This window comes from Anabrus simplex, chromosome 13 (assembly GCF_040414725.1).
Source record: "Anabrus simplex isolate iqAnaSimp1 chromosome 13, ASM4041472v1, whole genome shotgun sequence".
In the NCBI taxonomy this organism is placed as follows: domain Eukaryota; kingdom Metazoa; phylum Arthropoda; class Insecta; order Orthoptera; family Tettigoniidae; genus Anabrus; species Anabrus simplex.
The window spans coordinates 89,941,908-90,230,265 of record NC_090277.1 but is presented as its reverse complement, the minus strand read 5'-3'; the positions used below and the strand labels follow the sequence as shown (position 1 = coordinate 90,230,265).

At 40.6% G+C, this 288,358-nt stretch overlaps 4 protein-coding genes and 1 long non-coding RNA gene across 11 annotated transcripts; 2 read left to right on the top strand and 3 right to left on the bottom strand.

The window, feature by feature from the left end:
* Positions 1-75,998: 75,998 nt before the first annotated feature.
* LOC136884630 (uncharacterized) lies at positions 75,999-101,931 on the top strand. Of its 4 annotated transcripts, none has more exons than XM_067156857.2 (7): positions 75,999-76,100; positions 78,571-78,726; positions 78,832-78,967; positions 81,262-81,379; positions 90,567-90,754; positions 95,340-95,527; positions 101,284-101,931. In XM_067156857.2, the coding sequence occupies exons 3-7, from the start codon at positions 78,839-78,841 to the stop codon at positions 101,576-101,578; spliced, it is 918 nt and encodes a 305-aa protein (XP_067012958.2). In that variant the 5' UTR covers positions 75,999-76,100; positions 78,571-78,726; positions 78,832-78,838; the 3' UTR covers positions 101,579-101,931. The 4 variants fall into 4 exon arrangements, with proteins under 4 accessions (XP_067012958.2, XP_067012959.2, XP_068086097.1 ...); XM_068229996.1 differs by lacking the exon at positions 75,999-76,100 and adding an exon at positions 76,412-76,543; XM_067156858.2 differs by lacking the exon at positions 78,571-78,726 and having other exon boundaries at positions 76,000-76,100.
* Positions 101,932-110,600: 8,669 nt separating this feature from the next.
* On the bottom strand, positions 110,601-120,399 carry LOC136884917 (probable nuclear transport factor 2). Its single transcript, XM_067157230.2, has 2 exons — positions 119,499-120,399; positions 110,601-110,879 (listed from the first exon to the last, which is right to left on the bottom strand). Exon 1 carries the CDS (start codon positions 120,028-120,030, stop codon positions 119,632-119,634), a length of 399 nt encoding a protein of 132 aa, XP_067013331.1. The 5' UTR covers positions 120,031-120,399; the 3' UTR covers positions 110,601-110,879; positions 119,499-119,631.
* A 10,317-nt stretch (positions 120,400-130,716) lies between these two features.
* On the bottom strand, positions 130,717-149,137 carry LOC136884916 (52 kDa repressor of the inhibitor of the protein kinase). Of its 3 annotated transcripts, none has more exons than XM_067157229.2 (4): positions 148,948-149,137; positions 148,718-148,867; positions 135,689-136,081; positions 130,717-131,142 (listed from the first exon to the last, which is right to left on the bottom strand). In XM_067157229.2, exons 1-4 carry the CDS (start codon positions 149,049-149,051, stop codon positions 131,136-131,138), a joined length of 654 nt encoding a protein of 217 aa, XP_067013330.2. In that variant the 5' UTR covers positions 149,052-149,137; the 3' UTR covers positions 130,717-131,135. The 3 variants fall into 3 exon arrangements, with proteins under 3 accessions (XP_067013330.2, XP_067013328.2, XP_067013329.2); XM_067157227.2 differs by having other exon boundaries at positions 135,699-136,081; XM_067157228.2 differs by having other exon boundaries at positions 135,699-136,081; positions 149,031-149,119.
* Positions 149,138-157,368: 8,231 nt separating this feature from the next.
* LOC137502859 (uncharacterized) lies at positions 157,369-161,977 on the top strand. The gene is made up of 2 exons (XR_011018892.1): positions 157,369-157,683; positions 159,856-161,977. It is a non-coding gene; the product is annotated as an uncharacterized lncRNA (long non-coding RNA).
* A 6,358-nt stretch (positions 161,978-168,335) lies between these two features.
* Kat60 (Katanin 60) lies at positions 168,336-215,607 on the bottom strand. Of its 2 annotated transcripts, none has more exons than XM_067157349.2 (12): positions 215,486-215,607; positions 214,421-214,602; positions 205,672-205,768; positions 201,904-202,051; positions 197,923-198,106; positions 196,639-196,732; positions 185,949-186,070; positions 180,055-180,234; positions 176,576-176,718; positions 176,381-176,493; positions 175,410-175,536; positions 168,336-171,531 (listed from the first exon to the last, which is right to left on the bottom strand). In XM_067157349.2, exons 1-12 carry the CDS (start codon positions 215,508-215,510, stop codon positions 171,333-171,335), a joined length of 1,614 nt encoding a protein of 537 aa, XP_067013450.1. In that variant the 5' UTR covers positions 215,511-215,607; the 3' UTR covers positions 168,336-171,332. The 2 variants fall into 2 exon arrangements, with proteins under 2 accessions (XP_067013450.1, XP_067013451.1); XM_067157350.2 differs by lacking the exon at positions 215,486-215,607 and adding an exon at positions 215,317-215,464.
* Positions 215,608-288,358: the final 72,751 nt, after the last annotated feature.

Sequence of the window (288,358 nt, the reverse complement as noted above, 5' to 3'; positions counted from 1 at the left end):
CAACCGTTCCCGGCACTCTTTTACAGACGCTGGTTTAATTTAACGTTAACGTGTCAGAGAGGGTGAACAATCCTTAAAGAGGGAAACAAGAATGACAGAGTTTTTGTTAGACCTAGCTGACCATGGCACAGTATTGTATTGTACCGGGTGGTTCACCAGCCCCTTGCGATGTAGCTTTATGCATCCCGTCGCGTTTACTACAGTTTACTACAGTTCTCCCTTGACCGTGGTAATATAACGAGATGTGTGGTTACGGGCTTAAAACCAGCAGGATCGTGAACGCCACAATAAATTCATTTTGAGTACCCCGAATGAACCCGTAAAGCGAGCACAAATACGAAGAATATGTTCCTTACCACAGCAGATGCACACACACAGACCACCAACAGGTATTGTATAGCCTGGAAACTGCGCGTAACATGGCAAGCCTCGCAATAGTTCACTTGGCGGAGGCGCGGTGCTCAAAGGTTCGAATCCCATACAAATAATGTTTTTACTTTCTTATTTTCCCACCGGGCGAACTGGCCGTGCGCGTAGAGGCGCGCGGCTGTGAGCTTGCATCCGGGAGATAGTAGATTCGAATCCCACTATCGGCAGCCCTGAAAATGGTTTTCCGTGGTTTCCCATTTTCACACCAGGCAAATGCTGGGGCTGTACCTTAATTAAGGCCACGGCCGCTTCATTCCAACTCCTAGGCCTTTCCTATCCCATCGTCGCCATAAGACCTATCTGTGTCGGCGCGACGTAAAGCCCCTAGCAAAAAAAAAAATCTTATTTTCCCGCCAATTTCCTGGAATGTGGTAAGGTTGCATATTTGATAGCTTCCTCATACTGATTTATTTATTTATTTATTTATTTATTTATTTATTTATTTATTTATTTATTTATTTATTTATTTATTTAATCCGTTTACCCTCCAGGTTTGGTTTTTCCCTCGGACTCAGCGAGGGATCTTACCTCTACCGCCTCAACGGCAGTGTTATGGCGCGTGAAACTTTGGGTCGTGGTGATACAATCGGGCAGGAGGACCAAAACCCCGCCCATGCGGCCTCACCTGCTATGTTGAACAGCGACTTTCTGGGGGTATAGGAAGATCGGAAGGGATAGACAAGAAAGAGGGAAGGATGCGGCCGTGGCCTTAAGTTAGGTACCATCCCGGCATTTGCCTGGAGTAGAAGTGGGAAACCACGGACAAGCACTTCGAGGATGGCAGAGCCTGGGATCGAACGGGTACAGTCCATTGCAGGGCAAAATAAACAAATCAGATCCGTCTGTGTGATGTAGTGATTAGTGTGTGATTAGCTGCCACTGCCGGAGGCCCGGGTTCGATTGCCGGCAATTGAAAAGTGGTACGAGGACTGGAACGGGGTCCACTCAGCCTCGGGAGGTCAACTGAGTGGAGGGCTTTCGTTTCCCGCCTTAGCCATCCTCGAAGTGGTTTCCGTGGTTTCCCACTTCTTCTCGAGACAACAACCTGGAGGGCACCAACTTAAGGCCATCGTAGGCTATCGCAGTCCGAAAATGGTAAACACCAACAGATGTCTGCTCCATTCAACTGCTTACTGTTCTCATGTTTGTGTCCTCTACTACTCTGATTGCATTGCGACATCCCCTCAAGTTACTTTGTGATAGTTCAAGAAGTAGGACGTAGTGGAAGATGATATTTCTCAATGCTGAAAAACCAGCATATTAATGGTATATCGAGAATGCAGTCTAAAATCGCTTGTTTCTTTATTCGATTTCTTTTTATTCAAATCCTAGCCAAATTAACTTATTTACATAATTATTTCTATAATGTGTTCCTTTATTTATTTATTTATTTATTTATTTATTTATTTATTTATTTATTTATTTATTTATTTATTTATTTATTTATTTATTGATCTGTTTACCCTCCAGGGTCGGATTTTCCCTCGGACTCAGCGAGAGATCCCACCTCTACCGCCTCAAGGACAGTGTCCTGGAGAGTGAGACATTTGATCGAAGGGGATTCAACTGGGGAGGAGGACCAGTGCTTCGCCCAGGTGGCCTCATCTGCTATGCTGAACAGGGGCCTTGTGAGGGATGGGAAGATTGTAGGGGATGGGCAAGGAAGAGGAAAGGAAGCGGCCGTGGCCTTAAGGTAGGTACCATCCCGGTATTTGCCTGGAGGAGAAGTGGGAAACCACGGAAAACCACTTCGAGGATGGCAAATTTCGTGGCAGGAACAGGTCCTCCGGGGATGGCTAATCACACTAACCACTACACCACAGAGGCGGACTTGCCAAATTAACTTATTTCCATTATTATTTCTGTAAAGTGTTCCTTAGTTCAATACAACGAGGAGCTTTTTGATTTTAAAAAAAGTGTCCACACCGAATGTAGTTAAAAGGGCTTAAATGAAACAATGCAGTGACTCACATTAGCGCTCGTAGTGGTAGAAAAAGGCAAACCGCTAATTTAATCGACCGGATAACGAGGATTAAGGAAACGATTGTAATATTTAGGAATAAATAAATAATATATTCTCATATTTTATTATATTTTATTTACCTAAAATTCGTATCACATATCCCTAAGGTGTTTTCAACATTGAGTTACTTGCCTAAAGGGCTAGGATTGTGGATTTTGTTTTTATTTTCGTCCGTAAAATATTAAAGTAGTTTGGAATCCTTTAATTATTTTTTTAAATATACATTAAATTTTCGGTCGTAGGCTCCTAAATTATTACCTGAAGTAGTTTTGAATAATTTTATTTAATACTGTAAGATATAAATTATTTTTTCGGACGTAGGATATTACTTGAAGTATATTTATTGTTACGAACAAAACACCGTTTTTTTATCGCTGTAATTTACTGTCTGCATCTAACGAGAAGCCGCGGCGGCTTGTAGTTACGGCACCAGTAACGCTATTAGCTACAAACATCAGTCGTGACAGACAAATGCGAGCTCTCTGAATCAATGTATATTCCTTAACAAAGTGTTCATTACCCAGTGCATACAGTAAATGTGTAACTAAAGCACTAACACCTTGAAACTTCACACAACAGCACCTCAATTCGCAAGAGTCAACGCGGAAAGAACAGGTGTTTATTGTCAGGCCTTGTGACTTGACATAGGCGCATGCGCGGTGACATGCTTACCCTACCCCTTGCACCTCTCACCCTTCATTCACGCGAGCAGAGCAGAGTTGCCAACTTAGGGGTTTTACCCCTAAATTGAGGGGGATTTAATCGTTCCAGAGGAAAAGTTGGGGGGGGGGAGGTTACAAGAATCAGGGGGAATTTCAGGGGTGAATTACTTTTGAGGAATTTTGAGGGGCTATGGATGTGACATAATAATTATTTATTTATATATTTCATTGCTATAGCGTGCTAGTGTGTCGATTTTACCATGAGGTTTAATTTTTCGCTGTTAGCCAGCCTGTCTCAGACACTGCAGTTAATCATGCAACGTCATGATTTTCTCTTCTAGCAGCTCTTAAAGTACGAACCCTTCACGTGCCTTGAGATTCCCTCCTCTCGTCTCTTTTACGAACGTAGCAGCCGGCTTATTCTTTTTTGTATTGACTACTAGCAGACAGGTGTATTTATATACAATCTACTGATTTTTTTGATACAATAAGAATTAAAAACTACCAATACATCAAAACATTAGAGACATGCATATCTCTCGCCTTTCTCTCTCTCCCCCTCCTTCTCCCTGGTAGCCGCAGAAGCATTTATTCCTTTCGGTAGATGTTGAGGGGAATCACAGACTTCGGGTCTCGCACATAGTTCATTGGTCCGTCGGTAGAGCAAATCTCACCAGTTGTCAACGTCATGTATGAGGGAAATCCCCGCAATATGTGAAAGTAGCAGTCTGATAACTCGAAGTCCCCCTGGACGGTAGAATAACACCCACGGTATCCCCTGCCTGTCGTAAGAGGCGACTAAAAGGAGCCCCAGGGGCTCTGAACTTTGGAGTGTGGGTTGGCGACCACGGGTCCCTTAGCTGAGTCCTGGCATTCCTTCCACTTACTTGTGCCAGGCTCCTCACTTTCATCTATCCTATCCGACCTCCCTTGGTCAACTCTTGTTCTTTTCCGACACCGACGCTATTAGGTTTGCAAGGGCTAGGGAGTCTTTCATTTCACGCCCTTCGTGGCCCTTGTCTTCCTTTGGCCGATATCTTCATTTTTCGAAGTGTCGGACCCCTTCCATTTGTCTCTCTGATTAGTGTTATATAGAGGATGGTTGCCCAGTTGTACTTCCTCTTAAAACAATAATCACCACCACTGATAACTCGAAGCAGTTTTCACTGTGAGTCTACAGTCCACGCAGTTGTAAGGCGACTTGAGTGGTCTTTTAACAAAATAAGGCCGTATCTGAGATGTGTGAATAATTCTGTGGAGTGGTTTATTCTTTCTGTGAATAACGGCAGTGCTATTATTATTATTATTATTATTATTATTATTATTATTATTATTATTATTATTATTATTATATATTGCGAATGAGCCCATTAGGACTACGCAAAGTACTTAGAGACAGGCATTTGCCTTTCTTTGTGCCCACACTTCCTTCATTCGTTTGCTGTGTGCTTCTTTTCTCTCTTGAGACCATGTTGTTCCGGTCTTCTTCTTTGGTTTTTCCTCTTGGTCAACTTGCCACGTATGAACTTTGGTTCTGAAGATAACCCGGCTTTGGATGTCTTCAGGTGTAATTCCTGCCAGTTTGAGATCTGTTTTAATTTCTATCTGGGTTCATCCTTTTTATATGTCCAAAGAATCTTAATCTGCGTTTTCTGATGTCGCTGTGAATGTTAGAAAATTGTTTGGTTTCCTGTTTCCCTCTAAGGCGGGGTTATTGTCTCATTTTCGGGGTTTTTAGAAGTGATCTGGAGGGAATTATGACTTAAGTGTTGGCAACACTGCGTCAGACGACCATAGTAATTCTGGATGACCCAACAAGCGTACACATACCAGGTAACACTCCAGCCCTGCACTTTCTACTTACTAATGTCCCGCACGCACTACTGATGAATGGGTTGCCTAATCGCTGATTTTCAAAGGAGCGCTACAACGTGTTATATTTCGGAAGTGAAACAAATAGTCATTTTACTACACATGTTCTGTAACAGGGTACATTATATTGTAGAATGCGTTTAAGTCGCCCGTTGTGCTAGCAGCAGTGCCAGACCTGTAGCTCAGATCCTTTCAAACAGAACAAAGATGGCCTAGGCCACCATAGCTCAATTGGTAGAGCAACCGATGCGAAATCGGGAGGTTGTGGGTTCGGATCCCACTGGTGTCCGGCTGGCCATTTTTGTTCTGTACTTAACATCTCTTCAACACGTACTACATGTACGTAACACGACCTAATACGTTGAAAGTCTGTTTCGATTCGAACCATAGTATCTGTCATGTTACGATACTAATCAAACGTAGCGTAGACTCATGGGTGTTCTACACATTATGGTACTACATCGTACAGGTAACGCAGACCTATGGTGTTTATCACATAATGGCGCCACTCATAGGCGACGCAAACCAATGGTGTTCCTCACATAGGTGTACTAATCACGGGCACCGGTATTCCCGTGGTGTTCCTCACATACGTGTACTAATCATGGGCGCCGGTATTCCCGTGGTGTTCCTCACATAGTGGGTACTAATAATAATTATTATTATTATTTCGTGTGGCAATTTATAGCCGAGTGCAGCCCTTGTACGGCAGACCCTCCGATGGGTGTGGGCGGTATCTGCCATGTGTAAGTAACTGCAGGTTATTGTGGTAGAGGATAGTGATATGCGTGGTGTGTGAGTTTCAGGGGCGTTGGAGACAGCACAAACACCCAGCCCCCGAGCCATTGGAGTTAACCAATGAACGTTAAAATCCCCGACCCGGCCGGGAATCGGAACCGGGACCCTCTGAACCGAAGGCCAGTACGCTGACTATTCAGCCAACGAGTCGGACATAGTGGGTACTAATCATAGGCAACACAGACCCACGGTGTCGCTCATATAGTGGTACTGATCACAGGTACTGTAAACCCACAGTGAAGTCACTCTCTGCTGCTACTAATCACAAGTTGTTTCATGGTTCTAATACAATCATCCTTGATCGCCCCTTTTAGTCGCCTCTTACGACAAGCAAGGGATAATGTTGGTGTATTCTTCGTCTGCGTCCCCCAATGCAGATAGTGTAGTACATATTGTATCGTTTCAAGGTTTAGTGCTGAGATAAGAAACACCCTAAATATTTAGGTGTCCCTCTGGAATATCTTGAAAATACAGTTGCCAAAATTAGAAGCCGGAATAATATCCTGCAAAGGCTTTGTGCTGCTGTAATAAATCTGAGGCGCCTTGTTTTCTCTGCGGCTGAACAGCCCCGATGTGCAGATAACCGATACCCAGCTCAATAACACCATAAAACTAATCAGTAGACTTCATTAGACCTATCACCACTTATTGGATCAGTGTTGTCAGCAACATCATGCCACCTGACCTACGCAGGAAAGTTGCCCTTTTCCGAGAGTATAAGAAGATCCTATTCATTGTGACATCCCTGGCGTGCATTCTTTTTTGTTAGTTGCTTTACGTCGCACCGACACAGGTAGGTCTTATGGCGACGCTGGGATAGGAAAGGCCTAGGAGTGGGAAGCAAGCGGCCGTTGCCTTAATTAAGGCACAGCCCCAGCATTTGCCTGGCGTCAAAATGGGAAACCACGGAAAACCATCTTCAGAGCTGCCGACAGTGGGATTCGAACCCACTATCTCCCGGATGCAAGCTCACAGCTGCGCGTCCCTAACCGCACGGCCAACTCACCCGGTTCTTTTTTTTTTTTTTTTTTGCTAGTTGCTTTACGTCGCACCGACAAGATAGGTCTTATGGCGACGATGGGACAGGGAAGGGGTAGGAATGGGAAGGAAGCGGCCGTGGCCTTAATTAAGGTACAGCCCCAGCATTTGCCTGGTGTGAAAATGGGAAACCACGGAAAACCATTTTCAGGGCTGCCGACAGTGGGGTTCGAACCTACTATCTCCCGAATACTGGTTACTGGCCGCACTTAAGCGACTGCAGCTATCGAGCTCGGTAGGTTTTTATTTTTAAAACATAGCATATATTCTAAAAATATATTAAAATCAACCCTATTTGGTCGTTCGCTGTACTAATCCTTCGTGATGGACCAATTCAAACTCGAAGCAAACATTTCCTCCCTTGAAGCAAAAATATACTCCGTAACTCGGAATTTTGTGCAACATTAACTGTGCAATACAGCATTTGTGGTTTGTGAGGAACAGTTAGCAAGTAAAGAAAGGGTCGGAGCGATGTTGGGAGCTAATATGACAGGAACCGATAAAATAAAACTTCTAGTGATCGAAAAATGGGCGAAGCCTCGCTGTTTCTTGGGTGTGAATTAATTACTGCTCACGTACGAAAGTAACCCCCTGAAGTCGCGGATGAGAAGCTCCATACACGAATCTCGGCTGCGTGGTATTGACGAGAAGTTTCAGCGTGAAGGGAGGAAAGGTTAACCGAAACAAACAGAAGAGTTAACGGATTTTTTTCCAAAGGTGTTAACGGAGGTGTGTTTCTTATTTTACTACTGTACGTACTGTATCCTGTCTTCTAAAAAGTTACTATAATAAGGGTCAAAGTGATGCCGTAAAATAGAGTTTATTTGTATATTTTTAAATACTGTTAAAATAATGTATTCAGTATAAGCCCGTAGATACATATGATTCAATTTGTGCTATACATGCTCAAAATTTCGATAACTCGAAATAAAATTCAGATCCCGAGGTGATTCGAGATATCGACGTTCCAATGTAGTTAAATGAGGAAAAATGAATTTGATTTTTTTTTTTTTTCAGTTTCAAGAGCGTCTACGTCTTTCATTCTTTGGAGCACCTTCTTATACAATCTCTAGTCATCCCCCGATATAAATTTCTTTCCCAGCAGTATCCCAAAGTACAATACTGTCGACTCGCGAGTTAGGGATTATCAGGTGAACATGTTGCCAGCACTGTTCACGGCCACGTCCTTCAAAGGACCTACCGCATTATAATACATGTAAAGTGACTTCCTTCTTCACTTAACAATTCCCAAGGTGGCAGAGATAGCATAAACCATGACCTATGACCTGTCCATGTTATCACTATCCAGGCTATCTGAGTCGTTCTACTGCAACAGAAAGAAAAAAGGAAAAAGTCTCTGCTTAGGCCACAAGTGTCAGTTAAAAATAGCTGTACCGTATGCAGCAAAACCAACGAGACTGAAAGGTTATTTAATTGCATTGGTACAGTTGTGTTCAAAATGTGTACAACCACGTGTCTTACACTGTTCATAACTAGGGCCCCGATTTCAATGACCTAATGCCTGTCGAAAATGACCAATAATATGACCTAAAAATCCACAAGAAATGACTTAAGATAAGCGAAAAAATGAGCGAAAATATGAATGAAAATATATTTTACGTAAAATACTAAATACTTGCTTTTCCACATTACCTTTAACTCCTAATGAAGTGAATAAAATTAATAAGTGAGATCAAATAATAATAATAATAATAATAATAATAATAATAATAATAATAATAATAATAATAATAATAATAATAATAATAATAATTGTACCGGTTGGTACACCTATACGCCGCACATTTGAATTTTCCGCCTTAAAGTACTCCTCTACAGCTGAAACTCTGAACTTTAAAACTGAATTAATTCAACCGTTTACCAGAAGAGGTCACTGAGTTAATTTCGAATTGTTTTTGTTTACTAATTATCAAGAAGTGTGGACATTCTCTCACAGATGTCTCTACCAAAAACTATGATCATGCACCCTGGTGTGAAGTGAAGGAACTTTTCTTGAAGATTTTTGTATTTATAAGTTTGTTCTTTACTAAATGTTGTTCTTTCATTTGTGGGTTGGCACTTTTAATCTTTGTTTCCGGCAGTTTTGAAATTAGCCAATCGTAAATTTCTGTCAGTAATTTTCAGCCAATGGCGTCTTTCTTCCCCAATGTTGATGTGTAACTGTAAGCTACCCAATAAACGACTATGGGTGTGTCTTAATCATTCATGAAAGGTCTCGAATCTTCCCCGAGAGTATAAAAACTGCTGATTTTCCTGGCTCTCGGCCACTCGTACAACATCTAGCTTAGTGTATGGAAGTATAGCAGAAGGCGGGAAGCGCCTCTTTCATCCGCCAGCAGCTCTCCTACAAGGTAATGGCCTTTTAACATCTTTATTTCTTGCTAGCTCAGCAGTTTAGCCCTCGGGGAAGGTCCGAAACGTTTTCAATGTAACCTACCTTTGGAAAAATGGAACTTAGTGCCGGCTTATGTAAAAGTTTCTTATTATTTAACTGTAAATAGGGGATAGAGAGTGCTTTACCCTCTCGAGCTCCCCTTCATTTTGAGTTGAGGTGACTACGTTTTCATAACCGATTTGCTAATCTTAATGCATTAACAATTTTTTTTTCTTATACGAGTCACCTCCCTCGTTTGGGAATAGCCCCTGTATCATCGACCTAGTGCCCCTTAGGTTTTATAAAGTTTCATGTAGGAGTGCAAGCAACGCTTCCAATCATCTTGGTATTTTGGGCCATTTAATTAACCTATTATTTTCTTTTAAGGCCCTGTAGACTGGGTACGAGATACCCCTGTTTAATTCTTGTGAGTTGTGCCTCGGTGTTTTTGTAAACTCTGGTATTGCCTTTAATAGGCTTGAAAAATTGAGAGCGGGTCAGCTCTTTCTTGTGTTTGAAAAGTGCCTCTGGGAGGCTTGAGGTTAAAAGTTGGGAGCAAGTGCTCCTTGACTGAAGGTGTTTTCTGCCCTTTGAATACATGAGTGTACCTTGGTAATGTTGGGCTAGTTGCTCAAGGGTTGTGTAACTGAGGCTCGAAGCCAGAACTTGTAAAGACCCCGAAACTTGTCCTTTCGTTTGTAAAGTTATCAGTGTACCTGTGTTTTTTATTGCTATTTCACCTAGTGAAAATTAGTTAAATCTTGTTGTCTATTGAAAATATAACCTTTATTGAAATTTTAATTCATCTTTCGGACTTGTAATCAGACCCATTCCAGCCCGCACCTTTTTTCACATCTGCATTCCACGGATAACTCCGTAATAATAATAATAATAATAATAATAATAATAATAATAATAATAATAATAATAATAGACAACCAAACTCTCTCCCTCCAACAGAAGAATAAGAAACAAACATCGTCCAATCACTGAAAAAAAAAAAAGCACCGGGAGAAGACGCAATAATTGCCGAACTGTGGAAGCAGACTGGAGACAAAGCAATCAGCAAGTTGACAAATATCCTAGGGAAAATTTGGGAAACTGAGACGCCACCAGATGACTGAACATCTCCTCTGATCCATCCCTTACACAAGAAGGGTGACTTGACTGACATCAACGACTCACTGATACCACTTACCTACAAGGCAAGGCCTTATTCAACAGAACCGAACCTCAATTGGATCCACAACTGGGGGAATACCAGGGTGGTTTGAGAAAGGGACCTTCGTGTGCTGAACAGATCCTCGACTTGAAGTCGGCATTAATGCAAGTTAAGCTGGCGGGAAAAAAGTATATGCTGTAGTCGCTTTTGTTGACTTTAAGCATACGACTTATTAGACAAAACTACCCTAATGAGAATTCTGCAGGAAATGGGCCTGGACCGGAAGACCCACAGCCTTGTCCAAAAGACTGAGTAAAACGCGATCACGAGTGAAGTTAAGATGAACACTTTCGGAGAGTTTTGAAATAAAGACAGGAGTTAGACAGGGAGACGGACTTCCCCCTCTGTCTTCAACTGTTCATTGGTCAACTTCATCAAAGAGTGGCGGAAAGAACTGGAAGAACAAAAGATACCATGCGGTCTTTACACAGGACACAAACGGAAGGGACTTAGTAGACTGGCGTTCGCAGATGACTTGGCCCTTTCTGGTGAACTCAGTAGAAGTAGCAGTGGAACAGCTCAGTGCTGGTAAGGTGGGATTACAGGTGTGTCTATAAAGGACAAAATAATGGCTAGAACCCAATATGACAGAACATCCCTAATTCACAAACTAGAGTTAACATATCGACCAAGAACATTTATAACACGCAATGTCTCTCTCTTAATACCAAATTGAGGCACTTTTTTAATTTCGTGTGGCTATTTCTAGCCGAGTGCAGCCCTTGTAAGGCAGACCCTCCGATGAGGGTGGGCGGCATCTGCCATTTGTAGGTAACTGCGTGTTATTGTGGTGGAGGATAGTGTGATGTGTGGTGTGTGAGTTGCAGGGATGTTGGGGACAGCACAAACACCCAGCCCCCGGGCCACTGGAATTAACCAATTAAGGTTAAAATCCCCGACCCGGCCGAGAATCGAACCCGGGACCCTCTGAACCGAAGGCCAGTACGCTGACCATTCAGCCAACGAGTCGGACAATTGAGGCACTACCAGACAGTTATCCGCCCGGAAACCCTATACGCCACAGAATGCTTGATACTGAACAGGAAAGGATTGTTGGACAAACTGGTGGTCCCGGAGTGTATTAATGCCAGTACACGGCGACTTACTGTACGTGTCAATGTCTCACGAATATAATGTATGCAGTGTAATTAGAAGTTGGAGGGGCAAAAAGAAATATGCGCAAACAACAAAAAGTACCCGGGTTTCTGGGATATAGGGGCCGGGAGGGGGGGGGGGGAGGATTTGATACATAAAAACTGTAGAAGAAAAAGTTACGGAATGGTATGTATTTCGATGTTCTCTGAGCGAATTACGACAGAGAGGTAAAGGTTGAGAGTTTACCAGCTTAAGTGCGGTAATGATAATTTTTTGAGATTTTAATGAAATACTATATAATACAATTTTCACCAAAGGAACAATATTACACGTGCATTACAATTAAATAGAAGTGATTATACAATTAAAAATAATTCAGTATTTAACTACACACTAACAATCTAACAGACACTAAAGAGACTGCCAGACTGACGAATGCGCGCGGAAAGTGGATGAATCATGCCTTAGGGTCCATGACCTTGGCAAAATAAATAAATATACCCCTGCTACTCTTCCTCACAGCACATACAAAGTCTCCACTATTTGCTGTGGCGCTGTACAAATCGGTTAGCCACGACGAACGACATTATATGCGTATTTCCGCAAATAATTTTGTTAATAATTAAAGAAGATAAATGAAAGAATTAGCCGATAATACAACAGGGCTTGTACAAATAGCTTTTTTCAATAATTCGTATCCACAAAGTGGTGGGGTGGGAGGCGACTGCGACGGATACGATTCAGAATGGGGCATACGTCCATATTTTAAAAAAATTGCTTCAAATTATTGTTCCTGTCAATATCCCTTGATATTGTCCATTCCTCCTGGGACATCCTGTATATGTGGTAGAGGCTAAAGGCTCTATAACAGAGCCCTAGTACAGGCCGCACCTCAAGGTATGACGCGCAGTGCGCTCGATACTCGATCCCTTGTGTAATATCTCAAACATGTGATAAGATAACAAAATCCATGTATCGCACATTGATTCTTCTGATCTGAGAGACTTATCACAAATACCAGACATTGAACACCTTAGATTATATGAACACCAGATGTCTCCTCTTCAGATACGTAGATTCGCAATAAATACTCAATAATTACGTAGACCAGCAGTTATATCACTCTCTTGACATACGTAGATCAACAATAGGGCATTTCCCCTTACGTGCGTAACCTACATAAACTAGAAGCTTATCTCTTCAGTTATTATAGAGATTAAGAATAATTATATATCTTTAGGTAGACCTACGAAGTTTCACAATAGGTGACTTCGCAAAAACGATATTACGCGTAATGCTTACAAATAATTGCTTTACTGCAGTGGATCTCAAACTATAATGTGATTGTACCCTTCACTCACGGCTAAAAGTTTAATGTATCCCCACAAAAGAATCCCTAAATAATAGTTTTAAAAATATTATTACCTGGCTAATTATTAAGGCATTTTTGATTGATCATAAACCATTCTTTTAAATACACAAGGAATGAAATGGCATATGGCTTTTAGTGCCGGGAGTGTCCGAGGACAAGTTCGGCTCGCCAGATGCAGGTCTTTTGATTTGACGCTCGTAGGTTACCTGGGCTTCATGATGAGGATGAAATGATGATGAAGAACGACACATACACCCAGCCCCCGTGTCAGCGAAATTAACCACTTCCCTGCCGGGAATCGAACCAGGGACCCCTGTGACCAAAGACCAGCACGTTAACCATTAAGCCAGGGAGCCGGACGTTAAATACACATCGTAAACAAGACGAGATTGTGAAATTAAATATTTTTTTTGTAAGTTGTTTTACGTCGCACCGACACAAATAAGTCTTACGGCGACGATGGGACAGGAAAGGACAAGGAGTGGGAAGGGAGCAGCCGTGGCCTTAATTAAGGTAAATCCCCAGCATTTGCCCCATATGAAAATGGGAAACCACGGAAAACCATCTACAGGGCTGCCGACGGTGGAGTTCGAACCCACTATCTCCCGAATACCGGACACTGGCCGCACTTAAGCGAGTGCAGCTATCGAGCTCGGTAAATACATGCTTATAACACATCACAAAACATTTAAGAGTCTGTGCTTGTATCAAGTGTAATACAATAATAAGTAACACATCAGTCCGACTCATTGACTCAATGGTCAGCGCTTGAGGTATTCGGTTCAGATGGTCCAGGGTTCGATTCCCGGTCAGGTCGGGTACTTCAATCGCGTCCGATTAATTCTTGTGGCTCGTGGACTGAGTGTTTGTGTTTGTCCGAACACTTTCTTCTTCATATTCAGGCAACACACTACACTACCAACCACCACAGATACACGCATTAGTGATTACATCCCTCCATATAGGGTTGGCGTCAGGAAGGGCATCCGGCTGTAAAACAGGGCCAAATCCACTTGTGCGACACAGTTCGCACCCGTGACCCCAGAAGTGTGGGAAAAGCGGTAGAAGAAGAAAAATAAAGTAATAGAGGATACCCTGTTTGAATATAAGTTTCATAAACGCTAGATTTTAGCCTCAATATCAAATCTATATAAATAAATTCGTAACGACCGTGTGTCTGTACACTGACTATCTTGGCGAAATTTTCATTCAGTTATCCGTTTCAGGTGTAATAATGACGATCTGCATATTTTTTTATCTTTCGTGTCTGTTTGTTTGTTGAAAACTACTGAATATATTTCTACTAAACTTCACAGTTAGAATCCATCTGTCCTTGGGTAGGTTTTAAAGCCATTGTTTTTTCTAAATCCCTGAATTGCCTGGGGATTTGTACGAAACCGTGATTTTGCACTCCCACAACAAATATATACAACCAAACTTAATGGATATGTCCCTGCCTTACTGGAAGTCAATTTCTAAACCTTTTTCTCATGTGCATCATTTCGATACGAGGATTAATAAGGGAGATGATATTAACGGACCGTTTTTCAGTAAAAGTCCCACCGGACTTAACTCGAGAGCGGGTGCATGTAAGGCTTATTTCTTATAACTTGAAACTACTGGAGATATTTCAACCAAACAAGTAATGCAAGTTCTGGTAACATTATTAAAATAAAGAAAACAGATTTTCGACATTTTTAACTGTTCATGAGTTATTTGTAATGAGTAGCTTAGCTGATAACCCTGTATTTACGTATTAACGTAAGGTAACAGTCGTTGAAATGGTTCTTACTGGATGTTTGTGTGTGACTGACATTCATTTTACTGTTAGAACAGCACCGATCACAACTTCTGGATAACATTAAGAGCAGTGGGAGATGTATTTGTTCCCTATTTCACGTAAGAAGCTTAAAAGTGATTATCGCTAAGAACCTTTACGAAAGCGGATTCTTCAAAGATTTCGGCAGGAAACCTTAAAAATCTGTTCCGGAAGTAGTGGTGTCATTAGGTAGTAAAGTTTCAGAAAGCTCATGCTCAATAATATCTGTGTCACCGAGCTCGATAGCTGCAGTCGCTTAAGTGCGGCCAGTATCCAGTATTCGGGAGATCGTGGGTTCGAGCCCCACTGTCGGCAGCCCTGAAGATGGTTTTCCGTGGTTTCCCATCTTCACACCAGGAAAATGATGGAGTTGTACCTTAATTAAGCCCACGGCCGCCTCCTTCCCACTCCTAGCCCCTTCCTGCCTAATCGTCGCCATAAGACGTATCTGTGTCGGCGCGACGTAAAGCAAAAAAAAAAAAAAATCTGTGTCAGTAGACTTACTGGCTGTGGATCAGTGATAGAGTGTCTGCCTCCGGATAAGAAGATTGTTTGTTTCAATTTACTTTACGTCGTACCGACAGAGAGATGGGTGGCCTTAGTTAAGACACATCCCCAGCATTTGCCTGGTGTGAAAATATGAAATCATCTTCAGCGCTGTCGACAGTGGAGACGGAACCCATTGACTATCTGCCGAATACAAGCTGGTAGCTACATGACCCAGACCATGTAGCCACTCGCTCGGTACACACAACACACCACACTGTCTAAAACTACATAAATACACAATACCGCCGTCCTGCCACCTGTCCTCTGCATTATTTCTAGGATATTCCAGGTTTCAATGACATCCCATATTCCATTTTAGCAAAAAAAAAAAAAGTGGGAAGGATCCACAGGGCATATCTCATTCTATTAATTAAGTTTCTTTTTTAAAACCATGGGTCACTCTATTTATTGCGTAAGCAAATGACTTAGTTGAGTGTCGTCTATTCAAAAGGTGCTATTTCCACTTCAAAACAATTGTTAGTATTGTGTCCACATGCATTGCCGTAATCGAATACTATCGAATGACATGTGCTAGTGCAAGACCATCTACTGTACAATAATATCAGACCTTAATACAAAAACAAAATGGCCGACGCATCGATTCAAAGTGAACACGCCTGTGATACATAAACATAACCTTTTGATTATCGTACCGGTATTGAAATGCTAAGCTGTCAATAATAACGAGCAGAATACTTTACTTTGGGTAATAGACCAATACTATCTAGAAATACCTATAACCGGGCGAGTTGGCCGTGCGCGTAGAGGCGCGCGGCTGTGAGCTTGCATCCGGGAGATAGTAGGTTCGAATCCCACTATCGGCAGCCCTGAAAATGGTTTTCCGTGGTTTCCCATTTTCACACCAGGCAAATGCTGGGGCTGTACCTTAATTAAGGCCACGGCCGCTTCCTTCCAACTCCTAGGCCTTTCCTATCCCATCGTCGCCATAAGACCTATCTGTGTCAGTGCGACGTAAAGCCCCTAGCAAAAAAAAACAACCTATATTTCGATAAGCAATATGTGGATAATTCAAAATATAAATATTTCCTATGAACTAATATGGTAAAGGACATAGGTAATATAGGATTACATTCTAAAATAACAGTCCTGGGGGAATATTTGATGCGTTTCAATTCAGTCAATTAATTAACCAATCCACCAAACTGTTATATCTGTTTCACTTCAGATAATCAATAGGAGAATCAATTTGAAGTTCTCTGGTAGCATATGGATGTTCGTATAAAGCACTTTAACACCCAATAATCGTTGGCAACGTAAATACGTACTGTAAGTGACAGCATATCAGTTGATACCTTGCCCTCTAATTTAACAAAGAGAATATAATCTTCATTCACAGATAAAATAAATAGCTTTATCACTGTTTATAACCTCACTTTTAAAATCCTCAAAAGGTATAGTAATTGAGAAATGTGCTTGGCCTTATCCGGTAAAAAACACCTCATCAAGTACACAGAATACATCCTCTCTATTGAGAAATTTATCCTGGAATGTTTTAATGTACCCTAGTAAATTACTTGTAGTTTCGAAATCGTCACGATGCATTAAGTAGGACTACACTTGATTTGTATGTAAGTGCATCTGCTGTAATATGAATTACATCCAGGCACACAATACGATCGACACGTCCTAATATATCAAAATAGTTTTAAAAGCAAATTTCAATTTTTAAAAAAAACATCACTACACTAACGTTTTCTCATAAAACCAAACCAACAGAAAGAACTAAACAGATGCTTCGCACATGCTCATGTTTACACTTGAACAAACCGGTCGAGGCGCCATTTTAGTTGCATTAAGGTCTGATATATTGTAGTTGGTCTTAGCATGTTCAATCCAGACCAGAAAGATGTAATTCCTTAAATGGAGTACCATACCCGATCATGGGTACGCTCCATGCCTTTTTCTATACGTTCTCTGGCCGTTTTCTACAACCTTCTTTGGCTGGAAATACCGCTTTTTGAAGAGACAATTTGCTTTACTTCGTACCGACACAGATAGGTCTTATGGCGATCATGGGGTAGGAAATACTCTAGGAGTAGGAAGGAAGTGATCGTGGCCTTAGTTAAGATACATCCCCAGCATTTGCCTCATGTGAAAATCGTATGCCACGGAAAAGCATCTTCAGGGCTGCCGAACCTACTATCTCCCGAATAGGAGCTCACAGCTGCGTGCACCTAACCGCACGGCCAACTTGCTTGGAACACTAATGTTTAAGACATATAGGAAAGAATGAACTGCCTTCATAATACATACAGATTTGAAATATATTGACTTCACTACGATATCTCAAAGAAACGAAACTTCTAGTTGGCAAATACTGTTATTATTAATTTAATTAGCTGATGTGTCCGTGCTTCGCTACGGGATTCTCAGAAAGACTGACTTTGTGGTTTTCATTACAAAAACGTCAGTAGGAATGTAGCTATTAAAATCAATGATATCATATAAAATACTCTATTAAATGAAAAACCGCACATTTTCTCACTTTTAACGAATAGTATTACGGTGCCCATCTAACAGTCCAAAATTCCAGAGCTGGAATGACCAGGCCGCAGACTGCCGTGAACACTCCTTTGCCATTATTCCGTTAAATATGCACTCTGCTCATTCCAATGAGTGCCTCAGAGTATGGAATGAATAACTCGAATGCTATGATGAATCGAATAGGAGCTCACAGCTGCGTGAACCTAACCGCACGGCCAACTTGCTTGGAACACTAATGTTTAAGACATATATAGGAAAGAAGGAACTGCCTTCATAATACAGATTTGAAATATATTAACTTCACTACAATATCTCAAAGAAACGAAACTTCTGGTTGGCAAATACTGTTATTATTAATTTAACTAGCTGATGTGTCCGTGCTTCGCTACGGGATTCTCAGAAAGACTGACTTTGTGGTTTTCATTACAAAAACGACAATAGGAATGTAGCTATTAAAAGCAATGATATCCTATAAAATACTCTATCAAATGAAAAACCGCACATTTTCTCACTTTTAACGAATAGTATTACGGTGCCCATCTAACAGTCCAAAATTCCAGAGCTGGAATGACCAGGCCGCAGACTGCCGTGAACACTCCTTTGCCATTATTCCGTTAAATATGCACTCTGCTCATTCCAATGAGTGCCTCAGAGTATGGAATGAATAACTCGAATGCTATGATGATCCAGTGTGTTACGTACCAGTAGTATCAGAAAATTTATGAACCAGAGGGATGGCATTCTAACGAATAAAATTATCTAACTCCGCAGCTACTTTCCGCCAATATTCAGGTAGGCTGTTACACTCGGTTCGACAGCGCGAGTTGGCCGTGTGGTTAGGGGGGCGCAGCTGTCAGCTTGCATCCGGAAGATAGTGAATTCGAACGCCACTATCGGCAGCCCTGAAAATGATACTCCGTGGTTTCCCATTTTCACACCTTAATTAAGGCCAAGGCCCCTTCCTTCACACGTCTAGCCCTTTCCTATCCCATCGTCGCCAAAGGACATATCTGTGTCGGTACGACGTAAAGCAAGTTTTGAAAAAATACTCGGTACGCAGCAGTAATCCTATCGGAGATGAGTGGCAACAAAAGACGCAAAGCACATCACAACAAACAATGGTCAATGTAATGTTATTGTTGATCAATTTTATGAGCTTTCTATATTGTAGGCCTTCACATTTAGTTTCTTTCGACTTTGTGATATTAGGGCGTCTTATAAAATTATTTACAGCGTAGACTGTAGTTCCTTATTATCCGACTTTACATACCGACTTTCAATAAATTCTGTTTACCATTTTCTCATGACTTGGCGCTGATATGGACTTAGTAATAAAAATCCAAATTCATTAATATCTCTGTGATCATAGCCGGTACGGTAACAACATATACGACATAAATCATCGGAAATTTAATACAAGGCCTATTTAATTTTACTTATGAAGTATTTATCGATACGACCACTGATAACATAAATACCTGAGAATTAAATTTTAGGCCTTCCCCTAAACTACAATTTTTTTCCGCGTGAATACAGTTATTTATGGCCTAGATTATGGCGACTTATTCTCCGAGTAAACTGAAACTCTCATGGGCGTCTATGGCTGAGATTTAATGAATTTTGTCGGGTAAACACCAAATGTGTCACCAGAGATCTTTTACATGCCGACATCGTACGACATGGAGTGTCGAATGGACTTTTTTCCGCCCTTCAAAAATCCGACTACCTCTGCCGAGTTTGAACCCGCTATCTTGGGATTCGGAGGCCGACACTCTACCACTGATCCACAGAGGGAGCTTTACGTTGCACCGACAGATAGGTCTTATGGCGACGATGGGATAGGAAAGGCCTAGGAGCTGGAAGGAAGCGGCCGTGGCCTTAATTAAGGAACAGTCCCAGCATTTGCCTGGTATGAGCATGGGAAACCACGGAAAATCATATTCAGGGCTGCCGATAGTGGGACTTGAACCCACTATCTCCCGGATGCAAGCTCACAGCGGCGCACCCCTAACCGCATGGCCAACTCGTCCGGTAGAATTAAATTTTAGGCTCTCCCCTAAACTACAATTTCACTCAGCGTGAATAAAATATTATTTATGACCTAGATTGTAGCGACTTATTCCTCGACTTTGGATACCGATTTTCGCTAAATTCTCTTCTCCCGTGTTCTTGTGATGCGTGTACATAAATACAGACGGACAGGTACAGAAATATCATTCTTTTTAAATTCTGAGCAATGTACAGACAAAACTCTTACTTTATATGTAGATTTAGTTATTGATAAACATTGTTAAATAAGATCAAAAACACATTTAGAGAGATAAACACGTTTAATAAATCTAGCCACAGCCTGAGTTACAGATTTCAGTTAGTTTACTACTGCACTAAACTTAATTTGAGGTCTTGTTGATGATGACGATGAAACAATGAAGTGAACTAAAACTATGAATTTGACAATAACAGTCAACAGAGTGGGATTTTCATTTAGGATAGAAAAAAATTAGCGGTAGGCTGTCATTATTGTAACGGCCGCGGGGTTTTGAGGGTTTCTTAGACTTATTAGAAATGAAAAGACAAATATTTGTTGAGTAATACATTTTATTCAATAGAATCTGGTACACTTGGAATGTGGGTAATGTGAAAATTGAATAATAATAATAATAATAATAATAATAATAATAATAATAATAATAATAATAATAATAATAATAATAATTAGGGGACCATGCGAGAAATCTCGCATGTTCATAAAGTATGTGGTGGAGTAGCCCCTGCTGAACTAAGGAATACACAAATCAGTACTGTATTAGACAGTCTTACTTACCACTTAATGTAATCTTTGATTTTTTAACATTTTTGGTATCCACTTGAACGGAAGCAAATGCAAGTGCATTATTATACTGACGAATGTTCCGGAAGTAATTTTTGGTTTTACTACAATTATTTTCTTAACTGATAATCACAGCATATTATAATGACATGAAACAGGCGTCCCAGCGGCCAAAATGTGAAGTGGACAGCAATAATGGCGCGTTTTCCTACAGCAACAGCATTTGCAAATCGCACATTTCGTAAAATTTCTTTAAATTCATTTTTAAAGAAATTATCGATATTTATGAAATGAGAGTGCAATTCGTCACTGCTAATGTGTATTATCTTTCTTTTGAATGCTTATTTGTCAGGATCGGTTACCTGAGAGCGCCGAAAAAGGGATCTATACTACTGAAAGAATATATATGATGATAATAATAATAATGTGAAGAAGTGGAGAACAAAGCAGAAGAAGATTTTCTATACTTTTGCGAGTTCATCTCACGGAGGTATTTTGAGCACACTCGTTTAAAACTTCCGTGGTTTGATATCCCTTTTACTTCACACAACACAAACAAACAGACACAAATTGAATTGAAACTACGTTCGACCTTCTTTATACCTTATCTGAGATACAAAACGAAATATGAGACAAAATATTTGAAGCGCATTGACAAAAATTATAATTTTATGTATACAGACGTCATAACAGAAATGTCGCACACTCGTTTTCTAGTCCCACGGTGTAATTCAGTTCCCAAAGATCAATATTTACTGAGTATTGCTCACGACCTCGCTTGAATGTGAACGTTTCGCTCCGCTGTTCTGGGAGCCACATGTTTGCTGGCCCACCTCTGGGACTCTTCCACTCAGGCTGTATTGAATTTTAATGGCCTCTCTTCTCTTCTCCTGGGACCCACCTGATGTACCGACACAGGGACTGCTCAACGATCAGTTTTCAAATTAAAGGGAAAGAAGTCAGATAATTTATATCCTTCTTATCATTTTTCTCCGAAGTTTGGGGTGTGACAACCGAAGTGCTGTCACTAAGGTGCCGTAGTTGGAATCCCGGCCAGTGAACGTAGGATTAATTGAAAGAAAATGTCACGTCTTTGACGTCCCTTGGTTATGATCACGCTGACAACCAGGAATGAGTTAGCTGGAAAATTAATAATGTCCAATAACGGACCAACTATATTGGTATTATAAATTTACTCATTCGGGATAAATATTTCAGATTCCCTGTGGGGATCAACATCTATATCACCGGATGGCCAGGTAGGCATCAATTTTTGGAAATGAGACAAAGTCTCTCATAACGTATCGCACTGCCAGTGGCTCCAAGTAGCCTACGCAGTCGCCTCCACGGTATACACTAGCCATGCGTCTTGGTAGGTGTGCTATTTACCAACTCATGAGCCCAACCTAGCACACTGGGACAAAACGCTGGCAACCAAGAATGAGTTAGCTGGAAATGTATAATGTCCACTAACGGACCAACTATATGGGTATGGCATCCGCTTATCACACAGAACACCAGTAAGAGACCGCCATTTCATCCAATCGACACTGATGCGGTGCTTGATATCTGCGTCGATATTACTATCAGTTGTGATGACTGATCCAAGATATTTGAACTTGTCGGTCAACATCAATGGTTCTCCAGCAAGGAAGACAGTGTTATGTGGAACTGCTTGCGCGGGTTGCACAAAGTTGAAGAACATATAGCCTACTCTGTCTTCTTGTGAGTTATTCTTAATCCATTTGCCTCTTAATATTCGCCATCGTTCCATGACTGCACGTAAGGACGTATAACCACAGAATTCCTTGCCATTTTGATGGAGAATGCGTCTATAGTTTGGAAACCTTACTTTAAATCGGAATCATTTTTAGACAACAGGTGCGACGACAGAATTCGGTATCTCAATATAAAGTGGAAGACCTAGCAAAAACGTCCTTGTAGTTGTGATCTAAAGGAACCTTGATGGACATCTTAGACCAGTGGTATTCAAAGTGTGGTAAGCGTATAACAGGCAAAACAAACGGGCAATATCATACAAGCCCAAAACCCGACATTATAACTCACTAATAAAACCGGAAGGATTGTTCGGTTCAGAGTACCTTATTTTAATTTTTTTTAATGGGAGCTGCAAGAACTTGAGGCGAAGGAAAGGAAGATTCTGAGGAAAATTCTGGAACTGCAGAAGACTACTGATGGGACTTGGAAGAAAAGGAGAAACAAGAAGCTGTACAAAAGCTATTCAGAAGAATGTGCTAGAAATTTTACCTAAACTGAGATCAATTACTCTAAGAAGCACCCTCAAATGTTAAATTATTACATAAATAAAATATAAATATAAGGTTAGTAACATTATAGGTTAAAATAGGGGACCCGTGCGAGAAATCTCGCATGTTCATAAAGTATGTGGTAGAGTAGCCCCTGCTGAACTAAGGAATACACAAATCAGTACGGTATTAGACAGTCTTACTTACCACTTAATGTAATCTTTGATTTTTTAACATTTATGGTATCCACTTGAACGGAAGCAAATGCAAGTGTATTATTATACTGACGAATGTTCCGGAAGTAATTTTTAGTTTTACTATAATTCTTTCCTTAACTGACAATTACAGCATGTTATAATGACATAAAACAGGCGTCCCAGCGAGCAAAATGTGAAGTGAACAGCAATAATGGCGCGTATTTTCCTACAGCAACAGCACTTGCAAATCACACACTTCGTACAATTTTTAAACTCATTTTTTAAAGAAATTATCGATATTTATGAAATGAGAGTGTAATTCGCCAGATTGGAACCATAAGCCCCATTGGACTTTCACCGGGATGGTACTCATCTGATAACGCTGAAATCTGCTACAGACGTAGACAACGGTGCTATCTAGCGGCTGGTAAGCACCCAACCTCATATAGTCAAGCTAAAGACAATTACAGTAAAATTGCATACATTTATTGACTTGCCCTCGTACTTGGCACTCTGTAACAATAATTTGTTATTTCTGGTATGATCGTACTTTACTCTTACTTCAGTGGTATGAAGAAGCTAGAAGAAGAGACATGAAAGTAGCGAGAATGATCGCTAGTACGAACAGGAATGAGGAGATAAAGGCTAAGTTAGGAACGGACTCGACAGATGAAGCTGTACGCATAAACCGTCTTTGGTGGTGGGATCGTGTGAGGCGAATGGAGGAGGATAAGTTACCGAAGAAATGGAATGGCGTATGCCTTTTAATGCCGGGAGTGTCCGAGGATGTTACTGAAGAGAATAATGGACTCAGTCATGGAAAGTATGAGAATTAGAGAGAGACAATAATGGTGATGGTTAGAATAGGTTTCCAATGATTTAAAGATAAGGGGTATGGAACTAAACGAGGTCACAGAACTAGTTACAAACAGAGGCTTGCAGACTGAACGATAAAAGACGTCTACAATGAAGATGCACATTATTATTATTATTATTATTATTATTATTATTATTATTATTATTATTATTATTATTATTATTATATCAATCTACAGGGTCTTTCACTCAAAGTGGGGCCGGCCGGTTGGCAGCGGGTAGATGGGCGAGCACATGGCAGCTCGCTGAGCTTGGGGCCGGGAGAGCGCCCGTATGAATCGCATGTAAATAACAAGCACACATAATAACGCATAATCAACGTAAAATAATTTCTCACCATGTTACAGAAGATGTTGAAAATTTCCTCCACCTGCATCTACACATTTCTGGCTTCATCTAAGGAAATTTTCATTCATACGCACTAGTTCATCTACCGAGATAGTCCAGATTTCTGTCGTGATCTTTTGTTTGAGTTCAGAGTGTGAAAATGCGAGTGTTGGCGGCAGTAACTGCAGACAAGGTAATAGGGCCTATAGTTTTTGAAACCACAATCACTGGGCAGGGATATAGGAATGACATTCTCGTATCAACAATTGACGGACAATGAATGACAATCTGAATATTTCCAGCAAGACTCGGCAACCGGGCATACGGCTAACGAGTCATTAAGCGCGGCCAGTATCCAGTATTCGGGAGATCGTGGGTTCGAGCCCCACTGTCGGCAGCCCTGAAGATGGTTTTCCGTGGTTTCCCATTTGCACACAATGCAAATGCTGGGGCTGTACCTTAATTAAGGCCACGGCCGCTTCCTTCCCACTCCTAGCCCTTTCCTAACCCATCGTCGCCATAAGACCCATCTGTGTCGGTGCGACGTAAATCCAATAGCAAAAAAAAAGTTTAATTGAGGAAGTTTTTGAAAACAGAGTAATTAGTAAACCACTGTGACCCGCAAGATCACCAGATCTTACGGTTTGCAATTGTTATTTATAGGAAAAATTGAAAAATATGGTTTATGCAACTAACCCCCACACCGCAGCCGGCCCCTACCCGTATATGCGAATAAGTCCATTAGGACTACGCGAAGTACTTAAAAGCGTGCCTTTGCCTTCCTTTGTTCACATACAGTGGCACCTCGATATCGCGAATCACCTCGGGAGCTAAATTTTATTTCGAGTTATCAAAATTTCGAGATACGGAGGTCGAGTCATAAGTCACGGCAACTATTTTTTTTTTTTTTCTCGCGAACAGAAGACAATACGGAAAATCTAAGATAAGCATTTGGAAACGTACGGTATGTACTTGCGTATGATACCACTAGATGGTGTATGTAAACAGCAGTGTGGGTCTAAGCATGCCTCCAAGTTCAGTGTGTGAGTGAGAACGTCACAAAACGGGAGTCAATAAGCAAGAGCAACGATCGTATATTAACATAGCAGTTCTCCGCGGCAGAAATGCACGCCAATGCCATGCAGAGCTGCGGGAAGCATTAGGTGTGTGACTATGATCTAATCGCCAAAGTAAAGAAGCCATTACGCAAGGGCACCCATACACGGGGGCAAGGTGGGGCCGCCCCCCACCCCACCCCCAGCTCTCAGGGAAAGACAAAAATCTAATGTAGTCAGGTGTTTTCCTTTCAAGAAAATGATTTGAAAGTCAGTATTACGTAGAAGTGGTAGTACCGTCTCCCACCGTGGGTTATTGTACTGCAGAATACAAGTCGCCATCTATCTTCCAAAATATTAAAAATACTACGTATCCCCAGGTCTGGCCTCCGCCCCCTCCCCCCCCCCCCCCTTCTACAAACTGTCATATGGGCGCCCATGCCATTACGTGAGCAACGGTTTGCTAACAAAGAGGACATAGTAACAGCATTTCGGAGAGAGGTGTCACACGTTAGCGATACACATGCAGCGAATGGTATTCAGCGCCTGCCCCACCATTGGCAACGCACAGTGGAAACCTTGGGTGATTATTTCGGAAGTCTGTAACCAGTGGAGACCTGTCCTTTGTACGTAGTCTTGTGTATGTGCTGTCTATACCGTAATAAAACAATGTTTACCAATGTCCTGTGTTCTGTCACTTTCCTACGAGAATCTCCTGAAGTCAGAATTCTTCTTCAGGCACTGTGCATAAGTACTTGCCCTATATTTCCAAATGCATATCTTAGATTTTCCGTGTTGTCTCCTGTTCGCGAGTAAAAAAATAGTTGCCATGACTTATGACTTGACCTTCGTATAAAGAACACCGTTTTTGAACATGTATAGCACATATTGTATCATATGTATCTACGGGCTTATACTGAATACATTATTTTTAACAGTATCTAAAGCAGGGCCTCTCAAACGCCCAAAATCTCACGCGTGCAAATCGAGGCGCAAGAGCTCCGTGCACTGTGCATCGGTCAGGCTCGGCTTGTCTCGGACCAACGCTTCGTCTCTGGGCTCTCGGCTAAGCTCGGCTCTACTCGGCGCAACTCAGCTCGGATTTCGAGCGCTACGGGGCAAGTGTGGAAGAGGGAGACAGGGGGAGCGAGCAAGACAGGCGTGAGGAAAGAGAGAGTAAGCGCTATTGCTCCAAATGGAGGAGGGGGAGTCTGCACTCTGGTCAACCAAGCGAAGTCGTCTTTTGCACCGTGCACAGTGCATGCACCAAGCGCATGCACCCTGAGGGGCCCTGATATAAAGGTATACAAAGTCTATTTTACGGCATCACTTTGACCCTTATTAGGCCTATAGTAATTATTTAGAAGACAGGATACAGTAGTGAATCCAGAAACATACCTCGGTTAACACCTTTGGGAAAAAAAAAACCCGTTAGTCTCTTCTGTTTGTTACTGTTAACTTTTCCTCCCCTCACGTTGAAACATCTCGTCAATAGCACGCAACCTAGATTCGTAAATGGAGCTTTTCATCGGCGACTTCGGTGATTGCTTTCGTACGTGACCGGTAATTAATTCACACCCGACAAACAGCGAGGCTTTGCCGATTTTCCGATCATTAGAAGTTTTAGTTTTAACTCCTAGTATCACTTTTTTTTTTTTTTTTTTTTTTTTTTTTTACTGTTCCTCACAGACCACAAATGGCGTATCTCACAGTTAATGATGCACAAAATTCGAGTTACAGAGTAGTTTGTGCTTCAAGGGAGGAAATGTTTGCTTCGAAAAATCGAGAAATTCGTGAAACCGAATTTCGAGTAATAGAGAAATAAATACACGTAAAGAATAAAACATGGGAAAATTAAGTTGCTTCGATATACTGAAAATTCGATTAATGGAGGTTCGATATATCGAGGTTCGACTGTATTTCTTTCATTCTTTTACTGCGGGCTTCCTTTTTGATTTCAGACCAGGTTGTTACAGTCTTTTTCTTTGGTCTTTCCTCGTGGACAACTTGTCATTTGTGAATTATTATTATTATTATTATTATTATTATTATTATTATTATTATTATTATTATTATTATTATTATTAATGTTCTTGTCCATTTCACCCACTTTGGGGTACGATAGATCTATCAATGGTTAGTGAGTCGTGTTTTCCTGTCCTCCCAGTTACTTTTTAATTCTTTCAGATCTTCCCTTCCTCTCTTCTTCAGAAATTCTGTATAGTCGTTTGGGCTTCACCCTGTCCTGAAATTGCTTTATTTTATCTTTGGTTATTTTTTTGCAGATCCATCTACAAGCATCTCTTCTGTAATTTGGAATTCTCGTAGGTCCCTCTCAGTTTCCTTAAACCAGTTCGGATTGGTTTTCTTATTACGCAAATAGTCGAAGATTCCTTTAGTTATCCTTTTCGGATCCATTCTTAGGATGTGGCCATAGAAGTCAATTTTCCTTTTCCTTATTGTGTCGGAAATCCCTATTATTATTATTATTATTATTATTATTATTATTATTATTATTATTATTATTATTATTATTGTCCGGCTCCACGACTAAATGGTTAGCGTGCTGGCTTTGGCCACAGAGGTCCAGGGTTCGATTCCCGGCAGGGTCGGGAATTTTAACCATCCATGGTTAATTTCGCTGGCACGGGGGCTGGGTGTATGTGTCGTCTTCATCATTATTTCATCCTCATCACGACGCGCAGGTCGCCTACGGGAGTCAAATCAAAAGACCTGCATCTGGTGAGTCGAACATGTCCTCAGGCACTCCCGGCACTAAAAGCCATACGCCATATTATTATTATTATTATTATTATTATTATTATTATTATTATTATTTGCAGTCAAACCGAGTGTTTTAGAGTGAAGACTCTTCAGCGTACTTCTTCTGGCAGTGTTGTATGACGGTTCGTATAACTGGGAGGTCTTCTCAAGAGGCGATATTCACTTGTATTTCCCTTGACAAAGAGGTTAAATTCATCCGCAGTCTTGTGCAGATTGTCTGTATTGCGGACAGCTATATCGATCAGATAATATCATCTTTATTATATCACCGCCCGTTGCCATGTCGTGATGGCTGCAGTATTTACTGCATCAGTCTCTTGGCAGACGTCAGGGCAAAATATAGCTTTTACCGATGTCTTATAAGCAGGGGCGGCCCCAGACCAAATTCGTACCCATGCGGAACATATTTTATTCCCCCCACCTCGTTTTATTCCCAACAACAAGCCGCCCACACACTGACCCGTTTCGTATTATTCTGATGACAATAACCTTCATTTATCTGTGCCAATAACTCTCAATCGGTGGCGATGGTAAGGACACCCTGCAGACCCCGCGGGGCGGCGGCATGACTTGTGAGGGGCCCATGACTGTTTCTTAATTCAGTAGCTGAAGAGTGATTTTACATATTGATGAAGCTACAGCACACAATACAGTACTATTTGTATAGCAGAGTGTTATTCCACACTTAGGCTGCCGTAGTGCAGAGTTTCTTTCGTCAATAGGAGTACGGTAGTTCTGAAAGAATGTGGGTTTCCCAATCTGTTCCGAAAATAACCATCCCTTGCTGCCACTCACAACAATCAACAAAGCTTTTGAAGTAATTAGCCAGTTCTGAGAACCCAGTAGTCGGCGAAGATGCGATATCAAAGACATCCTCCTTATCTAAACTTTAAATACTGAAGTTTCGAGCCTGTTTATAACTCTCGGTAATGTAGCTAAGCAGGCCTACGATTGACGGTTGAATTGTAAATAGTAGTAAATTATTTGATCCTAGGAACGAGATTATTTCTTAACATTGTGACGTTGGCGAGTTGGCCGTGCGCGTAGAGGCGTGCGGCTGTGAGCTTGCATCCGGGAGATAGTAGGTTCGAATCCCACTATCGGCAGCCCTGAAGATGTTTTTCCGTGGTTTCCCATTTTCACACCAGGCAAATGCTGGGGATGTACCTTAATTAAGGCCACGGACGATTCCTTCCAACTCCTAGGCCTTTCCTATCCCATCTTCGCCATAAGACCTATCTGTGTCGGTGCGACGTAAAGCAACTAGCAAAAAAAAAAACATTGTGACGGTCAGCGTGTTTTGGTTACTATAATTGGAATATGCATTTCTTGTGTGTGTCTTCGTATCATATACAGTACGTGTATTATTTTCTTCCTTCGGATTTGAAAACTAAATTGTGTAACTTATTATTGCTGTTCACTGTACTAATATACAACCTTGTACGACGAAATAAAGTTGTACCTTCCTTATCAGGAAACGAGGAGCCCATTTTCTATCATTGCGAGGGTGGGGGCGACCTTCTTAGTGCCGCTACTGCTCCCAATCCTCGTCCTTTTCCATCCTTGTGTCACCGAAACCCTTTGATGTGTTAGTTCGACGTTACACCACTAAAAAAAAAGGTCAATCAACCCTGAAACCGTACATTGGGACATTGAGTGCTCCAGGAAAATGTTATTTCGAAAAACTGTTATGTTCTAAACCCTACAGTCTCCTACCTCCGTGACTTTTCTTTGGCCTTCGTACTCTCTCAGCATGCGCACTAATTCTAACTATTTGTATATCAAAATAAAAGGGAGTCCAAAAATGTACCTACTGTTTGATATGTAGTCCATATCTTCTGATAAATTTGACTTGGAGATACAAATTTTGGCGCTAAGAGACGGTAATGTCGTATGTATGAAATAACCACCAGAAGCTTCTAAACAACACTGATGGTACCGAGCTGCAGACGGAATTACAACTGTCCGTGTATCTGGCGTAATGGCAGCACATTACGCTACGATTACTCCACAATATTTGAGGATTTACAGGAGACCAGTAGAAAACAATGTGGTGACCAGTACCATTAAGTTTGAACTGCACCTTATCAGACCACAGAAATTTCCCTGCGAATTCCTCAACCTCGCGAATCATGTGCTCAAACCATTTACACTCAATTCTCGATTTACCGTAATCGGATCAACCGCGTTGCGGATTAACCATGATATCAAAAACACTAAAAATGCACGAGTGTTACGAGTTACAGTAATATAGAATAACAAAGGGTCGGGATAATATTGAAGTTTTGAGAAACTTGAGAAGCAAAATAAAGATAAAATGTTTCTCGGCACAAAGCAGAAATCCATGACTGAATATTTTCAGAAACAGTAAAGTTAGGCAGTCTGAATATTTTTATTTGCCTTATTAGTTTCAAGGAAAATTGCTGTTTATTTTTCCATTTATTAATTGTGCTAAGTGCTACTTTTACTGGAACGCACTGGGAAAGTTAATAAAATCAATACATTAGTATCATTTATTATAATTTTAACTGTGCTTCAGTACGCCTGTTCTATTTTTTAACTTTTTGCGGGTTAGCCGCGATTTTACTTATCCGGGAAGCCTCAACCCTACATTATCGCGGTTAATCTAAAGTAGATTGTACATCGTAGCGTCAAATGCTGCCATTACGCCAGATGCACGGACAGCTGTAATTCTGTGTGCAGTTCGGTGCCATCGGCGTTGTTTAAAAGCTGCTGGTGATAATTTCATACGTACGACATTACTGTCTCTCAGTGCCAAAAATTGTACCTCCAAATCAAATTTGTCAGAAGATATGGACTATCAAACAGTAAGTGCGTTTCTTTTAACACCTCTGTATATGCTTGGGGCATACAGTTCCCCGCTATACGGTTAGCCTAATGCCCTTTGCCAACGTCTGTAAAGGCCAACCCCTCGTGGGAGGTGGGCAAGGGCATGAAGTAGGGGATTGCCTGTAGGGGTGATGTACAGTGGGGACTGTGTGTGCCCCATGACCGCTACGGTAGCTGTGAAGGCCCTACAGGAACCCTGAAAAGTGAGGCTAACGGGGCTCTGGTGAAGACCTCAACGGCAGCAACGGTGGAGAAGGGGTCCTTTGGTACGGCGAAGCTGGCGGAGGAGGCAACCCTTCTTTTTGCCTTCAACCCTTGAAAGAGGAATCTTTAAAGGCTAAGGGAGATAACCCCTACAGAAAAATCCTGCGGTCTAGCGCAGACAGGAGGCAGCCCCTCCAGTGAACTTAGGATACTGTGGGCTAATAACTCGCACACCTGAATTAAACTTATTACAGAAACCAGACGAAATTTATACAGGCCGGATTTTATGGACACGACATTTGCACTGAAATACAGAACACGAATCGGATTCTGGAATGTTAAAACTATGTATGAAACTGGCAGACTGAGAGAAGTAAGTAGACTGCTGGAGTTAACAAGATATGGAGGGAGGTGAAAGCATTGGCGGCAGATAGAACAAGCTGGAAAATTTCGTCAAGGCCCTATATTCCACATGGAATTAAAGGAAATAATTCAACGTCTGTAAAGAGACTTAAATAGCGAATATTTTAATGGTTATGGTAAGTCGTACGATCCTCTCTTGAAAAAAAAAAAAAAACTATCTTTTTGGGGTTATTGTACGATCCTAACCGTATCAGACGCTGGTTCAGCCTATCAGTGTATGTTGTGAACTCACAAAAATGAAATGAAATGTCGTATAGCTTTTAGTGCTGGGATATCCCAGGACGGGTTCGGCTCGCCAGGTGCAGGTCTTTCCATTTGACACCCGCAGGCGACCTGCGCGTCGTGATGAGGATGAAGTGTTGATGAAGACAACACATACACCCAGCCCCCGTGCCATTGGAATTAACCAATTAAGGTTAAAATCCCCGACCCGGCCGGTAATCGAACCCGGGACCCTCTGAACCGAAGACCAGTACGCTGACTGTTCAGCCAACGAGTCGGACGTGAACTCACAGAACACGCGCCAAGCACATGACAGCTCGTAATCTGCATACTTTCGGGCTGATCAGCAGTCGCTTGGCTGGCCATGGGGTTTGGTTTAGTTTTCAATTTCCTTAAAGTCTATGTATTCGTTCACGTTCAGCCAATAGCTTTTGACATATACATGTTAACTGAAGAGAATTTCGAAGTTATTTAGGTCTGCTATTGCGTGTTTTATATCAATGAGGACTACATCTGGCCTGTTATGGTTTTGCCAGTGAAGACAATGTAATTTATGATACACATTTCCAGAACGAAAGTAGGCCTAAATATAAGTGCTTGAAATATACTGCAGATTTATCAATGCCATAGAGCGACGAATGCTAGGGATCAGCCTTAGGGATAAGATCCGTTCAGAGGACATCAGGATAAGAACGAATGTAACAGACATCATCCTGGAGAGAGTAGCAAGACTAAAATGGCAATGGGTAGGACACGTAGCTCGACAAGACTACAACAGGTGGACCTCTAGAATTGTTCACTGGAGACCGTGGGAACACAAGAGAGGCATTGGAAGACCCCAGAAGAGATGGCTCGATGACATAAAGCTGTTGGCTGGAACACGCTCGTTCCAAGTGGCTCAGGACTGAAGACGATGGAAGCATATGGGCCTACATCAAGCAGTGACTGAAATAGGCTAGATAAAAATAATAATATATTTTAATATTATTATTTATTTCTTCGTTATGCCAAATTTAAACAGCGCGTTTGAAATTCTTTGCTTGGTCAGACGGCTTCCCTTCTTCTTCTCATCCTGAAATCTCATCATGAATTCGCTGTGGTGGGTTTTTTCGCTCTTTTGTCCACTGTTTTCCAGCGGTCTTTTCAGCTTTTTCCGCGAATCTGTTGTTTGCAACCAGAATTCCAAAGACTTTACGATTTTTTATAGTACCGTCTGTAGCGTTTATTTCTTGTAAATCCTGTTTAATAATCTTCCAACCAGTTGATCTTGACCTCCTTTGAATTGATTATAGTTAATATTTTTTTAGCAAATCTATTATTGTCCGTTCTACAGATTCCACATTCTACAGATACAGACTACAGAAGATCTCGAAAAGTTGCTGAATGGTACGGATGGAGTCTTGCGTAAGGAGTACAAGATGAAAATAAATAAGTTCAAAACAAAAGTAATGGAGTGCAGTCGAACAGAGGCAGATGATTCAGGTAATATTAGATTAGGAAATGAAGTCTTCAAGGAAGTAGATGAATATTGCTACTTGGGTACTTAAATAACCAACGATGGCAGAAGTAAGAAAGACATAAAATGCAGACTAGCACAAGCAAGGAAGGTCTTTCTTACGAACAAAAACTTGCTCACTTCGAACATTGATATAGGAATTAGAAAGATGTTTCTGAATACTTTCATCTGGAGCGTGGCATTGTATGGAAGTGAAACATGGACAATAACTTGCTCAGAAAGAAAGAGAATAGAAGCTTTTGAAATGTGGTGTTACAGAAGAATACTGAAGGTGAGGTGAATAGATCGAATCACGAATGAAGAGATACTGAATCGAATTGGCGAGATGAGATCGATTTGGGTAAATTTGACAAGAAGAAGAGATAGAATGATAGGACACATCTTAAGACACCCAGGACTTGTTCAGTTGGTTTTTGAAGGAAGTGTTGGCGGTAAGAATAGTATGGGTAGACCAAGGTATGAATATGACAAACAAATTAGAGTAGATGTAGGATGCAGCAGTTACGTAGAAATGAAAAGGTTAGCATAGGATAGGGTGGCGTGGAGGGCTGCATCAAACCAGTCTATGGATTGATGACTCAAACACTACACTACAGATGTGACCATAGAATTGCAACGACTCCTACGCATGGCATCAATAAACTTATATATTGCTGTGTACAGGTCTGTAGTTTTTCTTTTAATCCATATTCCATTTACATGAATTTCCGTGCGTCTGCCCACGTTGAAGTCGATGTGTGAACTGTTGGTAACAACAGTGAATAGTTCAATAATAACTTACTTCTTTCACCGAGAGAATAGCTGCACGGTTTGCATCGCGTAGCTGTCGGCTTGCATTCGGGAGATAGTGGGTTCGAACCCCACTATCGGCAGCCCTGAAGATGATTTTCCGTGGTTTCTCATGTTCACACCAGGCAAATGCTGCGGCCACGGTCGGTTCCTTCCCACTCCTAGCCCTTCCCTATCGTATCTTAACTGTGTCGGTGCGACGTATAGCAAGTTGTAAATAAAACATTTCTTTCAAATGTCATCTCTGAGTTCGCCTTCTGCATTAAGTGGCGAGTCCAAGGTGACAGCCAGGGAATATTTACTTGTACCAGAACCTGCACTTCTAAAATATTACGCCAAGTATTCTCTCTTAAAGGTGTCAGACTTAGCCTACATACCCTCTGGCTTGCTCCATATTTTCTTCCATTGCCCCGGCTTCAGTCTCAAAGTTTCAATAATAATAATAATAATAATAATAATAATAATAATAATAATAATAATAATAATAATAATAATAATAATAATAATAATTGTGAAACCAGAATGCTTATATGCCAGTGAATGCTTAGTACTCCATTATAAACTTGAAAGATTGGAAGTACTAGAAAGAAGATTTATAAAAGAAATATTAGGCCCTCTAAAAACTACAGAATTTTGGAAACTAAGAAATAATAACGAAACTTATCAGAACATAGAAAACATATCTATAACAGTACGGAAGAAGAGACTGCTAGTTTTTGGACATATTTACAGAATGGACGACAATAGACTAACCAAAAAGATCTTCACGTATCTTTGGAAGAAAAAGACAACAACCACCTGGATTCAAGAGATCAAAACAGACTTGGAAAGAAACAGCATGAGAGAAGAAGAGGTAAAGGAAAGAGAAATTTTCAGGAAGAAAGTTTTAAAGATGGAAGGATTCCAAGGGAGGGAGGCAAAGCAAACTGGCACAAAGTGGTCTGAAAAAAGAAATAAACAAACATAGTGAAACAATGAATGAATATTGGAAGAAAAGGAAGGATAAGGATGAAGAATTGAAATTAGATCGTGGTCCCCAGGAAGGCCCTAACGCAATAATAATTAGGACTCGGATATTTAGGAAAAGTCATATTTTTTCGTTGTCTCTATTTTCTTGCCTGATTGGATATTGGTACACATCAGGTGATTATCTTCACAATTAAGTGATTTTTATTTGTCATATAAATGCATATTTTGGCTATTTTGTGTCATAAGGTCATATTTTGAGCAATTTTCGTAGAAACGTCATATTTCGGCGATTTGGCGACAGCTATAGCTGTGCAAAATCATCATCAACTTACCGAATGAGAACTAGGATTCACCAAACTCCTTTTCTGTATCACATCTATAGATAATACAAGTAGAATCCTTTGCCTCTTTTATTAAGATTGTCCAGGAATTGTTTTCCAGCAGTTTGTCATAAAGTCTGGCATACATTAAGTTAAAATTTGGAATTATATCCAGTGCAATTACTCGTTTAGAAGCTGCTAGCTTAGAAATTCATGCAAGTATTGAAATTGTGAGAAGTGTTGAAGTTTCAGTACAACAAACACATGGAATAGTTGGCGCCAGTGTACAACGGAAACTTCAAAACGTACTTAACTGAAGTGACGGTTTTCGCTGTGTGTGCAAGATAAATGATCTCCTTAGAGGAGAAGATATCAGTACACTTCAAGATGAGTGCATACTCAACAGTAGTGATTTAACATTATTTAAATATGCACTAATGACGTCTTGTGACGTAGAGAGGACGTTCTCTGCTTACCATAATGTGTTAAGTGATAATTGGAGGTCGTTCGCGTCTGATGCTTTGAGGTTGAATCTTGTCATACGCTTCAATTTCACTCGCAGAGAAGAATGAAAACGTCATATGAGTTTGTACTATATGCATCCATAATGTATCGAAAGACATCTACTTAAGTCTCCTTAATTCGTTTCGTGGTGGTCAATTTAAACTTTAACGCATTTCAGTAATATTAATGTAATCTGGGCTTAAACGTTCCAAAATATTTTTTTAAAATAGCTTCATTTCTAGTTTTCTCGTATTTTAAACCACTAATGCAGGGTGCAGAGTGACTTTCAAAATGCTGTGTGATCTGATAATCTTAGCGAACTTAGTACTTCTTAGGTACGTAAATGTTTCGTAAGTGAATCGCAGACAATAGACTGTGAATAACTGATAAACATGTATATTCCGAAAATGAATATGAAAGTAAAAATAAAGAAGTTAGTTAACAAATATGTATCAAAGGATTTGTCGTTTCGATTTATAAGGAACTTCTTTTAAAATGGCCATATTTAGAATAATAATTTTCGGATCATATTTTGTCATTTTTACGTCATATTTCGTCACTTTTTAGGTCATATTTGCTTGTTTATTCGGGCTATTTTTTGATCTTAAACATCCGAGCCCTAATAATAATAATAATAATAATAATAATAATAATAATAATAATTTTTCTTTCGCTTTTTCCCACATCCTGTGGGGTCGCGGGTGCGAACTGCGTTGCGCATGTGGATTTGGCCTTGGTTTTTCCTTTTTATTTATTTGCTATTTGCTTTACGTCGCACCGACACAGATAGGTCTTATGGCGACGACGGGACAGGAAAGACCTAGGAATGGGAAGGAAGCGGCCGTGGCCTTAATTAAGGTACAGCCCCAGCATTTGCCTGGTGTGAAAATGGAAAACCATCTTCAGGTCTGTGCCGACAGTGGGATTCGAACCCACTATCTCCCGGATGCGAGCTCACAGCTGCGCGCCCCTAACCGCACAGCTAACTCGCCCGTTGGCCTTGTTTTACGGCCGTATGCCCTTCCTGACGCCAACCCTATAAGGAAGGATGTAATCTCTACTGCGTGTTTCTGTGATGGTTAGTAGGTTTTTTTTTGTTTTGTTTTTTTACGTCGCACTGACACAGATAGGTCTTATGGCGACGATGGAACAGGGAAGGGCTAGGAGTGGGAAGGAAGCGGCCGTGGCCTTAATTAAGGTACAGCCCCAGCATTTGCCTGGTGTGAAAATGGGAAACCACGGAAAACCATTTTTAGGGCTGCCGACAGTGGGGTTGGAACCTACTATCTCCCGAATTCTGGATACTGGCCGCACTTAAGCGACTGCAGCTATCGAGCTCGGTATGGTTAGTAGTGTGATGTGTTGTGTGAATACGAAGAGGAGAGTGTTGGGAAAGACACAAACACCCAGTCCCCGAGCCAGGAGAATTCATCAGAAGCGATTAAAATCCCCGACCAGGCCGGGAATCGAACCCAGGACCCGCTGACCATTCAGCCAACGAGTCGGACTAATAATAATAATAATAATAATAATAATAATAATAATAATAATAATAATAATAATGTTTTTACGTCCCATAAACTACGTTTACGGTTTTCGGAGATGACAAGGTGCCGGAATTGTGTCCCGCATGAATCCTTTTAAGTGCCAGTAAATCTACCGACACGAGACTGATCGTATTTGAGCAGCTTCAAATACCACCGGAATGAGGCAGGATCAATGTTTCTCTCACAGACTGAAAAAAATGTAACGATTATTGGACTTCTACCACTGATGGATACAACTAACGATTTTCACTGTTAACCACCGAGCGCAACCGCGCTCATGTGCGAGTGCCCAGGGCCCAGTTCCTGGAAAACTGCTAACGTTAGCAAGAAAATTAATGTGCGCTATTCTTGTAGAAAATTGAATTTCATATCGACTAGGAGGGCTCCATTTTTAATTGGACGAACATTTCAGGTACCGCATTCACTATCGAGGTCCCAGCCGCGCGATTTTTTTCCAATTTGCTCTATTAAAAAACTTCAGACCGAGCTCGATAGCTGCAGTCGCTTAAGTGCGGCCGGTATTCAGTAATCGGGAGAGAGTGGGTTCGAGCCCCACTGTCGGCAGCCTTGAAGATGGTTTTCCGTGGTTTCCCATTTTCACACCAGGCTGTACCTTAATTAAGGCCACGGCCGCTTCCTTCCAACTCCTAGTTCTTTCCTGTCTCATCGTCGCCATAAGACCTATCTGTGTCGGTGCGACGTAAACAAATAGCCAAAAAGAAAAACAAAAACAAAAACAACTTAATTCTCTCCTGAGAGAATAGCATGAAAATTAAACATAGCTAGAGGTACGATTTTTCGTATTAACTTATGAACGATTTCGGGAATAGGAAACACATTTTTGCGCTATCCCAACGCTTTAATCTTTTCCTAAGAATGAGTTCTAAAAAGTTTAATTTGTGGATTACTTATGTGAACGGTAGAAATATGTAAATGAAAACAATATTGATAATCTTTTTTTCCTTTTTTCTTTCAATTTACTTTACGTCGCACCGACACAGATTGGTCTTATGGCGACGATAGGATAGGAAAGGGCAAGGCATGGAAAGGAAGCGGCCCTGGCCTTAATTAAGGTACAGCCCCAGCATTTACCTGGTGTGAAAATGGAAAACCACAGAAAACCATCTTCAGGACTGCCCACAGTGGGGTTCGAACCCACATTCTCCCGAATTCAAGCTCACAGTTATACGACCCTAACCGCGAGGCCAACGCGTACGGTTTGTGTTTTCTAATTAATGTCACTGTGAATGTCTGTGTATTGTTGGATTTCCTGTTTGTTTCCGAGTCTATACTTTTCGCCTGTGACTTTTGTGCCTGGAATTTTCTTTACGATTTTGCATCCTTTTTCTCAGTGCTTTCGATCAATGTTTTACTTTTAAATTCGCGTTTCCTAGCCATAGAAACATCTGGTTTAATGAATTAATTGAAGTATCTTATTTAGGAGTGTTTGGAATTGCACTCTTTCTTGTAAATATTCGGAGTGAGTCAATATGCTGTTTCCATTTTACAGCATTTAATTTCACTGTGTTTTGTTTCGATGAATTGTTCCACGGAGGTTCCGTATTTAAATTGTATAACGTACTTGATTTTGACATACTTCACCGCCCCCCCTCCCCCCCCCCCCCTGTATTTTGTTGCAGGTTTTCTATCTGTCTTTGAGCAGTTGTGATGTCGCCAATTGAGATTACTAGGTCGTGAGTCACAAGATTTTTCGAAGTCCGTGAATGTACAGACTAATTTTTTTCAACAAATTATTTAATGTCATACGATTAGCTTTAGGTTCAGGAATTTCTCTGACACGATCTGCCTAGTCTGAATCCTGCTTGATATTCTCCGATCTTTAGTTCTAATTATTATTATTATTATTATTATTATTATTATTATTATTATTATTATTATTATTATTATTATTATTATTATTATTATTATTTGTATTCTAGTTTACGAATTAAATGGATACACTTTCTGGACTGACTCGGCTGCAGAATGGAGTCACCCATCCCGGATTAGTATTTACAGATAATTATACATGTACAATACATTTATACATATGGCTTGATTCACTTTTCAACTATTCTCTCTCACTAACAACTGGATTCTCATGTAATGAAGATATTATCTAATGTAGAGGAGAACTCGTACCTAGGAACTTCCTCACAATGCAGCGTGTAATCAAGAGAACAGCCTTTTGAAGCTCTGTACAAGTGGGTGGATGTAAATTGAGTGTGGCCAATGAATTGTGCAGATTCTTGGGAATGACATCAGCACGGTAGATGATGGAACTATTGGAAGGGTGGTTACAGAGTTAAATTTCTACAAGCATTGTATTTCTATTGCCAGTTCCGTGTATTGTACTCTTGAATTTGTATTGCTATTGTTGTCTGCAGATTGCAAGTGTTAGGGCAGCCAAGCTCTTCTAGATATACGATCTCCCTGGCGTTATCAACAAAGATGGGCTTTTATAAGTCACCTGTTATAACTTTGGTTTTACAATTGGTTTTACGTCGCACCGACACAAATAGGTCTTATGGCGAGAAAGGGTAGAAAATGGCTAGTAGTGGGCAGAAAGCGGCCGTGGCCTTAATTCAGGTACAATATTCGCCTGGTTTGAAAATGGGAAACCACGGGAAACCATCTTCAGGCAGTAGGGTTCAAACCCACTATCTCCCGAATACAAGCTCCGAGCTGCACGCCCCTAACCGCACGGTCAATAGTGTGGTAGACTGATGGCTCAAGGACTGGACTGTGGATGGCACAGGAGGAGGGATCAACGGGGCAGGACCTGAGAGATCAATCCAGATGAGTCTAGGCAAACACACTACAGTCTTTCAAGCGAAAGTGATAGCTATCACAACATGTCTTGCGGAAAATCTGAAAATTAACTCTAGGAATAAGAACATTTTCATTCATACGGACAGCCAAGCGGCTATTAAGGCACTAGAGGCAATCCGGATAATATACAGAATTGTCTGGCATTGCCATTCACTTCTCCTGAAGCTCTCAAAGTACAACATTGTCAAAATAATGTGGGTACCAGGGCATGCAGGTATAGAAGGAAATGAAAAGGCAGATAAACTAGCCAGGAAAAGGGAAGAAACACATTTTGCAGGCCCAGAACCTGTATGCGGGATTTCCTATGGACAAGTCTGACACTGCATAGGAAAATGGGTACAAAAGAAACAATGAAGAACTGGAAATACTCCAGGATGCAGGCTTACAAAGGAACTGATAAAAGGACCAAACAAGAAGCATACTAAAGAACTGTTGAAACTCAGCAGAGAAAATATAAGACGGGTAGTAGGACTGTTGACAGGACACTGCCATCTGAAAAAACACCTACGTAGAATTGGAGTAATAAGAGACAATATACGTAGGAAATGCAATGAAGCAGAGGAATCAGCTGAACACATACTTTTTGAATGTAAGGCGCTGGGTAGAATCATACTCTCCACTCTAGGACTACCAGGTGAAGAGAGAGAAAAAATCCAAGAAGACCCAATAAGAACAACCTGCAGCTTTGTGAAGGGAGCAGGTACGTCTAGGTGGGAATGAAGGAAAACCATGGTAGCAAAATATCTTAGAGGTCGACGCTAATTAGGAACTAATATATAGAGGCCCCATGAAGAAGAAGACGAAGAAGAAGAAGAAGAAGAACCGCACGGTCAACTCACTCGGTTTATAACATCTGTCTCAAAGGAATTTGTAGCTTGGCTTTATTATTATTATTATTATTATTATTATTATTATTATTATTATTATTATTATTATTATTATTATTATTATATTTGCGAATAACCCCATTAGGACTAAGCATACTAGTTAGAGGCGCGCCTTATGCCCGTATTTCTTTCATTCTTTCACTGTGGGCTCCCTTTCTTTCTGTCTACAGCCCAGGTTGTTCCGGTCCTCTTCTTTGGTCTTTTCTCTTCGTTAACTTACAACTTGTGAATTTTGGATGTGAAGATTACTCGGTTTTGGACAACCGCTGGTATAATTCCTGCCTGCATCAGATCAGTTTTGATTTTCCCAATCCATTTCATTGTGTCTGCTTTGGCTTTACTCCTGGTTTCACAGAACTCGACTATTTATTTTGTAAGGTTTTCTGGTTGTATTCTTTTAATGTGTTCATAGAATCTTAATCTGTGTTTTCTGATGTCACTGGGGATGTTTGTTTATTGTTTAATTTCCTTTCTGCCTCTGATTCGGTATTGTCTGTCGGCGAGTTTTGGGCCTAGAATTTTTCGTATGATTTTGCGTTCCTTTCTCCTTTCATTTACTTTTTCTTCCTTTATTATTATTATTATTATTATTATTATTATTATTATTATTATTATTATTATTATTATTATTATTATTATGTTATCTTAGTTGTGGTCTCCTAGGGATCACGTGACAATTATTATTATTATTATTATTATTATTATTATTATTATTATTATTATTAACTTTTTTTGGTAGTTGCTTTACGTCGCACCGACACAGATAGGTCTTATGGCGACGAGGGGACAGGATAGGGCTAGGAGTGGGAAGGAAGCGGCCGTGGCCTTAATTAAGGTACAGCCCCAGCATTTGCCTGGTGTGAAAATGGGAAACCACGGAAAACCATTTTCAGGGCTGCCGACAGTGGGGTTCGAATCTACTATCTCCCGAATACTGGATGCTGGCCGCACTTAAGCGACTGCAGCTATCGAGTTCGGTATTATTATTATTATTATTATTATTATTATTATTATTATTATTATTATTATTATTATTATTATTATTATGTAATCTGTATTCTTTGTTACGAATTAAATCGACACAGATTCTGAACTGACTCGGCTGCGAAATGGAGTCACCCATTGCAGATTAATATTTACAGATAATTATAAGGTACGATGCACTTATGCATACAGTATTTATGTACACTTGGGCTATGGCTTGATTCACTTTTTCGCTATCATCTCTCATTAAATAATGGATTATCATGCAGTGAAGATATTACCTGATGTGTCCGGCTCCATGGCTAAATGGGTAGCGTGCTGGCCTTTGGTTACAGGGGTCCAGGGTTCGATTCCCGGTAGGGTCGGGAATTTTAACCTTAATTGGTTAATTTCGCTGGCACGGGGGCTGGATGTATTTGTCGTCCTCATTATCATTTCATCCTCATCACGACGCGCAGGTCACCTAAGGCAGTCAAATCAAAAGATCTGCATCTGGCGAACCGAACTTGTCCTCGGACACTCTCGGCAATAAAAGCCATACACCATTTCATTTCATTACCTGATGTAGAGACGAACTTGTACCGAAGATCTTCTCACAATGCCTCATCATTTAATGTTTCCTTTTTTTTTCAATACTCCTTCATCATTTCGCTGTGTTTCTTCTTTCTCTCCTGAGACCACTTTATACCCGTTTTCTTTCTCCTTTTGCCTTGTGGAATTCTTCGATTTTTAACCGTTTATATTCCTAAAAATATATTTCAGTTCTTCTCGTCTTATATTATTTAGTTCCAAATCTTTCTTGGCCTCTTTAATCCGGGTTGTTGTTGACTTTTTTCTCCCAAAAGTATTTGAATATATTCTTTTTTTCATTTTCTTAATCTGTTTTCATTCTTTCTCTTGTTGTTTTCGTCATGTTTTATATTATTATTATTATTATTATTATTATTATTATTATTATTATTATTATTATTATTATTATTTTATTGTACTATGTATTGCTGCTTAACAGTAAAGAGGTTGAGCTTATTTAGTAAAGAAGTTATTGTGTTTTAATTTGGGGTGCTGTTTTTATCTTCGTAAGGATAAACTGTTCCTAACACCATAGAAAATAAAAATAAAAAACATTTGGTCAAGTGAGTAATTTCTGGAAGTAATATTATAGTGCACTGTAGTATGCATCGTGCCCCGCGTTCTGCAGCATTGCGGCATTGTGCGCGCGCAATAATCAATGAGATCAGGAGACCTGCAGGTCGGCCGGCTTCTCCTCTCTCGAGTTCAGCGGGCCATGCTTGGCTTCTCCCGGGCTTCTGCTACTGTAAGGACAGCGTCCTTCCCTTCCCAACCAAGAGTAGTACGTATTATTTTTAAAACGTGACAGGTATAGAAGGATTTGCTTACCGTACTTCTGAAACAAAAACAAAACAGAAGCTCAAACAAAATGTTTGTTTATTTCCTCTACCTTCGCCTTTAAGGCAAGGAGCAACAATCTTATTGATCATAGATGGTGCGTCCGGCTCCATGGCTAAATGGTTAGCGTGCTGGTCTTTGGTCACATGGGTTCCGGGCTCTATTCCCGGTAGGGTCGGGAATTTTAACCATCATTGGTTAATTTTGCTGACACGGGGACTGGGGTATGTGTCATCTTCATCATCATTTCATCCTCGTCCCGACGCGCAGGTCGCCTACGGGTGTCAAATCAAAAGACCTGCATCTGGCGAGCCGAACATGTCCTCGGACACTTCCGGCACTAAAAGCCATACGCCATTTCATTTCATTTCGTAGATAAATGAATATCGCAAACCGCACATCATCTTAGCAAATTGACGTGTTATATCCAAGTGCCTGGGCATTAGAACACACTATTTCCCTCTGCTCACGCTTATAATGAACGCAATATATAGGTTAAGTGGAGTTAGAGTATAATTGCCATCAAACATGAAATCTTACCTGCCGAGAAAAAATTACTTAGAAAATGCCTGAGAGTAATATTCCCAGCTGGTCACGCCTTTCATTTTTTTTTTTACTAGTAAAGTAACCGTATAGCCATGCTTTCCTACAAGTGTCGGTGAAATTAGCCACCTCACGTAACGTCTCCATATTTCATGTTATGATCCCTTTTTTTGGTCACCCGTTAAAGAGAAAAAAACATGTTTCTGTAGCACACAAGTCTATGCGCGCCCAATAAAAATGCAAGCAACCCTGCATTTTTAAGAGACTGATGATATCGAGATCATAGCCCCGAGACCTCTAGTCACATTTGATTGATTGATTGATTGATTGATTGGTGATTTATTTATCCTGAGAAGATTAAGACCAGACCTTTTACATCTAACCATACTGACAGTCCGGATCCATGGCTAAATGTTTAGCGTGCTGGCTTTTGGTTACAGAGGCCCCGGGTTCGATTCCCGGCAGGGTCGGGAATTTTAGCCATAATTGTTTCATTCTCCTGGCACGGGGACTGGGTGTATGTTTCGTCTTAATCATCATTTCAACCTCATAACGACAGCAGGTCGCCTACGGGAGTCAAATAAATAAGACCTGCACCTGGTGAGCCGAAGTCCTCGGACACACCCAGACACTAAAAGCCATACGCCATTTCAATTTTTTTTTTACCATACTGACAGACTGCTTGTAGCAAGTTCTTACAATTAAGTACCGTATTTTAAAAAAAGTTTAACTTTTGCCCTCATACCTAAGTGCACCCCTGTCGATGGGGGTGGTAAAATAACACCTATGGTATCCCCTGCCTGTCGTAAGAGGTGATTAAAAAGGGGGAACATGGGAGCGTGGGTTGGAGACCACTCAGCCCCGAGCTGAGTCCGGGTATTGCTTCCACTTGTGCCAGGTTCCTCACTTTCACTTATCATATACGACCTCCCTTGGTCAACTCTTATTCCTTTCTGACCCTGACGGTACTAGGTTCCGAGGGCTAGGGAATCTTTCATTTTTTATTTTTTTTACAATTTGTTTTACGTCGCACCGACACAGATAGGTCATATACCGACGATGGGATAGGAAAGGGCTAGGAGTGGGAAAGAAGCGGCCGTGGCCTTAATTAAGGTACAGCCCCAGCATTTACCTGGTGTGAAAATGGGAAACCACGGAAAAGCATCTTCAGGGCTTCCGATAGTGAGGTTCGAACCCACTATCTCCCGGATGCAAGCTCACAGCTGCGCGCCCCTAACCGCACAGCCAACTCGCCCGGCAATCTTTCATTTTCATGCCCTCCGAAGTCGTTCTCTTTCTTTGGCCGATACATTCATTTTTCGAAGTGTCGGATCCCTTCAATTTTATCTCTCTGGTTTCCAAGTTGTAGTTCCTCTTAAAACAAAAATCACCACCACCACCACCACCACCACCACCACCACCACCACCACCACTCATACTGAGGTGGTGCAGCTCTATTCATTTATATCTCCAATGGAGGTGAGCTGCATGTACTATTTTAACCACACACCAGCCCTCTTGCCATTCTTAAATCCCTCGCAGCATCGGGAGTCGAATCCGGATCCCCGATGACGGTAGCTAATAGCGCTAGCCGTTAAGTAACTCTTTGATAATACATATTAACTGAAATATTAGTGTATTATTAAAATAGGATATAAACAACAAAACATAAATATTGTGATTCAGCTGCCACACGTAGCAATATGCTTAAAACACAGAAAGTCGGGGTCGGTTATGAAGTCAGATGAATCTTCGTAGCGAGTTTTAATGTTTATGACGACAACCTCACCCAAGGAATTAACAAGAGAAATGAATGACGTGAGATATGATAGTAGAAAGGAAGCAGTTGAAAGCCGGTGCCGACACGTAGCCTACCTGTCGAATAATCATTAAAAGCATAATATACGCTCTTCCCCCTGTGGATGGGGCGGCAGAACAACGCCCATGGTAGCCCCTGCCTGCCGTAAGAAGCGACTAAAAGGGGCGCATAGGCACTGAATTTGGTAGCGTTGGTTGGAGTCCTTGAGGCCCTTAGCTGAGCCCTGGCATTGTTTCCACTTACTCATGTCAGGCTCCTCACTTTCATCTATCATATCCGACCTCCCTTGGTCAACTCTTGTTCTTTTCGGACCCCAACGGCAGTAGGTATCGAGGCCTACTGGAGAAGTGGGAAACCAGGGAAAACCACTTCAAGAATGGCTGAGGTGGGAATCGAACCCCTCTCTACTCAGTTGACCTCCCGAGGCTGAGTGGACGCTGTTCCAGACCACGTACCACTTTTCAAATTTCGTGTCAGAATCGGGAATAGCACCCGGGCCTCCGGGAGTGCCAGTTAATCACTAACCACAAGACCAGAGAGGCGGACAAATAAATAAATAAATAAATAAATAAATAAATAAATAAATAAATAAATAAATAAATAAATAAATAAATAAAAATTAGAGCGTAAATTCAATATTATTATTATTATTATTATTATTATTATTATTATTATTATTATTATTATTATTATTATTATTATTTGTGGTGGGATACAAATTATGTGTCACATATAGCAAAGTGCTTGTGTATCAACGTATCGAAGAACAATTTTAAGACTTTAGTGATTAGCTTGCCAGAATATGTGTGATTTTACGACTTGATAGATGCACTTTCTATTCATATTTTAATTTGATGTTTCGTTTTAGATTTTAATGAGTCATGCACTAGTTTTCCATAGGTATTAATTCCACTGATCTTTTTTAATATTTCAGTGTTAATGGTTCAGTACTGATAGTATTAGCTGAAGATGTCCACAAAGTGGACGAAACATGTACTAGTACTTGCTGTCAGGTAGTAATTTTATCTGAATACACTGACTGACAGTGACAATGCAACACCAAGGAGGAGTGGTTCGAAAGGGATGAAAGTTGGGGAAAAAACAGAGACGGCACGGACGAATAATTGATGTTTATTTCAAACCGATATGCAGGTTACACAATGCGCACGGCATCGACTCAGTAGGATGTAGGACCACCGCGAGCGGCGATGCACGCAGAAACACGTCGAGGTACAGAGTCAATAAGAGTGCGGATGGTGTCCTGAGGGATGGTTCTCCATTCTCTGTCAACCATTTGCCACAGTTGGTCGTCCGTACGAGGCTGGGGCAGAGTTTGCAAACGGCGTCCAATGAGATCCCACACGTGTTCGATTGGTGAGAGATCCGGAGAGTACGCTGGCCACGGAAGCATCTGTACACCTCGTAGAGCCTGTTGGGAAATGCGAGCAGTGTGTGGGCGGGCATTATCCTGCTGAAACAGAGCATTGGGCAGCCCCTGAAGGTACGGGAGTGCCACCGGCCGCAGCACATGCTGCACGTAGCGGTGGGCATTTAACGTACCTTGAATACGCACTAGAGGTGACGTGGAATCATACGCAATAGCGCCCCAAACCATGATGCCGCGTTGTCTAGCGGTAGGGCGCTCCACAGTTACTGCCGGATTTGACCTTTCTCCACGCCGACGCCACACTCGTCTGCGGTGACTATCACTGACAGAACAGAAGCGTGACTCATCGGAGAACACGACGTTCCGCCATTCCCTCATCCAAGTCGCTCTAGCCCGGCATCATGCCAGGCGTGCACGTCTATGCTGTGGAGTCAATGGTAGTCTTCTGAGCGGAGGCCGGGAGTGCAGGCCTCCTTCAACCAATCGACGGGAAATTGTTCTGGTCGATATTGGAACAGCCAGGGTGTCTTGCACATGCTGAAGAATGGCGGTTGACGTGGCGTGCGGGGCTGCCACCGCTTGGCGGCGGATGCGCCGATCCTCGCGTGCTGACGTCACTCGGGCTGCGCCTGGACCCCTCGCACGTGCCACATGTCCCTGCGCCAACCATCTTCGCCACAGGCGCTGCACCGTGGACACATCCCTATGGGTATCGGCTGCGATTTGACGAAGCGACCAACCTGCCCTTCTCAGCCCGATCACCATACCCCTCGTAAAGTCGTCTGTCTGCTGGAAATGCCTCCATTGACGGCGGCCTGGCATTCTTAGCTATACACGTGTCCTGTGGCACACGACAACACGTTCTACAATGACTGTCGGCTGAGAAATCACGGTACGAAGTGGGCCATTCGCCAACGCCGTGTCCCATTTATCGTTCGCTACGTGCGCAGCACAGCGGCGCATTTCACATCATGAGCATACCTCAGTGACGTCAGTCTACCCTGCAATTGGCATAAAGTTCTGACCACTCCTTCTCGGTGTTGCATTTGCTCTGTCAGTCAGTGTATATACTGTATAGTATATTGAATTGGTGGATCTTTTGTACATGTTTAGTGATGTCAATACGGAACCTAAATGAAACTTTAATTCGTAATCTTTTAACAACCACAAGCCCAGCACACCTTAGTCTTGTTGATCTTACTATTCTGCTGATGAGTAGATCTTCAGAGATGGAGATTAACTGAAGCACCCAGTGAGAGGGGAAATTATGCCACACAACATGAAACTGAGAAAAAGTGAGTTTTCTAAACTGTTTATTTAATGATGATTTTGCATAGTAATAAATAGAACATTTTTATTAAAGAACTTAAGGGTAACACATTGTGCATATGAAAAAATATGAATTGGAAGTTGCGTTAGGTTTTTACGTGAGGAGTATGGTCTGAAAGACAAGAAATGTTTGCAAAATAATGATTCATAGTGAATTTTATTATTACTTGTCAAGGTAAAAAAAATGAAATGGCGTATAGCTTTTAGGGCCGGGAGTGTCCGAGGACAAGTTCGGCTCGCCAGATGCAGGTCTTTTGATTTGACCCCCATAGGCGACCTGCGCATCGTGATGAGGATGAAATGATGATTAAGACGACACATACACCCAGCCCCCGTGCCAGCGAAATGAACCAGTTATGGTTTAAGTTCCCAAATCCTGCCGGGAATCGAACACGGGACCCCTGTGACCAAAGGCCAACACGCTAACCATTTAGCCATGGAGTCGGACATTATAAGATAAATGATAACTAAAACCGATTGGAACGTTCTATAACAGTCTCTCTTTTAGTTATTTCGATACAACTTGTTAATTTATGAGAGTAAACCAACTGGTTCCTATAAACAGAATATGTAACTGGCAAACTTTTCACACGTTGAAGGTATTGTGAAATAAACATAGTTATTGATAACAAGTGCATTACAGAATGAATATTCCCTTAAATTTCTTCCAGAGTGTTGTCACGGTCCAATGTATGGCACTTCGATAGCTGCCTTTCTCCTTAAAATGCTGTAAAATGCTAACGTCATCTAGTGCATAAAGACAGCAGGAGTTTATCATATCACTGTAACTCGTAGAATATACAAAGGATAGCAACAGGTGAAGGAAAATGCCAACACCTCAATATATTATCATTATCAATTTAGATATTACTAATGTCCTGTTGTTTCAATACTCTGGGAAGTTTTCCAAAAGATACCAATATTACAGTTCGAATTTCTGATGCATTCTAAGCAACTACTCTTTTCTTTATCAGAAGAAGAGGAAAAGGATAGCCGGGCGGAGTGGCTCAGACGGTTGATGCGCTGGCCTTCTGACCACAACTTGGCAGGTTCGCTCCTGGATCAATCCGGTGGTATTGGAAGGTGCTCAGATACATCACTCCCGTGTTGGTAGATTTACTGGCACGTAATAGAACTCCCGCGGGACTAAATTCAGGCACCTCGGCGTCTCCGAAAACCGTACAAAATTGTTAGTGAGACGTAAAACCATTATTATTATTATTATTATTATTATTATTAAAAGGATATTTGACTGAGTAATTTCTGGGAAACATGGATCGTGCTACGTACTCTGCAGCATTGCGATCCAGAAATATACACAAAGTTTTTACAGCTTATTTTGTCTTCGTTTCTTTTGTTACACCACCATCAACCTATCAGGAGGTGGTGATTACTGTTGTTGTAAGAGAAAGTACAACTGGACAACCATCCTCTATTAACATCTCCCCGTGGGTGGGGGCGGTAGAATGCCCGCCTGTCGTAAGAGGCGACAGAAAAGAGGGCTCAAGTGCTTTCATCTTGAGAGCGTGGTTTGGCGACGACGGGTCCCTTAGCTGAGTCCTGGCATTGCTTCCTCTTACTTGTATCAGGCTCCTCGCTTTCAATTTTTCTATCCGACATCGCTTGGTCAAATCTTGTTCTTTCCCGACCCAGACGGTATTAGAGCACTCGAGGCCAGTCTTTCATTTTCATGCCCTTCATGGCCCTTGTCTTTCTTTTGCCGATACCTTCATTTTTCGAAGTGTCGGACCTCATCCATTTTCCTTCAAGTAATTGTTCATTCGATTATGCGGACGACCCCTAGACTTCCTGCCATATTGACAAATGGTTAAAAAAAAAAAGAAAAGGGAAAGACCATGAAGAGCATGAAACTGAAAGCTTTCCTGGGCCTCTTAAACCTAATACTGCTGGGAAAGAATGAGAGTATTTACCAACCTATAATAATAATAATAATAATAATAATAATAATAATAATAATAATAATAATAATAATAATAATAATCGTTACGGGGGTACCCGTGGAGCAGAAAGAGGTGAAATAAGGTGCTGAGGTGAATGGGTCTAACTACGATATCAAAGTTAATTTAAATCTTTAACAAAGGTTATATTTCTTTAGAATTTCAAAAATCAACAAATAACAACGTAATAGGTACAATTAGCAATTTAGCAACAAGGCAAGGAAAATACAATATAGTGAATTCTACAAGTCCTGGGCTTCAAGCCCCTCGCTTTACGATTCTTGAGCTACTAGCTCAAATTTACAAAAGAGCACAAAAACAAGGGCATAAATCCCCTAATTCAAAGAGCACTTGCTCCCAAAATTACAACATCTAGCCTTCAAGAGGCATTCATTAATCTTACAAAAACTTTGAAAAGGAGCGAACAGGCTCTCAGTTTTCCACGCTTACTCGAGGCAACCTCAATTTACAATTACAGGCCTCTCAAGGCACAACTTACAATTGGAAAAGGATAATACAGGGGTATTTAATACCCAACATTCGGGGCCTTCATGCAAAAAGAACAACGGTTAAATAAATGGCCCGAACCCAAAATGAATGGAGGCGAAAACTTGCACTCCTAGATGTGAACACTTAAAACCTAAAGGGCACTAGGCCGATGAAACAAGGGCTATTCCCAAACTACTGAGGTGACTCGTATAAGGGTAAATTAATGCATTACGGAAAGGAAGAAAAACAGTTACAAAACGTAGTCACCTCAAACCAAGATGAAGGGGAGCTCGAGAGGGTACATCACTCTTTACCCCCGATTTACAGTATAAGTTTTTATGAAGGTTTTTTACATTAGCTGGCAGACAGTTACATTTTTAGAAAAGTAGGTTACATAGATAGCGATTCCGACCTTTCTCTCGGGTTAAACTGCGGGGTTAGCAAGAAAGAAAGACGTTATGTGTGGCCATTACCTTGTAGATGTACTGCTGACCGATGAAAGAGGCCACCCGCCTCCTGCTTTGACACACACACTTAGTAAGATGACGATCATTTGCCCAAGAGACCAGAAAAGCCGCAGTTTATAAACCCTCAGGGAAGGTTCGAGATCATTCGCGATTAATCAAGACACACCCACTGAATTTTAGCCTGTGATAGGTGGAAAATTAATTACAGAAATTAGTGATTGATTGGATTCAAAAATGGCGGAAAGAAAAGGTAAATATTGCCAACCCAAAAATAAATAAACATCAATTAGTTAGAAAAACCTAGAAATACAAAACTTCTTTAAATTATTGGTTCTTACACTTCGCACCAGGTTGCATGTTCATAGTTTTTAGTGGTGTCATCTGTGGAAGAATGTCCAAACTTCTTGATGAATGTCAAACAAAACAAATAGAAATTCAGTCAGGTTAGGAAACTGCACAATAGCAAAATTACATTATATTTATATGGTGACATCTTCAGAGTAAAGTTCTAAGTTGGTGTAGTTTCAGTTTCATTGTTTTGCCACTAGAGGAGTTCGTTTAGGCGCTGAATTTAAATGCGCGGCGTTGGAGTGTACCTCCCGGTACAATAATAATAATAATAATAATAATAATAATAATAATAATAATAATTCGGATGTTAAGAAAAGCTCACATTTCTTTCTTGAGGTCATTTTACCCGAAATCTGAAAAATAAGTCTGAATAATGGGTCCCTGACCCCCTTTAAAGCAATTTGATGTTGCATATAAACGCATATTTCGCCATTTTATTTCTTTGGTCCTATTTTGCATATAAATATATGAGGTCATTTTTTATTATTTTTTGAGAATTTTGGTTTAAATTGAGGCGTCATTTTAAAAAAGGAACGCTACATGTTATCTGTGTCGATTTTCAGTTCAAAACACTGTAGTAGATGTACTTATTTTTCTTTCTTTTCCCGAAACATGTAGCAGGTTTAGAAGACATGATTCCCAGAAAGAGATGCCGGACGAACGTCCGCCGACAGTCACCAAAAAGCTTGGCATTCGGGAGATAGTGGGTTCGAATCCCACTGTCGGCATCCCTGGAGATGGTTTTTTGCGTGGTTTCCCATGTTCACGCCAGGAAAATGCTGGGGTTGTACCTTAATTAAGGCCACGACCTCTTCCTTCCAACTCCTGACACTTTCCTACCCCATCATCACTATAAGGCCTATCTGTGTCGGTGCAACGTAAAGCAACTTGTAAAAAACCTTCATTTTTGTTATTTCTTGAGAAAATAGAATGAGAACTACGACTCAGGGCAATGATACTGAATGAATGTAGAGTATAAAGTATTAATTTACCTACTGGAGCTCTATCAGTTTTCATCATTGAATGTGTCTGCTGTATTATCGCTAATCACTTTAGGTCATATTTTACTTTTAAGGTCGTATTTACCTATAATTTAGGAATCTGTTTGCATATTTAGTACTTCTTTAGGTCATAAACTTCCGAACCCTAATAATAATAATAATAATTTTCTGCTCATACTTCCACAGGTATATTGATCCTCAGCTTACAGAACAAAAGAAAAGAATAATAAATTACATTCCATTAAATCCATCTAAATCCTCATGCACTGTAGTCATATTTTTCTTTCTCCGTCACCCGAATCCTGGGAGCTTTTGGGTCGCGCTGCGGATTATTGACCTCCATCCTCATCTCGCACCTCCCTGTCCACTCAAGAGAAAGAGATACGCGTCGTTTCTGCGGTACTTTTAGATCAGTACTTTCCAAACAAGAAATCACCTTACGGTTTATGGGGACACCACGAAATATCTGCATACAGAAAGTGAAAGAGAGTGGCTATTAAATGTTCCCAAATACAGTACAGCTCACAGTGATTTGAAGAAAGAACTAAAAGATTTAAATTAATTTACAACTATCTGATATTACTCAGATAAAATCGAAAGTTACTTTCCAGATATGAATATAAATACTTATATTTTCCATGTCATAGGTAATACAGACAAAAGACTGATTTAAATCCATCCCTTTTATCAAGTTTTAAAGGATTGTCGAGCTTTAAAATATGAAGAACAAGAAGTTAAAACTCCAAGGAGATGATTTGGACAAATTCTAGATTTCATTTCAAGATGATTTCCCGTAATTGGCTAAACGGGCTCCTGTGATTTTGTTGAGGTTTTCGACTACATATTCTCGCTTATATAATAGCCAAAATCAAAACGGTCAAATGCGGTAGTTTATAAATGCTGGTTGAAGAAATGTGAGTGAATCTATCCCATATTCGTCCAAATATAAAAGAAATTTGTAAGACTTGACAAACACGACTCAAATTAAGGATTAATGTACATGTTTGTTTTCCTCCTCCTAAAATTGTATATAAAAATACTTTTTTTACCTCATATAAAATGTAAATAATACTGGAAATAGGTTTGTTTTATTCGTTTTATGAAGGGTGCATGAGTAGCCTATTAATGCCTTCATTTGACGGGTGGGCCTATGACCTCGATGTTAGGCCCCTTTAAACAACAAGCATCATCAACAAGCATTTAACGGGTAGGGTGTCGCACAATATTTTAGAATTCGGTAACTTGTCGCCACCGTCCTTTAACTGTCGTAAAATATCAAAATTTGTGATATAAGATGAAGACATGTTTACGAAAAAAGCATGTCGTAACAAACTCTCAGTAACATTCAAAAAATCGAGAATTTCTAAGCCGTTAAATTCCCGCGAACTATCGTAAAGCGGAGAAAGTGTTCTCATGAGTTCCGTAAGATGGCCCCATAAAAACTTACACACAGCATTGTCGACATAGGAGCGCTGACAATTCACACTGTGTTCATGTCGATTGTGAGACGACATCGGAGAGGATGGCTAATATTTCAATGTCGGGTCCCATTAGACAAAGGAGTCCAAGGAGTAATTGAAACCCCCAAACCAAAAACCGGTCAGGTCAAAAAAGAAGTTTACAGAAGAACAGAAAACGTCTAATTGTGCATGAATATCAAATGGAATTGATTACACAAAATATAAACTAATTATCGGGAATGTTGTGTGGTTACCAACGTTTTTGTGCTTTCCGTTTTAGTAATAATAATGTTATTTGTTTTACGTCCCACTAACTACTCTTTTACGGTTTTCGGAGACGCCAAGGTGCCGGAATTTAGTCCCGCAGGAGTTCTTTTTACGTGCCAGTAAATCTACCGACACGAGGCTGACGTATTTGAGCACTTTCAAATACCACTGGACTGAGCCAGGATCGAACATGCCAAGTTGGGGTCAGAAGGCCAGCGTCTTAACCGTCTGAGCCACTCAGCCCGGCGCTTTTCGTTTTGTACAGAGACACAATTTAGGATGACCCGAAAAGATCCAGTGGAAATTTATCGAACATCTTCATTAGTAAATTATTCCAATCCCTAACTCCACTTCCTTTAACCGAATATTTGCCCCAATCTGGCCTCTTGAATTCCAACTTTATGTTCTTATTGTGTTTTTTTCCTACTTTTAAAAACACCACTGAAACTTATTCGTCTAACTAATGGCATTCCATTTCTCCATTGACAGCTCGGAACATACCACTTAGCCAAGCAGCTCGTCTCTTTACTCCCAAGTCTTCCCAGCCCAAAGTTTGCAACATTTTCGTAACACTACTTCTTTGTCGCAAATCACCCAGAACTAATCGTGCTGCTTTCATTTGCATCTTTTACAGTTCTCGATCAAGTAATCCTGGTGAGGGTTCCACACACTGGAACCATACTCTAATTTTGTGGTCTTACCAGTTACTTTTATGCCCTCACCTTTACATCCTTACTATAACCTTCAAATAGCCTCAAAACCATGTGAAAAGATCTCCAACCTTTATTTAAAATCCCGTTCTTGTGATTACGTGAATGAAGAGCTTTTCTTATATTAACACCTAGGTACTTGCAGTGATTCCCATGAGGAACTTTCACCCCAACAACACAGTAATTCAAACTGAGAGGACTTTTCCTCTTCGTGAAATTTACAACGTAACTTTTCACCCCCGTTTACCATCATACCATTGTCTGTTGACCATTTCACAACACTGTCTAAGTCCCCCTGCAGTCGCTCAAAATCCTGTAACTTATTTACTACTCTAGACAGTATAACATCTGGATAAAAGCCTTTTTCTGTGTCTCCAGGTCTTTACTCATATCATATATGTACATAATAAAAAATGAAGGTCCAATAAAACTACCTTGAGGAACTCTCATCCTAATCATTACAACGCACGAATGTTTTAAACATTACATGGAGAGAAACGAGCTAATACTTTTCTTTATTTACTCAAGAAAGGGCACCTGAGCCGAGGCTCTTAACCAGGGCCTCTCAAACGCCCAAAATCTCACGCGTGCAAACAGCGGCGCAGAATTCCTGTGCACAGTGCATCGGTCCCACTTGGCTCGGCTCGGACCAACGCTTCGTCTCTGGGCTACTCGGCTAAGCTCGGTTCAACTCGGCTCGGATTTGGAGCGCTACGGAACAAGTGTGGAAAAGGGAGACAGGGGGAGCGAGCGAGACATGCGTGGGGAAAGAGAGATACGGTGCTATTGCTCCAAATCTAGGAGTGGGGGTCTGCACTCTGGTCAACCAAGGGAAGTTGTCTTTTGCACCGTGCACAGTGCATGCACCAGGCGCATGCACCCTGAGAGGCCCTGCTCTTAACGGTGCAATACAAGGATTAAATATTGGCAGAGTTTACAAAATATTTAAAATAAAATAATACCTTATTTCTAAATACTTTACAGTCTTAAAGAAGAGGAAACCTATACAAATATATACGACCACCGTACGTTACTTGGTTTGTAAGATTCACTGCTCATTTTCTTTTGTCCATTGATTATTATTTTTTGTTTAAATTTTGACATTGTTGTTGCCTGTTGTACATGTTTAGGGAGAGCATTGTACACTTTCACAGAGTAGTGCCATAAGGATTTATAACCGTACTTACTAGTTTTTACAAATACGGTATGGACTCTCTGCTCCTCGAGTGTTATATGAGTGTATGTCAGAATGTATAATACAGATAGTGTTTGTATGAACAAAATTATGCTTAATTGTATATACCATCATAGCTGAAGCACCATCACGTAACATGTGGAGTGTTAGAAGTCTGCAATTCTTATACAAATAATCCGTAGGTGTTAAGGGCGTTAAATTATAAAGTATTGAATTTTCACGACCGCATTGTAATCGAAACAGACTTTCAACGTATTAGATCATGTTACGTACATGTAGTGGGTTCGGATCCCACTGGTGTCCGGCTGGCCATTTTTGTTCTGTACTTAACATCTCTTCAACACGTACTACATGTACGTAACGTTGAAAATTATAAAGTATTTTAGTGTTTTTTTTGTTTTTGTTTGTAAAAGGGCAACTTTCTCAAAGAGTTCCTTATTGCAACATCCCCAAACATGAATCATGTAAGTCAGATGACTTTCAATGAGAGCATGATAGATAGATTTAAAAAACTTACGGGTGAATTGAAACGAGCTAATACTTTTCTTTATTTACTCAAGAAAGGGCACCTGAGCCGAGGCTCTTAACCAGGGCCTCTCAAACGCCCAAAATCTCACGCGTGCAAACAGCGGCGCAGAATTCCTGTGCACAGTGCATCGGTTCCACTTGGCTCGGAGTTGTCTTTTTGCAAAAAACAGGCAAACCGTCGCACTGACTAAAGTAGTACATGAGGAGGAAAACAACTAATGTAGTCTACAAGGAAATCGTATAAGGCCTATCAATATATATGAAAACTGGTCCCGCGCGCTACCAATGGGGGCCGCTAATAGAGTATAGTATGACACAAGAAGGAAGGAGAGAAAATGGAGAATTAGGAAGTTGCAGACATGGGCCGCCCCGCTCTGGTTTCAAGTACGGTACGCTACAGTACTGAAAGGGAAACTGAAACGCATTTTAACATCTACTCCCACTAAACGAAATCATATCGAGCCGAATAGAACTGAAGACACTTTTTTTCCATGACCATGTTTTTAAATGCGATACAACTCATTCGATTATTTTATTAGGTTATTTGAATAATCGGATGGAGGTTATTCGATTATTAAAAGTATTCGATTATCCCATCACTAGTTAGAAATTATCATTTCATCATATTTTTTTCTTTTTTTAACTTTTACTATAGCACTTAAAATTAATATTGTCTGAAAACTCTTACTATTGCCCCGTATTTCGTTTTTACTTTGGATTAGGCATACACAGTTTGAAAACAGATTCAGTTCCATTTGTTTCTGTTTGTCTATTGCGATGGTGATTATGGCTGCGTTGACGCAGATGATCGGTGGAATGCCATACTGATTTCTATCTGAAATGAAAGATCATAATGGATTTTGGGTAAATCAGAATGTAGGGCAAAATGTCTGTTAAGTCTCAATATTTTGGCATTGCGCTTGACCGTGTCTTTTATTACCTGAGGTCCTTGGCTTACACCAATGAACGCCGAATCTCTTGTTTTAGCTTCAAAAGATTATGTCCACCGAGTGTTACATAACCCCTACCTTTGGCTAGCCTGTACTAATAGTACGAGCAATTAGCAAATTATGGCTATATAGTTCGAGTAATTAAATTATGGCTATATAGTTCGAGTAATTAACAAATTATGGCTAGCCCTGGACTAATAGTACGAGCTATTAGCAAATTATGGTTATATAGTTCGAGTAATTAACAAATTATGGTTAGCCCTGGACTAATAGTACGAGTAATAATAATAATAATAATAATAATAATAATAATAATAATAATAATAATAATAATAATAATAATAATAATAATAATATTTGCTTTACGTCCCACTAACTACTTTTACGGTCTTCGGAGACGCCGAGGTGCCGGAATTTAGTCCCGCAGGAGTTCTTGTACGTGCCAGTAAATCTACCGGCACGAGGCTGTCGTATTTGAGCACCTTCAAATACCACCGGACTGAACCAGGATCGAACCTGCCAAGTTGGGGTTAGAAGGCCAGCGCCTTAACCGTCTGAGCCACTCAGCCCGGCAATAGTACGAGTAATGAGCAAATTATGGCTATGCCGTGTTAAGTCTTTCATGTCGTCATTTCGAGAACAAAGTCCTTTGCCTTAGTTTTCTTTTTTCGATTTTGGTGTTTACCCGTCAAAATTAATTAAAGCTTAGCCATAGAAACCCAAGAGAGATTTCGTTTACTCTGCCGTCTAGTGGGCCCAGAGTAAAACGGAACGTCGAAATTCACGAGCAAGCAGCCATAAGACGTCAAATTAAAACGCTTCCACACGGTAACTGAGGCCATAGATTATTATTATTATTATTATTATTATTATTATTATTATTATTATTATTATTATTATTTGCGTATGAACCCTGTTGGATCACGCATTACATTTATGATTCGCCTTTCTAACAGACCATATTGCTTTCATTCTTTCACTGTGTGCCTGTTTTCCTTCCTCTGACCACTTAGTTCCCGATCTCTTAGGGACTTCATTCTCTGGCTTTACTACTCTTCAACTTATTTACTGACGGTAAATGTTTCTGTCCAGTATTTCTGATGTTTCTATTTGAGCTTTTCCAGATCATTTTTTACATCTTGTATCCATAGTACGTTCTTCACTGTAAAAATCTTGTGGGTTAGCCTTGAAATAATGTAAGGTAAGGTAAGGTGTATTCTGCCCGCAGGCAGGTCCGAACCTACGCAGAGGTGTGCCTGAGCCGGAGTTTACGTACGGTAGGGTGGCCAGTTCCTTTCCGCTCCTCCATTCACTTACCCCCCCCCCCAGCCCCCACCATCAGCGCGTGGAAACCCATCCAAATCTTGACCACGCCCAATGTTGCTAAACTTCGGAGATCTCACAGGATCCGGTGTTTCAACACGGCTACGGCCGTTGCCGTTATTATTATTAATGATAAATAATAATATCATTTGCTTTACGTCCCACTAACTACATTTTACGGTTTTCGAAGACGCCGAGGTGCCAGATTTTTGCCCCGCAGGAATTATTTTACGTGCCAGTAAATCTACCGACACCAGGCTGACGTATATGAGCACCTTCAAATACCACCGGACTGAGCCAGAATCGAGCCTGTCAAGTTGGGGTCAGAAGCCCAGCCCCTCAACCGTCTGAGCCACTCAGCCCGGCTTATTATTATTATTATTATTATTATTATTATTATTATTATTATTATTATTATTATTATTATTATTTTATACTGCATTCAGTATCGTGTACGAACCACTGCGCCTCCGCTTCCCTGAAATAAAATCCTCTCTCCCTCCACCTCTTTGCGCAGCATTGCGCATCGTAATTCGCTGAGAGACAGAGAGGGGAAAAACGACTGAAAGAGAAATATAGCCATTTCTTGCGATAAATATTCCACTATCTCCCACCCTCGGTTTCTTGAATGCAGTATATAAGTCAGGAGGGTGTTGGAGTGGCAGCGAGAGCGCTGATCGGGAAAGAATGGGTGACAGAGACGGCGAACATGGCGCATTGCGCATGCTCTGCTAAAGCAACAGTTTGGTTACGTTCGACTGCGGCAAGAAGATAATGACGTTCAATGGCTCACGTGGTAGCGAGATTTCGATCCGTTGTTAGCTTACATTTATGAGTTATGTTTTGCGTGCGTCCTGTCCTGATTGGCTGCAGTGATATTGTGGGGTTGACTGATCTGTGGTGTAGGCTATATATCAAACAGGTGGCTAGGGTTAAGACGGAATAAAAGTAGAGGTTCTGCAACAAAGCAAGTAAAGCCAATTTCGCCAAACTCATGGTACAATAGCCGTGATAGGTTTTGGCCTACCAAGAGACCGCTGCTCAGCCCGAAGGCCTGCAGATTGCGAGGTGCAGAGTGGTCGGCGCAACGAATCCTCTCGTCCGTTATTCTTGGTTTTCTAGACCGCTGCCGCTACTTCACTGTCAGTTAGTTCCTCAGTTATAATCACATAGGCTGAGTAGACCTCGAACCAACCCTCAGTTCCAGGCAATCGAACCAGGGTGTCCGGGCAGGAGGCAGGCACGCTACACCCAGTGGCGGCTCGTGACATTTTACTCTGGTAGGGGTGTGCCGCCATTTTTCCCCCTGCCCAAAAGATCCAGTTTCCACTGACCAGCACCACGATACTTTTAGATGAATAATATTAATTAATTAATTAATTAATTAATTAACTACACTGCAATGGCATTTATGCACACACATTAACAGGCTAACAGCTAATGCAATCCCGACTACTATGGCACTGCACTGTTTCACTGATCACACTCACAAGTGATAATGACGACATTCATGAAAACAAATAAACAGTGCACTCCCGAATTTCTCTCTCCTTGCTCAAATTTCAAAGCATGAAAACGTATTTAACAATTTGACCACCCTACAAGTAGTGCCATCACGTTGTGGTTACATTTTGAATCTTTATTTTAGCTTTGTTATAGAACTGAACTGTTTAAATAGCATAATGGAATTCGTTGTTTTGGAATTAATCTATAACAATAATTAATGTAAGACGTGGGAGAAAAAGCCTAGGTACATTGTAAAGTGGTTGACGATGTTGCTGCGGGCTCCGCCGTTCAGCGCTTACACCCTCCTGCACTCTTCCTTCCCCTGACAAGCCAACATCGTCCCTCCAGGTTCCTCCCGCACCCCGCACACTTGCTAACTCTAGGGATCTGCCGGATAGACCTTACACCCGCCTGCACTCTTCCTTCACCTGGATTGGTTATCTCCTGTCATGATGAGCAGGCATTGCTGATTTCATCCTTTCAATAATTATATTTGTAGTCTAAACCTATTCAAATATTTTCTATTTCCTCAAATATGGGGTTTATGTCAAAATCCTTTCAAAATTCAAGAATTATCCCATAAAAATATGTTTGCAACACTCGTTTATTTCAGAAACCAGTTAAGTGGAAATTTTTTTGGACTTTTTACAGCAAAGTTAATAAGCATAAAATAATTTTCCTTAGATAGAAAGTATTAAAAGATAGAATACTTTCAGGCTAAAATATTAAAACCCCTATTATAACATTTTGTCTGATGCTAGACAGTTTTTTTTTTTTTTTCATTTTCCCAAAAATGACAGACTTGGCGCTTGCCTGGTTTCTGAAATAATCGGTTCAATTGAAGATACAGGCGAAAGAAAAAACGTGGCCGACAGATCGGCCCACGGCATTTTTAGCACCAACTCGCATGGCCGATAGATCGGCCGACTGCCACTATAATTAAAAAGAAGTCTGTTCACGGAATCAATGAAGTATGGTTGTGTATGACATTATTCAGGAGAACTTTAAAGACAGTTTTTCGTGGAATTCTGTTTAGCTGTTCTCCCGTGATGTAATAAATAAATAAGAAACAGACAGACACCCCCTCTAAGGACTCAAGGACCTTGAAGTTGGTAGGGGGTCTTGTATACTTGTTGATCCCGAGTGCTTTACCAGCTTAGGGTTACCCATTCTGGATTAACCTCGGAGTAGAGCCAACTAACAAGATGTCTCTCGAATTGCCTGAAATGTCTCTGTGCTCTTTTTGATATAAATATGTCTTACAGCTTGGAGTCATCCGAAAATGTATGTAACGGAATAGTGTGACGGAAGTGTGACCTAGCAACAGTGGAGACTGTGATGTAAGGTATGGATGGCAAAACAATGTTACCTAGCAACCGTGCAGGCTATATCTTATGGTTGGCGATTATCTGAAATTAGCAGCCGTCATAACCTAGAGTAGTATATTATGCAACAAGCCTATAATGGCAATAATTAAGACACGAGTATGTTTACAAAACGAGCGAAGCGAGTTTTATAATTTCCTTACCAGTGTCTTAATTGCCATTATAGGCGAGTTGAATACGACTGTTTATGCTCGACGATAATTATAACTCTATGTTTTAAATATTCATATTTCTGTCGAGATGTCGCTTGACAGTTGAGTTTACTGAACAGAGCGCAGAGCACATGCGCTGGGTTATTTATTTTCTGTGAGTGGATCAGAGACCTTGACAATGTCATATGTTTTCAAAGCTTTGATGGAAGGTTATCATAACTTAGCTTCATTTCAAATACAAATTGTTTATTGTACAATTGGTGAAGTGAATTTGCGAGAATGTGCCGTGCGGTTGTGGAATATTGGAAGTAGAATGTGCATTGATGTTAATATGTGTGTCCGACATGTTTGATTTTGGAAACAAGTGCGAAGCTAGTGTGCGACGCTATCCTTACCTAATTGGTCAAACAGTTGTATCATAATGAAAATCTGAACTCTGATTGGTGGAGAACCTGTATCATAACGAAAATCTGAACTCTGATTGGTGGAGAACCTGCAGACCTATCATAATGAAACTTGAACTATGAGCCTCATTAAGATTCAGTTTTCTGGCATATAATATTTATACTTCGGCATCGTCGAGCATAAACATATTTATGATCGTCCGGCTCCATGGTTAAATGGTTAGCGCGCTGGACTTTGGTCACAGGGGTCCCGGGTTCGATTCCCGGTAGTATCGGAAATTTTTTAAACCATCACTGGTTAATTTCGCTGGCACGGGGGCTGGGTGTATATGTTGTCTTCATCGTCAGTTCGTCCTCATCACGACGCGAAGGTCACCTACGGGAGTCAAATCAAAAGACCTGCACCTGGTGAGCCGAACATGTCCTCGGACACTCCCGGCACTAAAAGCCATACGCCATTTTGAATTTATTTATGATCATTTGATACTATTTTTCTTCATTTCTACGTCTTACTTTTCTATCCTAACCTAACATTTCTCTCACTTTCTATCCAATCTCTCTGCCGCGAGGAACTTCCTTCGTAGGTAGGGGCGGTAGAATAAAATCCACGGTATCCCCTGCCTGTCGAAAGAGGCGACTAAAAGGAGGACCAGGGGCTTTGAACTTCGGATCATGAGTTGGAGACCACGGTTCCTCTAGCTGAGTCTGGCATTGTTTCCACTTACTTGCCTCAGGCTCCTCACTTTCATCTATACTATCCGACCTCTCTTGGTCAACTCTTGTTCTTTTCCGACCCCGATGGTATTAGGTTTTCGAGACCTAGGGCGTCTTTCATTTTCACACCCTTCATAGCCCTTGACTTTCTTTTGAAGATACTCTCATTTTTCTAAATGTCTTATTTATTCCATTTTCGTTCTGATTAGTGTTAACAGAGGATGGTTGCCCAGTTCTACTTCCTCTTAAAACAGTAATCACCATCGTCTCTAGGCGGGCAATGAGTGAGCTGAACCTGCTTTCGTCTTTTGTAAAGATAATCCAAGATAAAATCGACATAAAAGTGAGTCCTAATTTCGCCACTACGAATAAAAGCAAATACGGTAACATAGGCGTCAAAAATTTGAAGTGTACAGACAGAAATGTTCATTTACATAGACTACAACACATCTGCTTACGATACCGTTTGGATGCATGGCATGATCTATAAACTCCTACGCACATTACCTTGTAGAAGAATAGTCAGACTTGTGGATAACATGTTAACGAATCGCATATTCCAAGTAATTTTGGGAAACACCATCAGTAATAATAAGACACTTGACAATGGGCTGCCTCAAGGCTCTGTCTTGGCCCCACGCCTCTTCAGCCTCTACAGTATATCTCTGACATGCCTGCAACCATTTCAAGAAAGTTTGGCTATGCAGTTGACTGGGCAATTGCTATTCAGGACAAACAGATCGAAAATACAGAACATACCCTAACTACTGATTTATGCATTCTTGAAGAATACTTCCGAAAATGGAGGCTGAAGCCAAACCCAAACAAAACTAGAGTGACATGTTTCTACGTATGCAATAAGCTAGCTAATCGTGAACTAGAAGTGTACCTGGATAAAAATCGCTTGACCCACACCAATGAATCAAACTATCTGGGAATCACATTAGATAAAAGAAACACACGAAGAAAACGGCTGAAAAACTGAAGTCTAGAAACAACATACTTCAGAAACTGTGTGGCACTACATGGAGTTCGTCAGCCGACACTTTACGCACCACCGCCCTCAGTTTGGTCTACTCAACAGCTAAGTACTGTTCTCCAGTGTGGCTCAATAGCAGCTATACCAAACTTGTCGATGCCCAATTGAATCAGGCAATGAGAATTGTATCTGGCACAGTAAAATCAACACCTACATTCTGGTTACCAGCATTCCACCAGCGGAACTCAAACGCAAACACGCCTTACTCCAGGAGTATAAGAAGATAAATGTGAGCTGCAAGACATCACAAGCTACACAACACCACCAAGTGGCTTTCACCTACCCCGGAAAACGTGGTCAACGTTGAGCAGGATAACAAACCATGGCAGATGTGCACATCTTCTCTACAAGTGGGGACATATACCTTCGCCAGAATGCAGTTGCGGTGCTCCCAGACAGACCATACGGCACATAGTGAATGACTGCCCGACGCATTCCTATAGTGGCAACTTCAGTGACTATGTGGAAGCAGGTCCAGCTGTAAGAGACTTTATTAACAACTTGAAAGTCAAACTGTAAATAATGTAAATATGTATTTTATTTTTGACTAATGTTGATATGTACAGCCAAACACTAAATAATAATAAATAAATAAATAACACATCAAACTATAAACCAGTAGCGGCGATTGGGAATTGAAAGTGCGGGTGCAAAAACATGTACAGACAACAACCATTACTTACTGATTGATTGAGGGCCCGGGTTCGTTAGATAAAGCGGGCACAGGGGGGAATATAGTCCACATCAAAACTAAAAACCTATAAAATGGTAAGTTTGTCGATGCTCTCTGAGCGACTACTACTAAAATGTGTCCATTCCTCCCCTAAAGGGAGTGCGGGCCTTTTAGACGGTGACACCGTCTCTCAGGCCGGGAGATTTGTTACGGTGAAGGAGATGCTCGGAGAAGGTGAGGGGGTTAGCGGCCGTGGCGTATACTAGGAACTGTATCGGCATTCGCCTTAGTGCAGGAGAATGGAAAACCACGGAAAACCATTCTCAGGACCGCCGACGGTTTGAGGTCCAGCCAGCCCTTTCTCGTCTCCCGAATGCAGAGGCGTAGAGCCACGGTAGAGCTGTGGCCGACCCTCCTCTGCTCGGTTAGTCGGTTGCCCGGTCAGAGTGCAGAGCTGCTGGACCACGGGCAAGCCGTGGCCACTTATTGGCCGAGACCCACTCTGCATCTGACAGGGAAGAGTAAAAGTTGACAGTTTGGCAACTTAAGTGCGGGAATAATAGTTTTGAGATTTTGATTCAATACTATACAATAAAACTTTCACCAAAAGAACGATATTACAAATTTATTACAATTAAATAAAAATACGGCATGATTATACAATTAAAATCATTTGGTATTTCACTACACAGTAAGAACCTAACAGACACTAAAGAGATTGCCTGACTGACGAATGCGCGCGGCAAAGCGGGTGAATTGTACCTCAGTCAACGGGAAACTACCTCACTCCTCATTTCCCTAGTACGCCTCTTCAGTGATGCCTGGGCCATCTATGACAGCTGATGGCAGAGTTGTTGAGGATCCCACCCCGGCGGAAGCGCTGACGGACTGAACATACATACATACATACATACATACATACATAGTCCATGACCTTGGCAAAAAAAAAAATATATATAGCCCTGCTACCCTTCGTCACACTACATGCAAAGTCTCCACTACCTGCCGTGGCGCTATACAAATCGGTTACCCCGAACGAACGACATTTCGTGCGAATTTCCGCAAATAATTCGGTTAATAATTAAAGAAAATAAAGCAAAGAATTACCTGATAAGACAACAAGGCTTGTACAAATGGCTTTTTTTTTTACATAATTCCTAGTTTCATCCGGCTAAACTGGAATAAAAACGCAATAATCGCCGCTATTGCTATAAACCATCACAGATAATTAAAGAAAAAGAAGAAGAATTTTCCTACTTTCTGTAGCACTTTTCATTGGATTGGACAAACTCACCCCAAAACCAAACCAAACCAAACCCCATGGCACGACAGCCCTTGAAGGGCCTTGGCCTACCAAGCGACCGCTGCTCAGCCCGAAGGCCTGCAGATTACGAGGTGTCGTGTGGTCAGCACGACGAATCCTCTCGGCCGTTATTGTTGGCTTTCTAGACCGGGGCCGCTATCTCACCGTCAGATAGCCCCTCAATTCTAATAACGTAGGCTGAGTGGACCTCGAACCAGCCCTCGGGTTCAGGTAAAAATCCCTGACCTTGGGAATCGAACCCGGGGCCTCCGGGTAAGACGCAGGCACGCTACCCCCTACACCACGGGGCCGGCAGACAAACTCACTCGCTTTAATTTATTCATACCGATGTAATCTCAGACTGTTCAATGCATGGAACGCAATGCAGTGTGACACATGAAGTACGCACAGAGATAATGATTGTGTTAACTTATTCGTTCTTGTCACGGAATTAAATCGGGGCGCGCTATTCTGTGTAAACTTGGCCGGGTTTGCTTGCAGGCGAGTTGAGGTCAGTGCTCGTCTCCATCGACAGCCTGTTGCATTTCGTCCGGGTCACCACACACGCTGCGCCCTCCCCCCGCCACGGCGCAACTTTTTTTTAACTCCCTCGCTGCACCAATGGCCGGAGTATCTATCTGCAGACTACACGAACACTTAGGGCTTCCAAATTTGTAAGACCAAATAGGATACTTTGTCTACATAACAGTTCTTTTAACGTAGACTTACGTTCCTAGACAACGGGTACGTGGAGAGAGACGCTTTTATTAGTGTTTGGGTAGAATGCGTATTTCGCCGAGAATATTTAACTTACGATTATGTGTCAACTGACAGATAAAAGAGAAAGCTCCCCCATCCCCATGGCGCTAAAGCCCTTGAAGGGCCTTGGCCTACAAAGCGATTGCTGCTCAGCCCGAAGGCCTGCAGATTACGGGGTGTCGTGTGGTCAGCACGACGAATCCTCTCGGCCGTTATTCTTGGCTTTCGAGACCGGGGCCGCTATCTCACCGTCAGATAGCTCCTCAATTCTAATCACGTAGGTTGAGTGGACCTCGAACCAGCCCTCAGGTTCAGGTGAAAATCCCTGACCTGGCCGGGAATCGAATCCGGGGCCTCCGGGTAAGAGGCAGGCACGCTACCCCTACACCGCGGGAAAAGAGAAGGCTACCTCTTGCAAAATATAAAAAATCTGAACCGTAGTTCTCGTGAAATTGCGCTTCAAAGGCAAAAGTTTTGCTAAATATGTGACGTCACACGCATACTCTTGTTAAAATATTACGCTGTGTTGTCTGGTTGTCGTTTTGTTTTGAATCACACTGTATGTGCAATTAGATGCAACGGTTCAGAGAAAAAAGACACTTAATTTCTAGGATAGACATCATTGTCATTCGAGTGTAGTCTTGAACTTTTGACTGGTACTGTAGGATTAGCCGGCCCGCGGTGTAAAGGTAGCGTGCCTATTCCCGGGAGGCCCTGGGTTCGATTCCCGGCCAGAACAGGGATTTTTACTTGAATCTGAGGGCTGGTTCGAGGTCCACTCAGCCTATGTGATTACAATTGAGGAGCTATCTGAGGGTGATATACCGGCAACGGCCTAGAAAGCCAAGAATAACGACCTTGAGGATTCGTAATCTGTAGGCCTTCGGGCTGAGCAGCGGTCGCTTGGTAGGCCACGGCCCTTCGGGGCTGTTGCGTCATGGGGTTTGGTTCGATGATAATAATAAATGTTATTGGCTTTCAGTCCTACTAACTACTTTTACGGTTTTCGGAGACGCCGAGGTGCCAGAATTTAGTCCCGCAGGAGTTCTTTTACGTGCCAGTAAATCTACAGACCCGACGATGACGTATTTGAGCACCTTCAAATCCCACCAGACTGAGCCAGGATCGAACCTACTACCATGATGGAGTAAGAAAGCCAGCGCCACTCAGCCCGGCGGTTTGTTTTGTTTTGGTACGGTACTGTAGGATTTGAAACACCAATCGTTTGAAGTATATGCTATGACATCTTATTTCCTCTTTACCTCGTTACATCATAGCACAATACAAGTTATTTCCGGCGGAATCATCTTGTATAACTTTATTCAGATCTACTTTTTATTTCACATTTCGACAGATGTTACCACGTTAAAAACAACCGACGATCAACTATGTTTCCGCGCGATATCAACAAATGGCAATCACATCAACCACTGAAGCAGCCATCGGATGCAGATCCAGCAGGCAGTGCATCAACTGAATGAATCGCTCCGAAAAAAAAAAAGTAAAGTTCACTTGAAAAATGCAATATCCCAAAACAGTATAAATGATCACACGCAAGCATTTACATTACTTGGGAATATGTGTATATTTATGAAATACGAAAACAAAGAGCTCGGTTTAGGGAGGAAAGTAATGGAACTATACCGCACTTAAAAAATGAACGTAAGAAAAATAACAAGCATCCTGATTTGCAAATGATATACAAGATACTACAAATTGGCAACAAATGGCAATGAACATAATAACAACCAACAATAAATAATGCACTTGCTATTACGATATCGAGGCCGTCAATCCAACACACAATTACAAGAAATGACAAGAGACCAGGCACCAGAGTGGCAAAAAAGAAAAAACATATATACAGTAACGTACCTAAGTATTCCATCCCCCAGTAACTTATAGAGTTATATGATGAGCCTCCACTGCTCACCGAGGTGATGAACCTCTCCATTGTATCATCCAGAATTCCTTTATTTACCTAGGCTTCCTGAATAACTTCCTTCACGTCATGCACTGCACGTGCCCACCCAACAGCTGTCACATGTTCGCTTAGGGCTTGCCGAGTTGCATTTTCTACCTCCCCTAAACTGTAAGTTTTATTGTTACGGGCCACGAAACCTTGGACCTGAGTCCAAATGAGTTCAACCGCACTGAAGTTCGAGGCCTGCCGGACATTGTTCAAACTCTCGCTCAAGCTCCCGCGAAAAATACACTTCACACACTAATCTCTTCACTCGAAATACCGTAAATGCTGTACCGTACGAATTCTACGATGCTAACTTACAGAAAACGAATCAATAGTAAAGATCCTCAAATAATCAATAACATGTATAACTATGATACATCTTACTGTGAAGTGCAAAAAGAAAACCTTACCACAATTAACTAACCTAAAATTACACAACAATGTCATTAAAATTATTATACAATATACAACAGTAAATTTACTATGTATCGCGAAATCATTTAAATTCTTTGTAAACCACGTGGTAACGAAGTATTGAACAAAGGCGCCAGAAACATACACACACAATAAAGCCACGTTCTGTAAGCAACAAACATAAGCGACAACACGGGGTCGTTTGAGCCAATATGCTTGCTTCTTTTTCGAACATGGCGTCCAACGCGAAGTATAAGCTTGATCTGGACAGAGCTAATAATAACGTTAATTAGTGCTGGAGCTGGACCGGTACGCCGTACCGGCATGAAAGGGTTTTTTCTTTACGTCGCACCGACACAGATAGGTCTTACGGCGACGATGGGACAGGGAGGGGCTAGGAGTGGGAAGGAAGCGGCCGTGGCCTTAATTAAGGTACAGCCCCAGCATTTGCCTGGTGTGAAAATGGGAAACCACGGAAAACCATCTTCAGGGCTGCCGACAGTGGGGGTCGAACCCACTTCTTTCCGAATACTGGATACTGGGCGCACTTAAGCGACTGCAGCTATCGAGCTCGGTGAAAGGGGTTGTAGTGAGGACGTAAAGGAGAGGGCGTGTAAGTCACTGGTAAGACCCTAATTAAAGCATGGCTCCAGTGTATGTCACCCTCACTAGGATTACTTTATTCGAGAACTGGAAAAAGAAAATCCAAGGAAAAGCAGGACGATTTGTTCTGGGCGATTTCCGACCAACGAGTGGCGATACGAAAATGTTGCAATCGTTGGGTTGGGTAATCTTGTGATTAAGGAGACGAGCTGCTCGACTAAGCAGTCTGTTCCGAGCTGCCTGTGGAGAGATGGCGTGGAATGGCATAAATAGATGAATACTGTAAGGCTGATCGGAGTTTTTGAAAATAGGAAATGCCATAATATGAATATAACGTTAGAATTAAAACGGACAAATTGCGGTCAGTATTATTTTACAGAAATTAGGGACTAGGATAATTAACCAAGGAAGATATTCGATATATTTCCAAATTTATTTGAAATCATTTAAGAAAAGACTAGCTAAAGAACTGATAAGGTATCTTCTCCTTCGTAACAGTGGTGACTTATTGCTTGCTTGCTTGCTTGCTTGCTTGATTGATTGATTGATTGATTGATTGATTGATTGATTGATTGATTGATTGATCGATTGATTGAATATAAAATTACGCGGTTAGCGTTATCGGCAAAAATGTTAGAGAACTGAAGGTTGTGGTTTCGGATCCCACTGATATCCGGTTGGCCATTTTTGTTCTGTATTTAACATCCCTTCTACACGTAATAATTGTACCTATAATAGGTTGAAAGTCTGCTTCGATGACAATGCGGTCGTGAAAATTCAATATTCATTGTAATTAATCGTTTCATCTTTATTAAAAATTAAAGTTATCCGAGCTGTCAGCGGAGAGATGGCGTGGAATGACATTAGTAGACGAATAGGTTTGAATGGCGTCTATAAAAGTAGGAAAGATCACAATATGAAGATAAAGTTGGAATTCAAGAGGACAAACTGGGGCAAATATTCATTTATAGGAAGGGGAGTTAGGGATTGGAATAACTTACCAAGGGAGATGTTCAATAAATTACCAATTTCTTTGAAATCATTTCGGATAAGGCTAGGAAAGCAACAGATAGGGAATCTGCCACCTGGGCGACTGCCCTAAATGCAGATCAGTATTGATTGATTGAAGATGTTTGAAATTTTATAACATACTTAGACTAGAGTTTTATAACTACTACTTTGATTTTAAAATACTGCATTTTGCTCCCTCGTAGAAACACCTGTCCATTATTTGCTTCTATTGAAAATTATGGACAACTGCCTCAAGAATGGCTGTGATCTAATTAGTTAATGGTATGGTTTGCACTCGAATTGGTTAGTTCACACTAAACTTATGTTGTGGCGCCTCAAGAACTCCGCTCCAGTGATCGGGAAGGCGCCGCGCTGTCACGTTGTCAGAAAAGGAGTGAACTTATCATTCGCTGCCAATGCAAATAAATGTGGCTAAATCTAACCCTTCCCAACAATTATGTAAAACAAGAGACAAAGGCATCTCCATTCAGGCCACGAAGGCTTTTGGAGGGGTGAAAGGTAAAGGTTTCCACTATCCGTAACCTCGGCACTTGTGGGGTAGAGTGTTTAACTCTATACCCGACCGCCTTTGCCCACAAGCATTATCCTGGAGCTTATTTTTGGTGAAGGCTGAGTGAACCTCCGGGCTATGCGTACCTCCGGAAGTGGAATAAAGAATTATGCAGCCATAGAATTTCTTTAGCTTTGAATTGAAATTGAAAATATTATCCATATTCCAAAGTTCATTTACTCACGAAAGTAAGAGATTTCATCTTTGTTAATAAAGAGGGAATTCTTAATTTCGCGGTGCAGTTTTGGTCTGGTGAGCCTCCGTGGCTCAGACGGTAGCGTGCTGGGTTTCGAGTTCAAATCCCGGTCACTGTAATGAGAGATTTGTGCTGGAGAAAGCGGAGGCAGGACAGATTTTTCTCCGGGTACTCCGGTTCTCCCTGCCATCTTTAATTCCAGCAACACTCCTCAATATCATTTCATTTCATCTGTCAGTCATTAATAATTCCTTCGGCAGTCGGCACAATTCCTATTCTCGCCACTAGATGGGGGCTTCATTCATTCATTCAATTTCTGACGCGGTCGAATGACTGGAAACAGGCTGTGGATTTTTATTTTTGGTCTGAAAATGTTGGCTAGTGTAATCAACGCCCAAATGAGTGCGAGTCCATCTAGAGCAGAGATGGCGAACCTATGACACGCGTGCCACTAGCTGACACGCAAACACGACTTCTGTGGGACGTCAGACAACATACTCGTCATATTCATACCTTGGTCTACCCTTACCGTTCTTACCGCCTACACTACCTTCAAAAACCAACTGAACAAGTCTTGGGTGTCCTAAAATGTGTCCTATCATTCTATCTCTTCTTCTCGTCAAATTAACCAAATCGATTTCCTCTCACCAATTCGATTCAGTATATCTTCATTTGTGATTCGATCTATCCATCTCACCTTCAGCATTCTTCTGCATCACCACATTTCAAAAGCTTCTATTCTCCCTCTTTCTGAGCTAGTTATCGTCCATGTTTCACTTCCATGCAATGCCATGCTCCAGAAGTCTTCAGCAACATCTTCCTAATTCCTATATCAATGTTTGAAGTGAGCAAATTTCTATTCTTAAGATAGCTCTGCCTTGCTTGTGCTAGTCTGCATTTTATGTCCTCCTTACTTCTGTCATCGTTAGTTATTATTTTTTTTCTATGGGCTTTACGTCGCACCGACACAGATAGGTCTTATGGCGACAATGGGATAGGAAAGGCCTAGGAGTTGGAAGGAAGCGGCCGTGGCCTTAATTAAGGTACAGCCCCAGCATTTGCCTGGTGTGAAAATGGGAAACCACGGAAAACCATTTTCAGGGCTGCCGATAGTGGGATTCGAACCTACTGTCTCCCGGATGCAAGCTCACAGCCGCGCGCCTCTACGCGCACGGCCAACTCGCCCGGTCGTTAGTTATTTTACTACCCAAGTAACAATATTCATCTACTTCCCTTAAGACTTCATTTCCTAATCTAATATTACCTGCATCACCTGCCTTCATTCGACTGCACTCCATTACTTTTGTTTTGGACTTACTTATTTTCATCTTGTACTCCTGACCCAAGTGCCTCCGTGGCTCAGACGTCAGCGCGTCGGCCTCTCACCGCTGGATACCGTGGTTCAAATCCCGGTCACTCCATGTGAGATTTGTGCTGGACAAAGCGGAGGCGGGACAGGTTTTTCTCCGATTCCAGCAACACTCTCCATTATCATATCATAGCATTTATCAGTCATTAATAAATCACTTTGGGAGTGGCGACCCCATTGCAATAACAGCCTATATATGGTTCATTCATTTCATCCCTGACCCGGTCAAAGACTGGAAAACAGGTTGTAGGTTTTCACTCCTTACCCAAGACTTCGTCCATACCATTCAGCAACTTCTCGAGATCTTCTGCAGTCTCAGATAAAAATCGGCACATCTCAAGGTTTTGATATCCTCTCTTTGGATTGTGATTCCCTTTCCAAATTCCTCTTTGATTTCCTTTACTGCCTGTTCCATATAAACATTGAAAGGGAGGGGGGACAAACTGCAAACTTGCCTCACTACTTTCGCGATTGCTGCTTCTTTTTCAGTCCTCGATTTTTATCTCTGCAGAATGATTTTTTTAAAAACAGATTGTAGACAATTCTTCGTTCTCGGTATCTGATTCCAATCATCTTCAGAATCTCAAATAGCTTTGTCCACTCAATAATGTAATGCAATATAATACCTAAATGAAGTCAGATGATGGATTTCACGATGAATTTAAAGGAAATTAACCGAGTGCACACTGGACAGTAAAAAGAAATAAACAAGACCTTCATTGTTTGCCATCCCTGATCTAGAGCCTTCTTTGACATACTGTAGTGGTAAGTGATTTTAACAATAGGCCCACCCTCTAAAAGCGTTTTCCAACTACAGTATTGATGTCCGTTACAGAATACTGCATAACAGTTCCCTCCGTAGAATGTCGGCCTCTGGAATGCAACATCCCAAGATTGTGAAAGGCGGAAGAGTCTATTCGGCACTCCGCACAGTGCGATGTTGGCAAGTAAGCGATCTCGGTGTTTACCCGATAAAATGAATTAAAACTCAGCAAAATGTCGCCCGATAGTGCTCTGGTTTCTCTGCGATCTGGTAGAGTTAAACTTAACTTTGGAGTTGAAATGCAGGCATAGTTCAACCCTGAAAAGGATCTTTATAGTGATAGCATATTTTTCAAATCTATGTGCCCACCTGGTAAAAAAAAAAAAAAAAAAAAAATGAAATGGCGTATGGCTTTTAGTGCCGGGAGGGTCCGAGGAAAACTTCAGCTCGCCACATGCAGGTTTTTCGATTTGACGTCCATAGACGACCTGCACGTCGTGATGAGGATGAAATGACGATGAAGATGACACATACACCAAGCCCCCGTGCCAGCGAAATTAACCAATTATGGTTAAAATTCCCGATCCTGCCGGGAATCGAACCCGGGAACCCTGTGACCAAAGGCCAGCACGCTAACCCTTTAGCCATAGAGCCGGAGTGGCCATCTGCTAATCATCATCGTTAAGGTGTCATGGTCGAGCATCGAATCTCGTTTGTGGAAAAAAATCGCTATCAGAATATTGGCCGACGGATGCTACATTCTTGGTAAACCGATCGACACATTTAAGTTTTGCGGAAAATTTGATCGTGTGGATGTTTTTATAGTCTGATGTAGATTAATGAAAGCTAATAGCTAAAGCTAATAGCGCTAACTATGGAGGTGGACATGAGCAGTGGTAACGTCTATTGATAAATCAATTATTTATTTGTTTGTTCTTTGTTTTGTTTTTTGTACAATTTGCTTTACGTCACACCGACACAGATAGGTCTTATGGCGCCGACAGGTTAGGAAAGGGCTAAAAGTGGGAAGGAAACGACCGTGGCCTTGATTAAAGCATAGTCCCAGCATTTGCATGTTGTAAAAATGGGAAACCACGGAAAAACATTTTGAGGGCTGTCGACAGGGGGCTTCTAACCCACTATTATCCGAATGCAAGATAACAGCTACGTCACCTAAACCGCGCAGCTGCTCGCTCGCTGATAAATAAATTTGACGGCACGTCGCAAAACATAACAAACAAAAATATAAAACTTTTTGAAATGATTGCAATTGAAATAATATATTTATATTAAAAAATACACGTATGATGGTGGAGGAGGCATGAAAGGACTGAATTAAAGGAATGGGGAGTTGTTCTGCAACAATCCAGTGAAAAATACTGTTCATATTACCCGCGTTTAATTTTAGTTTGCTTAACTACCGACAGGTAGCGCGAACGTACAGCACGTAATTGTAAAGTCAAACATTGGCCCCCGAATCCAATTTTAAATTTATTTTAACCCTGATTAACCGTTGTAGCTGATCCGAACTTTGTTGATTATGCACAAATTTCCAAACGAGAATTGCATATGATCGCTCTGTGGAAAGTACTGCGAAAAATACCATATTGTGCTGTGTTCAAAAAGGACCAAAAGCATCACGCAAATTAGCAAAGAATAATTTTAAAATCTGATGTAATCATATTGTATATGCCCTTTCGGGTGCTTTTCCTATTAATAATAATTAAACATGTTCGAAGATCCAATTCGTAACTCTTTGCCTAACACCTGTGGGAATAACCTACTACCAAAGAGAATGTGAATGCCTACTACCACACTCTATGGAAAACAAAAGCCTTCTGTCGTTTTCGGCAAACGTATAAAATAAAACTTTTCAACCTTAATCAAAGCGTTACGTGTATTATTTAGAATTTCACTGATCCGGTAAGTGAAAAAATATTGTATACAAAGTCTCCATTATAAAATTCACGATATTACAAGAGAAAGTTTCCCTTGTAATCGAACGTCATGTTAGGTTATGAGTTTCATAACGAATATTAGTGTTCCTGATATCAGTTTGTTAAGCATTGCCTTCACTAGGTAAATTTCACGTTCCTCAATGCAATTTTATAGTACGACTTTTCCGATACCGGTAAATGACCAATCATTACATCATAATAGCTCATCACAGCCTTCTTGATTTCTCTTTCACCGCTTTTATCACACCCAGCCGGGGTCGCAGGAGCGAACTCGGTCGTTCTGTTTTACGGGCGGGTGCCCTTTCTGACGTCAATCCTATTTGAAGGGTTTTAAGGAAAGATTCTGTAAACAATTTACAGAGAATGGGCCACCTAGGCTTCAGCCCTATTTTTAAATGCAGATTAATGGTGGGTGAATGAATGAAATGATATACGGTATTCACTATCGCGTGTTTCTGTGGTTGTTGATAGTATGGTGTGTTGTGTATATGATGATGAATGTTTTGGAGCGCGAATAGAATATCTGGCCGGAAATTAAACCCAGGACCCTCTGAACCAAAGGCCTTGATGCTGACCATTCATCCAAAGAGCTGGGTCAGAGTACCGCATGCAGTTAAAATAGTCATTAGTAAACTAAACACAGTTTTATTTCCGGTTTATTTCCTTCTTTCTTTGTCTGGGTGTATTTTTTTTTTTTTTTTCAACAATCAATACTGGTCTGCATTTAGGGCAGTCGCACAGGTGGCAGGTTCCCTATCTGTTGTTTTCCTAGCCTTATCTGAAATTATTTCAATGACATTGGAAATTTATTGAACATCTCCCTTGGTAAGTTATTCCAATCACTAACTCCCCTTCCTATAAATGAATATTTGCCTCAATTTGTCCTCTTGTATTCCAACTTTACCTTCATATTGTGATCTTTCCTACTTTTAAAGACGCCACTCAAACTTATTCGTCTACTAATGTCATTCCACGCCATTTCTCCGCTGACAGCTCGGAACATACCACTCATGATAGATGTTGATTCCCATAGGGAATCTGAAATATTTGTTCTGAATGAGTAAATTTATAATTTATATTAATGTACATATATAAAGTAATTTATAATTAATAATATCCAATAACGGACCATTTATATTGGTATTACATACCACTCAGTCGAGCAGCTCGTCTCCTTTCTCCCAGTTCTTCCCAGCCAAAACTTTGATACATTTTTGTAACGCTACTGTTTTGTCGGAAATCACCCAGAACAAATCGAGCTCAATCAATCAATACTGATATGCATTTAGGGCAGTTGCCCAGGTGGCAGATTCCTATCTGTTGTTTTCCTAGCCTTTTCTTAAACGATTTCAAAGAAATCTTTGGAGTTTTTTCCAGTTCTTGAATCAAGTAATCCTGGTGAGGGTCCCATACACTGGAACCATACTCTAGTTGGGGTCTTACCAGAGACTTATAAGCCCTCTCCTTTACATCCTCACTACAACCGCTAAACACCCTCATAACCATGTGCAGAGATCTGTATCCTTTATTTACAATCCCATTTATATGATTACCCCAATGAAGACCTTTCCTTATATTAACACCCAGATACTTACAATGATCCTCAAAAGGAACTTTCACCCCATCAACGCAGTAATTAAAACTCAGAGGACTTTTCCTATTTGCAAAACTCACAACCTGACTTTTAACCCCGTTTATCATCATACCATTGCCTACTGTCCATCTCACAACATTATCGAGGTCATTTTGCAGTTGCTCACAATCTTGTAACTTATTTATTACTCTATAGAGAATAACATCATCTGTAAAAAAGCCTTACCTCTGAAATCATAAAGGTCCAGTAATACTGCCTTGAGGAATTTCCCTCTTAATTATTACAGGGTTAGATAAAGCTTCACCTACTCTAATTCTCTGAGATCTATTGTCTAGAAATATAGCAACCCATTCGGTCACTCTTTTGTCTAGTCCAATTGCACTCATTTTTGCCAGTAGTCTCCCATGATCCACTCTATCAAATGCTTTAGGCAGGTGAATCACGATACAGTCCATTTGACCTCCAGAATCCAAAATATCTGAAAATTTCAACATTTCAGAATTACTGCTACAGTTATAATTATTCATCCTGAATTTCAGAATCGAATGGAAAATATGAAAGAGCTAGGGAAGTGTACAAGTTTTACTACTCATTAAATGAACAAAAAGGTTTTAAAGAGTGGTTTAGATATCAATTTCTTTTTCTACGTTTCACTATGACCCTGGTCATTTGCATTTAAAGGTATTATGATCAACTCTGTTCTGTGTATTGAAAGATTTATGGGACAATACCTGGTGCACAATTCCTGCAGTGTACAGAACTGTTGTTACTTACCCCATCACAATTGTTATTAGCTTTTTAATTCCAGCAGAATGACAAATTGGTTTCTGTTCATTTTCAGTTTGCTTACCCTCTACTGCTGCATTCCTTAAGCTGTACATATCCTCTTTTAAGTGTGCCAGCTTTCATGTCCAAATCTTTTGGGGAATTCGAGTTTACTTCTGATCCCACTGGTTGCAGTCACAAGGGAACAACAGCTGACCAAGAGAGACACACAGTTAGTTTAAATACTGTTGAATCAAAATACCTGCACTTAGTAGTTGAGTCCATATTCTTCTTTTTCAATGGGATCATAGTTTCATACTGTATGGTTTACTTCCAGGGCTGAAATGTGGGACGTGTGGCACTTTAGTCCAGAGCTGGAGGAGAGGTTACACAAGTTTATTGCCAGTGCTACCACCGATGGACCTCCTCCTGGTCAACTCCTGTTCCGAGACAAGCCCCAGAAACAATCTGAGGTAAATTTTGAATAAAGTTGACTCTCTGGTTTGTCGTGGAGGATGAAAGGGGCAGTTCTCTTCCAGCCTCAGGATAAGTAATAGGATATTTTCCATACAGCCAGTAGAGACCTGTTATGACAGACACTGGTACTCAAATGCCACGTGTCAGATTCACACCTCGACTGCACTGGTATTTCACTAAAGCCAAGTGGAACCAGTTTTCAACTGATTTAGGCAAATGTGTGTGCTTCATCCCACCAGTTGTATCAAAATATGCTAGTTTTATTAGTGCTGTGATCTCTACAGCAAAGAAACATATTCCATGGAACTTCCATTAAGGAATACGTCCCTGAGTGGAAGGAATCATGGGAAGATCTGTAAGAACAATTCCTAATCAGTGGTGACCATGAAGTAGCTGATGACCTGCTACGGAGCTTGGATGACTCCAAGAAACAGAAATGGAACAGCATGGTTGAAAATATGAACTTCACATAATCCACAGCAGACAGGAAACTAGTGGTAAAGTTCTTGCAGTTTTCCTGTTAATGACTGACACATTTTTTTAAGCTCACACTGTACTCCACGTGGAGAGTGTCATTTACAAAGCAAGCATGCTGTTTTTCGAGAGCAGACATGAAAGTAGGAAGAACAATGGCAGGGGGGGTGCTCAGAATGAGGCATTAAAGTGTAAGTTAGGAATGAACTCTATAGACGAAGCTGTGCGTGCATGGTGGGATCATGCAAGACAAATGGAGGAGGATAGATTAGTTAGTAGAATAATAGAATCAGCCATGGAGGGTAATAGAAATGGAGGGAAACCTAGTCGATGATGATTAGACTCAGTCTTTAATTATCTGATGATAAGAAATCATGGAGATGTTTGCAAATAGCGGATGTGGCGAAGAAGCGCAACTCATACACTCAGTAACTGTGCAGTGGGAATGTGGGAAAATGTTGAGTTGGTCAAATCTCTCTCTTTTTCTTATCGCTCCCTCAGTTCTGAGGACCGTGATCTCCAAACTATTAGTCTTTTGTCTCCATCTCTTGTGGTGTTCGGCCAGACGTTCTGCACCAAAGATGTTCAACCCAGTCATACTCTTAATAATGTTCGACCATCAAGTGGAACTCATCCACGATATTTCTTGCTTGGAACATTTCCATGAATGATCAATTTTTCTATGCCGTCATTCCCACATCACACAGTGTGTCCAAAGAATTGTAAAACTCTCTGTTTACATATTAATGATACTCTGATTGTGAGGCCAAGCTGGTTTATAATGGAATCATTGGTGTGAAATGCTGTCCAACATTCTCCGCCAGCATCATATTTCAAAAGAATTGGTTTTTCTTCGGGCCTGTAGCACAAAGTGTCCATGGAGAAAAGGTGAAAATACTAGACTGGATACTACCCTTATTTTTAGTGATAACGAGATACAGTTAACAAAAGATTAAAATTTAAGAACTACGAGGCATGATTTTAAGTAAGTACCGTTTTGATATTCCGCTGATGCAGCTCTGCGGTCGGCATTCCGTGCATGCGTGCTGTGTACCTGCATCTATTGGCAAGGCTGGGGCGCCATTACGGCAATTGTCACCCTTGTGTATGTTTGTTGGCAAGCATTTGAAATGGCCTCGCCGATCGAGAGTCCCGCCGACTGTGAAGTCCGGTCTGTTATTTGTTTTCTGAGTATAAATGGTTTGAAAGCTATCCATATTCATCGTGAGATGCCTGCACCAAATCTTCACTAATGACTGAAGGTCGCCCACTCCGCTCTTCATCATGCACATCTTTGCGGCCACCTTTAAATGCTTGAACCCATTTCCTAACCATTCCATCACTCATAATGTTTGGTCCGTAAACTGCACAGATCTCACGATGAATATCGATAGCTTTCAAACCGTTTCCACTCAGAAAATGAATAACAGACCGGACTTCACAGTCGGTGGGAATTTCGATTGGCGAGGCCATTTCAAATGCTTGCCAACAAACGTACACAAGTGTGACTATTGCCATAATGGCGTCTCAGTCTTGCCAATAGATGTAGGTACACAGCGTGCATACATGGAATGCCGACCGCAGTGCTGCATCGGCGGAATATCAAAACAGTACTTACTTAAAAAACATGCCTCGTAAAATATCATTCTGTGTTTAATAACATCTTAAATTGTACGATTGTATTTGACTGACAGGAATTCTTTTCAGCCTCACAGTGTTAAGAAGTGGACATTGCAAAGGCATGGCTTCTGACCAACCAGATCATTATGCTGGCACAAAAATCATGTAATATGTTGTTATTTTTCTTCCACTGAAGGTTGACGTGCCTGTATGTGAAGATGTTCCAGCTAGTACACAGCCTGAGGATCAGGTGGAAGTTGTCGAAGAGAAGCTTCAGGAGAGCATAGCGGAATGCAGCATCTTGCTGAGCAGAGGTAAAGGAGTTGTCCATTCATGATCATTGGTTGAAGTTCATAAAAGTCAAGTAGTTACTGTTAGTGCATTCTTGTGAGTGGAAAAAAGGGGAAGTGATACGCAGGAGAATCGTTGCAGCAAACGAGTGAATACTCATTAGCATGTAATGATATGAACAGGCTTCAACCGGCAAGAATTCTGCAGAGCTTGGTTTGTATTTGGAAATTGTATCCAGTCATTTGTTTTCGATTCAATTAGCACCATAACTAGGGCCTGGATTTAATGAAAATGCGTATTTTGACGGTTAGTGCATATTTTGAACGTAGGTGCATATACAGATATATTTTTCTCTTATGTTGTGATCGATTATCCAAGATTTCTGAACGACATGAAAAATCTAATGAACTCTATATGTTGTACATCCACTGGCAACACGAGAAGCTTTCAGTGTCGCAATACAAGCAGGTAGACGGATAATGACCCTTTTCACAACAGCTATTTCCACCGGAACCTGTTCTCACAAGATGGGGAACATGGTTATCTGCAGTATCATTCTACCAGGAAAACTTTAATCAAGTAAAAGATGTAGCTAAAAGTATTGATGATAGTCATACTGTGTGTGTTTGTGAAGCAAAGTGCAAGTTTGACTCTGAAACTGTATATAAAGATATGAGTTTCATCTAAGTGCATTATTCATCACTTTAGATGGCGGTTAAGGACCTAGAAACTCACGGTACACCCCTACACGAATCCCTTCAGTTAATTCAATACACCATTAGTTCCTTAAATTGTGTCGCTGGTGAAACTGGAGAAAAAGTTAAAAGGAAACTCAGTGTGGTGTTGGACTCAAACCCAGGACTGAAGAAGTTAAGCAACTGTATAAGTGGAATCAGACAGTCTTTGCTAGAATAATTTTCCGAGCAGTCAGTGCCAGTGTACAAGTGTTACCCGGTTACGTCCATCAAGGTAGAACGATCATTTCAATGTATAAATTAAATCTGTCCGACAACAGAAAGTCACTGACCCCTGAAAACATTGAAAAACAGTTGATTACCTACTGGCATACATCATTTTGCAAGTAATTAAATTGTTTATCAATTTAACACTGAGTTAAAATTAAATAATGCATTTTGTTTTATTTTTAGTGCATGTTTTCGTGCATATTTTCAACATTTTTACTGCATATCTGCATGCTTATTTTTAGAGTTTTTAGTGCATATGAATCCAGGCCCTAACCATAACATAGGATTACCATATTTCACGATGAAAAATCTGGAGGTTTTCCATTCATTGTTTATTCAAATGATACCATTACAATAATTCATTTCAACAGCGTTTACTTTTTTTGAGAATTATATAATTCTCACTTCCTCCAACCTTCTGAATAAATTAATTTTTAGATCTGATACTATCAGAGAACTGAGAACATCTACATTTTTTGTGTTCTTTCAGAAGAACCGTCTGCAAGTAAACATGTTTTTTAATAACCTGTCAATTAGTTAGACTTACTGCTCTTAGATGGGAACAGTCATTTCTTACACATCATCGTAGGTTGTTCTGGCTTTCTGCGGGGCCCATCACGGCTGTGACATAGAAGTCCATTGCTATGAACATCCAGGGGTGATTTCAGTGATAGTTTCGCATTGCGTTCCACTGACCTCCAAAACCTTTCAGCTCACAGACCAATTTCCCACTGGAGTTGAGTACCCTACCTTCCACTGAGTTGCTCACTTTAACAGGGCCACCAGGTGTAGGTAGGAATTTGAAGCATTGAGGCGTGAGTAGCTAAGAGAACTCTCTTGTCCAGTTCTTAAGTTTGCATCATACGCTATTTTTTTTTTTTCACCAGAGTCCCAACATATTTGTAGAGACTTTCCACAGGTCATTTTACCAGAGCCCTTATTACATAAATGCTATTTTAAAAAATGTAAACATTAAAACTTAACTGTAAAACAAACATTTGCTTTAAATACACTTCTTTGTTCATGCAAAACCAGGAATTCAGTCATAATATTCCTTAAATTTGCAGTTGAAGTTGTCCTTCAGCATCTACAAACCATGATATGATGATGATGATACTTGTTGTGTAAAGGGGCCTAACATCTAGGTCATCAGCCCCTAATGGTACGAAATGAGACAAAATGTAATGATAATTTAAAAGTCCAAAATTCATCCACTGACTAGAATTTAAAACGTGATGATGAAGAATGAAGGGATGAATATGAATTTAAAATAATCAGCAGAGCCAACTCACAATACTGAAAGTTAAAAATAATTCCAAAACAGATTTACTGGCTAGAATTCAGAAAAATGACAATGAACAATGATTACGAACTTAAAACAATCAGTGGATCCGACCCGCAGTGCCACACCTTCCCAGAAACTATATTGAAAAACTATTGTTACTGACCAAGCACAATTCTGAACCGATGATTCTTGTTGTCCAAAGGGGTCCAAAATCCAGGTTATTGGCCCCTCATAATGGTACTTATCGCTAGTAAAGTAGAACCATGGTATTTCCCAAGTTGCAGTACAATCAAGACTAGCGTAGACTCACAGTGTTCCAAATGTTACGGTACTACTTACAAGTATTGTACATCGCACAGGTAACGCAAGCCTATGATGTTTCTAACATAATGGCACACAACTCGTAGGCAACGCAAACCCATGCTGTTCCTCACATAGTAGATACTAATCACAGGCAATGCAGACCCACAGTGTCGTTCATATAGTAGTATTAATCACAAGCAACGTAACCCTGTAGCGTTCTGCATATAGTGGTACTAATCATGGGTGCTGTAAACCCAAAGTGACCCACCCACTATTGCTACTTATCACAAAACTATTGAGTACTAACATAGTGGTACTATGATATAGATGTTGATTCCCATAGGGAATGTGAAATATTTGTCCTGAATGAGTAAATTTATAATACCAGTATAAATGGTCCGTTATTGTACATTATAAATTTTCCAGCTAACTCATTGCTGGTTGCCAGCGTTTCGCCCTCGTGTGCCAGGTTGGGCTCATCAGTTGGTACCTAGCACACCTACCAAGACGCTGGCTAGTGCATACCGTGGAGGCCACTGCGTAGGCTACTTGAAGCCACCAGCAGTGCCAATGCACTATGAGAGCTATGTCTCATTTCCAAAAATTGATGCCTGCCTGGCCATCAGATGATATAGATGTTAAAATTTTAAGTTCCCTATGGCTTCAAGTAGCCTATGCAGTGCCCTCCACGGTATGCACTAGCCTTGCATCTTGGGAGGTGTGCTAAGTTCCAACTGACGAGCCCAACTTAGCACACGAGGGCGAAACGCAGGCAACCAAGAATGAGTTAGCTGGAAAATTTATAATGTCCAATAACGGACCATTATATTGGTATTACTAGTATCAGTAATTAGTCTGAATTTCAGTTTTAACAGGGTGAGACAGTTATCATCGCAACACCGTATTTTCATATGTAAAAGTTATTTTATGTACAAGTTGGCTTGACAGATACGCGAGGCAATTTCCTGGTGAAGTGCCACCTTCATGAGCACAGATTCACGTACTTGTAAATAAATTTGAAAATACTGACTCAGTGCTCAATAAAAACATGCGTGCACACGGACAGTTTTAATAGAGGATAAGCTAGATGACAATGGTGCGAATCTTGAATGGTCGGAATGGATTCTAAGTTCCCATGGAGGGAATTAGATATTTTTCACCAATAGAGAATGTCAAAAACAGATCAGATGTAAGGCTTTTCAGGTGTTTGCTCTATTAACCAGCGTTTCGTCTTAGGTCTGACACTAGACTCATCAGAGTGGGATGTGTTAGACCCTACCCACTGACGCTGGGGTGTATGCAGGTGAATTCCATTCGGAATTGCTAGGCGGGCAATAATTCCATTGTGGAGATTTATCTCCCATATGCAGTTATCAGACTGTGCCTCTTATAATGGGCTTCTGGTGGGTAGGGTCTGACACATGCCACTCTGACGAGTCTAGTGTCAGACCTAAGACGAAACGCTGGTTAATAGAGCAAACGCCTGAAAAGCCTTACATCTGATCTGTTCTTGAACGATCACCAAATAAATCACTCACAAAATTAGCACAACAAGCAGGGGTTTAGATTTATTCTGCTGTTACACATCAACACAGTACAGGTTTACACAGGCCCATTGTTTAAAACCTGCTGATCCAGCCACAAGAGTGAGATATTGTGAGTGGTATCTTGCATCATTGAATGATCGTTCATTAGACCCACAGATGAGGCTTGGTTTCATCTTAATGGTCGTGTGAACAATCATAACTCTTGCTACTGGTGTGCAGAAAATCCTAATGGTGCTCATGAAGTCCCTCATTATGAATGATGACACTTCCAGCATGTTTTATAAAGTTAGATTTCATATAAGATTGTATACTGTCTGCAAAATTTTTAGTGTTACTTCAGCTCCCTCGTGCCGAATCAGTTGACCTCAGAATCTTCGAGATTCGTATTCACAACCTCTGACACAAAAATTATGAATCGATTATGCATCGCCATGAGACATCTGGTGGCATAATTGCAGTACTTTAAATACTGTTGTTATTTACACAGCAAAGTCAAAATATAGGTTAAAAAGCTTGAACATGAGTGAGGAAAATCAAAGTATATCACAGGAACAACCTAGAACTCCTACAAGGAAACGACGGTTTAGAAAATCCATATCGATCGAGCATACTATCGATTCAATTCAGATTTCATTTCCATTCAGTTGGCAGTATTACCAGAACCGTTGTAGCTCCCTCCTTACTCCTCACCACCGTAAAATGATGTGTCACTAAAATTTTCACGGATAGTAGACACTTAAAGCAGGGCGGCCGCGCATGACAAGTTGGGCTGAGGAAGCTGCTGTAATGCAGAGTACAAACACTACGTTTATAAGAGAGACCCTGTATAACATGTTTTGCTATTTTATTATGTCTATTTGAGAAGGATGCCAGCCCCACAATCTAGAGGTTGCATGCCTGCCTCTTACTTGGACGCCCCAGTTTAATTCCTGGCTAGGTCAAGGATTTTTACCTGGATCTGAGGGCTGGTGATTACGTGATTACAAATGAGGAGCTATTTGACAGTGAAATACCGGCCCCAATCTAGAATGCAAAGAATAATGGATGAGAGAATTAATTAAACCGACCACACAACACCTCGTATTATGCAGGCCTTCAGACTGAGCAGCTGTTGTACCATGGGGTTTGGTTTGGTTTCTTTTAGTATTTAAGAGGACTGAATTTAATTCAAATACTAGAGAATCTGTGCTGCTCTGCATTATAAATAGTTCAGATAACTCGTCTTGATATGCCTGTCATAGTCATATTTTGCCTGCCCTTTTCATCCATTCTGACATCGTCGTGTGTCTGTTTGGTAAAAATCTATCCACTTTTTTATCCTACAGTTCTTGATGTAAAGCTTGGTATTGTGTGGTTTTCCATGGTTTCCCATTTTCATACCAGGCAAATGCTGGGGCTGTACTTTAATTAAGGCCATGGCCACTTCCTTCTCATTCCTAGGCCTTTCCTGTCCCATCGTCGCCATAAGACCTATGTATGTCGGTGCGACATAAAGCAAAGAAAAAAAAAAAAAGGTCACCCAGATGGCAGATTCCCTATCTGTTTTCCTAGCCTTTTCTTAAATGATTGCAAAGAAATTGGAAATTTGTTGAACATCTCCCTTGGTAAGCTATTCCAGTCCCTAACTCCCCTTCCTATAAACAAATATTTGCCCCAATTTGTCCTCTTGAATTCCAACTTTATCTTCATATTGTGATCTTTCCTACTTTTAAAGACGCCATTCAAACTTATTCGTCTACTGATGTCATTCCACGCCATCTCTCCATTGACAGCTCAGAACATACCACTTATAGATGTTGAAATATTTGTCCCGAATGAGTAAATTTATAATACCAATATAAATGGCCTGTTATTGGACATTATAAATTTTCCAGCTAACTCATTCCTGGTTGGCAGCGTTTTGCCCCAGTGTGCTAAGTTGGGCTCATGAGTTGGTAAATAGCACACTCACCAAGAAGCATGGCTAGTGCATACTTAGTCGAGCAGCTCTTCTCCTTTCTCCCAAGTCTTCCCAGCCCAAAGTTTGCAACATTTTGAACAAATCGAGCTGCTTTATCTCTGGATTTTTTCCAGTTCTTGAATCAAGTAATCCTGGTGAGGGTCCCATATGCTAGAACCATACTCTAGTTGGGGTCTTACCAGATACTTACATGCCATCTCCTTTACATCCTTACTACAACCCCTAAATACCCTCATAACCATGTGCAGAGATCTGTACCCTTTATTGACAATCATATTTATGTGATTACCCCAATGAGGATCTTTCCTTATATTAACACCTAGTCATTTCTTGATGGATACAGTACTTTTGCATCCATCTCTTGGCACAGGCCAGAGTAAAGTGTAGCTTCCACCGAAGTCCCAGTCAACATCCATGGCTGTGACAATATGGAAGTTGCTGGGGTATGGGTAGTGCTGAGTAATGACATTCAGAGCATGACTAGTGCATCTGAGTGTCATGAAAGGTGCTGCGCATAGGGTCAATTGTGCTGCAATAGTACTTTCTGACCCGGTGAGGAAAACAATGTCAAACTACCTCACTCCTCATCTTGCCTAGTACGCCTCATTTTAGTGCTGCCATTGGTTTTTGGGGTTTCCTCATAACCGCATAACCTTTGGTGGTGCTATTTGAGGATCCAACCAGCCTCTGGGCTGATGACCTAACAGACAGACAGACTTACAATGATCCCCAAAAGGAACTTTCACCCCATCAACGCAATAACTAAAAGTGAGAGGACTTTTCCTATTTGTGAATCTCACAGTGCTATACTGCTAGTATGTACGAGTCGACTGTGCCGTTTAACTGTATCTCATAGCCTCATGCTCTATTCACCTTTGGATACCTACAGTTCTGCCCCCTCTTGCCATTAGCAGCCAATACTGTGCATGCAGGGTAGATGATAGAGGGGGCTTTGAATGCATTCAATACCATTGGCCGTTCGTGACCTCGCACTTGTGAGGCTTCCATGTGAGAACTTGTATTTGACTGAAAATACAGTTTATTGCTGCAATAGCCACTTATAACAATAATATGTAATAATGGAACTGGCCTTAAAAGGTTGCAATTAGGAAGAGATATAAGAAAAAGTGAAAAAAAAAAAGGACACAAAAAAAATGTGCTTTCTTTTTTTCTCACCACGTTTATGTTAGATGCAATATTTTCATGCCTCTTGTTATAAGTAGGGAGATTCAAAGAAGGTAATTTAAAATTTGAGCAGGTCAGCTGGTTTTGTTATCTCAAAAGCACTGTAACCGGTGACAACTGAAGAAACCATGCAGTGTACCAAAGAATAGACATGGCTAAGAAAGCCTTCCAAAAAAAAAAAAAAAAAATCTACTAAACAGTAAGTACATAAACATACAAACAAGGAAGTAATTTGTGAAGAGTTTTGCCGGGATGTAAAAGTTGGACACTGGGGAGTCGTGAAAGACGGAAGCAACGGACATGTGGATGTATGGGAGAATGACCAAAATAAGTTGGACACAGAAGAAGACTACCATCCAGCTTCTCCAAGAAATACGTGAAAAAAGAACCCTTACTGAACACATTATAAGCAATTTAACAGGAGTAGGCTATATGCCAGCACTTGGCTTCACCCTCTCCCTTCCTACAATCCTTATCATGTCATTCATCTCACTAACTCCTCTGATGAGCTTGATGTCAGGAAAAGCATCTGGTTGTAAAAGCTTGCTACGAAGATTCATCTCACTTCATACCTGACCCCCTAGAGAAACAAGACAACGGTTGGACATACACTGAATTTGTATCCCCTGTGAGAGGGGGACGCAGATGTAAAATACACCCACGATATCCCCTGCCTGTCGTAAGAGGTGACTGAAAGGAGCTCACAGGTTCTGTACTTTGGAGTGTGGGTTGGCAACCACAGGGCCCGTAGCTGAGTCCTGGCATTGCTTCCACTTACTTGTGTCAGGCTCCTCACTTTCATCTATGCTGTTTGACCTCCCTTGGTCAACTCTTGTTCTTTTGTGACCCCAGTGGTATTAGAATATCCGAGACCTAGGGAGTCCTTCATTTTCACGCCCTTCGTGGCCCTTGCCTTTCTTCATCCATTACTTCATTTTTCAAAGTGATGGGTGCCTTCCTTTTCCTCTCTGTCTATCCCCTGTGAGTGAGGGACGCAGATGTAAAATACACCCACGATATTCCCTGCCTGTTGTAAGAGGCGACTAAAAGGGGCGACCACGGGATGAATCTATCAGAACCATGAAACTACTTGTGATTAGTGGCCTTCACGGTATGCACTAGCCAGCGTCATGGTAGGTGTGCTAAGTTCCAACTGACGAGCCCAACTTAGCACACGAGGGCGAAACGCAGGCAACCAAGAATGAGTTAGCTGGAAAATTTATATTGGTATTATAAATTTACTCATTCAGGACAAATATTTTAAGTTTCCTATGGGAATCAACATCTATATCATACTGATACTAGGTCGAACATGTGCAGGTTCCTTAAAAGGTCAAGAACTATGCGTGTGCCTCCTGTACAGCTGCTTAGGTCTTGGAGAGTAGAAATGCTGCTGAACAATCTGGGTTTATAAGAGAAACCCTGTAGTTAATAAGCGCAATATCTTCAAATATTTAATAATATCATTTTTGCTGTATATAGAAAAAAAAGCTATAATTTCATAGTTCCTCTGAAATGAAATGGCGTACGGCTTTTAGTGCCGGTAGTGTCCAAGGGCATGTTCTGCTCGCCAGGTGCAGTTCTTTTGATTTGACGCTCACGGGCGACCTGCATGTCATGAGGAGGATGAAATGATGATGAAGACGCCACATACACCCAGCCCCCATGCCAGCGAAATTAACCACTCATGGTTAAAATTCCCGACCCTGCCGGGAATCGAACCCGGGACCCCTGTGGCCAAAGGCCAGCACGTTAACAATTTAGCCATGGAGCCGGACACAGTTCCACTACTTATAACCATTGTCTTTGCCTTTTTACTGTTTATTTGGAGGTTCCACTTGGAGGGGATTTCACCAGGTACTGTTAGTGTTCTAGTAATTTTCTTTGCACTGTCGGGAGCTATTGTCAAATCTTATATAGTGCAGCTTGTTTCTCATTAATTTGATGTTATTAATTTCCCCACAGAATGTACAGTGGATATTCTGAGAGAGCGTCCACTGAGTAGCGAGGAGCTGACTGGTGTTGGTGCGGACCAGCTGTCGGGGCTCACAGATACAGCCGCGCTACACCTGTGTCAGTCCGTGTGCGAGGCTTCTGTCTCGGAACAGAACAGGCTGTGCGCTCCTCTGTGTAGAGATGTACTCTTACCCAGGGTAAGTTCGACTCTTTGATAGGAAGTAAATATGAAATTACTACCTGTTGTATCCATTGTTGATGGAACTATAATTTAGCATTGACTTTTCTATGGGCTCAAGCATAAGATTTAATTTAAAATTCCTGCCTGTAGTTTTTACAGGCTTAGTGTTCTTCTCAATTCCATGTGGTTATTTGTAGCCTAATGCAGCCCTTATAAGATAGACCCTTCGACATGGGTGGGCGGCAACTGCTGTGTATAGAAACAATTACTATTATTGCTAAAATGTTTTCATTCCTCCCCTAAAAGGAGAGGCAGGCCTCCTAGATGGTGATGCTGTCTCTCCGGCCAGGAGTTTTGTATCAGGGAAGTTTTTTTAATTTTTATTTTTACAAGTTGCTTTACATCGCACCAACACAGATAGGTCTTATGGCGACGATGGGACAGGAAAGAGCTAGGAGTGGGAAGGGAGCGGCCATGGTCTTAATTAAGGTACAGCCCCAGCATTTGCCTGGTGTGAAAATGGGAAACCATGGAACAACCATCTTCAGGGCTGTCAACAGTGGGGTTCGAACCCACTATCTCCCGAATACCAGCCGCACTTAAGCGACTGCAGCTATCAAGCTCTGTGTATCAGAGAAGGACATGTGCGGAGAGGGCGAGAGGGTTGGCGGCCGTGGCCTATACGAGGAACTGACCCGGCGTTCACCTTAGTGCACGAGAATGGGAAACCATGGAAAACCATTCCCAGGACAGCCAATGCTGGGTACCAGCCCCTCTCCGTCTCCCAAATACAGAATTCATTTAATAATCAATTTAATAATTAATTATATTGTGATTACAATTCAATATGGATCAGAACCATGAAGTTTATATCCTATGATCCCAAATACAGAGGTGTAGAGTGACGGTAGAGTTGTGGCTGCCCCTCTGCTCAATTGGCCGGTCGGAGTGCAGAGCTGTCAGACCACGGACCAGCGATGGCCATGTGTGAGCCGAGACCCACTCTGCATCCGCCGACTTTGTACACAAAAATGCGTGTTATTGTAGTGAAGGATAGTGTCGTGTGTGGTGTACGAGTTGCAGGGACAGTACTAATACCCAGTCCCCAAGACAAAGGAATTAACCATTTAAGGTTAAATTCTCTAACCTGCCCGAGAATCAAACTCGGGGCCCTCTGAACCAAAGAACACTTTACTGACCATTCAGCTAAGGAGCCAGACACAGGCTTGGTTATAGCTAAAACATGGTGGTGGTATGATGTAGTAACAATTTCTGTCACTCGATGACATTTAATAGCAGATTTCATTACATTTTTCACGAATCAAGGATGCATTGGAGAGAAGCAAAAGAATAATATAATGTTTCGTCTACGACTGTAATAGCAAAGATGGCATGAAAGGCTAAGAAGAGACAAAATAGTCAAAATAGTTAATGCAGAAGGTGATACAGACGGCTCTGATAGTGATATAGATGCATTGAGAGATCCTACTTATGGGTTTGAAGGTGTTTATTATAAATAACTTTGAGCAAGTTAAATCGTTATGTTTTGAATGTAACTTTTCAAAGTCTATGCCTAGGCTTTGTAATGAAAATGTTGGTGAGGGACACAATTTACCACACCAAAAAAAAAAAAAAATGATAGTTTGCAAGTTCATTAGTAGGTACCATAAATGATATAATCTGTAGCTTGTATCACTTTCATAATCTGTATTTAACACGTTGGCTGCCAGAGCAGTACATTGCACTGCCAAGTGAGTTTCTTTTGAGGCCATGGGGGTACATAATACTGCTGACAGGTGTTTTTATATGACTTTCCCTCTCATAGGGGCGAATCTCATATAGCTGTATATTAATCTCGATCTTCTAGCTTCCCTTCTTTTCTCAATAATTTACTTCAAATATTTTCTTTTCAGACATTCACTTCCAACCAAATTAAACAATAGATCACTATATCTGATGAAAAGTAATACTTATTGAAATTATGAATGTTCCCCTTCAAGCTACATACAAACTGTTACCCATATTATTATTGAACAAAACATAATTTATAAATCAAGTGGCTTTACTATACAGATGGGGAATGCCAACTCCCAGATCAACTCAGGTTGTTGTAGGAGCGATGACATAGTTCGGCACCAGCCGCAGCAGTTTTGATGTGTCATTTGGTTTCAATTTTGGATGTGTTGTCAGACTTTATCGATGTTTTAGACTTGGATTTAAAATTGAGACATACCAGATTGTTTCCTTTATTATTGATTGACCAGGCTCGATAGCTGCAGTCGCTTAAGTGCGGCCAGTATCCAGTATTCGGGAGATAGTAGGTTCGAACCCCACTGTCGGCAGCCCTGAAAATGGTTTTCCGTGGTTTCCCATTTTCACACCAGGCAAATGCTGGGGCTGTACCTTAATTAAGGCCACGGCTGCTTCCTTCCCACTCCTAGCCCCTTCTGTCCCATCGTCGCCATAAGGCCCATCTGTGTCGGTGCAACGTAAAGCAAAAAAAAAAAAAAAATTGATTGTATGTGAGCATATGTTTTCCAGTTGGATCATGGCTGAAGATGGCCCAATGTATGTGGGGTCGAAACTAGTACCAGTTATATAGGACACTATACAAGCTAATGGTATTAAATAGGTGGACCCTCCTCTACCATTTGATAGTTTCCCTGTCAGGTCGGCGGACATTGTGGCGGGTTTGGTTTACAAATTTTATTTTTTATTAGTCCTACCTCCTTATATTAGCAATATGTGAGTATTTATCTAACCAGTTTAGCCATGTGCTTTGGTGTGTCAGTTTAGCTAACTCGCATGCTCAGGATTTGGGAGATAATGGATTTGAGTCCTGTTAATAGTTTTCTGTGGTTTCCCATTTTTTACTCCATGCTTATGCTCACCTTATCAACAGGCCACACCGATTCCTTCCAAATCCTTGCAAACACACCTATTTCTCTGAGCTGATAACTGATGCTTAACACAATAAATACAGCATGAACATGAACATATTTCCATATATCATAACCTCTGCCCTTTTTTTTTTTTTTTACACTACTGGTGTTAGAAGCATTGTCAGTGCCCACCACAATATATTTCAAATTCAGTTGGTAAAGCATTTTTTTGTCTTGCAAAACGTAATAGATCAGCTTGAAATGGACACTACTTACCAGAATTCTCAGACTCAAGGACTGGCATAATTATCTTCCGAGTTCGTGAAAAAAACCTGGCTTCATTGTTGTTAACTAAACTCTGTGATAACTGATATAATAACTATTTCTCACACACATCCTACTGTAGAACTATGAGTGCCTTGGGATTGTAGTGATAAGCACTAGTAAACAAATTGTAGCACAGTCTGTTGACTATAATGAGTACTATTAAGCAACGCAAGTTTCTAGTAACCCTTTGGCCATGTACCCAAAACCCTACTGTGAACTTTTCTGTGGGGCTGCGGTATTACCTACGGATGCTAGGAATTTTTATTGTATTTAGTACTATATTGAACAGTTTGGTGAAGTATCTTTTTGAATATTGTTTTACTTCTGATTTACTATAATATGCACAGTAGATAATAATAATAATAATGTTATTGGCTTTACGTCTCACCAACTACTTTTACAGGATTTCGGAGACGCCAAGGTGCTGGAATTTAGTCTTGCACGAGTTCTTTTGCATGCCAGTAAATCTACCGACATGAGGCTGACATATTTGAGCCCCTTCAAATACCACCTGGCTAAGCCAGGATCGAACCTGCCAAGTTGGGGGTCAGAAGGCCAGTGCCTCAATCTTTTTTTTTTTGCTAGGGGTTTTACGTCGCACCGACACAGATAGGTCTTATGGGGACGATGGGATAGGAAAGGCATAGGAGTTGGAAGGAAACGGCTGTGGCCTTAAGTAAGGTACAGCCCCAGCATTTGCCTGGTGTGAAAATGGGAAACCACGGAAAACCATCTTCAGGGCTGCCAATAGTGGGATTCGAACCTACTATCTCCCAGATGCAAGCTCACAGCCGCGCGCCTCTACGCGCACGGCTAATGCCTCAATCGTCTGAGTCACTCAAGCCTGGCCTGCACAGTAGAAAGAAAGCTTAGGCCACTGTGACATTTTTTTCGCTATGTGTGCTGGCAGTCAACATGTTAACATTAAAACATCAACAGATAGGTTGAAATTACTTTTTTTTTTTCAATATATATCGTAAAGAACATATTGCTTGTATATTATTCAGAATGTTTGAATGCAGTAAGTTGGATATAAATGTAGAAGACATCACCTTTAAGATCCATTGAATAGGTACAGAAAATCACTAAAATTGCTTGGTTTCTGAGGACAAGTACCAAATGCAGGCTTGGTCCCGAGTGTGTTGTTGCCTTCCCTCCTGATGAAGTTGGGAAGCAAAAACGAGCTCGAAAAATTACAGCAAAAGAACAAAGGTTTTGGGTTATTAAGTAAACCCTGTGCGTGTGCAGTGTTTTGCCTGGAAAATGCCATTTGGGCTCATTAGCTTGACTGGCACATCTTTCCAAAAGCTTGGTTCTTTTGCGACGAAAGCCTTATTTATTTATATATGTCTTTATTTGTCTCTTATCTGTAATGATCTGTTTCTTGTTTAGCTCCTTGACAGGAATCTGCCGTGTGAGCGACCGGTGTTGGCAGCTCTGAGACAGACTGCAGACAGCTTCCCTCAGGAATGGTGCACCCACTTACTGGTGCCGGTCTTGTCCTCGTCATCAGGGAATCACTCGGTGCTGGAGTCTGTGCTCCAGGGATTCAGTCTCAACAACAAGCAGATAGCCCTCAGGTAATGTGTTATTCGACACTTTGAACGTATGGTCCAGATCATTGTGTATTCCTGTCTGTATGTACGACTTGATTTATTACTTGTTATTGTTTCTGATTAAAAACTACTAACCAGTATGTGTAAAATCAGTAGTTCAGATCAAAAATTGGATGTATGGCTTTTCAGGCGTTTGCTCTATTAACCAGCATTTCGTCTTAGGTCTGACACTAGACTCGTCAGAGTGGAATGTGTCAGACCCTACCCACTGATGCTGGGGTGTATGCAGGTGAACTTATCAGAAGCCTCTTATGTGGCACAGTCTGATAACTGCATACGGGAGATAAAACTCCACAATGGAATTAATGCCCGCCTAGCAATTCCAAATGGTATACTAAATTCCCATGAAGGTAGTTCGTTAAGTTCTTGAATTTATTGTACATGACAAGATCATCTCACACATAGGACAAACCATTTCGGACAAGCAACATGGGTTTGTACAGAAATCTCCACAGTGACAAATCTGGTTAAACTGAGTGAGTGGCTGCCTGATTTGAGTCATTTAGCTGTCAGCTTGCATTCTGAAGATAGTGAGTTCGAACCCTCCTGTTAGCAGCCCTGAATATGGTTTTCTGTGGTTTCCCATTTTTACACCAGACAAATGCTGGGGCTGTACCTTAATCAAGGCCACGATTGCTTCCTTCCCTATTCCGTCATTGCCATAAGACCTATCTGTGCCAGTGCAACGTAAAGCAAATTGTAGGGGGAAAAAATTGTTATTTTCTCCCGGGATATTTCGATGCAATTAGATGTGGGCAGGCAGCTGGTGGCGACTATTGTTTTAAGAGGAAGTACAACTGAGCAACCATATTCTCTTAACAATAATCAGAGGGGAAAAATGGAAGGGATCTGATACTTCAAAAAATGAAGGTATTAGCCAAAGAAAGACAAGGGACATGAAGGGTGGGAAACGGAAGACTTCCTAGGCCTCGATACTGAAAAGCGTTTGGGTCTGAGAAGTTCAAGAGTTGGCCAAGGGAGGCTGGATAGGATAGATGAAAGTGAGGAGCCTGGCACAAGTAAGTGGAAGCAATGCCAGGAATCAGCTGAGGGCCCCATGGTCGCCATCCCATGTTCCAAGCCCTGGGACCCTTTTACTCGCCTCTTATGACAGACAAGGGATACTGTAGATGTTATTCTTATACCACCCCCATCCACAAGTGGATATTGAGGGACATATGGATACTATTTTCACAGCTTTTGAAAATGTTCTTGATATTGTAGAACATGTCATACTGTTAAATAAATTAAACAGATTTGAATTCTTGCAAGCAATGCTCACATTCTTCAGTACCTACTTATCAAACAGGAAACAGTATGTTTTAGTATCCTGGGAATTCTTCCTACTATTTGCTTTACGTCGTACCGACACAGATAGATTTCATGGCGACGATGGGGCAGGAAAGAGTTAAGAGTGGGAAGGAAGCAGCCTTGGCCTTAATTAAGGTACAGCACCAGCATCTGCCTGGTGTGAAAATGGGAAACCATCTTCAGGGCTGCCGACAGTGGGGTTCGAACCCACTATCTCCCAAATACTGGGAATTCTTCCATGGCATACACTGTCAATTCTGGAATTCTCCTGGGACCAATCATGTTCCTAATCTTCATAAATGATCTCCCTAAATGGGTAAAATCTTCTACATGTCTTGTTCGCCTGATGATTTAAAAATATTCTAAAAATTACTTCAAAATATGACTGCTTGCTTCTGCAAAGAGATCTTTATGATACTGTACAGTTGAGCCTTACAAACAAACTTATATTTTACTTACGGTACTGAAATGAGTATCAATGTCATTCACTAGGAGAGAGAATCAAATAACTTTATTGTACAGGTTGGAATCACACTAAGGGAAGTTAATGAAGTGAATGACCTGGGTTTATTACATCTATGTTGGGTCAATTATAGGTGTATGTGTCACCTCAGAAATATACAGTTATTGCTAAAGCTTAATATTGTATTTAAATATTCATTTTCAGTTTTATCATTGAGCATGTGTTCGGAATCTATTAATTGATGTATATACATTTCTAGAGTTTATCAAATGTTGTTTTAGTCATACGGATCTGTGTGTAAAACGGTGAGAGAATTTTGTATATTTGATATTTCATGATCTACTGTATGTCATGTACATATGCGTATGTAACCAAAGTGCTGCCAGGTGCTCTTGAAATCTGATGTCAAATCCTCTTCCAGTTTGTCCAATGTAAAAACATTCACAGTTTTTACACATGATTTTACATACACCAGTCTGTTTTAATTCATCTGGTGTATTGACTGAGTGTGGTAGAATCTGACCCAGGTTGTTTATGGTGGGGAAAGGTTTTAGGCGACGGAAGGATGGGGAAGGGCTAGAATTGGTAAGATAGCGGTCATGCCCTTAATTAAGGTACAGCCCACCATTTGCCTGGTGTGAAAATGAGAAAACGCAGAAAACCATCTTCAAGGCTGCCGATTGTGGGATTCTAACCCACCATTTCCCGAATGCAAGCTCACAGCTACGCAACCTTAACCACATGGCCAACTTGCTCCATACTTTCTTGCTGTTTATAAACAGCATTATGTTTATGAAAATTATTACTTTATATTGAGGTCAAATAATAACTTTGCAAGTCTTCTTCTGTCCGGCCCCGTGGTGTAGGGGGCAATGCATCTGCCTGTCACCCGGCGGCCCCGGATTCGATTTCCGGCCGGGTCAGGGTTTTTAATTGTAAATGATTAATATCTCTGGCCTGGGAACTGGGCGTTTGTGTCGTCGTTAATGTTCCTTTCCTCACATTCAACACTTTACCCTTCCACAATTTCCAAATACACACAGGTTCCTAACATATGGTGCAAAATATCTTTCTAGGTCAACGCCCCGAACAAGTAGCATATAAGTCTTCTTCTTCTTGTACCATATCCTCATTGGATGTTGGCTCTCATCAGGGTGATCTGGTTCTTGTTCTCAGCAACGTGGAAAAGAGTGGGGTTACTGAGCCCATACCATTCTCGTAGATTCCATAGCCAAGATATTCTCCTTCCCTATATTTTATTTTGTAGGATAAGCTGGAGTAGTTAATATTTATTTATCATTTTGGATGATATGGCCAAAGTACTCCAGTTTCTTCTTTTTGTTGTTATGTATTATGACCTCTAGCTCTTTGTTCAGGCGTTGGAGTACTTTACTGTTACGTATTCTGTCAACCCATGCTATTCTGAGTAGGCGTCGGTAGCACTACATCTCAAAGGATCAATTTTTTTTTTTTTGTGTTCTCTGTTAGGGTCGCCAACGGCCGTAGTAGCTGTGTTGAAACACCGGATCCCGTGAGATCTCCGAAGTTAAGCAACATTGGGCGTGGTCAAGATTTGGATGGGTTGCCACGCGCTGTAAGGGAATGGAGGAGTGGAAAGGAACTGGTCACCCTACCATACATAAACTCCGGCTCAGGCACACCTCTGCGTAGGTTCGGACCTGCTTTCGGGCAGAATACACCCTTACCTTACCTCTGTTAGGGTCCAAGTCTTGGCACCATAAAGTAACTCAGAAAATACATACCACCGAAGTAAATTGAGACGGAGATTGGTCTTAAAGTCCCTGTTACAGAGAAGTTTGCTCATTCTCTTGAATGCAGTCCGTGCCTGTTCAATCTGGGACCTAATTTCAACACCATTGTTCCAGCTGTGATCAAGTACACTGCGGAGATACTTAAAGCATTGGACTTGCTCCAGTGATGTGCCAGTTGCTGTAACAGTCTCAGTATCCTAATTACTACTACTAAATGTTTTCATTCCTACCCTGAAGGAGGGAGGCAAGGCCTCCTAGATAGTGACACCGTCTCTCAAGCCAGGAGATTTGTATCAGAGAAGGAGATGTGTGCGGAAGGTGAGAGGGTTGGCGGCCGTGGCTTTTACGATGAAGTATCCCGGCACTCACCTGAGTACAGGACGACGGACCACCAAGCTTAGGACAGCCGACGGTGGGGCCCAACTCTTCTCTGTCTCCCGAATACAGAGGCAAAGAGTCGTGGCCACCTCTCCTCTGCTCGGTTGGAGTGCAGAGCTGTCGGACCACGGACCAGCCGTGGCTACTTGTGGGTCGAGACTAGTGATGCAGGGAAGGCACTGGCACCGTGCTTTGACACCAGAGTCACAGATGGCACGGTGCCACGATTTAAAATGAACCAGTGCCACTGCCATAAAATAAATCTGTGAAATGTTTACAAGAATAAAAAGGTGTGTGACGTGAATATTGACCTTATTTATACCGTTAGTAAGGACAGGAACACACATCAATCAAGTCTGCTTTTCCATGAGTACATCGAACAGTATGGCGGATTGGCAGGCACTGTTGCCGAACGAAGCACTATTGTGTGTGACCACGTGACTGCCTCGTCCCAACGTCATGGCATGTACAGGCCAGTGCTTCTCAGATCCGTACCGGTGTCAGTGGCAGTGCGCCAGGACAGATCACTTCTACACTACCTACTGGTCACCCCATCCTTCCAATTGCTGCCGGACCATGCCACGCTATGCTGTATTCTCTTTCGTTATATTATCGATTGTCTTGAATTCCGTGCCAGTGGCAGATCGACGAAAATCTAGCCCTTTGTGGAGCTACTTTACTCCAAATGATAAAAACCAGTACATAGCAGTGTAAGATTTTTGTAAATCTTGTATATCGTTCAAATCGACGATAACATGTTTCAAACGGCATATGCTTCGTCGTACCTGGAAGACTCCTTAATAAGTAGGCAGGCAGATCCGTTAAAATGGTGGTTGGGAAGAAAGCTTCAGTATCCCAATCTTTACTATTTAGCTGTCCGGAAGTTGTGTTGCAGCAACATCCACGCCTGCCGAAGGAGTGTTTTCGAAAGCTGGTCAAATTTTCACTAACAGACTGTTAGCAAATAAAGTGAAAAAGAATACTGTTCTTGATTGTGAATGGAAAACTTATTTGAAGGTTATTTTGTAGTATTTTGAATGTAAATATTAATATAAATTACAGTATATCTATGTGTAGTTCCTTTTTCTGTCAATACATGAGGCATAAACTTTTTTATACGAGTCCAATGAATAAGTAGTCACTGTGGCACCAGTGTTTTGGCATGGTGACGCGTTTGGCTCTGGGACTGTGCACATCAGTGTCAGCAAAGGCACTGGAATTTGCGTCATTAGCCGAGACCCACTCTGCATCAATCGACATGTCTGGATATTTTCCCCTGTCCTATTGAACATTTTGAAGAGTGGATTCAAATCTAAGGGCATACTGATGTGGTATTATACTGTATATTCAATATTGATAGCACTTTGTGACCGTCATGAAACCATCTGTAACATCTGGTAAGTTTAAATCTGATGCTGTTTATGTTCTATTGACAAATTAGATAAATAGTTCAGTTCCTCTTCTCTAAAGTGGATCTTAAATGGTTCTTTATGAAGGACAGTTTACTAAAACTTTTAGTCAGCATTTTTTGTTTAATTGGGCTTCTAATAATATATTTAAACCCTTAAACTCCCAAGCCTCTTGAAACCACCCCTCCCCTTCCTTTCTTGGACAGCCCTGTATACATATGTAAATTGAACCAGTAGTCTCTAAGGTGTTCATATGACCTGGAATGGTCATTCATAAAGTACAGACAGATTGCAATTTTATTTATAGAGATAAACTGCCTGTGTGTCATCTTTCTTCCTAACATTATAATACATACATTTGTAAATGTTTATGTCTTGTTGCTTAAGGTGTTGCCTCGAGAGTGGTCTGACACGTCTCCAGGAGTGGCAAGTACCTCTGTTCCAAGTCATGGCAACTCGTCTGGATGATGAGCGGGCAACAGGACAGCTCGTCAGTCTGTTGAACTCATCTGCTCAAGATCTAGCTACATCAGTCAAGTTTGGTAAACTCCTGGTGGTGGTGATTCAACAACTAGGATCCACTCTATCGCCAACTCTCAGGGAGCAACTGTCTTCCGTGATTGCTCAGCACAAGTCATTGATGAAGGGAGTGGCTAGTAAAACTCTCAAGGCTCTTAGCTAGGACACTGAAATGTTTCTGTTGAAAATGCTGTTTCTTTCCGCTTTATAGCGGTTTGTATGTGAGTAAAATACGAGTAATATGGTCACAGTAAGAACACGATGAGGGGATAGTTTAAACTAATAATAATCTTATGGCCTCAGCTACCGTGTGCAGACATTTTAATTTGATGCCATCTGGCTGTCTGCTCATCAGTTTCGACGCTCCGTATTACTCTCGGCCTACTAGATGGCAGGGTAGACCGAATCTCTCTTGGGCATCTAAGTTTGTACATGCGGACATCTTACGACCTGAGCATCAAATGGACTTTTTTCCTGCCCTTCAAAAATCTGACTACCTCTGCCGGGTTTGAACATGCTGTCAGGTCAGCAGTCATACACAGAGGCAGCTAATGAGTATTTTGAATGTATTTTATTGTTTATGAACCTAATCTCTTGAACAAACTCGGAATATTTTGGGAGATGGTACGGCATACCGGTGTGTATCTTTTCCCTCTCAGTACAATGTATACCATTCCAGATAGAACACACAGAGGGTGGTTATTGTACTCCCCCTTAAAACAATAATCTCCACCAGTGTCTATAAATCCACCTTTTTTTCGTACCCATCTAATTAAAGTACCTAATGGTACATTCTATCCTGCCTGCTTGTGATGGAAAAGGATTACTATGTGTTATTATTGCCTCCAAACAAATTTCATAAGAAGCTGAGGAGCAAGCCTCCCAACGTACCTCAGCACCTTGTCTTGTGTCGCCTGCTAATCTCCTTGTTGGACATCAGTCGTCAGAAGTACACTCAGTTTTCGCAGCAACTCGCTCACAAATGTATTCACAAGATAACTAGTCATGTCACGGCATGTGGCCTCCAGAGAGGCCTGGCGCAGGACTTTCGTCATATAGACGACCTCGATTAAAACCCGTCTATTATTTCAAATCTTCTTCCAGTTGAAACCTAACTCTTTTACAATACTTGTCAAACTGATACAACCTCCTTGTAAATCAATCCTCTCTCCTGACACAGGTTGTAATTTAGATATTGATGGAGTTGATTTCTGAAGAATGTAAAATTCATGGATTGTGCGTCGAAATCTTAAAAATCTGTTACACGATATTTCCCTTTAGCGTTTTTCCTGGTGCACCAAATGAAGTTTCTTCAGTCTCGTGCCGTCTTGCTACTTGTTTGACGTCACACTAAACATTGAAGGTTTTTGGCAACGTAGGGATGAGAAAGGGCTAGGATTGGGAAGATAGTGGCTGTGGCCTTAATTAATATTCAGTCCCAGCATTTGCCTGGTGTGAAAATGGGAAACAATGGAAAACCATCTTCAGTGTTGTCGATGGTGCGATTCGAACACACTACCTTCCAAATGCAAGCACTCGGCTGCGTGACTTTAACAGCACGGTTAACTTGCTCGATTAAAATTCTCTTGACCCTCAACACTTGCTGCTTCTGCTGTTTTGTTGTTGTACTTTCAACAACTCCCTTCTATACTGTTTTTTGTGTTTTATTCTTTCTGTCCTCAGCTTTCTTATTCATAAAACTATGAACGCTGAACAATCTCTCTCGTTTGTCCTCTTGTCACAAATTTCAGTTTAGAATTTTCAGCAGCATAATTCACTTCGTGCTCGAATATGTATTGAAAATGAACCGACTTGTTTAGCTACTGACCATATTTGCTCAGTCAAGTCTGTCACAAGAAGCAGCCCCTATCACCATACAATAGGTCCATCAGCAGGCTTTGCCGTATGTTTCAAGAGCCAAATTGATTTGAGACAGTTACACTGTCTGTGTTAATCTGCTGTGAGCCAGAAGGAAGGAGTTCCAGACTACATCTGCTGAGAATGATGCTAGGTTCTTCCAACCTCGCTCCACTGTGAAGGGCCAATAAATAAAGTTATTTAATGGAGCTAAGCGAATATTCTAGCATGGAAGTACTTGATCTCTTTATGTTGTAAAATATTTATGAATCTGTACAATTTGTCATATTTTTCTTAGAAATAAATAAAAGTATTACAACTGAATTTAAAGTTTCATCTAGAAATGTTGCCATGTACTTTAATTATTACTATGAGGGCTGTTTCTTTATCACTGGCAATGCTATTGTACGTATACCAGGAAATGGAACCAGTGTTTCTTGCATGTGGATATATATATATATCCACATACACGTTATAGTGGTACCCAACCTACCTCATAGTAGATGGATTCGTCCAACCGACACATTGTGCATGTGCTGTACTGCGAAGAATAGGTTCGTCTATGAGATCGGTCGAATGCTTAATATCCAAAATGTTCTCAAAACAGGAACAGCACAGCTGGATTAAAATTGAATGTGCCCGCAACCATACAACACAACAGTATTGTGAAAGGCTTTGCGAGGCATGCAGGGATTTAGCACTGCCTTGCAGAACCGTAGCACACTGGGTCGAGGTCTTCGATGACCGCATTTGCTTGGTGGATTCGAACCCAAGCTAGTTGGGAATAGATACAAACCAGAAGGTCTGTTAACCCAAGAGACAGGCATAGCAAATAAGGCTATGTTTCATACTCTGAAACATCACCTTGGCATGAAAAAAAGTTGCACCATTTGATGGAATTCCAGGTTTTCCCACGCTGTATTGTAATGGTAAACGAGACATGTCTACCAGTGATGGGCAATGTTCTCGCTCAAGACTCTCGAGACTGACGTTGCAGATCTCAAGACCTATTCTCCTGTACTGCGAGCTGTGCGACGTCCCAGTAACTACAAGTGTAAACTTGATAGTATATCATCAGCAGTGAAATAACGTTCTCATATGGAAACGTGTGAGCCAATAAATTTTGTCAAAAGCCTGGAAAAGTACTGCATGTTCAACTATGAACCCCTTTATACCTTAACGAAAGTAAAAACAGAATGTCAGTATATTAAAATGTTCACGACTTATTTGAGGTGGACATCTTAGCTATATAACCCTGTAGATAGGATGTACACCTACCTGGATACCTCGCAATTGTTGTCGACAGGGTAGCTTCTTGTGATGCAGACCAGGCCACGTGTTCTGTGACGATTCCTCTTCATTGATATGTGTTTTTTTAGTGCCAGATCATCCCAGAAGTATTTCTGCCGATGTATTTTACTTCTTTTGAATAAACAACAGAGTGGGCTGTGCTATGTGGCATCTCTTCAAAATAACCGACACCCATGACTTACATTGCGTTTCGGACATTGTCTTCAAATTGTCACGTACAACTAGACGCAATTACCCACTACAGCCACTACCGAAGACGCGAATACTCTATAGCATTGTAAGGAATTATTGCCCTCATCACCAAAATATTGGTAAACACAAGCAGTGGTAATGAGTGTTGGGGTCCGATAACGATGCACACCTACCTGTCAAAAGAATTGGAGAAAACTCAAGCATTTTAGATTACACATTCCACTCATGCGTAATGGTGCTTGCATATGCAGCAAGGTGCATCTTGCCTCTTCTCAAGTTCGAATAATGCATGCCTCTAGTATTCAGATAGGTGTACCTACAGTAGCTGTCAGTTTCTGTATTTATCCTATTCATTTGTGTACTTACCACTGCAAATAATGACAGAATGTGTATCCTTTATAATTATGTTATACTGTGTCAAAATAGACCTCGGTAGAAATGAAAGCTCTAGTTGTTTGTCGACACGCACTTACGGAATGGAGAAGGCGCGTGGTTTGCTATTTGCATACTAGGCACAAACAACATTTAGCTCTATCTACCTGTAGACCTATGACACGCTGCTTGCCACACAATGTGGGGACAATGCTTTCGAGAGCTCTCGAAATTTCTCGCGAGAAATAGTCTCAAACATCCCACCACTAATGTCTACTTCAGCATTTCCTGCTTTACAAAGAAGGACATCATTAAGGTAAGTTACAGATTTCAAGTATTGAACAGAAATAAACAAATATTTGAGAGCGATTTGATAGTATGTGATGATGTTTTTTCAAGGACAAAACATGTCTTTCTTTCTTTAATATTGTGTATTTTTATTCCTTGTTTAACCCTTAATTTCTCGCATGACAGAGAGGTACATAAACAATCGTGTCGGGTCTTTTCGACCCACAGTTGCAAATGGAAGAGTACGAGAGAAATTATTCATTCTTATGCATAATATGAAGTCCTAATCCTTGGCTGAATGAACGCTGTAATGGCATTCTGTTCAAAGGGTTCCGGGTTCGATTCTTGGCCGGGCCGAGGATGTTAACTTTGTGTGGTTGATTCCTGTCAATCGGGAACTGTATGTTGTGTCAGTCTTATTACACACACTACACACCACTCTACCGAATATTACAGAACGTTATACATTATGTTGTATGGTCTTCGGGGAGGCCTGCGCAGGTATTTTGAGTTGACGTCCATGGGCAACCTGCAACTTGTGAGAGTGGGGACAATACATCCGATGAAATCTAATGTCGAAGGGGGCACAAACGCCCATTCCGACCCAACCGAGAATCAAACCCAGCAACTCCTGGACTAAAGATAAGCAAGCTAACCAATTAAACCATGGAGCATCACCGTAACATAACATTTACACATAAAAAAGAAATATGTTTAGGCGTTCACTAATTTTTCTAGTAATTTCTGCGTATATCTTCTTGTAGAATATACACACTCGCGTCAAGTCAAATCTGATAACTAGGACCCGGATGTTTATGACACGTCATTTTTTTCTTTATAATATTTCCATGGAAAATACAACTTACGATTTTATCTATGGCGACCAAAATTATTCAGTTTTCATGGGTCATGTCTGTCTGTTAGGTCATCAGCCCAGAGGTTGGTTGGATCCTCAAATAGCACCACCATAGGCTATGCAGTTATAGGGAAACCACAAAAACCAATGGCAGTACCAAAATGAGGCGTACTAAGCAAGTCGAGGAGTGAGGTCAGTTTGCCATTGCTTTCCTCACTGGGCCAGACTGTGCTATTGTAGCACAACTAACCCTATGAGCAACACCTTTCATGACACTCAGACGCACTGGCCGTGCAGTGAATGGCATTACTCAGCACCACCCACACCCCAGCAGCTTACATACTGTCACAGCCATGGATGAGACTGGGACTTCGGTGGAAACTACACTCTGCTCTGGACTGTGCCAAATAAAGTCATATTTTGGCTTTTGAAGAGTTTTTTTGTTATTTTCCGGTAATTTTTCATATTATGGTCATATTTCCCCGTGAATTTTCACAGAAATATGTATGTGAATTAGGAGAGTAAGCCGTATAGAAAGAGACAGATGTGTAGAAAGCGACAGGAAGGTGAGCCTCAATTGAACTATAATGATTTGACGTATTTCAAATATGCCCCAATAACATCCTGCGATGCTGAGCGGTCTCTTGCCCGTTACAAGTTAATGTTGCATGAAAACTTTAAAATGTATGTAATTTGCTATTGTAATTCTTTCTGATCGTGCATCAAAATGTGACATTTATTTCATTCTGTGCAGAGTCGAGAGTTAATCAATCAATCAATCAATACTGATCTGCATTTAGGGCAGTCGCCCAGGTGGCAGATTTCCTATCTTGTTTTCCTAGTATTTTCTTAAATGATTTCAAAGAAATTGGAATTTTATTGAACATCTCCCTTGGTAAGTTATTCCAATCCCTAACTCCCCTTCCTATAAATGAATATTTGCCCCAATTTGAAAACCTACAACCTGTTTTCTAGTCACTGACGTAATGAATGAATCATGTATAGGCTATTAGTACGATGGGGTCGCCACTCCCGAAGTGATTTAGTAATGACTGATAGATGCTATGAAATGAGAATGGAGAGTGTTGCTGGAATGAAAGATGACAGGGAAAACAAGAGTACCCGGAGAAAAACCTGTCCCACCTCAGCTTTGTCCAGCACAAATCTCACATGGAGTGACCGGGATTTGAACCACGGTATCCATCGGCGAGAGGCCGATGCGCTGCCATCTGAGCCACGGAGGCTCTTTGCCCCAATTTGTCCTCTTGAATTCCAACTTTATCTTCATATTGTGATCCTTCTTACTTTTAAAGATGCCACTCAAACTTATTCGTCTACTAATGTCATTCCATGCCATCTCTCTGCTGACAGCTCGGAACATACCTCTTATTACGTGTAACTAATCTCATGTTTAGACCCGTATTGAAATTTGCTATAATATGCTTAAAATTTTGCATTTTATACTCCTTTATTCCACCTTTTCAATACAATTAGAGTAATTTTATGTTGTTAGAAATTCATATTGCTACAACTCTATTTTATAGGGACATGTTTCGCTTGGTTTCAAGCATCCTCAGCCTTTGTAATCATCTCAGGGTTAAGACCTGTCATTGTTAATTTGCTTTGACAAATTTGTGCTTAATTATAATTCTAAAATTAAGTAGTAAAATACATAAACATAGGAATTTGTAAACACACTGACAGTTTAAGAATATTAATGACAATACTAAAATTGGAATATAAATTAAATGTATTAATATATATAAATAGAATATAATATATAAATGAATCGTATTGAAAAGTTGGAATAAAAAAATATAAAATACAAAACTGTAAGCATATTACATACCACTTAGTCGAGCAGCTTGTCTTCTTTCTCCCAATTCTTCCCAGACCAAACTTTGCAACATTTTTGTAACGCTACTCTTTTGTCAGAAATCACCCAGAACAAATTGAGCTGCTTTTCTTTGGATTTTTTCCAGTTCTTGAATTAGGTAATCCTGGTGAGGGTCCCATACACTGGAACCATACTCTAGTTGGGATCTTACCAGAGACTTACATGCCCTCTCCTTTACATCCTTACTACAACCCCTAAACACTCTCATAACCATGTGCAGAGATCTGTACCCTTTATTTACAATCCCATTTATGTGATTACCCCAATGAAGATCTTTCCTTATATTAACACCTAGATACTTACAATGATCCCCGAAAGGAACTTTTACCCCATCAACACAGTAATTAAAACTGAAAGGACTTTTCCTATTTGTGAAACTCACAACCTGACTTAACCCCATTTATCAACATACCATTGCCTGCTGTCCATCTCCCAACTTTTTCGAGGTCACGCTGCAGTTGCTCACAATCTTGTAACTTATTTATTACTCTATATAGAATAACATCATCTGCAAAAAGCCTTACCTCCAATTCCACTCCTTTACTCATATCATTTATATATATAAGAAAACATAAAGGTCCAATAATACTGCCCTGAGGAATTCCCTTTTAATTATTACAGGGTCAGATAAAGCTTCACCTACTCTAATTCTTTGAGATCTATTTTGTAGAAATATAGCAACCCATTCCGCCACTCTTTTGTCTAGTCCAACTGCACTCATTTTTGGCAGTAATCCTCCCATGATCCACCCTATCAAATGCTTTAGACAGATCAATTGCGATACAGTCCATTTGACCTCCTGAATCCAAGATATCTGCTATATCTTGCTGGAATCCTACAAGTTGAGCTTCAGTGGAATAACATTTCCTAAACCCAAACTGCCTTCTAATCAAACCAGTTATTAATTTCACAAACATGTCTAATATAATTAGAAAGAATGCCTTTCCAAAGCTCACATGCAACACATGTCAAACTTACTGGCCTGTAATTTTCAGCTTTATGTCTATCACCCTTCCTTTATACACAGGGGCTACTATAGCAACTCTCCATTCATCTGGTATAGCTCCTTCAACCACACAATAATCAAATAAGTACTTCAGATATGGTACTATATCCCAACCCATTGTATTTTACGCTGGATTGAGTAATTAAAACCATTCAAAATACTGTATAATAATAACAATATTATTACTTATTTATTATTATTATTATTACAGGGGCTACCTGACTGCGCAGAGAGAGACAGAAGTATGAGGTGCAGTGATGCCAGTTTGGCTATTCATAACAGCACAAAAGTGTGAACATTTGTTCATCCAGTTATATCTTTAATTCCAAAGCAATGACCTACATTTTTCGTGGGCTTATAAGTTTCCTGAAATTGAGAAGCTAAAAAAAAAAAGCTAACAATAAACACAGAGTGAAAACAATAGTAATATTAAAACAAAGTTAAAACATAACAAATTAAATTACAGTAATAAATACAAAATAAACTGGTGACCTGAACACTGCATTATTTTTATTTGTGTAGCTTGTTATCCTCTGGACTGTTCGCAGGCTGATACCACACTCAAGCGCTGTCTTCTTTTGAGGTGTGGCAACATCGTGTTCCTTACCTTCCCCACCTCTGAATGCCTGCTGCTGCATGCTTACAAAATACAAATACACTCTAAATACTATTTCCCTCACCTGTCGATGTAATACTTGTCTTTTTGCTCTTCCTGGATCCAGCTTACACACGCAAATAATCCCCTCAATTTGTTGATCGTGATATTTACAAAATGAAACTCTCAACATTCACTCGTGACCCACACAAACAGGCACCTCTTACTGAAATGATTCTATTGGCTCAGTGGAAAACACGTCATACTACAAAGCGCGCGAATGATACTGCGCAACACTCTTCAAACTGCCTTCCTGGCTGCTTTCTACTTTAGTCATCTGAAAACAGTGTGTGTGTGTGTGTGTGTGTGTGTATTTTCTTCTTCCACTGCTTTTCCCACAAATTGGCGATGTTGAACTATGTCGCACATGTGGACTTGACCCTGCTGAACAGCTGGATTCCCTCCCAGCCACCAACCATACGTGCATGGATATATTCAGTATTGTGTGTTGCACCACCACCAGTGGTGGTTGGTTAGTTTATGCATTGGGACAAACACTAACACCCAGTCCCTGAGGAACTAACTATACACAGCTAGGATTTCCAATTTGAGAATCAAACACAGGACCCTCTACTGCATAGTGTTGCCATCAGGCAACATGTAACTTTTCTCCTGTGTAAATGAATACAGATTGTGGATAGAGGTATTTTACGGCACACCTTCAACTGTACAGTCAATCAAACACACATACCAGTGATGACTGGTGATGTGTAAGGCATGATCAAAAAGTTTCCGTTTGAGGGCGTTGCTGCAGTGGACATGCAACGTAGCAGGACTCTGATGCGAATATATAAGCACCGACATGCAGGCAGAGATTAGTGTGGCAGCCATGTCGTACCAAGGTGCGTGCGTGAAATGAGACTGCGTGAGCCATGGCGCCGTTATTACCAAATGCATCCAAATAGGACCAACGTGCTGTTATTCCGTTCATGCCTGATGAAGGACAAACAATGGTGGATATCCACAGGCTGGTGGGCACATACTTTTACAGCGGTGAGAAGACTCAGTTGTCAGCTGTGAAAACCTGCACCTGTAAAAATATTTACATTCTGAAGAACATAATTTTATCATTTATTTTGCTTACTTTTCAAAAACAATGTAAATACATTTATGTTTATAACTATTAAATCCTGAACCATTACAAAATAATTCTAATCTTGCTTGACATAGTAAGAACTATACTGTATTACTATTTTAAAAAACCAGGATATATCCAGCAAATCTGCAGTAAATAATCCTAAGAAGAGATTGAAGCTTCACCTCTCTAAATCTTGTCCATTCTCCACTTCATTACTTACTTTTGAGCGGGTGTCATTAGGTGTACCTATGGCCCCCTTGGAGGTATCATGACTGATGGTAACATTCACCTCCACCATGGATAGATGTCGTGGTGGTATTAACAATAATCAGAAGGAAAATGGAAGACGTCTGACACTTCACAAAAGAAGGGGCCAACAAAGGGCATGAAAACGGAGGACTCCCTAGGCCTCGCAAACTTAATACTGTCGGTATAGCAATTGAGGCTTTCACGGCCGGTGCTACAAAGACATGTCAGTGTTTTCCGGGCTTGTAGGCTGTGGTCCAGGAGTATGCGAAGGTCCCGACGTTTCACCGAAGACTGCGTTCGGCATTGTCAAGGGTTCCGACTGACTTCGATAGCAGCAAAGCTCTCAGTGAGATGAAGTGGTGTTGTAATTTCACCTCATTATATAGTGCAGGCCATGGTACGCCGCTCGCCTACTGGTACTGCCGATTTAAACTTGGGAGAGACAGTGTACCACAAGCCGACCCACTCAGAACGCTATTTTCAGAAGACATCCAACCACCACCCACCACAAAAATATGGAGTGATTAAGACTCTATCCGACCGTGCTAGGAGAATTTGTCAACCTCAGCGCTTAAACGAGGAGCTCAGCCACCTCAATATGGCCCTAATTGCCAACAGGTGCAGCCATAAAGATATCCAGTGAGCACTCCATCCCAGATGTCCAACAACCAGGGAGAAAGAAGAGGAGCAGCCGGCAGCTAAAGCCTTTCTGCCGTATATTGGGAAAACAACTGACAGAATAGGGAGGCTACTGGAGTCCCATGGAGTAAAAACCATATATAGGCCAAGGAAAGTCCAGTAACTACTTAGGTCTGACAAAGACAAGTGCCATCCTCTCTCCACAGCAGGTGTCTGCAAGATCCCATGCAACTGTGGCCAGGTGTACATAGGCACTAAAAGATTCAGCATTGCCACACGATTGAAGGAGCACAACAGACATAGCCGGCTGCGACAAGCAGATAGATCATCAGTCACTGAACACTCGCTGCTAGCAGGCCATGACATACAATACAGCAACACTAAAGTACTGTCAACTACTGTGTCTTATCATGCCCGGCTACAGAGGGAAGCCATTATAATCCTGAAGCACACCAACAGCTATCTACCTCTAACCTCCATACTTTCCTTTTTCTTACTCTTCAGTACTTAACTATTTCTAGGTTACTTAAATTACTCAATCTTTCCCCCCGATGGCTTTTGATAATGATTTTGTGTGTGACCTTTTTTTAAAAATTGTATTATCACTCTGTACTCCTTCACCTTTGTAATTAACTTGCCAAAGTTTGTCGTAGTGTGTGTATCATGGATTTCGCAAGTCTCTTCAGGCTCACCTATACTAGTCAGCCCCCTTTTGATCTCATTTGATTGTCTAGTTTCCACAAATTTTAAAACTGTGGATATTTTATAATCCTATTTTGTAACTTAGCGTGTTATTGTTCTTGGAAAGTTGATAAAATATAATCTTGTTGAAATTGACATTCTCTTTGAAAGCTTTGCCTTATGTTTCCCTCCTCTCATCCCTGTTTAGTTTCTTTATATTCTGTACCTATCTCGGACACCCCTCTGGTTTGGTCTGGAAATGCTTCACTGACTCTGCTTGCTAATAAAAACATCGCATTGACGGTAATCAGACTGTCACACTGTCAGAACAGGAAGGGTACTAAAAGACTGGTGGAAATATGCAAGACCACAGAAAGACATAAATCGAACATGGAATATGCAAACTCGTTACCGATTCCTGAAATATATAATACTAGCAAATGTACCCGTGCTTCGCTACGGTTTCTACATTGTATACGGATATCGAAGTAAATTACTGTACATGAAGAGAATAAGAATTATTAAATTGCATGTCTCTTGGCGTTAATCCGAGAAAAAGCATAGGAAGGTCTGCAGATGTTGTTTCCAATGTAAAGTGTGAGTTGCGGAGTTGTGATGATAACAACAGGTCCACTTGTCTACCGCAATTCACTATGCGTAACGTCAGTCACATTTTGATGGGTAAATTTGTTTATAATCGGGGGCACCCTTGCAAGGGTGACCATCTAGATCCGGAATACAGTCAGATTACATTTTCAATGGAGTTTAAAACATTTTAAAAAACATGGAATTTAATTGTTAATGTTATCTTTTCTTCAGGGTTAGTGGAGGAGGAATGTTAATCATGTTCTCAGGAATAGATAGAAATGAATGATTTGTAGACGGTCCCTCAGTATCTGTATTACTATTTTTTCCTAATTCGCAGAATGGAAATTTCAAATTTTGTAGGAAGGTCGTTGTCTGACTTGCTCTGTATAGAAGGTCTCCGACAATCCACCAATCAAAAGGTATTTTATACTTTGCTGACAGGTAAGGCAAGCACAGAACGTAGATATCTTGCTTTTCTAGGTCCACATCCTGAGCCTGAGCGAATGGTGTGATCTAAGACCATTGCTTTATTATCATTTCTGTTGATGGCTATGATGTCAGCCCTCTGATTAGAGTCATCAGTAGAGATGCAGTGAACCACCTCATGCACCTCCCATCCACGCTGTCTCAAGGCTTGAGCAATCAACGTTCTTATACGGTGGTGGTGATTGTTGCACGTTAGCTCAGTGCTCCGGCAGAATCCCTGCACATGTCCAAGGGTTTCCGTCTCATTGCAGCCATTTTGGCAGCAACAGGTTGTGCTGAATGACCTACTGGGAACCGATCTGACTGCGGTGAGGTTGCACGACATCTTCACTGCGTTTATATATTCAGAAGAGGACAGAGGTAATTTATGAGTCATCCAGGAGTTTGCTTTCGGGCAGTCTGAATGTAACACTACTCTCTTTCCTACTTGAGCATTCAAGTAGCATTCATGTACAATAGTTTAAATCTGGTTAAGATGAAATCACTAAAAGTGGTAAATAGCTAATCGATGTAACAGCAAATTTATCTGTGAATCATCATTCTCAAGGCCCTACTACCTTTCCTACTTCAGAATTAAGACATTATAATGTAGCATTTGTGTACAATAGTATAAATCGGGATGAGATGAAATCACTAAAATTGACAAATAGCTAATCAACGAAACAGCAAATAATTTATTCGTGAATTATTGTAATTCTCGAGGCCATTTCTGCCATAATTTTGTGCGGAGTAAACCACTAACATTTTCAAACTTCGTGGTGTAAGTTTATGTCTGGACAGGATAAGTTTGAAATGACTGGAACGTACTTTAACAATGAAACCCTAACAAGATTAAATCCTTCTTATATGTCTGCATTATACTCATTCAAAATATCTGATACACTTTTCAATACTGTAGGCCTATACTCCAGATTTCAGTTAAGCACCATTTGTAGTTTCTTCAAAACAATTTCTGCAACATTAGCCTACCTACTCCTTTTTTTTTTTTCAGCTCCTTCTGTAAAATAAGACATTGATTCAGTGAGACTGAGTTCTGAAGACTGTTTTACAGTCTTGCTAAGAATGTAAAATTAGCACAAATACATACCAGATTCTCTCTTTACTTTCTTTTCCTCTTGTAGTACACTCTGGCCCATCTTAATACACTGTGAGTCACCTTCTGAAGAACTGTTGACGTTTTCTATAAAGTGGATATTCTCACAGTAAGATTGAACAGCCTGTAATTAGAGCCCAGCACAGATATCTACGAAGTTAGTGTCTTGGCAGATGCAAACTCTATGGCAGCAGGGATAATTTCTAAAGAATGCTGTTTACAGATTCACTCAGGTGTCCTCTAGAAATCTCGATAAGCCATTCTTTCATACATTTCATACAGTTATTTTTGCTTGTGGTAGGTGACCCTCGACATAGGTGTGGGAGAATGGTCACATAGAGAACCTCGAGTCCTAAAGACAAATCTGACGCAAGCCTAACTGGCTACTGCCCACAATTAGTGAAAAGAAGGAACAAAGTTTCCAAAAGAGAACTGCTCAATATGCCAGTAATTAGGCATAGAATTTCAAGGATAATTTAATAAAAACCACCTATTCAATACTTTCCACATTTAATGTGGTTTGAATCTACATGAATTTATGTAGACTTATCAGGTCAGGTACACGTTTCACCCATTATTTTGGGCATCTTCAGCCTGTAGACAACCTTTAGGTCAAGGTTTGGGACCTTTTTAACTAGGCTGAAGATGCCCAAAATAATGGGTGAAACATGTACCTGACCTGATAAGTCTACATAAATTCATGTAGATTCAAACCACATTAAACGTGGAAAGTATTGAATAGGTGGTTTTTATTAAATTATCCTTGAAATTCTCTGCCTAACGTCATCTTCAATACGGAACAATAATGAGAGTTGTTACTTGTAATGCCAGTAGTTGTCGCAAAAGGAAATCCCTCATAAACCTGCCATTGTACGGGGGGCTGGTGTCAGGTATCAGGCCTATTGTATTGTATTAACATGAAGCGAAATAATGTCAAATACTATTCCACTACTATATCGCTTCTTTAGCAATACTTCACTTTTTTATAAACTTGAACAAAACAAAGGCTACGATAAAAGTAGCATCTCATCAAGGAACCGTGCTGATACAAAACTACACAAATACACACTAACAATTACGCTGCCAATCCTTACCCCTCGGATGGAAGAATAAATCTTAATATATTTCCTAAAATGAACAGTAATATTACTAATTTATTATTTTTTCACAGTACACATCTAAGATAAAAGCAAGGCGGTAATGTTATTAATTTATTAGGTCTTCACAATATGCATCTAAGATGCAAGGCAAGCAGCTGAGATGTGGTGTTTGTGAGACAAGCCTGGAACCAGGAATTGGTGAGTTATCCCAATTACTTGTCCTGCACATATGCACTACGCTGAGTAGCAGAAGAAATCTGTTTGCAATAGTGAAAGATTTAATCTCTTAAGTAAGGAATATTTTTCAGAATGAAGTAACTTATTCCAAGTTCTTGCTTTTTAAAGACAAGTTTCAAAATCTGTACCTATTTTAACAAGGTGGGGTACATAGTTACAGGTAGAGCCCTGCGCAAATATACAAAACACTATCCACATCTGCACTTCCTTCATCCACATCTGCTAATGGTTAGCCGTGGATATTTAATCTATCTAACTATATTACACCCAAGGTATTGAAATAGAAGACCACCATAGCCGATGTCATTGTAGGTTTCAACCATTACTTGTAGAACAAAACATGTAACTGTAGTTTGTCATCAGTAGACATGCACAGCCCTGAGTCAGCAACACGGGGAAGAGACTTGCGCCCGTGAGCACCAGTATTTCTAGCACAGCGGGCAAGTTTTGACACTCGTGATTTAGAACAACAGATTATCACCACGAGGCACCTCATAACAAGCTGGTAAACAGATTGACGGACATGTAAGCTACTAAAATCTCTGCGAGCTGCGGTCTCGCCTGCATGGCGTATCATACAACACTGCTGATCGTATTTAGCAGCACTCTGAGGGGAAAAGAGTATGATTTTCAAAGATCAATGCTATAAATAAATGAAGGCCTCTTTTTAAAAATACTTTTTTTAATCAATGGCTTTTTATGAACTATATTTGGATAAAAGATTCAACTACATTGTATAACAACAATGGAACCATTAAATATCAGCAACATACATATCACAGCAAAACACCCATAATTATTCCAGCAAATTGATCTTTCCTGGCCTCCCAGTTAACTATGACAATAGCAACCATCAACATCATCCCTAAGACAAAAACAAGCTGTCCAATGCGAACTCTGCAACACCTTTACTAAGCTTCGCAATTCACATAAAAGTTGCAAAAAGGTGGCCACTTTGTGTCAAACCAATTTATTTATTAAAAATATATTTCCAGTATTTGTCTTGCTGTTTTCACCTAACACGAACGTAAAGCAAAAGTTTAAACCTAGCCTATTTGGAAAAAATGCTGTAAACCTACGTCAATCTTGTAAATTTTCTTGTGTTACTATAATATAGTTTCGTTTTATTCAATGAAGAACTTAATGAACACACTACTTATAACATTACAAAAAAGTCGTCATACAAGTAATTTAAGGTCGAAACAAATTGTAGGTCCACTGGTCACTGTGCGATTCCAGTACTTCATTCTTAATTATAGCATGACGAATATAAGACCAAGTGCGAGGACTCGGCCATTAGAGCACGGTAGTTTGTGGTCCTGCCACTGGAAACAATTACATCCAACACGTACTCCAGTAGTTCGGCAAACCCGGCAAGCCGGGCACAGAAAAGTGTGGGAGACATTACTGTACGAGATATTTCAGCGAATAAGTTGAATTTTCTTTGGCTTCAGTTCCTAAACTCACTTCATTGTGTGTTGTGTACTTCAAGCATGTATCCTATCTGGCTTGATAATTTAATAATTCAGAATGCTGTAATGTTTTGTGCCTGGCTGTAAGTCAGGCTATGGTAGAGTAGGTGATACAAGATTTTTTTCACAACCGAAGGATAGAAATCAATTTGAAAAATGGGCCAGAGCTACTCCACGGAAGGATACAGAGTTCATGCGTAATGGCAGAATTTGTCATGTTCATGGCTCTGACGATTTGATGCTAAAATCAGATAATTTTATAGTGAATGATGAAAAAGTGGATATTTCTCGTGAGAGATGGAAATTACGTCCAGGAGTAGCGACTCATTTTCCGCCAAATATTCATGCAAGCTTTTGAAAGTCCAGTAACCAACAAATTGAGTTAGTAAGTAGAGTATTACCTTTAAATAGTTCATGGGCATTTGTTTTAAAATGCTAGGAGTTTTGTTCTATTTATCTGTATACGTACACTCCAGTAACCTGTACTTTCCGCAACATGTGATGAAGGCCGTCGCTCTTATTTCCATGGATGATTTTTTTTTCCATTGTATCCTGTCCTAGTATTTTAAATGTAATATCTCATTGTTTTTTAAAAGACAGTGTATATGGCTATACTTATCAGTTATGGAGTAATACGTTTCTTATGGCATCAATCCCAAGACCAGCTGATCGGTACTGTGGAGCTTGCCCACTCGAGAGCTGCCTCGCGGGGCACGCTTGAGGTCAAGGAGTCCTCACACTTGTTCTTATATTCGTCATGATTTTAGTAAAACAAGACACTACTCCCTAACAAGCTTCAAAACTAACTTACAATTGTGCCCTAGATTCACAATGAAGGCGATTTCATTTAAAGGTTGATTTGTTTTTAATATTAGCGCACATCAATATAAAATTAGATGATTAGGTATTTAAAAAAATCCTGCTTATCACAACAGAAAATAATGTTAAGAGCACAGATAATGCTGCCAAAAATGACAAAGGTGAGAAGCACATATTACGAGCACTCGCTCACAAAGCTTATACTGAATTCACAATATCTTGGTCAAAATAAGAATCAATACCAACAAACCATACCTAACAGATGCCTGATCTTACATGATACAGGTATTGTGAATAAACTTGAAAGAAAATTTTTCAGTTCCTTATGTAAAGTAACTTGTATTCAGAAAGAAATTAGAGACTAGATCTCTGTTTACAAAACAATTTCAAAATATGCACCAATCAAAAATTTATTGGTGGTAATACAGGATGAAATTACAGGTTTTGCTTGTCTCATTCTCTGGAAATTCTTGACTACCAACTCAGAAAACCAAACAATCATTTTTTATGAAAGTAAATCCCTAATTTTAAAACTGAGGACTAAAACAGCAATTGAGAGTGAAAAATGCAACTAGTTCAAATTAAACCACTTAAAACCTATCCACATTCTGTCAATGCAGATGACCTGGTTGAAATTTCCAGTCCTTCAGCACAATTTTTATTTTTTTTAATGCACAAGCTATGATTTAAGATGAAGTCTGAATCAATCATCAAGAAAAGAACTCTTACGCGAAGCTATGAGCAACATTCTTTTATCCATCTGGGTAGCTAGCAGTTATCCTGAGTTTAACTACAATAACAAAATTAGCACCACCAATAAAAGTAGAATCCTGACCACCAAGATGCCCGACACGTACATAATTTCCTAGTCGTTTCTACACAAAAATGACCAGTTCCAATCATGTCATCGCAATTAAGTCTAAAAATTGGGTGTACATACAAACAAGTGAAAAACAGCAATCAAAATACAGAATGGGCTCAGATCATGGATACTTTGAAATTGTACTATAATAAGCAGATAAAAACGTGAAAACATTTATAGTTCTGAATATCTACAAGATTCAGTTCTCAACAGGTTAACACCCACTTACAGTAAATTGTTTTGATATTAACACAAAAATTGTACCTTCATCAACTGAAGTTTCAATAGCCTATATATGAAAGAGAATAGAGCAATCTAAATGTATGAACATGAATGCTTTCGTACTTTTGGTTTGCACCTTTCAGCTAATCCAGTGAATTACCAAAGTATCGTAAGTTTCTGTAATGAAGTACACACAGATAGTGGGAATCATTTCTAGAGATCTCCACCTCTTAAACCATCCATTCTGCTTATCATTTTAAGCAGTGTCATGAATGCCCAATCGAAAAATATCATGCTGGCAATAAAAGGAGTTGCCCAAAGGTTTTAGCACGAACACTTGAGTATAGGCGTGTGGAGGATCATCATCGGCCTGCAGCCTTCCCAGCACGTTGATAAGGACGCCCCCGTCGAACATGGGTTGTGAATCCACGGAAGTAATAACACGGTTAATTTTCTGAAATCCTAACGCAGTCAGTTTCTCCATTATTTTAACAGCACCTTGAATTTGCAAGCCTTCGAAAGTCATGAAGGATGTTTCAGTATTGTACATGTTAACCAAGTTTGGCCGTTGTGTTGGGTCATCGAAGAGTGCATAGTATTGCTGCACAAATCCCTTCCCAATAGCTTCATAAGCAGGGTTAAGAGCTAAAGACATTTTGTGATGCTATTTTTTTTAACAATATCAATCACTACTTTTTCACCACACAATCAATCGAAAAACTTCGAAGAACGAGAGGCCCAAACGAACAAGCACGTTCTAGCACACCTCACATGACACAAGACGCCATCTGCTACTGTTTCACGTTAATTGTGTCCGAATATCTCAAACGGCTGGTTTGAAACTAAACGTACAATAAAAGTCACGTTTGTAATATTTTCAGTTTTCAGTTCGATATCACTCTAGAATATTCTAGTAAAATGTTTAGTAAATAGGACCTTTGCAATTACTTCCAAGAAACGTTAGCGCCATATTCAAAATAATGGTATGGTGATATTTCCGGTTACCAAAGAGATTCCATCGTCGATAAATGACTAATACAGACACCACTACAGCTGGTTAGTGTACGTTCTTTGGCAAGCAGAGCCTATAAAAAAAATAGCTTTCAGAGACGCGAACTGTCTAAGTAGTGAAATACATTTCTTTCGTCTTCTCGTGCCTTATCCGATCTGGATGTTAGCGATTATCAGGTCTATCAGTCTTGTTCACAGATCTTCGGAACAGCTCGGTAGATGACAGTTCAAACCACTGATGGAGGTTTTTTCAGCCATGACATCCGACGGCATCCAGGACCTCTTTTAACAAATATCTTGCCTGGCATAATGAGTTGGAGTATTTATATTTCTTCCTGTTGCGCATGATGGGTCCGAAATATTCTGGTTTCCCCTCCTTCACAATTGTCCTCAGCTCTTTACCGTGGCCGATCTGCTGCGTGACTACGATGTTGGTCAGGTGATCCATCCAATATATCGTCGTTGCGTCTCCAAATTGCGTTATGTGACAATTTTGAGGGGAGAAATACTGACCCGCAACACATGTATCATTTATAGATACAGTTCATGCAATACTGAACCTGTCCTGTCGGTTGCTAGCGGTAGTATTCACGCCTCTACACTGTACAAGAGAACAGGATAGGCATAATACCTGACAATGCACAGTTTGGTCAATAAGTTCAAATCTCCGAAGCGCATCAAGGGTCTCATCTAGTGAAGGTTGATCTGACGATTTCCATTTGGGCATTACTTTCTGCATCAGAGTCCCTCTGTGCATTGACACTGCTTCCAGTTAGATGAATTTGTTAACTCTCTTAATTTCTTCTATTCCTACTAGTGGCAGTGTGTTCTGTATGTTCAGTGGTTCAGCGAACCCCCTAGAAATAGATAAGTCTATGTAAAATGGTTTATTACAGCCTATTCCTTTAATCAGCTCTGTATATCCACGCGCATATAGGAATTTTTGACATCAGCACTCTGTTGCTCTTCGGAACCAGCAAAGAGGTTCAATTTCAGAACTGAGGGAGCGGGGCCGTGAGACATAAGGAGGGTGCACAAGGTGAAGGCTTGTGAGGAGCAGGGAACACACAGCCCAGGAATCGCTGGCGACTGGACCAGCAATAGACACTAGTTTCATCAAGCAGTTCTGAAATTAGCCGAAGCACTGTCAGAGAGCGCGGTTAAAGTTTACCTATGTGGTAGGTTTCGGTTTGGTAGGTTTTAATTTGATGATTTTGCAATTCTGATGTAATTAACCGCAATGAGCCAGAATATTTTGGTAACTACGTTTTGTATAGCATCAGCAGGTGTACGTAGCCTAAGTTTATGTAATTAATGAAACGTTTCATTAGTGAGTGGTGATGATGATTAAGAGGAAGTACAACTAGGCAACCATCCTCTATATAACACTAATCATAGAGAAAAAAATGGAAGGAATCCTACACTTCAAAAATGAAGGTGTCGGCCAAAGAAAGACAAAGGCCACGAAGGGCGTGAAAATGAAACACTACCTGGGCCTCGAGTGCTCTAATACCGTCAGGGTCGGAAAAGAATAAGACTTGATCAAGGGAGGTCGGATAGGACAGATGAAAGTGAGGAGCCTGGTGTAAGTAAGTAGAAGCAATGCCAGGACTCGGCTAAGAGCCCCATAGTCGCCAACCCACGCTCCCAAGTTGAGAGCCCCTGGAGCTTTTCATTAGTAATACGGGTTTTTATGAAAAGTAAGCAGCAAAATACGTCAATACATAAACAACAATAGTCTGCCTAACACGTTCTTGAAGAAGTTATTTGTACGCAAGCAATGTCTCCAAAATCAGAGGAATTAGATCAGCTTTAAGCTCAACACGTTATTTTCGACAGCAGTGAACCCCCAGACGCTTTATTCACGCGCCGCCACTGATTCCTACTGAGTGCATACCTATGCCGCCGCCCCCGTGGTGTAGGGTAGGGGTAGCGTGCCTGCCTCTTACCTGGAGGCCCCCGGGTTTAATACCCGGCCAGGTCAGGGATTTTTACCTGGACCTGAGGGCTGGTTCGAGGTCCACTCAGCCTACGTGATTACAATTGAGGAGCTATCTGACGGTGAGGTAGCGGCCCCGGTCTAGAAAGCCAAGAATAACGGCCGAGAGAATTCTTCGTGCTGACCACACAACATCTCGTAATCTGCAGGCCTTCGGGCTGAGCAGTGGTTGCTTGGTAGGCCAAGGCCTTTCCAAGGGTTATAATGCCATGGGAAGGGGGGCATACCTATGCCCATTCTGCGGTACCTTAAATTTGGTCTTCATATTATGCTCTTGCTAGCCGTTCAGAATAACAATTCCCCTATCTATGGTTTTCAAGTCCTGTATTGTTTTGCTTTCTTTTCTTTTTCCCCCCACCAAGTGATGATGATGCTTGTTGTTTAAAGGGGCCTAACATCTACGTCATCAGCCCCTAATGGTATGAAATGAGATGAAATATGACAAATTAAAAGTCCAAAATCCTCCACTGACCAGAATTCAAACCGTGAGGACGAAGAATGAATGGATGGATATGAATTCAAAACAATCAGTGGATCCGAACCGCAATGCCTCACATTCACCGAAACTGACGTAAAACAATAGTACTACTGACCAAGGGACTGCTTCTATAGTACAATACTGAATCGATGATGCTTGTAGTCTAAAGGGGTCCAAAATCCAAGTCATCGGCCCCTCATGAAATGAAATGGCGTATGGCTTTTAGTGCCGGGAGTGTCCGAGGACAAGTTCGGCTCACCAGATGCAGGTCTTTTGAATTTACTCCCGTAGGTGACCTGTGCGTCGTGATGAGGATGAAGACGACACATACACCCAGCCCCAGCGAATTTAACCAATTAAGGTTAAAATTCCCGACCCTGCCGGGAATCAAACCCGGGACCTCTGTGACCAAAGGCCAGCACGCTAACCATTTAGCCATGGAGCTGGACGGCCCCTCATAATGGTACTTAATGCTAGGAAAGTAGAACCATGGTATTTGTCATGTTGCAGTACTAATCAAAAGTAGCGCAGACTCGCGGTATTCTACACGATGGTACTACTCACAAGTAATACAGACCTATGGTGTTTCGCACATTGCGGCGCCATATACAGGCAACACAAACCTATGATGTTCATCACATACGTGTACTACCCACAGGGACTTGCACTATCCCGTGGTGTTCCTCATACATTAGGTACTAATCATAGGCAAGCCAGAACCATGGTGTCGCTCCTAAAGTGGTATTAATCACAGGTACTGTAAAAGCCGGCAACGTACTCTGTTGCTACTAATCACAAACCTATATTGTACCTAACATAGTGGTACTGCGCGCAAGTAAAAGCGACCCATGGTGTTCCTCACGTGGTGGTTATAATCACAAGTAGTTTCATGGTTCTAATTTGATTATCCCTTGGTCGCCCCTTACGACAGGCAGGGGATACCGTGGGTGTATTCTTCGTCTGCGTCCCCCACCCACAGGGAGTTGTGTGTTTAGTCCACGAGAGGTATTTATTTCCCTCAAGTTCGCCAGCAAGCCGGTTAGGACCCCACTATCTGCCACCTGGGAATATCACCTCTCCCCCTGCTACACCAGCGCAGTAGGTTTGTGGCCCCTACCAAGTTGTGTTTCCTTCAAGACATTTCACCACCATCCATTTTTGAGTGGTGTTTCACACTTCAATTAGTTTCCATCATATACAGCACCCGCAACCCACATGTCTTCTGTGATCGAGTTCTCTACCGTTTCATTGGTCTTCCATATGGACAAACCACCAGGATCGAACTGAAGGGCTACTTTAGCTCTAGCATACTTTTGGGTAAAAGAGAGTTACCTTCCTTAAGGAATAAATAACACCATCAATAATAAAAGTTTTTACTTTATTATTTTGATAGAAACAAACATTATTGATACCTACAGAATTATGACATTAAGTACAATAGGGTCAGTTAGTTACTGTATTTTTAAGGATTAGTATTTTTAAAGGTTAATTTTAATCCATATGTGTACATTTAAAAAAAAAATACTGGAACTGTATTCTAATGTCAATTTGCAATTGACAATGTCCTTGAAATGAGGACGGAACATGTTCTACTATATTAACGTACCTGTATATTCCTATAAATTTTTTTTTTTTTTTGCTATTTGCTTAACGTCGCACCGACACGTCTTATGGAATTCTAAATTCCCATGGAGGGAATTAGATATTTTTCCACCAATAGAGCATATCAAAAATCAGATCAAAAATTAGATGTATGGCTTTTCAGGCGTTTGCTCTATTAACCAGCATTTCATCTTAGGTTCGACACTAGACTCGTCAGAGTGGGATGTGTCAGACCCTACCCACTTATGCTGGGGTGTATGCAGGTGAACTTATCAGAAGCCTCTTATGTGGCACAGTCTGATAACTGCATACAGGAGATAAAACTCCACAATGGAATTAATGCCCGCCTAGCAATTCCAAATGGTATTCTAAATTCCCATGGAGGAAATTAGATATTTTTCCACCAATAGAGCATATCAAAAATCAGATCAAAATTTTTTGATCTGATCTGATTTTTGATATGCTCTATTGGTGGAAAAATATCTAATTTCCTCCATGGGAATTTAGAATACCATTTGGAATTGCTAGGCGGGCATTAATTCCATTGTGGAGTTTTATCTCCTGTATGCAGTTATCAGACTGTGCCACATAAGAGGCTTCTGATAAGTTCACCTGCATACACCCCAGCATAAGTGGGTAGGGTCTGACACATCCCACTCTGACGAGTCTAGTGTCGAACCTAAGATGAAATGCTGGTTAATAGAGCAAACGCCTGAAAAGCCATACATCTAATTTTTGATCTGACGTCTTATGGAGGCGATCTCTATAAAACAGAGTGAATATACAATATAATAGCAAACTCAGAAACGAGTAGGTTGGCCTTCCAAACAGAACTCATCATCTGTGAGTCCCTACTTCACTGTACAGCCCAATACGGGAAGCACACAATTTTGCCGCACAGATAGCAGATAGTCCTGGGTGGAGCAGCCATTGTTCTCGTCTTTTGTTCTTTTCTTTTTTACGTTGCCTCTTGCCTATTCGCCTGCGGTTTTCTTCAAAAAGAAGTGTGCCACGATGAACTAATGATTCCAGGATGTACTATTCAGGGTTAAGGTCTCCCAGTTGTTAACATCAATGTAGCACATCATGTTAGCCCTAATTACATCCTTAAATCGCTTCCTCTGACCTCCCTCACAACATTTACCCACTGTTAACTCAAGAGTAAAACACTTGCCTCAGATTGCAATTACTGGGCATGCATGTTGCATGCCCTGTCCATCATAGCCAACATCTTAAAACCATGCCTTCTATGCTGGTGGTCTGTGCCTCCTCAAATACATCGACATTTGTGCATCTATCTTGCCAGGTTATACAAAGAATTCTCCTTAAAATATCGCTGGCGATATTGTTCCAACTTTTTAATATGTCATTTGTAGCATGTCCAGGATTCAGATCCATATAGTTAGCTGGGAACTACAACTGAATTGTATACAAGGATCTTCGTTGCAACATTTGACATCATGATTGTCAAATACTCGGGATCATAGATTGGCAAAGGATGCCCCAGCACGGTTGATTCTAAATTGGATTTCCAAACCTATACAGTATTTGTGCTTGATGAGAGGATGCTGCCAAGGTAAGGAAAGGAGTTTACTACTTGAAGGCTCACTCTGTCGATGGAGACATTGATCTGTCTATGTCCTTCTCCAGGGGCTGGTTGATAGAGAATCTGTTTCTAACTGGTATTCGGTTTGAGACCAATCTGTCTGTATGCAGTTGAAAAGGCATTCAAGATAAACACTAGTTCTCTTTTAGACCGAGTTACAACTGCATTATCGTCAGCATACTGAAACTCGACTAATGCTATAGAAAGTGTGCGAGTCTTCGCCCTTAGATGGCTCAAATTAAACAATTTCCCATTTAGTCTATAATTTATCTGTATTCCTGGAAGAAGAACGTCATTGAATAGCTGCATAACAGTGGCTATATATAATGAGAACAAAGTGGGGACAATCACACGGCCTTGCTTAACACCGGTATTGATATGAAATGGCTCTCCAACAGAGTTGGTACCTGTAACAGCTGCCATCATAACAGTGTAGAATAGTTACAGGATGGAAATCAATTTCTGTGGAAAACCATACAATCCTAAAATCTTCCACAAATAAAATATATCTGGATTAAAGCCACTTATATTTTATAAGACTAAAGAAAGGCGAGCTTTCCGCCAAATTACATTGGCCTTCATCAGGGCATATGAAGGTCTGCTTCTGACAGGACAGAAATTCTTCGAAGAACGTGGAAGTCGTGATCATGTTATCCATGGCCCCCTACTAACTGGACTCTGGGATCATCCCGCTGTGCTGTAGTGGTTAGGAAGGAAGTTACTGATTCACCATCCTCTGTTGGCAGTTTCAGGAGTGCATCGCACCATGCCTTGGAGGTGTTATGCCCGTATTTCTGGAGTACAGGTCTCCACGTGCTTGGTAACTTGAAGCCCTCTTCCCTGTTGAAGTTATTTGGGCGCAGCTCTATGTCTATGGCTTCCCTTACAAATCGAGCATAGAGGTCTTTTACAAGCGCGATGATCCTCGCCTGGTCAAAGAAGATTTGCCTGGCATCTATGAAGTTCCATGTGGTGGTGATCGCTCATATATTTGCATGACAAAGGCCTATTAGCACGAGGGTGAAAGAACTCATCAGGTCAGTCAAGAATGTCACTCTTTCATCTACCACAGAAAATGATATAAGTAAGCCTGTCTGCCATAGCAGAACACTTTTGCAGAACTGGTAAATAAAGTCCTGGAAGTAAGTACCTCTGATGTACAGAGGCTCTTCTTTACAAAACTCAAAGAATCAAATATAAGAGTGTTTCCCTTTTTTGTCTTATAGAGAAAAAATATTTCTAAAAAGCAGATAATTGATAAATTTGTTTTTTATTCGGACTTGAAAGTTGGAACACAAGGCCATAAAATAAGTTCCAAAAATTTGTATTTAAACTGACATAATGATTTTATTTCTTAAAAGTTGTTTATAATATTTTATTTAGAATGACAAATTATTTGTAATTTATTTGCAAGGCAAGATAAAATAGCAATGTTAACAAGTCCTGGGAACAGTTGTTAAATTATTCAGCCACTGAAGAAGAGAACATATAGGTTCTTGAAACATGTATGGCATTTAGCCAACAATAAAAGATTGTAATAAGTATTGACTAGGCGGAGTGTAAGTTTAAGTTATCGCTGATAGATTAGTTTGAAGTCAATACAGATCCAAGTAAATCAAACCATGATGGTTAAAATAATAAACCGAAGTTGTATCATTAAAAAAAGGTGAGCCATCCAAGGGCAGTCTTACAACCTATAATTTTGAACTCTCTTCCCACTGCTATAGTTTTCAATAGACACATTTCACTTGTGACTGCACATCCAAATCGTCTCTTTTCAATCACATATTCGCATATCCCATCTTTAATTTCTGGAAACTTTGCTTTTTGTTCGCAATGTGTTTGGCGGTTACTTTAAATCTGTTGAAGACGAGCTTTATTTTTCCTCCAATCGTGTAGCCTATAAAAATTCTTGTCCACATCGTACTTTCTTCCTGCAGAGTAATTACAAATTTGCTCTGCTCTTCAAGAACATGAAGCTTTTCTTTAGCCGTGAACGACCTATAACGAGAACTTACAAAGATGCTATTTAAAATGATGGGATATGTGTGAACTATTTTTAAGAATAGGTTTGGAATCCAGAACAGAGCAATTTGCAAATAAAGAGCTTGGCAGTAGCTCATCCTGACCTGTTATGAACTTCAGTCCTGTCTATGTATCTGTATGCTCCATTGAAATCATTTTTCAGAGCTGAATAAATGTACTTTGCTTATGATAACTGCATAAAATGTATTCACACCTGCCAACTTTACAAAACCAAAAATCAGGAGATTTTGATATTAAAATCAGGACAGACAGCTGGTCAAAACTGCTTATTCTACATGTCTTGCGCAATACAGGAGCACTATGGTATATATTATAACACTTATTATGTCAAAACTCGAATGTTGCTATACAAGGCTACAAGGGTAAAAATTACAAATCTCCATTCCCTCACAGGAAGTATGTGAGCGAGACGATTGGTCTCTGATAAGCTTTCCCAAAATAGTATGAACTCATGCTCTACACGTGTGAATCAGTCATGCACTTAGATGCCACTACTTAGCAAATGCATAGATTAATAATAATAATAATAATCGTATGGCCTCAGCTACCGAGTGCAGACATTTCAATTTGACGCCATCTGGCTGTCTGCTCGTCAATTTCGACGTTCCGTTTTACTCTAGGCCCACTAGATGGCAGACAGAGTAAACCGGATCTCTCTTGGGCGTCTATGGCTGAGATTTAATTAATTTTGTCGGGTAAATACCAAATGTATCACCAGAGATCTTTTACATGCCGACATCGTACGACATGGAGTGTCGAATGGACTTTTTTCCGCCCTTCAAAAATCCAACTACCTCTGCCGGGTTTGAACCCGCTATCTTGGGATCCGGAGGCCGACACTCTACCACGGATCCACAGAGGCAGCTAATGCATAGATTAATATATTGCATCATGCGCCCGTGCAATTATGCGAAGCGCAATGCTATTTTTTTTATCAAGTAATAAAGAAACCGATCGAACCTCCATCCTCCAGAATATATATTTTGCTAGTTGCTTTACGTTGCACCGACACAGATAGGTCTTATGGCGACAATGGGACAGGAAAGGCCTAGGAATGGGAAGGAAGCGGCCATGGCCTTAATTAAGGTACAGCCCCAGCATTTGCCTGGTGTGAAAATGGGAGACCACGGAAAACCATCTTCAGGGCTGCCGACATTGGGGTTCGAACCCACTATCTACTGGATGCAAGCTCACAGCTGCGCTCTCCTAACCGCACGGCCAATTTGCCTGGTCTCCAGATTATCAATTCCCCCTACCCCCTCTTCTGAAGCCATTGAAACTGTGACTGTAAGTGACACGTCTCCTCCCCACATCACAGCCTTTCCTCCCCCAGGGTAGGAGCAAGCTTCAGAACGTACACATCATTTCACTAGATGGAAAGCAGCATTAGTTGCTGCTACACCCTTCCAAGGACACAGTAGGTTGACGAAACGAGAAGGTGAGACGACATTCATTTAAATACTAGGTTCCCTTGTGGAAATTTTAACACATATTAATACAAATATATGCCCGCTGTGGCCTTTCCCTTTCTTTTGCTGACATCTTCATTTTTCGAAGTGTCCCTCTTGACCATTTGGCTTGTGGAGTTAGTTTTCAGTAGAGATTTGTTTAAGATTAAAATACTGTTTGTGTAAATGTTATTTTTTATCTATTAAGTTAAAATGAAATTGTCTTATTTATTATTAACACAGTACATGGGAAGCATGTTTTCTTTAATTTCCACTGATTAATTTTAATATATAATGTACCTTTTAAATTCTTAGGGTTATGGGTGCAATAAATAACAACAGAAAATATTCACAACTCAAAAGGAGGCAAAAAAGGCATTAAACTATCAAATAGGCAACGGAAGCTAAAATAGGCAAAAAATGCAAAATAACAGTAAAAACTGGTCCTACCATTCCAAAACATACAGAAACATGTTTGTGTCTATTCGATACTTCAATACAAACACCCCAACAAAAAAAGGCATTTTGCCTAACTTCTGGACTGTAATAATATTAGATAATTTTAGCAGGTTTCAAATGTTTTTTTTTTTTTTTTTTGTTAGTGGCTTTACGTCGCACCCACAGACAGGTCTTATGGCGACGATGGGATAGGAAAGGCCTAGGAGTGGGAAGCAAGCGGCTGCGGCCTTAATTAAGGTACAGCCCCAGCATTTGCCTGGTGTGAAAATAGGAAACTATGGAAAAAGGTTTCAAATGGACTAAAACTTAAATTTTGTATGAAATATGTAGTTTCGCTTTTTTTGCTGGCCCGGATAAACGAGGTTCGTGTATGTGCACATTGTGCACAATAGTTTCATTAACTTATTAATTAATAAACAGAGAACATTTCCATTTATTAACTGAAAGGAACAGTATATTTACAGGATCATTAAAACTGACTGACTGACAGGGTAGAGAGTGCGAACAAGTACATGTCACTGGTTATTCAAAACAGGGAGAGATCAGGTTACCATAACTGGCTGGCAATTGGTTTGTCAACAGATATAATGAAGGAAGAATTTTAATGGCACAGAATTGTTAGCAAACTGCTGATGGTCGTGAGACACACAAGTAAATGACGTGATTAGTCGTTACGTCTGAGCACTTCAACACTGATAACACTCCCCTCTCCCTCTCTCACTATTTCTCTCTTGTACATCACTGGAATGAATCACTCATAAGACTTGGTCAGAGAGTTTGGAAGTTCCCCAATTCAGCATATCACAGATGTAATCATCAACACACAAAATCATACCGCAAAGGTCATTTGATACTATTGTGAAATTTATCATTATAAATGCTGGAAGACCGGGTCCTTGTCCGAGGGATTTTCGACTTAAACCGTTTCATCACAGAACGACTGTGACATACAGGCCACTTCATGCAGCTCCTTAGCTGAAAGTTCTCTTGTCTCAACCTCCTCAAGAGAAACCTTTGGTTACAGATTACTCTACGGGCCATGTGAAGTTTCTTCTTGGTGGCAATCAGTTTCTGAAGCAATACAGCTTCCTTCTGCCTGGCAGCTTCGCGTTCAATCTCTGTAAAAATATGATACCATTATTTTAGAAGGTGCTTAGCATACTCATAGGTCTACCATGAACTAATTACTTGGGTTTGAGTTCTAAGGCTGTACACACATTCAATTCTTTCACATTAGATAAAATATTGCTAATTTTGTGTTATAAGAAACACAATGCATAATTTAAAGCAGCTCCCTCTGTGGGTCAGCAGTAGAGATCGCAGGTTCAAACCTGGCAGAGGTAGTTGGATTTCTGAAGGGTGGATGCGTCCATTCGACATTCCATTTTGTATAATGTCTGCATGTAAAAGATCTCTGTTGTCACGTTTGGTGTCTACCCGACAAAATTCATTAAAACTCAGGCATAGGCAGCCAAGAGAGATTTCAGTTTACTCTGCCATCTAGTGGGCCTAGAGTAAAACAGAATGTCAAAATTAATGAGCAGGCAGCCAGACAGTGTCAAAATGCCTGCACAAGGTAGCCGAAGCCATAAGATTATTATTATTATTATTATTATTATTATTATTATTATTAAGATATTATTGTTATGTCCGCCTTCATAGCATAACAGTTAGTGTTGTTAGTTGCCGTACTCAGGGGCCTGGGTTCGATTCCTGGTACTGCCAGAAATTTAAGAATGGCAGGAGGGCTGGTATGTGGTTGAAATGTTACATGCAGCTCACCTCAAATGGGGATGTGCCTGAAAAGAGCTGCACCACCTCAGGATGAGGACACGAGTTTGCATTTTTGGCCGACTCGCTGGCTGAATGGTCAGCACACTGGCCTTCGGTTCAGAGGGTCCCGGGTTCGATTCCCGGCCGGGTCGGGAATTTTAACCTTCATTGATTAATTCCAATGGCCCGGGGGCTGGGTGTTTGTGCTATCCCCAACATCCCTGAAACTCACACACCACACATAACACTATTCTCTACCACAATAACACGCAGTTACCTACACATGGCAGATGCCGCCCACCCTCATCGGAGGGTCTGCCCAACAAGGGCTGCACTTGGCTGGAAATAGCGACATGAAAAAATTCTAATTTTTTAAAATCAAATTTTTTGCTTGGCGATTTCAATGCCAGAACTGGGAGTGGGTTATTGCTTCTAAGCCTCTGTGCTGCAAAATAATTGTTCATCATCAATGTTCCATTCAGGCTAATTAACCGTTTTAAGACCACGTGGATGCACCCATGTTCTAAGCAAATCCTTAACGATGTCATCAGCCAGCAATGTGATAAGAGATGTTCTGATCACCAAGACTGCAAGAAATATTGATGACCACTGGACAGATTACAAATTTCTGATCTACCACCTCAGAATTTATTTCCACTGTAAATTGTCTCTGCATTGCTCAAGTGTGTTCAGATGGAACTCTCACATCTGGAAACTACCAATACATTGCTCCACAATTCCAGAATACAATCTCCAAGCGACTAGAATTCATTTCAATCATCACAAATGACGTGGACAATAATCGTCAACAATTCGAACTGTTAAAATAAATAAAAATGCTAACTGGATTAGCCATTATGCCGGCGGTAGTCGAAACTTCTGGAAGAAACGAGAGGAGTGGACCACGGCATAATAGCCCGGAAGATTTTTATTATTTTGACACGGCCGTGAAAGCCTTCATACTTTAATGGATTAAAGCCACTTATATATATTTAACAAAGCCGAGCTTTCTGTCAAACTGCATTGAGCAAAGAAACTCTTTGAAGGAACGTGGAAGTCACGACCATACTATCCGCGCACCCCCCCCACCCCTAACTGGACTTGGGGATCGTCGTGCTGTGCTGCGGTGGTTGGGAGGGAAGTTACTGAATCACCGCCTTCTGTTAACAGTTTCTTGAGTGTGTCATGCTGTGCCATGGTGGTGTTATGTATGTATTTCAGGAGTACAGGTCTCCATGCATTTCATAACTTGAAGCCATCTTTCCTGTTGATGTTATTTGGGCGCAGCTCTATCTCTATGGCTTCCCTTAAAAGTCAAGCAATGAATTCTTTTACAGGCACGATGACCTTTGCGTAGTCAAAGAGGATTTCAGGGTCTGTACTATGGAAGTGTTCTGCTATGGCAGACTGGCTTATAGCATTTTCTGTGGAGGATCAAAGAGCGACTTTCTTGACTGACCTGATGTGTTCTTTCACCCTGGTGCCAACAAGCCTTTTTGTCATGCCAATATATGAGCAACCACAACCACATGGAACTTCACAGACGCCCGGTGTTTCAAGAGGGGTTTTTTCTTTGACTGGTCAAAACAGCGATTTGAGCTTCCGGTCTGTGGTGAAAACTGAAATTATATTGTACTTCCTAAGAATGCACGTATTCCGTCAGTTATACCTGCCACGTAAGGAAGGAATACTTTTTTCTGTAGTCCTGGTTTGTAGTATCCCTGTTAGGCTCCTTGATCTTCACAGTTCATGCTATGTCTCCTGATGTAAAGCCGTTTTTCTTCATAGATATTGTCAGTTCTCTTAATGCACTTGAGCGGTTATCAGCATCTGCAACGTTATTCGCCCTAGTAAATAACGTTTGAAGGAGAGCTACCTTTTGACAGGGGTGATGGTATAACGACTTACGAAGGTATCATTCAGAAGGTGTAGGTTTCTTATATATTGCATGGCCTAGTGTACAATCATTCCTCTTCTATATCAACACATCAAGAAAAGATAATTTACCTTCATTTTCTACTTCTATTGTGAACTTGATCTTACTGTTAATGGAATTTAGGTGCTCCAAAAATTCTGTTAATGCTTCCCTTCCATGTGGTCAGACCGAAAATGTGTTATCTACGTAACGATGGAAGCAACCACAACCACATGGAACTTCACAGACGCCCGGTGTTTCAAGAGGTGGTTCTTCTTTGACTGGTCTAAACAGCGATTTGAGCTTCCGGTCTGTGGTGAAAACTGGAATTACATTGTACTTCCTAAGAATGCATGTATTCAGTGGCGCTGTAGTTAATGCAGCAGACTCAAAGTGTTCCATATAAATGTTTCCAGCCACTGCTGACTGGTGAACCCATCGCTTAGATTTTAAACAAACTGCTGCCAGATTGGTCAAGTCTTCACATAGGTATATTAGTAAAAAAATTACATAAGATCTAAGCTTACCAGGACATCACCTTCGTCCACCCGTAGCTCACGTAACTTCTGCAAGAAGTGTTTTGAATCTTTAACGTGATGTTCTGTCTTCCACGTTTCTGGCTGTAACAGTGATGAAATATTGCGGACTAACTCACAGGTCTCAGAACCAATGGCACTCACGATTGGTCTCAGTGGCATGTTATTCTTGTATATTTTTGGGAAGACATAAGTTACTGGAGGTACCGGGTCTGAATTTAGTTCTTCTGCAAGTGTTCTGGAAGTGTTAAGCTCTTCACAAGTCGAGTGACTTGTGTATTAATTTTCTTAATTGGATTCCTTAATTTCTTATACGTTTCTTCTTCTAGTAGGTCGTCTTTTTGTTTTGTAATCAGTTGTATTCATGATGACTGAAACATCACCCTTGTCAGCTGGAATTACAATTATACTATCGTCTTTGCAAAACACATCAGCTTCTTTAAGTTCACCTTTGGTCACGTTTTGACGTGGTGGCTGCGCTTTTTTCAGCACGTAAGATCCATCTTGACGAATTTCTTCTGCCTTGTTTCATGGCAAATCTCTGATGGCACACTCTACTCCAAAGACAATCTTCTCTACTGGGATTCTTCTCGGTGCCACAGCAAAGTTAAAACTAATAAAATTAAGTTAATGAAGTTTATAGGTTGCACAACACGTTGGAAATTATAGACCGAGCAATTAATGCCAGCTCAACGTCCTTATAAGCAACATCTTTTAGTAAACGAAAACATTGGGATGAACTAGTATATAATTTGAACTTTTTAAGCGTGACAATCATGTTAAGGATGTTTTTACAAGATGTACATTATGTGCAAGCACAACTGTTTAGACAGAGCACCTTATGTTAGTCTATTTTAAGTATTTTACATTATGTGTAAGCACAACTGTTTAGACCTTATGTTAGTCTATTTTAAGTATTTCTGTTGTAAATAAAACCTAGGATCCTAGTAAACAATTTTGATCTTAGATATTAGGAAAGTGGCTGAAGATGCCTAAAACGTAGGTGAAACATGTCCCGCTTAAGACATAGTAATGATGTAATATTATTTATATAAGTCAATAAAAGCATATTGAAAAGGTGGATTCTTTCAGAAGGTAATTACTCGGGCTTGGTGACTGGGTGTTTGTGTTTGTTCATTTACATACAAAATATACTACCAACCACCAGAGAAACACGCAGTAAGGAGTACAACAACCCACATACAGCTGGCATCAGAAAGGCCATCCCGCAGTAAAACTGGCCCAATCCGTAGCAAGTACCAACCCCAGTAAGCTGGGAAAAAGGCGAGGAGGAGGAGGAGGAGAATAAGAAGAATAAGAATAAACACTGGGTTAAATTTGCGGAGGAACAAAACCTGATTTAAAAAAAAAAAAATGGAGGATCATCAACTACCCATTTATTAGATAAAATGCATTAAAACTAGGAAGTTTCAGTCATACCTATACTTACTGAGTGGATCATTGCCACAAGATTCACCAGAAGAAGGAACATAAATTTCACCGTCTTCATCGGTAGTGAGAGTCATTACACAATAAACAGGACTACCATCATAAGTGGAGTCTTCATCTGATACTATTTCATCCTCTTGTGGAGCTGGTTCGCTGCTTTCTTCGGAATATTCTGACCTGGATCCTTGCAATCTCTGAGCCGAATGTTTCTTGGAATGAACGCTAATGTTCTGTTCGTTTGCACTTTCAAACACTGAATCTTCAGAAGTAGTAGAATGGTCTTTACTGGGTTCATCTGCTGCGTCCTGTTGTAATGCTGTACTTTCATCATCTTCGCCATCCAATCTGCTCAAGTTCTTGGTGGGTATTGCACCTTTCTTCAAGCTATAAAACACAGGAGATAAGGATCAAATTACAATATGCTGGAGTCAATACTATAAGTTACTATGTTATGTTCTCAAGATCTAAAGAAGACAGATGAGTGTTTATGGTTAAATTATTACAATAAAAGGCATTTATGTTGACAATCAGAACACAATGAGAACTGATAGCAGAATAAGTTGTTTGTTCAAAGTTTGACTCGTGCAGTGACGTTTTTAGTTTTGTTGCGGGTATGTTGCTAAGAAAGATATAAGCGGTGTGTAAATAAAATTAACTGGTAATAAAACATCAAAATTAATGTTATTTGAAGCAGTGAACAGTCCACTAAACTTCTGAAGTCGCAAATATGGTCATCTACTTCTGGATTAATGAAGGTAATATGACATTTATGATATACTGTGATACATGCAATATATCTTCTTATCCTACACTTATCCATGAATGCCACACATTCAAAAAATTATATTTGCTATAATGTTAAAAATAGAATACAACTCTTAGAGTCTAAAGAGTCACTGATAAGTTCAAATATCTTATGCTGTAATGCCAACATAATGTCCAATTCATGGGACTCTAGGAAGTCAAAGCCTTTTAACTTCAAATATGTACCATATGTATAAATCTTAACATTAAGCATTTTATTAGAATAATGGCATTCATGTTTAATCTTAGTAATGTTTAATTTTGAATAAGCAGGTTCATCAACAGCTGACGATGACCTATTTAATAGGTCGAAACTGGTACCGTCTTTTAATGTAATTAAAATTTTACACACTTTGTAAAATAAAGTATCCTTCATACTTGTACGCCACTCTTTTGTCAGAAATCTCTGGACTTTTTCCAGTTCCCGAATCAAGTAATCCTGGTGAGGATTCCATACAATGGAAGCATACTCTAGTTTGGGTCTTACCAGAGACTTTTATGCCCTCTCCTTTACATCCTTACTACAACCCCTAAATACCCTCATAATCATGTGGAGAGATCTGTACCCTTTATATATAATCCCATTTATGTGATTACCCAATGAAGATCTTTCCTTGTATGAACACTTAGGTACTTAGAATGATCCCTAGAAGGAACTTTCACCCCATCAACATCAACACAGTAATTAAAAACTGAGAGCACTTTTCCACCTGAACGTTGATTTGAATCGAAATGAGCATTCGATATACTCGTGATCGCTCGTAAACATTACATGGACAAGCTAAACCTCTGGTTTTAGCTAGTCTGTGCGCCAGATTTTCTACACTATGTTCTTTGTGTATTGCACTACTATGTAGTAAGCACTGCTCGGGGTTTAGTACATTTGAGCCCATTATTTATATTCCTAGTAATTTAATGTCGCACTAACACACTGAATGTTTTGGGTGATGCAAGAATGGCCCCACGGGCTCTGAACTTTGGAGCGTGGGTTGGCGACCACGGGGCCCTCAGCTGAGTCCTGGCATTGCTTCCACTTACTTGTGCCAGGCTCCTCACTTTCATCTGTCCTATCCGACCTCCCTTGGTCAACTCTTGTTCTTTTCCGACCCCGACGGTATTAGGTTCCCGAGGCCTAGGGAGTCTTTCATTTTCACGCCCTTCGTGTGGCCCTTGTCTTACTTTGGCCGATACCTTCAATTTTCGAAGTGTCGAGCCCCTTCCATTTTTTCTCTCTGATTAGTGTTATATAGAGGATGGTTGCCTAGTTGTACTTCCTCTTAAAACAATAATCACCACCACCACCACCTGATGCAAGAATGGCAAGCCAGTGACAATGGCCTTCAGGTACAGCCTGGTGTGAAAATAGGAAACCACGGAAAACCATCGTTAGGGCAGCTGACGGTGGGATTTGAACTCGCTATCTCCCGAATGCAAGCTTACTCTAACCTCGTAGACAACTCGCCGGTTTGAGCCCATTAAATGACGTGTCTAGAGTAGTGAATGTCATTTACGAGAGATTAAGATGAAGTGAGAGATCAAACTGATTAATATTATAGGGGTAAGCAAGTAATTTTATTTTTTATTTCTGGCGCCTATAGATCATTCCACGTTAAGAAAACAGTATTGTTCTTATGGACTTACATAGAGTGAACCTGTACCCTTCTTAAGACACCCAAAATTCCACGTGATTAAGGAATAGTATCATGTACTTTATATTGTATTTTGAAAGAAAGAAAAAAGGATGAGGAAATTTCTACCTTGCATTACTAAAATAACTACCGGAGCTTTTCTATTTCATAAATACATTCTCAGGGAGGAAGCACAACGTCAGAAAGAGCCATCACTTTAATGCCGTTCTTTATTTTCCTTCTGTGTCACTCTGGTACATGCAACGTGCATAATCAGTTACTCTGTGAATCGTGGCAGCTTAGTACTGTTGTAGAGAAGTCGCTTATTAATGTGATGCGTATGTTTTTAGTCCTAATATCAGTGCATACTTGTCTTGTGTTGAGTGAGTGTTTAATTAGACTACATGAGCGATATCTTTCTTTAACATTAATGCAGTAATTTATTTTCTTTATGGATGAGTCTGAGGAAGAAACAAAAGTAAACAGTACTGAATTTGCAGCTTATTTTCTTTCCTCTTTTATCAAGAACATAAAAAATTGAGTTTCACAAATTTATTTTCTGCTGTTTTCCCATTATCCTGTGAATATCAAAATGAGCCCCTCTACCCCTACCCTCATCCCCTAGAGTTCATGAACATAATGTTCAGCTGTCCGACTTGTTGGCTGAGTGGTCAGCGTACTGGCCTTCGGTTCAGAGGGTCCCGGGTTCGATTCCCATCTGGGTGGGGGATTTTAACCTTCATTGGTTAATTACAATGGCTCGGGAGCTGGGTGTGCGTGCTGTCCCCAACACCCCTGCAACTCACACACCACACAACACTATCCTCTACCAAATTAACACCCAGTTACCTACACATGGAAGATGCTGCCCACCCTCATAGGAGGGTCTGCCTTGCAAGGGCTGCACTCGGCTAGAAATAGCCATTACATGTTATAAACCTCATTTTAGGTCCGTATTGAAAATTTAACAGTTCAACAATGATAAAGGTGTTTTAATTTATTCCACCTATTCAATACTTATATTATCACGTATAGTTGTTACATAATTAAATTCTTAGTTACATGGGACATGTTTCGCCCTCAATTAAGGGCATCTTCAGCCTAAATACAATAATCAAAAATACAACTAAATTAAAAGTGGACGTTAAATACAATCATCAAAAATACAACTAAAATAAAAAGTGGAAGTTAAAAGTTTAGTCTGTTCTTAAAATTCAGAACAATAAAATTGTGAAAAATGATAAAATAAAAAGATGCTAATGGAAAACTGTCTTATGATTAAACTATAATCTTGTCAGAGACTAAAACTTTTATTAAAATTCGAATTAAAACAGTTCATATAAAATATTGGAAAATCAAAGTGGCTTTTTATTACTACCACTTTGATTTTCCAATATTTTATATGAACTGTTTTAATTCGAATTTTAATAGAAGTTTTAGTCTCTGACAAGATTATAGTTTAATCATAAGACAGTTTTCCATTAGCATCTTTTTATTTTATCATTTTTCACAATTTTATTGTTCTGAATTTTAAGAACAGACTAAACTTTTAACTTCCACTTTTTATTTTAGTTGTATTTTTGATGATTGTATTTAACGTCCACTTTTAATTTAGTTGTATTTTTGATTATTGTATTTAGGCTGAAGATGCCCTTAATTGAGGGCGAAACATGTCCCATGTAACTAAGAATTTAATTATGTAACAACTATACGTGATAATATAAGTATTGAATAGGTGGAATAAATTAAAACACCTTTATCATTGTTGAACTGTTAAATTTTCAATACGGACCTAAAATGAGGTTTATAACATGTAATGTGACAGCCAACCAGGCAAAATGTAGATTAAATAAGTTTCTCAATCTGAAAATGAAGATTTGTAAGTTAGGAAAAGATTTAGCTTTTCTTAAACAATGTCTGAGACTAAAACTTGTACCTACTTTTCTAAAATCAACACAACGTAAGAACATAAGCAATCCAAGCCATAATGTAACCCAAAATAAGGTAAATGAATTATGGCTTAAAAATGAAATCAAGGCATATTACAGGAAGAAGTCCAAATTGAATTTGCAATTATATAACGTTCACTTAGCGGTGACACAGGATTTAGCCCCATTAGAATGGCAGTCTTTTTATCAACACATGGAACACAAATTAACATACGCACTTAGTAAGAAACAGGATACATTGAATAAGAAATTGAATCATTTAATAGACACACAAATACGTCGTAGTAAACAAACGAAACAAGAACAAATTAAGGGCCCATCGGACAATGTCACTCCCACGGTAGTTAACTTGACCAAGGTAAAATTTACGGAAGGAGAGAATGACCTACTTAAAAGGGGTCCAAAATACAATTGGCCTAATAAAGATAGAGAAATAGATATCATTAACACAGTTGCAGAAGCGGAGGCGAACATATCAAAACTCCCACGCGATGTACAAGATGAAGTAAGATTGGAGTTAAAGAAGAAATTACCCAGACTGGCTAAAGAAATTTATTCCAATTTTGATCCCAAACAACAGAAAACAATAAAAAACATGAAATCGAAAATTGAAGATAACAATATTATAGTAACCAAGGCTGACAAGGGGGGTGCGATCGTTTTGATTGATAAAGATACATATATCAAAAAAACTGATTATTTTTTTGATAATAATAAATACACATTAGTAACAAAAAATCCGCTAACTAAAATTCAACGCAACTTCAAAGCCTTACTTAAAAGATCCACATCTCTCTTTACTGAACAAGAACAATTAAAACTTGTCAATATGAATCCTAGGCTCCCGGAAACTAGAGCTATGCCCAAAATACATAAAAAAGATATTCCGATTCGTCCGATTATCAATTGCCGTAATTCTCCCACGTATAAAGTCTCCAAATACATTCACAATTTTTTGAAAAGACATTACACTTTTAATAATAAACAACCATTAAGAAATTCCATTGACTTGTGTGACATTTTGCTTGGATTTGGCGTACTTCCAAACCAGATGATGTGTTCGTATGACGTAGTGAATATGTTCCCGAATATTCCGACAGATAAAACTGTTAATATCATTTATGATAATATTTGTAAACACAGTAATCTTAGTAAAATGGAAGTAGAAGAATTCACTAGATTGTTAAAGTTCGTATTAGACAATAACTACTTCACATTTAACAATAATATTTATAAACAGAATGGATTAGCAATGGGTGACCCAATATCGGGCATCCTTGCCGACATATTTATGGATTCAATCGAACACAATAAAATAATAGCAAAAATTAAAGGAATAGATTTATGGTTGAGATATGTAGATGATACATTTGTAATCATAAACAAAGATGTCACTAATAGTCAAGAAATCTTAAATAAATTAAATGAAATCGAACCTAATTTGAAATTCACGAAAGAGGACGAAGTCGATAACTCATTGAATTTTCTAGATATAACAGTTACGCGTAAGGTTAACACTTTTGATTTCCAAATATTTAGAAAACCGACACAATCATCTACAACTATAAACAATTCCTCTTTACACCCGAGTTCACATAAACAAGCATCTTTTCACAGTCTAATTTATAGAGCATTTAGAATCCCTCTATCTCCCATGAATTTGAAGAAAGAATTGAATTATATTAGATACCTCGCTAAACAAAATGGTTTCAAAATAGAAATGATCAACAAATTAATCAATAAAATTAAGAACAAATTATCTACGAATCTGATACCAGAAAAGACCAAAAAAACTGAGTATGCTACATTCACTTTTAATAATCCAGCTATACACCAGATTACTAGCGTATTCAAGAAACATAATTTTAATATAGCTTTTAAAACTACTAATACTAACCAGTCCATATTCTTTAATCATAAAAAAGTTAATTATGATAAGAATCGTTATTTAGGATCGGGAGTATACAGACTTAAATGTACTCAGTGTAATTTTTCATATGTTGGACAGACTGGGAGAAATTTTATGACAAGATACATGGAACATGTTAACGCAGAAAAACATAGGAAATACTCAGCGATGAGTTTGCATATGAGGGAGACTGGCCACAGATTTGAATCCATAGAGAAAGACTTAACGATAATTAGAAACATACAAAAAGGAAGAATGCTGAATGAATTAGAAAGTTTATACATCTATTTAGATCAGACGTACAATAAGCAAAAGAATCTCAATGAAACCACGGACAATAAAAGTATGTTACATGAATTAATGCCGAAATTATTAAAGTCAGTTAGTTCGAATAAATTTAGGATACCTAATATATTTAATTCTTCAAACCCTAATACTCCTCCCATACCTACAGATATTAGGCCTACTTCCAGCAATGCAGTTGACTCCGCCCCTTTGTCAGCCTCGTCACATTTGACTCCACCCATCCTCTCCTCCCTTCCGCACTCCCCTATTCCTTCCCCTCCGAGTTCGCTACCGCCTCTGCAGCACAGTTATAACACCAGACTTAGAGCCAACAGACGGGCAGCAACCAACTCAACAGTAGTTAAGAAATAACAACTTCCACTTACATGTAAGTCCTCATCTGTTTCAAAATTATGTAAGACTGAATTCTCTCCTTACGTTCAATTTCTTATTTCTTCTTTTCCTTTTCTTACAGAAAACTTATTTCTGCATCTGTTGACATTTTCTGGCAAGGATTCAGCCATTTTATTACCTACCGGTGCTAACGGCGTCTTACAATTTTTCAATAGATGCTTCTGCCTTACTTACTACGAATTTCATCAACGGCCTTGAAAAGATTGTATTCATGACAATCAAGTTTATGCTTGTGTACACGCCCTCATGTCGTTGGCTTTTTATTACTACCACTTTGATTTTCCAATATTTTATATGAACTGTTTTAATTCGAATTTTAATAGAAGTTTTAGTCTCTGACAAGATTATAGTTTAATCATAAGACAGTTTTCCATTAGCATCTTTTTATTTTATCATTTTTCATAATTTTATTGTTCTGAATTTTAAGAACAGACTAAACTTTTAACTTCCACTTTTTATTTTAGTTGTATTTTTGATGATTGTATTTAACGTCCACTTTTAATTTAGTTGTATTTTTGATTATTGTATTTAGGCTGAAGATGCCCTTAATTGAGGGCGAAACATGTCCCATGTAACTAAGAATTTAATTATGTAACAACTATACGTGATAATATAAGTATTGAATAGGTGGAATAAATTAAAACACCTTTACTAGAAATAGCCACACGAAATTATTAGCTTAGTTTCTCCTACCTTTTGTCTTTAACTTAAACGCTGCCAATGTACATGCCACCATTTTCCCATGATGCTGTTGAGCTGAGCTGTTCATTCAATATGGCAACCCTGTTGCCATAAGAGCAATACTGTTTCCTTAATATGGAATGAACTATTGATTTCTTTCCGATTTGTCCAGCCTTGCTATACTTCATTCTGGGAACAGTGTCATTCTGTTACAACAGCCAATGGCAGTGACTGTTCATGTGGGTGGAACAACTGATGTCATGTATTATTACAGTACAGTGAAACCTCTCCAATACGGACACGGATCAGACACAAAACTATGTCCGTATCTGGATGGTGTCTGTTTATCGGAGGGGATGATTACATAAGCAAAATTTATCCCTTGCAATGCATATACAATATTACGTACAGTATGTTGACAGTTGCAAAACCTTTAGTTGGAGTCAACCCAAATTACTATTGTAAAATGTACTTCAATTCATCAACTCCCACTGTTTTATGAGGTATTTTCCTTAACCTCTTAACCAGGAAGTTTCAACTGAGAAACAAGCATTCGTAGCGAGGAATATATGCACATTATGCGTGCATGCCTTCATGGAAGACGAGTTAATCCAGACTGCCCATTTTGACATAAATATGTCTTATGGCTGTTGGTCATCTGAAAATTCTGTTACAGAAGTTAGCGTCACAAAAAGAGTGACGGAAGTGTAACTCTTGCAGGCTGTGATCGATGGTCATACAGTGTTACCAAGCAACCGTGCTGGCTATGTTTTATGGCTGGTGGTCATCTGAAATTAGAAACCGCTGACGGATGGCCGTGACCTAGAGACATGTTTATGATCATTTGATTTTCGCAAAGGGAAAAGTGGTTTCTTTTGATATGCATTTGTTAATTCAAACCTTAAATCAATGTTTGATTTAACTTCTTGCAACAGATTCAATATTTATTTTACTATACGACACAAACGTAAAAGGAGCACATGGATTACCTTGGCTATGCCGGTGCCTGCAGTCTAATATCTTGCAACTTGAAAATAGGTGCAATGAGTATGATATGAAAATTAGCCTTTCAAAGACTAAATTAATGTCAGTAGGTAAGAAATTCAACAGAAGTGAATGTCACATTGGTGATACAAAGTTGGAACAAATAGATAATTTTAAGTATTCAGGCTGTGTGTTCTCCCAGGATAGTAATATAGTAAGTGAGATATACCATAAATTGAATCAAGATGTAGTAAAGCTAATGCAGTGAGCTCACAGTTGCGATCAACAGTATTCTGCAGGAAGGAAGTCAGCTCCCGGATGAAACCATCTTTACATTGGTCTGTTTTCAGACTAACTTTGCTTTACGGGAGTGAAAGCTGGGTGGACTCAGATATCTTATTCATAAGTTAGAAGCAACAGACATGAAAGTAGTGAGAATGATCGCTGGTACAAACAGGTGGGAACAATGGCAGGAGCGTACTCGGAATGAGGATATAAAGGCTAATTTAGGAACGAACTCTATGGATGAAGCTGTACGCATAAACCAGCTTCTGTGGCGGGGTCTTGTGAGGCGAATGGAGGACGATAGGTTACCTAGGAGAATAATGGACTCTTATGGAGGGTAAGAGAAGTTGAGGTAGACCAAGACGATGATGGTTAGACTCAGTTTCTAACGATTTAAAGATAAGAGGCATAGAACTAAATGAGGCCACAACACTAGTTGCAAATCGAGGATTGTGGCGATGTTTAGTTAATTCACGGAGACTTGCAGACAGAACGCCGAAAGGCATAATGGTCTATAATAATGGTCTATAATAATGTGTGTATGTATGAGTTTATTCCTTAATTTGAGTGTTAGTCTTTCATGTACTGAAAGATGGACCCATAAACATAAATCTTTACGAATTAAAATCCAATAACGTGACCTCGGTAATCCGCCAAGGAAAACAGAGCATCATCATCCTGCATTCCTGTCACAGTGCTTTCTCATAGAGCTAGTTCAAGACTCCTTCCAAAGTGCTACCACTTCTTCTTCAATACTTCTCCAATCCTTCACACAACCAACCACTCCCTCCTATTGATACAATTTCAAAGAGAACCTTATTGAATATAAATACCAGATCAACTGAAGTTCAAAACCTTCTTTTGTCTCTTCATACTACTACTACTACTACTGTCCGCCTCCGTAGCGTAACGATTAGTGTTATTAGCTGCCGTCCTCGGGGGCCCGGGTTCGATTCCCGGTACTGCCAGAAATTTAAGAATGGCAGGAGGGCTGGTATGTGGTTGAAATGGCACATGCAGCTCACCTCCAATGGGGGTGTGCCTGAAAAGAGCTGCACCACCTCGGGATGAGGACACGAGTTTACTTTTACTACTACTACTACTACTACTACTACTACTACTAATGTTATTTGCTTTACGTTCCACCAACTACTTTTATGGTTTTTGGAGACTCTGAGGAGCCGGAATTTAGTCCTGCAGGCGTTCTTCTACGTGCCAGTAAATCTACTGACACCAGGCTGACGTGTTTGTGCACCATCAAATACCACCAGACTGAGCCAGGATCGAACCTGCCAAGTCGGGATCAGAAGGCCAGCGCCTCAACCATATGAGCCACTGAGCCCGGCTCTTAGTACTAATAAAGCTACCAGTCCTGACGCTATAGGTCCTCTTTTTTTATTTTCAAAAAGCACTGGCAATACCTTTGCATCCATCCCTATATTAAAGAAGTTTTGCCATGGACTATTTTTCTGTGGCCTGGAAACAGACAAATATTGTCCCACTGCTTAAATCATGTAACAAATTCAATTCGACAAATTTCTATTCTCAGCACACTATACTTTATCTCCCTCCCCTACCCACAACTCTCAACTGAATACTCACTACCACAGGATGCATTTTAAAGTGGCAGTTTAGCTGCCATGCTGATTCCAAGGTGGGAGAAAGAAGCTGGTCTGGCCCCACCCGGAAACGATCGTTACAACTGGGCTATTGGCCCGCCTCTGCATGCCGACTGCATGAAGGAGGTTTGTTGTGGGATGTACAGGTAAGTCTCTCTCTCTCTTTCTGACAGCACAAGAAGGCCTCAGACACTAGCCCACAACATTCTGAATTAGGAGAACTCTGGATGTATCCACTCTCTGGAGCATTCTGGAGATCTTCCACTCTTGGGAAACATCTCACCTGCTTGGCCCAACCTGTATAAGACCGACAACAGTCAACCAGTTAGAGTCAGTGGTGTGTGTACGTGTGTGTACTGCTGGTACCATGTGTGTCCTGTCATGAAGTTATCGGTTGCAGTGAATCTAGTGAGCGTTTGATCTGTTCGTGGAGTTGAATATGTCATTCTGTAGTGTCTTGGAGTTGGATCTCTCATCTGGGTGGGACAATCCCTGATGGTAGAATCCTACGATGGGAACCCAAGGATAATACACATTACTTTGTGAGATGAAATGTATGAATGTTGCCTTTAAATACTTGTGGAGGAGGGATGTTTTTATTGCCAATGCCAGCATCCCACCCCCAGAAGGAACTTAATCTACTTTTATAACCAAACACAGAGAAATCATGCACCATTACCCACAACCCCATGCTGCTCACCCACTACCATTGGATGCATTGTATGAAGCTACCATAACAACTTCAAATACGTCGTGGGCACCAAAATGTGGGCCGATGGCTTAAATGAAATGAATGACTCACTCCTTTTAAGAGGTTTTCTACGAAGCACCCCTGATGTATTAAGACAAACTTTTTTTTGTCACTAGCTGGGACATGTCGGTCCTCCTCTCCCATTAAACATGCATTTTCATAAATATTTGGTATCACCCAATGGCACTCCTATTGGCACTCTTGTGAACTAACAACAAAATAGCATCACCCTGCATGATACTTTTCTATTCTCTGGAGACCCTATCCCAGGATTGTACCATAAAATATAACCCCTTATTCCACATGCATGAAAGCAGTGGTGAGAAATAATACACACACATAAACAAACCGTAATGAAAGTAATATTTCAAACTTATACTGCAGGGGAGGGTAGAGTTCTGCAGCTGCCCGGAAGAAATGGTGTACTCTCTCCTTTAAGGGAAATGCCCTTTTAAAGGGGAATTCAGCAACGCAGCCTGTGAAGAGTCCCCTTTTCATGCCAAATGCCGAAATTGAGCAGGTTCTGTGTTTGAGATGCTGCCAGCGGCTTTCAATATTTTGAGTGTGAAGAGACAATCCACTGGCTGGCATCTGCCTCCCTTTTGCTGTATTCACATGCCCACCCTTTCCTGAATCAACAAATTGAATGAAATGATTGACACGCAAATGAGCAAAACCCTCATCCTCCAGGCACTCGTATGCTCTCCAACAGTCAAATTATAGTTGTGCCAGGCAATATCCACTCTTTAATAATATTCAACAGTATCTCTTTGTCTTGCTTCTCAACAGGAATAACAAAAAAGTTTTTTAAAGTTCTCTCTTTCAACTACCCCTGTAATTTTTCTTCCATTGTGATATTTGGATTTACCAAATTTACATTCGCCGATTTCCACGATGACTGCCACCCCTCCTATTTTTTTTCTTGTTAGCATCCATCCATGCCATGCACACCTCACGACAGAAACTACACCAGTCTACAATTGTTTGCTGCGCCACACCTAGCTCAAACTGTAAAAGAGGCGTTTGTGGTTTATTTAGAACGCACCACAGGACGGCGAAATAACCAATCTGGTACAGGGACAGTTTCGCCTGATGGAAGAATGTGTTTTTTCTCCCACTAGCCTTCCATCCACATCTCACACCACCTCTACGCTGATGGCACCTGTAAATTAATTTATTCCAACAACGCTTAACTTAGTACCACTTCCGCACTTCTGGCAATTTCTCTCCCTTCTTATCAAACAGTGGCGCTCGTAAAGCTTCAACAGATCCTCCACATTATTCTCCAAACGACTGAAATGAGAAATATTCAATTCGCAACCTCCAGACACATCCATCGTTCAAATGAACCTGTCCACATATATTTCAGTCAAATGTACCTCCTATCGGCACTTTCGTCAGCCAACCATATTACCTTAAACGAGCAAAAATGAAATTCAATTTCCACTTCACACCCTCTCACATTCTACGTGAATCAGTCTACTGTACTATCTGGAGGGGAAAGAAGCACATGCAATTTTCAAAACATAGAATGCCGAGCATATCGGCACTTGGCTCAACTAACAAAAAACGGAACATCGCCCTGCGCAGAGCATCTATCTCTATTCTCCGGTCCCTATACTCCTAGGATAATGCCTAATATCTATAAAAGCATATAATGCGAAACGTAAGAAATCAAATTAGAAAACAACCTGTGAAGACGGGCACTTACCCTTGACTTAAAAGGTTAGGATTCCTGAAATCGTCAGTGGTGAAGTGATCCGAACAAATCCTTTGATTAGTATTTAAGTACATTGGTCCATATTTCTTAAATATGTCGTATAAATCTTGACGTTCGCTTCTGATCACCCATCGTCTGCACCTGAGAGAAACCATTACAGCGAAAATATCTATAAATATTGTGCGCAACCTAACCTATATTGTGATTCGTCCCATACTTACAATTCAACATCTCTTGGAAATCGAAAGAATGATCTAGCATTCTTTGAGTAAGAATAATTGTTACAGCTGTACACAGCACATACTATTCCTCCTTTAGCTGTCATTATTACATTTGTGGAAAGCAGATAAACATATAGTAGTTGGAACTTTCATGGAAGTTGTTGACAATAACATGCTAAACATGAGTATCGTATCGCAAACGAAATGCGAGTATCAAAGATTGGAGTCGGTCTTGGTCTTGGTATCAAAGAGGAATAAATCGAAAAGAAATATCGATATTTCGAACAATGAGCCTCTCGACCAAAGAGGATAGACACTCTCGACACTTTCTTTCCAGAACGAATTGAACGAAGTCCCACTATAAAATTGCGCGGCGATTGAGCGGGGCAGTCGCACCCCCCCCCAACTTTTTTAGACAAATTATTACATTTTTATTTAATTTTGGCCGGCTGAAATTAAATTTTTATTTAATTTTGGCCGGCTGCAATTAGGAATTATTAAAAACAGCAATTTGTACAAACCCTGTAGTCTTTTGAGCTAATTCATCCCTTTATTTCTTTATTATTAACCGAATTATTAGCGAAAATACGCACAAAATATTGTTCGCCCCGGCTAACCGATTTGTATAGCGCCACAACAAGTAGTGGAGCTTTGCATGTGCTGTGAGGAAGGGTAGCAGGGGTATATATTCTTCGCCAAGGTCATGAACACACATTCCAAATTATGCCACATCAAATCTTTAAGCAGACCCTACACGGTCAGTAATACTGAGTCAATAATATTGACAGTTCGCATCAATATTGTAGCGACATTACACAATCATTATTACTGTCAATATTTTTTGACAGTCCTAGTGCACTCACTTCACAAATAAAAAGTCAATAACTGTCAATACTGAATGAGATTTATAGTATGCAATTGCGGTATTCTATCAAAATGGATCGTAAATGACGGGTATGTGTAGCTATCATATTAGCACTCTGCATGAAACGCAGTGTTAAACGTCAACGATGGGTTAAAGATTGGCTCAGGAAAAGAGAAGAGCATTCTCATATAAAGTTGTTAAGGGAAATACAATATAGTGAAGCAGAAGATTATCAGAACTATCTCCAAATGAGTGAGGGTACTTTTGCAAAATTACTTTCTTTTTTTCGTTTTTTTTTTTGCTTTACTTCGCACCGATACAGATATGTCTTATGGTGACGGTGGGATAGGAAAGGCCTAGGAATGGGAAGGAATTGGCCGTGGCCTTAATTAAGGTACAGCCCCAGCATTTGCCTGGTGTGAAAATGGGAAACCATGGAAAACCATCTTCAGGGTTGCCGACAGTGGGGTTCGAACCTACAATCTCCCGATTACTGGATACTGGCCCCACATAAGTGACTGCAGCTATTGAGCTCGGTGCGAAATTACTAGGAATGGTAGAGTCTTTAATAACAAAGCAAAATACAAATATGCGGACCTGTTTATCGGTTGCAAAGAGATTAGGGGTGACATTCATGTGTCTTGCAAATGGTAGAAATCTTGAAGATTTAAAGATTTCTGCTATAATGTCACCAGTTTCCATCAGTACAGCAGTTGTAGAAACATGTGAAGTATTGTGTTACATTTATTCTGACAGCGCTTCATATAGCTTGTTAACTTTGCAATAGGCCTACTTGGCGATTTCACTTGGCCTTGGTGAGATACGCATTTGTCTTCCATCGCTGCTCCGTTAATACTGACAGAAATAATGACCAGTGCACTCACACGGTCAGTATAACTGTCAGTATCCCCACCACTCTACAGTACTGATGCTCGCAGATCAGGAAATCCGGATCTGCTTCAGTACTGTCCTTCATTCCATCATTCCAGTCCACACACGATCAGTATTACTACCAATATTTTTCGGTACTGACAGTTTTATTGACCGTGTAGGGTCTGCTTTAGAATCACATGTTCGGAGACAGCTGATCACTATTTATCTACACCAGCGCTGCGTAGTGTAGGAACATATTAACCAGCAGAAGTCGTCACACTATGCATTTCTATTCGGCCTGGTGTAATGGTTACCAAAATGTCATGATTGCAATTCAATTTCAAGAAGTACCGTAAATTATGAGTAAATATTACATTTTAAAAAGTAATGATTACAAGTAAAAATGATCAAAAACCTATTTGTTACAAGAAATTTGATTACTTCTCCTCAGTTACTTCGTAACTCTGACCACACCAAGCTCAATAGCTGCAGTCGCTTAAGTGTGGGAGATAGTGGGTTCGAATCCCATTGTCAGCAGCACTGAAGATGGTTTTCCGTGGTTTCCCATATTTACACCAGGTAAATGGTGGGACTGTACCTGAATTATGGCCACGGCCACTTTCTTCCCACTCCTAGCCCTTTCCCGTCCCATCATCGCTGTAAGACCTGTTTGTGTCGGTGTGACGTAAAGCAACTTGTAAAAAAAAACTCTGACCACAGTTACCATGTTCAAACCAGAACTGTTGAGTTTCATCTCTTCCTAAGCAGCTCTGGATAGCGAGAAGAGAACTTCCTTATGAATTTCACAATCCGGGCAGTCTTCAAATATTAAAAAAAGTACACATTCCTGTTAACAGTGATGCTTTCATGGTCCGTACTTGTGGACATGATATGGACTATTGGACTTACGCCGTGTTAAGAAAACAAGGTGAAACTCTTTACGTTTCGCAGAGAACTTTGCTCCGCATCTTCAGAAGAAAATCTTGAATGGTCTTCTACAATAATGAGGGTTTGAATTTAAGAATATTTTACCATTGGAGAATTGTAGTGGTATGCTCGTTTGTCGCCAGGTGGCTCCCTGTATGCTGGCACAATGCTCAAAGCGGAGCCAACGACAACATTAAGCTCCAAATGAGATATTACACACGTATGAAAGTATGGCATTAACATACAGCTTGGAATGAACCATCTGGTGATGAAGAACGTATGAATTTGGAAAACACTGAAATGAAATAACAATACAGAAAGGACAGGGAAGAGAACTACCTATATAACTCCTTAATGGCTAACAAACATGTATTACTTAACTGACAGCCAGTGACAGACAGAATCCACTGATTCTCGTATAATCCTAGACCTGTAGTGTTTACTATGGGTAGGAGCTCGAACATCTTGGAACAAGACATCATGACCTGATGATATGGCATGATCAGCTATTGCCGACTTGTCTGGCTGGTTGAGACGGATATTTCTTTGGTGTTCCTTGATGCGAGTCCCAATGGACCGGCATGTTTGGCCAATGTATACCTACCCGCAGGTACAGGGAATTTTGTACATCCCAGTGTGTAATAGTAGGGACAATTTTGTCCTTTCTTGTACCTAAACTATGAGCAATTTTAGTGACTGTTTTATATTATACTTGCGAAGGAACTTGGCAATTCTGTCTGTGGTGTTGTGAATGTAAGGCCTTCCCTTCACTTTTTTCAGTGAGCTATGATTAGTTGTCCCTCTGGGATGCAGGGCTCTATGAATCTGTACCTCATTGTAACCATTATCCTTGAAAGTGACTGAGTGTGTCCATCTACTTCTGGATATTATTGGCTCACAAATTCGTGTCACTCTCATGGCGTGAGAATGAGCAGTTTTTGTGCTGAATGGTGGTCAGAATCTGCATGGAAGTAGTGATTTGCGTGAGTAGGCTTACGACAGACGGTATGTCCTAAGGAGCCATCCGTTTTTTTCCTTACTAGAACATCCAAGAAAGGAAGGCATTTGATCATGGTCTCTCTTCCAAATGTCTTTCATGGCACTTTTGACATTTACAATACACCAATACTAACTAATAATTTCAAAAAACATTTACAATACACCAATACTAACTAATAATTTCAACAAAAAAAAAAAAAAAAAAAACTTGCCGTGGCATTAGAATCCATTCGGTTGTTTATCAAAGTTATCGCAAGTGACACTTATCTTTCTTTTGTGTGTGTGTGTGTGTGTGTGTGTGTGTGTGTGTGTGTGTGTGTGTGTGTGAAAAACATACTTTATTAAAACTCCCATCTAATCAAAAATGCCTCTTACTGGACTAGATGGCCATTTACAACTGACATTTTCAGTTCCAAGAGCTTTGATGCAAACCACAACCATCCAGTTAAAAATTATCAAGTTTTCACTTGAAACTGTGAAAACAAATGATTACTGTTAGGGAAGTTTCAAAGTGATTATCTAGAAAGAAGGTTTGTTCAACACTGGCAGCTTAGTGGTAAATACAATATTACTGCAGAAAGTGAGAAGAAAATTTTTATTGTTTAGAAACACAGTTTTATGGTCGAGTTTAAAACAGGTTGGATGCATGACTGTGGTATATAAAAAAGTTTCTTATATGACTAAAGCATGACTTATGGATAATCTGATCTACTTCAAAATTAGGGAAAAGCCTTTTCAATTCAGCCAGTTATTCCTACTTAAAACATGTACAGGATCAAACATGAGAAATATCTTACAGTTTTTTTGTGATGGGGATTTGGTACACGATATGGACTTTCACTTCCTAACATTGAACACATGCTGCTAAACATATTTTAGGTTTGCTTATACAATCACTTACCTTGTTACTGTATTTATACTTATAACATATCCATGAAAAATAAAACTGATCACAAAAAAAGCTCACTTCACATCAACAAACATACACAGATCACTCCCATGCTTTTGCCTTGGCCTCAGCTCTATGTTGCAAAACTTACATGATTCCATAATTCCGATATAATTGGACTGTTATAGAAAATTATAAATTTTTGAGTTAACTCATTCTTGGATAGTAAACAATAATTTTCATTTTTTGCCTGTATTCTTAGATGTAAGTTACAAGTTAATGTGTCTTTGACAGCTGGGCCATTTAACGCCCTTAAGGAGGTATGCAAACTCGCTTTAAGAACATCGGGATATCCTTCAAATATTCCATCTTTGATAATTGATCATTTCAACTACTTAGTTTGAACTACATACCGGTACATCGGATTCATACTATGGATCATCAACAGACAGTGATATACATGAGACTCAATGTAATCCAAATGAAATAATTTCTTTATGGCTCAATTTAAACTATTTTTTTTAACATCTTAACAACCATTTGCGTGTAATTTGTCCGTAACGTTATGATTATTTTAAAATATTGTTAATTTGTATGGTGCAACATGTACACAACTGGCACATTCTTATCAAGTTTTTAAAGGAGTCCATTTTCATTATTTCAGATGTCAAGTGAAAATTCAAGAATTTTAATGTGGGCTTAAGTGTTTCACTGTGTAGCCTATTTATACTTTTAGCTCAGGGCTTACAAACCCAATTTTATTTAATGATTGTGTCCTTACTTTAGTTTAACTTTTGTAAATGAATAAGAAGACTTGAAATAAAAAAGGCTCTACATGCCAAAGTAATAGTTTTGAGGAAAATGAGTTTAAAGTATAGAAGGCACTGGGGTAGAGCATAGAACATGCCATCTGTTGATAGATATTGTTACTACACCATCATCTGTGGCAGTTTGAGCCTTTTATACATTCTTAGGCCTGTCGTGTAGATTCTATTTCACAAAATGTCTCAAAATGTGCCACTTTGGCGCGCTCAGAGCCTTATTTATTTCCGGTCTTCAATTGCTGAAGAGTCACATGGTTAAAACTGGTCCTATTCGTATAAAATACACGTACTGATTAGGTGGAATAAAACATGTCAAATTTAGGCTTATCAGCTGGTAACTAGCACACCCTACCTAGACGCATGGATAGTGCATGTAGTGGAGGCCACTGCACGGGCTACTTGGAGCCAAGTCTCTCATAGAGCATTGGTACTGCATGTTTCATTCTGAATATAATTCGTTGTTTTTACATTTGTAGCACTTTCAAATTCCTCTCTAAATTCCATTTTATCCTGTTTGTAATGCCTTGTGTGATGACTGTACTCAGTCTACTGACATCTTGCTCCTGATGTCAACAACAATGAAAAAAACCCTAACGCCGCTTTGCTCAAATGCAATTGTGTTTCGAATATCAAGTCATATATATAGAGAGAGAGGAACAAGAAAAGGAATACATAACAGCAGACGTGCCAGCTTTTGAAGACTGTTACAGTGGCGTGCATTGAACACCAGCACTGCTGGAGTAAAGAATTTTGTATTTACATTTTCTTTTTATTCCTTAGAACGTTTCTTTATCAAGTAAAAAAAAAACTGCAAACAGCTAAGTCAAGGCAAGTATGGTTATCTATATAACCCTTTCACTTTTACCGCAGTCAAGGTCTCTCTAGCGAGCTGGGTTTGTTTACCGGCACGAAAGAGCTTCCCCAGCAAAATTCAAGTCGCATGGTTGATGCATGAGCTTCAAGCTGCTTCCTCTTGCGGTGGCGAGATGATAGCTGTTGGCCACACATGAGATTAACAGCATCTTACGGTGGCACAGCAGCTAGCTTGGGTACAGTTGTTACAGTTAACACTCAAAGTGCTCAGTGCCACACACCAGAGGCTGCAAGAAAGAAACAGTATGGCCATTTGCAGATAGTCTTGGTACCTAATAGCAATAGCCATTTTAAGAAATAAATTGTAATAAAAGTAATTATTTCATTTTTGGATTTTGACAAAGTAAAATAATTTTGTATTTGGTTGCTCTGTACGAGTGGGTTTGTCTGTAATGGTGGTATATTGTGAATTTTTAGCGCACCACTTGGATTACAGGTGAAGTTTTTGCTATTTCTGCAGCATTCTTCGTGAATATAACAATGATATATGTCATGAGGAATATTTCCCTTCGTTTGTCGTTGCTGTACCTACGCTCAGTAAATGACTGAAACTGCACAACTTCAGCGACGGTAAAAATACCTGCTAAATTTTGCTCATTCAGTTTAGGTTAGGTTTTCTAAGTTAAAAAACAAAAAGTTAGTCCCAGTATATTTCTGTGAAAATCATGACTACTATTACGAAGTATTAGTGGGTGAAACTCTAAGTACATTTTTGAAAATCTGCTCTAGCTTAAATTATGATGATGCTGTCACTGCCGTGAATACCAATTTAGAAATACGTGTGAGTATGTTGCTGAAAATATTTTTATTCAAGTTAAAAAAAGTAAGTTCTTTAATATTTATTTATTGTCTGATCTATTTGCTTGTTATATTTCCATTTAGTGAATTTATAAAATCGTAATGTTGGCTTTAGAGAGAGTGGTGGAGATGCGATTTTTTCTTTTTTTACAATTGGCTTTACGTCGCACCAACACAGATAGGTCTGATGATGACAATGGGATAGGAAAGGGCTAGGAGTGGGAAGCGGACGTTGCCTTAATTAAGATACAGCCCCATCATTTGCCTCGTGTGAAAATAGGAAACCACAGAAAACCATCTTCAGGGTTGCCGACAGTGGAGTTTGAATCCACTATCTCCTGAATGCAAGCTCACTGCTGTGCGCCACTAAATGCACGATCAACTTGCACAGCAGAGAATAGTATGAGTACACAATTCATCAGCAGCATTTATTTACCATGTTAGCGGTGGCTCAAGAGCATTTGTTCCCCACGTATGGGGCGGCCTGAATAATTACTGGCAGTAGTTCTAAAATACCTTTGGGAATGGCAAGCCCATCGTAACAATAGCCAGACATGAATGTTGGTGTACCATCAACACCCCGATCTGGTAGGAGTTGGACAAGGGGAAATGAAAATGATTCAAATTAAAATTGCACTTGGACGAAACAGCGCTAGGGTTTGTTCATTGCTGTTGACAACGGGGCAAGATGTCAGTAGACGAAGTACAGTAATCACACAAGTCTCGCATTGCCGACAGGATAAGACGAAATTTACAGAAGAATTAAAGAGTGCTACAAATTCAAAAACGAGATATATTCAGAATGGAACATGTTATGAACGTTCAGGGTTTACCGAAGTTAGAGGGAAAGGAACAACTGTATCACCAAGTGACTACTGTAATTGAGCAGTCATATATTTACTGTGCTATTGTACCTATCGACAAGTCCGGCTCCATGGCTAAATGGTTAGCGTGCTGGCCTAACAGGAGTCCCGGGTTTGATTCCTGGCGGTGTCGGGAATTTTAACAATCATTGGTTAATTTCGCTGGCACAGGGGCTGGGTGTATGTGTCATCTTCATCATCATTCCCTCCTCATCACAACACGCAGGTCGCCTACGGGTGTCAAATCAAAAGACCTGCACCTGGCGAGCTGAACACGTCCTCGGACACTCCCGGCACTAAAAGCCATATGTTATTTCATTTTTTTTACATATCGACAGAGCTGTGGATATAAACAAGCAGCAGTTCCTGGCATGGCAGTGTGCAATCATATTTTGAACATTGGTGTGAATGCTATTTAAAAGAAAAAGAAAAGAAAGACCACACAATAGAAGAGATGATGAACTTTAATTTTACACAGAAGCGTGAAAAAAATCACATTATGAAGTCCATTTTAAAGCAGAACGGCTCGGTAAGAAGGAAATAGAAATACAAATGTGTGGATTGTCTTTTAAATTAAACTAGAAAATTCCTTGAAGGGAATGAGGTTTTGGAATGCAGTTTAAACAGATTCATTTAACATAAACACCACAGTTTCTAAACAACTGATGTAAGTAGACACTGACAGGAACTACATAGCACTGCACAAATCTGTGCTTAATTTTCCTTTCTCTCATGTTAGCATTAAGATATTCTTCTAATAGGCCTACATTATTTTAATTAGTTATATCTATGTAACAAAATCATTTATCTTTTACATTAGTGGCAGTATGTGCACCACTGATCTCTATACCTGGATGGCTGGTAGCTTGGGTAGCAGTAAGCCGAATAGAAGATGACTGGCGTAGTAAGATGGCAGCGAGCGCATGGTGCAATAGACCACGAGGAGCGCGCTTGCTTTGTTTATGCTTAGTTCAGTGACGCCAGGCCTCTTGATTGTAGTTCCACGAGAGTTCTGTGCTGTGTTATTGCAAAGTAAATAGTAGTGTATTTTACGAATTTAGGTTCGTTGCCTTGTAGTATACTTGTGGATTACAAGATTCAATTTAAATATGTATGTGTTTATCTGAAATATGAATGAAGAAACATTCTACGGAGTATTAACATACCGCAGTGTTCAGCTTATGGATGTACAAACAGAACCGATCAGCAGAAGGAGAAATCATTTCATCGGGGAGTTTTATACTGTACATAAGAATCTTCTTAGGGTAGTGTTTTGAGTTTTAGGTTTATTGTATCTTTTTTCGCATATTCCGGGAGCAAAATGGCAATTAATTTTTGTAGGTTTCCTTTCTCGAGACCCGAACTTCTAAGATCATGGATTAGGAGTATCAGGCGGGAGAATTGGGAGCCTTCTAAAACAGCTGTTCTCTGCTCGGATCACTTAGAAGAAGACTGTTTTGATAGAAATGGACAAACTGTACACCTTACAAGTGATGTACAGCCAACTGTTTTCAATTTTACTGAACATTAACTGCAAGTAAAGATTTACTTATATTTTTTTTATTTCTCATAATTAAACTGACGGTTTCGATGAAATAATTGCCGTGACCTTTTAACAATCTAAGAAAATGAAGTCTGGAGGAATTCTAGACCTTATTTACATCAGTAATAATTATGGGTTTCAGACACTGAAGTGGTGGGAGAAGGGAAAGTGTGGTGGGTGTTTGGGGCTATCCCATTATACTATTCGTGGTATTTAGGACTCTTTTAACTGGTGTTACATATTTCTGATGATGACTATCAATATCGCTTTGCTAGTTGAATTTAATTAAAGAGGTCTGTAATAGTAAATTAAGCTGCAGGTAATGTGATATATTGACAAGTTTTGAATATTTGCTGGTTTTATAAATGTGTACATTTGCTTCATCATCATCATCATCATCATCATCATCATCATCATCATCATCATCATCTGTTTACCCTCCAGGTTCGGCTTTTCCCTCGGACTCAGCGAGGGATCCCACCTCTACCGCCTCAAGGGCAGTGTCCTGGAGCTTCAGACTCTTGGTCGGGGGATACAACTGGGGAGTATGACCAGTACCTCGCCCAGGCGGCCTCACCTGGTATGGTGAACAGGGGCCTTGTAGGGGGATGGGAAGATTGGAAAGGATAGGCAAGGATGAGGGAAGGAAGTGGCCGTGGCCTTAAGTTAGGTACCATCCCGGCATTCGCCTGGAGGTGAAGTGGGAAACCATGGAAAACCACTTCGAGGATGGCTGAGGTGGGAATCGAACCCACCTCTACTCAGTTGACCTCCCGAGGCTGAGTGGACCCCGTTCCAGCCCTCGTACCACTTTTCAAATTTCGTGGCAGAGCCGGGAATCGAACCCGGACCTCCGGGGGTGGCAGCTAATCACGCTAACCACTACATCACAGAGGCGGAACATTTGCTTCAATTATATTTTAATTTGATAATATGCGCGTTATTTCATGGAAACAGGAAACAGAAATTCATTATCAAGCACCGATTACGATATGTCGAATCTTGGCCTGTATAGTGAGCTACGTTTATAGGTACATCATTTTAAGAATGCATAATTTCGTGGCATACATGTATACAATTTACAGCAATGTTTCCAGAAACTGGTTTTCACTCGTATTGTGTTACCGATCGCTAATTGCATGTATTCAGCACCTAAGTTAATATTTGTTGGCCGTTATTATACACTCATGTTTATTGTTATCCCGGAGATTTACTGACCTCGGAATGACGTACCAGTGATCCCAATGTCCTTATGCTTTGAGTGAACATGTCTCTATATTTTTAATTATTCCAATGCGCCATTAATTGCGACTTAAAATCGACTATATTATCATTGCTTCTCCATAAGGAGAGCTCTAGGTTGGGTACGCCAACATGGCGAACCGCGCGCTCAACTTGGCGTACTTTCTCCTGCAGCGGAGACCTGCCATCAGCGATCCATGTATAGAGATCAGTGATGTGCACATATCATACATTTATGGTAGACAAGAGAGAAAGAAGCACAACTTGAGCATCTTAATAATGTGTACTGTACATAATAAAGCATTCTATACAGTTTAATAATAATAATGCTATTTGCTTTACGTCCCACTAACGACTTTTTCGGTCTTTGGAGACGAGGTGCCGGAATTTAGTCCTGCGGGAGTTCTTTTACGAGCCAGTAAATCTACCGACACGAGGCTGACGTATTTGAGCACCTTCAAATACCACCGGACTGAGCCAGGATCGAACCTGCCACGTGGGGTCAGAAGGCCAGCGCCTTAATCGTCTGAGCCACTCAGCCCGGCATCTATACAGTTTAGAAATATTTCAAACATATTTCTTTTCCACTTTAAAACCAATAAATCCTTTCTTTCCTCATTTTTATCACTGGGCAGCTTCTTTCCCTTTCCTTTAGCTTCCAATAGCTATTCACTAGTGCAGTGCTGTAGCTGGGGAGAAAATAAACACTGTATTTAAGGGATATTGTTAAAATCACTTATTATGTTGAAGGAGGCTCCAGATGGACTTTCTTTTTGTTTTAGTTACTGGTTTTATGCTTCACTGATTCAGATAGATCTTACGGGATAATGGGGTAGGACTGGGAAGAAGATGAACTTGGCCTTCATTAAGGTACAATCCCAGCATTTGCTTGGTCTGAAAATGAGAAACCAAGGAGAAAACTACCTCAAGACTGCTGACAATGGGGTTCGAAACTACAATCTCCCGAATGCAAGCTAAGAGATACGAGGCCCAAACCATGCAACCAATTCCTCTGCTCTTTTGTAGCATTTATTACATTTATACTTGTTTCGGAAAGGTGAGAGGGCTTTTGACATCTAAGGCAATTCCTATTCATTTAAGAAAGAGGTTCGCAAAGTGTTTTGTGTGGAGTGTAGTGTCATATGGAGCTGAAACAGACATTAAGAAAGAAACAAAGTATTTGGAAAGTTTTGAAATATGGTTGTGGAGAAGAATGGAAAAAATGAAGTGGACAGATAAAGTGAGAAATGACGAAGAGCTAAGAAAAGTAGGAGAGAAGAAACGCTTTAACAGAGGGTGATGGAGAGAAAAATAGATGGAAGAAAAGGAAGAGGAAGAAGGTTTGAAATGTTAGCAGATGTCAAACAACAGAGAAGCTATGAACAGCTGAAGCAAGATGTTCAGGACAGAGAATCATCGAGGATGTTCAAATGATACCTGTCTCAAGACAGATTCAAAGGAGAAGACGACGACTTGTTTCAGTTAGCCATCTGAGCACCTTCAAATACCATCGGTCTGAGCTGAGATCGAACCAGTAGACTTCAGCTCAGAAGGCCAGTGCTCTACTGTACATGCTACTCTGGCCGGCTTTCTGTCCATCATAAAACATGGACGAATGGCTTAAGTACTACTAATTAGAATGGAAATTTCTTTTCACATAGAATCGTATAAGACTATGTTGGGTGGGAGGAAATGTTAAAGCTGGAGACAGTGTTCTATTTATTTCACCTTTAAATCATTACTACTGCTAAAATATTCTCTTAGAATAATAAGAATGAACAACTTAGTCAGTTCAGAAAATATCAACAAACTTAGCTCTCTCCATCCATGAAGAGACAGCTATAGAAATAGGAAGCCTGAAACCTAAATCCAACCATTTAAAACAGCATAAGAGATCAGCAGAAAGCTTAATAAAGCAACTGATCAGGGAATAGAATGGACCACAGCTCATAATAAGTGGCAGACATTATTTAAGACCCTCTCTCCTCTAGCTGGTTTTGATTTGCCACACAAATTTTGGGTTGCCCTGAACAGAGTCCTAGAAAGATCTTTTGCCCCTACTTGCACCATATGTGAGGAACCTGCATGTATTTTGTAAATGGCGAAATTGTTAAGTATTGAATGTGAGGAAAGGAATGTTCAGGACGACACAAACACCCAGTCCCCATTAATCATTTATAATTAAAAACCCCTGGCCCGGCTGGTAATCGAACCCGGGGCCACCGGGTGACAGGCGGACGCGTTGCCCCCTACACCGCGGGGCCGGACAACTTACTGTTTAGTGCTTGTTTAATTATTCATCAATATGTATGCTATTTTAGTGAAAAAAGAAAACACCACTTAATTTGAAATGCAATTATCCTACCTTATGAATTTTACTGAAACTTTTAAAAAATTTCTTATCTGAAATAAATCTAACATTTAAAAATGTATTTTTATTCTGTAGTTTATAATTTTTTTAAGTGAGAAAAGGCGGTAATTATTTCTGCAGCCTGCCACTCAAGTCCTTGATAATTTTGTGACCCTCTGATATTTTGAAGTTTGAAAATCTCTGATCTACTTGGTATGAGAGTAGCTCAAATAACCCTTGATATATTTAGTACATAGGCAACAAATGACATCTAAAATTGCTCCTTTTCATCACGCTCTTTAAATAACATATTATTTTTGGAATATATCCAAAGAAGGGCAGTAAATAAGTATTAATTTACAAGTAATTTAAGCTTTCTAAGCTTAGGTAACATTTGAAAAAAAAAATCTTTATTACAGCACAATGTAAAATAAAATCATTTGAACAAAAACTTTGAATATGTAAAGAATTATGAATTTTGTAATGACACATAACACATTCCTGCTTTTCACCTCCCCTTTCATATAAAAAAAAATGTTACAAATGAGTTTAAAACCCATTACACCTAACATATTTTCATCAATATCAACAAGAAATTTCTTAAAAATGAATTCATTATGATGCTTTGAAACATTTAAATGAAATATGAGCGTGTAACTGTTAATACTGAAAGCTCATTATTTTAGAAAAAAACCTGCTAAAAAGTAAAACGTCTTGCATATGAGGCACTGAAAAGATAAAGGGCGAACTCAACGACTCTCCTCCTTAGTTATGTAAGCACCCGTGTCTTTGCGGGTGCAGCCATCCCATTGTGTGCCTAAATCAACCACTTATCAATAATACTATTAACTTACATTGCCTGTAAATCATTTATCTGTTGAGCAAAGAAAGGTTCTGCACTTGCCGTGCACAAAGGCATGGGTAGAAGAGAGTGTAAGTGATGGATACGCTTTGAAAAGAACGGAAAAACCAGAAAAGGGGCTGTCGAATAAAGTGTGTGTGAGAACAAAAGTTTGTTATACTTTTTGTGAAAATGGAGTTCTTTACGGAACTAAGGTATATGAAGCGTCCTTGATCCATATTTGAACTTAGTTTGAGTAACAGATGACCTCACATTCCAAGTGCACTTTTTTAAAAACTTGGAATAAAAGCTATAGTAGGTGCGAGCTACGACAGCAATCCAATGTTACAAACTGAAAATGATGTTCAGGGTTACGCTAGTCGAGAAGTTATTCTAATGTACCCAGCTGCAAATTATTGAAGTTCACTTAATTTCTCATTAATGAACATGCAATCAGAGGACAGCGATGGTCATAGTGTAAAAGTTTTCAAATGAAGTACAGAGACAGATAAAAAGAGATACAGATAAAAAGAGATACAGAAAAAGTAACATACTGTGAGCGGCATATATGTCAGGAAATCCCACAACAATCTAATTCCAATCCAATGTTTTCCAGTTATGTGATGACTGGTGAGAAATGTTCAATTTTTAACTGAGTTTGATTGTATCCAAATGATCTACCATTACAAAGGATAAAAAAGAAATATCTGCAGAATAAGCTGACGGATCTGAAGAAATAACAAACACCGCAGTTTCTATTAAGCCTAAAAGCAACCTACTCAGTGCAGAACAACCTGTTCACTTAAGTTGTATACATACAGAGAATAAATTATTAGCAAGCTAAAAAATATTCTCCTTTTGTGTTGTCCTGTGTTCCAAATATTTTAACAACTGTTTGTATCTTTGCTTATGTTTCTTCTCGTTTTCAGTACTCATCCAACTTTCTTCTTATCCTATGCTTTTCCACATCAAGACTGAAGATCTGACAAGATGACTCCTCAATGAGTGTTGATGGCTGCCCTCCTCATGAAGTTGGGAAGCACAAACAAGCTCGTTGGAAGCTGAGAAAAGATGGATGTAGAAGAATTGGTATTGACAAGGAGAGAGCCTGTATATTTGAAGAAGGCAGTGCGTGAAGATGTGGAGATTGTTCTTGTCCTTTTGTATTTCCATGTTTGGTCTTTTCTCCTATTTTCGTTGCTCCTTGTTCCCACAATGACCTGCCATTGTCTTCGTCCTATTAGATGTATTCCTTTCTTATTACCATCCCCCACATCTCCGACTTGATTTGACACTTGTTTATTGTTTTTATTCTTGGATTAGACTTCACTGATGAGAATATACTATGTTCCTGAAACATGTCTGAATAAATGATTTTCAATTATAAAAGTGTATTGATAAGGTGGACCAAGCACATACTAATTTAAATAGCTTTTAACAGATTTATTTCGTTGCTGTTCGATGACAATGTTCTACAGCTGTGGATGCTGGGCGGTTGAGAAAATGCTTGAACAGAAAGTTCCCACTCCTGAGATAGCCATGTCGCACTGGTCAGGTAAGAAACAAGTGTACGTGGGGAAGTTTCCAAGAAGAAGTTGTATGTTTACTGATTAAACACAGTTCTCAAAAAAAAAAAAAAAAAAGTATATAGCATTTGCAAGTCCTTATTTGTTGAGTTCGCCCAAATGAAATAATACCAAATACATTTTCCTCACCACAAGCTGTTATTGATTTTGCCCTTTGTGTTTGCAACATCTCATATATGGCAAAAGAAATGGGATTCATTTGTAATAATAATTTTGGAAAGTGCCTCATTGCTGATATAAGATGATAATACTGACAAAAGCTTGATTCTTGGCAAGTCACAGTCCTGATAGGTCACCGGGAAGACTGCACTTACACAAAGCATTATAGCTGATTAAGTGGGGTGAGACATGTCTTTTGCATGAAATCAGTAACAAAGTTGTAGGCAGATTTGAACTACTGTCCTGCCTATCTCTGGTACTTAAGTTTTTGATGGATCTATTCAACTTCATTGCTGACTATAACAAAGAATGGACAAGAAATCACACTCTTCCTTATTATCTATCCTTATCCTAGATGTTTCGGATGCTCAAAAGACTCAACAATATACAGTAGAACCTCGATTGTCCATCTCTAAATTAACTGATCATCAGATTACACAAATAATCGATACTCCCAGATAAAATTCTATGTGGCTGCTGGAATATAATAAAGTGTTGCATCTCTTATAAAAATGAAGTATAAAATGACCAAGAAAAGACACAGTTGGCATGGATGAAGAAAACCTTGACTCTTTCGCTGTGGCGATCAATTTTAATGACTCGTTTTGTTGCAGTGTTTGCTGCGGGAGTCGACTTGGCATTTTCCTGCTACCACTCACACTAGTATTGTTAGAAAAACAGCAGATAATAATGCATGTTTATGCATCTCTTGGACATGTACTGAAATACTGTTGAAGTTAGGCTATATTAGGGCTGTATTTATTCGTTATTGCCTGCTGACCAATATTCCCCTCTGGCCAGCAGTACCATACTAGTTAGCCCACAGAATAATACTGGTGAAATGTGTGAAGAAATTTATCGGCTGTTTTTGGCAGACTTGAGTTCAGAATTGTCTGTAAATGTGGACAATGGAAGTGGCGATGTTCTAAGTACTAGTTCTGTAGAAAATAACAGCGATGATGATTGTCAAGTTGCATCAGATTATGATGCAAGAATTATAAGATTGTATTTGGTGGTAGTTCTAGATATGGGATGGGATTTTGCTGTAAATCAGTATTGCAGAGGTATTTTACAACAACAACAACAACAACAAAATTGACTTACTGCCGCTGTCTTTCAACAGGCCGAGCAAAGAAGTTTTAATGAACCAAGGACCATAGGATGGATCAAAAGGGCAATAAGCAGATTAACCTCTTCAGTGGCACGCCCAAGAAATTCTCGGGTGGCGCACACTTGCCCATAACGTCACCACCTGAGAAATTCTTGTTTAGCTGCAGTGTTCATTTCGCGATCGCCCAATAATTTATAATACAAATACAAATGGTCCCTTACTGGACATTATAAATTTTCCAGCTAACTCATTCCTGTTTGCCAGCGTTTCGCCCAACTTAGCACAGGAATGTGTTAGCTGGAAAATTTATAATGTCCAATAACGGACCATTTATATTGGTATTATAAATTTACTCATTCGAGACAAATATTCAGGTTCCCTATCTATATCGCCCAATAATTTCTTGGGTACTGTAAATCTTTTTGGAAAATGTTTTCCAGCATTCTCAACAGATGGCGGGAGGGTTTCCAGCTGTATTCATGAAGTCTCTGGCCTAAAATATGCCTTTTCTTTACTTTACATTTACAATCTCTGGTCAGCTGACGAGGTAAACAGAAATGGCGAGCGTGAAACGGAAGAGATGTATGTCTGAAGACAAGATAAGGAACTACATTAAAGATGAATCTTTTAAGTAACATTAGTATTTCTGATAGTAATGATAATGATTCTATTGATTCTTTGGATGATGATATTCTTAGTATTTCTAGTAAAAGTGAAGAAGATATTATGTCAGAAGCTAAAGTGATGGTAGGAGATGTTGAATATACATTTGTGTGGAAAAGGTACAAGCCTGGGAATAGTGTGCGACCTAATATAATTCCATTTATGGGAAATCCTGGTGTGAGGGCTGGATTATTACCAAAGGTAAGTGCGATTGACTGTTCTAAACTGTTTCTAATGGATGAAGTTGTAAATTTAACAGTGACCGACAAAAATTTCTATGCTAAAAGTGTATTGAAAAACTAGTAAATAAATCTCCACATGCATGGGCGCAGTTTTGGAAAGAAACAAACTCTTACGACATTTGGTAGTTTATTGCGTTAGTGTTGTTAGCCTGAAATAAAAATGTATTGCTCACAGAATAGTATTCTTAAAGCACTAATATTTTATGAAACCATATCACAGGCCAACTGTAAAAAAAAGTGTAAAGTACGTTTTTATTAACCTCGAATAATATATGGATGTGTTCCCTTAATAATAATAATAATCGTATGGCCTCAGCTACCGTGTGCAGACATTTCTATTTGACGCCATCTGGCTGTCTGCTCGTCAATTTCGACGTTCCGTTTTACTCTAGACCCACTAGATGGCAGACAGAGTAAACCGGATCTCTCTTGGGCGTCTATGGATGAGATTTAATGAATTTTGTCGGGTAAATACCAAATGTATCTTTTACATGCCGACATCATATGACATGGAGTGTCAAATGGACTTTTTTCCGCCCTTCAAAAATCCGACTACCTCTGCCGGGTTTGAACCCACTATCTTGGGATCCGGAGGTCGACACTCTACCACGGATCCACAGAGGCAGCTGTTCCCTTAATAATTGTTACTCATTCCTGCTTCATCATCATTTCTTTGCTCCAGAAAGCATGGTTCGGTTGTGTACGAGCCTCCTCCAGTTTGTCCCATACATCCACAGATGCTGCTCATATATGCCACGCCAGTTCACATCTATAATTTCAAGGTCTTTCAATATCTGTTTTTCCCAAACATCACGAGGTCTTCCTCTTGGTCTCTTCCCAGGAACATTGTGGTCAAAGTATGTTCAAGGAGTCCTATGAGGGTCCATTCTTTTCATGTGACCATACCATTGCAATCTCTTCACTTTTAGGGTTTCCAGCAAGCTTTTTTCCAATTCAAGCTTCCAGGCCATACGTCAATATAGGTACTAGATATATTTTGTACAAGCTGATCTTGGAAACTAATCGAAATGTTTCATCCCAAAGTATTTGACGTACAGCGTGATAGAATTTGGAAGCTTTCTGTATTCTCTTACTAATCTCTTAATGTATGGTATTATCTGATGACAGAACACTACCTAAATACTGGAAGTTGTCTACAATATCCATCTCCTCATCTCCAATTCTTAGATGAACAGGTGGAGAGTTTCTACTCATCACCAAGCCAACTGTCTTAGTTTTGCTGATTTTGAGACCTAAGGTTGTAAAAGCTTCATGCCAGAGATCTAGTCTAGTTTGTACTTCTGCTTCTGTCTCACCTCATACCATTACATCATCAGCAAAAACCAGGGCATTAGTTGTTGGATCCTTTCTCTTAACCGCTTTTAAAACTTCATCCATTATGATTATGAAGAGAAGTGGTGGAAGACAACTTCCTTGCTGGACTCCACTCTTCGTTTCAAACCAACCTGACCTTCCATCCTGGACCTGGATACAACACTTGGTTTCATCATATAATCGTTGTACTCGTGCTATGATGTCATCGGGCACTTTCTTATGTCTCAAACATTCCCATATATGCCTGCGTGGTACATGGTCGTATGCTTTCTCGATGTCCAAAAAAACAATTATAAGTGTTGTACCTTTCTCCCAATACTTCACATAAAGCATTCTGGTGGCAAAAATGAGGTCTATAGTTGATCTATGAGCTCTAAATCCATATTGTTCCTCCTCAAGTGTAGGTTCAACATATTTTCTAATCCTGCTCTCAAGGATGGATTCGTAGATTTTGAGGCCATGTGACAGCAGAGTTATACCTCTGTAGTTGGTACATTTCTTTCTATCACCTTTTTTCAACAATGGAATGATGACTCCTTGCTTCCAGTCATTGGGTATTACATTCTCTTTCCAGATTCCCTTTAGAACCGTGTACATCCACTGTTGTCCAACCTCTCCTAGTGCTTTGATCATCTCAACACTTAATTCATCTGATCCAGTTGATGTGCTATTTTTCAGCTTATATTGCTGTCTCTACTTCCAACCATGTCAGACTAGTGGTATTTGTGCTGGCAAAATCATAAGGTTCGTTGTCTAATGGAGTGACATTTTCATAACAGTTCAGCAAAGTTTCAGAGTGCCTTTGGAACTCCTGTAATATTTTGGTCTTATCCCTAGTCACCTCACCATTAGGAAGTTCTACAGATTGGATAGATTCATTTTGAGTTCTTCTATTCTTAACAATACTGTATAACAGTTTTTTATTTCCATCCTGCATTATTTTGGTAGCCAGATCTTCCTTGCATTTCTGCTTTTCAGCTACAACCAACTGTTTGACCTGTAATTTTTTTTTTTCTGTAAAGTGACAGCTACTCTATTTCATGTTGATCTCCCCGTATTCTTGCTTGATATAAGGATCTTCTTGCACAGTTTCTGTCATTGATAGCCATTTTAATATCATCATTCTACCAGGCAGTTTCTTTAGGTTTTCTTATTTGACTCTGCCGTCCACATACTTTTTCTGCTGTACCAACTACAACCTTCTTTAGAGTATCCCATTCTTCATCTACTAATTTCAGTTCTTCTCTCGGTAACAACCTGCAGATACCTTCCCTGAATTCTTCCTTTACACTTGGCTCGGTTAGTTGCCAAGTTTTTATTTTTGGGACTCTTTTGTTACAGATTTTGGGAGGTCTTTTCTCTGCAATAACTGCAACCAACAGTCTATGGTCTCCACAAACGTCTTCCCTCGGAATGACCTTGACATCATTGACATTTTTCCATACATTTTGATCTACCAGAATATAATGTATTACTGTACCTATTTTATCATCCTAGCTATATCTTCTGATTTTATGGGAGTCTCTTTTCTTGAACCAAGTGTTACTCACTATCAGGTTGTTTCTCATGCATAGATCTAGCATATATTCTTCCTCTTCATTTCTGTTTCCCATTCCATGAGGGCACAGAGTGGATTCATATCCTGTTCGTTGTGAACCAACTTGTGAATTAAAATCACCCATTACAATTTAGATTGTCATACTCAGTGTGTTCTTTCAAGTAATTAAGGGAGTTGGGCCTTTTCCTCTTTTGAGCATCCTACCTGTGGAGCATGGACTTTGATCACATTGTACTTTTTGCCCTCCTAAGTTCACAGATAACTTAATTATCCTTTCACTAACAAACTCAACTTCACTACAAGCATCTATTTCTTTATGTATTAAAAATCCTATTCTATTCTTAGACTACTTCATTTCCAGACCAGTAGAGACTATAGTTCAGTCTGATATTCATTTTTCCTGTTTTCTTTCACTCAGGCCCATGATCAGAAGTTTCCTCCTTTCCATGAGGTTAACCAGCTCTTCAGTTTTGTTTGTCAATGTCAGGATAATTAATGTTCCCACTCTGATACTTTGTCTTCATTTGGTTTGGGTAGCTGGTGTAACATCGGGCTGTAAACCGCCAATCGCACCAAACTAATGTCGTCGTCATGAATTCCTACATCCGAGGCTCATATTATTCTTGAAAGCAACTTCTTCAGTAATCCCTCTGTTGACCTGCTGAGCCTAACACAGGAGGAGATTTTATTTCAGGGTTTTCTCCCTTTACCTTTGGTGTCCAGTCACCTCAACCTGCAAGGTAGTAGGTTGTACTCATATTAACCCCTGAACACAGGGCTGCCTCTTCCGCCATCCCCACTGAACCAAAGTCCACCTTCTCCACTGTAGAAGTCGTTGAGGTCTTCCTTGCTTCCTAAAAATAAATTCCTCTGAAAAAACCTCACTTTTCTGGCACAGGATATCTGCCAGAACCCGCCTCTGAAGGGGTTAATATAGTAAATTTTATATCTATGCTATGATTTCCGATATATAAATAACTACTTTTTAATAGTTCTTAAATTTCTTGATTTAATTACATAGTGAAGAGGTTTTCATGTTGTAAGAAATGCCACAGTGAAAGAGCTTATCAGTGGCCAGATACAGACTTCATGTTTACTGGGCATGAAATAAAAAGAGACGACCCTCCATGCCTGGCTACTATGTTGAGTGAAACTGCATCTCCATAAATTGCACTTGAATTAGCAGAAACCCTAAGGCAGTTTACAGAGCAAGATGATGCCACTTCATTTTCAGGTATTACTTTCTTTCGGAAAGAAAGAAAGAAAGAAAGAAAGAAAGAAAGAAAGAAAGAAAGAAAGAAAACTTGCTGGTAGTAAAGTTTAAAAGAAAGTGACAGATTTCTTTAAAAGAACATTAAAATATGGTAAAAACAAGTACAATGGATTATATGTCTTCCCCTTCTCTCCATTACAATGGATAATCAAGAGTTCTACTGTATTTCACTCTTCACAAGCTCATTCATAACACAAATCAACAAACTCTCAGTCTTCTTTTCAACACACACAAAAACCTTTTACGTCTTGGTCAATAAATAACATTAACTGTTTAAAAACTGCTTAGTATTACATCTGTACAAAACCAACAACTAGGGTGATCTACGACTGGAATTTGCTACAACCACAAACAAGATCTAGTTAGTTATTTTACAGTAAGTGCTGCTTTCACCAATTCATGTTGGTTAAAACAATTTTATTGTAAATTGTGGTATGTTCACTTTTTGTCTTTTACTTCGTATTATGGTTAAGCTTTTCTTTCTGTAACATGTTAACGCACTGTACAATTCAGTCCATGGAAAAGCTCTATGAAACACCATCCCCAGTTAAGGGCCAGCGAGTGCGAAACATCACGTAGATCCGTACTCTTTCATCCATTTCTCGTACTTATCTAGGTCCTCCTTTGAGACACTCTTGTTGCACTTGGCCAGAGCTTCATCGAAGTCACGCACTGTAACGGGTAAGTCTAGTTCTTCCTTCGGTAGCAACTTGATCTGTTCTGGGCGTAGGCCAGCAATCTTCCGTCGCATGGACATCATCGATGCATCTCTAAAAGTAACAATACATTTTATTTATAGTAGTCCATTATAGTCTATTATTTTCATGTTTGTACTGATAGATCTCACAATTATATAATGGGGATAATTCCATCTAATCAGTTACAAGTACAATGTATTTACATTAAAAATACACCATCTGCAGGACCAGTTTCGATCTACAATCGATCATCCTCAGCTGCTTGAGAAAATAAGATAAAATAACATATATAGGTCAGTGAACATCAATAAATCTAAGAATGTAGTTAAAAAACATAGTAAACAACACTGATATCAGGTTAAAATCAATAACATTTTGATTGTCATGTCCACAGATGCCTTATAAGGTTTGTTACACTTTTGTGCTGGAGTTCTATATCTTCTCCATGATTAAACTGCATCTGAAAGTTCTTGGTATGTTACTAATGTTACTACAGTAGGACTTTGATAATTCAAAATCTTGTCTAATTCGAAGAAGCTCTCGTTCTCGGAAACATGAGGTACGGTTTTGCATGTTATTTAAATGGTTTAATTCGAAATACAGATAATTCATCATTCAAAGAACAATGTCGGTCCCTATACCGAAATTCAGACTTTTAATTCAAAACTGCCTTTACAAAAAAAATTTATAGAGTAATTTAAATTCAAAATTTCTCCGCGTCATGAAAGACCGCATGCAGGGGTAGCTTTCCGCACATTCACTCACTTTTGTGTGTCTAAAGTGTGCTTCCTAAGTATGAGTGAAATCGTAATTCTTTTGTATTCAGTGTTTTAAGGAACGCCACAATATCACGTAGCAGGCAGCATGCAGAGAAGCAGAATCCGCGAACACTGGTGATGCCAACAAATGGCGAAAAAGCATGACTCAAATAATCAATTTGTACACACCGAACAATATTGTCAATGCCGATGAAACTGCATTTTTTTAATGCCGAGCCCAAACGGACTTACGATTTTAAAGGAGAGTAGTGCCAACCGTGATATCGAACAAGGGTCCATGTAAGGTGTAGCAATGCACATGGAAGTGAGAGACTTCCTTCCCTCGTCATATGAAAGTTTGATAAGCCACGATGTTTTAAGGATGTCAGGCACATTCCGTGCAAGTACAAGGCATCTAAAAATGCAAACTGTACAGAAATCCAAGAGATAAAGCATTTGCACAGGGGAGCCAGCATAATTTGTCCTCGTCTTTGAATTATGGCTTTTTCTTTCTTTCGTTGCATGAGGTTATGTTTGCCAGTGTTTTACCCAAGTGCATTATTTGAATAATGTAAATGCACCTTGTTGAATACGTTTTAGAAATAGTGTTTTCCATGGCATTTGAAAGGTTTAAACTGAGAATCAAGGTTAATTGCATGCAGTAACGGGTCTTAGAATATTTTGTGATGCCGCGAGGGTTGGCATTTTTTAATTACGAGTTGGCAGTTAATTCGAAATCAAACAATTCAAAGTCCAATTTTTGTGTTCCAACGACTTCAAATGAACAAGGTTTTACTGTATATATACACCAATTCTGCAACTACCCAGGAGATCAAAATCAAGACTATTATTCCATAGGATGATTCCACCTATTTCAACTGTATAAGGTAAGGTAAGGGTGTATTCTGCCCGAAGGCAGGTCCGAAACTCCGCAGAGGTGTGGCTGAGCTGGAGTTTACATATGGTAGGGTGGCCAGTTCCTTTCCGCTCCTCCATTCCCTTAACCCCCATCAACATCCATATCTTGACCACGCCCAATGTTGCTTAACTTCGGAGATCCCATGGGATCCGGTGTTTCAACACAGCTACGGCCATTGGCCAACTGTATAATAAACAGCAAGAAAACTTACATTAATAGAATACGAACCAATCTCCACAAGCCAATGTGTACAAATTTAGAAGAGTAAACAATGCCCATTTAATCCATTTTGGCTTCAGGACAGCCCTGCTAGCACTAAATGTAACATACCTAATTACCATATTCGACAAGTTTGCACTTTGCTGGCATAAGGATTACACAAGATACAAAGAGTTACCAGAACCTTTCCGCCAGTTGGATGTGCTGAGTACAGAGATGTGTCAAATGCAAGCTATGAACATGCATGAGAGCTTGGTGTGAATGATTATTACCGTAGGCGAGTAAAATGCTTTAAAATATTTCTTATGATACTTGTAACATAATTCTTCATTTCTTCACTTTTACCAAATCTAATACAGTGAAACCTCGTTAACAAGTATTCCTGTTTGGCACAACGTAAATTCGAAGTCCCGATTTTCATGGTATTAAATCTATATAAAAATACCTCACTTATCGCGTCACAGATTATCGCTATTACTGATCTCTACGATCACATTTTTCCTAGCTCAGAAAATGTGCTTTGTCATCCCTAGTGAAAGGAACGTAATATCCAACTCAGGTAATAGCCCTTGCCACTGGTGGCAGATCTGGGAAAGATGCATGATGACTGAGAGAAAGGCATTCAATATTCCTGAACTTTACAGGGTAAGTTGCACCTTTGGGCAGCAAGCCGTTAGCCTCAGGAATATTCAGTTTTACTTGCTGGTTAGCAGCGAGATTGCCAAATAACACAGTGAGCCTGTTTGTGCTTGTATTTTGCTTTCCATTCAGAAGTTAGAAATTTATTTTGTGTTGAGTGGTTCAGTGGAGGGTATAGAATATTTGCTACATGATAGCCTACCTCTGGATCAGGAACATAATCGTGTGAAGTTAACTAGCGTGGTGCTTATTTGTCTTGTGATAGCCCAGTTATGGACATGGAAAAAGTTGTGAAATTGCATACTAATGAAGATAACTTGGCCGAGTGTAACCTCCAATTCATCGTCTAAGAGTATGTCCATAAAATGATGTTTAATAACCCACTAGTCCAAAATATAAGGCTTCTACTAACACTTTTTTAAGAACGAGTGAGATCTTCAATATTACGTTTATATGATTATGGGCCCAAGGGCGAACGTTTTCATGTTCGTTGTCTGATTTTTCTATGCACAGATTCCCAGCGGGAAAGGTTTTCATATTTTTCTCTCATGTTTTTCACATCTTTTAATATTCTCCTCTCATATTGCATCTGCATCTGCATCTGTGGGCACCGTTTTCTTTTACAGTAGTTTTTAAATAGGCCTACGGACTTTTTTTCTCCTGATTATGTCTTGTAAAACATTGACACACGTCTTATGTGAGCAAATATGGTAAGTAGCCAGTCACAGCAGGCGGTAGTACACAGTGTGTGTTTGCGGTGAAACTGGACTGATGTGGCCAAACCTGTGGTCACAACCTTCATAATCAAACAGAATATGATAACAAAATTAATAACATGAGATAAACGTGTTAAGTTTATTTAAATTTGGACTGTACAGTGTTCTATGTTTTGAATGAAGGTTCGCGATACAGTCAACAGCAAGGAGTTACGCAGATTGAAGTCTATTAAACCTGCTCGTGGTCGGGACTTGATCAATTTCATAACAGGAAAAGAAATCACTTAAACATATAGATGGAACTGAACACTGAAAGAACTTTAACAGCTTGTCTTGGGCAGTCAAAGATATAGCTGTTGTGGAAGTATTTTATACAAATCATGTATCGTTGAACCAGGTGTTGCACTGCAGATCTATCAGCTCAAGCTAGAAGTAATGGGGAACATTCTCGGCAAAATCAAGAAATATCTCGCATACAAAATGCAGTCAGTCTTGAGCCTGTCGAAGTCTTGAAACCTCTTTGAATACAGACCGACTGACTTGGTGTCGGGAGGCCAGACTGCTAATCTTTCCTTCCTCCTCTGCCTTTCACGTCATGCCGCATGTGCACTCAACCTGGCCAAATCTAAACCCTGTGAACACAATCATTTAAGACAGTTTATGATGAACAAACCAAAGAAAGCAAGGCTAAAACATTACCTGCACACATTGGTAATATCAGCTCCAGAGTAGCCTTTAAGTCGCGTGGCTATATCCTTGAGATCTACATCAGGGTCTAGCTTCACTTCTCTTAGGTTGATGCGTAACAATACCTCCCGTCCTTCACCTGTGCAGCAGAAAGGATATTTTTACAATGAAAAGGAGCTCTCAGTCCATTTAACATAATAGCAGGAACAATTAGAGATAAAGTCACATAATTAGAATAAAAACTACTTTCACACCTTACTGACGAATGCATACTGGTTTAAAACTCTACTTCTAAAATATACTGCAGCATGCACATTAAAGGTTATTAAACAAATCATATTTCTGTTCTGCACTTCCACACCATTGTCTCCGTGTAACAAGCCACGAACATTAGTAGGTCCGGTCATCAAATTTATTTTTGCCACAGAAAGTTTCTTTCATAATTTTACTATCATCTTGTACTTTAAAAAATTATTTTCAAAGCAGGATACAGAGCCTCCCAACAGTAGTTCTACAACATGGCAACCCTGATATGGGGAACACGAAATAGAAAAAAATACATGATGGTCGTCCCTGACAAGCTCCTTTCTGTTTCCCAGCTTTATCAGGAGGGCAGGCATCCCGAAATAGTAGTGGGCCAGCCACATTGCTCAAAGAAAGGATGGACAAAGCTGGTGCAGGAGTGGTTTCCACGAGATCAACAGAGACCAAGAGGAAGACTGCCATGCAGATATGACAAAAGTATGAGGGAAATTACTGGAGTAAACTGGAAGAAAACTGCACAAGACCAGTCCATCTGAAGAGGACTGCTCAAGGTCATGACTGAAAAGATTGATCTGACGTTAGAACATTGGTGGAATTTAAATGTACAATTATAATGATGAAAAATAATATTTAGTTTGTTAGGGACATTCCAGACCATGTAATTAAAATTTTAACATTTAAAAATCACAAGATCACCAATTCATATTATAGGTACTTACTGTTTGGCAAAGGAATGTAGATTCGTTTCTCTAACCTTCTCCTTAATGCTTCATCAATGTCCCACGGGAAATTTGTTGCCGCTAAAACCATTACTATCTTCCCTGAATCTTCACTGTAAGAAAAATATACTTTTAATTCTCACTGAATGTATATACAATGTAATAATTTTCTTACTCATACTCAAATAATCTTACCTATTAGAACTAATTCCATCCATTTGAACTAAGAGTTCAGATTTAACTCTCCGTGAGGCTTCGTGTTCCGACTCTGAACCTCTTCGAGAACATAATGAATCTATTTCATCAATGAATATTGTACTAGGAGCATAAAACCGAGCCTGGAATAAGAAAGAAGGGTATTATTCACTTATCATGACAAAAATACATTATCTGTACAAATCGCTACAGAGTTCTACAGCATGAATATAATTATGTTTGAATACAACTGAAAGGCCTAATTAATGCCCATCAAGTTGTACCTGAGTCCTGTCCCCAGTTTATGGAGGAGGCTATAATATGGTAAGTTGGTACCCCTGCAGTGGTAATTGCAAGAAAGAGATATTATCCTAAAATTTCTTGGAATAGGAAGATGAAGACCAGCCAGTGCAGTAAACACAGACGGGGTGTGAACCCTATTGCTGTAATTGCATGATACAAGTGTAACGAGATTCCTGCAGCTGTAAATAACAAGCATATTGTGTATTGAACAACTAAACAATACAATGAGACTTCCTTAGTCGATGATAGGGTTGGAAGCCCCTTACTGCAGTGTGTGATCGTATGATCACACCACACAGCAAGTTGTGGAACCAACTAACAATGCATGAATCTAGGATCACTGTTGTGCCTGATGGCTTGTACCGCTTATCGAGACACAAGGAATCAAGCTTTATTGTGGGAAGTGATTAGTTAGGATTACAGAGCAGTTTATATGCTGACATTGTTTTGAAAGCCTGAGAAATGACATCGTGCCTCAAGTAAGGGGCTGAAGTTTCCCTTAATACTACATCATTCACAGTGAAAGTCCAAGCACCTCTTATTCAATAGCCATTCATCAAGTTGTAAACATAATCATGACAAAACTATAATTGTTGTAGCAAGTATGTAAAATTAAAAGTACAGCACGATTGTATGACCATGCAGTGTTTGCGACTGTTTGCAAATAATTATTTTTAGTTCATTACTTGGTTATTCAGGATTATGGTTATTTTTCAATGTGTTTTCTTATAAGTAAAAATACAGCATTTATTCTGTAAGTGTCCGGCCCCTTGGCTGAATGCTCTTCGGTTCAGAGGACCTTGGGTTCGATTCCCAGCCAGGCTGGAGATTTTAACCTTAAAATGATTAATTACCCTTGGCTTGGGAACTAGGTGTTTGTGCTGTCCCCAACATTTCTGCAACTCACATATCGCACAATCCTCCACCACAATTACACGCAATTTCCCACACAGGGCAGATGTCACCATCCGCATTGGAATGTCTGCCTTACAAGGGCTACAGTGTTTCATGAATAATACTTTGTACATATAGTATATTGTAGAAACTACTTTCTTCTGCAAATCTGATGGGTTTTTTTTGCCTAATGAATTTTTATTCAATTTGTGAATTATATAGAATCATTTCCTTTGACAAGTATTTCACTTTCAGGAGGCTCTGGATATTATTCAATCAGATAATATAGTTGATGATGTAGGAATAAACAAGTGAGTTGGCCGTGCGGTTAGAGGCGCGTAGCTGTGAGCTTGCATTCGGGAGATAGTGGGTCGAACTCCATTGTTGGCAGCCCTGAAGATGGTTTTCAGTGGTTTCCCATTATCACACAAGGCAAATCTGGGGCTATACCTTAATTAAACCCACAGCCACAGTCGCTTCCTTCCCACTCCTAGCCTTTTCCTATCCCCTCGTCGCCATAAGACCTATCTGTGTCTGTGTAAAGTAAAGCCAATAAAAGTGTAGAGAATATCTTCACTGAAACTACAGAAATAAATACCCTTTCTGAAGAATACTCCGGTGAGGAAGACAGTGCGGGACTTGCTGACAATCTAACTGGCCACCAACTTTCCAGAAATGCCAAGATTGTTTAGTGAGAGACAACTTTTAGGAGAAGAGGATATTTACAAGTCTCTAATTGAGCGTAGCAAACAAAAGAATTGAGGAAAGCAAATATTACTCGGACACATGCTAACATCCAGGATAATCGTAGATTATTTCCTGAACTTGACTGTTCAACTCTGTGGGGAATGTCTCCTGTACAGATTTTAGGATCCTTTTCGATGCAGAGGTGTTGGAATTCTTAGATGTTAGTCTAGAAAAAAATATGCAAAAGTCAAGAAAGATTCAGATCCAAAATTGTCTCCAGACGAACTGAAAGTTTTTATTAGCTTCGGTACTGATGTAAGATTATAATACTGTTGCTTCAAAGAGGTCTCACTAGGGAGCAGCAGGAGGTGGTCAATTAATTAGTTGCTAATCCAATCACTGCAGAACCCGTATATATACATTTTGGTGCAGTGTGTACTTCACCGATCTTACAAATGTACGCGATATAGTGTCATGCTTTGAGATTCCGTGGAAATGCTCAAGGAAGTTCTGTACGGCAGATATACCACTCCATTTGTCCGGCTCCATGGCTAAATGGTTAGCGTGGTGGCCTTTGGTCACAGGGGTCCTGAGTTCGATTCCTGGCAGGGTCGGGAATTTTAACCAACATTGGTTGATTTCCCTGGCACGGGGACTGGGTGTGTGTGTCGTCTTCATCATCATTTCATCCTCATCATGATGCGCAGGTCACCTAAGGGGGTCAAGTACAAAGACCTGCACCTGGCAAGGCGAACATGTCCTCGGACACTCCCGGCACTTAAAAGCCATACGCCATTTCATTTCATTCAAGGTAATAAACTTCATTATTGGTTCCGTATTGAATTAAGATTACATATAAAATAAAATACAAAGTTTATTCCACGTACTCAATACTATACAGTAATTGCAATGTTTATAAATACATTACAATATATTAACAAGGTACTAGTTTCGACCCTATATGGGTCATCATCAGCCTAACTAAGATACTTATGGATATGCCGAAGTCCTAAGACAGAATTACATTGTGGAAATGAGACTTAAAAGAATGAACTGTGTAAGTGATGCGATGATGTACATTTAAAATGGTGGATTGATGAACTGTTATAGATAAAAAAATGTTGTGCTTATCAGTGACAAATAAAATTTTAGGATTTACGTCAAATACAATTAGACTGTAAGAATAGTTATCACACAATTATTACAATAATGAATAAAATATGCCCTTGTTGGTGAATACTCTAAAATTGCACTTTCAAAACGTAATATGCCGGTTGAATGTTCAACTTTTAATTCTCCACCTGAAGATGCACTCGGAATTCTAGAACTCAATAGAAGCATTTGGACTTTGCATTCAAATTTTCTTGTTATACATTCAGGGTGTGGGTCTTATTCGATGGCAGGTGGTATTCAGGACGATACTGCAGTTTGCAACAGCATTAATGGTGCAACTTCTTCTGTTATTCAATCTTCTGTTGATTTTATGTATCAATACAGTAGTAATGTACCAACTTTCTGTACGTTAGTAATAACCCAAAACTGTATATATAACATGAAGAAAGTCTCTAAGGTACATTCTACCAAATAAAACTTACCATTTCAAACAGCAATCTAACCAACTTCTCTGATTCACCTCGGTACTTGGAGGTGAGTGTTGTTGAAGAAACATTAAAGAAGGTTGTGCAGCACTCCGTGGCTACAGCTTTTGCTAACATGGTTTTTCCAGTTCCTGGAGGTCCAACCATTAAAACACCTCTCCAGGGTCTCCTGATTCCCTATAGAAAAACAACAAATATTCAATGGATTGAAAAATGTTATATCGTACTTAAGAAAACTAATTTCTAACTGGAAGACAATTATTAACTGATGAACAGTGTTGTCATAAGATCTGCAATTGTCATTATTTTTGGATTTAGAATCTGAATTGGTGTCCCAGGGAAGGCACATCTTGAACAAGGTTAAATTCAATAAAAAATTTTTACAACCATACAACCACAAATGCTACTTAAACAAAATTTTGCATTTTTAACAAACATCCATTAGGCCATTCCTGAAATAATATTCAGATTTGTAAAATGCTCAGTAATTTTAAAAGCGTCAAAATGTTAAAAGTACCTAGGCTCAGTATTGTTGAAAGTGAGATCGACAAGGAAGTTTGATAAAGAATAATGAATGTGAATTGTGTTCATTATAGTCTAAGCTACCCACAGTATATATGTCACATATGACGTCCCAGGAAAACAAGATATATCTATATATGACATTAAGAACAACAGCACTGGCCTTATGCAATTCAGCAGGAGAATATGCCTGTCCTGTGTGGTATAAGTCAGTCCATGCGAAACAAGTCGAGTTGCCTTAAATGAGAGCTGCAGGATTACTTCAAGTTGTTTGAGGCTAACTCCCATCAATAAAGTGAACTATCAGGCTGCCAACAATGAAAGGACCTCACACGCACTCTATGGATATCAACCTTCCTAACAACTACGCAATAATCGTTACAAGGTGCAGTTGCAAAAGCAAGAGTTGCCATGTGGAAGGAGAGAACTAGTAATTTGTCTGAATGGATGGAACCGAAGGAATCTCTGCCTCCTGGTCACACAGAGAACTGGCCAATCTGGAAGTCACTGAATAGACTGTGAGCTGTTGCAAGAACAAGGGACAACTTATATAAGTGGCATTTTCTGACCAAGACAGTTCTATGTGATTGTGACGAATTTCAAACAACACAACATCTCTTACGTTGTCCATTGTACCCATCCATATGTACAATGGGTGATTTGACTCAAACTATTTCAAGTGCTCTCGAAGTGGCTAAGTTTGGGGCGGGAATGGTTTGAAGTCACTCAACGAACAAATATTTGTGTACTTGTGTCCATTTCATGCTTTTTTAAATTTTATGTTTTCATGTTTCATATTTTGTACTTCTGACAAGAATAAACAAACAAACAAACAAACAAACAAACAAACAAACAAACAAACAAACAAACAAACAAACAAACTAGTGCAACTAGTCTACTATATAGCTGTGAGAAACAGTCAATTCTACAGGGGCCCAAGGAGCAAATTTGTAAGTAAGAGGAAGAAGATCTTTCGTCTGATCTACAATACAGGAAACAAGAAGATAAGAAAGAAGGCACAAGGAAGAAATGTACCAACAGTTTAAGAAAGCCAATGTTGGGAGGATGGCAATAAGAAGACTGCAGTGGCTAGGACATGATTTAGAGCAGAGGGCACTCTTTCTAACCAAGTATTTACCCATCAGTCAACTGGACAAGGTGGAAAGAAAGAGAATTGTTGACAATGCAACAAGCAGAACCAACAGCCAGCATTGAGAATGTGCAAGATGGAAGCAAATGGGCTAATATCTCAATTCCTTGAGATGTGAACTAGTTATCTTAACTGAATTTGTATCCTGATTATGTGTTAAGTTTTCGTACATTTTGTCTCCTGCCATGGACCTAATTGGCCTGTTTAAGTGAAATAAATCATCATCATCATCCTAGCGTGTTCCCACAAATGGAAGATCTGCTCTTCGGATCTTAGAACACCACTTCTTTCGATTAAATGCATCTAAAGGCGCGGGCCAAATACAGATCAAAGGCGAGTGATTGCAAAAATATTTGCACATTACTTTCCTATAGCTACATGAGGTTTGCACTATACATATTACAATTAAGCGAATATTTGCATAATACTTTTGCTAAAATCAAGTACAGAATCTCAAATGTAATCCTGCAGAAAATATTTTGTTCCATACAAATTTTTCCTGAATTTTACAAAACTAATTATTTTAAGAAATGTTAAATTACTTGTGTAAAAAAAGTATTTTTTCTCATAAAAACTTTTTTTTTTTTTTTTTTTACAAAAGTTCAAGTTCATATGAACTTTCATGAAAAATTTCATTATAATGTTGGTGTGTGACCTCCGGAGAGGCCTGGTGCAGGTCTTTCAATTTGATGCTGTATAGGAGACCTGCATGTCTGTGAGGAAGGGGCTCTATTTAAGATGAAAACATCACGAACACCCAGCCCCTGAGCCTTAGGAATTAACTAATGAAAGTTAAAATCCCTGACCCGATCGGGAATCAAATCCAGAACCCTTTGAACCAAAGGCCAGCATGCTAACCATTTAGCCATAGAGCCAGACTTTAATTATGATTAAAAGTACATGTAAAAATGAAAGTTACTTCAACAAGCACAACAGAGTAGAGAGTAGAATGCAGCAAGTGACATACATGGACATTTACAAGTGAAAAGTTCACCAGTGCGAAGGCAAAGGAATATACTTTGGAAAGGCAAAATGAGTTGAAAAGACCAAAGAATTTAGAGTGGCTACTGCCTTCGGACTTCATATTTTATACCCTGGTCCACGGAATTTATATTTCCTGTAAAGACGAGCAGTCTCTGAACAGAAAGCCACACTTTGCCTAACTGCACCTCAGAATATTACTGGACTATGCTGAGTGTAGTAACATCACACAGAACAAAGAACAGAATATGCTCCTCCCCTTGTTCCATATCATGAGAAACTAAAGAGAGAATATTAGATTATTTAATCATACATCACATTAGATAATCCTTATTATAGTTAGCGTGTCTTTATTTACGTTAAACATTAATTATAGATCTACAAATAATTTTATACCCATTTTACATATTATTTGATTTAAAATACGTTATATATTCGAGGATAAACCTTTATTATTTTACATTCGTCCTTGCTTTGTTATTTTATTTTCCTTTGCCACATATCTTTTATAATACAAAATAATTTTGCTCTCTTTCACAGCGAGATCCACTCTTTGCTGAACAATTTGAAAATTGTGTGGAATTCCCACTCTCTTTCTATTTTAACCTTACATGTTACTTCAATACATTTGATTGTAAGTGATTTGTCTCCTTATAGGCTCTTAACAGATATGCCTCTTCCATTGTTTCGCCACACAACAAACAACGATTCTAGTCACCAATCTCTACTTGACATTTATTCTTGTGCATTTATATTTAATAGTGGTTTAATGTTGCACTAACATATCAAAGGTTTTTGGCAACACAAGATTGGAAAAATGCTAGGTTTGAGAAGGTAGTGGCTGTTGACTTAATTAAGGTACAGCCCCAGCATTTGCCTGACATGAAAATGAGGAAACCATGGAAACCATCTTCAGGGCTGCCAATGGTGGGATTCAAAACTACCATCTCCCGAATGCAAGTCCACAGTTATTCTTGTACGTTTAGCCATTGCATAATCCCTATTACTTCTCCATTTGTAAAACTTTCTTTCTTTATTCTCATCCTTTTGCTAATTTTAAAAAATTCTAGAAACCTTCTCTTTTGTTATGTTCTGACATGACAGGCGGGTGGTAAGGCACAAATCGTATATGGTTTGACACCGTGGTTAGCTGGTTTGACTCCTGTTACTGGGTGGAGGAAAAGAAAAAAACAATATCGGTCGGCAGGTTAGGATAGGTGGTGGTACACAACCTCTAATCATTAGAAAAAGCCTGGATTGAATTTCAAATCTCTCTGGACTGTTCATATGGAGTGAGGGGCATGACGCTGTTGATGGTGATTCGTCCGTCGGATGGAGATGTTAAGCCTTGAGTAGACCTCCTGGTGTTATTCGACAGGAATAGGCTACGTGCCGACCTCAATCATCATCGTACATCCAAACACACAGGTTGCCCAAGAGTGTAAAATAGAAAGACCTGCGCTGGGCGAGCCGAACATGTCCTCTGACACCCCGGCTCTAAAAGCTATATGATAAATAATTAAACAAACAAATTAAATTTGACATGATCATCTGTTTCATTATCAGTTACTCTTGCAGATACCTCCTTACTCAGCCAACTTTATTCTGCTTATCTCTATGCCAACAGTCTCCCAAGGGAGTTCCTCAGGGGGCTAAATATAGATATTTCTTTACTATTTGCTTTATGTCGCACCAATACAGATAAGTCTTATGGTGATGATGGGATAGGAAAGGGCTGGAAGTGGGAAATAAGCGGCCGTGACCTTAATTAAGGTACAGCCCCAGCATTTGCCTGGTGTGAAAAATGGGAAACCACAGAAAATCATCTTTTGGGGTGCCGACAGTGGGGTTCAACCCACTATCTCCCGGATGCAAGCTCACAGCTGCGCGCCCCTAACCGCACAGCCAACTCACCCAGTGAGGGCTAAACAGGCCATGTTTAAGACTTATCTCCTACCCATCAGGTCGTATAGTCTAGAGAAATGCGTCATATATAAAACAGAATTAAGTCAACTGCAAGGTGTTGAAATGGAGTTCCTTAGATCAGCTGTAGAGAAAACAAGGAAGAACAGAATTAGGAATGATCAGTTATGAAGAGACCTGCAGGTCAACCTGACCATGGAAGAAAGGCTAAGTGTTGCAAGGCTGAAGTCGCTAGGACACGTTAAGTGGATGCAGGCGACGTGAACATCGAGGAAGTATCTTGAAGAGATCGTTCCAGGATGAAGACCAATCGGACGCCCTAGAAAAAGGTGGTTAGACCAGATAAGAGATGACCTAGAGAAGAGAAACATGATAGCCCTAAAGAGAACAGAAGCATATCAGGACCGTAATAAATGGAGGCACTTCGTCCATAAACACCCTACCTGGCTCATTGGAAGGAATTCATGATGATGAAAAGCTGGAAACCTACAAATTCTGCATTTCCAAGATTTATATAAAGTTGTAAATTATTTTAATGAACAATACATCTACAGTACTGGGTCCCTTGGTAAAATCTACCCCTCCAAATAAAAGTGTACCAGACTTCCTTCAATAATTTTCAAACCATAAAAGCTAGTGAAAACAAACAGACTTAAAAAGAGGAAGGTCCAAAGGGTTTTCCAAAATAGCTTTTAAGGCGATATGGTGCAGCAGGGAATGGTGTGTACACTCACCATCTTGAGGTGAAATTGGATCTCCCAACGTGCGGTAAAATCAGTATAAAGTGGGACCGCGACCTAGCAGCATGTATTGAGAGGTGGTGTTTGTTTCATCTACGTAAGATCTATTGATACTTATAATAATATCTGAGAGAAAACTTTATCAGGTATGTGAAAAATTGTACAGTAATAGTTAACTCTATGAAAATTTCCCAAATATCTTAGTTTAAAGAATGTTCAAACCTACGAGAGCCTACATAAAAGGTAAGAAAGCCAAAGTGACCTAGCGCTGCAAGCCATGTGCAACAGGACAACATTCACAGGAAGATCCTCCAGTTAAAAAAAAAAAATCTAATTACTGTGCATTCACTATTTCTAACATGAACCCAACATATTCTTTGCTCAAAAGATCCACAGCTGTAGCTTGGACACAGCATCCACCAATTTTTATTTCACTCTGAGATCAGCATAACAACAACTGAGCATTAAGAACAGTTAGCAAAACAATCGTATTTCTCTGGAAAAATAAATATGAGTAGAGTTATGTAACCAGCCAAAGTTATTCAACTGTGAATGGTTTAATTACAGCAACATACCTTGAAGAAATCAGGCATCCACATAGGAAGGACAACAGCTTCTTCTAACAGCCTCTTGGCCTCGTGCAAATCCGCTATATCATCCCAATGGATATTGGGATTCTTCTGTACTATGTCACGTTCTGCAAAACGGAAAAAAAGTATCTTCTTTTGAATGTTGTTTGATATCAAATACATATGTTAGGAATGTTTTTGTACTACAGTATAATAAGGTACAGTGAGAAATAAACAATCTTGAGCTATTTACTTTGATAACATTCAAAACTGCGATTGTAGTAATTGTCAACATTCAGTTTTAGCTTGACAGTGATACTGTAATTGAAAGGTGTATTATTATTATTATTATTATTATTATTATTATTATTATTACAGAAAGAAGATAGAAGGAAAAGCATAAAAGTACAAAAGAATTACATGACAAACTCCACATAGATAAGCTCTGTACTCATCAATTTTACTTCTTATGTCCATTTCTTCTCAGCCCCTGGCAAGCTCATTTCTACTTCCCAGCTACACCAGGAGGGCACGCATCAGCATTCATTGAGGAACCCACCCCTCCTGATGAAGTGTAGGAACAGGATCGTTGGCAGCTGAGAAGAAATGTATGCAGAAGAACTGGGGCTGATAAGCACAGCGCTGAAGAAGGCAGTGTGTGAAGATGTGGTGCTTGTCCTTATCCTTGCATGTTTCTTTTCATTTTTCCTCTTTCTTACATTGTCCTGTCACTGTGGTTCTCCTATTAGGGGCCAGTTTCATCAATGTGGGTTAAACCTTAACCCCAAGTTATACAGTTTTAATTCTGAATTTCACTATTCGTTTTGTTTCATCAAGGAGGGTTAATTTTAACTCTAGGTTAAAGTGAGAGTTAAGTTAACCACTCCTTTCACCTGGGTTAAACTGTTAACTTAAGGTTGAAAGCGAAATGGCCACCGTAAATCATGCGTTTGATGCAGAGTTGCTTTATATATATTTGTTAAATGGTGTTCCTAACAGAAGTAGGCCTATAATAAGAAGGAACAACTTTCAAAATCTATCTGAGAAACAATTTCTGAAGAGGTATACACTGTCAAAAACCGTCGTCAGTAAAGTCATTGATGAAATTTGCAAGAGGTTAGGATACACAACCGGTCAAAATAGCCCCCCCTCTCTCTCTCCTATAAGGTATTGATTGCATTAAGGTTTTATACCACACGGTCGACGGTATTAAATTCCCCTGTTATTTTTTCCCTGCGTCCTCTTTTTTTTTTTAACCGTCATTGTTCTTGGATTCTATAATGCTTAGGTACTTGGTGGCTAATTCAATAAGTAATGTTTTTTCTAAAACAGAAAAATTCGTGCCTCTATTTCTCCTCTGAACTTCTTCCATTTTTCAATCACTGCAATCAGTTCTATCACTATAACAAAAGAATAATATCTACCACAGAACTGAGGGAGAAAACGAAATACCTCGCAATTTTTTTTTTTTACAAGTTGCTTTACGTCGCACCGACACAGATAGGTCTTATGGCGATGATGGGACAGGAAAGGGCTCGGAGTGGGAACGAAGCAGCCGTGGCCTTAATTAAGGTACAGTCCCAGCATTTGCCTGGTGTGAAAATGGGAAACCACGGAGAACCATCTTCAGGGCTGCCAACAGTGGAGTTCGAACCCACTATCTCCCGTATACTGGCCGCTCTGAAACAATTGCAGCTATCGAGCTCGATGAATTAAACAAAAGAACCACGCAAGAAGTGTGTTCATAATCTCTGATTTTTAGTCACTGCCTCCTTGATCGGTACAGCAGATGTTTCCGGCGAGGGTTAATACCGTTTTGGATAACCCTCTATAAACCAAATAGCTTGGTGAAACATGTGACTCGTAAGAATGAGTTAAAACATTAACCCTAGGTTAACAAACCCAGGGTTAGAGTATATTTAACTCACGTTGATGAAACCAGGCTTAGGTGTACTTTTAGATCTTTCTATATATCACTTGTTTATTGCTTTCCATTAATTGAAGCATAGGACCATGACACTGAACACAACCTATTCTTTCTACCATCGACATGCATAATGATAACGATGAAAGCAAATGAAAATATGATTGACTACCTGTGTGCAAGTAATGATTTAAAAAAAAAGGCAATGTGCTCAGTTTACAAAGGTAGTGACAGATACTTTAAGGGACAAAACAGATAGGTTCTTAAACTCTAATTGCTTTTCAAAGAAAAGAAGGATTAATTAACACAATACAGCAAAACACACAACAAACTGAAAACCACAGATCTAGAAATTCTCAATCGTAAGTGCAAAAAGAGTGTTCAATTATTTCTGGAACATCAGATTTTCCAGCAATTTTTAATATTTTAATTTCTAGACATATCTGAACAGCACTGTAACAAGACCCATGTTTAGGAGACATTCAAGTGACGTCAGAAATACCTACCAACCATGCTATAAGGGTTGCTCAGTTGAAAGATAGACAGTGCTCGTAAAGCCGAACCCCAGGGTGCAACAGCCCCGAAGGGCCATGGCCTACCAAGCGATCGCTGCTCAGCCCAAAGGCCTGCAGATTACGAGATATGTGGTCAGCATAACGAATCCTCGAGCGTTATTCTTGGCTTTCTAGACCAGGGCCACCATCTCACCATCAGATAGTTGCTCAATTATAATCACATAGGCTGAGTAAACCTATAACCAGCCCTCAGATCCAGGTAAAAATCCCTAAATGGCCAGGAATCGAACCTGGGGGCTCCGGGTAAGAGGCAGGCACATTACCCCTCCAACATGGGGGCCGGCTTATATAGTGCTGGTAACACTGCAAATAACTTACAGGAGAGATAAGGGGTGGCAGCACTGCATGGTTCTGTGTTTGTAGTAACAGCTCAAAATGGGGTCAGTCTGAGACATAGGTCTGTTAAGTAAAGGAAGAAGTTGAAGCAATGATATATGTTTAATGGTTATGACCAGACAAATACTACATGGTACAATTTGATTCTTGTAAAAAAAAGTCCTGGTAACGCATATCAACACACTGCCGATGCAAGAATGGACAATTTTTGTCTTCTGAAGAGTAGGCATTTCATCAACAATCAAGTGGTTCCTAATGCAGTGGAAGAATGGTCCCACCAGTAACCAGAATCCTCCATTGTGAAGAGTATAGAGAAAGGTGTTTTTTCCTTCTCTGTTTGCTTTACATTGCATCGACACAGATAGGTCTTATGGCAATGATGGTATCAGAAGGGCTAGGAGTGGGCTTAATTAAGAAACAGTCCCAGCATTTGCCTGGTGTGAGAATGGGAAATCACGGAAAACTATCTTCATGGCTGCCGACAGAGGGGTTCGAACCCACTATCTCCCGAATACAAGCTGACAGCAGTGTAACACAAACCATGCGACCACTTGCTTTGTGAAAGCCGTTCAGCATTGGGACACGTGCCTGAACGCCGAGAGGGATTATCTGTAGACTCTTCCAAACTATCAACAGTATGCTGTCATTTTTATACAGTGTATGTTTCTAGCGTTGCTTTCGCTATTATACAAGGCTGGGAAATGAGCAATGAGAAGTAGGGTCACCGAATTTACTTTTCAGCTCTCCCGCTAGGATTACCTTTCTTCGACATAAGTTTTGAATGTCTTGTTATGTTCAGCATGGATCTTGTGACAAGTGCTTGTGAAAATTCGCCAATGTATAGCTAATTATGATACTTGCGGAGAAACCACGTGTTCTAAATGTTGCTTATGATCCATTTTGTTGTAGTGCAAATAATCATGAATATCGTGCCTTGTTTGAAACAGTTCAAGAAAATTTGTGGTTTCATTGAAGCTGTTCCTGTCACCAATTTCTTCTTGGCTTACTTTCTCCAAACTTCTTAGTCCAGCAATAGTGTCTGTCGAGAATATTACTTTATTACTTTAGCCCTTGCATCATTCATCTTTTCCAAATTTGTAGCGTACGCTACTTTTCTGGTTAATTTCCGCACACTACCAATCATTTTTGCAGGTAATACAGCTTTTTCACATGTTCTGCAGTTACCATGTTACATTTACTTTAAAATTCCTGCTCAAGTGTTGTGACCTTACATTTTTTAATATACGGATAGGGTCAAAACTCAAAAATATAGGCCTGCTAGGAACTAATGGGTGCTGAATTTGATGTACAAGGTCTGCCTCCTTTCCACACAAGGAGTGAAACATGGCCACATTCACTTAACAATTCGGATGACTTGGAATCCACAGTCTTCAACAACCTGTAAGGCCTCGCATGTTAATTTGGCTAGTTGATCTCCTGTCAGGCTGCGTGTGAAATAATATGACACAGGAATTCTGTAATGTGTGGAAAGACCTTTGAACAGAATACGGAGCAATTTATTAACAAGCTGGTCTTCAATACCGACAGCATCTCTCTCTACATCAGTCATTCCAAGAAGCATATCCAAATTCCTGTCACAGACCAGCCTTGATTTTATTGCCATCTAATCTATGGTGACAGAACCTACCTTTTCATTATCGTGCTGTAAAGATTTCTTTTCTGCAATCAGACGAGCTCGTACCAAGGAAGTAATTCCTCTCTCTCTTCTGGAATGGCCAATGTAAGTTTTTAAAGCTTTTTGGTGTGGTAGGTGCAAAATATTAAGATATCTTAGGAACCTGTAGCCTGTGGATGACCTGCTGGACAGTAAGATGCAGACCTTTATTGTACGTATTCTCTCTGAATTTTCACTTTTGTTTATAAAAAGCTTGAATCTGCTCAATCAACAAATTCACTTTCAAATCACTTTGTTCAGCTAGTCCTGTAATTTTATTTAGTCAGCTGTCAGGTCCATGTTGAATTTTTTCATTTTTGAGTTGATGCATCCTTTCTTTTAAAGTGGTAATAATATTTTTCTGCTTCTTATAAGTGCTCTTTGTTTCCTACATTTTCTGACTATTCTTTTCAGTTTCAAACCTACTTTAATGCAGTATAGTTTAACTTTAATAGAACACTATGTGCCTCTGGTTTTATGTAATGGTTCACTGATAATTACAGATGAAGGGTCATTCTCTTCACTGGCTATACATGTGGTTGGTTCCACATGAAGTTCAATTTTCTTGTAGGGTTTAGAGTCATTCCCCAATTCTGTAGCCTTCCTCTTACGTAGTCTTCCTGTATGTGATTGTGTTTGTTTGTGTCGGGGAAAGTCGTGAAATACGGACGGAATGACGTTCGGAAGTAGGATTTTTAGTGCTGTGCTTACACTATAATCTGATTCCTTAAAATGCCTACTGCAAACATTGGAATGTACACTAGGTTTCCACAGAGATCCCAGTCTATTTCCTTGACGAGAAATTGCCAATCAGCATTTAGTTTTAAGTTCCTCGTCTTTCAGAAATCTGTGAAATCAAATACCACATCCTTTTGAGGTCTTTGATTTACAATAAGGAACAACACAGTACACCATCCTTTTTAAGTTTATCTGATGTTCGCATTATGTAAATATGTCATTAATTTCAGTCACTAAATTATAATCACCCGCACTAGCACAAGAAAGCTCATAAAGTACAAAAATACGTCATGACATGCTTGTGAATGTTTGAATGAGTACTTCGCCCATGCAATTTTATGACTAAGAAGTGCGCACCTAGCGGCAAAATGATGCGTTTCACAAGCCCGAGCGGGAACCAGTTTCACGACCAGTGAGGCCTTGTATTCCCCAGCCTTCTATAATAACGTAAGTTTGTACCCTTATGTACAATGGCATGATATTAGGAGGGGTGCAGTTGAAAAGAGCTGAAAGCTTTAAATACCTGGGAAGTGTAAGTGAAGAAAATGGAGGAAACGGGATGGAAATCAATGAAAGAGGAAAGTGTGCAAATGGTTTCTTTAAGAGTGTGGGAGGATTGATATGGAACAGAGATGTAAATGAAATATCTACAAGACTTATTTTGTGCCAATTTTGATGTATGGATTAGAAATGTAGGTAATGGAGGAGAGGGATAAAAGTAGAATACAAGCAGCAGAAATTAAGTTTCAAAGGTGTCGAGTAGGTTTAACAAGAATGGACAGAGTAAGAAATGAGTGTTCGGGAGAAGATAAATGAGGTAACTCTACAGAAAAAGATAGAAAAACCAAGGCTGCAGTGGTATGGACATGTTAAGCAAATGGGAGAAGAGAGGATACCAAGAAAGATGTTAGAAATGGAGTTGAAGGGAAGGAGACCTAGAGAAGGACCGAAGGACAGATGGCTGAAAGCTGTAAAGAAGAGCAACGAGGCAAGAGGAGGGAACTGGACGACACTGATACAAGAGAAGTGGTGGAAGGACGGAAAACTATGGAGAGGCTTATGTTCCAAGCAGATGATGATGATGATGTCGTCTGTAGACTCTCACAAACTATCAACAGCATACCGTAGTTTTCATACAGTGTATGTTTCTAGACACCAGTCTAGGTTTCAATTGAACAACCCTTACAGAAGCAAACTTCACAGATAGTTTCGTTTCTGTACAAAGAAATGAGAGTCCATCATTGATTGGTAGGATGCTCAGGCACCGTTCAAGTGTAGCACCATGAGTAAGAACCATGGCTCTACGTGGTAATGAAAAGAGCGCTGATCTGTTTTGTTGTATTTGTGGGATATTATGTTTTATATAAACATTGAAGCTCAGTGACCAGGATAAGAAAAGTTTGCTCAGCATGCAGTGTCAAGGTTATGGACGAATGGTAGGATAAAAAATTTAAAAAAACCCATGCCTTTTACTATGCGTATGGTTTGGAGGAAACCCGTAAATCACAGATGACAACTATTCTGTCAAATGAAAGTTCACATTTACAGCCCAAGGAATAAGAAAGACATTTAAAATTCAAAATATAAATTATAATAGCCTAGTCTTGGTTGAAAAATAACCGTTTTTGCAAATCTCACATTCAAGATTCAGGATTTAAAGACAGTAAAATGGCGTTAAAACAGAAACAAAATCAAAATGTGTGTAATGTGATCAGAATATAAAGATTTTCTGCCAATTTCCAAAAGCAATACTCACTGACAAGACTTGTTCTTTCTTTGTATGCATGAAAATAATCATTGTGTAAAAGAAAATTATATAATCCAAGTAAATGGTTAGTAAATTCATCAATATAATAAAAGCCTTATAATGGGAACAATGTAAGTGAGGTCTCAAACAATTCAACAGGTAAAGAAAATACAGAAAAGAAGAGTGGCTTACTAAGGTTGACTTTCAAGCTGCCTCTAGATCAGAGAGATCTCAAGATTATACAGTAGTTTTTTGAAGTAAGTCTTTAACCCAGAACCAGCAACCATCCCCAAATTGATTCTTTTACCCTGCACTCTACCAGCAAAGTTGAGCTTCAGAATAGTTTCAATGTGTTTGTTTAGCATGACATACTATATTCCGAGTTCCTACAAGTGTAACAAAGCATGTTACAGAGAATCTTCAGTAGCTTTCATCTCTGTGTGTAAAAAAAAAAAAAAAAAAAAATGAAGAACTACCACATTCTTTGATGTAAACATACACTGTTATTGTGGAGGTCTTTTTTGCTAATGGTTTTACGTCGCACCGACACAGATATGTCTTATGGCGACGATGGGATAGGAGAGGCCTAGAAGTTGGAAGGAAGCGGCTGTGGACTTGGTACAGCCGCAGCCTTTGGCTGGTGTGAAAATGGGAAACCACAGAAAACCATCTTGAAGGCCTTCAACAGTGGGATTTGAGCCCACCATCTCCCGAATAAGCTCACAGCTATGTCACTAACAGCACAGCCAACTCGCTTGGTGGGATTCAAACCCACTAGGTGGAGTTATTAAGTTTGGATCTAAAATATTAATGAAGGAAAACCTAGTGAAAATAGATCATGTGAATGGCTAGAAGAAAGTGAAGGATCTCATTTTAAAGACAATAAGGCAATCCCAAGTGCTGCTGATAATAATGCAGAGTACACCCCCAGACTCATATTGTGCTTCAGTTTATTTTGGATCTTTGAAAAACTTATGTACAATGTTTTTTTTTGCTAGTGGCTTTACGTTGCACCGACGCAGATAAGTCTTATGGCGATGATGCGACAGGAAAGGCCTAAGAGTTGGAAGGAAGTAGCCGTGGCCTTAATTAAGGTACATCCCCAGCATTTGCCTGGTGTGAAAATGGGAAAGCACGGAAATCCATCTTCAGTTCTGCCGACAGTGGGATTCGAACCCACTATCTCCCAGATGCAAGCTCACAGCCGTGTACTTCTAACCGCACGGCCAACTCGCCCGATATGTACAAAGTTTAAATGTTGCCAGATAATATAGAGATACATTCCCTTTGTCTTGTATACTTCATTATGTTTAATTTTGTATTATAAGGAACATGAGTTAATATTTTAATATATCAATTCTTTTGTTTCTCACATTTGATTTATACTCTTTTTCATTGGAATTTTAAATGTTATAAACACTGTATTTGCAATTAGTGAGTCTCTCCAGCTTTACAATCATGCACAATGATGCCATATTATGTGACAGCTTAAAATCAGGTATTCATATGACAAGTAATTTCCTTAATGGTTATGAATTTCATGTTTTTGGTCCGTATTGAACTGAGAATAATATATAAGTAATAATAATAACAACGTAAACATTTCCACCTTTTCAATACTAAAATATATTCACAAAATTATAAATTACACGGTACTAGTTTCGACCCATCTAGGGGTCATCATCAGCCGTATTGGAGCAAAGATCACTTTTTGGCGAAATCCTAAGAAAATGTTATTTTAAAGAATAACAAGTGAAATGAGTTTAATGTTGCTGGTTCTCTTGTCCAATGGACCTCATTCAGCAGTGACTGAATCTAAACTTCAAGAATATCCTCATGGTGTCTTTTCAGACATGGAAGGTATTATCCTCACTGACTGGCTGGAATTAGGGACCACTATCAACAACATTGTATATGTGGCAACTCTACACATATCAAGTCTCGCAGAGAAGGGGTCTACTATAACATGACATTGCATACCTCCGTAACATGTTCAGTGCCACTGCCAAGCTGGGATTTCAGGTAATAACCAAATCCAGCTTACTCTCCTAATTTAGCCTTTTCTGATTAACACTTGTTTGCATGGATAAAATTTTGCATACTTCAAAGAACTGAAAGCAGCTGTCCAGGATTGGAAGTGATGCACTTTAAAAACATAGTTCCACGAAGGCCTGGAGGGGCTGCCACACTGATGGAATTAGTGCACGAAGCTAAAGAAGGTAGACCTACCTACTGAGTTGTAAGTGAAGTATTTGGTGTGGGCTGGAGAGTGTATTACAATACATCCCATGTTTAAGTGGAAACTGGCAAATAAAGTTGAATATCTATTTACAAAAATAAAACAGATACAAGGATAATCTTAAAAAGCACATGCTGTTGCTAACTACATACGAGAAATGAAATACAATTTGTTACAAAACATCTCTGGAGTGGAAAAACAGAGAATGAAGATGCAGACTGAACGGGTCAAAATGATCCCAACATTGAAACAGCATCAATAACTGATAATAGGGCTGCTCATCGCAAGACCTTTCATAAGAGGAAATGAGGAGCGGATATGGGACGTTTGACAGTAAGGGTGGCGTTTTCATATGCGCGTAGATCGCCTATCACAACACGACAACTCGAAAGACCTGCACCCAGCTCCGGAGGCCACACGCCATTATTGTCGTTTTTATAATATATTTACATAACGAAAAATGTCCAAATACAGTACCCGTATTTTATTATTTTGCTTTCCCCAATTTTTTATGTTGCCCGCATTTATCGTTTTCTCGCATCCATTGTCACCCCACCCCGAAAAATGATGCATCAAGATTTTACTGTATGTTGCAAAAAATATGGCAAACACCTTTGTTGTAGTATGTACTCTGGCAAATAAAGTTACATAACAAGATTCCTATTATTTAATGACTTGCCTTCGTGTAAGTTAAATTTGTTGAAAAATAATGTAGGAATGGTACTTTGAGGAAAACTGAAACAGATTCTGCATCCTTCTGACCAGAGAATTTATTGAACTATGAACAAGGAAGACAATTTCAGGTACAACTGATTAAGATTCCACTGTAATTATTATTTCTCCCATTCTCTTTATAGAAAGTGCTATCCACTGCAAATTAATCTTTTCCAGCCAACTAGACTTCTTAAGTTACATTTTAAAAATCTATTGAAGATACTTTCATAAAATGTTAAATGGAACTTTTGAAAACTTCAATGAAACTGGGTTTAAACTTCTGAGTTAACCCTCTCTAATACTTGTAAATTTAAATCCATTGAAACTCTGAATATTAACAGGGGTCATTCTTTCACTGCAAAAATATTTTCATCTTGAAAGCTTTGAGAAATAATAACGTTATTGGTTTTACTTTTCACTAACTACTTTTATAGTTTTCAGAGAAGTGGCCAGAATTTTGTACTACACGAGTTCTTTTATGTGCCAGTAAATCTACCAACATGAGTCCAACATGTTTGAGCCCCTTTAATACCACTAGACTGAGCCCGGATCAAATCTGCCAACTTGGGCTCCAGCACTTTATCATCTCACTCAACCTGGCGAGTAATAATTTATTCAACTTTCCTTCACATCAGTCTACTATGTCTGACATACTCAACTTCTCCAAGATTATTTATAACAGTGCACTTTTCTATCAAAATGCTATGTCTACACCAAGCAGCGTACAAGATAACAAGGAACAACATACCTAACATGTCTATTAAGTCCCGATCATATCCTGAACCTTCAAACTTCCGCTCTTCTTCTTCTGGTTCATCTTCCTTCTCCTTGTCGGTCTTCTCCTGAAACAGCATTGTAGCATTAGATGTGAATCATGATGTACAATTTCTGAGTGGACACTGTTGAGGAACCTTGAGGAGCCTTAAACTAAGGCCTTTTGTATTAAAATCTTTGTCTTACTCCTTACAATAAATTATTTCTTTAGTTATATTATGCTAAGGAAGTACCAAGCAGCATTTAGGGCAATTTAAACTCCTAAAAGAATAGAATTACTGGAAAGGAACAAACAAGTTTGAAACAAGCCATACAGGGTGGTCAGAAACAACGTGAACTGGGTATAGGAGCATTAGAGGGCTGCTTTGGATTTGAACCCAGGCTTTTGGCATGCAATCTAGTGATTAGAAAGTGTATACCAGTACCTCTTGCCATCTAACGTTCTGATGGTGAACACTTTTTTGACCAACAGAACTCGAACTCGCTAACCATGGTGTCAGACCATACAAGACTTGATGCCACGCCAGGCTGGGTAGCTCAGACGGTAGAACGCTGGCCTTCTAAGATCAAGTTAGCAGATTCAATCCCGGCTCAGTCCGGTTGTATTTGAAGGCGCTCAAATACGTCAGCTTTTGTCTGTAGATTTAATGACACGTTAAAGAACTCCTGTAGCACAAACTTCCAGCATCTCTGCAAACTATGAAAGTAGTTGGTGGGATGTAAAACCAATATTATTATTAATCCTAGCCACCAGGATGGGCTTATTTCACATTAGAAATGGACATGTTTTTAAAATGTCTAACTTTTATGTTAAAAATATTTCCTTGTGTAACTGACGTGCCGGCCCTGCAGTGTAGGGGTCGCGTGCCTGCCTCTTACCCGGAGGCCACGGGTTCAATTCCCGGCCAGGTCAAGGATTTTTACCTGTATCTGAGGGCTGGTTCAAGGTCCACTCAGCCTAAGTGATTACAACTAAGGAGCCATCTGACGGCGAGATGGCGGCCCTGGTCTAGAAAGCTAAGAATAACGGCCAAGATGATTCGCCGTGCCGACCACAGGACACCTCGTAATCTGCAGGCCTTCATGCTGAGCAGCGGTCGCTTGGTAGGCCAAGGCCCTTTGGGGCTGTTGCGTCATCGGGTTTGGTTGGGTATAACTGATGCACCCAAGACTTTTATGATAAAAATTGGAAAAAAGTGTGTCTATTGCACAAATAATACGGTATTAAACGAGAAATGCCAAAAATCAATTTATATACCTTGTTGTCCTCTTTCTTTTCCTCTTTTTTTACATGTCTGCTGTTGCGGTCCTCCTTTTTATTCTGCCTCTGATCCACCTTCTTGTTGGCAGTGTTAGCAGTTGTTCGCTGATTTCGTGCAGTCGGCCTGTTGGGTTCCGCTTTCTTCGCAGGGCCTCTGGCAGTTTTCGTCTGTGGCGCTGACCTAGGAAAAAAGAAAAGAGAAAAAAAAAAAGTAACTACAGTGAAATAGATATGAAAAACATCGAAACAAAACTAGAGTAGGGTTCAGAAACTACTAATGTGGGAATAAGAGGTTGTGTTATATGTAGAGGCACCTGATCGTGGAGAAATTTTTTTTCATAATTTTGTCATTTAAAAAACTACAATCCGACTCGTGCTGCTCCGCAGCATTTGTTATAAATAGGTCAGATAACCGTCTTGATATACCTGTCTTAGTCGTATTGTTTTACCTTAACTTTTCAATGGTTTTAAGAATATTTAATAAGAAGCGTGTTATGGTATGCCATCAGAATTCGTCCATTCTGACGTGATCATACCGTCTGTTTGGTAAAAAATCTATCCATATATTCACTTATTTATCCTGCAGTTCTTAACGTAAAGCTTAGTATTGTGTCGTAGAAGGCAATGGTATTTTTAATCGCCGTTCTTCTATACAGAACGGTTGTCTTGCGAGCTCTTAGGTTAGTCTCGGAAGAGCTTTTTTTGCCAGTCAGATAACCTTTTTAAGGTATATGGCCTTCAATCTTTCTAGTGTAGCTAAGTTGTCCTTCGATAGGTGTTCCCAGATAATGTCTAAGGCATATGTCATGGTGGGGTCTGTTTGTAGTACATAGACTTTTTTCTCTTAGCAGCATGTAAGTTATTAGGAACGCTCTGCCATCTGTTGAATATATTTAGAAGCTGGGAAAGGAGGAAGTGTATACACTCTGGCTAGACAAGTAGTAATCAAACATGGCTGCATGCAAAATCACACATATCAGAATATTAATGAAAGTATTAGTCGCGTAGCAACCTGCAAAGTACAGAATGTATTGGGGGTTAGGGTAAGCCTTCGCCTGCCATTATTGGAGTGATCATTTAATGATTTGATTTTATGATTACTCACTGTTGGCTGAACTTAGAGACCTATCAATGTCTCATGGTTCACCGGCAGGTAATTCTGGAGAGAATAAAACAAAAATGAAACAAATCAGTCCAGCTGGTTTTAGTAAAATCTTTTAATATATAGATTTAGTATATTTTTCACTATTTGTCTTTTAATTTGTCAATACAGTGAAACCTCGGAATGCGAGTAACTTGCAAGATGAGCAAGCATTTTAAATAAATTGTAACTTGATAAGCGAGTGAGGTTCCACAATACGAGCGTCACGTGTGCTTATGTTTTCCCCTCCCCTGTTCGTTTGTTGAATGGATGAACGAGATCTTTGGTCCTGTAGTGAAGAAATACCATTCAGAAAATAATCTGCCATTCAAAGTCTTGCTGGTTATGGACAATGCTCCTGCTCATCCTCCTTGAGGCCTTGAGGACGACTTACTGGAGAAGTTCAAGTTTGTTAAGGTTAAGTTCCTTCCTCCCAGCACTACTCCACTACTCCAGCCTATGGATCAGCAAGTATTTCGAAATTCAAGAAGCTATAAACCAAAGCATTATTTCAGTGATGCTTCGAAGTGACCAAAGGAACAAATCTTACTCTCCGAGAGTTTGGGAGAAATCATTTCCCCATCGTGAACTGCCTGAAGATCATCAATCTGGGATGAGTCACCAAGAGAACTCGCTGAGGCGAGTTGGCTGTGCTGTTAGTGATATAGCTGTGAGCTTATTCGGGAGATGGTGGGCTCAAATCCCACTGTTGAAGGCCTTCAAGATGGTTTATGTTTCGTAGATCTATAGAAACCATTTGACAGGGTACCGAGGGAAAAGATGTTCACTATACTGGGGGACTATGGAATTAAAGGTAGGTTATTAAAATCAATCAAAGGCATTTATGTTAACAATTGGGCTTCAGTGACAATTGATGGTAGAATGAGTTCTTGGTTCAGGGTACTTACAGGGGATATACAAGGCTGTAATCTTTTACCTTTGCTGTTCATAGTTTACATGGATCATCTGCTGAAAGGTATAAAATGGCAGGGAGGGATTCAGTTAGGTGGAAATGTAGTAAGCAGTTTGGCCTATGCTGACGACTTGGTCTTAATGGCAGACTGTGCCGAAAGCCTGCAGTCTAATATCTTGGAACTTGAAAATAGGTGCAATGAGTGTGGTATGAAAATTAGCCTCTCGAAGACTAAATTGATGTCAGTAGGTAAGAAATTCAACAGAATTGAATGTCAGATTGGTGATACAAAGCTAGAACAGGCCTGACTGTGTTCTTGGATGTGACTTTGAGGGGATTGTTGGTGACAATGAGCCGCCGATTGTCGATGAAATTATGTCGTTAGGGAAGACTATGGGGCTGGAGTTGAATGACGTGGACATTTAAGAGTTGGTGGAAGAACATAGCCAGGAACTGACCACCAACGAACTGATGGACCTGCATCCCGAACAACAGGAGGAGGTTAAGTAGATCTCGTCAGGGGAAGAGGAGGAGGAAAAGCCAATGGAATTTCTCACTTAATTTGAGATTTGGGAGTAGTGCAAAATGTAGGAAACAGTGCAAAATTTTGTAGAAAATCACCACCCGAATAAGGCTGTAGCAGTGCGAGCGATGAATCAGTTCAATGACAATGCAATGTCACACTTTCGTGAAATCCTCAAAAAGAGGCAAAATCAACAGTCACTGGACAGGTTCCTCGTTAAAGGTGCACGAAAAGAAACCAATTCCAGTGAGCCAACAGATAGCAGTGATTCCGTTAGTGAAATTCGTGCTACACAGTAACTATTCTCATGTAATCTCTCGTCTCCCTCACACCAACAATGATTCTATTGTAAGGAAAAGTGCACTTTAATTTGTTTTACGTTATATTTTGTTTTAGAATTGGTATGCGAATAAATATTTTTGTGTTATGGACGAATCATCCGCGTTTCAATTGTTTCTTAAGGGAAAACTTGCTTTGATTTACGAGCGCTTTGGATTACAAGCATGTTGCCGAAACGAATTATGTTCGCAATCCAAGGTTCCACTGTAATTTTGCTAAATTTTATTTCCATTTTTCAGCAATAAAAGCTAAACCAAACAACAGTTAATGGCAGCATACTTGCAGTAAAACAACACAATTTATTTTTACACAGAAACAAGAGAGTTAGGATTGTGATAAAAACACACACATACATATCAAAGTGTGAATGTTTGGAAATTTAAAAAAAGTTACCACTTTAAGAAGCAGAGCCCAGCCTACGTACATATTTTACACATCAGTCTGAACAGGAGAGGGGTAACATGAGTCAATGCTGTACACCCTGTCAGATATTACATTGCAATACGTTGAAAATGACCTCTCTCTCTCTATCAACATCATTGAATGGGGTCCATAAATCCTTCACTGCAGCTTCCACAAAATGCCCATTTTTTTTTTTTTAATTTCAGGGAAAGAAGAATGGCAAGCACATCAATATCCTTATGTACTGTATATGAACTACCAATCAGATCCCTAAACACTGTGTATGGTTCAAAATTCCCTTAGGATGATAATTTGCTTTATTACATAGGAGACTTGACCATTTTCTAAATCACCTTTCATTATGCTTTTTATATATAATTTAATAGCACACAATTTGTGTACCCCAAAGAATGATTCAACATAATTTCGTCAGTTGTTTCGCAATTTTGATTAAAGGTAAACAGTTTCACGATTTGAGCCAAATGTGTACGATGCTGCAAAAAAGAGGTGCCTCTATTTATACGGCATGAATGATATTTCACATATTTTTCTTATTGGCTGGAAGACTATGACACTATGGAAAACCACCTTTGAAAGTTGGCACGTCTGGTGTTACTCAACTAGTTCCTCAGCTTGATGTTATTTCTGAATGTAACATACTTGTGTCCGGCTGCAGTGGGGAGAGGCCAAGACCTGTCTTCAGTAGGTGACGGAGGAGGCCATACATCAGGATCCACGGGTGCTGCATTGTACCACGGAGCTGGATCTCTGGTAGGTTCTTCAAATACAGGACTTCTCATGGCGGGTCCTAATGAATGAAAACCAAGTAACATTAGCTTCAGGGGTGTCCCTTATATTCAATTTAATTCCCCATTACTTTATTTAGGAAATTATAACACATCAAAGGTAATGTGGTTTGTTAATATGAAGAGGAATGTGTTGAGACAAACGCAAACACCCAGTCCCTAAGTAGTAGGAGTTAAGCATTTGCACTTAAAATCTCCAGCCAGGCTGGGGATCAAATCTGGAGCCCTCTGAACTGAAGGCCAGCACGCTGACCATTCAGCCAGGAAGCCAGATGACTTTGAATAAAACATTAAATACAATTAACCTATTTTATTTTAACGTACAAAAGCTTGAATACAAGAAGTGTCTACTTTCCTTTTTTTTTTTTTTTTTTAAATAGCCATTTGACAATACATGCTGTTATCTCTTGTAGCAGAGAGCAAGAATGTTTAAGTGCTGCTGTAAATTAATTTTTTTTATGTATTTACGTTTTGAGCATAAATTAAAAAATTCATCAACTTTCCATAATTTATTTTCTGAGATGTTCAATATTCACATGTGATATGCCATTCGCTTGCCATTTATTCCTTGCGGACGGTGAATATAATTTGCTTCATAATCCACATCATAATGGCATTTTGTCTACATGTTGACATCAGTGGCATCCGGCAACTGTCTGAGGTAATCGTGGCAATCAGGCGAGGTAATGACAGTTTCTAGACAACCACACATGGCTCTTTGTCTACAGCTCAGTTGTTTATTGATCTTAATCAAGATTACTTTGTGTTGTGTTGTACCTTGTGCCATTTTTGCACTAAAACCTGCAGTTAAGGATTTATTTTTTCAAGATTATATGGATATACAGTAAAACCTCTCTATAACAGACACCTTCGGGACCGAAAAAATTGTCCATTATGAAGGGGTGACCGCCCAAGAGAGGTTATGAAACTGGTACCATTAAACAGAAGTTGGAACACAATAACCCATCTATAGTATGTGTTAACAATTGTCACAAATGTACCTTTAATTGTTTACTGTATACAGTATTGTACAATATAGTGCACCGTACTCACATGAGAAAGTTTTAACACTTCTATGGAAACCTCTATTGAGCACACTGTACACTATTACCATTCACCATGTTAATTAAGAAGAACATGCAAGTTTTTGAAACTTTAAATCAATATGTACATGTAGCAATCCCTAGCACAGTACACTAAAACATTAGCACTTGAAAAAATCCTTAATATTCGTTTGTTTTGTCCATTTCGGTTTAGCAATTACATTTTCACTACGTGCAATTAAACTCTGGGTCAAATTTACACCTTTTTCATCGTTTTGTTTATAATAGAATTCTTTCAGTCGCTTAACAAAGCCGAGAGCCTCACTGTACGAGGTTACCGGCAGCACATTAATTTAAAATTTTCTTCAATTTTGCTTTCGTCAGAATCTTCATTTTTGTCCTTCCCTTGGATTGACTGAAGAATCGTTTTCGTGTCTCTACTCTCACACTCTGTTGGAATATCTGAATCAATTTCGATATAGGTGTTCACTTGTACATTGTAACCTGCTGCATTAATCAAATGTTGTGGTGTTTCCATGCTGTCAGGAAGGGTATCCGATTCTATTTCGGAATGTCCACCACTAGCGGGAAACCCAGCTTTCAGAAAGCAGTTACGAATTGTTGAGGCTGTAACGTTTTTCCACGAATTGGTTATCCACGAAATTGCTTGGAGAACATTCAGTCCCTTTGTCAGTGTTTGAAGGGTTACTTCATTACCGTTAAGTTCTGATACTATGTGCTTCATCACTAACTGTCTGTAAATAACCTTGAAGTTCTGGATCACTCCTTGGTCAAGCAGCTGAAAAACTGATGTTACACTTGGTGGGAAAAAGACAATCTTCACATTTTGCAACTTAATTGTATCCGGATCGAGGAATAATAACACTTTTCGCTCCTGGCGTATCATTTTTCTGTCCAACTGTCCTAGCCACTCTGTCATTATTTCTCTGGTCATCCATGCTTTTCTATTCGCTTTCCATTCAATGCCAAACTTCGTAACGTCCATATTCTTAAAACACCCTGGTTTTGCAGCTTTTCTTATCACAAGGGGCTTCTCCCGTTCTCCACTCATACTTGCACATAAGACCGTAAGATGTTCTTTTGCAACTTTTCCACCAGTACAACGATTTTCTTTGAAACACAAAGTTTTGTAGGGTAAAGCACGGAAAAATAATCCAGTTTCATCGGCATTCAAAATATTTTCCGGAGCATACCCATCTATGATTGAAGGTATTTTTTCTTGCCAGTTTTCAACAATCTCCATATTAACACTGGATGATTCTCCGCAAATCACTCTGAAGTTAATACCATGTCGCTTTCAGAATCTTTCTAGCCAGCCATTCGAGGCTTTGAAATCTCCAATACCTAATTCTGTCGCGAATTCTAGCGCTTTTGCTTGTATCATTGGTCCTGACACAGGGACATTCTGACTTCTTATTTTAGTGAACCATTCTAGCATCGCCTTGTCAATGAGAGCTCTACTACCACTTTGAAACAGTTTAATGCGCTGTTCGTTGCCATTTAAATGCCATTCTTTCACTAGTTCCTCTTGCCTTTTTACAATTTCAGCTGCCTGTGTCTTTCCAATCTTGAACACTTCGGACAGTTTACACACACCACACTTCTCACGTTTATGATAGTCTATTATGCCTACCTTTTCTTTTAGAGTCAAAAACTTCCTCGGAACCATGTTTACACCAACTTACTAATGTAAAACTGAACAAATCAAAAGCCCACGAGTCAATGAAAAGTAACCTGACAGTGAAGGTACGAATTCCAGCGCTGTCGAGCACGTCAGATCACACAACTTCCGGAAGTGACAGCGTAGCTCAGTGTTGCCTTCCAAGAATGTGTACAGCCTGGACCAAAAGTTATGGTGTCTGCGATTCTTGGAAGTGCCTGTGCAAAAAGTAAGCAAATACATACTGTACAGGACACAAATACAGTATTTTTTTAAAAAGAAAGTGTCCGTTAGGAGAGGTTTAATTGGAGTTTCTCGTGGCTATGGTGTGTCCGCGTCCATAATGAAGGGTGTCCGTATAAGAGGTATTTAATTACGGACCTAGAAAATCGTCCGCCAATGAGGGGTGTCTGCTGGTGAGAGGTGATCGTTAAGGCACGTTATACTGTACATACAAGCAGACCTCCTGAAAATCAAGTATGAATGACTTAATAAACCTTAGAGTACTTACATATTTACATTTTTATGTGTGTTAAGGATAAAAAATATTTTTACAAAACATAATTACGCTCACAAGCAAAAACTTATCCACTTGGCAAGGGTTAAAAAGTCAGTATCAAGTGAGATGGCTGTTAGGGGCACACAGCTGTGAGCTTACATTTGGGAGATAGTAGGTTCACTGTCGCCAGCCCCCCCAAAGATGGTTCTCTGTGATATCCCATTTTCACACCAGGCAAATAATGGGGCTGTACCTTAATTAAAGCCCTGGCCACGTTCATCACACTCCTAAGCCCTTCCCCATACCACTGTTGCCGTAAGACTTATCTGGGTCGGTGCGACGTAAAGCAACTTGTAAAAAGTCAGTTTTGGAAAATTATTACAATCCAAAGATTCTTACCTATTGGTCTGTCTCCATGTGCATCTATTTTGAAAAGCTGGAGTGTTTTCATCATGGCTTTCACTTGTTCAAACTCTTGAGCAATTTGTTGCTGAACCTAGAACAAAACACATCATATAAGTTTAGAAAAATGTACAGAAAGTCCACAACTATAGATTCACTGCCTGAGAACTGAGACATGGCCAACCAAAACAACTGTTTATCACTTGATATGGAAATCGAGCAGTAGACAACGTTTTAGTCTAGCAATAGGGGGGATGGACGATCAAAGGCTTGCCACAAGTGACGGTCATAGGAGGATAGTATTACTCTGATCGTATTAATGCAATTCTCTGCCATTCATGTCATCTCTATAATTAAAAATGAAATTAGGTCTGTCTTCCAAAACAACAACATTCACAGAGGAACCTGTTTTCTTTCAAAATACTGACCTGAAAATAAAATTTGTGAAATTAGTTGTGAAATATTGTATTATAGCTTAAAATGAGATGGTATCTGGATCACATTGGAACTACAGGAGCGAATGAGCAGCCTTAATTTGACATGGATACAATATTAATATATCTCAATTAGTTCAATCACAGGCCTATTCTATTATTTCAATAATTAACTTTTTCCAAAATGCCAGGCAATGATATATAGGTATTTACTGAACTTTCACATGTTCTATCCACTAAAAACCAAAATAATGAGCAAATGGTTAGTTCTAACAAAATGAAGTCAATAGTGTACTTAAAATTCCTTTTTCTACAAGAAAAAGTCTTGTGTATTTTCTATGTAACTTTAAAAGGTTCCCGAAAACCACGCTTTTACGTGTTAAAAAGTGCACATTCCAAAGATGGTGGCCATCTTCCAACTGGCTGCCTTTCCCACCCAGCCAGTTATGTCAAGAGTCAGTAAAAGAAGTGACCTCTTTGTTCTTGATCCAGGTGGATCATCATCATCATCATCATCATCAATTTCCCTCATCCAGCTCCTGCAGGGTTGGAATGTTAGTTGCACCTTTCAATTTTTCTCTATCCAACCACCATTGTTCCTCCTTATCCATGTTCAAACCCAAGTTTCTTCTAATTATACTAATCTTGATCACTTTCAACCACCTAAGTCTGGGTGTCCCTCTTCTGTCTGGATCTCCATCATCTGCTTCAGCATTCATCCCTCTTCCATCCTCTAAACATATTCAAACCAGCCAAATTTATTCCTCTCCATTCTGTCGTAAAGCTACTAAAGGCCCTTGGAAACTAATTCATGGAGTAACTTAGAAATGTCAGCCTTCACGTCATAGGTACAAACAGAAGTTGCGTAAATCGAGTCACTTTATAGGTAAAATATAGGGTTAGGTTTCCGTTTACTCACATATTAAGTTTAAAATAGCAGAGATTCTTAGTATTTAAAAAAAGAAAATATGTTTCTGAAACACATTTTAATTCCAACTTTACACACTTCAAAATTTAACACTGAAACACACAATAATAAACTAAACTCTGAATACAAGCTCTTGGCTTTAGCTTGAATAACAACTGATGATGGCTTCCTCCTGGGTAAAATATTCTGGAGGTAAACTAGTCCCCCATTTGGATCTCCGGGTGGGGACTACACGAGAGGGGGCGATCATCAGGAAGATGGATACTGACATTCTGAGAGTCGGAGCGTGGAATGTTAGAAGTTTGAATCATTGTGGTAGGTTAGAGAATCTGAAAAGGGAGATGGATAGACTAAAGTTAGGTGTAGCTGGTATAAGTGAAGTACGTTGGCAGGAAGGCCAGGATTTCTGGTCAGGCGACTACCGAATTATCAACACAAAATCAAACAGAGGAAATGCAGGAGTTGGTTTAATAATGAATAAGAAAATAGGGCAGCAGGTAAGCTACTATGACCAGCATAGTGAAAGAATTATTGTCGTCAAGATAGACACCAAACCAATGCCCACCACAATAGTGCAGGTCTATATGCCCACTAGGTCAGCAGATGAGGAAAACGAAAGAACATATGAAGAGATAGAAGATTTAATAAAATATGTAAAAGGTGACGAGAATCTAATTGTGATGGGAGACTGGAATGCAGTGGTAGGCCAAGGAAGAGAAGGTAATGCAGTAGGAGAATTCGGATTGGGAAAAAGGAATGAAAGAGGAAGTCGGCTGGTTGAATTCTGCACTGATCATAATTTAGTTCTTGCCAATACTTGGTTCAAACACTACAAACGACGGCTTTATACGTGGACAAGACCTGGAGACATTCGAAGGTATCAAATAGACTTCATTATGATTAGGCAGAGATTCAGAAACCAGGTGTTGGATTGCAAAAGTTTCCCAGGAGCAGACGTGGACTCTGACCATAACTTGTTGGTCATGAAATTCCATCTGAAGCTGAAGAAATTGAAGAAAGAAAAGAATCCAAAAAGATGGGATCTAGACAAGTTGAAAGAAAAGAGTGTGAGGGATTATTTCAAGGAACATGTTGCAAAAGGACTAAATGAAAAGGCTGAAGGAAACACAATAGAGGAAGAGTGGATAGTCATAAAAATGAAGTCAGCAGGGCTGCTGAAGAAATGTTAGGAAGGAAGAAAAAATCAACTAAGAATCCATGGATAACTCAGGAGGTACTAGACCTGATTGATGAACGACGAAAATACAAGAATGCTAGAAATGAAGGAAGAAAAGAATACAGGCAATTAAAGAATGAAGTGGATAGAAAGTGCAAGGTAGTTAAGGAAGACTGGCTGGAGGCTAAGTGCAAGGATGTCGAAGGTAGATGCTGCATACAGGAAAATCAAGGAAACCTTTGGAGAAAGGAAATCTAGGTGTATGAATATTAAGAGCTCAGATGGAGAGCCACTTTTAGGGAAAGAAGACAAAGCAGAAAGATGGCAGGAACATATCCAACAGTTGTATCAAGGTGAAGATGTAGATAATTTGGTTCTGGAACAAGAAGAGGCTGTTGATGCTGATGAAATGGGAGACCCTATTTTGAGGTCAGAGTTTGACAGAGCTGTGAGCGACCTAAATAGGAACAAGGCACCTGGAATTGATGACATTCCTTCTGAATTACTGACTGCCTTAGGAGAAACCTGCATGGCAAGGTTATTCCATTTAGTGTGTACGATGTATGAGACAGGAGAAGTCCCATCCGATTTTCGGCAGAATGTTGTTATACCTACTTCCAAGAAAGCCGGTGCTGACAGGTTTGAAAAATATTGCACCATTAGTTGAGTATCTCATGCCTGCAAAATTTTAACACATATTGTTTACAGAAGAATGGAGAAACAAGTTGAAGTTGAGTTGGGAGAAGATCAATTTGGCTTCAGAAGAAATGTAGGAACACGTGAAGCAATCCTGACTTTACGTCTGATCTTAGAGGATCGAATCAAGGACAAGCCCATGTAAATGGCATTCGTAGATCTAGAAAAGGCATTTGATAATCTTGATTGGACCAAGCTATTTAAGATTCTGAAGGTGATTGGGATCAGATACCAAGAACGAAGAATTATCTACAATCTGTATAAAAATCAGTCTGCAGTGATAAGAATCAAGGGCTTTGAAAAAGAAGCAGCAATCCAGAAAGGAGTGAGGCAAGGCTGCAGTTTGTCCCCCTCCTTTTCAATGTTTACATAGAACAGGCAGTAAAGGAAATCAAAGATGAAATTGGAAAGGGAATCACAATCTAAGGAGAGGAAATCAAAACCTTGAGATTTGCCGATGATATTGTTATTTTATCTGAGACTGCAGAAGATCTTGAGAAGCTGCTGAATGGTATGGACGAAGTCTTCGGTAAGGAGTACAAGATGAAAATAAATCAGTCCAAAACAAAAGTAATTGAGTGCAGTCGAACGAAGGCAGGTGATGCAGGAAATATTAAATTAGGAAATGAAGTCTTAACGGAAGTAGATGAATACTGTTACTTGGGTAGTAAAATAACTAACGATGGCAGAAGTAAGGAGGACATAAAATGCAGATTAGCACAAGCAACGAAGAGCTTTCTTAAGAAAAGAAATTTGCTCACTTCAAACATTGATATAAGAATTAGAAAGATGTTTTTGAAGACTTTCGTGTGGAGCGTGGCATTGTATGGAAGTGAAACATGGACTATAAGTAGCTCAGAAAGAAAGAGAATAGAAGCTTTCGAAATGTGGTGTTACAGAAGAATGCTGAAGGTGAGATGGATAGATCGAATCATAAATGAAGAGATACTGAATCGAATTGGCAAGAGGAGATCGATTTGGCTAAATTTGACAAGAAGAAATAGAATGATAGGGCCCATCTTAAGACAACCAGGACTTGTTCAGTTGGTTTTTGAAGGAAGTGTAGGTGGTAAGAACGGTAGAGGTAGACCAAGGTATGAATATGACAAGCAGATTAGAGCAGATGTAGGATGCAGTAGTTACGTAGAAATGAAAAGGTTAGCACAGGATAGGGTGGCATGGAGAGCTGCATCAAACCAGTCTATGGACTGATGACTCAAACAACAACAGCAACTCCAGAGAGAGGCATGTGTTGTTGGTTGTGAGGCTTAATCCAATCCATTCTTTCCATTGCTTCCGTGGAAGATTTCGTCACTATAGCAGAAGATTGAGCAGTTTTTCTAATTGATTCTGACTAGTCAAGAATAGTTCTCACAGTGGATTCGAGAAGTCCCAAAGCATGCTGAATGTCAAGAATATGCTCACCTTCTCTTAGTGATCCAAAACTAACTTCGTTTCTAATGAATACGACCTTGGTACATGCTTCTCTCCTTCAACAGGCACACTTTCTTTCCTTTTACCCAGTGTTTTAAATACAAAACCTGTCAAGTTCAACTTCACAGCTCTATTGACCGGAACTGACGGTTCACGTCTCGACGAACACGACAGAAGATGCGCTTGCCCCGTTTACCACTGGCGCGCGACGTAGTGTGCATTACAGAATTCGGCACACATGTCTGTACCCGCCTTGAGGTATTACAGCTTCCCGTACTGTTAACAGATGGCAGCACTAGACTTAAAACCGAAACTGCGTATATGCAAAATCGTGGATAACGAATCCGTGTATAATGGGGTTTACCTGTATTTTATTAGCCCGCTCTCAAAATAAAGCAGATAACAAGATCAGCAGTATTCTTTTCATTGACTACTATGAGTTTGAGTGTTTCCTGCAGGCTGAGGTTCCACCATAGGCGAGAGAGATCAATACACTCAGTGAGAAAGTGGACTGCAGTGAAATTGGAAAATCCTTCTTCTCAACCTGCATAAAACTATGACCACTCTCCATGGAGGCTGAAGAGGGGACCACCACACTGCAGTTGTCTTCTTAATTGCTCTCAGCTTGTTGAGAATTCAGATGGCTAGCCACTCCTATTTGCAAGATCGTTCAGTGTAGCTGAGAACAAACACTCCTAGCAGGTAAATTCGTAGGTCTAGATGAGAGAAAAACTGCTTCTTTCGCTGCTTGATCTGCCAGTTCATTGCTAGGTGGTGGTGGTGATTATTGTTTTAAGAGGAAGTACAACTAGGCAACCATCCTCTATATAACATTAATCAGAGGGGAAAAAATGGAAGGGATCTGACACTTCGAAAAATTAAGGTATCGGCCAAAGAAAGACAAGGGCTACGAAGGGCGTGAAAATGAAAGACTCCCTAGGCCTTGGGAACCTAATACCATCGGGGTTGGAAAAGAACAAGGGTTGACCAAGAGAGGTCGGATAGGATAGATGAAAGTGAGGAGCCTGGCACAAGTAAGTGTAAGCAATCACAGGACTCAGCTAAGGGCCCCGTCGTAGCCAAACCACGCTCCCAAGTTAAGAGCCCCTGGGGCCCCTTTTAGTCGCCTCTTACGACAGACAAGGGATACCGTGGGTGTCATTCTACCGCCCCCACCCACAGAGGAAAGGTCATTGTTAGGAAGCCACATGAAGGTTATTCTGGTGCTAGTATCACATAACCTGGCTAGAAGGTCACTGATCTGCTGCACCAGTGGATATAGCAGGAAACATGAATCAACAGCCTAGAGAAAGATTAAACAGTTGGGTAAAAATGAGAAAATGGCTTTCTTCATGCTTCAACACACATTGCAGAGCTTCTTAGATGGCAAAGATCTCTAGCCTACAGCACATACATTACAGCCCTCAGGTAGAGAGATCTTGGTGCTGATATAATCAGGAGTGAATAAGCATACAACAGTCTCTCCCATCTTAGAACCCTCCGTGAAGACAAGTCGCGAATTTCTAACAAATACGACTTTGGTACACGCTTCTTTCCTTCAACAGGCACACTTTCTTTCCTTTTACCTGATGTTTTAAATACAAAACCTGTCAAGTGCAACTTCACAGCTCTACTGACTGGAACTGATGATTCACGTTTCGACAAACACGACAGAAGATGCGCTTGCCCCTTTTAACATTGGAAATACTCCCTATGAACAGACATCCATATTCATCTCATTGACATAAATTAACATACGAAAAGAGAATATGTTTCATATAAATCTCTTGTAACAATAGTAATTACTGGGATAGTAACTACAATTCAAGAACTTTAAAATCAAAGAATAAATACCTGCAAGTTCTATAGGTCTTTTGGTTATGTCCCATTAACTACTATGAAAATTCTGTTCCACAGGAGTTCTTTGACCTAGCAGTAAATCTACCTAAACATGACCAATATATTTAAATACCTTCAGTGTTCTCCCTAGGACCTTTTTAATGGGTGCATTGCCCTGCCATTTTTACAAACCGCCCAGCTAACATAACCTAGATATGTGCTAGTTTCATAAAATTAATATGTATTTGAATTACTGGGTGCTCTAAATTAAAATGTAAATACTGTAAAACTGTTTATTTAAATGATAAATCTTCATTATCGTCGGCACAATTGCATCAATTATACCGGAGTTTAAATGTTTAGCTCAACTATCACGTAGTGTCATGCGCGAGCGGTGTTGTGATTAGCGTGGAATCGCATGCAAGCACTCGATTCTGCATGACGTGAAGAACCCATAAGGCACTCCACTGCAACAGAGTAGTAAGCCCCGGTGTTACTTGATTATAAACGAGCAGTAGAACACTAGAAGTTCAGAATACTCTGTCATGTCTTGTTTGTGATAACACTAAAATAGTTCAATTTTGCAGTTAATGTTTACTTCCCTGATGTTATTGTTAATGCCCCGAGGCGAATATATTTAAATTTTATCATATTCATTTTTTACATAGTATTCCCCACCTTGCTACTCATTCCTGTCATCCTGCTAACAAAAATTTCTGGGGAGAACACTGACCTTAAAATACCAAAATACCATCAAACGGAGGTAGGATAAAAGAATTCAAGGTATAGGCTAATGTGGCAACATGCTGTCCATGGAGATCCACAATGTTTTGAACAACAGCAACAAAGGCACGAGTCCAATGAAAGAGACTTACCTCTTCAATATGGTTTTAAAAGTCAACATGAATTTAATGCACATGTAACATGTTAAGAAGATAACAGAATTCCTAACAATTAGAACATTATTCGTACAGTTTGTTGTACTTGTTTCCTTACACCACTTCTCTGACAGAGTTCCATGGCAGTCTGTCGCTGCCTAGTTACGGAGAACAAGAGCAGCAGATGATGGTGATACAACATTCAGTTTGGAATGACTGACACACACTGTGGTTCACATTTCATCACTCCTATGCCAAAACTGCAAATGTGACAATGCTCTTCCTATCCATTATTTCCCTTAAGAATGGCTACGCCTCCCAGCCACAATCCATCAGACCAATTTTCGTTGAGTTCATTTTCTCATGCACATGTGTAAAATATATTATTGTAATTTTATTGATTAATTGTTGGAAAAGTATTACTCGCACACATTTTAGGGATAGATTTGTGTACAGGGGTGAGGAGTAAGGAGGGTTCTCTCCCGGTTTTGGTAATATTGCCAACTGAATGGAAATGGAATCTGAATTGAATCGATAATATGATCGATCGAATGTTCTAAACCTTTATTATCTTAAGTCAACAACTGTATCACACACATATTATATAACATTTCTCGATGTGAATCTTGTTCCTAGCATCAATTCTATAGTTTGGCTTTGCTGTGTAAACAACAACAGTACTAGTACGTAAAATGTACACCAGATGTCGCACAGCGATGCATAAGCGATTCATTGTTTGTGTTTCAAAGGTTGCCAATACGAATCTCGAAGATGGCCGAGGTCGACCGATTCAACACTAGGGTGTCCATCTATCACTAAAAAGTGTGCGAGTAATAATTTGTAATTTACTAAAATATTTCTCAGCTAATTACTTCTTTCTTGTACTCATACCATCACTGAAAATAGTTGTATTTCACATCTACACAGTTTTGTTTTTAAATCTTCTAAAGAAATAAGGATAGCCTAATCCCTCCGCACTGCTACTTCTAGCATTGCTTCACATCATTTTGATAGGCTTTTACTGCTTCTTAAACATCGGTACCCCACAGTCAACTCCCTACTATTTATACATTTAAATATCAGCATTGGTTGAAATGAGTAGCCAGTGGTCGGGAAGCCACTGGCAGCCACCGTTTGAGAGTTCTATTGCCTTCCTTAAAGATGCTTTAGGGGCACCGTCTACCTGGCCCAGGTTCTCTCTGTGAATTATGCGGCATTATTATGCATCCTTGAATACAAAACGGGACATAAATTGATCATTCAATTTAGCAAACCATGAAGCAGTGATGTAGGCCTACATGCACAGTTTGAGTGCATTTCATTAAATATATAAAATAACTATCATTTTATATTCTCTTACCATTTGCCATTTGCCTTTTCTAGTGGGGTCATTAATGGTTACAAGCAGTCTGTGGATTTGCTGTACAACTCCTTGGTAATAAACATTGGAAGATTCATAATTTCCCATCAAGGCCATTTCTCGAGCAAGTTTTGTGTTCTCGCATATTTCACCGATGGACACTGCCATAACGGTCATTACAACTGAAATACAAATAACAGGGAATCTTAGATTATAACCATCAAACATGTGTTCAAACACACAAAATATAATCTAGAAGAAATAGAAGACTAAAAGGAATTTAAAACACTTAGGGGTAATAGGCCTAAATATATTTTACCATTTCTAAAAATAACACACTGCAGTTTTAAGGAAGAAACAGCATGGTTTCCTAAACAAAACTTAACCTATTGTTATTTAAAATAGAGACTATTAAAAAATACAGTGCATCACTTTTAGAATTAAGTACAGAACACTTGACATCATAACACTTTTGGTTTTAATTGAATTAAGAAAACATAACCCCCATCTCTACAGGAGTACGGAAACATGTGATTTCTAGTATTCTGAGCCATGGAAATCTTAACCAAACAATGCAGAACACTTACTAATTTACCCACTCGTAAAGTTGTGTTATATGTGATCCTGCACGTGCATCTCAAGCAACACAGATAGCTTATGTTATAGAAATCATCGAACAAAGTTTAGCTTAATATGTCCAACTTTTTAGGCTATATTTCATTAAAAATTTGGCAATGGGGTATGCTCGATTACTTGACATATAACAAATCGGTATCATCACTATTCAACATTAAATTAAAGAAATGAAAGATTTACAATGATATATTTATAATAATAGCATATCATCAGTCACTTCTATCAATAACGATCAATAATTCACCATTTAAATAACATACTGGGATATTCAGCAAGATCCTTGACAATGTAATTCAATAGGTAAATAATGCTGTCAAAACGAACGATTTTATATAAACATTTTCCACGAGTACTTCATGCCCGAAGGTATTCGATTATGAAGCTAAACATCACAATTTAATTTCGCTTCAATGTTTATCAACATCTTACCAGTGGAAGGTATGTATTCCACCATCAAAAAAATTTTCACGTTCTATCAATCACACTCGGCCTTGCTCACAGGAGGTTGCAGAGGTCGCTGGAGAATACACAGCCTTCTAACGCATGCCAGATTTCCACATCAGTAGAAAGCTCTACCGGCTCTGCTGAAAGCAACTAAACAAGGTAATGTCTTGAACAAGCGTGACAGTTCTGCGCCATCTTAGCTCTCTTTATCTGCTGAACAATTTAATTTGCAATGCTAACGTATTCTTGCACATAGTTGGTGACTAAACCTATTTCCTAGAGAAGACGGGAAAGACATTTGAAATTATAACACTGCCTTAACTTGAGGGAAACAAACCAATACAAATTGATGTGGAAAATGGGTTAATATTACCATTAATTGCTCCGATGTGGCAGGCCCCATTGTATTCTAATTAATTTCCCCTTGTGCTTTTGTCTGTAACATTTTTATGTGACGCTACTATCCAGAGAGAATCTGCTATTGTTTAAGGAGTTCCTCACGCTTAAGTTCACGAGCCATACCGAGAAGAAAGCAAGGCAGGGAAGAAACTGTCCTGTCTATATGCAGGATTATTCAGCTACGATGTCCGCCTGACATATTTCGTGAACAGTTAAAGATATTGACATTCTGTTTTCATTTTCCATAATGTTACAAACGGGATCATAATCGAACTTGCAGTACTTTTGCAGAGAAACAGGTAGTAATTCTGTTTTTTAAAATAACCCGTTGACTGACGACCAAAAGACGCGCTACGTAAGGAACATGAGCTGTTAACACAGAGATTTTCACCTTCTTCTGACAACTAGATATTCACTCGAAAATGAACATCCACAGCCTGTTTCCAGTCATTCAATCAATCACTGCCGATCTGCATTTAGGGCAGTCACCTATGTGGCAGATTCCCTATCTGTTGTTTTCCTAGCCTTTTCTTAAATGATTGCAAAGAAATTAGAAATTTATTGAACATCTCCATTGGTAAGTTATTCCAATCCGTATCTCCCCTTCCTATAAATTAATATTTGCCCCAGTTCATCTTCTTGAGTTCCTATTTTTAAAGACACCACCAACTTTCACGCCATCATCGCAGTAATGAAAACTGAGAGGACTTTTTCTATTTTTGAAACTCACAACCTGACTTTTAACCCCGTTTATCGTCATACCATTGCATACTGTCCATCTCACAGAACGGGTCAGGAATGGAATGAATGAAGCCCCCATCCAGCGACGATTACTGTACCCATAAATACATTATATGACTTAACACACCGGTACCGTACGGTATATCATTTCATAGTGTCGTATGGTATGCAGAGACTTCTAACGGACAACATTATCTTCACATGACATTAAACCACCCAGAAACGAACAGACTGGCTGCGTGGTACAGGTATTTGTTAACTTGCTCTCGGGAGATGGTGACTTCGAACCCCACCATCGATAACCCTGAAGGTGGCTTTCCCATTTTCACACCAAGCAAATGCTGTGCCTTAGTCCTAACCCATTCCCATCCTGTCATCTTCGAAAGTCCATCTGAGTTCGTACGGCGCTAAAACACTAGCCCACGAACCTACTACGCTGGAGTAGAAGGGTGAGAGGTGATACTCCGACGTGGCGCGTCCCAGGTGGCGGATAGGGGGATCCTAACCGGCTTGGCGGCGGACTTGAGAAGAATAAAATACCTCTCGCGGACCAAACACACTACCCCCTGCGGGTGGGGGACGCACATGTAGAATACACCCGCGGTATACCCTGCCTGTCGTAAGAGGCGACTAAAAGGGGCGACCAAGGGATGATCAAATTAGAACCATGAGACTACTTGTAATTAGTAAGTTATCATCACGCAGGGAACAACATGGGTCGCATTTACTTGCGCGTAGTAACACTATGTTAGATACGGTACGTAATAGGTTTGTGATTAGTAGCGACAGTGTGAGTATCAGGATGAGGGTCTTACAGTACCTGTGATTCGTATCCCTATATGAGCAACACCACGGGATGAGCGACACCATGGTTCTGCCTTGCCTATGCTTAGTTCCCACTATGTGAGGAATACCACGGGATAGTTCGGGTCCCTGTGGTTAGTCTACTTATGTGAGGATCGCCATAGGTTTGTGTTGCCTGTAAATAGCGCCGCAATGTGCGAAACACCATAGGTCTGTGTTACATGTGTGCATTACACTACCTGTGAATACTACCATAATGTGTGGAATACCGCAAGTCTAAGCTACTTTTGATTAGTACCGCCAAATGACAAATAGCATGGTTCTACTACTTTCCTAGCGATAAGTACCATTATGAGGGGCTGATGACTTGGATTTTAGACCCGTTTCGAATAACCTAATCGATTCAGCACCGTGCTATAGAAGCAGTCCCTTGGTCAGTAATACTATTGTTTTGTACCAGCTTCTTTGCATGTGAGACACTATGGGTCGGTTCCACTGATCGTTTTAAATTCATCTCCATCTATCCATTTATTCTTCGTCCTCACGCTTTGAATTCTGGTCAGTGGAGGATTTTGAACTTTTAATTTGTCATAACATTTCGAACCATTAGGGGCCGATGGCCTCGATGTTAGGCCCCTTTAAGCAACAAGCATCATCATCAGCATGATCATCATCAAAACACTAGCAACCCCCCCCCCCCCCACATAGTTCATGTTAGGAAGGACATCCAGCCATAAAACTGGGCCAAATCCACATTATGTAACACAGATCAAGGCGAGGGAAAAGTGACAGGGAAAGAAGAATAGCAGTTAACATTAGACTGACTGTTTGAAAGTAACTTGGCAGGTTCGATCCTTGCTCAGTCCGGTGGTATTTGAAGGTGCTAGAATACGTCAGCCTCGGGTCGTTAGATTTACTGGCACGTAAAAGAACTCCTGTGGGACTAAATCCTGGCACTTTGGCGTCTCTGAAAACCGTAAAAGTAGTTACTGGGACGTAAAGCAAATACAATTATTGTTATTGAAAGTTATGGTGGTGGTTATTGAAGTGATGACTGTTTTAAGAGGAAGCACAACTAGGCAACCGCCCGCTGTTAAGACTAAGCCGAAGGGAAAATCAAGATATTCGGTCCTTCGAGGAATAAACAAAATAAAGGGAACGGTCACGATGGATGTGAAAACGAAAAATGCCCTGTACCTTCCACGCCTAATAAGATAGGGGTCGGAAAAGAACAAGAGTTGGCAAAGCGAAGTCGGATAGGAAACCAATCACGTACCCATCTTTCTTTTAAATGTTATCTACGACGATATGAACAACGTTAAATTATACATTTTACCATAGCAGAGTAGAGGAAATATCTAGTTATCAGATGAGGGTGAAGAATCTCTGTGTCAACTGCTCGTGCTTCGCAAGTAGCGCGTCGTTTGAAACCCCAACTAGAGTATGGTTCCAGTGTACGGGACCCTCACCAGGATTACGTCCGCCTCCATGGCTAAATGTTTAGCGTGCTGGCCTTTGGTCACAGGAGTCCTGGGTTCGATTCCCTGCGGGGTCGGGAATTTTAACCTTAATTGGTTAATTTCGCTAACACGAGGGCTGGGTGTATGTGTCGTCTTCATCATCATTTCGTCCACATCACGACGTGGAGGTCACCTACGGGAGTCAAATCAAAAGACCTGCATCTGGCGAGCCGAACTTGTCCTCGGACACTGCCGGCACTAAAAGCCATACGCCATTTCCATTTTTACCAGGATTGCTTGATTCGAGAACTGGAAGAGATTCAAAGAAAAGCAGCTCAATTTGTTTTGGGTGGTTAGAAATAAAAGACAAATATAATGTGGATAATAAATTGTATCCAATATAACGTGATACAGGTGGCAGCACGCTGGCTTCCCACCTCTGAGTTCAGTAGTTCTAGACCCGGTCACTCCATGTGAGATTTGTGGTGAGTACTCCGGTTTTCCCTGTCATCTTTCATTCCAGCAACACGCTCCAGTATCATTTCATTTCATCTGTCGGTCATTAATCATTGTCCCAAAGGAATGCGACAGGCTTCGGCAGCCGGCAAAATTCCTATCCTCGCCGCTAGACGGGGGTTTCATTCCTTCCGTCCCTGACCTGGTCGAATGACTGGAAACAGGCTGTGGATTTTCATTTTCAGAACGTGGTACACTTGGAATGTGGAGCGCCGTCTTATTATCGAGTATGCGTGTTACGTCAACGTCACATATTTATAACACAAATTTTGCCTTACCGAGCTCGATAGCTGCAGTCGCTTAATTGCGGCCAGTATCCAGTATTCGGGAGATAGTAGGTTCGAATCCCACTGTCGGCAGCCCTGAAGATGGTTTTCAGTGGTTTCCCATTTTCACACCAGGCAAATGCTGCTGGGGCTGTACCTTAATTAAGGCCACGGTCGCTTCCTTCCAACTCCTTGCCCTTTCCTGTCCATCGTCGCCATAAGACCTATCTGTGTCGGTGCGACGTAAAGCAACTAGCAAAAAAAAAAAAAAAAAAAAAAAAAAGCCTTAATTTGAAGAGTTATTTCATGAAAACCGCGCTTCAGATTTTCAATTTGTTCTTTGCAAACAGGTAGCCTCATCTTTTATCTGTCAATTGAGACATTAAACATAATCGTAAGTTAAATACAAAGATGGTGTAGTGGTTAGTGCGATTAGCTGCCACCCCCGGAGGCCCGGGTTCGATTCCCGGCTCTGCCACGAAATTTTTTGAAAAGTGGTACGAGGGCTGGAACGGGGTCCACTCAGCCTCGGGAGGTCAACTGAGTAGAGGTGGGTTCGATTCCCACCTCAGCCATCCTGGAAGTGGTTTTCCGTGGTTACCCATTTCTCCTCCAGGCAAATGCCGGGATGGTACCTAACTTAAGGCCACGGCCGCTTCCTTCCCACTTCCTTGTCTATCCCTTCCAATCTTCCCATCCCCCCACAAGGCCCCTGTTCAGCATAGCAGGTGAGGCCGCCTGGGCGAGGTACTGGTCATACTCATCAGTTGTATCCCCGACCCAGAATCTGAAGCTCCAGGACACTGCCCTTGAGACGGTAGAGGTGGGATCCCTCGCTGAGTCCGACGGAAAAACCGAACCTGGAGGGTAAGCAGATTACGAACGAACGAAATACAAACATTGAAAACGCCTTAAATTTTTTCTTTCCCTGTTAAAAAAGAAACCACTTTTCCCTTTGCGAAAATCAAATGATCATAAATATGTCTTCCGGTCATGGCCATCCATCCATCAACGGCCGCTAATTTCAGATGAAATGGAAATGGCGTCTGGCTTTTAGTGCCGGGAGTGTTCGAGGACAAGTTCGCCTCGCCATATGCAGGTCTTTTGATTGACGCCCAAAGGCAACCTGCGCGTCGATGATGAGGATGAAGTGATGATGAAGACGACACATACCTACACCCAGCCCCTTGCCAGCGAAATTGTTAGATCATATTATGATGGCTTGCGATTTTAGTGGGTTTAGCTTCAGGCAGTGGCTACTAGTCCATTCTTTAATGTTTAGTAGGTGTCTTTGTTTAATTTCATGCCTGCGTCTTGTATGTCATTGTAGCCTCCGTGGCTCAGGCGGCAGAGCGCCGGCCTCTCACAGCTGGGTTCCGTGGTTCAAATCCCGGTCATTCCATGCGAGATTTATGCTGGACAAAGCGGAGGCGGTATAGGATTTTCTCCGGGTACTCCGGTTTTCCCTGTCATCTTTCATTCCAGCAACACTCTCCAATATCATTTCATTTCACCTGCCCCAGCGGAGTGCGACAGGCTTCGGCACAATTCCTATCCTCATCGCTGGATGGGGGCTTCATTCATTCCATTCCTGACCCGGTCGAATGACTGGGAACAGGCTGTGGATTTTCATTCTTTGTATTCTCATTCGGCTTGGTCTGAGTATAAGTGATATTTACAGTTCGTCAGTTGTTCTCGTAGGTCATTCATGTACAGGGAGAAGAGAACCCCTGTGTTACACCCATCTCAGTATTTCGCCATCTAGACATATTATCTCCCACTGAAGCTCAGTGTTCACGTCCACTGAGATAGGAACGCAAATTGGTTAAATTACTCCGAAATCCATCCTCAACAAATTATTGTAGTCGGTTGGCTCCGCAGGAAGTTCTCTCAACATACCTGCATGTGCCATGCGCCTTCTCTACCAGTCCATCTCCGCTGCCTTTTGTTTATCTTGTTTAAGCACGCTCCTATCGCTACGACAATGCAAGCCCACTCCGTATCACGGATTCGCGACGTGCCAGATCCTGTATAGCGGTAAACAAACAATACTGTATGAACTAGTCAAGCAACCGAGAAGAAACAAGTATTGCCCAATAATATAGAGCCGTGTGGGGTCTATAGTGTTTTCACGCATTTTATATTGCTCATTATTACAGATCGTGTACATACATACATCTTCATTATAGACTGGTGTGCCTTTAATGTTCAGTCTGCAAGCCTCTGTGAATATACAAAACGCCGCCACAATCCTCTATTTGTAACTAGCTCTGTGGCCTCGTCTAGTTCTATATCTCTCATCTTGAAGTCGTTAGAAACTTAGTCTAACCATCGTTGTCTTGGTCTCCCTCTACTTCTCTTAGCCTGTGTAACCGAGTCTATTATTCTCCCCGGTAACTTATTCTCCTCCATTCGCCTCACATGGCCCCACCACCGAAGCTGGTTTATGCGTACAGCTTCATCCATCGAGTTCTTTCCTAACTTAGACTCTATATGCTCATTCCTTTGCCTGCTGCCATTTCATGATGGATACAGTACTTTTGTATCCATCTCTTGGCACAGGCCAAAGTAAAGTGTAGCTTCCACCGAAGTCCCAGTCTCATCCATGGCTGTGACAATATGGAAGCTGCTGGGGTATGGGTGGTGCTGAGTAATGACATTCAGAGCACGACTAGTGCATCTGAGTGTTATGAAAGGTGTTGCTCATAGGGTCAGTCGTGCTGCAATAGCACTTTCTGACCCAGTGAGGAAAGCAATGGCAAACTACATCACTCCTCGTCTTGCCTAGTACGCCTCATTTTGGTGCTGCCATTGGTTTTTGCGGTTTCCTTATAACAGCATAACCTTTGGTGGCGCTATTTGAGGATCCAACCAGCCTCTGGGCTGATGACCTAACAGACACGCTCATTCCAAGTACCCTCCTGCCATTGTCCCCACCTGTTTGTATCATCAGTCATACTCATGACTGGAGATGAGCTTAACCGATATTTCAGAATATCGGTGACAGGCGTATCTGTGACTTTTATCTGTGATTCAGTCACAGGAAGCACGAGCATATGATTATCGTCACGGTCACTCTTTGGTCGCGGGCGGCCAGTGTAGAAATACTTCTAGTTGATATAATGACAAAGTCGGGTAGTATTTTTAGGAAGTTCGGGTCATTAGAAGTGGGAAAAATAATATTCACATTAATAATTTGAAGTTTTAATAATGCATGGGGAAAAGGTTGCCAACATGATGCGCAATGAATTAACAAGCGGAATGTGATTACCCGTGTCGTGCCTCTGGGATACCAATTATTTACAGTACTTAATGTAGGTTTAAAAATAAAAATACTAACAATTATAAATTTATGAACTTAATTACAAAGTTTCCTCCCACACACAGGGTTATTAAGCAAAGTTCTCAACCTCAAATAACTCGTGAACGGTTAAATATATTGACTTTTTGTTTTCACTCTCAGTAATGGTACCAAAGGGCTAATAATCGGACTTAAAGTACTGTGTCATGACGTTAATATTTTCTGGGATCATGGTACTAATTTCGTTTTTTTTTAAACGGTACCGCACTATTTTTTACACATAGCCTTAAATCTACAAACATTACAAATTCAGCACCTTGATTATTTTGAAAATCGGACAAGTACTTCTCGAAAAAGTATGTATTCAAACATGCTTCATTTGCCAGCTACCGGGCGAGTTGGCCGTGCGGTTAGAGGCGCGCGGCTGTGAGCTTGCATCCGGGAGCAGCTGAGGACTAATCTGTTCTATTCGGGCTACGTAAAAAAAACATGAGCTAGCTATTGACATATAGAGTTGCTAGACAGGTATTCTTTCTACTGTGCTCATAAATAAGGGGCGAAGTCGCCTGTTATGTTCAATAAATGTATGTATGTATGTATGCTCATAAATACACTATGATAAAGTGTATGATTTAACACCTTAATACCGCCGTAGGTAACTGGTAAATGAAAAACGAATATAGTCCTTGAGCTACAGCGGATAACATAGCCCTGTGAGCGAGATCCAAGTACACAACTTAAACGATATTTTGTCACAGATACTTCCGTTCTTTTTTTTTTTTTTTTTTTTTTTTTGCTAGTTGCTTTACGTCGCACCGACACTGATAGGTCTTATGGCGACGACGGGACAGGAAAGGGCTAGGAGTGGGAAGGAAGCGGCCGTGGCCTTAATTAAGGTATAGCCCCAGCCTATGCCTGGTGATTGGTGATACTTCCGTGACAGTGTATCTGATGTATCGGTGACAGAAGAGTAACGGGCTGTGATTTATCGACCATCTACTTTCAAATTCCAAGATATTAGACTTCAGGGTTTCAGCACAAACTGCTATTGGACCAAGTCGTCGGCAAAGGCGAAACTGATTAGTACTGAATCCCTCCCTGCCACTTGATACCTTTCAGTAGGTGATCCATCGTGTAAGGGACCCTTAAACCGGGCGAGTTGGCCGTGCGGTTAGGGCCGCTTGCATCCGGGAGATAGTGGGTTCGAATCCCAATGTCGGCAGCCCTGAAGATGGTTTTCCATGGTTTCCCATTTTCACACCAGGCAAATGCTGGGGCTGTACCTTAATTAAGGCCACGGCCGCTTCCTTCCTACTCCTAGACCTTTCCTATCCCAACGTCGCCCTATCTGTGTCGGTGCGACGTAAAGCCATTAGCAAAAAAAAAAAAAAAAAAAAAAAAAAAAAAAAAAAAAAAAAAAAGGCCCATAATGCTGCTTTTGATCGAAATATAACAAACTGTTATCTGGTTCACCAAGATTCAGATCGTTTATATTTTGTCTGGAATGTATCGTGTCAAGATATTACGTGAATTTTGTGTAGATGAAAGTGCCGCCCACACTGTCTAAAGAATGTCAGTCAAGTTGACATACAAGGCAAGAGACAGCTTCAAGCTATGACTAAGGCATTCCAAGAGAGCGGTGAGACCAAATCCGCAAATGCTAAAAGGAATATTGAGTTTGAGACTGTAGTCACGTTTTAAGAATCAGTGGAGCATAAAATGAGACCAGCAATGAATACTCAACACTTAACGGAAACACTACTTAGAGGTCAGTTTGGGATCGGTGTAAATGAAATGAAATGGCGTATGGCTTTTAGTGCCGGGAGTGTCCGAGGACATGTTTGGCTCGTCAGGAGCAGGTCTTTTGATTTGCCACGCACAGGTAACCTGAGCGTTGTAATGAGGAAGAAATGACGACACCTACACCCAGCCGCCTTGCCAGCGAAATTAACCAATGATGGTTAAAATTCCCGACCCAGCCGGGAATCGAATCTGGTACCCCTGTGACCAAAGGCCAACATGCCGACCATTTAGCTATGAAGCCGGATTGGGATCGGAGTAAAATATCCGTAAAGGCCTCTAACTACTGATATACAATGAGGGTGTGGAGGTTAAGGTGAATAAGGAGCCCTGAGCTGGATCCCACACTTATTCCAGTTCTTTGTACAGTGCTGCTCTCTTTCGAACTTACATGAATCTTACTTCACAAGGATTCACATCTTATGACAATCCGCCTGTTGGCTATGATTGCTAAGACGTCAAGCTGGTTGGAGCAACACCTCCTAGATATATAAGGCCTCACAACTGTTCTGGGAATATACTGTGACGTCAAAATCGGGAGGCAAGCTTGAACCTTTTCAGTAATAACACAGCAATGAGTTTGGCCATGTAACGCTGAAATTAGAAGAGTTTTAATTCGTTTAATGGTGCCAATTGTTAATACCGTTGTACGTAATGGTACTGATGTGTTGCGTACTCAACTTTAAGAAGAATTCCGGCAGTGATAACGAAGTGCATGCATTAAGTTTACGAAAGACGAGGTTATGCGGCAGATATGTTTACGTGCAATTCCAAGACAAGACTACAGATTTACTAATAACTCAATGGTGAGTAACTATTATTATTACATTCTCACACAATCATAATGAGTATAGGCCTATGACGTATTTAACTACACGCAACAGCTGGTGATATGTAGGCATATTTACTCTTCAATGATATAAGGTTATGCTAGATCACAATCATGGGAAACATTATTTCAACGGTATTATTATTATTATTATTATTATTATTATTATTATTATTATTATTATTATTATACGCATTAAAACATACCACCTACAGGAGCTGCTGGTGTAGGCCGATTCACTCTGTAAATGCACGAATTTCGCTCACGGTGATACATTATTTTACAGGTATGCCACAGACATTTCAAAGTCGGTGATATTTTATGGGAAGTAACTGGTACTGATCCTGCCAGAATGTGACTATAAATATGATGGGCAGTTGGAAAAGATATAAGCCACTGCTGTCTCTGACAATCATGGTCTTGGAAGAGGAGTAGTTAAAAGAACCAGGCAAAAATGTAGAATAGAAAGGAGCAATAAAGAGAGCCATTGAAGATAGTACATATCTCATACACAGAATTTCAACACATCTGAAAAGTACAATAAACACGTTGTTACCTGATGGTTGTTGTACTGTGATGAAGGGACCGTAAGTAATTTTTCTGTACGTCGATACATCAAGGCAACCATACTGCATGGCATATGTAATCATCTTATAAGACATGGCCTTTATTCTAAACGGGTTTTATTAAAGTAAAAAATATTTCTAATGAATATGTGGACAAAATTACTAATACAAATGCGGTATATTGTTTAGTTACAAAACATCATAGCTGCATCACAAGGAATTAGTGTAACAATGTGTAGAAAGATTCAATAAATAAGTTAATTCTAGTCCTAGTTGGTGAATTGGACACCGAGGATGATGTCCCCACAGTTAATTTAATAGCCATAGTTAAAATATTTCTTAGTTCATAAAGGAGTATGTGCATGATTTTCGTGTTATTTGTTCAACCTTCTGTCTGATATTTCCTCATGTTTACAAATTTATGGCCGACCCCGTGGTGAGGGGATATAATGCCTGCCTCCTACCCGGAGGCCCCGGTTCGATTCCAGGCCAAGTCAGGGATTTTTACCTAGATCTGAGGGCTGGTTTGAGGTCCACTCAGCCTGCGTGTTTACATTTGCGAGCTATCTGACGGTGAGATAGAGGCCCAGGTCTAGAAAGCCAAGAATAACGGCTGAAAGGATTCGTCCTTCGGAACCCAAGACACCTCGTAATCTGCAGGCCTTCGGGCTGAGCAGGATCAAGGCCAAGCCCTTCAGGGCTGTTGCGCCGTGCGGTTTTTACAAATTTATGAGACAGTAGCAATTTAATGTTGCCACAATATGTCAATACTTTTAAAAGAGTAGGCTCCAGTCCGAATGGTAGTCCAATATTAGGTTAGAAACTTACATACTTTCTGGAATACATAAAGGTTTCGAACAGAATTACAAATTAGTAACATCGGTGGTAGGTGAAATTCTCATAACCATACATGAACTTCAAGGGAGGAAACATTGTAGGCTCATGTGCATATACTGCCAGTGATGCTACATCAGCTTAGATGTTAGGCCTATGCTAATATTATACGTGCTAGTTTTCCTTTAAGATCACGTAATGCCTATTTAAATTGAAATATGTTTGTAATATTCTGTTGTGATGTTAGCAATTCGGCCTAAGTGAGTTAACATTGCAAAATGCTGTCGTGTTTTACAACTGTCTGCTGTTTATCTTTAATGGCAGAGTCACTAAAATACGGTAATAACGACAGTATAATTCAATATCCTTCAAATTTGAAACGCTGTTTGTTAGTAAATAAATTATTCCATTGGCAAAAAATATTAAAATCATGTCTGTGTTTAACTATGTTCCGCGTTTCTCTGCATTGCCATCGCCTCCGTAGCGTGACGTCACTACGCTGTTGTTAGGCCTTATTATCTAGGAGGTGTTGGTTGGAGTCGTGTTGGTGGAAAATCAGAATGTTGGTCAGAATTTCTGACCTCTTGATAGCGTGCCATATAAATAAATAAATAAATAAATAAATAAATAAATAAATAAATAAATAAATAAATAAATAAATAAATAAATAAATAAATAAATAAATAAATTTGTATATATAAAATAAGAGTTTTGTCTGTACATTGCTCAGAATTTTAAAAGGATGGTATTTATGTATCAGTCGTATCCACAGTAACAAGGACATGCACTTTTAAATTTTCCGTAATTTCTGTCTGTCTCTCTGTCTGTCTGTATTTATGTACACGTATCACGAGAAAACGGCTGAAGAGAATTTAATGAAATTCGGTATGTAAAGACGGGGAATAAGTCGCTACAATCCGGGCTATATACAATTTTATTCACGCTGAGTGAAATGGTAGTTTAGGGGAAGCCCTAACATTTAATTCTCAAATAGTTATGTTATTAGTGGCCGTATCCTAATGAAAATCGGTGTGCAAAGTCGGGGAATAAGTAGCTATAATACAGTCCATAAGTAATTGTATTCACGCTGAGTGAAATAGTAGTTCAGGGGAAGGCCTAAAATTTAATTCTCAAATATTTGTTATTAGTGCTCGTATCTTAATGAAGGTAGACAAAGGCGGGGAATAAGTCGCTATAATCTAAGCTATAAATACTTGTATTCACGCTGAGAGAAATGGTACTTAAGGAGAAGGCCTAAAATTTAATTCTGAAATATTTGTTATTAGTTATCTTAGTTTCATGAAAATCGGTATGAAAAATCGGGGAATACGTCGCTATAATCTAGGTCATGAATAATTTTATTCACGCTGAGTGAAATGGTAGTTTAGTATTCAATTTCCGATCATTTGTGTCTTTGGATTTTTATTAAGTCCATATCAGCGCCGAGTCAAGAGAAAATAGGTAAACAGAATTCAATAAAAATCGGTATATAAAGTTGGGGAATAGGGAACTACAATCGACGCTATAAATAACTTTACAAGACGCTCTAATATCGCAAAGTCGAATGAAAACTCAATGTGAAGGGCTACAATATAGAAAGCTCATAACAGTGATCAACAATAACATTACATTGACCATCGTTTGTTGTGATGTGCTTTATGTCTTCTGTTGCCACTCATCTCCGATAGATAGGACTACTGTGGCGTACCGAGTATTTCTTTTATAATTTGCTTTACGTCGCACCGAAGCAGATAGGTCTTATGAGGACGATGAGGTAGGAAAGGGCTAGGAGTGTGAAGGAAGCGGCTTTGGCCTTAATTAAGGTACAGACCCAGCATTTGCCTGGTGTGAAAATGGGAAACCACGGAATACCATCTTCAGGGCTGCCGAGAGTGGGGTTCGAATCGACCATCTCCCGGGTGCAAGCCCACAGCTGCGCGCCCCTAACCACACGGCCAACTCGCCTGGTCGTGCCGAGTGTAACAGCCTGCCTGAATATTGGCGAGAAGTAGCCGGGGAGTCAGATAACTTTCTTCTTAAGCATGCCATTCCTCTGGTTCATAAATTCTCTGATACTACTGGTACGTAACATACTGGTTCAACATAGCATTCCAGCTATTCAATCCCTACTCTGAGACACTGATTGGAATGAGTAATGTGCATATTTAACGAAATAATGACAGAGAAGTGTTCACGCCTCTCTGCGGCCTGGTCATTCCAGTTCTGGATCTTTGGACTGTTAGATCGGCACCATAGTAGTGTTCGTTAAAAGTGACAAAAAGTGCAGTTTTTCATTTGATCGAATATTTATAAAATAACATTGCTTTTAATCGCTACATTCCTACTGACTTTTTTGTAATGACCTATGTTGACTTCAGTTAGGAAAACCACAAAGACAGTCTTTCTGAGAATCCCGTAGCGAAGCATGGGCACATCAGCTAATAAATAAATAAATAAATAAATAAATAAATAAATAAATAAATAAATAAATAAATAAATAAATAAATAAATAACATCATCTTCTACAGCCTTTTCTCCCACACCTTTTTTGGATAGCATATTTTGCACTGTTTTATGGTCGGATGACCTTCCTGACCCAGAAGAATTAATCGCACGCGATTAAAAATCCCCGACCCGGCCGGGAATCAAACGCGCGATCCTTTGAACCGAAGGACTCAACGCTGACCATTTAGTTAAGAAGTCGGACCATTGTACTAGTCTCCTCCTGATGTATGGCTTCCTCCATGGGGCTCCTTCTTCAGTCTGGATTTACGCCCTCTTGTTGACGACAGTATATTACATCCATGGTATCCGTGACCTGGAATAAGAGGCAACTACAACAGGAAACTTCCTAACAGCTCTCATGTGGGATCCTCCAGTGAGTGGGGGTGGCAGAATAAATCCAAGGTGATCCTGTAGCTTTTCATCTTGGAAGCGTTGGCTTGACGATCGCGTGGCCACCAGCTGAATCTGGGGCACTGTTTCCTCTTACTTGTATCGGGTTCCTCACTAGCCGACCTCCCTTGGTCAACTTTTGTTCTTTTCCGACACCAACGGTATTTGGTTTGCGAGGCCGAGAGAATCTTCCATTTTCATGCCTTTCGTGGCCCTTCCCCCTTCTTTGGCTGATCCCTTCATTTTTGGAAGTGTCAGACCTCTTCCACTTCCCCTTGTTTAGTGTTAATAGAGGATAGTTTCCAAGTGGTATTATACCGACAGGTCCTCTTAAAATAAGTTACCGTCACTTCTATTCGGCCTCTGTTTATTTGCCCCTATAATAGTTCATCAGACACAAACGAGTCCACCTTTGAGGTGTATTGGTAAGTGTGATTAGCTTGCACCCCCCAGTGGTCCGGGTTCGATTCCCGGTTCTTCCACGAAATTTGAAAAGTGGTACGAGGAATGGAATGGTGCACTCAGCCTCGGGTGGTCAGATGAGTAGAGGGGGCTACGGTTCCCACCTCCCTCATCTACGAAGTTGTTTTCCGTAGTTTCCCACTTCTTCTCCAGGCAAATGCCGGTAAAGGCCACGGCCGCTTCCTTTCCTCTTCCTCCTTCTCAACCTCCACAAGGCCCCTGTTCAGCATAGCAGGTGAGGCCACCTGGGCGAGGTACTGGCCATCCTTCCAAGTTATATCCCCGACCCAAAGTCTCACGCTTCAGGACACTGCCCTTGAGGTGGTAGAGGTGGAGTCCCTCGCTAAGTCCGAGGGGAAAACCAACCCTCGATTAAGAATATAAGGAAGGAGACATAATAATAATAATAATAATAATAATAATAATAATAATAATAATAATAATAATAATGTTATTTCAAAAATTAAGTTCCCAGAAGGAAACTATAATTTAGTTTCTTGGATTGCACATGTTAAAAAACATTAAAGCTATTTAGGCCTCAGTGTAGCAGGGGGCTCTTCAGTTTCCAATACACTAGCGACTAGTGCGGCGTTGAGACACCACTGCAAGCCTCCTATGTAGGACAATCCAGTGACGATCCAACTGATGAGCCCACTGCTACACTGAGCCATAAAGAGCTTAAATGTTTTTAAAATAATGTTATTGTTTTTACGTCCTACTATGTACTTTTGACAGTTTTCGGAGACGGCGATTAACCGTCTGAGCCATTCAGCCCGGCAAAGGAAGAAGAAACACAAACGATAAACAGAATTAATTCAGTCAGTTTCAATGTCAACGTCCTAGCACGTAGCTGTCCCTAGTTATTTGAGGACTGTTCCCTTTACCGACCAAGCAGAGTAGTTACGGCTTTACAGCTCTGCATTCGGGAGGCGGTAGGCTGGTTCCACCGCCGGCTGTTCCCGAGAATGGTTTTCCGTGGATTTCCATGGTTTTCCATTCCCCTTCACTAAGGCGAATACCGGGCCAGTCCCTAGAATAGGCCACGGCCGTCAACCCCATCACCTCCTCCATGCACTCCTTCACCGAATAAAATCTCTGTGACCTGAGAGACGGCGTTACCATCTAGGTGGCCCGCTGTCCCCTTCAAGGACAGAATGTACAGTAAACTTGTGATGTAGTAGCAGTAGTAATGGGACTGGTCACCGAGTGGAATAGGCCTTGGCTTAACAGCGTGTCATTTTGGCTAGACTTGCAGCTTTGTGTTCGGGAAGGGGAGGAGCTGGTCACCACCACCGGCTGTCCTGAGAATAGTTTTCCGTGGTTTACCATTTTCCTGCCCTAAGGCGAATACCGGAATAGCTCCTATTAGAGGCCACGGTCGCTACCCCCTCATCCGCTCACGTACCCAAACTCAAATCTCCCTGGCGTGAGAGAGGGCGTTACCCTCTAAAGCTCACAGCTACGCCACCCTAACCGTACGGTCAACTCGGTCGGTATTTATTATTATTATTATTATTATTATTATTATTATTATTATTATTATTATTATTATTTCTTAATCTGTTTACCCTTGTCCGACTCGTTGGCTGAAATGTCAGCGTACTGTCCTTCGGTTCAGAGGGTCCCGGGTTCGATTCCCGGCCGGGGCTGGGATTTTAATCGCTTTTGATTAACGCTTCTAATTAATTCTTCTGGCTCGGGGACTGGATGTTTGTGTATGTCCCAACACCCTCCTCTTCATATTCATACAATACACCACACCACACTACCAACCTACCACAGAAACACGCAATAGTGATGACAACCCTCCATATAAGGTTGGCGTCAGTAAGGGCACCCGGCGGTAAAACAGAGCCAAATCCACACCGTTCGCACCTGCGACCCCACATGTGTGGAGAAACCTGTTTACCCTGGTTTTTCCTCGGACTCAGCGAGGTACTCCAGCTCTACCTCCTCAAGGACAGTGTCCTGGAGCGTGAGACTTTGGGTCGAGGGATACACCTGAGAAGGAGCACCAGTACATCGCCCAGGCGGCCTCAGCTGCTATGCTGAACAGGAGTCTTGTGGGGGATGGGAAGATTGGAAGGGATAGACAAGGAAGAGGGAAGGAAGCGGCCGTCGCCTTAAATTAGGTACCATCCCGGCATTTGCCTGGAGGAGAAGTGGGAAACCATGGAAAACCACTTCCAGGATGGCTAAGGTGAGAATCGAACCCAGCTCTACTCAGTTGACCTCCCGAGGCTGAGTGGACCCCGTTCCAGTCCTCGTACCACTTTTCAAATTTCGTGGCAGAGCCGGGAATCGAACCCGGACCTCCGGAGGTGGCAGGTAATCACGCTAACCACTACACCACAGAGGTGAACATTTATTATTTTTAATATTAACAACCAATTTAATAAGAAAATTGTTACTTTTAGAGGTGGTAAGCTAAAACAATCAAATTTTCAAAACAGTAGTACAGGATGTCTTCAAAGAATATTAACGACCAATGTTCAAAGTAATTTAAAAAGTGTCAATATGAAACAAGGGTAGAGATGAAACCTGTTTAGTATTTTGCTTTGTTAGGCGCCGCCTTACCAGAGTGGGAATGATCTGGGTTGCCATATGGTAGTTCAATATTTTTCTTAAAAAAACTTGATTCGTCTAGCGATCGGCATGAGAAAAATATTTACTAAAACAAGACAACATTCAGAACAATAATCGGTTTATTACATTCTGGGCGGCAGCGTGGTCACTTCAAAGGAGAGAGCTATAAGAAAATAGATCAAAAGGTCCGTCAAGTTGATGGTCTAGCTTTTGTGAATCACGAAATGCGGAATCCCCCCTATGTCCACTGTTTTGCTAAAATGACTTAATGGCAGTTATGAGCACAAGCTGAGCTAGAACATCGTACGTCCAGACCATATAAGGCAAAATATAGAACAGTAAAGTTTTCATTAATTTCAGACACACCTCGTCCTGGATATGAGGGATTTCTGCACACTCAGAGCCGTCTGTATTTTAACTGTAGATGGCTCTGTGCACAATACAAGGCATATGTTAGCAGCCATGTTGTTTATGTCAGCTGATAGTTTCGTCCGTTTTCTGTTTATTTTGTTTTGTTAGCCCAGTGAACCAATGTGTGTGAACCGAGAGTGATTTGATGGATCTTAATTCCGTATTTCTTGTTCCCGGGGGTTTACCCTCCGAGGGAATCGAAAGTTAAAGATTTGAGTGGCTAAAAATAGTTAGGAACACCTGTTATGTACAGTGGACTATATTAAAAAACAAACGGAAAAATAATCCGCTACGTGGAAAAGATTAAAGTGATAGCTATGTTTTTCTGGTTAGGGGATGAGACGGAGTTCATATCGACAATTTTATGCTTTTCTGTGCAGTCCGAGTGTCTGAGACAGAACACATGAGTGCAGAAGTGTAATAAAGTTGTTTTTTTTTTGCGAAGAACTGAGCTTGCGTTATTAAAGCAATGCTACTAACCTCATATACATAGATCAGAGACACACAAGGCTGATTGCCTTATGTGACGTTACCGTGTGTAAGGGGCTTTGCTGTTACCTAGACGAAACGCCAGTCAAAGAGAGTGGAAACTTGTTTAAAACATCGCAACATTTGTACCTGTCCGCCTCTGTGGTGTAGTGGTTAGTGTGATTAGCTGCCACCCCCGGAGGCCCGGGTTCGATTCCCGGCTCTGCCACGAAATTTGAAAAGTGGTACGAGGGCTGGAAGGGGGTCCACTCAGCTTCGGGAGGTCAACTGAGTAGAGGTGGGTTCGCTTCCCACCTCAGCCATCCTGGAAGTGGTTTTCCGTGGTTTCCCACTTCTCCTCCAGGCAAATGCCGGGATGGTACCTACCTTAAGGCCACGGCCGCTTCCTTCCCTCTTCCTTGTCTATCCCTTCCAATCTTCCCATCCCCCACCAAGGCCCCTGTTCAGTATAGCAGGTGAGGCCGCCTGGGCGAGTTACTGCCCAGTTGTATCCCCCGATCCGATGTCTGAAGCTCCAGGACACTGCCCTAGAGGTGGTAGAGGTGGGATCCCTCGCTAAGTCCGAGGGAAAAGCCAACCCTGGACAATAAACAGATTAAGGAAGGAAGGAACATTTGTACCTACTGTGTAAAGAAAGCAGTGTTCTGGCACACGGTAATAACGTGAGGAAGAAGATGACGAAGATTTAGTATAGACAAATGACGAAAACTGGGTTGCCATGGTGTCCAAAAACGTATCCACACCAATAAAACGTAATATAACGTATCAATGAATAAATCTATTTTGCAGTTGGAGACCGGATCAAATAACATACAGTGTGAATATATATCACTTACCTAAATTTTAATGGAGGGGCTGCCTGGCCGAGGCGGTAAAGGCGTGTTCGGTTCGCCCGGAAGGATGTGGGTTCGAATGAAGTCGTAAAATTTAAGAAATGAGATTTCCACTTCCGGAGGTGCATATGGCCCTGAGGTTCACTCAGCCTACACCAAAAATGAGTACCAGGTTAATTCCTGGGGGCAAAGGCGGCCGAGCGTAGAGCTAACCACTCTACCCCATCAAGTGCCGAGGTTACGGATAGTGGAAGCCGCCAGTGTCTTAAACATTTAGCGGATAAATATAATAATATGACGTGTGAGGCCTGGTGCAGCCCGGCCCCGCGGTGTAGGGGACAACGTACCCACCTGTCACCCGGCGGCCCCGGGTTCGATTCCCGGCCAGGCCAGGGATTTTTAATTGTAAATGATTAATATCCCTGGACTTTGAAAAGTGGTATGAGGGCTGGAACGGGGTCTACTCAGCCTCGGGAGGTCAACTGAGTAGATGCAAGTTCGATTCCCACCTCAACCATCCTGGAAGTGGTTTTCCGTGGTTTCCCACTTCTCCTCCAGGTGAATGCCGGGATGGTACCTAACATAAGGCCACGGCCGCTTCCTTCCCTCTTCCTTGCCTATCCCTTCCAATCTTCCCATCCCTCCACAAGGCCCCTGTTCAGCATAGCAGGTGAGGCCGCCTGGGCGAGGTACTGGTCATTCTCCCCAGTTGTATCCCCGACCAAGAGTCTGAAGCTCCAGGACACTGGCCTTGAGGCGGTAGAGGTGGGATCCCTCGCTGTGTCCGAGGGAAAAGCCGACCCTGGAGGGTAAACAAATGATGATGATGATGATGATGATGATGATGATGATGTTCCTTTCCTCACATTCAACACTTAACACTTACGCCATATAGAAAACACACGGAGGTTCCTCACATATGGTGCAAGTAGAGGCAAAAGATCTTTCTAGGTCGACGCCCCGAACAAATAGTTTAAAAAAAGGCCTGGTGCAGGTTATTCGAACTGGCATCCATATGTGACCTGTGCGTTTGTGTAGATTAGAGGAAATATCAAAAAATAAAAAATAAATGGTTAAAACTGTCAGAGAAAAGGTTTAGATTGCTATAAAAACAATCCCGACATCAAGTTAATACTTTCTACTTTCTTTCTTAATCTGTTTACCCTCCAGGGTTGGTTTTCCCTTGGACTCAGTGAGAGATCCCACCTGGAGCGTGAGACTTTGGGTCGGGGATGTAACTGGGAAGGAGGACCAGTACCTCGCCCAGGTGGCCTCACCTGCTATGCTGAACAGTGGCCTTGTGGATGGGGGGTGGGGGTGGGAGGGAAGATTGTTGAAAGGGACAGAGAGAGAGAGAGAGAAGAGTGGAGGAAGCGGCCGTGGTCTTAAGTTAGGTACCATCCCGGCGTTTGCCTGGAGGAGAAGTAGCAAATCACTTCGAAAATGGTTGAGGTGAGAATCGAACCCCCCTCTACTCTCGAGACTGAGTGGACCTCGATCCAAATTTCGTGGCAGAGCCGGGAATCGAACCCGGTCCTCCTGGGGTGGCAGCTAATCACGCTAACCACTACACCACAGAAGCGGATACGTTAATAGATAAGATATGCCGGTTACTTTCCTGTCCATTCGAATATTTCGAAATCATAGGTCTAAAACCTTCTGTATTAAACCAAACCCCATGGTACTACAGCCTACTAAAAGACCTTGGTCTACCAAGCGACCGCTGCTCAGCCAGAAGGCCTGCAGATTACGAAGTGCGTGTGGTCAGACCGACGGATCCTCTCAGCCGTTATTCTTGGTTTTCTTAACCGGGGGGTCACCATCTCACTGTCCGGCTCTGTGGCTAAATGGTTAGCGTGCTGGCCTTTTTAACCATCATTGGTTAATTTCCCTGGCACGGGGGCTGGGTGTATCTGTTGTCTTCATCATCATTCCATTCTCATCAAGACGCCAAGTCACCTACGGCGTCAAATCAAAAGACCTGCACCTGGCGGGCCGAACCCGTCCTGGGATCTCCCGGCACTAAAAGCCATACGCCATTTCATTATACCATTTCACTGTCAGATAGCTCCGCAATTGTAATCACATAGGCTGAATAGACCTCGAATCAACCCTCAGGTCCAGGTAAAAATCCCCGACCTGGCCGGGAATCGAATCCGGGGCCTTCGGGTGAGGGGCAGGCACACTAACCCTAGACTTCTAAATAGGACGTTGTTTACATTACAGGAAGCTAAACTGACCGGAAGCAAAACACGTTCTTAACTATTTTATTTATATCAATATTATAGTAACTATGCTATAATAATATCTATGGAGGACAATAATACTGCAATGGGTTGCAAGCGAGGAAGTAATGCGCGGGACTAGACTATCAACATGAGAATCTGGCAAAACTCATCGACCGCACTAGACAGAACGTGTACAATGTGAGCGGGTCCGCGCCGTGAGAGTAGCGGAAGATACAGCAGACTTAGAAATTCCATGGCCGTGAAAACAGTTGAGCGGCGGCCGCCAACCAAATAGGAAGTGTCCGGTCTGTGATCTTGTGAATCATTAAAGAGTAAATACAACTAGTCTTGTCTTGTCTTACCAGTGCCGCTGAATGTGTCCCGTTATGTGAAACAATGTGAAAGAGAGTGTGTTAGCAAAACTAGAACGCCGTTTAATTCTGTTGGAAAAATGTGTGTGTTAACTATTGATGAAAAACTGCGCGCTATCACCAGAACATCACGGCTTTAAAAGTAAGCGATTTTTTTTAACTAGGCCTATTCTCGGTTTATTGATGTGTAATTCCTTTCTTGGATGTGTCGACATTTTACAGTAGAATTTTACAAATTTAGTTTTATCTATCTAATATTTGGTCAACATGAACAAAATTTATGATACCCTATTTGATTGGCAATTTTTCTTCCATTAATTTCCCGATTGCGACGTGAGCTTTTCGTCACATGAGAAGTGGGAATGGTATTACCGAATCCATTGTACAAAATCGATTAATAAGTCATTTATTCGTTCATTTCTATTATGTTTGTTTCTTTTAGGTGCCTACTAGGAACGTTGCTGTCTTAGTATGCGTTTTTTTCTTTTCTTAATCTGCTTACCCTCCAGGGTTGGTTTTTACCTCGGACTCAGCGAGGGATCCCACCTCTACCGCCTCAAGGGCAGTGTCCTGGAGCGTGAGACACTGGGTCGGGGGATACAACTGGGGGAGTATGACCAGTATAGTATGCTTTTCCTGTGTTGAAATATTAAGCGTGTCTCGGTAATATATTATTATATTACCTTTGGTAATGGAATGAGAAACTGCTTCGTTCGAAGAAGTGAGGGGATGGTGTCACCGAATCCATTATACAAAAATGATAAATCGGTTATTTATTGATTGATTTCTCTTAGGTTGTGATTCTTACAGGTGCTAGGAACATACTAGCGATTTGCGTTAACTATTTACCGTGCCAGTGTGCAGCGAACCATAAAATTACTTAGGCTACAAACTATCCACTTCATGTCCGTATCGATATGACAATCTAATAATCAAAGAAATATTTTATACACCTAATCGATATTTTATTTGCCTTTGGCAATTTTATAAAATCATCAATAGTACACGTTTTGACTGATTTGCAGTCATCTTCAGCTATATTTACATAAGCTTAGGTGTAAATAAGGTAAAGACTCGTTGGCTGAATGGCCAGCGTACTGGCCTTCGGTTCAGAGGGTCCCAGGTTCGATTCGCGGCCGGGTCGGGGATTTTAATCGCTTCATTAATTCTTCTGGCTCGGGGACTAGGTGTTCGTGTCCGTCCCAACACACTCCTCTTCCTATTCACACAACACACTACACTACCAACCACCACAGAAACATGCAATAGTGATTACATCCCTCCATATAGGGTTGGCGTCAGGAAGGGCATCCGGCCGTAAAACGGCCAAATCCACATATGTGTGACGAAGTTCACACCCGCGACCTCACACGTGTGGGGAAAGCGGTAGGAAAAGAAGAAGGAGAAGAAGAAGAAGGTATAAATAAGGTAAAAGTTTGCACATTATAATATGTTTTCGCATTAGCCTTAATAATTTCTAATGGAAAACTTACACATTTTTGTCTATTGGGGGAGGATGGTGGTGCTGAGGGAGGCGGGGTTGGAGGGGTGGTGAAGACTGCTTAAAAAGTGATTAATAACTTGTTCTTAACTAAAATATTGTTAATTTCTCTTCTTTCAAGAAAAAGGTAAAAACGTCTTTTAAGTGTCTTTTTTAGCTTCTGTTCAGAAACGTATTTGAAAAACACTGATTAACTTTTCACCAACTAACTACTTAAGATGTTACTGAAGTATAATTCAAATATATTCTTAACTAAAATATTCATAAAATTATCTGACAGCTTCCAGTCGATGAGTGCTTTTGAAATACGCTTCCAAACAGAAGCTAAAAAAAGACACTTAAAGACGGTTTTTATCTTCTTATTGTCCGACTCGTTGGCTGATTGGTCAGCACACTGGCCTTCCGTTCAGAGGGTCCCGGGTTCCATTTTCGGCCGGGTCGGGGATTTTAAGCTTCCTTGGTTCATTCCAATGGCCCGGGGGCTGGGTGTTTGTGCTGCCCCCAACATCCCTGCAACTCACACACCACACATAACACTACTCTCCACCACAATAACACGCAGTTACCTATACATAGCAGATGCCGCCCACCCTCATCGGAGAGTCTGCTTTACAAGGGCTGCACTCGGCTAGAAATAACCACACGAAATTTAAAAAAACGTCTGCTTATTGGAAGGAGAGAAATGAATAATATTTTAGTTAAGGACAAGTTATTAATAATTTTTTAAGTATTCTTTCCCACTCCTCCAACTCCGCCCTCCTCACTACCATCATCCTCCTCCAATACACATTTTTTTAAAGTTTCCCATGAGAAATTATTAAGGCTTAATACGAGACCATGTTATAATGTGCATTCTTTCACCTTATTTACATCTAAGCTTATGTAAGTGTAGCTGATGATGACTACAAAGCAGTCGAAACATGTACTATTAATGATTTTATAAAACTGCCAAAAGGAAATAAAGTATCGATTAGGTGGATAAAATATTTATTTGACTGTTACAAACTGACTTGTCATGGTATGTGGAGTTCACTTTGTATTATTGACTCTGCCAATGGATTGAGAATAAATGTAATATTAGCCCTTGGAAGAAACAAGGTATCTGTGGTGGTGGTGGTGATTATTGTTTTTAGAGGAAGTACAACTGGGCAGTAGCGTAGCCAGGATCGGCCGATGGGCAGAGGGGGATAAGTGGGTTATAGTTACAAAATGATACAGAACACATTTAGGTGCTTTTGTGCGTGTGTGGTGCGCTCATGCATGGCTCGTCATTATAAGGACGCTGATACAAGTGGTCGCCTCTGTGGTGTAGTGGTTAGCGTGATTAGCTGCCACCCCCGGAGGTCCGGGTTCGATTCCCGGCTCTGCCACGAAAATTTGAAAAGTGGTACGAGGGCTGGAACGGGGTCCACTCAGCCTCGGGAGGTCAACTGAGTAGAGGTGGGTTCGATTCCCACCTCAGCCATCCTGGAAGTGGTTTTCCGTGGTTTCCCACTTCTCCTCCAGGCAAATGCCGGGATGGTACCTAACTTGAGGCCACGGCCGCTTCCTTCCCTGTTCCTTGCCTATCCCTTCCAATCTTCCCATCCCTCCACAAGGCCCCTGTTCAGCATAGCAGGTGAGGCCGCCTGGGCGAGGTACTGGTCATACTCCCCAGTTGTATCCCCCGACCAAGAGTCTGAAGCTCCAGGACACTGCCCTTGAGGCGGTAGAGGTGGGATCCCTCGCTGAGTCCGAGGGAAAAACCGAACCTGGAGGGTAAACAGATGATGATGATGATGATACAAGTGAATTATGTTGATATTCAGAATGCAGTAGGCTACACTACAAAATCTCACATTAAAATACGGAACAAGAACATGATAAAGGTCAACAGTTTTACAGCTATATGTTCAGTTTACAAACTAAAATCCAACTTTCGAGGCTTCTTAGAAAATGGATTCTACAGATCTGTTGGTTCTACAATTGTCTTCTTCTTCTTCTTCTATTACTACGGCTTTTCCCACACCTGTGGGGTCGCGGATGCGAACTGTGTCGAACATGTGGATTTGGCCCTGTTTTACGGCCGGATGCCCTTCCTGGCGCCAACCTTATATGGAAGGATGTAATAATCACTATTGCGTGTTTCTGTGGTGGTTGATAGTGTAGTGTGTTGTGTGAATATGGCAACACACTACCCAGTTTCCGATCCAGTGGAATGAATCAAACACGATTAAAATCCCCTACCCGGCCGGGAATCGAACCCGGGACCCTCTGAACCGAAGGCCTCAACGCTGACCATTCAGCCAATGAATCGGACTTCTACAATTGTTACTCTGAATGTTTATTTAGCTGGTTGTTTGTCAGTTTATGTTCATTTTTGTAGAAATTCCATGGGGGTTATGGTGGTTTCTAACCCCCAGTACATCCCCCCTTCCCCGTCTACGCCCCTGTCTAATGGTAATCTTACTACCATTCCTCATGGAGAAGACGAAATATCTGTATCTCTTAAGCAGCCGAAGATATTTCATGATGATGATGATGATGATGATGATAATAATAATAATAATAATAATAATAATAATAATAATAATAATAATAATAATAATAATTTGATTTTACGCCCCTCTAATTATATTTTTAGGTTTTCGAAAACGCAGAGCTGCCGGAATTTAGTCCCCAGGAGTTATTTTATATGCTCGTAAATCTACCGACACGAGGCTGACGTATTTCAGCACCTGCAAATACCACCGGACTAAGCCAGGATCGAATCTGGCAAGGTGGTGTCAGAAGGCCAGCGCCTCAACCGTCTGAGCCACTCAGCGTGGTGATGATGATGATAATAATAATAATAATAATAATAATAATAATAATAATAATAATAATAATAATAATAATAATAATAACAACAACAATACCCATCATTATGAGTAAATAATTCAACTCTGCTACAACCATTAAATAAAACCGTTATTGGTTTTTCGTACCACTAATTACTTTTATGGATTTGGGAAACTCCGAGTTGCCGGAATTTTATCCCGCGGGAGTTCTTTTATGTGTCGGTAAATATACCAATACGGGGCGGACTTATTTGAACACCTTCAGGACCACCCAACTGAGCCAGGATCGAACCTGCCAACTTACGCTCAGAAAGCCAGCGCCTCAACCGTCTGAGCCACTCAGACCGCCAAGATATTTGAGCTGGGCGGCTTAGTGCCTAAACCTACACATTCGTTACCACGTGCCTGAGTTTTACGCCATTTCAAACGATAATTTAACGATCCCGTGATAGAAACATTACTACATTGTACGATTGCTTATCATATACTGTACGTGTGGGAAACACGCACGTAAGTTCTACAGGCACTGAGCAGGTAGGCAGCGAATTACTTTCACAAGTGGATACACAGTATTCACAAAACAAATATACTGTCGGACATTTTCTGATTAAAAACCGCCCATTCAGATAACGAAACGTTTTACTGTATTTGTACTGTACAGTTTATATTATATTAGGCCGGATCCTTGGCTGAATGATCAGCAAGTGCGGTTCGATGGTTCAGGAAGACCCTGAGTTCGATTCCTGATTGGCTCTGGGATTTTTAACCTTAAAGGATTAATTTCCTTGGGTCGGGGACTCTGTTGTTTATGCTTTCTAAAATATCACTGAAACTCACACACCACACACCAAGACAATAATTTACAGTTGTCCATACATCGCAGATGCCTCCCACCGCTCTCGGAGGGTCTGCCTTACAAGGGCTCCACTAGGCTAGCAATGAATGTATACTCCCTGGCACGTAAGCCTATACACTAAGGGTACAACCTTCCTCTTTCTTCCCTGTTAATACTGAAGGTAGTGATTTATAGTTATTTCCTGACTGTTGGGTTCGATCCAGTGTCGCCAACCGTACAGTTTAGTGACCCTACTTTCCGATAAGATGTCTTACAGTTACCGTTAATCTGGCACGTTGGCACTATACAGTCAGGTTTTTTTTCGTCATTTGCGAGAATTACGTATTGGTACTGCCGTATTGTTTAAAACTACTAGGGTTACATTTTCGGGTATAATTAAAGTGTGTTTTCTTTTTCTTTGGGATTGTAAACCTGTAGGGATAATACCAGGTAAATCCCCTGTGTGTGGGTGACGCAGACCAAGAATACACCCATAGTAGGCAAGAGGCGACTAAAAGTGGCGACCAAGGGATGATGGAATTAGAACCATAAGACTACTTGTAATTAGTACTATCACGCAGGGAACACCATGGGTCGCTTTTACTTGCGCGTAGTACCACTATGTTAGGTACAATATAGGTTTGTGATTAGTAGCAACAGAGTGCGTTGCCGGCTTTTACAGTACCTGTGATTAGTACCACTTTAGGAGCGACACCATGGTTCTGGCTTGCCTATGATTAGTACCCACTATATGAGGAACACCACGGGATAGTGCGAGTCCCTGTGGTTAGTACCCCTATGTGAGGAACGACATAGGTCTGTATTACATGTGCGAATTTCATTACCTGTGAATAGTACCGTCACTATCACTATCACCCATATTCAATCGTTTTTACGATGTGGCCTCTTTAAGTCCGAAGCAAGGTAGGTTTTCATGAGGTCTCTACATCTGGGACGGTCTTGAGCGATGTTCTGCCAATTGATCCCAGTAATCTTCCGGATGTCTTTATCCCATCTGCCCGGTGGTCTTCCTCTTGGTCTGAGATGATCTTTCGGACACCACTCAAGCACAAGCTTTGTCCACCTACCATCAGTTCTCCGAGCAACATGGCCTGCCCACTGCCATTTTAGGGTAAATACTCTTTCTAAAATGTCATTTACCTTTGTGACTGACCTGATGTAATCTGCTCTCTTCCTGTCTTTCTTCGTCAAGCCTAGCATGAACCGTTCCATAGCTCTTTGGGTTGTTCTGAGTTTTTGCTTAACAAACTCGCTCAATGTCCAGGTTTCACAACCGTAAGTCAGTACGGGGAGAACACTCTGGTCAAAGACTATCTTCTTTAGGTGGGGTGGCATGTTGGATTTGAAGACTGAAGAATTTCTTCCGTAGGCTTGCCATCCTAGTTTGATACGTCGGAAGATTTCCGGTCTTAAGTCCCCTTTCATGTTTACAAGTTGCCCAAGATAGACAAATTCATTGACCTGTTGTAATGTGGTGTTTCCCACATGCAGCTTTCCTGCTGGGGCCCATTTGTTAAGCATTACTTTGGTTTTAGAATGGTTCATGGATAGTCCCACTTTTTGACAGGCTGAGACAAGATCTTGTATTAGAGTTTGTAGTTCATCGATGTCGTTGGCCAAAAGTGTAATGTCGTCTGCAAACCTTAAATTGTTCAGCCTTTTCCCATAATGTGTGGAATACCGCGAGTCTACGCTACTTTTGATTAGAACCGCAACATGACAAATACCATGGTTCTACTTTCCTAGCGATAGTACCATTATGAGCGGCCGATGACTTGGATCTTGGACTCTTTTAGACTAAAAACACGAAAGATTCAGTACTGTGCTATAGACGCAGTCCCTTGGTCAGTAATACTATTGTTTCACGTCAGTTTCTGTGAATGTGAGGCATTGCGGGTCGGATCCACTGATTGTTTTAAATTCATATCCATCCATTCACACTTCGTCCTCACGTTTCGAATTCTGATCAGTGGAGGATTTTGGACTTTTAATTGGTCGTTACATTTCGTCTCATTTCGTACCATTTGGGGCCGTTGTCCTAGATATTAGGCCCCTTTAAACAACAAGCATTATCATCATCATCATCATTTAATAACGTAGTTGAAAAATGATGAACGCAGCATTTTATTAATTAAGTTCTTATTTCGTCCAATACTGACGTATAGAATTCGATTAGGATGTCTAAGAAGCAAGACAAATCTGGAAGTATTCCTTCGAAAAGGAAAGCAACAAGGAAGGAAATTTAGTTATCAACCTAACCTAACCTTGTTTTACAAGATATTAGAATCATTCCGTATTGACGGTTTTCACTTTACAAAGGTGAAAAATGAGAGTATCCTCCTAATTCAATACAATAAATATTCCGTCATTAGACGGAGTAAACAAATTCAGACATGTTTCGGCTCGTTTGAGCCATCTTCAGTGAAAAATGAGGGGAGATTTGAAATAATTTACATAATATAAGTTGAAAAAATGCTAAAAAGCATAATGAAGGAGCAAATGAAAAAACAAACAAAAGAGAGCCTGGACGGAAACAAAATTAGCACAAATATACAATATTTACATCAATATGCGGAACAAAAAACAACTCACTGCGACAAAATTCAGTGAAAAGGTGTTAATTTGAAATAATAATTGAAACTAAAAACTGTGTTAACCTAAGAAAACAAAGGAATGAAAAAACAAATGATGCAGACGGAAGTGAACAATAGTAGCACATGGTGAGGTTGTGGACCTCATAGTTTACAAAATATTGTTTAGTAACAATAACAAACAGGTTGAAATCACTGTCGAAAATCATCCTTGGTTTCTCTTCAGTCTGACAAACAATTGCAAATTTCAAGAAGGATCTGAATTATTTACACCAAACACCAAAGAATACGGCTATAGCAATGCGTATATCAAAATAAAAGGAGATTCATATAACATTAAATTGAGTGAGGTTGAGAGAGAGATTGGGTGTATTTCCTTAATTCCTCATTAAGCTCGAAAACCGACTTATTTTGATTGATCATTTATATTTACCTTGAGGTTATTTTGTTGATGGTTATGTCTCGTGATTTTAATATGTAACTAGTCAAGTTGGTAGCAGTGATGAGCCATTAAAACAAAGGTAATAGGGCGGCGATATTTGCATTTTAATGTATAGCCTTCCGTGGCGAGTGCTGTATGGTCTAGTGAGATGAATCTTCGTAGCGAGTTTTTACGACCAGATGGCTTTCCTGACGTCAAGCTCATCAGAGGAGTTAATGAGATAAAGTGCATGACGTGATACTAATAGGAAGAGAGAGGGTGAACCCCGATGCCGGCACATAACCTACTCCTGTCGAATGGGATCTGCTCAAGGTTTTACGTCCCAATCCGATGGAGGAATCGCCGTCAACAGCGTCATAATTATGCTCTCACTCCATATGAGCACTGCGGAGAGGTTTGGACCTAGCAAGTGGCTGACCGGGCGAGTTGGCCGTGCGGTTAGGGGCGCGCAGCTGTGAGCTTGCATCCGGGAGATAGTTGGTTCGAACCCCACTGTCGGCAGCACTGAAGGTGGTTTTCCGTGGTTTCCCATTTTCACACCAGGCAAATTCTGGGGCTGTACCTTGATTAAGGCCACGGCCGCTTCCTTCCCACTCCTAGCCCTTTCCTATCCCATCGTCGCCATCTGTGCTGGTGCGACGAAAAGCAACTTGCAAGAAAAAATAAATTATCTTGGTTTCTCGTTCCATTAACTACTTTTACAGTTTTCGGAGACTCCGAGTTTTCGGAATTTTGCCACGCGTGAGTTACTTTACGTACCGACACGGGGCTGGCATATTTCAGCGCGGGTCTGAGTGGCTCAGACGATTGAGGCGCTGGTCTTCTAACCCCAACTTTGCAGGTTCGATCCTGGCTCAGTCCGGTGGTATTAAAAGGTGATCTAATACGTAATTCTCGTGTCGGTAGATTTACTAGCGCGTAAAATACTCCTGCGTTTCTACATCCTGGAACTAAAGCAAATATTACTCATATTATTATTATTATTATTATTATTATTATTATTATTATTATTATTATTATTGACATTGTCTCGTGTATTTTATAATAAAATAATAATAATGTTATTTGCCCACTAACTACTTTTTAAGATCTTCGGAAACGCCGAGTGCCGGAATTTAGTTCCGCAAGAGTTCTTTTACGTGCCAGTAAATCTACCGACACGGGGCTGTCGTATTTGAGCACCTTCAAATACCATCGGACTGAGCCAGGATCGAACCTGCCAAGTTGGGGTTAGAAGGCCAGCGCCTTAACCGTCTGAGCGACTCAGCCCGGCGTGTATTTTATAGGTTAATTTGTAGATTTATTAATCTTCCGTTATATCTTCGTATAATAATCGTCCGATGACGAGGTTATGTTTAACCTTTCACAAATAAATTCTTCCAAGACTGCGGCTGTTTAGAGATAGGTCAAAACCAATGGAAAATTATGATGGCGTGAATTTCAAATGTCGTTTTAGATTGTATAAGGAAGCTGTTATTAATTTATAACTTTTAAATGGACCTTGAAATAGAGTATAGCGATATCGGCAATGGGTAAATTACTAATTATACTACGATATTACGCAACAGGAACTTTTCAAATTACAGAAAGCGACCACACACGTATAGGAGAAAGAGAGCTTTGTTGCGATTTAGTGAGCAATGGTTCGTACGAAGTTCGAAGTTTAAAGGATAACGGACATTTGCGTGTTAAATTTCTTGTCTTCAGCCCAAACTCCACTAAATTTAAAGGCTTACTAACAAACGGGTCAATTAATTATTTAATATATTTGTTGCAATCCACCCTAAGTGGAACTGTACACTCTAAAGCCTTGTTAACAGCATGCTGTTTTATGTGCTGTATAATAGAGCTTGAGCCACGAATAATTCGCCCGTACCAATTCAGACTATCGTTGGTTTGTAACGTATACATTTCCGCAACCGGACGCTGAAATGATAGCAATGCGTGAAGGTCTCCCAGTTTTGTACACAAAACCTGTGGGCTTTGATCTTTGATTGCTTATATAACGATTGTCATAATAACGTCTTTGACCAGATGCCAGCCGTGTTTATGGCGTCATTTAAGTGTAATTTTCTTACATTCTGTGACTTCTTACTTCTGAAGTCTTACTGTTATATACACACTTCTTTTTCTTCACAGACGATTGGCCAGCGAACTTTCAAGTAAGCCTACAGCAAGTCGAAATTTGGTGTTTAAAATGGGTTGCCAACAAATGCCATACTACGTTGATGATGATGCTTGTTGTTTAAATGGGCCTAACATCTAGGTCATCAGCCCCTATATACTATGTTGAACATAACCTGAAAATATAACGTCTTAGCAAGTAGGTTGCTGAAAACTATCGGTACTACTGTTAGACATATTTTTTGTGTGTTCTCATTTTTCAAGCCGTAATTCCTCTCACCGTGTGACAGTTCGAACACTTGTCAGTCGGTCTATGGAATGTGGTGACAATCTCGTCTTGATTTAATGTTTGTTGTGTTTTGATTTACATGCGTAATTTCCCATTTGGTTTTCCATGTTCTACGGTCATCTGTTTTATCCCCCATGTTGGTGGGGGTGATAGAATACTTCGCAACATCCACTGTATACCCTGCCTGTCGTAAGAGGCGACTAAAAGGGGCACCAGGGATCTTAACTTGTTAGCGACCATGGGGATCCTGACCTGAGTCCTCGCATTGCTTCCACTTATTTGTGCTAGGCTCCTCACTTTCATGTATTCTATCCGACCTCCCTTGGTCAACTCTTGTTCTTTTCTAATCGCGGCGGTATTAGAGCATCTTGGAGTAAATTACTCCGAAAGTAGCGTTTACTAAAGTAGTCCATACTACAGAAGTAAATTACTACGGGAGTTATTTACTCCGGAAGTAACGTCGGAGAGTTGAAGTACAATGTACTCTTTTAATTACTACTATACTCTAGAAGTAGCGTTCGTTACTCGCGGAGTGTAGTTATGTTTGCGTATTTGCGTGTTTTTTAATAAATCTAAGTAGATAAGGTTATGTGTGATAGGAGAGGGGGAAAAAACGTAAGCGAAAAAGGTAAATGCTTGTTAGTAGAGATAATGAAGATCTATGCAAAGGATATAGAGTAATATGATAGAGTTTGAAGGATGTTCCAAACTCTATCATATTAGTCATACGTCAACACGGAAATGAAAATCACAACCTACGAAGGATATACAGTGTACGAAACACGACTTAAAAATGCTGGATAAGGAAAGAAATTCATTGAAAGCCGCGGTAGAAGAATTCAATGCTTCGAGTGACGGAAAACGCAGTGAAGAGCAAGTTAAAATTCTGTGGAAGGACTTAAATGCGAAGGTTAAAAAGAAAAGAAAGCAGAAAGTCATGGACACGCGGGAAAGATTGAAACTGATGGTGGTTTCTTCATACAGATTGCCTACATCCACAGTGAAATTGTTTCCCATTTTCACATCAGGCAAATGCCGGGTCTGTACCTCAGTTAAGGCCACGCCGTTTCTTTCCCACTCCTAGACCTTAGCCATAAGACCTATCTGTGTCGGTGCGACGTTAAGTTAAAAAAAATAAATTAAAATACTCCTTCCGATTTCTGAAACGTTCTGTGCGACATACCTTAGGTCTATATGTCCTGTGATTAGAATAATGTAATGAGTCTACGTTACCTGTGATTAGTATCGCTATAGGAGGAACACCATGCTTCTACCTCCCAGTGATTAGTACCATTATGAGGGGCCGGTGACCTGGATTTTGGACCCATTTAGATAATAATGCATCATTCCAGTAATTCAGGCTTTATGCAATTAGATTCACTGATTGTTTTTGTTTCACTATCAGTTTTTCATCATCATTTGTTTTAGATTTAATGGATACATTTTGAAGTTTTAATTTTCGTTCCGTTCACCTCTTATCATTGGGCGCCGATGACCTAGCTGTTAGTCCCTTTAAACGACAAACATCATTGTCATGAGCATCATTGAATGATCGTTTATTCGACCCACAGGTTGTGTGTGTGTTTTTTTTTATGAGTCCTGGTTTAATCTTAATGGTCGTGTGAACAGTCATTACTCTCATTATTTGTGTGCAGAAAATCGTAATGATGTTTATGAAGGTTGACACTTCCAGCATCTTTTATAAGGTAAGATTTCATTTAAGATTGTATACACGCTGAAAGCAGGGTGGCCGCGCGTGACGTAAACTGGGCTCAGGCAGCTGCGGTCGCGCACAGTACAAACACCGTGTGCTCGGTCTGGGTTTATAAGGGAAGCCCTGTATTTGGGGTAGGACTGCTAGAATTTGGTAATCTCGCTACATACGCGAAGAGCGGTTTGGACGACACTTACTAATAACCAAATTAGTTTGAATTCTAACCTGCTACTGCATAATGATCCGGGGTCTAATTATAATGTTCTTACCGGGCGAGTTGGTCGTGCGCGTAGAGGCGCGTGGCTGTGAGCTTGCATTCGGGAGATAGTGGGTTCGAATCCCACTGTCGGCAGCCCTTAAGATCGTTTTCCATGGTTTCCCACTTTCACACCAGGCAAATGCTGCCTGGGGCTGTACCCTAAATAAGATCACGGCCGCTTCCTTCCCGCTACTAGTCCTGTCCTATCCCATCTGGCTAAATGGTTAGTGACCGAGCGCGATAGCTGTAGTCGCTTAAGTGCGGCCAGTATCCAGTATTCGGGAGATAGTGGGTTCGAACCCCACTGTCGGCAGCCCTGAATATGGTTTTCCGTGGTTTCCCATTTTCACACCAGGCAAATGCCGGGCTGTACCTTAATTAAGGCCACGGCCGCTTCCTTCCCACTCCTAGCCACTTCCTGTCCCATCGTTGCCATAAGGCCTATCTGTGTCGGTGCGACGTAAAGCAACTTGCAAAAAAAAAAAAAAAATGCTTAGCGTGCTGGTCTTTGGTCACAGGGGTCCCGGGTTCGATTCCCGGCAAGGTCTGGAATTTAAACCATAATTGGTTTATTTCACTGGCACGGGGGCTGGGTGTATATGTCGTCATCATCATTTCATCACGACGCGCAGGTCACCTACGGGGGTAAAATCAAAATCTGGCGAGACGAACTTGACCTCGGACACTCCCGGCACTAAAAGCCATACTTCATTTCATTTTATCGCCAAGGACCTGTGTCCTTACGACGTAAATCAGATTATAGATAAAAGTTTTTGGTTTTATGTCGAACTAAGGACATTTAAGATTTTCGAAATTTTGTCGTACAGGAGTTCTCTTTCATGGCATTAAATCTACCGTACGAGGCCGGTGTAATTTGAGTACTTTCAAATTACTTTAAAAATAGTACGATAAATATTGTTTAAAGCAGAACTTTCCGTCTTATTCAATATTATACTAAAATGAATGAGGCAATTCGTGAGCGTTCTTTGTTAACAACATTCGTGAATAAACCGAGGCTGGAGGTTGAACTTATAAAACCTTAGCTCCAGACTTCACCTCAAATATGACATAGGAGTAAATTCTTCACATTCTACTCAATACCTTGCCACGCGCAGTTCTTTACACAAGTACAAATATACAAACCATAGATTTCAAGGAACATTTTGTAAGTTTGTAACTTGATATAGAATGTTCGAAAATAAAAGAATGCGTGTTGGTTACTGAAAGAAGAACTTAAAGAATTCGTATTATTTCCTTCGTGAAACTTTCAGACATAGTACTAAATGCGTGCAAGGCGAAGTTGTAGGCGTATGCGCGATGTGGACTTTTCTGCCTCATGAATAAGTTTAAAAATAGAACAGTGGAGACTAACTTTGGACGGTCATACTGAAGAGTGCGCTTCTTAAGAGTGATCGACTGACAAGGGGAGGTCGCTATGTGGTTTACTAGAAAAATGCCCTTCATTAAACCGAGCGAGTTGGCCGTGCGGTTAGGAGCGCACAACTGTGATCTCCGGGAGATAGTGGATTCGAACCACACTGTCGGCAGCTCTGAAGATGGTTTTCCGTGGTTTCCCATTTTCACACTACGCAAATGCTGGGGCTGTACCTTAATTAAGGCCACGGCCGCTTCCTTCCCTCTTCCTTGTTTATTCCTTCGAATCTTCCCATCCCACTGCAAGGCTCCTGTTCAGCATAGCAGGTGAGGGCACCTGGGCGAGGTATTGATCATTTTCCCCAGTTGTATCCCCCGGTCCTCCTCTGTGGTGTAGTGGTTAGCGTGATTAGCTGCCACCCCCGGAGGCCCGGGTTCGATTCCCGGCTCTGCCACGAAATTTGAAAAGTGGTACGAGGGCTGGAACGGGGTCCACTCAGCCTCGGGAGGTCAATTGAGTAGAGGTGGGTTCGATTCCCACCTCAGCCATCCTCGAAGTGGTTTTCCGTGGTTTCCCCACTTCTCCAGGCGAATGCCGGGATGGTACCTAACTTAAGGCCACGGCCGCTTACTTCCCTCTTCCTTGTCTATCCCTTCCAATCTTCCCATCCCTCCACAAGGCCTCTGTTCAGCATAGCAGGTGAGGCCGCCCAATGTCTCTTGCTCCAGGACATTGCTCTTGAGGCGGTAGAGGTGGGATCCCTCCCTGAGTCCGAGGGGAAAACCAACCCAGGAGGGTAAACAGATTAGGAAAGAAAGATTCCATCAAATAGGCCTACTTTAATATATTTTATTGTTTATTTACAATATTAAAAAATAAGCCCTTTTTACACTATTGTTTGTGTTACTTACAATATTTGTCGCGATGGTCTGACAATGGATCGCTTGAACTAGACTTATTATTGCACTGTCCGACTCGTAGGCTGAACGGTCAGCGTACTGGCCTTCGGTTCAGAGGGTCCTTGTTAATTCCAATGGCACAGGGGCTGGGTGTATGTGTTGTCTTCATCATCATTTCATCCTCATCACGACGCGCAGGTCGCCTACGAGCGTCTAATGGAAAGACCTGCACCTGGCGAGCCGAACCCTTTCTGGGATATCCCGGCACTAAAAGCCATACGACATTTCATTTCATTGCACTTATTTGGGTGGTATTTTTCATGGTAGCATTGGAAACAAAGTATTTCGCGACATCGAGCACATTTAATAAATGCAGGTGCAGAGCATGAATAACACTTTGACCTCACGAGAAAGAGATGTTCACAAATAAAAAAATATCAAGGTCGCATTCGAACTCGGGAACTTCAATTCCCAATGTCAATGTGCTAGCGACTACGCTACGAGGACAAGTCGTAAACGCTTGTGTAAGGTGATGTGAAAGAAATGTTTGACGGAAGTGTCGTCACATTAGTCGTTATCGTAGGCCTTGGTCGCCAAAGATGCTGTTTCAGTAGGATCTGTAAATAGAATATGCTGACATAGAAGGCAATAATACATTTCAATAGGAAATGTATGGAGTGTTATCAACCCTATTATAGAAATATTCATTATCGCTTAGTTTTCGCAAAGGGAAAATTTCTCTGCCTGTTTTTGTGCTCCCTGCAGATATAGAAATAGTTCTAAGTAAAGAAATAGGAATTTGACAAAAAAATAAAATAAAAAAAATCAAGAATATGTAAATTTTTGGGCACCGTACAAATTTTTATAAACTATAAAAAAATCTTAAGCCATCCGTGGTTCAGGTGGCAGTGCGCCAAGGTTACCAATGGGTTCCGTGGTTCAAATCATGGTGACTCCATGTGAGGTTTGTGACTGACAAAGCGGAGGTGGGACAGGTTTTGCTCCGAGTATTCCGGTTTTCCCTGTCATCTTTCATTCCAGCAACACTCTCCTGTATCATTTCATTTCATCTGTCAGTCATTAAGCATTGCCCTAGAGGAGTGCGACGAACATTTGATGTATGAGTATTCTCGTCTACTGAGTGCTCCGATAATATTCAGATATGTAAACTTTCCAACAACAAAAAAGACTAAATAATAACGCAGAAATAAGATTTTAATGTAGTGAATTACTGTGATTGACAAAAATAACCGGGCGAGTTGGCCGTGCGGTTAGGGACACGCTGCTGTGAACTTGCATCCGGGAAATAGTGGGTTCGAATCCCACTGTCGGCAGCCCTGAAGATGGCTTTCCGTGGTTTCCCATTTTCACACCAGGCAAATGCTGGAGCTGTACCTTAATTAAGGCCACGGCCGCTTCATTCCAACTCCTAGCTCTTTCCTATCCCATCGTCGCCATAAGACCTACCTGTGTCGGTGCGACGTAAAGCCCCTCTGTGGGTGGGGGCGGTAGAATAACACCCACGGTATCCCCTGCCTGTCGTAAGAGGCGACTAAAAGGGGCCCCAGGGGCTCTGAACTTTGGAGCGTGGGTTGGCAACCACGGGGCCCTTAGCTGAGTCCTCGCATTGCTTCCACTTGTGCCAGGCTCCTCACTTTCACCTATACTACCCGACCTCCCTTGGTCAACTCTTGTTCTTTTCCGATCCCGACGGTATTACGTATGGAGGCCTAGGGAGTCCTTCATTTTCACGCCCTTCGTGGCCCTTGTCTTCCTTTGGCCGATACCTTCATTTTTCGAAGTGTCGGATCCCTTCCACTTTTCTCTCTGATTAATGTTATATAGAGGATGGTTGCATAGTTGTACTTCCTCTTAAAACAATCACCACCACCACCACCACTTGCGACGTAAAGCCACTAGCAAAAAAAAAAAAAAACCCACAAATAATGAGGCAACAGTGAAAAGAAAAACCGTAGTCTAAAAGTGAGAAATTACGCAAAAATGATTTAATAAGTACACATTTCTTTAATCAAGGGGCCATGATCAGAATTTATATACGAGTTAGCAATGTGTGTGATGCACCAGTTAAAAATGACATGGCATTAAAATCCGAACCCTGGTTAGGAATAGTGTAATATTATCGATACGAGTAAATATGGATACTTTGTATCGAGTGGTTTGTGGTATCGATCCTAAGTTGTACTATCGATATCGAAGAGGTCGTTAGGAAAACTTAAGGAAAAGTGGTATTAATTGAACAGTGGGTTCAAATTTATAATTAAGTATGTAGTTTTCGAGTAGTCTAGTACCCTGAAAGAAAGACACGAAGCATTTTAATATAGAAGAAGAGTTAATGATCGATAACAAGGACATTTGTTCTTACATTGTTGGCTATCCATTCGGTTGTGTACGTTGTATGTGTGTGTGTGTGTGTGTGTGTGTGTGTTGTGTGTGTGTTGTGTGTGTGTGTTTCGCAGCTGCTGTTGGCCTGATGCATGTTGTAAGCATTTTTGCTATGCGGGCAAATTTGAATTATTCATCGCATAAATGTTTCTGCGTTGGTGTTTAGTTACTTCCTGTTAAAGGAATTGCTGCAATAACTAGTATTCGACAAAAATAGTCAAAGTAATCATCAATGATCTGCATTTAGTGTGGTAGCCCAGGTGTCAGATTCCCTATCACTTGTTTACCTCAGATTTATATTTATAATTGTTTACCTAGCTCCTTCTTAAATATTTTCAACGAACTTGGAAATTTATCGAACATTTCCCTTGATAATTTATTTCATTCCCTTAATCCTCTTCCTATAAATGAATATTTACACAAATCTGTCCTTTTGAATTCCAGCTATATCTTCATATTGTGATCTTTCCTACTTTTAAAAACTCCATTCAAGCTTATTCTTCTACGCCAGCTCACCACTGACAGCTGGAAACATGCCAGTTAGTCGAGCATCTCGTCTCCACCCAAGTCTTCCCAGCTCGAAGTTTGTCTGAAATCGCGCAGAACAAATGGAGCTGCTTTCCTTTGAATTTTTTTTCCAGTTCTCGTATCAAGTGGCCCTGGTGAGGGTCCCATACACTGGAACCATACTCTTTCTGCGGTCTTACCAGAGACTTGTACGCCCTCTCCTTTACATCCTTACTAAAACCCCTAAATACTCTCATGAGCATGTGAAGAGATCTGCACCCTTTCTTAACAACCTCGTTAATATGATCGCCCCGAAGGAGGTCATTCCTTTATTAACACTTAGGTACTTACATTCTTCCCCATGAGGAACTTTCGCCCCATCAACACAATACTTCCTCTTGGTGAAACTTACAACTTGACTTTTAATTCCATTTACATTCATTCCATTGTCTGCTGTCCATCCCACTACATGAAGTCCTCCTGCAGTCTCTCACAATTCTGCAACTCATTCACTACTCTAAAAAAAAAACCTTGGCACTACAGCTCTTGAAGGGCCTTGGCCGACCAAGCGACCGCTTGGACCTGCAGATTACGAGGTGTCGTGTGGTTAGCACGACGCATTCTCTCGGCCGTTATTCTTGGTTTTCTAGACTGGGGCCGCTATCTCACCGTCAGATAGCTCCTCAATTCTAATGACGTAGGCTGAGTGGACCTCGAGCAGCCCTCAGGTCCAGGTAAAAATCCCTGACCTGGCCGGGAATCGAACCCGAAGCCTCCGGGTAAGAGGCAAGCACGCTACCCCTACACCACGGGGCTGGCTCATTCACTACTCTATACAGTATAATGTTCTAAACATGTCACATTCACTGCAAATACAACTAACTTTTGTTCATGATTCCACAGACAATTTTGATCGTTATATTTTATTCTCTTCTTTTTCTTGCAACCTCCCTTATCGAAAACGTAATGTAATTCAATATTAATTCCAGTCTCTGTGTATTTCTTTCGAAAATACAAAAATATTCGATATCGAATGATATATAGATACCTGCCGCCTCTGTGGTGTAGTGGTTAGCGTGATTAGCTGCCACCCCCGGAGGCCCGGGTTCGATTCCCGGCTCTGCCACGAAATTTGAAAAGTGGTACGAGGGCTGGAACGGGGTCCACTCAGCCTCGGGAGGTCAACTGAGTAGAGGTGGGTTCGATTCCCACCTCAGCCATCCTGGAAGTGGTTTTCCGTGGTTTCCCACTTCTCCTCCAGGCGAATGCCGGGATGGTACCTAACTTAAGGCCACGGCCGCTTCCTTCCCTCTTCCTTGCCTATCCCTTCCAATCTTCCCATCTCTCCACAAGGCCCCTGTTCAGCATAGCAGGTGAGGCCGCCTGAGCGAGGTACTGGTCATTCTCCCCAGTTGTATCCCCCGACCAAGAGTCTGAAGCTCCAGGACACTGCCCTTGAGGCGGTAGAGGTGGGATCCCTCGCTGAGTCCGAGGGAAAAACCGAACCTGGAGGGTAAACAGATGATGATGATATCGATACCTTAGTATATCGAAACGTCCGTAGCCCTGGTTACAAGTAATTCGATTACTTTCACTCAATTATTTCCCAACTCTGATTGTACCAAAGCGACAAAACAGATGCGCCCTTGCACGATAGCAACAAGCTAGCGACTACTGAGGGGCGAATCGTTCGAGGATACACGGAACACTCGTCGTTTACAAGTTGCTGTACGTCGCACCGTCACAGATAGGTCTTATGGTGACGATGGTGCAGGAAGGCGCTAGGAGTGGGAAGGAAACGGCCGTGGCCTTAATTAAGGTACAGCCCCAACATTTGCCTGGTGTGAAAATAGGAAACCATGGAAAACCATCTTCAAGGCTGTCGACAGTGGGGTTTGAACCCACTATCTCCGGGATACTGGCCGCACTTCAGCGATTCCAGCTATCGAGCTCGGTGAACACTTGTCTACTGCGATCAGACACCGTGCAGCTGACATGATGGGAACGCTTGAAGACAAAGCATCTATGATATCATTAATCAACAGCTGTGTTTCAAGTTACACATTGAAATGTTATTCCAGGATGCATTTGTTCTCCAGAATCTTGGTTATTTAATACAAAAATCTGTATTTGTCTCTTCTGTCATCCTTAGAATTTTGAGTATTGAATTTCGATACACCGCGTAGCTTTGACGGGGGACCACAAGGGGAGAGGACAGGGCCTCTCTTAAATTCGCGCTTACTATTCTAGCTTGATAAATAGCGTAGCTTAATCTAAATATCCCAAACTATGGTAGGACATTATTCTGTTCAATTTATAAATCCAATAACATGAGTAACAAACAATTATTTTTACCCGAAAATCCGGTGTCTGTCAATGAAGTCCGTTCAGAAGTTCACACACTGATCAAGAGGACCTGACTGTCGGTGCGGCCCACTAATCAGCTGGACTCGTTCGCAGCTCCAGACCGAGTAACACGATCTGACGAAAGGATTGCTGTAATTTGAGATGTTCGGTTGTGGTCGTGTTGTGCGAGAACTACTGTGGTTACAGCCTGGTAACACGCTGTCCATGATCAAGTTTGTGACAAGCAAAAACACTAACTTGAAAGCGTCCTCCTCCTAATAATAATAATAATAATAATAATAATAATAATAATAATAATAATTATATAGTAATTACAGAAACAAGCGACGAAAATAGGATTGCAAATATCATTTGAAAAAACAAAGTTCAAGACCAACATCATTAATGCCCCTCAAAATATCACAGTTAAAACCAAAAACCAAACCCCATGGCACTTAAAGGGCCTTGGCCTACCAAGCGACCGCTGCTCAGCCCGACGGCCTGCAGATTACGAGGTGCCGTGTGGTCAGCACGACCAATTCTCTCGGCCGTTACTCTTGGCTTTCTAGACCGGGTCCGCTATCTCATCGTCAATAGCTCCTCAATTCTAATCACGTAGGCTGAGTGGACCTCGAACCAGCCCTCAGGTCTAGGTAAAAATCCGTGACCTGAACGGGAATCGAACTCCGGGGCCTCCGGGTGAGAGGCAGGCAAGCTACCCCTACACCACGGGGCCGGCAGTTAACAATAACATACTATCTCGGACAGATTGCTTTAAATACCTGTGACCGAGCTCGATAGCTGCAGTCGCTTAAGTACGGCCAGTATCCAGTATTCGGGAGATAGTGGGTTCGAATCCTACTGTCGGCAGCCCTGAATATGGTTTTCCGTGGTTTCCCATTTTCACACCAGGCAAATGCTGGGGCTGTACCGTACTTAAGGCCACGACCGCTTTCTTCTAGTCCTTTCCTGTCCCGTCGTCACTGTAAGACCTATCTGTGTCGGCGCGACGTAATGCAAATTGTAAGTAAATACCTATAGAATGGATAACAAACAACACAAAAGAAAAGGTAGCTACAGATATAAGAGTAAACAACAGACCGATATAAAGATAGTTTCGTCTGGGAGCTGACTTCCTTCTTACAGAATACTGTTGATTGCAACTGCGAGCTCACTGCATTAGCTTACTGCACCTTGATTCAATCTCACTATATTACCATCCTGGGAAAACACACATCCTAAATACTTTAAATTATCTACCTGTTCCAGCTTTGTATCACCCATCTGATATTCAGTTCTGTTGGATTTCTTATCTGCTGACATCAGTTTAGTCCTAGAAAGGCTAATTTTCATACCATTCTCATTGCACTTTTTTTTTTCTATTTGCTTTACGTCGCACCGACACAGATATGTCTTATGGCGACGATGGGATAGGAAAGGCCTAGGAATAGGAAGAAAGCGGCCGTGGCCTTAATTAAGGTACAGTCCCAGCATTTGCCTGGCGTGAAAATGGGAAACCATGGAAAACCATCTTCAGGGTTACCGACAGTGAGGTTCGAACCCACTATCTCTCGATTACTGCATACTGGCCGCACTTAAGCGACTGCAGCTATCGAGCTCGCTGCACCTATTTTCAAGTCCAAGATATTAGACTGCAGGCTTTCGGCACAATCTGCCATTAATACCAAGTCGTAAGCATAGGCCAGACTGCTTACTGCAGTTCCACCTGACTGAATCCCTCCCTGTCACTTTATACCTTTCAGCAGATGATCCATGTAAACTATGAACAACAGAGATGAAAGACTGGAGCTCTGTCTAACCCCCTGTAAGTACCCTGAACCAATAACTCATTCTACCATCAATTCTCACTGCAGCTCAGTTGTCAACATAAATGCCTTTGATTTTAACAATCTACCCTTAATCTCATAGCCCCTCAGTATGGCGAACATCTTTTTCCTCGGTACCCTGTCATATACTTTCTGAAGATCTACGAAACATAAAACATAACTCTCTATTCCTCTCGTATAATTAAACTACAATATGTACTTCCTGATTAACATCTTCGTTTTGGATGGCTGACACCTTCATGTGATACAAAAATCAGGCATGTACTCTGTTACTATCAAAATTCAGGGAAGAGACCTGGTTCATTGTCAGGGTCCATGTTAAAATATGGTAGTGTTGAAAGTGTTAAAAAAAAAGTACACCAATAACACCTGTGAAATGACCTCATGGATTAGAAGTTTGCAAACAGGATTCGGTTGCTTTTATCTGATCAAAACTCCCCCCCCCCCCTATGTTTCATTGGCCTTGATGTTTTGTGTAGTAGTGTCCTTGAAATTCAGTGTGTCAGCAATTAGCCTAGTGCAGGGCGCACGAGCGAGGGTGGCTCGGATGTGTGACGCCACGCGTGATCTTCCTTCCAGCCTGTGCCGTGCCAGGTTGTGATAGCGTGCGTTACAAACACACAGTCCGCTCAACTCTTGCGCCAGCCCTCCGCCCTGCCTGCTTCTAAATTCCGCAACGCAACGGGGGGAAAGTGGATTAGCATTCAGGAAGGAACTGGGATGATATAATAACCCAGTTATCGTTTGTTGTAAGGTTATTTTCTGCGCGAAGCTTTTTATTTCTTTAGGGCTAACGAGAGCAGTAGTTGATCGGGGTATTTAAACAGTTAATTAACCTTCAAATATTTAGGTGAACGAAAAGCACAGTTTGAATGGAAGAGCAAATAATATGAATGTAGCATTCCACATCGCTAGAAACGTATACAAACATCCACAGTTAAAACCTTTCAGGCAAGCAACTCAATACTGAAAACATCCCAGCGATATGAGCTATGAATTTTAAGTAAATATCTATATATTAATTTTTTTATGAACGCTAAAGTCAGTCAGTCCGGCCTTTCTATCTGGTCGATTTCCTTCATTTTTATTAAACTGAAAGGTATTCATGCACAGATTTGTCATCAGGTACTATACATCACTTAACTTCCGCCTTCCTCAAATTATTTGATTTTTTCAATTTTTGTCTCGTTGAAGCAATCATATCTTTGGTTTTAATTGAGGTAAGGAGTTCGTTTTGGCTTAAGAACACTCAGTGGATCAAGCTCTTTCATTTCAGCTCTTAACTATTCAAATTGGTTGATTCTTAGGAAAGTTATGAGTACACATTCAATTTGACGTCTCATTTCTTCAACATTTTTTTCTCATTGAAGCAATCATATCTTTCGTTCTAATTGAGGTACGCAGTTCGTTTTGGTCTAAAAACACTCAGTAGATTAAGAGCTTTCATTTGATGTAATAACTACTTAAATTGGTAGATTTGAGAAAAGTTATGGGTACATTTGTCTCCATGACGAAGATCTTTGAAGGTCCGACTCGTTGGCTGAACGGTCAGCGTACTGGCCTTCGGTTCAGAGGGTCCCGGGTTCGATTCCCGGACGGGTCGGGGATTTTAACCTTAATTGGTTAATTCCAATGGCACGGGGGCTGGGTGTATGTGTTGTCTTCATCATCATTTCATCCTCATCACGACGCGCAGGTCATCTACGGGCGTCAAATAGAAAGACCTGTTCCTGGCGAGCCGAACCCGTCCTGGGATATCCCGGCACTAAAAGCCATACGACATTTCATTTCATCGTTTTAACAGTTCGGCGCGTAGTGTTATTCCAAGGAACGTTTAATTCACTTTCTTTGTTTGATGTATTTTCAAGTATTTTGTTGACATAATATTACATTCTGTTACCACAGCAGATCCTGTGCTTTATTTCATTAACTCGAAACTTTGCAAATACACCCGTGAGGATAGTAACGAACAACACCATACTTTGTACATTGCGGGCGGAGCCAGCGGGAAACTGCTAGTATACTTTGAAAAGAAGAAATCATACAACCTGTTTTCCAGTCATTGATCGGGTCAGGGATGGAATGAATGAAGCCCCCATCTTGCGGTGAGGATAGGAATTGTGCCGGCTGCCGAAGCCTGTCGCACTCCTCTGGGGCAATGATTAATGACTGACAGATGAAATGAAATGATAGTGGAGAGTGTTGCTGGAATGAGAGACGACAGGGAAAATCGGAGTACCCGGAGAAAAACCCGCCCCCACCTCCCACTTTGTCCAGCACAAATCTCACATGGAGTGACCGGGATTTGAACCACGGAACCCAGCGGTGAGAGTCCGACGCGCTGCCGCCTTGTTCAAACACTAGTGCGTAGAGATGGCAAACGAATATCGATATTTTGAAATGGAAATATCGATATATCGACTTCGATATTTTGAGGTCTGATTGTCGATATCGATATTTTGTGCCCAATATATAGATATTTCTGTGTAATTTAACACTTTTGGCTACGATCTGATTCTTTTTCAATATTTGCATGCTACAGTTACGAAATTTGAATTTTTATTTCTCAATTCACTTCGGTAAATACAGTGATAATATCAATCAATCAATCAATCAACCAATCAATCAATCAATCAATCAATCAATCAATCAATCAATCAATCAATCAATCAATCAATCAATCAATCAATCAATCAATCAATCAATCAATCAATCAATACTGATCTGCATTTAGGGCAGTCGCCCAGGTGGCAGATTCTCTACCTGTTGCTTTCCTTGCCTTTTTTTAAATGATTTCATAGAAATTGGAAATTTAGTGAACATCTCCCTTGGAAAGTTATTCCACTCCCTAACTCCCCTTCCTATAAATGAACATTTGCTCCAATTTGTCCTCTTGAATTCCAACTTTATCTTCATATTATGATCTTTCCTACTTTTAAAGACGCCACTCAAACTTATTCGTCTACTGATGTCTTCCCATGCCATCTTTCCGCTGACAGCTCGGAACATACCACTTAGTCGAGCAGCTCGTCTTCTTTCTCTCAGTTCTTCCCAGCCCAAACTTTGCAACATTTTTGTAACGCTACTTTTTTTATTATCGGTAATCACCCAGAACAAATCGAGCTGCTTTTCTTTGGATTTTTCCCAGTTCTTGAATCAAGTAATCCTGGTGAGGCTCCCATACACTGGAACATACTCTAGTTGGGGTCTTACCAGAGACTTATATGCCCTCTCCTTTACATCCTTACTACAACCCCTAAACACCCTCATAACCTTTATTAACAATCCCATTTATGTGATTACTCTAATGAATATCTTTCCTTATATTAGCACCTGGATACTTACAATGATCCCCAAAAGGAACTTTCACCCCCATCAACGCAGTAATTAAAACTGAGAGGACTTTCTTCAACACATATCACAACTCATTCATGGTGCATACCTTGTATGCATAGCTTTACACGTTAGTTAGGCAATACTTGAGCATTATAGCGACCTCTGTCCCAGCAGAGAGGCTGTTTTCAAAGGCCGGTAACACCATCAAGGAAAAGAGAAACCGATTAAATGACAAACTGTTATCCAAGCTGCTTTTTTCCGAATGGCTTACCTAAGAGGTATTGGAAATCGACCTAAGATCATCATCATCATCATCATGTTTTTTTCACGAATAATTGGAATTGCAATGCTGAGGAAGAAGTTGGGAAGGAAATTATGTATTATTTTACAGAGCTCTGATAATTATCAGATGTATTTCGTACACAAATTATACGTTTGTAGCTTTTTCATATGGGTTTTCGGTGTAAGTTATTAGCTCGTTACTAGACACCTTGTATATACTGTTTTCTATGTATCATAACATCTTTCGGTTGTAAATGTTTTTATAATGTTTCATTGTAGTGAAAAGGTCATGTTACTTTGTCATTGTTTTAAGCTTATTTTCTGATCTGCGTCAAGACTTATTAAACCTAATGAATCCTTTAATCATTGTGTTAAATGTAAAATAATGGATAATAGCACCAATATTTAAAACGGATATATCGGCGGTATATCGATATTTTGAAGACTGATATTTCAATGACATCGATATTTTAATACCGACGTATCGAAAAACCGATATATCGATATTTTGAAAAGTTTTCCATAAATACCAGCGCGGACAAATGGAGAAAGAAAATAATATTTTAATATAATAATAGTTTTATTGCAGCCAAATGGCCATGTAAATACATTAATTTTAACATTTTCAAGCCACATAGGTCTCATTCTTCTGAACAGAACTTCATCAAAGATTTCCCTCTATTAGGACATGTTAAGACGTGATATCTGTCACATTCACGATCGCACAATTTACACACGCATCCGAATCCAGGTCCATGAAATGTTTTGGTTCTGCAAAGCTTAAAGTGAAAACCATGAACAGCCAATCTAATTACAATACGTCTTAATTAGTAGTTCGCTTCTATTCATTCCCGCGTTGTCATAGCATTCGTTGCATAGAAATCTAACCAAATGTCCTCTCTTTTCTGCTTCAGTTCCGTAAGTAGTCGATCGTAATTTGTCGTGGATGATAGTGACATCTTGAAGCGTAGCTCTTCGATCAGGAAAGATTCCCTCGTCAGAACATACAAAAGTCGAGATAGTGTATACTTCGAAAGCACCAGAGCTCTCTTTAAGTATAGATAGCGGATTCGGCAGCCCTGAAGATGGTTTTCCGTGGTTTACCATTTAAGTATGCGGCTTTGACTTTCTCTATTCGTCGTAGACTATTAATGTTTAGGTATTCCCAGACGAGTTGTAGATCATAGGTGATTATAGGCACAACTTTAATATTGAAGAGCTGTACCGCTGACATCTTACGTAAATCTTTGATTTCGTTCACTGCTTTAAATGCCAAGATTGTCCTATTCTCTATGTGTTTTGTGAAAACATCACCTCTGGTTTGGAATATGACTCCCAGATATTTGAAGTGACTAACCCTTGTTAGTTCTCTACCATTGTAATGGACTCGATCAGTCACTGCTGGCCTTCCCCCTTTTCTGAAAATCGTGTGGACAGTCTTATTTTAATATAACAATATTATTTTAATCTGTGAAAATTTCCTATTATTATTTTATGACAGCGCTATGCGGCGAAACACGAAACTATTGCTCCCTCAGGAAATGGACATTTATCACATAGGATTGTACAGTTCATCAGTAATCTCACCGTTGGTCTTCTTTGATTTAAGTATTTTTAATTTGTTATTATTTAGGGGTATAACTGGCATTTGCATTTTGATCAGTGGTATGGCGTCTACGTCACCGGTGTTGCCGCCGGAAGTATGCAGGAAAATATAAATTAGATATACTGTATTCCATATTATATAGTTCATATTTCATATCAACAATCTAAATCCACCAGATTCTCGTAAATATATGATTGCCATCTTGCGCCGAAAAATTGAACTGATGCATAGTACATGCACAAATCATCTTCAATGTTTGTTATTCACGCCGAATGAAGGATGTTTGTGGGACGTTGCCTACTTTATTATACAACGACCTGTGTTATACTATTAAAATATAGCTCCTTGTTATTATATATGTGTATATAGACTTTGCTAGCTTCAGTCAAGACCAACTACAATGCTCAGACCGAGGTCGATAGCTGCAGTCACTTTAAGTGCGGCCAGTATCCAGTATTCGGTAGATAGCGGGTTCGGCAGCCCTGAAGATGGTTTTCCGTGGTTTACCATTTTCACACCAGGTAAATGCTGGGGCTGTACCTTAATTAAGGCCACGGCCGCTTCCTTCCCACTCCTTGACCTTTCCTATCCCATCGTCGCCATAAGACATATCTGTGTTGGTGCGACGCAAAGCAACTTGAAAAAAAAATGCTCAGACGACAATACAGAAAAGAAACATGGATACCGTATCGGGCCAAAGCTGACATGGTGCGCAGTAACATAATAATGGTCGTGAGAATTTTGTAGTATGAAAATATTTAAACCAAACCAAACCCCATGGCACTACAGCCCTTGAAGGGCCTTGGCCTACCAAGCGACCGCTGCTCAGCCCGTAGGCCTGCAGATTACGAGGTGTCGTGTGGTCAGCACGACCAATCCTCTCGGCCGTTATTGTTGGCTTTCTAGACCGGGGCCGCTATCTCACCGTCAGATAGCTCCTCAATTCTAACCACGTAGGCTGAGTGGACCTCGAACCAGCCCTCAGGTCCAGGTAAAATCCCTGACCTGGTCGGGAATCGAACCCGGGGCCTCCAGGTAAGAGGCAGGCACGCTACCCTACACCACGGGGCCGGCACGAAAATATTTATCGAAGGTATTTATAAAACGTAATATTTGGAATGTAAAAGAGTAATAGTAATTTGCTGTGCACTTTATCTAAGAGAGTAAGATGCATCGAAACTATTTTCCAGACATTTATTTATTTATTTATTTATTTATTTATTTATTTATTTATTTATTTATTTATTTATTTATTTATTTATTTATTTATTTATTAATGCCTTTTTTCAGTGGCGAAGTTAGGGCTCGAGGCCCTCTCTTCCACTTACTCCAAACATGAAATTACCAATACCTAAAAAAAATCACTTTATTTAAAACATGAATACGGACTAAAAAATAACCATCACAACAACAAACAAACAAAAATAATTAGTTTTCCTGTTATTAACACTATGACGGAAAGCCCATTAGCCCATCTCGTATCCTTCACACACCATGCCTAAATGATTGTCGCTTTTCGGACATTTGCATAGAGTGATTAATGACAGACTGACAAAACTAATTTTTAATAAAATCATAAAGCTCAATGTACAACCAGCATGGTTTACAGAGACATTAAATGATCTCGAAAAAGCGAACATTGACATTAAGGGTATACATAATAGGAAGTTCAAAAAGTGATCTTCAGGGATGAGAAAGAACGGAAAAAAAAGAAAGCAGGCACATAAGATAGAACAGCTCCGAAAACAGAGATTAGAATGAATGAAACAGATGTGGGCGCAGAGGAAGAAGGAACATAGCAAGAACTGAAGTATTGATTTAACGTGTTCTGTAAACAAACTATTTACCGGGCGAGTTGGCCGTGCGGTTAGGGGTGCGCGGCTGTGAACTTGCATGCGGGAGATAGTGAATTCGAATCCCACTGTCGGCAGCCCTGAAGATGGTTTTCCGTGGTTTCCCATTTTCACACCTTAATTAAGGTCACGGCCGCTTACTTCACACTCCTAGGCCTTCCCTGTCCCATCGTCGCCATAAGACCTGTCTGTGTCGGTGCGACGTAAAGCCACTAGCAAAGAAAATGTGCTACTCAAGCCTCCGTTGCTCAGCGACGGCGCACCGGCCTCTCACCGCCGGGTTCAGTGGTTCAAATCCCGCTCATTCCACTTGAAATTTATGCTGGACAAAGCGGAGGCGGGACTGGTTTTCTCCGGATACTCCGGTTTTCCCTTTCATCTTCCATTGCAGCAATACTTTCCAATATCATTTAACTTCATCTGTCAGTCAGAGGAGTGAGGCAGGCTTCGGCAGCCGACACAATAATTCCTATCCTCGCCGCTAGTGGGGGCTCCGTTCCATTCCATTCCAGACCTGGTCGTATGACTGGAAACAGTGTGTGGATTTTTATTTTCAATTAACCTCATTTTATTGCCCCCTCTGTGGATCAGTGGTAGAGTGTCGGTCTCCGAATCCCAAGATAGCGGGTTCAAACCCGGCAGAGGTAGTCGGATACTTGAAGGACGAACTTTTCTGAGATACATTTTTTATTACTGGCATGTGAGGAGTCGCGCTGCGACGCCCGAGCGCGCGAATTTCGCTTCACCCTGTACATAAATAATATGAGTAAAGAAGTGGAATCGGAGATAAGGCTTTTTGAGGATGTTATTCCGTACAGAGTAATAAATAAGTTACAAGAATGTGAGCAACTGCAAAATGATCTCGATAATGTTGTGAGATGGACAGTAGGCAATGGTATGATGGTAAACGGGGTTATAAGTCAGGTTGTGAGTTTCACAAATAGGGAAAGTCTCAGTTTTAATTACTGCGTTGATGGGGTGAAAGTTCCTTTTGGGGATCATTGTAAGTATCTGGGTGTTAATATAAGGAAATATCTTTATTTGGGGGTAATCACATAAATAAGACTGTAAATAAAGTGTATAGATCTCTGCACATGGTTATGAGGGTATTTAGGGGTTGTAGTAAGGATGTAAAGGAGAGGGCATATAAGTCTCCCCAACTAGAATATGGTTCCAGTGTATGGGACCCTCACCAGGATTATTTGATTAAAAAAAAAAAAAAAGAAAAAGCAACTCGATTTGTTCTGGGCGATTTCAGACAAAAGAGTAGCGTTACAAAAATGTTGCAAAGTTTGGGCTGGGAAGACTTGGATGAAAGGAGATGCCGAGGTACCGACATTTTGTCCTTCAGAAGTTCTTTAATGTGCCAGTAAATAATCTGCGGACACCACCGGGCTGAGAAGGCCAGTGCTCATTCACCTGAGCTACTCAGCCCGACCTAACGAGCGAGTTGGCCGTGCGGTTAAGGGTGCGGAGTTGTGGGTTTGCATTCCGGAGATAGTAGGTTCGAACCCCACTGTTGGCAGCCCTGAAGACGGTTTTTCCGTGGTTTCCCATTTTCACACCAGACAAATCCTTAGGCTGTATCGTAATTATAAACACAGGCGCTTCCTTCCAAATCCTAGCTCTTTTCTGTCCCATCGTCGCCATAATACCTATCTGTGTCGGTGCGACGTAAAACAACTTGTACTGTACAAATTTCTGTTTCCTGAAAGTCCTCGCATATAAACTCCCCTTGTTCATTAATGTTCCCTGGAGCCTGTTGCACGAACGAACTTTGCAACTTTTCAACTTTTCACTTTTCAATTCTTGCAAAGTCTTTCTGTTCCACCATGATCTAGGTTTTTACTTTTCAATTTCTTTGTGAAGTGAAAAGTCTGCGAATGAGTGATCCGATCAAGTTTATTCCATGGGCAAACTGTATAATACTCCATGATTTTAACACTTTATTTTTCGCGGCGAACTTTACAGTATAATTGTGGTACCGGTAGTTTTAAAGTTTTGATCATGAGAAAGAAAGATGATTACAAGAAGCTGGCTGTGCTAGTAGTAGTCAAGGAGAAACGGGACATTCCTTTTGGCAGCTTTAAAAATATTCACATATTCACACCTTTCGCATCCTTCAAACAAAAAATTAAAAGATTCCTTTGAAGTCCTCTCCAGGTTTTCACTTTCTTCCGTCCCTCCAACCCTTGACCTTTCTTCTTCCTAATTTCTGAAACCGACACTTGCCAGTTACCGTTGTCATTGTTGTTACATTGTTACTGTTAATATTGTTAATTATTGTTGTTACTTAATATTGTTGTTTATACCTTTGTTATCTTTTATACTTATTTAAACTTATTATTATTATTATTATTATTATTATTATTATTATTATTATTATTATTAGTGTAAAATGGCCCTCCATAGGCTGTATCTAATAAATAAATAAATAAATAAATAAATTAATAAATAAATAAATAAACCTTTCAAATGATGGACAAGCGTCAATATTAACGAGAGTACCGCCAACACATCCACACACAGAAGGAAATTCACCCTTCATTAGAAATTCCGTCGCTATGTTATGTGGATTGTCAGGGCAACGTACTATGTTAGGAAATATTACATCTACGACTTTGGTAACAGTTCTGTAAATAATTGGTTTTGATGTCCCATGCATTGCTGCTACACCGTGCAACTGGGCACCATTTCCTAACCAATGTAAGCATATAAGAATTTATTCTTTTTCGGAAAGGGATTGACTTCTTTTTTGTTGCATGTTTCAATACATAAGCGGCCATTTCAAGAATACATTCATTCTGTGTCGGGGTAATGCGAAAACACTCGCGAAATTCCGTCGAAGTGAGGTTATGATAATCCTGTCTTTGTATTTTATACGTTCTCTTGTTGGATTCTTCATTCACTGATGACAACAAAAGCTCTCGTCGTAACATGTTTATATCACTAAACCAAATTCTACGCTGAGAAAATAGTGTACATAGGCCTACTTGTTAATTAACAGATGAAAAGGGAATCATCTCTTTGCAAGATTTATGAAAACTTTTCGCTTCATTTCTTTGCACTTTGAGTTTCTGTACAAATGGAGGAACATAACATGCTTGAAAAGTGAAAAGATTCCTAACTTTTCACTCTGTAAGCTACGGTAAATCTGAAAAGTGATGGTGGAACAAAATCTGAACTGAAAAGTGCAAAGTGAAAAGTTGCAAAATTCGTTCATGGAACAGGCCCCTGGAATATCCTTCCTGTAAGAAGAATATCTAATAATATCTTTAATGATTCAAAAGTTTAGTGGTGGCGGACAGAAGCTCATTGCCAGTCTAATTACTACATGTCTGTGTTTACGACAAAAGAAAGTACGCAACTATTAACAAAGAATATCGAGATAACGTAGGTTTAATGACCGATACGAGAAATAAACGTTAAAATAAATTACGTGTTGATTAGATCAATGGCTGTGTTCTAACCGGAAAAATGGCCTCCAGCACGCCAGGCGTTTGGACTTGTACTACTTCCGGAACATGCACACTACACTGTACAGTGTTTGAACCAGACCTGAACTGCTTGTGGTTTTATTAGAGCGGATCTTATGCACACAAAATTAGATATTCTTACTTGTTTTCACCTATAGCCAGAGGCTAAGCCAAAAGAGAAGTTTGAGTGCGTGTTTTGTTACGGTAAAGAACAGGACCGTTGCAAATTTACTTACAGGCAGTGGCGGTGATTGGGGATTAGAAGTGAGGGGGCAAAAAATATACAGACAACAGAAAGTAGCCGGGTTGAGGGATATAGCGGGCGAGCGGGGGGGGGGGGGGGGGGTATATATACATACCAAAACTGAACAAATCGTTAAAAAATGGTAAGTTTTTGATGCTCTTTGAGCGAATTTCAACAGAAAGGTTAAAGGTTAACAGTTTACTAACTTAAGTGCGACAATAATCGTTTTTTGAGATTTTGATTCAATACTATTCTTTCACCAAAGAAACAATATTACACAGTATATACAATTAAATAGAAGCACGGCGTGATTATAAAATTAAAAAATCATTTAGTATTTGACTACACACTAAGAAACTAACAGACAATATTAGAGAGACTGCCAGATTGACGAATGCGCGCGGCAAGCAGGGAATCATACCTCAGTGTCCACGACCTTGGCAACAAATATACCCCTGTTACCCTTCCTCATGGCATTTGCGAAGTCTCCACTACTTGCCGTAGCGCTATACGAATCGGTTAGCCGTGACGCACGACATTTTGTGCGTATTTTTGATAATAATGTTGTTAATAATTAAAAATTTGCACAAATTGTTTTTAATAATTCCTAGTTTCAGCTGGCTAAAATGGAATAAAAAGTAATGTTTTCTCTACAAAGTGGGGGGGGGGGGGGGCTCGCCACAACTTTATCGCCGTTACTGCTTACAGGAGCTCCTTAAATTCTATTAGAGATATTCATTAAGGTGCGAGGAACTAGATAAGAAGTGAAAACACTGTATTCTTGTGAAATTACCTGAGGTATAAGGCTGGTATTACATTATCAAAGAAATTTGTCAAAGATCTTTTGTAAAATGATTTGTACAAGTCAGCTTTTATCAAAGATAACATACAGCCATTCTACCATTACCCTACATAAAATATTTTACCATAGTTCAGAACAAAATGGATGAAGGACAGTTGTGTGCATGTTGGCTACTATTAGTTTTTACTTGTATTAGAAGAAAATTCTCATAAAATATACCGGTGTTTTAAATTAAACCATCCCAGGAAAGTACAGGGGGCGACCTAGGGATGATCGATTTAGAACCATGAGACTACTTGTAATTAGTATCATCACACGGGGAACACCATGGGTCGCCTTGACTTGCGAGTAGTACCACTATGTTAGGTACACAATAGGTTTGTGATTAGTAGCAACAGTGTGTGAATCAGCGTGCGATTACAGTACCCGTGATAAGTACCACTACATGCGAAGCACCACGGACTTATCTATCTATCTATCTATCTATCTATCTATCTATCTATCTATCTATCTATCTATCTATCTAGGTATTCTGCCTTATGGCAGGTCTTGTCATGGGATGAACCTCTTCCACTGCTGCCTGTCCTGCGCCAAGTTTTTCATGTCCGAATATTTATTTCCTTGGATATTGTCTAACATTTGATATTTTTCCCTTCCTCTTCCTCGTTTGCCTTTCACCATTCCTTCTATTCCTTCTTTCAGTAAACAGTCCCTCCTAAAACAATGTCCGATCCAGTTCATTTTTCTCCTTCTAATGGTTTGTAACATACTTCGTTCTTCTCCAACTCTTCGTAATACCTCCTCATTCCTTACCCGGTCTTCCCATTTAACTCGTTCTATTCTCCTCCATACCCACATCTCTAGTGCCTCCAATCTTCTCTCATCTTTCTTTCTCAATGTCCAAGTCTCTGCGCCATACAGCGCTATGCTCCAAATGTAACACTTAGCAAGTCTTTTCCTCAAATCTTTGTTTAGTGGTCCACAAAATAATTTTGATTTTTTCCTAAAGCCTTCTTTTGCTATAGCAATTCTTTTCTTAATTTCTGTTGTGCAATACATATCATCTCTGATCATACTTCCCAAATACTTGAAGTTACTGACTTGCTCTATTTCTTCTCCTCTTATACTAATATGACAACTTCTACCTTTTCCTCCAATTATCATACTTTTGGTCTTCTTCTTATTAATTCTCATTCCATATTCTTCTAGTTTCATGTTGAGTTTATCTAACATTTGTATCATTTCACGTTCGCTTTCTCCCATCACAACCATATCATCTGCAAATCTTATACATTCTACTCTTCTACCTCCAACACAAACTCCACTATTTCCATTAAAACGTTGCCTGTAATTAGTACTGTTATGCGAGAAACACCACAGAATAGAACGAGTCCCTGTGATTAGTACACCTGTGTGAGGAACACCATAGGTTTGCGTTTACTGTAAACGGTGCCACAATGTGTAGAATACTGTGAGTCTACACTACTTTTGATTAGTACCGCACCATGACAAATACCATGGTTCTACTTTCCTAGCGATAAGTACCATTATGAGGGGCTGACGACCTGGATTTTGGACCCCTTTAGACAACAAGCATCATCGATTCAGGATTGTGCTTTAGAAGCAGTCCCTTAGTCAGTAATGCTATTGTTTAACTCTAGTATCTGGGAATGGAGGGCATTCCGGGTCGGATCCACTGATTGTTTTAAATTTATATTCACCCATTCATTCTTCGTTCTCACGTTTTGAATTCTGGTCAGTGGAGGATTTTGGACTTTTAAATTGTCGTTACATTTCATCTCATTTCGTACCATTTCGGACGGATGACCTAGATGTTAGGCCCCTTTAAACAAAATCATCATCATTACCATCATCATCATCATCATCATCATCATCATCAAAAGAAGTTGCTTACAACAATCAAAATTAAATGAATTGGAAGAATCGGTTTTACGTCCACCGGGCGAGTTGGCCGTGCGGTTAGGGGCGCGCGCGGCTGTGAGCTTGCATCCGGGAGATAGTTCGAATCCCACTGTCGGTAGCCCTGAAAATGGTTTTCCGTGGTTTCCCATTTTCACACCAGGCAAATGCTGGGGCTGTACCTTAAATAAGGCCACGGTCGCTTCCTCCCCACTCCTAGCCCTCTTCTATCCCATCGTCGCCATAAAACCTATCTGTGTCGGTGCGACGTAAATCCAGTAAAAAAAAAAAAAAAAAAAAAAAAAAAAAAAAATACTCCCTGGAACAAGGGTGTAACCAACAAATTTTTGAGAAGCGAGATATCAGTGGAAATGGGGTCTGTCATCACGTCTCTATGTTGTGGTGTCATCTTATGTCTTACATTTGAACTTCAACCTGGTTTACAGCCAGCAGAACTTTGTCCTCCGTGGTGGGAGAATGGAGCATCAGTCGAGATGAAGTGTTTGTATTGGCTCATCACCAGGTGTAATGAATCAATTAAATGAAGGTCATAGACGAAATAACATCTATATTTTGAAACATCTTCTGGACATTTTTGTTGTTATTTTTTGTTATTACTAGAGCCCGGATTATATGTAATATGAAAATGAGAAATATGTAGCTAAAATTGAAAAAAAATATGTAGTGAAATATGTAATAAATAAAACATATATAACTATATATATGTAAGCTTTATTTGATGTATTTTTGTACACAGAAAAGAAAACAAAGCCGAAAAAACGTTAAAATTGCAGATGTTATTCAACCTGTAATTTTCATTTGGAGGCGCAATTGATAAGTAATTATTTTTTTTCCAAATGATCTCCGGTCATCCAATACTTTCTATTTGTTAAGACGTTTCAACTTGACATGACGTCACTGGCGCGTATTTCAAATTGTCCGACAAAGATTAATATTTAATTGTAGACCCCATGGCACTACAACCCTTGAAGGATCTTGGCCTACCATGCGACCGCTGCTCAGCCCGAAGGCCTGCAGATTACAAGGTATCATGTGGTTGGCACGACGAATCCTCTCGGCCGTTATTGTTGGCTTTCTAGACCGGGGCCGCTATCTCACCGTCAGATAGCTCCTCAATTCTAATCACGTAGGCTGAGTGGACCTCGAACCAGCCCTCAGGTCCAGGTAAAAATCCCTGAACTGGCCGGGAATCGAACCCGGGGCCTCCGGGTAAGAGGCAGACACGCTACCCCTACACCACGGGACCGGCAGCTCAAGCAAGGTAGGTCCTTATTTCGGGAGAAGAAATTTCATCTCATGAAACACAGATATGCTTATTAGAAAAATGTTTCTGAAGACTTGTATGGAGCGTAGCCCTTCATGGAAGTGAAGCGTGGGCAATAACTGAAAAAAGAAAGAAAGAAAGAAAGAAAGAAAGAAAGAAAGAAAGAAAGAGAAAAGGCGCTTTTGATATGTGACATTAAACTGAGGACTGAGGAAGGGTCACTAAATCTGTGAGGAGAACAATGTGACAAAGTTTGTGCAAAGGAGGATTGATAGACACAGATCGAGACACTTAAAACTTGCACCGTCAACACAGCTAAGGGTTGCGATTCTTTGACGGAATACCTCACTTTAAATTATTAAATTACTTTTAGATGATAGAGACGCACAGGCTTTTTAAACTATTTTCAAGTGTTTAATTCAAAATCTTAAATCGAGGTGAAATTAGTAAAAAACGAATTGTTTTCTATCAAATGCGCTATATCCTTCAAAATATTTAAAATATGTAATATTTATCATGTATCGAAATAGGTGAAAATATGTAACTTTAAACTGCTGGAATAATGGTCCTTTTAGTGTGAATCGCCGACATTTTAGATTTTCTTGTAGCAACATATGTAGATGCAGAATATGTAAATACATATAATTCGGGGTCTAGTTATTACACGAATATTTTTGTTCCAAGTGCATGTTAGGTGTTATATACAAAGCGACATACTTACAGATTATTTCCATTGTATCACACTCTCACCTCTCCGCAACCCCCGCAACTCTCCTGACCAGAGAGTTGGCATAATGTACTAGGTGGCGCGCCCCTCCCCTTCAGGGAGGGAATGAAAGTTTGTAAGTAGTAGTGGTATCACTTCCAATTAGTACCTTATTTTCAGAACATTAAGTTATTACAATTAAATGTTGTTTTTAATTGATGAACTTATTTGTGCACTTGCATATACAATGGGTTCAAGTGGTGTATATACCATGAAATAAACTACAAAAGTAATTTTCCTCTCTCCTGAAAAATTACGGAATGATGGTTGCATCCGTATTATTCTGGGGAGCTCTTCAATTAGAGTATGGTTTCAATGTAGGGGACCCACACCAGGATTACTTGATACAAGAAGTGCAAAAAGTTCCAAAAGGAAGCAGCATGATTTCTTCTGGGTGTTTTCTGACAGAGTGGTGTTACGAAAATGCTGCCAACATTGGGCTGATAAGACGTGGGGAGTAAATAGACGAGCTCCTCGATTAAGTGGTATGTTCCAAGCTGTCAGTAGAGAGATGGCGTGAAATCACATTAGTAAGACGAATAAGTTTGAGTGGTGTTTTTAAAACTAGAAAAGATCACAATATGAAGATAAAGTTGGAATTCAAGTGGACAAATTGGGACAAATATTAGTTTATATGAAGAGAAATTGCGGACTGGAATAAGTTATAAAGAAAAATTAATGTTCTATAAATTTCCAATTTTTTGAAACCATTTAAGAAAATTCCAGGTAAGCAAACTGATAGGGAATCTGTCACTTGGGTGACAGCCTAAAGGGAACAGGGAAGTGTGAAACGATACAAAAGTGTAACTTCCGATGTTTAGTTACATATCTCAGAAATTAAAAAGGTGATCTCCTTGAAAGTTCTTTTGATATATTCAGAATACATTCATAATTATTTGGGTAGAGTATGAAACTTCCATGTTGAATATTTTATGTCAGGAAGAACACGATAAAATAATATTGTCAAAAATTCCCTTAACTGATGTACCATTTTCTGAGAAAATACTCAAACCAGACCCAAGAAACTTTGCATCCATAATATTTAAACGTTTTCTGAGCTGCTGAAGTAAATTTATTATCCTATTGTTTACAGGAGTTGAGAAATTATTTTTTATATCCTAGCTGAAAACTGAAATTTTTTTGTAAAATTTTCAGTGCTCTTCATGCTTCATGGCCTCCATGAATTAATCAATATTACTGATTAAATTTACTTCTACAAGCAGATCTATATAGTGTCTAAGAGTCTACCAAGTTTCAAATATATTTTTGTGATAATATCTGAGAAAAAGGTGCACACATTTTCAACAATATGACTTGCGTAAAATCCTAAAAAGAATGTTTGACTGGTAGCTGGCATCTAACAACATCTAGCGTGCAGAGTTATCTTTAAATCTAATTTTATTGTCTAAAATATAACTTCAGCACAATATTTGACACATCAAATTCTTCAGGAAAGATGGAGATTTTTTATCAACCAACCAACCAACCAACCAACCAACCAACCAACCAACCAACCAACCAACCAACCAACCAACCAACCAACCAACCAACCAACCAACCAACCAACCAACCAACCAACCAACCAACCAACCAACCAACCAACCAACCAACCAACCAACCAACCAACCAACCAACCAACCAACCAACCAACCAACCAACCAACCAACCAACCAACCAACCAACCAACCAACCAACCAACCAACCAACCAACCAACCAACCAACCAACCAACCAACCAACCAACCAACCAACCAACCAACCAACCAACCAACCAACCAACCAACCAACCAACCAACCAACCAACCAACCAACCAACCAACCAACCAACCAACCAACCAACCAACCAACCAACCAACCAACCAACCAACCAACCAACCAACCAACCAACCAACCAACCAACCAACCAACCAACCAACCAACCAACCAACCAACCAACCAACCAACCAACCAACCAACCAACCAACCAACCAACCAACCAACCAACCAACCAACCAACCAACCAACCAACCAACCAACCAACCAACCAACCAACCAACCAACCAACCAACCAACCAACCAACCAACCAACCAACCAACCAACCAACCAACCAACCAACCAACCAACCAACCAACCAACCAACCAACCAACCAACCAACCAACCAACCAACCAACCAACCAACCAACCAACCAACCAACCAACCAACCAACCAACCAACCAACCAACCAACCAACCAACCAACCAACCAACCAACCAACCAACCAACCAACCAACCAACCAACCAACCAACCAACCAACCAACCAACCAACCAACCAACCAACCAACCAACCAACCAACCAACCAACCAACCAACCAACCAACCAACCAACCAACCAACCAACCAACCAACCAACCAACCAACCAACCAACCAACCAACCAACCAACCAACCAACCAACCAACCAACCAACCAACCAACCAACCAACCAACCAACCAACCAACCAACCAACCAACCAACCAACCAACCAACCAACCAACCAACCAACCAACCAACCAACCAACCAACCAACCAACCAACCAACCAACCAACCAACCAACCAACCAACCAACCAACCAACCAACCAACCAACCAACCAACCAACCAACCAACCAACCAACCAACCAACCAACCAACCAACCAACCAACCAACCAACCAACCAACCAACCAACCAACCAACCAACCAACCAACCAACCAACCAACCAACCAACCAACCAACCAACCAACCAACCAACCAACCAACCAACCAACCAACCAACCAACCAACCAACCAACCAACCAACCAACCAACCAACCAACCAACCAACCAACCAACCAACCAACCAACCAACCAACCAACCAACCAACCAACCAACCAACCAACCAACCAACCAACCAACCAACCAACCAACCAACCAACCAACCAACCAACCAACCAACCAACCAACCAACCAACCAACCAACCAACCAACCAACCAACCAACCAACCAACCAACCAACCAACCAACCAACCAACCAACCAACCAACCAACCAACCAACCAACCAACCAACCAACCAACCAACCAACCAACCAACCAACCAACCAACCAACCAACCAACCAACCAACCAACCAACCAACCAACCAACCAACCAACCAACCAACCAACCAACCAACCAACCAACCAACCAACCAACCAACCAACCAACCAACCAACCAACCAACCAACCAACCAACCAACCAACCAACCAACCAACCAACCAACCAACCAACCAACCAACCAACCAACCAACCAACCAACCAACCAACCAACCAACCAACCAACCAACCAACCAACCAACCAACCAACCAACCAACCAACCAACCAACCAACCAACCAACCAACCAACCAACCAACCAACCAACCAACCAACCAACCAACCAACCAACCAACCAACCAACCAACCAACCAACCAACCAACCAACCAACCAACCAACCAACCAACCAACCAACCAACCAACCAACCAACCAACCAACCAACCAACCAACCAACCAACCAACCAACCAACCAACCAACCAACCAACCAACCAACCAACCAACCAACCAACCAACCAACCTACCTACCTCTGCATTTAGGGCAGTCGCCCAGGTTGCAGATTCCTCTATCTGTTGTTTTCCTAGCCTTTTCTTAAATGATTGCAAAAAAATTGGTAATTTATTGAACATCTCCCTTGGTAAGTTATTCCAATCCCTAACTCCCCTTCCTATAAACGAATATTTGCCCCAATTTGTCCTCTTGAATTCCAACTTTATCTTCATATTGCGATCTTTCCTACTTTTAAAGACACCATCCAAACGTATTCGTCTACTGATGTCCTCCCACACCATCTCTCCACTGACAGTTCGGAACATACCACTTAGTCGAGCAGCTCGTCCCCTTTCTCTCAAGTCTTCCCAGTCCAAACTTTGCAACATATTTTGTAACGCTACTCTTTTGTCGGAAATCGCCCAGAACAAATCGAACTGCTTTTCTTTGGATTTTTTCCAGTTCCTGATTGATTGATTTGATTTATAATTAATCTGAATTCTTCATGGGACATCTGACATTGACCAAACGTTACTATGTACTCGTAAAGAGATTCTTCCCTACGTCACATGACTGAAGGTAATTGAGAGTTAATTCAGAGAGCTGTACGCACGATAGCCTACATCCAATCTCTTTATAATGACAGGAATGCGAGTTGTGTGATCACAAAAGTAACTGTTCTCAAACGGAGTAACAGTACCTTGTACTTCTTCTCCGCAGCGTTTTTATATTGTATAGAAGACTGGTATTGAGAAGTGGTATATAACAAAGTTTACTTTTATATTAAAGTTCTCCCATTAATCCATACATTTCTGGGCTTCGAGATCTGAGCGTCAGGAAAGTCGGAGCAGTGACTAATGAAACAAATGTAATCAGCATAAATTAATTTTCTTGAACTTGTTTTCTGTAAGTCGTGTATGTATAGATTGAAAAGGAGGGGAGTCAAGACAGATCCTTGAGGTAAACCATCATTTAGTTTAAACACTCCACTTCTATCCTTATCGGAGTAGATGTGAAAGTATCTATTGCTTAGCATATTGTTTAATAAGGTCGTAAGTTTACGGCATGGGATAGCATTCACAAATTTCAAATTTCTCTCCACGCTCAAAAACAACATTTTTCAAGAAAATTATTTCTAAATGGTATAGGATTGAGATTGCAGAGGTTTTATTTATTTATATAATTGTCTTTACGTTGCACCGTCACAGATAGGTCTTGTGGCGACGATGGGAAGGAAAGGGCTACGAGTGGAAAGGAAGCGGATGTGGCCTTAATTAAGGTACAACCCCAGCATTTGATTGGTGTGAAAATGGGAAACCACGGGAAACCATCTTCAGGGCTGCCGACAGTGGAATTCGAACCCACTATCTCCCGGATGCAAGCTCACAGCCGCACGCTCCTAACCGCACGGTAAACTCGCCAGGTATACCTGGTTGTTATGAAAGGAACTACTCATATGAAGATCGTGCTGAATTAGCAGTGTCTGACATAGCGGGGAAAGCAAGGGCAAGCCACCTCATTCCAAGCTATGCATTTTACCTCTCATAATGGAACCAGCTTCGATGTTTGCGGTTTTCCCGTAACTGCATATTCTTTACTGGTGCTATTCGAGGATCCAACGTGCCTTTGCTCCAGGGCTCTTAACTTGGGAGTGTGGGTTGGCGACCACGGGGCCCTTAGCTGAGTCCTGGCATTACTTCCACCTTCTTATGCCGAGCGCTCCTCACTTTCATCTGTTCTATGCGACCTCCCTTGGGCAACACATTTCTTTTCCGACCTCGACATTCGAGGCCTAGAGAGTCTTTCATTCGCAGCGTGGCCTTCATATTTCATTGGGCGATACCTTTATTTTTGGAAATGTCAGACCTCTTCCATGCTTTCCCTTTGATTAGTGTAAACAGAGGATGGTCGTCTAGTTGTACTTCTTAAAACAATAATCACCATCAGTAACCTGTCTTTAGCCTGATAACTTAACGAAAAGGCATCTCGAATTAGTTCAGGCCAATTTGTGTTTGTTTGTCGGATTATTTGTTTGTGTTGACGTCAACTTTCAGAACCGTTCCTTGCACGCTTGTCTGGAACTAGAAGCTGACGTATGAATTTTTAAACACATGTTGTTCGCGTGAGAGGTGAGAGATGAGTCACGCGGTACTTTTAATTTACTCTACCAGTCAAAATAACTTGCTAACTGGAACACACCCTATCAAGTACAGTGGCATATACAGTAATAGGCCTATAGAAATAAAATATGATCAACATCGTCAATTTCTGGAGAATGGCAGCTAGTGAGTGTTTAGTTTATAGAAGTGATTACGTGATCAAACCGTATCCATGAAATTTCATTGGCATTTTTGTCTTAAATGGAAGATAATAATTGCTTCACGCAAATCAACAATAGAATTAGGGTAAATCAATAAAAACCATTATTACTAGAGAATTATTCCGTGTTACATGAACAAGAGGCATAATGAAGTGCTGTGACGTAGTAGAATTCATAGTCGTAATCTAGCAAAGTATATACAGTATGTATACACTGGGTGGCCAGAAGTCATGGGAGGACATTTAATGTGATGTTAATAACGAGTTGGCTCTGCGCGGGCCTTCAAAACGACAGCAATACGGCGAGACATCGACTCTACAAGGTGTTGGAATTGTTCTGGAGGGATCTGGACCCACTCATCTTGCACTGATACCCACAAATGGTCTTGTGTTGTTGGTACGGGGTTCATAGAGCGTACACCAGCCTCGACAGCATGCCATCAATGCTCGATTAGATTAAGATCGGGGGATCTGGAGGGCCAATCCATGGTTGTAACTTCACTGCAGTGCTCCTCCAACCATCTGCGTGCCACCACAGAGCGGTGACATTGCGCACTGCCCTGCTAAAACATGGCACCTCCATCAGGGAACTCTAGGGCCAGAAAGGGACGCAGATGATCTGAAAGAATGTCCACATAACGCGCACCTGTCAGCTCTACCAGCAGTCGGACAATGGGGGCCTGATTGCGATCATAAGAACGCCGCCCAGACCAGAACTGAGCCACCTCCAACCTGGACACACCCTTGTTGACACGCAGGATCCATAGTTTCATACGCCATCAGCTTGATAGAACTGAAACCAGGATTCATCGAACCATACCACACACCACCACTGTTCCATGGTGCATTCTCGATGTTCGCGGGTCCATGCACGTCGTTGAGCTCTGTGTCGAGGTGTCAGCAAAGGGACACGAGTTGGTCGTCGGCTGGTGAAGCCTATGCGGTGCAGTTGCCTCCTTACAGTCCTCGTAGAAATACGTTCCTGACTCCCAACATTCAACTGGGTGGCGATCTGAATCATAGTAGCCCGTCGAGCGCCCAGTATGGTTCTGCGGATGCAACGTGATGTCCGTTCGTTAAACACCTGCGGTCTTCCCGTGCGGCGGTTTACGCGGGTGGTAACGTTCTCTCTGCGATATTGAAAATTCACCCTCGACACTGTTGACCTCGGAAACCTTAATTCGCGAGTGATCTTCGCAATGCTATGACCCATACGCCGTTCCACATTCTAAGTCAGTTAACTAGCGACGTGTTGACATCTTCAGGACCCTGGTGTCTGTGACAGACCTCTCAGCTACGCCGCAGCTAGCCGCAATGCTCAGGGGTCATACACGGCACATTTTCTGATGGGACACCCTTTCTCGTGACTTCTGACCACTTAGTGTATTTTCTCTAGTAATCATTTACTGCTAATTTTACTCTTGATCTGCGTAAAAGCAATTATATTCGATTTAAGACAAAAATTATGATGACATTTCATGGATACGATTCGTCTACGTAACGGAAGTACCGTACTTAATATTGTGAGAAATTAATTTCGAAGTGGTTTGAATGAGACAGTATTAAAACACTCGTACATTTTCTCAGCTACGCGGAAAACCATAGAATTATGGATATGTATCTGGGCTTACCATACTGATGTCACTACTGTGAAGCTGTCTTTGTTTTGAAGGTTTCCTAAGTGTAGCTGTCACTTGTTTATGCTAGTGAATCCCGAAGGTACAGATTTAGGCAGAATAAAATCATCTAGTTGTGCTCACACTATATATTTTTTCTTTAACATGTCTAGACTACTACAAACCATCGAGCTTTGCGAAGGAGTCCACACAGAACCTGGTTTATCCCCATGTCGAGAAACGGCTGAAATCCCCTTCTTAATTCTTGATCAACAGGAGCACATATGAAACGAAATGGATTTAGTCTTTCCCTCACGAGATGTACAAAACATAACACAGCAGAAAACCGTTATTACGAAAATACTCAAACACTAGAAAACTATTTCAAACAATGGAGGCTTTGCCCAAACTCGTCAAAAACGGAGGTCATAGCTTTTCACCTTAACAACAGAATCTCCAAACGAGAGCTGAACATTACATTCTGCGGAAAAAGGGTGAGAAACAATTCTAACCCCAATTACCTGGGAGTTACTCTGGACCGCTCTCTGACTTACAGAAAACACCTCGAGAATACTGCAGGAAAACTTAGGACCAGGAATAAAATCATTTGCAAACTAGCCGGCACAACATGGGGTGCTGATGCAAGTACTCTTCGTATGGCAAGCCTTGGACTGGTCTACTCTGTTGCCGAATACCTGCACCGGTTTGGTATATAAGTGCTCATGTCCACAGAGTGGATACTCAGCTCAATGAGACCTTAAGGATCATAACGGGCACATTCAGATCAGCCCCCGTACCATAGTTGCACGTACTAGCAAGTATACCTCCTCCACAACTGAGAAGACAACAAGCTGCTGCCCAAACTTGGAAAACTTACATCTGACCTGATATTAAACACCTTCCGATTCACTCAGTTCTGAGTAATTCACCAACCATGCGTCTGAAATCCAGCAAGCCTATTCGGGATGATAACATTATTAAGCAGCTAGGGTCTTTCAACGTCAGGAGAGTCTGGAAGGAAGGCTGGAGAGATTTCTCATCATCTCGTCAAATACAATTACATGATCCTTCCCAGCATGTTCCAGGAACTGATCTACCAAGAGCTACGTGGTGCCGACTAAACCGCGCACGAACTGGTCATGGTAAGTGCAAAGCAACGCTGCACAAATGGGGATGGCTAGATTCACCTGCTTGGGACTGCGGAGCTCAAGAACAGACGATGAACCACATCATTAGGGAGTGTCACAGCGTAGATTCACAGGTGTTTGGAAAGAGTTCATGGAAGCACCAGCTCCTGCGCTTTCCTGGCTGAAGAGTCTTGGTATTCACTTTTAATTTATTACGTACATATTTGTGTTCAATAATGTAGATCATTTGTTCCATACGAAATATATACTCATACACACTAACATTCATACAAGCTGATCACGTATTTAAGAGGAATTCACGACAAGACCGTTTAAATGAGACTATTGAAGTGCCATTACGTATACTAACAGGGAGAGTGTTCCATAGCCTTGCCCCAGACACCTGGAATGAGTGGCTGTACCGGTATCATTAGGGTAGAAGTCGATCTGGTATTATGTCCATGGATAGATGAGAGCAAGTTAAAATGTGAAGATAGGTATTCAGGTGTAGATTCGTTCAGAAGTCGAAAAATTAGTGACCTATCCAGTAACTGTCCACGCCCCTTGTTGCTTGGTAGTTGCAACGGTTTGCACCGTAAAATTTGCGCCATTTATTTAATGTTGAAGCTAAATAAGTAATGGTGGGTGTTATTTAATTGCAGTATCTGTTAAGTTAGGCAGCGAATGCAGTTATTCTTTGTGAGCAAGAAAAGTGCGGACGCGGTGACTCAAAGCGGGCGACCATGCCCGATGTTGCTTAACTGCGGGAAGATCTGCTTTTGCGCCGCACCGTACCTCGTTCCGGTGCCATTGCTTCGCCTGGAGTTTATTGGGCAGTGTTGCTCAGAAGGCGGTAGAATTTGAGGGAGGAAGTGAGATTTTCGTGGTTTCTTGGAGGGAGGGGGGAGTTCTTGGCTGGGTGTATACAGGGGTCTCAGCTACTCAGTTCACCGAGGTGGCCCTGGATAGTGAGAATTTTGGGTAGAAATGAGGGTAAGGAGTAGTGAAAGAAGGTGTGTTGGTCATTTGGTTGGACTGTGATGAGTTGGGGTTGGGAAGAAGTGGGGGGCGGCTTGTGCGAGTAGTAACGGTGGTCGTTTGGGTGCAGACAGTAGAGGCGGGGGAATATTAGTGGATGTGTTTGGTTTAGTGTGTGTGTATTTCTTGAATTTGCTAAGAACTGCCTTCTTAAACTAAAGGCAGCCAGGGAACGAGGCCGTGTGACTGCCTTGGTTGAGTGTAGTGGTGTTGAAGGGCTCCTGACGCTTGGGTTGTGTGTACTTGCATTTCCAGGCCTTGTATAATAACGTAGGCAACAGTTCTTATCGCGACGTATAGATGACGCTACTGATCTCGTATACTAGAGTACGAACATTGATTGCCATGGTTACATTGTTTTGGGAATTTGATGACTATAATTCAGTATAGTCCACCAGTTAAAAAATACATCAATGTTAATAATTCCATATCAGGAGAAGCAAATGTTTTAACGTTAGTGTTTTTAGTGATGTCGATAGTTAACATGAAAAAGAAAAGAAAAAATCCTGATATTTATGAGAGTACATAACAGTAACTAAATTGTTTCATTTTTCATCAATTTTTTCATCATTTTCACCATTCAACCTCGGCGCGAATACTGGGGCAGGCACTCCTTCTCCTCGTCTGAAGAAAGAAGATAGCGGTAAGCGAAGTGCTACGGGGCCAGTGTCTCAACCGTAACTCCATTGTTGTGTTCGCATTGTTCTTGCGATTCAACAGGGAGCGAGCACATTGTCAGTGGCTGTCTTTGTGATACAGTCAAAACCTTCTCTTCTCTTCTGGTTTGAGTTCACTGTGCCACGTGCCCGCGACCGCCACTGCAGTGACTGGGGGTCCTGGTTCGACTTGTGTCACGGGTCCTCTGCCAGGCCAGCGCTTGGGAGCGCACTTCTGGACTTTTTCTTGGCCCGTACTTCAGAACTTCGCCTGCCTCGCTGCTCTGCTGGTCCCGTACCGTAACAGGTAGTGGTAGGAGAGCAACTTAGCGTTACGGTACGGCCTAGGACTAGTCGTAGGGCCCCTTAACTTCTCTGTTGCCTCGGCAGCCATCCTAACTATTGTGTAGCTTATTGACCGGAGTTCGTGTCTTGTCTGTGGCCCCAACCACTATAAAAACTCGCCCTGGCACGAACACGACAATAAGCCAACACTTTTCTTAGTCCACTTCGGTGTTTGACGTCACTACCGCTCACACTTCCCGTTTACGACTGGACTGATTTGGTACGCACAGAGTACCATTGGTCTCCCCCCCACCCCCCTGTATTTTCCCCTGTCTCGGCAGGGGAAATCAGTATGAGTGCCAACAGAAGTGCGGTAAAGTTTGTCAACCTGAACGCGCCATCGAACCCCGGAACTGTGCGCCCAGGCCCAAGCCCAGTCAGGTTGAAAATGAGCAAACCAAGCCGTACTGGTACCCAAGAGCTCTCAAATGCCAGTCTCCCTGGAGTGAGCATCAAGTCGTCATATGCACAATATGTTCCACCAGATACTATCTCCCCCAAGTTCAACCGGCCTCAGTCGGAACGAGCTAGCTCCCCTCCAGCTATGCCTGAAGTGCAGCCCGTGGATACTCTGCAAGCCACCACTTCTAACCAAGATTCTGACGAATTTATCACCCCTCCAGCACGTCATCAGAGGAAACGGAAGCGTAAAGACTCCCCACCCTCCCCTACACCTGTTCAGGTAACGAACAGGTACCAGATATACAGTACGCTTCCTGAGGACATAGTTACTGGTCAAACACCTCACCCTGACACCCCCCCCCCATTCACCAGATCCAGACTCAGCTCTGACGCCTCCTCTGGCTCCAGTTCTGGTTCTGGCTCTCGCCCCCCCTCCCCCACTCAGGAGCATCAAGAGTCTCAGCACCCACGCCGTATTAACATCCCACCGATCTACGTGAGGGAAATCAAGGACATCAACACCCTCACCAAACTCTTCAAGGAAAAGAACATTGACTACTCTATCAAAACCTTGTACGATGGAATTAGAGTCCAAACCCGAACTGTCCGTGATTTCGAATGTCTCAAACAGATACTTCGAACTCACAACGGTCAGTATCATTCCAGAAAGCTCCAAGTTGATAAAATCAAGAAAGTGGTCATCCGCGGGCTGCACGCCACTCAGGACCCCAAAGAAATTTCAGATGAGCTAACCTCGGTTGGTTTCAAAATCAACTCTGTGGCCCAGATGACGTCACAGAGGACTAGGAGGAGAAGGTGCCTCTTTTCCTCGTGGCTTACTCTCAGGCCTCAGAGAAGAGTATTTTTGATATCAAATTCCTGGCTAGAACGGCAGTGAAAATTGAAAGTTACCGCTCCCCTGAGGGACCAGTCCAATGTTACAGGTGCCAAAGGTACGGTCACACCTCTGAAGGGTGTTTCTGCCTTTCCAGGTGTGTCCTCTGCGGCAACCTTCACTCCATTCAAGATTGCCCAATCAAGGGGGTCCCTAACAATAGGCCCAAATGTGTCAACTGTGGTGAAGCCCATACGGCTAACTACAGGAGATGCCAGGCCTATCGTCGGCTGATTGATAGCCAATCAGCCCGGCTCCCTTCTGTCAAGAAGGGGGCTGCGGGTCCCCCCCCTTCCAGACTGAGGCCGAATGTCACGTTCGCTGCTGCTACTGACCCCAACCCCCCTACTGAGGAATCTGTCAGTGCAATCCCCCCTCCCCCACTATTCTCAGACGAAGCATTCCCCCCTCTGCCTGATGCAGCCAGCCAAGCCCCCCTTCAACCCGAGACTCCCTCCCCCTCTTTCTCTTGTCAACCCAACGCCCCCCTCCCCCTCTCGGAACTAGCAGAGCTTCTCAAGCTCCTCACTGATCCCGCTTTCAGCGGGACATTAAATCTCATTAAATCCACCCTCCGACAGCTTCTTTCTGCCCCCACCAAGGAGCAGAAATACGAAATCCTTTTAAATGCTCTATTCTCCTGGCTGCACAATGGCAACTAAAAAGCCAACTTGCCCTAATGAGTTGAGAGTTCTCTTCTGGAATGCAGAAGGTATTAGACAGGATCGTGTTGAGTTCGTGGAGGTCCTCGCCGACGAGTGCATAGATATCGCCCTCGTTGGTGAGACCTTCTTAAAACCCGAACACACGTTCTCTGTACCCAACTACACTGCCTACCGCAACGATCGTCATGATCGTCGCAAAGGAGGCACGGCCATCTTCATAAGGAACACCATTGCCCACCATCGTGTTCCCACCCCTGCAGACCTTACGGGTATCGAAGCCACGACAGTGCAAGTCACCTCCAGAAAGGGGCCTCTCAATCTCACAGCCTGTTATTTCCCCCCCGGCGCCCCCTTCGACCCAGCCGACCTAGACCGCCTCTTCGCAAGCAACGTCCCCACGATTGTTGCAGGCGATTACAATGCCAAGTCCCCACGTTGGAACAGTCGGTGCACTAACCCACGTGGCAAACTGTTAGAAAGGTACCTGGATCAGCGAAAACTAATCTCTCATGCCCCCGATCGACCAACATATTACTCTCATAATCCCAATATTAGACCAGATTGGCTAGACATTGCCGTCTCACACAACGTTAAACTACCAGTTACTCTCACTACCCTTGACGTCCTCGATTCCGACCATCGCCCAGTACTCCTTCAAACTGGCACCTCTCCTGAGCACCACCCTATCCCCATACCCATCTTCAGGCGCAAAATTGACTGGAAGTCCTTCCAAGAATCTCTATACAATTCTTTGAACGGCAATCCCAGCATTCGCACAAAATCAGATATCGACTCCCTGGCGGAGGAATTTACGGCTGCTATTACCAGCGCCGCTGAAGCTTCCACCGTTGGACCAAAGTTCCTGACGGCAAAGAGGACAAATCTGCCAACCCACGTCCTCCTCCAAATTAAAATCAAAAACAGGACAAGAAAGAAATGGC

Excerpts from the sequence above, each read along its gene's own strand:
- LOC136884916 (XM_067157227.2), bottom strand. The coding sequence starts at position 149,051 with ATGACAGCTAAAGGAGGAATAGTATGTGCTGTGTACAGCTGTAACAAT. Across the intron at positions 136,082-148,717 it reads CCTAACCTTTTAAGTCAAGG|CTTGAAGAAAGGTGCAATAC; the intron begins GTAAGTGCCCGT and ends TGTGTTTTATAG. Across the intron at positions 131,143-135,698 it reads TTGTGGCAATGATCCACTCA|AGATTGAACGCGAAGCTGCC; the intron begins GTAAGTATAGGT and ends ATATTTTTACAG.
- Kat60 (XM_067157349.2), bottom strand. The coding sequence starts at position 215,510 with ATGGTGGAATACATACCTTCCACTG. Across the intron at positions 198,107-201,903 it reads CCCACTGCAGCCGGACACAA|GTCAGCGCCACAGACGAAAA; the intron begins GTATGTTACATT and ends CTTTTTTCCTAG. Across the intron at positions 176,494-176,575 it reads GATGGAATTAGTTCTAATAG|TGAAGATTCAGGGAAGATAG; the intron begins GTAAGATTATTT and ends TTTTTCTTACAG.
- LOC136884917 (XM_067157230.2), bottom strand. The coding sequence starts at position 120,030 with ATGTCTTTAGCTCTTAACCCTGCTTATGAAGCTATTGGGAAGGGATTT.
- LOC136884630 (XM_067156857.2), top strand. The coding sequence starts at position 78,839 with ATGTGGGACGTGTGGCACTTTAGTCCAGAGCTGGAGGAGAGGTTACAC. Across the intron at positions 81,380-90,566 it reads CAGCATCTTGCTGAGCAGAG|AATGTACAGTGGATATTCTG; the intron begins GTAAAGGAGTTG and ends ATTTCCCCACAG. Across the intron at positions 90,755-95,339 it reads GAGATGTACTCTTACCCAGG|CTCCTTGACAGGAATCTGCC; the intron begins GTAAGTTCGACT and ends TTTCTTGTTTAG.